This window comes from Heterocephalus glaber, unplaced genomic scaffold, assembly GCF_053883595.1.
Source record: "Heterocephalus glaber isolate CG9 unplaced genomic scaffold, H.glaber_assembly_v1.0 deba00001428, whole genome shotgun sequence".
NCBI lineage: Eukaryota > Metazoa > Chordata > Mammalia > Rodentia > Bathyergidae > Heterocephalus > Heterocephalus glaber.
Genome location: NW_028258293.1, coordinates 256 through 280,574, shown reverse-complemented (window position 1 = coordinate 280,574; position 280,319 = coordinate 256). Strand labels below are relative to the sequence as shown.

General features: G+C 46.4%; 14 protein-coding genes, 1 long non-coding RNA gene and 2 pseudogenes across 67 annotated transcripts in view; 6 read left to right on the top strand and 11 right to left on the bottom strand.

The window, feature by feature from the left end:
• B4galnt4 (beta-1,4-N-acetyl-galactosaminyltransferase 4) overlaps positions 1–5,884 on the bottom strand; it is a 10,426-nt gene extending 4,542 nt beyond the window's left edge. Inside the window, exons 1-10 of one of the 7 annotated variants that reach the window (XM_013074700.3) lie at positions 5,667–5,884; positions 3,203–3,306; positions 2,892–2,987; positions 2,725–2,820; positions 2,557–2,647; positions 2,391–2,491; positions 2,245–2,312; positions 1,093–1,171; positions 115–181; positions 1–28 (exon numbers count right to left, since the gene is read on the bottom strand). The exon at positions 1–28 is cut by the window's left edge and continues 107 nt beyond it. In XM_013074700.3, the coding sequence (XP_012930154.2) occupies positions 1–28; positions 115–181; positions 1,093–1,171; positions 2,245–2,312; positions 2,391–2,491; positions 2,557–2,647; positions 2,725–2,820; positions 2,892–2,987; positions 3,203–3,306; positions 5,667–5,817 (881 nt within the window). In that variant the 5' untranslated portion in view covers positions 5,818–5,884. Of the gene's footprint in view, positions 182–1,092; positions 1,172–2,244; positions 2,313–2,390; positions 2,492–2,556; positions 2,648–2,724; positions 2,821–2,891; positions 2,988–3,202; positions 3,307–5,666 lie in introns of those variants that run through there. The other 6 variants (XM_004851743.4, XM_013074703.3, XM_013074702.3 and 3 more) reach the window with 6 other exon arrangements.
• A 20,050-nt stretch (positions 5,885–25,934) lies between these two features.
• Positions 25,935–27,616, bottom strand: LOC147827949 (uncharacterized). 3 transcript variants are annotated; one of them, XR_015451383.1, is made up of 3 exons: positions 27,546–27,616; positions 26,713–26,812; positions 25,935–26,254 (listed from the first exon to the last, which is right to left on the bottom strand). It is a non-coding gene; the product is annotated as an uncharacterized LOC147827949 (long non-coding RNA). The 3 variants fall into 3 exon arrangements; XR_015451385.1 differs by lacking the exon at positions 27,546–27,616 and adding an exon at positions 27,387–27,539; XR_015451384.1 differs by lacking the exon at positions 27,546–27,616 and adding an exon at positions 26,973–27,380.
• Positions 27,617–41,630: 14,014 nt separating this feature from the next.
• LOC101722087 (interferon-induced transmembrane protein 3) lies at positions 41,631–62,944 on the bottom strand. 2 transcript variants are annotated; one of them, XM_087211443.1, is made up of 3 exons: positions 62,585–62,944; positions 42,407–42,748; positions 41,631–41,926 (listed from the first exon to the last, which is right to left on the bottom strand). In XM_087211443.1, the coding sequence occupies exons 1-3, from the start codon at positions 62,651–62,653 to the stop codon at positions 41,762–41,764; spliced, it is 576 nt and encodes a 191-aa protein (XP_087067569.1). In that variant the 5' UTR covers positions 62,654–62,944; the 3' UTR covers positions 41,631–41,761. The 2 variants fall into 2 exon arrangements, with proteins under 2 accessions (XP_087067569.1, XP_004851801.2); XM_004851744.3 differs by having other exon boundaries at positions 62,549–62,939.
• Positions 62,945–73,162: 10,218 nt separating this feature from the next.
• Positions 73,163–74,325, top strand: LOC101722444 (interferon-induced transmembrane protein 3). The gene is made up of 2 exons (XM_021264084.2): positions 73,163–73,541; positions 74,023–74,325. Exons 1-2 carry the CDS (start codon positions 73,353–73,355, stop codon positions 74,188–74,190), a joined length of 357 nt encoding a protein of 118 aa, XP_021119743.1. The 5' UTR covers positions 73,163–73,352; the 3' UTR covers positions 74,191–74,325.
• A 15,104-nt stretch (positions 74,326–89,429) lies between these two features.
• On the top strand, positions 89,430–100,926 carry Ifitm5 (interferon induced transmembrane protein 5). Of its 2 annotated transcripts, XM_021264086.2 has the most exons (6): positions 89,430–89,605; positions 91,233–91,396; positions 94,452–95,057; positions 96,764–96,921; positions 97,757–99,777; positions 100,377–100,926. In XM_021264086.2, the coding sequence occupies exons 5-6, from the start codon at positions 99,586–99,588 to the stop codon at positions 100,587–100,589; spliced, it is 405 nt and encodes a 134-aa protein (XP_021119745.1). In that variant the 5' UTR covers positions 89,430–89,605; positions 91,233–91,396; positions 94,452–95,057; positions 96,764–96,921; positions 97,757–99,585; the 3' UTR covers positions 100,590–100,926. The 2 variants fall into 2 exon arrangements, with proteins under 2 accessions (XP_021119745.1, XP_004851804.1); XM_004851747.4 differs by lacking the exon at positions 96,764–96,921.
• On the bottom strand, positions 95,095–96,563 carry LOC101722790 (interferon-induced transmembrane protein 2-like). The gene is made up of 3 exons (XM_004851746.4): positions 96,452–96,563; positions 95,879–96,217; positions 95,095–95,397 (listed from the first exon to the last, which is right to left on the bottom strand). Exons 2-3 carry the CDS (start codon positions 96,122–96,124, stop codon positions 95,230–95,232), a joined length of 414 nt encoding a protein of 137 aa, XP_004851803.1. The 5' UTR covers positions 96,125–96,217; positions 96,452–96,563; the 3' UTR covers positions 95,095–95,229.
• A 2,596-nt stretch (positions 100,927–103,522) lies between the features above and the next one.
• Positions 103,523–109,351, bottom strand: Pgghg (protein-glucosylgalactosylhydroxylysine glucosidase). Of its 16 annotated transcripts, none has more exons than XM_087211437.1 (14): positions 108,915–109,144; positions 108,414–108,815; positions 107,861–108,071; positions 107,352–107,787; positions 106,755–106,874; positions 105,944–106,075; positions 105,684–105,795; positions 105,509–105,581; positions 105,282–105,418; positions 105,069–105,202; positions 104,883–104,978; positions 104,639–104,736; positions 104,367–104,578; positions 103,523–104,290 (listed from the first exon to the last, which is right to left on the bottom strand). In XM_087211437.1, the coding sequence occupies exons 2-14, from the start codon at positions 108,670–108,672 to the stop codon at positions 104,235–104,237; spliced, it is 2,076 nt and encodes a 691-aa protein (XP_087067563.1). In that variant the 5' UTR covers positions 108,673–108,815; positions 108,915–109,144; the 3' UTR covers positions 103,523–104,234. The 16 variants fall into 16 exon arrangements, 12 of the variants coding, with proteins under 12 accessions (XP_087067563.1, XP_087067567.1, XP_087067562.1 ...); XM_087211441.1 differs by having other exon boundaries at positions 107,352–107,463; XM_087211436.1 differs by having other exon boundaries at positions 104,367–104,590; positions 108,414–109,351.
• Positions 109,352–109,618: 267 nt separating this feature from the next.
• Nlrp6 (NLR family pyrin domain containing 6) lies at positions 109,619–117,613 on the bottom strand. The gene is given in 13 exon segments (XM_021264104.2): positions 109,619–111,099; positions 111,633–111,800; positions 111,874–112,044; positions 112,735–112,774; positions 112,777–112,826; positions 113,502–114,445; positions 114,447–114,553; positions 114,556–114,701; positions 114,703–115,177; positions 115,303–115,341; positions 115,559–115,711; positions 115,714–115,897; positions 117,596–117,613. Coding segments are annotated over 13 exon segments (2,616 nt in total). The 3' UTR covers positions 109,619–110,978.
• An 8,299-nt stretch (positions 117,614–125,912) lies between these two features.
• LOC101696393 (large ribosomal subunit protein uL29m pseudogene) lies at positions 125,913–126,537 on the top strand (annotated as a pseudogene).
• A 25,163-nt stretch (positions 126,538–151,700) lies between these two features.
• Positions 151,701–152,892, top strand: LOC101696752 (cytochrome c oxidase subunit 8B, mitochondrial). Its single transcript, XM_004851760.4, has 2 exons — positions 151,701–151,880; positions 152,730–152,892. Exons 1-2 carry the CDS (start codon positions 151,770–151,772, stop codon positions 152,829–152,831), a joined length of 213 nt encoding a protein of 70 aa, XP_004851817.1. The 5' UTR covers positions 151,701–151,769; the 3' UTR covers positions 152,832–152,892.
• Positions 152,893–153,196: 304 nt separating this feature from the next.
• On the bottom strand, positions 153,197–164,773 carry Psmd13 (proteasome 26S subunit, non-ATPase 13). Of its 2 annotated transcripts, none has more exons than XM_021264094.2 (13): positions 164,586–164,773; positions 163,044–163,122; positions 160,316–160,350; positions 160,175–160,230; positions 159,905–159,948; positions 159,638–159,724; positions 157,187–157,358; positions 156,831–156,910; positions 156,628–156,753; positions 155,057–155,119; positions 154,419–154,499; positions 154,163–154,279; positions 153,197–153,741 (listed from the first exon to the last, which is right to left on the bottom strand). In XM_021264094.2, the coding sequence occupies exons 1-13, from the start codon at positions 164,678–164,680 to the stop codon at positions 153,562–153,564; spliced, it is 1,215 nt and encodes a 404-aa protein (XP_021119753.1). In that variant the 5' UTR covers positions 164,681–164,773; the 3' UTR covers positions 153,197–153,561. The 2 variants fall into 2 exon arrangements, with proteins under 2 accessions (XP_021119753.1, XP_004851821.1); XM_004851764.4 differs by having other exon boundaries at positions 153,197–153,657.
• Positions 164,774–164,775: 2 nt separating this feature from the next.
• Sirt3 (sirtuin 3) lies at positions 164,776–199,080 on the top strand. Of its 9 annotated transcripts, none has more exons than XM_021264095.2 (7): positions 164,776–165,111; positions 168,921–169,109; positions 169,357–169,421; positions 170,768–170,868; positions 193,441–193,602; positions 196,884–197,093; positions 198,551–199,080. In XM_021264095.2, the coding sequence occupies exons 1-7, from the start codon at positions 164,783–164,785 to the stop codon at positions 198,569–198,571; spliced, it is 1,077 nt and encodes a 358-aa protein (XP_021119754.2). In that variant the 5' UTR covers positions 164,776–164,782; the 3' UTR covers positions 198,572–199,080. The 9 variants fall into 9 exon arrangements, with proteins under 9 accessions (XP_021119754.2, XP_012930030.3, XP_004851818.3 ...); XM_004851761.4 differs by having other exon boundaries at positions 164,782–165,111; positions 169,189–169,421; XM_021264098.2 differs by having other exon boundaries at positions 164,886–164,907; positions 168,959–169,109; positions 169,189–169,421.
• On the bottom strand, positions 191,593–193,444 carry LOC101697125 (uncharacterized; annotated as a pseudogene).
• Positions 199,081–199,672: 592 nt separating the features above from the next.
• Ric8a (RIC8 guanine nucleotide exchange factor A) lies at positions 199,673–205,262 on the bottom strand. The gene is made up of 10 exons (XM_004851766.4): positions 205,078–205,262; positions 204,764–204,811; positions 204,087–204,677; positions 203,534–203,625; positions 202,860–203,010; positions 201,737–201,832; positions 201,494–201,638; positions 201,276–201,420; positions 200,786–200,905; positions 199,673–200,398 (listed from the first exon to the last, which is right to left on the bottom strand). Exons 1-10 carry the CDS (start codon positions 205,159–205,161, stop codon positions 200,278–200,280), a joined length of 1,593 nt encoding a protein of 530 aa, XP_004851823.1. The 5' UTR covers positions 205,162–205,262; the 3' UTR covers positions 199,673–200,277.
• A 135-nt stretch (positions 205,263–205,397) lies between these two features.
• On the top strand, positions 205,398–279,029 carry Bet1l (Bet1 golgi vesicular membrane trafficking protein like). 18 transcript variants are annotated; one of them, XR_015451374.1, is made up of 10 exons: positions 206,121–206,212; positions 207,193–207,329; positions 207,499–207,555; positions 259,782–259,859; positions 265,034–265,154; positions 275,962–276,062; positions 277,169–277,244; positions 277,461–277,555; positions 278,279–278,343; positions 278,775–279,029. XR_015451374.1 is itself a non-coding variant. In XM_087211431.1 (5 exons), the coding sequence occupies exons 1-5, from the start codon at positions 206,194–206,196 to the stop codon at positions 265,061–265,063; spliced, it is 321 nt and encodes a 106-aa protein (XP_087067557.1). In that variant the 5' UTR covers positions 206,121–206,193; the 3' UTR covers positions 265,064–265,784. The 18 variants fall into 18 exon arrangements, 6 of the variants coding, with proteins under 6 accessions (XP_087067560.1, XP_087067558.1, XP_021119760.1 ...); XR_015451377.1 differs by having other exon boundaries at positions 275,962–276,058; positions 278,279–279,029; XR_015451376.1 differs by lacking the exon at positions 278,279–278,343.
• On the bottom strand, positions 211,115–214,787 carry Cimap1a (ciliary microtubule associated protein 1A). The gene is made up of 7 exons (XM_004851767.3): positions 214,057–214,787; positions 213,601–213,717; positions 213,197–213,397; positions 212,645–212,746; positions 212,399–212,520; positions 211,641–211,781; positions 211,115–211,397 (listed from the first exon to the last, which is right to left on the bottom strand). Exons 2-7 carry the CDS (start codon positions 213,707–213,709, stop codon positions 211,308–211,310), a joined length of 765 nt encoding a protein of 254 aa, XP_004851824.1. The 5' UTR covers positions 213,710–213,717; positions 214,057–214,787; the 3' UTR covers positions 211,115–211,307.
• Positions 214,954–216,416, bottom strand: Scgb1c1 (secretoglobin family 1C member 1). 2 transcript variants are annotated; one of them, XM_087211430.1, is made up of 3 exons: positions 216,362–216,416; positions 215,749–215,945; positions 214,954–215,335 (listed from the first exon to the last, which is right to left on the bottom strand). In XM_087211430.1, exons 1-3 carry the CDS (start codon positions 216,414–216,416, stop codon positions 215,303–215,305), a joined length of 285 nt encoding a protein of 94 aa, XP_087067556.1. In that variant the 3' UTR covers positions 214,954–215,302. The 2 variants fall into 2 exon arrangements, with proteins under 2 accessions (XP_087067556.1, XP_087067555.1); XM_087211429.1 differs by having other exon boundaries at positions 214,954–215,945.
• Positions 279,030–280,319: the final 1,290 nt, after the last annotated feature.

The following is a 280,319-nucleotide window of genomic DNA, read 5'->3' as shown; positions in this document are numbered from 1 at the left end:
ACATGGTCCATCTTCAGGGAGGACTCATCTGTGGGCCCAAGGTTGATCCAGGTCCTCCTTCCCGCCCAGCTGGGCCACCCCCAGAGCCGCTGCCTCCCCAGGTGCCCAGAGTACCTGTGTAAAGGGAGATGTGAGCAGCGCTGATGACTTCAAACTTCAGGCCCGGCAGGTATGTGCGCCACTGGGGTGGGACAGAGTGGGAGTGAGCCCTCAAGGGAGGCAGGCGTCTCAGGGTGGGTGGGCCAGGGTTGTCAGCGCCTGGGAAGGGAGGCTGGCAGGAGGCCTTGAAGGCTGAGACCCTAGGCGCAGATCTTGACCCCTAACCCTCCCCGTCCTGCCCTCTGCACTTCCAGAGATCTTCCTGCAACTTCACCTACTCTCTGGCTTTGTACCGTCGGCTTCCTGAGGTCACTGGTGGCCTCATAAGGGTCAGACCCCGTGCCCCCACCAAGCCCCTGCCTGGCCCGTCCCCAGCTGCTCTTCTGGTCTCCTTGGCAGATGCCATCCCTCTCCTTGGCCCCAAGTTGAGCTTCCTAGGGGCTGACTCTGGCCCTCTTATACCCAGCTCTTCCTGGGCCCCTCACCAACTCCCTTGGCTTCCCCAGGGTCACTTCAGAGCCTGCCTGTACAGCATGCTGAGCTGGGTGACACCAACATGCCAGACACATGGCACTGCCTATGGGCCCGGGGCTGAGCACCCCTCCGTGACCCTGGTCATGGTTCCCTGCCAACTGCACCCCCGCCACGTTCTGGCCCTCGGTCTCGCTGTGGAAAATGCTTCCCATCTCCAACTTGCTCTTCTTCCCTCCCAGGCTCCTCCCCAGCTCATGGGTTTTCCTGGAATGGACATCCCACTGGCTTGTTCTCAGGACAGTCTGCACAGTCCAGCACCACCCCGCACTCCCCCACCTGGCCGCCGGACCCCTCGGGGGCTGGAATTAATATGCTGCATATCCCACTCCCAATTCTACTTTTCCACCTCCAGGCGGACTGTCACTCATCAGCAAGGCTCTTCTGTGCCCCTTGCAGTGGGGACCACACTGTTGTGCCCTTGGGCGAGGTAGAAGCTGGATGGGGAGGGGAGGCACTCACACCCACTTCCACATGGTCTGAGCCCCGGTCATCCTGCTTGTGAAGCAGTTCAAAGTAGTACCTCCGGGAGGCCATGAGCCTATGGAGAGAAGGCAAGGCTTGCCTTTCATACAGAACAGATGGACAGCCGGGACGGGCAGCAGCTCCCAGGCCTCCTGGCTAGTCGCTTGGGGACAGTGGTCTGGCCAGGATGGTGCTGGTACAGTGTGTGACAGGGTACAGAGGCTGAGGAGATGCCACTGGCCTTCTTCTCACATGCTAACACACGTGTGCATATGCACACAATTGCTGGTACACACGTGTCAGTCACACACACCAACACACAGGTGAATACACACATATGCTTGTGTACACACCCTAGTCACACATACCAACATGTGCATATGAGTACTTGTGCAAACGCCAGTCATTCACATACACCAAGTGTGTAAACACAAGTGCTTATACACACAAGTCATACACCAACACACACACAAACATGTGCTTGTAAACGCACCACTGACATACCAACACATGCATATACACGAGTGCTGGTACACACACCAGCATGTGTGCATACACAGATCAATGTTTGCATATACATCACAGTCACAGACACCAACATGTGTGCACAAAGTGCTTTACACATATCCTAGTCACACACACCACCACACACATGCATACACACATGAATGGTTATACACACACCAGTCACTACCAACACGTGCATACACATGAATGCTTACACACTGGTTACACCAACATGCATGCAAATGAGCGCTTGTACACACATCACCCACACACTAACATATGTTCATACACAAGAGTACTTGCGCACACTGGTTACACACCAACACATGTGGGTGCGCACATGAATGTTTGTACACACCCACACAAGCAACACAACATAGCCACACGAGCAACATGCGTGCAGATAATGAATGTTTGTACACACCCATCCCTCACACACACCAGTATGTGTGCACACACATGTGAATGCTTGTACACACCCCAGTCACACATACCAACATGTGTACATGAATGCCTGTACACACCCAGCCATACACATACCAACATGCGTACATGGATAAACCCTTAAACACACCCCACTCACATATGCCGACACTCATGTACAAACACACATGAATGCTTGTACGTCCTACAGTCACTCACCGTTTGGGCTTGGACACCTGGGAGCTGAACTTGGTGAATTCACCAGGCGCTGTCCACTCAGAGCCAGTCTGGGGGTGATACAGCAGGGTTATGGGGTGTACCTTCTCCTGGGGGCACCCAGGGAGGGCTTGGCCCAGGCACAGTACCTTGCCCACGAAGGCCACAAGCTGGGCGGCTGCTGGGCTCTCATCCAGGCTCAGCCAAAACTCAGAGTTGTCGTCTGAAGCCACCGAGAACTGGACGTCGCCTAGTCCACAGGCCAGGGTCAGGGCCAGGCCCCGCCGGCCCCCTCCCCCCAACCCAGCCTCGTACCATCTCTCGCCGGGTGGATGTAGCCAAAGATCCTGAGTCCGTAGTTCCTCCATCTGGGGGAAACAGCCAGCTTCCTCACGGTGGTGCGGGTCTGGGGGCAGGGACTGCATCAGGAGTGCTGCACAGCCCGGCCCGCCCGCCACGCCCCTGCTGCTCTGGGGCACTCACGTGGGGGAACAGCGGGAAGTGCAGGTTCCTCCTCAGGTGGCCCACGGCGCCCCCACACCAGTCCTCAAACACGTGCAGGTTCACTTGCCCCTTGAACTGAGGGCAGAGGGGCTTCATCCACTGCACGGCCCCCACCTCCCCGCCCTTCCGGGCCCGGCAGAGCTCACCTTCTCCTGCCACTTGGGCACCTGATGGGTGAGGTTCAGTGGGGGTGGCTTCCCAGCCCCCCCAGGAAACAGCTCATCTGCGTCCTGGCCTTCAGGCTGAGGGACAGAGAGGGCAGGGAGGGGTCCCACAGCTACACGCAGCCTGCCCAGGCACCACAGAGACCGTTTGCCAGCCCTCCACACCCGGATGTCTGGCCAGGCAGCCATGTGGCCACCCAGCAACACATCAGCGACTTGGAACTGCAGGCTGGGCTGTGTCCATCCGTCCAAGCGACCTGCACACACCAGCTTCTCTAATGGCCCCTACTCACCGCCTGCTCCTCCTCACGACTCTCGCTGGAGTCCTCTGCCCTCTGCGTGGACGGCGCCCCCTGGATACCCCGGCCATCTGTCACATCGGCCAGCTTTTCACCATCTGCAAGGGCACGTGAGGTGTGTGTGGCACAGAGCCTGTCTGGACCAGGACCCTGCTGACGTGTCTCGCATGTCTGTTCCCTCATGGCACCTGACACCCTACCCTCACCTGGCCACTCCTTGCACTGATCTTCCCACATCCCCCGAGTGGACAGGGTGGGCAGCGTGCCCCACTTCCCAAACTGGCTGGTGCAAGGGTACAGAGCTGTGCACATGCAGGTTAGCCCGGATCTGCATGCACAGGCAACAGGTCAGCACATATCTGTATACACCTACAACAGGCTAGCACATATTGGTGCACTCGTCACAGGCCAGCGTGTATCTGCACGACAGGCCTGTTCATACCCGCATGCACATGCAACAAGCCCGTGCGCAAGTGTGCACATATGTAATAGGCTAGTGTGTACACACAACAAACCAGTGTGCATCTGCACACACATGTAAGAGGCTATCACGCATCTGTGTGCATATGCAATAGGTTACTGTGTTAGCGTGTGTCTGTGTGCACATAAACAGCTGCCTGACTGTCTTCACATAGTAGCTCTGCTTTGGGAAGAAATCAGGACTGTCCAGTGCCTGTAGCATCTTTGCTTCCTCACGAGATTTGAGAACTCAGGGTTACTGCAGTAAGTGTCCTGGTGGTCAGGGAGGCCAGCACTGACACCCTGAGGCCAAGCTAGGTCTGGTTTGTGGCATCTGTGCCACCTGGACCAGCTTGGGCCGAGGAGAGATGGGCACATCGTCTTGCCTGCCAGAGGACCTGTGGCAAGGTGGCCCTGGAGGGAGACTGTCCTCTGTGGTTTGCTCCACAGCCTGGCTCCTCTCCAAGGACCCCCATTTGCTCCTCTTCCTGGACCTCTTCCCTAATCCGTGAGCCTCAACATGCTAGTGTGTACCTGGAGGTGTCCACGCCTTAGGATCTGAGCCTCGGAAGGGGGAGGCTTCACTTTATCCCACCTCTGGCCCTCCTGATGCTCCCAAGTAGGGACAGCAACCTAAACCTGCTTCAAGGCCAAGCCTGGCATGTCTGCCTGTCCTTCCACAGACCTCAGGAGCTAGAATCTGGCACAGCCAAAGCCGAGACCAAATTGGTTGGGGGCCCTTCTCTGGGGAGAGGGGCTGCCCAGAGCTTTCTGGCCTTTGACACCTTGGCAGTGCCTGCTGCTTCCCCTCGCTCCAGATCCTCCCATCACTCCTCCTGGCCACGTGGGGAGCAAACACCTAACATGCTCCTGGACCAACCCTCACAGCCTGGCCAGAGCCCACAGCCCACGCTAAGTCCAGACACAGGGTGAGGGGTGATACGCCTTCTGCAGCAGGGTCCCGGCCAAGGCCTGCTCCACTGTCCCCTGGGGATCCCCTGCCCAGATTGCTGGACACTACCCGGTGCTGCCTCCCCCGATGGATGGTCAGGAGAACCCCAGGCCTGTCCGGCTGCTCAGTGGCTCAGCACCCTGGCCTGGTGAGGCAGGGGACAGGGTTTCAGCTCAGGGCCAGGTGTGTGGGGCTGGTGCCACCTGTGCAGCCCAGGCTGCTCTGGGCCTGGCCCTTGGCAGCGTCGACCTTCCAGGACCCAGAACAGCTCCTGCCTGCCCAGGAGCGAGGGCCACTGACCGCCTGCCCTGGTTGACCAAGGGAGGGCAGAGGAGTCCAAGCTGCAGAAGTGGGGCTTCTGTGTCTCCACCCTCTCCTGGACAGACCCTTGTCTGTTCACGGGGAGATCCAGGGCTGCCACTGGGGAAACCACAGCGGTGGCTGATGCTCCCAGTTTATTATGATGCTGTCAGCTCTGGGTCCTGCCCTAGCTACGGACAGCTGGGGTGGGTGGGGGCTCCTTTTAGGGGCGGCCCAGTGCTGGGGTCTCTGGAAGTGTGGCAGCCATGAGGTGCAAGCGCTGGTGAAGGGTCTGGTGGTCTGGGAGCCCAGGGTGCGGGCACACCAGGAGAGGCGGAAGACGGCACGGGGGCTCCGGCCTCCACGAGGGTGCTCTCCGGAGGACTGACGCTGTTTGCCTGTCCCCACACCCTCAGGACACCAGCTTCCTTGGCGGCCCCTTCCCACCAGCCGGGCAGGGCCTCCTGCAAGCTCCGCCCAGGCGATGTGTCAAAGGTCAGCGTTTCAGAGGCTCCCGGGCTCTAGCTCACAGGGTTGCTTTGTTCGTGAGGGCCCCGCTGGGGTGAGCGCCGACGGGCAGCACTGGGCGCCCTCCCGGGGTACCCAGGCCCCGCAGAAAGCGTCCGACTGCGCTCAGGCCTCGGCTGTCCCACCTCGGGGACGGAGGCCCCACAAGGCCGGGAGGGGCGGGGATCGCCCAGGCCCACCCCTCCTGCCCGCGGGGCCCAGCCTCGCCCCTCCCCCTACCTCGCGCGTGGCCCGGCCGCTGTCGCATCGCGCGGCCCTGGCGCGCCAGGCTCAGGTGCACGTAGGTGAGCCACGCGGCGCAGGTGAGCAGCAGCAGCAGCAGCAGCAGCTTCATCCGCTTGCGGACCTTCTTCACCGGGAACCACGGCATCGCGCCGCGCTCAGCGCCCGCGGCCCCGCATGGCCCTTTGTCCGCCGCGACCCCGCGTCCCCGCCGCGGCCCGGGTGGGCGGCGGGAGCGGCTCCTCGGCGCCCCGCCCGGACGCCCCTCCCGGCCGCCCGCTGCTCGCGCCTGGGCCGCGGCGGGACCGAGCGGCACGCGCCGCGCTACTGCCCACGGCGCCGGGACGCGGCCGCGCGGCCAATCGGGCAGGGCCGGCGCGCGCGGGGCCAATGGGGGGCGAGGGCGGGGCGCGCGGAGACCCCGCCCCCCGACGCGCATCCACCTGGGCCCCCCGCGTGGGGACCCGGGACCAGGAGTCTGGGGGACAGGGATGGGGAGCCCCGCAGAGGGCAGAGGGAGGCTAGCCTGAGGTCTGGGGAGATCTGGGCACTGCGAGGTCAGAAAGAATGCGGGAAAGAAGGGCGCGTGCGCTGGGGGCACGGTTGGGTTGGAGGGGTGAAGGGTGGGGGCTGGGGAGCTCAGTGCAAGCGGAGCCGAGGACCCCCGGGAGGGCGCTAGCAGTGCCTGGAATGTCCGTGGAGGTCCAGGGTCGGGCGGCTGGGGCAGCAGAGCGCTCTGGCGCAAGGCTTGGGCCAAGGGGCGAGCCCTGAGGTGGACGGGTGGGCAAGAGGCCTCATCTCCCCTCGCACTGCTGTGACTCTGCTACGACCTGCCGCTCTTGGGCACGTGTCCGGAGAGGTGGTGGTGGACGTGACTTGCCCTCAGCTGGCCACAGCGATGCCCACTTCACCCTTTGCCCAGCTGCCAGCCTGCTGTCCTCCCGCCTGCCCCCATGTCTATCCACATGCCTGTGACTGCCCCACCTTGAGGCTAGCCCTTCCCCAGGTCCTGACCGTGGGCCCAGCACATGGGCAGGCTTCTCTCCACGTGTCAGCCTCTGGCGACAGGACAGGGATGTGAGGTGCTGTGTCTAGCACTGGTCGGCAGTCACCCAGGCTCTGCACCCTGGAGTCAGTGCATCCCAGTGGGGACTGAAGGGTGGCCCTGGCTCTGATGAATGGTGATGCTCTCTGTCCTGGGCTGTCACAGTTCTGTCCTTGTTCTGCCTGCTGCTACAGTAGGCGGGGTCAGCCTTTCAGAGAGTGCTGATCACCAGGTCTGTCTGGCTCCAACCACAGATGGAAGGGTTCCTGCCTGGCCACATGGACAATAGAACAACTTCACAGGGTCCTTTTCTGGCAACTCTCACGCGTACTTGTTTTTAAACCACATTGAACAGCTGAATAACAAAAGCTCCCAACCAACACCAGGGTCTCTCCAGAAATGGGTCTCAAGTCACTTTTACCCACCTTTGGGCGATACTCTTGTAGCTGAGTCTCTTTCCTTGAGAGTGTGGGAGTCAGATAACACAAGCACGGAAATACATACTAGCCATCATGGACATTTTACATCAGGTGGTAGGGGAATAGGAGAGGGAAAAAGGAAGAAAAAGAATTGGTTAGCATAGGAGGGTGAGGGAGAGGCACTCACTGTTAGGTAGTCACAAGTCACAAGTGCTGCAACTGCATTTACCGCTGCCCTCTTCCACGAAGCACGCTGCTCCTTGGCCCTCAGCCAGCACTGCCATAACCACGGTTCTTTGCCTGTGGGGTTACCCCAGCCTTCATTCTAGGGTCTGTGCTGCAGCAGGTTTGTCTGTGGAGTGGTCTGGTTTTCTGTAGTCATTTCCTGTAGAATTTAGGGGTGTGAGGAGACCCCCTCAGGAACCCTCCTTTTGAATGCTGCTTCCTCATTTCATTCTGTGATAAAGCCTGTCAGATAGGAACAAGTGCCTTAGCACCAAGGCATCTCTGTTGCACTGCTGGTGTGAGAGCCAGTGGCTGGGTCTCACCGTCCATGTGCTGTGCACTCGGGTGGAATACTCTAGGGTTTGCAAAGGACTGCCTGGATTACAGCACATGCAACTTTTAGCTTTAAGGCTGGAAAATTTCCTGGCAAACCAGGATGAGTTGATGAGGAGTACAGGATTACAGGAATAGGAAGCAAAAAATTCACTAGCAGATTGTTACGGATAATGACATTCAAGAAAACATTGCCGTTTCTGGTGCCTGATCCCTGGATGTGGGAATCCTGACCTTGGGAAAGACATAGATTCAACAGTGTTTAAGACCACCTGCCATGCCTGAGGTGTGAACCCAGCCCCATAGTCTTGCCACACAGATGGAGCTACAGTAGTGTTCAAAGGCCAGTTCACCAAAATCTAGGAGATGGGTGAGACAGTGAACTCCTTGGACAGCTGTATAGTGGGGTATAATACTGTGAGGGTGGAACAAACTGCTGTATGAAAAACCCTGAGGGCAGAAGACTACTGTGTGGAAGATCATGAGGATGAAACACCTTGCTGTGGAAGAAAGTGAGGGTGAAAGACCTTGCTGGGTGGAAGACCATGTGGTGGAACAGCGTGCTTTATGGAAGTCCAAGAGGGTGGGCTGGGCATGGTGGCACATGCCTATAGTCCCAGCACTCAGGAGGCTAAAACAGGAGGATTGCTGTGAGTTCAAGGCCAGCTTGAACTGCATAACGAGAACCTGTCTAAAAAAAACACCACGAAGATGGAACAGTGTGCTGTGTGGACGACCATGAGGGAGGAATATGGTACTTGTGGGAGACAATAAGAGCTAAATACCTTGCTGAGTGGAAGGCTGTGAAGGTAGAATCCCATGCTGTGTGAATTTTGGGGAGTGTGAAATCTCTTGCTGTGTGGAAGACCATGAGGGTGGAGCACTTTGCTGTATTTAAGACCATGATGGTGGAAACACCTTATGGTGTGGAAGACTGTGAGGTAGAATACCTTGCTCTGTGGAAGAGTGTGCTGTGTGTAGTCAAGAGGATTGAACACCTTGCTGTGTGGAAGATACTGAGGGTGGAATGTCATGCTGTGTGAAATATCAGGAGTGTGGTGCAAGTTGCTGTGTGGAAGATAGTAAGGGAAGAACACCTTGCTATGTGGCAGACTACAAGGATGAAACACCTAGCTGTGTAGAAGTCAGTGAGACTTGAGGCATGATGTTGCTGATTTTAACTACTCCATTTCAGATTTTTCTACCTTCATTAGCCGTGAATTATTGAGGGAGGTGTTTTGAAATTTTCAGTAATATTTGTAGATCTATGATTTTTCTCTTCAGTTTCATATTTTTGTCTTACATAGTTGTGTTTTGTTCAGTGAAATATGTATTAAGATCTGTTAGTTCTTGGTAGAGAACTGCCTTTTATATCATTATGTGATCACTGCAATTCTTGTTTGAAGTACAAGTCAAATTGTGTCAAATTAATAAAGTTTCAGCATGTTTGGTTGAGTTAATGCTAGACTAGTGTATCTGCATAATTTTCTATTTAATCTACATTTACCTTATATTTTTTATATTTAAAAATATTTGTATACTTTTCAATTGATAAATAAAAAGTGAAAAAATAGAAGTAAGAGTGGAACACTATGTTGTTTGGAGTGACTTGTGTGCAACATTGTGAAGTTGAAACACCATGCCATGCGCAAGGACTTGGTATGTGGTAGACTGTGAGGGTAGAACAAGGTGCAGTGTGAAAGACCTTGAGAGTGGAACACCTTGGTTTGTGGAAGACTGTGGGGTTGGAAGTCTGTGGGGTTGGAAGTCTGTGCTGTGCGGGAGACTGCGAGGGTGGAAAAGCTTGCTGTATGGAACACTGTGAGGGTGGAATGGACTGGTGTGTGGAAAACCATGAGGGTGAAAGACAATGCTGTGTGGAAAATCAAGAGGATTGTATTATGTGCTACATGGAAAACCTTGTGTGTGGAAGACCGTGCTGTGTGGAATATTGTGAGGGTGAAAAACTTTGGTATGTGGAAGGTTATGAAGGTGGAATACTTGCTATGTGGAAAACCGTTCACTGTGGAAGATTGTGATGGTGGAACATCTTACAGGGTGGAAGATCATGCTGTGTGGAAGACCATGAGGGTGGAAGATTGCATTATGTGGAAAATGGTGAGTGTAGGCCCATTGCTGTTTGGAAGACCATGATCCTAGGGGACTTGGCTATATGGAAGACCATGAGTGCAGAATTTCTTGCTGTATGAAAGACATAGAGGGTGGAAGGCATTGCTGTGAAAGACCATGAAGGTGGAACACCTTGCTGTGGGGAAGACCATGAAGGTGGATGACTAGGGTGTGTAAAAGACCTTGAGGATGGGGCACTCTGCTGTGTGAAGTCAGTGAAGGTAGAATTCTTCCTGTTGGTAGTGACTTGAATAAAAGACCGTGAGGGTGGAACGTGGTGCTGTGCAGAACATGGAAGACCATAAGGGTGAAAGACTGGGCTGGGTGGAAGATGGTGGAATCTTCCTCTGTGAGGAAGATTGTGAGGGCTGAACACCTGGCTTTGTAGAAGACTGTGAAGGTGGAAGAACATGCTGTATAGATGCTGTTGTGGGAGGAACGCCTTACTGTGTTATGTGGAACACCTTGCTATGTGGAAATCTGTATTGTATGGAAGATTATGAAGGTAGCAACTGTAGGGGTGGAAAACTGCTGTGTGGAAGACTGTGGGGGGGACACCTTGATATATGGTAGAATGTACTGTGTAGAATATCATAGGGTGGAAGAGTATGCTGTGTGGAAGACTATGACGGTGGAACTCCTTGCTGTTTGGAAGAACATGAGTGAGGAACACCTTGCTGTGGGGAAGACTATGAGGCTGGGACATTGTGCTATGTGGAAGACTATGAGGTTGAGACACCATGAGACGTGGAAGACTGTCAGTGTGGAACAGTGTCTTGTTTGGGAGACTGTGAGATCGAAATTCTCTGTAGGGAACAGAATGATGTATGGTATTCCATGAGGGTGGGTGTTCCTTTGGCAGAATGTGGCTTGGAAGCTTCATCTGTGTACTAGATAGCTGTCACTCCTGTTAAGAGCAAAGCACTACTCTGGATGGGACAGGGGCCTTGTGGTCCCTGCTGTTTGACAGCCCATGTGTGGAAGTCCTGTAGCTGGATCCAGCCTGGCAAGTGGAGTCCATGTGAGGACATAAAATCAAGTTGGCCATGTTCGTGTCAATGCCTGTCCTTCCTTTACCCCCAGTAGCTCTCAGCTGATGAGCAAACAATTGCCTACCAAGAGCAGGGGTCCTGGAGAGAGAGCCTGGCAATATCCATGCAGGGCCATCGTGTCCATATTGCCCTTCATCTGAGAGGGCTGTTGGTCAGGATTTGATGATGCAGATTCATCACACTCTATATATTGTGAGAAAAATTGGCATGCAGAAATGGAGAGGAGTAGAGAAGATTGTGTATATGCAGGAGTGGGTAGAGCAGAGAGTGAGGACTTTGTACACACAAGACCAGGAGGAGCAGAGAGGACTCTGAACAAATATGACCTGGACAGCAGAGAAGACTTGTGTATAAATGTGCAGGAGGAGAGAGGACTCTGTACACACGTGAGTGAGGAGAACATAAGGGACTCTTCACACTCATGGCCAGAGAGCATAGCAGATTCTACACACACATCAGCAGGGGAAGCAGAGGGACACTGTACACAGGGACAGGAGGAGGAGAGGGATGCTGCACAAGAGGAACAGGAGGGAGAGAGGGATGCTGTACACAGGAGCAGGAAAGGGATGAGGTACGTGGAAGGAGGAGGAGAGGAATGCTGCACACGGAGGAGCAAGAGGAAAGGGACACTGCACACACAGCAGCAGGGTGAGCAGAGAGGACTCTGTGCACTCAGGAGTTGGTGTGGCCCAATTACTGTTCACTCAGGACGGGCATCAGGCAGAGTTGTACTTCTAGATCCTGGATTCCCTTGTCGGCCCCTCCCAGGCTCTATGTTTTTAATTTAATTTAATATTTTTATACTCTGAATTGAACTCAGGGCCTTTGTATAGTGCTACATATGCAGCCCATGAATTTTTTATTTTGAGAGCGTGTTTCACTAAATCACTAAATTGTACATCCTGAACTTGTATTTGTGATCCTCCCGCCTCCTCTCTCAGAGTGCTAGTGAAGCAGAACTTAAAGTAAAACAAGTTTTTTCCAGCTCTGGGTAGCTCCCCCCTCAGTCACACACCCCCATAGCTATAACTCCTTGTTCTGATACAGATAAAATTGGCAACCATGTCCTGTAAACAAAGTTTATGTCATCTTGTTCTCACAAGATTCACAAAGCTCTGTCTTCTTTCAAGGCTAAATTACAAAACTGTCTGCCCTTGTCCTGTTTCCGTAAACTCACTTGCTATGTCACTAGAAAGACCACCATGCTTTGACCAAATGTATAAAACCAGAGCCTATCCTTAGTTCTGGGCTCAACCTTTGGACATTAGTCTGTTGAGCCAGTGTTCACCTAAAACCTGGAATGAAATCCTCCTGTTTCCCAGTGGTCTCTCCTGTCTCTTAAATCCTGCAACATTTCAGTGACCAGAGAGGACAGATTTGCTGTCTTCCTTGCCTGCAGGCCTGGGAGGGCCCCAAGCTCCAGAAATCCTGAGACCCCTAGTGCCACTGGTTGAAATTTCAGCTTAGAGAGGGAATCAGCCTTCTCACAGCCCAGTGACTTCTCTCCCTGTCAGTGCAAATGGAACCTGTGGGGATTCAGGATGATTCTGGAACAGTGCACTACAGGACCACAGTCAGGTTTTGGGGTCCAGGGGAAACCCATCTTGTTAGGATGGAAGGGGAGGCTGATCACCTCCTGGGGTACTGAGTAATCTGACATGGATTGAGTCAGATGAAACCTACAAGTCCAAGTGGAGCATGGCCGTTGCCTGCAGTGAGAATGGCTCACAAAAGGTGTATCAAGTAGTCAGGCTCAGGGGGAGTTGGATGAAAAAACTGGTTGGAAAAAATGGAATTAAGAGATGCCTGAGTGCATGTGAATAAATGGAGTGAGAAAACCGGAGAAAGTGCCAGAAAGCAAGGGGTGAGATAGTGCAAGGGGCACTCCTGGCTTTGGGACTCACAGGGCCAGTGCTCGCGCACCGTCACCAGCCTGATGCTGCCTGCAGGTGTCTGCAAGCTGGAGCGGCCCCAGGTTGGGGCCAAAGTTGAAGAGCTGTGACCATGTCCTGCCAGACATGAGGAAGTTTTACAGGAGGAATCAAATTACAAATTTTAGCTACTTGATAAATGTACTTTTGGTTTCCAATTTGAGTTACTGTTTTTAATTGATATGCTTAAAGCATTTCTTATACATGGGAAATTCTTGAATTGTAATTACAGGGTTAACTTGCTCTTTGCTCTTTTGGCTTAAGATAACATCACTGATTCAAGGTTACTTAGAAGTCTATTGGCAGTCAGTCAAATTTAAAATGTAACAATCTGAGAAGAGGAAAAAAAAAAAAGAAAGAGAAGGACACTTTAAAATCCTAACTGCTCAGGGCTGGGGATTTAGCTCAGTGGTTCTGGTGCCTGCCTCATAAGCATAAGGTCCTGAATTCGATCCCTGGTACCAAAACACAAAACAACAACAACAACAAATCCAAGCAGCTGTAGCCAAGTTTGTTATAGAAGGTTTATAGTAAATGAGATGGAGTAAAATATTAAGAATGTTATATGTATAAGAGATATACTTTTTTTTCGGTACCGGGGATTGAACTTGGGACCTTGCACTTGTGAGGCAGGTGGCAGCACCACTGAGCTAAATCCTAACAGATACTTTTGATATGAGAGGATTTTGTATGATAAAAGTTTTGTCCTGCTACAGAGATTAAAAAAAAAGAGATAATGACAAAACTGGAAAGCTTATGTATGTCAAGGAAAAGCTTGGGGAAGTAGTTTTTCAAAAGAAGTGTATATGATTGCTTGTTAGTTTGGTGGAGCTCAGGTTGTTTCTTCTAAAAACTCCTGCAAGGGGAGATGATCAAATTGGCCTAAATTGAAAGTGTTTGAGAGAGTGATTTTCTTTTTGTATATCCTTTTATTGGTACATTTTAGGTGTACACTATAATGACATTCATCGTTGGAAATATGCACCTTTACATACTCTCTTGTTTCTTATTTTTTCCCCCTTCCCCTGCCCACCCTTCAATCCCGAGAGAGTGATTTTCATTACAGCAGAGTAGATATGGGAGGACAAGCACCAAAACCAACCCCATTAGAAGATATGTTAAAGAACTTTATTTTTTTAATTTTAATTTTAATTTTTTTTGTACCAGGGATCGAACTCAGGACCTTGTGCTTTTGAGGCCAGCACCAGAACCACTGAGCTAAATCCCTGGCCCTGTTAATGAACTTTAAAAGAGGCTATACAGGGCCAGGGATTTAGCTCAGTGGTTTCACTGCCTGCTCCGCAAGCGCAAGGACTGGAGTTCAATCCCCGGTACCAAAAAAAAAGAAAAAAAACCATATAGGGGACTGTGGAGTAAAGGTGACCCCTCAAAGGTTGAGAACTCTTTGGGAAATAAATTGGCCCTCTTTTGATGTTGGGTGGTTGGCCGAGGGACAACTGACAGGGGAATGATTGGTGATGTACACAGAGTGTTAACCAGAGATAGAGAATGGCCAGGGCACCTGGATCAGTTTCCCTACATTGACTCCTGGTTAAATATAGTCCAGACTTGACCCGCTTGGCTACAGCCCCGTTTGGAGGCTTTATTATAAGACATTTGTGGCCTGAGCGGGGGGGGGGCGGGCAATAAAGAGAACCAAGAAAGCCAACCCTATGAAAGCTGCCAGAGGAGACAGACATTCTCCCACTTTATGCCCCAATCTACCTGCCTTTACCAGGACCAGTTTGTGGGGAAATAGGATCAGATGGTAGCAAGTCTCAGCCACCACTGTAGGGAAACAGGGTAAAGGGATGTTACTAGAACCTCTGCATTAAGTCCTAGTCTCCTGTGAGGCATGACAGCACAAGGCAAATTAATTAATATATAGACAGAAAAAATAGAAGAAATAAGACAGAGAAGAAGCTGAGCTTTGGGCCTGATCAGTGCTGCTCTGGGTGCAAAGACAAAAGACCCTCAGCTTGCCACACCTTTATTCAGTACGTCGGGAGAAACAAATGCAAAAGGTGATTCAGAGGCCAACAGCAGCAACGGTGGTGAAAATCCTAGAACAATGAGGAACTATGCAGATGAAGATTTTGTTCCTCCCAGGATGTCTTCAGCTGGTGTAATCTTGTCCTGGAGCATCACAGCATCACTGGACCATTGAGGTTTTAGCCGTGAGTGGAGGCAAAGATGGAGTTATGTCTGGACATGCCATAGCTGGCCTGTAGGTAGGAAAATTAGGTCCTAATCACAATTTTATTGTGAAATGATTTTTCCCCCAAATCATGTAGAATTTCCCAACACACCACCACCCCCAGAAAAAATTGGAGCCATTGCCCCAGGGGAAAAGTGAGGAAGGCCCAAATGAGCAGATGAGTCATCTCTGATCAGGCTGCCCAAGGATCTTGCAAATGCCCCTCTGGGAAAGTAAGGCAACCATTTATTATGATATGGATGGCCAAATCCAAGGGGGAAATTGGACCTTTGTCTACCAGCCCTTCTCAACCACTGACCTCCTCAATTGGAAACAATATACTCCCTCCTATATGGAGAAGCCCCAGGACCTTATAGACCATTCAAGTGCCACACTTAGTTATAACCTTAATGGACCAGAGAGGGCACCATTGGTTATCACATCCAAAGATGACTTGATATTAAGGGCTCCTATGTGAAAATCCCTGCATAACCCTAGAGACAGTGAATGCTTTTTTTTTTTTTTTGGTACCGGGGATCAAATTTGGGACCTTGACCTTGCAAGGCAGGTGGTGGAACCACTGAGCTAAATCCCTGGCCCGAGACAGTGAACACTCTTAATCCAGCTACCTTGCTTCCAGTCGAACTGGAAGACCCTCTTCATGACTGTGGACAAAGTATTCTTGAGCCATGGAGATCTCACAGATTGCCATCTCAGAGACCCAGATGTTAAATACTTCACAAATGGAAATAATTTTGTGCTAAATGGGGTCCAATGGACAGAGCATGGAATGGTGATATTGGACTCTGTGGTAGAGGCCCAGCTTCTGCCTACCAGAACCTCAGTCCAAAAGGTAGAGCTAATAGCCTTGATAAGGGCTCATTTGCTAGCAAGGGACAAAAAGGCTAACATCTACTGATTCCAAATATGCCTTTGCAATATTGCTTGTATATGGTGCTATATATAAGAAAAGAGGGCTCTTAACTGCTAGGGAAAAAAATAAAATATAAAGAAAAAATACAACTCCTAGATGCTGTATAGACCCCAAAGAAAATGGCTGTTATACACTACAGGGGGTACCAATGGACTGGGACATTGGAACCTAGAGAAAACCAAAAGGTGGAAAGAGAAACAAAACTGGCTGCTTTGACAAACCCACAACTCAAAAGAGGGGCCCTGGTCATGCCCCTCACCCTGGAGCCTCTTCTCCCAGAGACGCCCAATTACTCCTCAAATAAAAAAGCCTAGTTTGCCCAAGAAACTAGAAATATATCAAAGGAGGTGATAAAAACTTTCTAATGGGAGACTGGCCATCCCTGAAATGATAGCCCCCAGGTTTATAAAACAATTCCATCAAGAGTCTCACATAGAGCACTAGAGACATTGCTAGGCCATCATTTCTATATGCCACAGTGCACTGCCATCACCTGAACTATTTGTCAACAATGCTTAACCTGTGGTCAAAACAACCCAAGACAAGGGCACACCTGGCCCCCAGGTATTCAAGAGATGGAGGCTACCCTCTGTGAAAACTTGCTTATGGACTTCACTAAAATGCCTCGAGTGGAAGGTTATTGATATATGTTGGTGCTTGTCTGCATCTTCTCAGGATGGGTTAAAGCCTTCCCCACCCAAATAGAAAAGGCATTGGAGGTGACAAAGATGTTGTTAAGAGACATCATCCCAAGATTGGGACTACCACTGACCTTGGAGTCCAACAATGGACCAGAATTCATAGCCAAAATAGTTCAGGAGCTCACATAGATCTTAAAAATAAAATAAAATAAAATAAATAAAAACTACAAACAGCCAACCAGCCATAGAACTTAGAAAAATAAAGGACATAATTGGACACTCAAACAATTGTTTAAAAAATATTGCCAAGAAACCCACCTGAGATAGGATCAAGTCCTGCCCATGATCCTCCTCTGAGTCAGGTGCATTCTCACAAAACAAACTGGGTATTCCCCATATGAGGTCTTGTTTGGCTGGCTACCCCCAATCATAAGTCAAATTAAGCATGATCTCTGTGAGTTAGGGGAATTGACTTTAAAGAGACAAATACAGGCTTTGAGAGTAGTCCTACAAGATATCCATAGCTGGATACAAGAAAAAAAAAATAGCCATAAGCTTTACAGACCTAATATACCCATTCAAACTTGGGGACTTTATTTGGGTCAAAAAATAGAATCTCACCATCCTATATCCCATATGGGACGGGCCCCATACTGTTATCCTGCCCACCCCCACAGCTGTTAAAATTGCAGAAACTGTGCCTTGGACCTACTACAGTCAGCTGAAGCCAGCTGCCCAAAACAAGTGGACTAGCCAGCAAGATCCAGACCACCTGAACCAGCTGATCCTGCAATGAGATCAGGCCGCCACCAGAAACAACAGCCCTGTTCTAGTCACCCTGGAAACTGACCATGGCTGATGCCTGAAGAAACAGTGGCCCTGCTCTGGTCACTCTGGAAGCTGACCAGTCTACACACAGTTAAAACTTGAGGATCAATATAGTCACAATGACAATATAAGTTTCTTATCCTCTTTGTTATAATTCTCCTTTGCCTCCTACCCCTACTTGTCAAAAACATTCAGTAGGCCATAGAGAACACACCATCAACACCCAACTAATGACTCCAACCAAGTACCAACCTCTGCTTCCCCTTGTGACAAAATATTAATAATGATAATGATGATGCTCTCTATTGAAACTTAATATAGAAAGCATCAAGGAGGGGGATGAAGCAGAACTTAATGGAAAACAAGTTTTTCCCAGCCTGGGGCTGCTCCCCCTCAGGTCACCCTCCCCTCCCTGTAGCTATAACTCCTTGTTCTGGTACAGATAAAATTGGCACCTAAGTCTTGTAAACAAAGTTTATGTCATCTTGTTTTCACAAGATTCACAAGGCTCTGTCTTCTTTCAAGGCTAAATTACAAAACTGTCTGTCCTTGTCCTGTTTCTATAAACTCGCTTGCTATGTCACTAGAAAGACCTCCCCACTTTGACCAAATGCACAAAACTGGAGCCTATCCTTAGCTCTGGGATCATCCTTTGGATATTAGTCCATTAAGCTGGTGTTCACCTAAAACCTAGAATAAAATCCTCTTGTTTCCCAGTGGTCTCTCCTGTCTCTTAAATCCTGCAACACTAGGAAGACAAGTGTGCACCACCAGGCTTGGTTTTCTGTGGAATGTGTCTTCCACTAGTGGCACATGTGTGTCCTTCTGAAGTGTTAAGAGAGTGTGCTCTTCTGCCCATTAAGTCCACACGACACAATGTCTGCAGTATGGTGGATGAATCTGTGTCCTGTGGAAGGGTCCATAACCTAGTTCCTGGTAAACTAGATGCAGCTTCTGGGCTGGAGCACTGACATCCTGGAGTGAGGGGCTGACCATCTTGCTAAGGGTGCAGAAAAGCCAGCACCAGGCTGTGCTGACTGCTGAGCACTGGAACCACATCAGGGTGGCAGCCACAGTCATCTCTGTCCAAGTGTACAGGGATCTGTGGGTAGCTTTCAATGAGCTGCTTTCATTCTCCAAGACCAATTTGTTTCTGCATAGGTCAAACAGGTGAGGTGATTGGGCCTGAGGGAGCTGCCCTGCCCTGGAATTGTGGATGGTGGCACTTTTTCCTGACTCTTCCTTACTTATGTATTAGTTTTTGCACTCCTGCTTCCCTTGGTAAAGGCAGCTCTGATGGCTCCAGTGGCATTTCCTATCCCAACAGCTTGCACAAGGAGCCAATATGGGTTCCGAGTGCATCTGGAAATGGTGATTAAGCACAGAATTGGTTCAGGGACCCCTGGTCCCGAGAGATGAACCTGGGCTAGGACTCCATAGAGTACCTGACCTTCACAATCCACTCTGTTAGGCCACAGTGAACTCTCAGGTCACCAGGAACTGGTCAGTTTGGAGCCAGCATCCCTGGAATCTGTGCATTTCCCCTTCCTCAACCACATCTAGCTAAGGAGCAGTCCCTACAGGCCTTCTGGGACGGCTGGGAGGAAGACTTATGGGAAAATCTTTACAGTGTGACCAGGTTGTTCTCAAGAGCACTGCCCCTGCTTCAACTCGAGGGCTGTGGCTCAATTGGAATTGGCCAAGGGGCTATGTTCTCTGCTGTGGTGGTTCACTCCAGGCTTCGACAAGGACTGGGGGTTGGCCTCTGTCCCCCACCCCGGTTCACACACTGGACTCCTGACCCCCGTGTGATGGCATTTGCAGGAGGGGATTTGGGAGGTCACTGGAGTTAGGTGGGGCTTGGGATGATGGGATTAGTGTCCTTAGAATGAAGCTCAGTGCTCCCCATCCCACATGCACTGAGCCCAGGCCTGTGAGGCCAGATTGAGATGGAACCAAGAAGAGACCAGAACCAGATCCTGCTGCACCCTCATGTTAGACTTCCAGTCTATGGGGCAGTGAGAGGATGGATTTTTCTCTATGTTTACAGGTCCAGGTTGACCCAACCACAGCCATCTTGAGCTGTTACCACTAGGACTTCCCTGGGTGACCTTTGTCTGCTTTCCATGTGGTTTCCAGGCAAACCATAAATGGACGTAACCATGAGAGTGGTAAGTGACTGGAACTTGTCAGTGCCAGTGTCTCACTTGGGGTTCAGCAGAGGAACAGAGTTAATGCAACATATAAAGGATTTACAAAGTAGGCTTACAGTGACTGCCTGCAGAGTCAAGGGTGGATGAATGCAAAAGGGCCATCTGTGTGCTGGAGGGCTGAGCTCACTGCAGAGTCCAGTGTGAGTCTGTATTGGAAAGCTGAAGGGTCTGCACTGGCAGGCTGAAGGAAACACCCAAAAGTGATGGTAAAGACTGGCACTCCTCCAAAGAAGCAAAAAGGGAGACTTCCTTCTTTCCCTTTTCATTCCACCTGGGCTACAAGCATGTTTGCTGGTGCCACCTGAAGGAGTCTGACCACTGCCATCCTAGGCTAACCAGAGACCACTTTAAGCCTCTTTCATCCTATTATGCTTTTATACCTACTAAAGATGTATAATCATGGGTTAATAAGCCCAATAACCATGGCTACACTCTGTAACTCCCATCATTCTTCAGCCCTGCTCTTGCCAGGCAGTCTCCACTCCCTGTTTGTTCTCAAACCATGTCCTGGCAGGTAGCTTTTCACTGAGCTCTGCCCCCCCCGCAAAGTCCCATTTTGATCTTCTCCTTTCATAGTCCCCTTTATACTCATGACCCTATAAAGACCTCTGAGCCTGTATGAAAGCTACGGGTCTGGTCTAAGTGCCAGGCAGTCCCGCTCAGGAAATAAACTTGTTAGGAAATAAACTCAGTTGGAAATGCACTTGTCCTGTGAGTTCCTACCTTTGTTTTTCCTAACACAACCCACACCCAGGGAAGTCTTCTCTCTTCAGTAAGGCAGTTACCCAGACACACCCACCGCTGTGCTCCCCTAATCTACCAGGTGTTTTTTGTTCAAGCTGACAAAACAATTAACTATCACAGCAAGGAATGTGTCCAACATAGTGGATGTTTGCTTGAGGTGAAGTCACTTTCTCCTGATCATTATGTATGCTCTTTCTTGAGACCCTAATTGTGGGGTCCACTGGCCTCGCTGCGTCTAGAGCCATGCTTCTGTTAGGAAGTTCCCAACAAACTGCTCTCTGTGCAGTCCTGGCTCCGTCTACAAGCTCAGCCCCACAACCCCATCCCTAACACTGTGTGCATCAGTGCTCCAGCCCACAGCTCAGCCAATCCACAGGATAAAGTGTCACTGGCCATATTGGTATCACACATTGGGACCTGGTGTTTCAGAACACCAGGGTATTTTGTTATGGCAGCACAAGCTGACTAATAAACATACATTCACCATACCTAGAGTTTCTCTGACTACACAGATCAAGCGAGAGTTTAGCAAGCTGCCTGTCAATTTTAATCCTAGGACATGGAACAATTAGCCGATAGCATAGATGTCTAAGGCCAAGACACCCTGGTGTACTTATCTTTCTTTTATGCACTGCCCATTACGGGGCCACACTCCCTCCCCTGCATCCTGAGTAAGATAGGAGCCTCTAGACCCCATTTCCATGCAGCCATTTTTGAGCTCCCACCAGTCATTCTTACAGCCCTGGTGGAGATGGGCTGGGGCGGGGGAGAGGACCCAGACAGGCAGGTGAGCGAATACAACATACAGCACTTTAGCATTTTTTTTTTCTGGTACCAGTGATCGAACTCAGGACTTTTCACTTTCGAGGCAGGCACAGCACTACCGAGCTAAATCCTGGCCCTAGCACTTTGGCAGTTTAAAAGAGGGAGATACTTAGCTTTTAAGAATAGTTTTAGGTTTAAAGAGATACTAAGAAGATAATACAGAGATTCCCATGAGCCCTGATCCTACAGCTTCCCCTATTACTAACATCCTTCCTTTAGGTGGCGTATTTATCAGAGTTAAGGAACAATGTTGATCCACTGCTTTTAACCAAATGCAGTCCATGCTTCATATCTCCTCAGCTTTCCCCAATGTCCTTTTCGGCCCCAGCGTCCCGTCCAGGACCCCGAGACATTCAGTCCTCAGCCTCTGCAGCGCTTGTCGGCAGGGACAGAGCTTCAGACTCTGCTGTCTCTGAGGAGCTGGGTGGCTGTGCTGCAGGATCTCCACTGTCCACTTTGTCTGCTGCTTTCTTCATGATTACACAGGGCGGTGGGGCTTAGGGAGGAAACCCCAGGGGCAGCGCATCCTCTCGTCATGTCACCCCGGGTCCCCACTGTCCCCAGGGCTGTGACTGTTGATGCTGACCGTGAGCACCTGGCTGAGTGTCTCCCTGGTCTCCACAGCAGCCCCCGCCTTGCTCGCTGGAAGGGGTTGGTGTAGTGTGCACAGTCACGTGTGTGGGGACCTAGACTCCTGCTCCCCAGGGTGCAGTGTCTATGGAGGTCACCTGGAATTTCACATGGGAGATCTGTCCCTCTTCCCCTATTTATTGATTTATTTGTAACACCATGGACTCCTGGATATTTACAGTACATTTTGGGTTATAATGTATTGGTACTTTATTTTGTTGCTCAAATGTTACAACTTTGGCCACTGGGAGCTCTCTAGTTGCTCATACACAATTGTGTGTTTTGTTATTGTTTTGTTTCATTTTCCCAAGCACCTTTTTACTTCCTGGCACTACAAGATGCTAAATGCTCATTTTGTACATTTCCTGCCCCAGTCCTGCAATTGGCAGCTCCCCAGGGAGTGGAGAATGGGTTAGAAGCCACAATCTGGGTTTGGGAAGGCTTACTGCCACTGGGCTGGTGTCTTCTTCACGCCTGTTCAGCAGAAAACACACAGATATGTGTGCGTGCAGCTTCTGTTCATGCAGCTCCTGGGATCCCATGTACGTTAAATGCCAGTTCTTGATGTCTCTAGTGCTCATCCTTAGCCCATGCATGTGCCTGTCCTTCTGCCTCAGTTCACAAACTTTCTCTCCCACAGCAAGGGTCTAACTCACCACCTGCTCTCCATTTACTACCTACTCCTCCAGCCTGTCTGGGGGAGGCACCTCCACCAACCACAGCACAGAGCTCTTGCGACTCCCTTATCCTTTGGCTTCAGGTGCCACTCATTTCCGAAGTCAGCCAGCTCAGGTCAGCCTATGTCTTCTCCCCTCCAGTAGGCTGGCTTCATACACTTGTGTTACAGTTACGTTCTCTTGTCACATGTGCATTCTCCCCTGGGATCCCATACCCCCTAAACTCTTGGTTAACGTTTTCATGCATTAATGTTTACTCATTGTGGTGTCTGTCTCTCTCTGTGGGTGTTTTCCCAAAGTGCACTGACTTGTACTTCCTCCATCAAGGAAGGTGAGCTTCTGTTGCTCTTCATCCTCACAAGTAGTGGGTGCTGTCAGTTTTTGGATTGTAGCCATTTTTGTAGATGCGATTGGTGTCTTGTTGTTTCAATTTGCAATTCCCTAATGGTACATGATGGGGCAGGTTTTCATACACTCATGTATGCCCTCTGTATGACTTTTCTGTTGAGGTGTCTGTTTAACCTAACCCTTTGGCTCATATTAAAATTAGGTTATTTTTAAATACATAGGACACACGTGTGTAAACACTGAATAGTTTCTCTGGTGTAAAAAACTAAAAGTGTAAATAAGGATCAAGATGTATAATTGATATTGTGAAATAGGAAGAAAAGGTCTAAAGGAGCAGGGGAAGTGCAAGGGGTAGGGGAAAGGAAAGAAGGGAAAAGAAAAAATATGAGAAAAGGAAAAACATGGAAACAGTCATTGCAAATAAGGAGGGATGGAGGGGGTGAAGGGAGGGCTGGGAATGGGGAAAAATAAGAACCAAGATACATCATGTACAGGTACAAGAGCCCAATGATGAATGTAACTGTACTGTATACCTAAAATGAACCAATAAACTTAATGGGGAAAAAATTAGGTTATTTTTCTTATTTTGCTGTACTAGGGATTGAGCCTAGAACCTTTGCACTGGGTTGCATCCCCAGACCTTCCTCAATTTTTTTCCCATTAAGTTTATTGGTACATTTTAGGTATGCAATAGTTACATTCATCACTGGGAACTTGTACCTTTACCTTCGTTAATTTTTTGAGACAAGGTCTCACTGAGTCACTAAGTTGCCCAGGCCAGACTTAAGCTGGAATCCTCTTGCTTCAGCCTCCTAAATTCCTGGGATTACAGGCAGATAGTTCGCTTATTGTTGAGTTTTATGAGCTTGTATATTCTGGATATAATCCTTTCAGCCAGGCATGGTGGCACACAACTGTAATCCCAACACTTGGGAGGCTGAGACAGGAGGATGCCACAAGTTTGAGGCCAGCCTGGTGTACACAGTAAGTTCAAGGTCATCCTGAACTACATAGTGACACCTTGTCTCAAAAAACAAAACAACAAATAAAAAAACTCTCTTATATGTGTTTTGTAAATATTTTCCCCCAGTTTGTGGCTTATTTTTTCATTGCCTTAATAGTGTGCTTTGCAAAACTGAATTTTAAAATTTTAATAAAGTCCAATTTATTGACTTTTTCTTTCAGGGGCTGTATTTATCATATTGTATGCAAAAAATTATTGCCAGAGCTGGGGGTGTACTTCAGTGGTAGAGTGTGTGTTTAGCATGCACTAGGCCCTGGGCCCGATGCCCAGCACCACAAAAATCAATAGACACCAAATCTAAGCTCACCTAGATCTCTCCAATGTTATCTTATAGAAATTTATAGTTTTTCATTTTACATTTAGGTCTGTGGTCAATTTTTGAATTACTTTTCGTGAAAGGCATAAAGTTTATGTGTAGATTAATATTTTCACATATGGACATCCAATTGTTACACCACAATTTAAATTAAAAAAAAAAATACAGTCTTCCTCCGTGACATTACCTGTGCTCCTTTGTCAAAGGCAGTTGGTGGTGCTTGCATGGGTTGGTTTTGGGTTCTTGGTCCTGTTCTCTTGGCCTGTTGGTCTGTCCTCTGCCAGCGCCAGAGTTGCTACGGCTGCAGCAACTGGGTATTCTGGGCGTTTGATTTTTCTCATGTACTTTGGAATCAGTTTGTCAATATCCACAAGTAATTTGCTAGATTTTGACTGGGACTGTATTGAATCTACAGATCAAGTTGGGGAGAACTGATATTGTGACAATATTGTGTTCCTACTGATAAAAATGGACTATCTCTCCACTTATTTATATCTTTGATTTATTTCATCAGAGGTTTGTAGTTGTTCTCATGTAGATCCTGTACATATTTGTAGATTTATACCTAAGTATTTCATTTCTTGTGGTGCTAATGTAAGTGGTATTGTGTATTAAATGTTAATTTACCCTTGTCTATTCCTAGTAAATAGGAAGCAAGTGACTATCATAAATTAACCGTGTATCCTGGACTGTTGCCATAATTCTCGATTAGTTCCAGGACTTTTATTGTTAATTCTTTGGGGTTTCCTACATAGTCACGCCATCTACAAATAAGACAATTCTATTTTTTTCTTCCCAATTGCACATATTTTATTCTTCTTGTCTTATTTTGTTAGCCTGGATTTCTAGTACAATACTGAGGAGGAGTAGGGAGAGAAGAGTGTCTTGCTCCTGATTGCGGAGGAAGATATCTAGTCTCTCCCCATTGTCTGATGTTAGCTGAGCATTTTTGATGATCTTTATCAAGTTAAGGAAATTCTCCTTCATTCCCAGGTTTTGAGTTTTAATCACGAATGGGTATTGGATTTTGTCAAATGTTTCTCCTGCAACAAATGATAAGTTTATGTGGTTTTTTCATTCTTAACCTGTTGATGATGAGATGGACGACATTACATTAATAGCTTTCCAATGCTGAACCAGCCTTATATCCCTGGAATAAACCTCACTTGGCTGTGATGTAGAATTCTTATACACTGCTATAATTGATTTGCTAATATTTTGTTGAGGAGTTTTGCATCTACATTCATGAGAGATATTGGTCTGTAGTTTCCCCTTTTTTTTCTTGTGTCTTTATCTGGTTTTGGTTTTATCAGGGGAATACTGCCTCTGAATGAATTAAAAAGTGTTCTCTTTGCTATTTTCTGGAAGAAATTATAGAGAATTGGTATATTCCTTAAGTGTTTGGTAGAATTTACCAGTGGAGCGCTGGTGGTGTAGCTCAGTGGTACAGTGCTTGCCTAGCATGTGCAAGGCCCCAGGTTCAACATGGAAAATTAATTAATTATTTAAATCTAATTAGATATAGGCTTGGTCAGTTTGTTTCTCCTTGTATGAGTTGGATAGTTTGTGTCTTTCAATAAATCAGTCCGTTTCATGTAAGTTATCAAATGTGTGGACCTGTAATTGTTCGTAATATTCTTTTATCATCCCTTTCATGCCCTTGGGGTAAGCAGCGAGGGCTCCTCTTACTGAGTAATGTCTGCTTTCCGTTTGTGATAAGCCTGGCCAGTGGTTTATCAATTCATTGAAAAAGTTTTTTCAAAGAACAAGGTTTTAGTTTTATTGATTTTCCCCTAGTTTTTGTTATTTCTTCTGCTTGCTTTAGTACTTTCATTGCTTTACTTTTCTGTAGTTTCCAAAAGTAGACATCCAGATTACTAATTCAGGTCTTTTCACTTACACCGTGTGCATCTAATGCTACAGATTTCCCTCTTGGCACTGTTTCCTTGGCATTCCATGAATTTTGTAAGTTGTGTTTTCATTTTCATTTACTTCAGATTGCTGTAAACTTCTCTTGGGGCTTTTTGACGTATTCCTGAGAGGCCTTGGGTTGAGCCATGTACACCATCCTGCCTGCAAAAACACGAGGCGTGGGACCAGGTAAAGCAGTGTGCTGTGTCCAAGTGAAGTTCACCCCAAGACCTCACGATGGCAGCTGTGCCCATGGGTCATAAATTTGGATGTGGCTTCCATGCCTCTGATCGGGGGTGGGCCTGTCTTCTGCTACTTGTAACTAAATACTGCCATCAATCCCTTAGGTCCTACTGTTGGATCCCCAGGGAAACAGAGTTGTCCTAGGCCAGAGTTGTCTCCTGGCTCCAGGCTCCTTGGCAGAGGACACTGGTCAGCCCCACCCAGCAGGTTGTGGGCCAGCATAAAATGCTAGGTCAGCCTGGAGAGACAGCAGACATGCTGAGGCCCCAGTTAACCAGGAGCACATATATGGTGTGTGGGTAAATGCATCTCAGGCCCTTAGAAAAGGTCGCTCATGTCTCGTGTGAAATGCCATCGATGGCTGGGACTTGACTCACCATGCACACTGCCGTTTGGCCCATAGTGTTCCCTCTGGGACTTGGTGCTGCATCTGCATCTCCCTGGCTCCAGTCGTGCGAATGTTCTTCTGAGCATCCTCTGCGGGGATAAAGGAAGGTTTATAGATAGCGGGCTCCTTGCCTAGGAGAGCAGACACGTGCCCAGCACCAGGCCGGGTGTGCACGAGTCACAAACCACGGTCGGGCACGGCCTGTGCACCCTTCTGCTGGGGCCTCTGTGAGGAAAATTTCCTCACTACCTTGCCCATATTCTTCTGTGCTCCATAATTATGTAGTCCATTAAAGCTGTTTACTGTGCAAAACATTCAGGGGCGTTCAGCCTCTTGGACAGGAAAGCCTGCGGAAACGGGAGCCAGACCAGTGACCACAGACTCAAAGACCATCGCAAGAACAGCAGGCCTTAGCTTCTTCATTCCTCTAGCGCCTTACAAACCTTACTCTCCTCTTAGGTCTTTGTCTTAGATAAAGCCTGTCCTTAATGCAAGTTTTTCTTTCTCTCTCCTTTCATTTCTTACAGCCTCTACTAGAGGAGCTCAGGTAGTTCCCGCCCCAGGGCCTTTAAGGGGCTGTCCCCGGGCCAGAAGGCTCGGCCGGGCTCTGGCCCCATCCAACGCTCTTTCGAGGCACCAGCGCGCGTCCGGGCCCTCAGTAACCTGGAGACAACCCGGGTCAAAAATCTGTGTGTTCGTATCAAGCGCCGTGAGGGTAAGCCCTGGACCAAGGGCTGGGACGCGCCCAGCGACAGTGAGGTCAAAACGAAAACCAGCGGCCCCTGCCCCCAGCTGCAGGGAGCCGGAGCTCCGAGCGCCCACCAGCGCGAGACCCGCGGCCCCCACTGGGCGAAGTCGAGAGCCCGCGCGCCTGCGGGGTCGAACGAAGGGGCGGCTCGCGCCAGGGGCCCGCCCTTACGGGTGCCGTTTGCGCCGGCGGCCACCAGGTGGCGGCGCAGGTCCGCGCGTGGCCGGTCCTGGGCTCTCGGGCGCCATCCGAGGCTCGCGAGATGTGCAGAGAAGTGGAGTAGGGGTCCCAATGGCCGCCAAGAGCTGGGCGAGCGTCATCCGGAGGGTTCAGGGCGTGGGCTGGGACAGTCGGGGGCGGGGGACACTGGGACAGGGCAACTGGCGGCAACCCAGCCCACTCTGCCCTTGGCGCCCGCTTTTCCCCAAGTGACCGAGTGACTGCTGAGTGACGGGCTGGCGTGGGGCGGGGTGGAGGGCGGAGCCTGGCCGGGAAGGGGCTGGGATGACCGGGAAAGGACGGGCCCTGGGCGGAAGGGGCGGGCGCAGCGGGGAATCCGAGCCCTGAGCGCGCGACCTTGGGACACGAAGTGGTCTCGGCCCCGACCCCTGCGAAACATGGGCCACACCTGGCTTTAAGGGGCGCGGAGACCTGTTGACCTTGCCAGGCTCCGTCCTGCAGAGACCTCAGCTCAGCAGTTCTCACTATTTTAGAGAGAAATTTGCAGGTTCCTTGAGGTCCAAGGTCACGACGCCAGGGGCCCCAGCCCGGGCTCTTGCCTTTCCCAGCCCGTGCGAGCACCCAGAGTCGGGTCTGTTGAATAACCGGCCGCCAATTTCCGCAGTCTTATCTGGTGGAGGCTTCAAGATCCACTCGTGGCCAGTGAGCGGGGAGGTTGGAGTTTTTATTCCATGCTTAGCTACTATTACCTCTAATTCTGAAGTCACACATAAATAACACTGTGCACAGTGAAACAGGCGCAGAGGTTACAGAGCAGCTAGCAAAGGAGCTGTGAGAAGTCACCCCAGGTGGTCAGATAAGAGGTCCCGGCAACCCAGTTTGAGTCCAGCCTGGACAATTTAGGTGATTTAGCAAGACCCTGCCTCAAAATAGAAAATAAAGGATCTGGGGTGTTGTTCAGTACGAAGGCGCTGGGTTCAGTTCCCAGAACCAGAAAAAAAAGATTACAGAGGCAGAGCATCTTCAAGGCACAGGGCTTGTTGAGGGCTGGTGTGCGTTTGAAGTGGGGGTGTGTGTGCATGGCAGATGGTCTGGGGGGAGAGGATGGAGCTAAGTTGAAGTGGGGGACGGTGAGCCCAAGTTTGTTACCTGTTGGCCTTGTGACTGTTCCCCAAGTAGTGTGATGAGATGACAGGTTGTTGAGTGTCACCACACCCAGTGCTGTCTGTCATGTGTACACATGGCCCTGGTTTAATTTGGCTGGTGGTTTCTGTTGGCACAATTAATTTATTCATTAATTTGTTCCTTGTGACTGTGCTGTGCATCCGGGAGCTGTTTCTTTGGTAAGTTTGTTGTGTCCCACATCTGGTGCACATCTTTTGGCACAGATGCATTGCCAAGTCAATTTGCACTCAAAATGGAGCAAACTGATGTTGTATAAAATGGACTCACTCAGGGTAAAGTGCAGCCTGAAAGCTACTATTCTGTACATCAGGGTGTTGCTCACATTGGAATATCCTGCTCTACACACTGGCCTTTCATGACAGGTGTCCTGGCCTGGCCAGACCCTGCAGGAGCCATGCCCTTGGCTCCTGCTTTCTGCATCTGACCAGTGGCCTTCGGAGGCTTCGAGAGGCTGGCTTGCTGTTCGAGTGGGGTCTCAGAGCTTGGAGCAAGGGGTCTCGTCACTCTTGAAGGAGGCAAGGATAGGCTGTCTCAGAATATGCAGAGCTGGCATGGTGATTATACAAGCCTGATGTCTCAGGGGCTGTAACTTCAAAGGGCCATTTGGCCGGAAGGCTTCTCTGGGGATGGTTGTCCTCATGTGCCACAGCCAGAGAAGAGCAGCAGACCGGAATGAGCAAACTGAGTTTGACCTTATCTCCCGCCAGCTGCCACACCCCAGGTCCTAGTGGTGGCATCACTAGGATTTGCCCCCTCTCTCCTGCACACACTCCCTGTTGTTTGTCTAACTGATGTGCAAGCATCATGCTTCCGTCATTTCCTCAAATGTCCCATTCTTGTAGAAGTGCCACATATAGTCATATTTACCAAAACTTATCCCTTAAGACAAAAATTACAGTAATTAGGTTTCTTCGTCCAGTAGGGTCCCCTGAGCAGCTAAGGGACAGAGTGGACTGTCCCTTCCCACACTTCCCCACTAGAAAAGCCCTAGCACCTCAGTCCCTGCCTTTAACCCAGGCCCTGCTCCTTCTGGTAACCGGTTGACTCTTGTGCTTGGCCTTGCTGAGTTCCTTCCCACACTGGATGCAGCCTAGGCAGCTTGCTCCTTTGCACCAGTCTTTATACACACTCTGCATTGCGTTCAACAATAGCTGCAATTCTAAATGTCCGAATTGGAATTTAAACTCTTCCCCAATATCCAGTATCTGAGGGAGACATTTCAGTGCAAGAAGGGACCCTTCCCCTCTGAGAAACTGAGCTACGTATGGTTGGTTCTTAAGTTCAAGTCCAAAAGAGCTGGGAAGGGGAAATATTCCAAACATGGGAAAAGTAAGAATTTAGTCATGAAAAACAGCTGTGCACTGCAGTTTCTGATTACCGGCTCAAAGCGTGTGGTGCTTGTGATTTCCTGGCTTCCCGAGTGCTGGCCCTGGGCCCGGGTCAGGCAGAGTCCCAGGCTGTTCCCGCTCAGGAGGGCCAGGACCTGTTCCAGCAGTGCACATGGAGCTGGTTCCTGGCTGTGAGACTGAAACAAAACCTGGACCCCTGTCTGCAGCCAAGCCTTTGCCCACGGGAAAAGTGGGTTTCTGTGTGTTGTCAAAAAACCTTCCTCCCTCAAAAAAACACACAAAAAACCTTCCTCAGTGCCTCTGCATCTGCCCCAGCTCAAGGTTGCGACCTCCCACAGCACTTCCGGTGTGACCCCTTTGGCCCTCTAGAGCTGAGCTAACACGCCTAAGCTCCCTTTCCTTTGCAGCGGCTGCAGAGCTGGGCATGGTGACACGTGCCTGCAACCCCAGTGCTGTAGGAGGCTGGGGCAGGAGGACTGAAGTTGGAGCCCAGCCTGGACAACTTAGCAATTTCTCGAGACCCTGTCTCATTAAAGGGGGCACAGAGTTCCTGGGATGAATGTGAATATGACCTTCCTGTTGCCAGGTCTACAACCACGTGATTTAGTAAATAGGCCTCCATACTTTTTAGGAGCCTCCCAGGGAACAATAGGGGTGAAGAAAAGAAAGGCTGTGGTCTGTGCGGATGGTGAACGAGCAGACCGTCCCTCGCTCCCCGTGTCCTGCCCAAGGACTGGCTGCTGCGAGCTGCCCCTCGCTCCATCCCTGTCTAGCTCTGGGGTAGCAGGGCTAGGGCAGAGCCTCTTGCTGTGGAGCCAGGTCAGCATTACTGCAGTTAAGGTCTTCTCTGCCTGCCATGTGCCAAGAACACGAGAAACACCTTGGTGGAAAGGAAGGGTTTATGCAAAGCCAGCTTTGAAGGGTTCAGAGGGGTTGCTGGTTACATCGGCTCTCTGTCTTCCTGTGCACAGGTCTGCAAGGAGTAGGCGAGGAGTGTCTGTGTGTTGCTTCTGGTCACATAGGTGCATGCTTTAAAAAGCTGCATGACACAGCTGGGGATTTAGCTCAATGGTTTCGCCGCCTGCTGCGCAAGTGCAAGGACCCGAGTTTGATCCCTGGTACCAAAGAAAAAAAGTTACATGACAAAAACACCATAAGCAAAATAAGACAACTGACAAATTCAGATAGAATATTCAATGCTAATACACAAAACGTGAGCATCCCTAATGTGCTACTGTAGTTAGGGTTGGTATGTTGTCCACCAGTAGAGAAGTCGGGGTATCTTCTGTTAAAATATTTGGCCCTTTTTCTGCTTTGGTTCTTGACATAGCTTGGGCACACTGAAGTAAGCCAAACCCTTCCATGAACAGCTGAGCTCCTGCCAGGGAAGTGATTATCAGAGTCCTGAGATACCGTCAGGATGGGGGCTGGTACTGTTGCTCAGAAGGTTGGAACACATGGCTCCACCCTACCCCGGGGGGAGGTGAGGGCTGCAGGCGGGGCTGATCAACACAGCCAATGCACTGATCAGTTATACTGTGCAACGAAGCCCCCATAAAACCAAAGGAGGACTGAGCTGGGGGCTCAAGTTCCAACTCCAACTCTGATAGGACCCTTCTTGCCCTTGCCTCTGCCTGCCCTAACAGTCTTCCATCCTTCCAAGTACCTTCGTCAATATACTTGAGCCAGAGAACTAGGTGAGATAAAGGACAGGTGCACTCCTGGGCCCTAGCTCAGGGCCCGTGACCCCTTGAAAGTATAGCATGTGGGCCTCCCTAACCCTCCAGTTGGAATAGTCTTATTGACCTAAAACCAGGGGCACCATTGAAGGGCAGATGCCTTTGCCTTAACATCTCAAAGGATAAACTGGAAAAAATAACTGTTGAGATCACTGCACAGGGACAGGGAACAAACAAAGCACTTCTCAATCTTTTTTTTTTTTGGTACAGGGATTGAACTCAGGACCTTGCACACTTGCAAGGCAGGTGAGGTGCCACTGAGCTAAATCCCCAGCCCACAAACAGCTTCTCATTGAAAGCTTGATTTGTGTTTTCTTTGAGACAGTTAGGGACTTAAAAGCAGCTTTTGCTAAAAGCAGCGACTCTTCCCTTGGGCTTGCAGATCCCCAGTGGGTGACTAAGCAGGATAAAAGCTAGCGTTGCTGGCTTTTATATCTGCCTCCTTTATTACCTTAAAACACTGGGTCAGGTCCCTGCTCAGCTTTGATGGAGGCACTCTAATTATTTAGGGAGTGTCTGTCTAAAACCTGGTAATGCAAGGCTTATTAGCCCTGAATTTGCCATACCTAACTCATCTCCCTTCAAGACTGAGAACACCAAGATAAGAGATTTGCAGGGTGTATTGCTCAGCTTTTTGCCACTGGGACCAAATAATATATTAAAGGAGGAAGGGCTTATTTTTGCTCACTGTTTCAGGGGTCCATGGACAGCTGGATCCAAGGCAGATCTATTATGGTGGAGGGGCCTGGTGGAGCATGGTGGACAGGAAATGGAGCAGCACAGAGAGGAAGGGCCAGGATCAGATATGGTACCTAAGGTCGGACTCTATGCCCCACCCAGACACACTCTGAGGCAGCTCTCAGGCCAAAGTGACAATCCTGCTGAGCTGTCACACAGGGACACCTGATTGCCAGCTTTGACCTCCTGCAGTGAGTGTCTAGATGTCCTGGTCAATGCCCCAAACCTGCAGTCACCTTGGATCCCGGCAGAGCCTCTGTAGAACGGAGGCTGCCCCCAAATGGAGACCGTCATCCCATGGGGACTGGACTTGCCCCTCCAGCCTAAACTAGCCGAGGCACTGATCAGCCAGAGCCTCTCTCACCGTAGGGGCCCATGAAAACTGGCTCTTCCCGTCATCCATGCATGGTCAGCCTGCCCTTCTGCAGCTCAAGCTGGAGTCCTTTTCCTATTCTCCCTTACCTTCCAGTAAAAGCTTCTGCCTATAAGTGCATGCTGTTCCTCAGTTGTGATGTCCATTATTACTGAAACAAGGGACTGTGCTGGCTGGTGACCAGCTGCTGAGTGTAAATGTCCACTGAGATCTATGAGTCAGTTCAGCAAATGACTCCAGGGAGAGGTTGAGGGACTCTAACTTATATCCCATCAGTCAGAAGCTAGAGTGCCAACCTGGGGCTGTAGTTGGCAGCTAAAGTGGGGGTCAGTCTTAGGGATTGAGCCTTCGCTGCGGGGGATCTGATGCCACTTCCAGAAGATCTGAGAATGCCCAGCTGGGCCCACTGCTGGACTGTTCACCTGCCTGTGGGGAACCTACACATTGTAGCATCACAGAAAAATTCTGTCCAGTTGTGATAGCATAATAGCAGAAGTGGAGCTTGTTTTTCTACTTAGTATATGAACAAATCTTTTATTTACAGTGCTACCAGGTTTTATTTATTTGTTTTGCCACACCAGGGGTTAAACCCAGGGCCTCATGCATGTGAGGCAAGCACTCTACCACTCAACTGAACTACACCCCTGGCCCTTTTCATTTTGAGACAGGGTCACATTAAATTGCCCAGGCTGGCTTCGAATTTGTAATCCTCTTGCTTCAGCCTCTACAGTAACTAGAATTACAGGCATGTGCCACCACACCTGGCCTTCTTGTTTCATTGAAAGTCAATGAAAAAACCAACCAGGGAGCTGGTGTGGCCCAGTGGTAATGCATTTGCCTAGCTTGTTCAAGGCCCTGAGTTTGAGCCTCAACACTGAACACACCCAAGGAGAAATAAGATAACCATGTATGCATCTGCTTTAAAAAACATTCATGTGATTCTTTACCACTAACAGTGATTGGCTGGCTAGCAGGAGCCAGATACTACTTAGGGAGGTAGTGATAGAAACATAGACAAGATCACTTCCCTACCTTCCAGCCACCTATAACCACAGAGTGTAGGGATGGACATATGGTGAACCACTTCCCCTTCCTGGAGGAGTTTTGCCTTTGTGCACAGTTTGTGGATTTTATATATAGCCTGTTACAGCCAACCTAATTTTTTAGTCATAAAGAGCAAAATCAGGTGATTTCCAAAATACATTCTCAGAACTTTGATGTTTTTTCTTTTGGTGCTGGGGACTGAACTGAGAGCCTTGTCGTGCTGGGGAGAACGCTCCCTACCACTGAGCCTATCCTGCCTCGCCACTCTGATCTCCTTGTTATGAACTGCCAAGGAAATCTTAAACATCAAGGCACAAAAGGCCAAATGCTGAAGAAAGAACACAGAAGAAAATATGAATAATTTACATTTTGTAGCCTTTTAAAATTGAGATAATGTATTTGGATTTTTATGGAGTGCACTATGACAATGTGTAAGGGTAAAATGAAAAGTAATCAGGGTTTCTGTCTCTTCAAATATTAATTTTTTGTGGTACTAGAGATCAAACTCAGGGACGCTCTGAGCCTGAGCTACACCTCCAGCTCTTTTTATTTTGAGATGGTCTCACTAAGTTACCCTTTCTTCCTTTCTTTTCTTTTCTTTCTTTCTTTTTTTTGAGACAGGGCTTTGCTGTGTATTTCAAGCTGGCCTCGAACTCATGGTGATCCTCTTGCCTTGGCCTCCTGAGTGCTGGGATCACAGGTGTGTGCCACCATGCTTGGCAGTTGCCCAGTTTCAATCCTCCTGCCTCAGCCTTCCAAGTAGCAGGGATTATACCATGGTGCCTGACCAAATGTTAATTGGTTTTATCTGTTGGGAAGTTTGCGTTCTTCTTTTCTAGTCAACAACTTACATTTTAAAAAGTGAAAGTTGCCTTCAGATATGTGGAGGATGTTTAAGTCACTCATCATTACAGAAATGAAAATTAAAAGTGACTTCCAGGAAAATGACAGCGTTGAGCAACAACAGTTCAGCCTCTCAAGATTCAGAGTCCAGACAATGGAAAATAACAACTTGGGGAAGAAAAAAGAGAGAAGTACATCCCCAGGAACCAGGAAGGATCCTATAGAAAAGTGAAAACCTACAGAGAAATTGAAGCAACAGAACACAGCACTGAGAAGGGAAGAGACAGTCTGCACTTTCTGCCCAGTTCCAGGCACATGGGAAAGGGAGAGCAAACCTACAGAGACAGAGTGAAAGCTGGGGACTCAGAGGGGTTTGGTGGAACATGGTGGTGGAACAGACAGCAGGTACTGTGAGCTGCAGAAAGCATGTGGATTCTGCTCCCACATGCATCCTTTGATAGGCAGCAGCTGGTGAGTGACTCCAGCCCAAGCACCCACCATAGCCCTGGAGAGAGGGCTTGGTCAGATGCCATTCAGGGGCAGAGTTTCTTGTTTGAACCTGGGATTCAGAGCATCCACAGATGGCTTCACTTCTGGGCTCCCAGTGTTACATTCCCACAGTGACTGGGTGAGAGACAGCTACGGGAGACAGCTGTGGACAGGGAGCCTTGGTGAGGCTGGAAAGAACCCTGGAGGATTTGAGCTAAAGAACTCAGGCCCACCCCCACAGCCAGAGGCAGGCACAGGAATTGCTCTGGACTGGAAAGTTGTAACATCGCCACCCTCACCCTAATCCTATTGCCTGCTAGTGCCTGACCTAGGGGTCTAATTGCCTTCTTTATCTATCAGCATGAGCAGGAACACATCTTATAACTGTAGATCCCTGAAGAAAACCAGACACTCAAAATCATAGAGAAATTTCTTTGCTTTTTTGACTGTTGCTGTTTTTGTTTTGCTTTTTGTTTATTTTCTTTCCTTTCCACTTTCTTCTTTATCAGTTTATTGGCATTTGTGGAGTTTTCTGTTCTCTTTTTCCATGCTTCTTATCTTTTTCTCTTTTTTCATTATTTTTTCCTCTTTCTCCTTTTAATTTTTTTAAATTTTAACTCCTCATATAATTTTTTCTCTTATCTTCTGCAAGTTTTTTCTGTTAACTTTACCTAACCCTATAAACATCCTCTACTCCCCAATAGGATCCTGTCTCAGTACACTCTCCTCATAACATATAGTTTATTTATTATTTATTTATTTTTTGGTACCAGGGATTGAACTCAGGACCTTGTGGTTGTGAGGAGGCGGCAGAACCACTGAGCTAAATCCCTGGTCCATAACATATAGTTTAGAGTTTCAAATTTTTCCCCTTGCATTTCCCCAATTTGTCTTGGATGATACTACTGTAGCTGATTTGCTTGATTTTACCAGGGTTGCATAATTGTTGCTATTAATGTCTTCTTTGTAAGCCAATACTTAGATTACCTTTGCAATATTAACAATATTACAGTACATTCCCAGAGAACTTGATGTTAGGCACTGGATCCGCCCCTCCCAAATTAATTGAGGTGGTTGGATCTTGGGGCTGAGGACTTCAGTTAGCTATGCCCAAAGTACATTACTGAAAGGTGACTATCCAAGGAGATCTCTATGCTAGAAACAAAGTCTTTACACTATAAGCATTCACAAACAACATAAAACAATGGAAACATGAGAAGACAAGGCAGCAAAATTCTTCTCAAAACTTCCAACTCCCCCAAAGTCAACTCAAGGGTGTTCAAGGGGGAGAATAGCATAAGCCACATGAATTACTCAAAAGAATAACAGAGGAGGATAGAGAACAGATCAAAGAGCTACTCAATGGGATCACAGGAAATATAACTAAACAGATAATAGAGGCAATAACCAAAATGACCCAGGTGCATTCAGAAGACTAATAAAGTGCTAGCTGGGTTAAGATGATCCAGAGCTCATCTCCCTACCCTGCTGTGAGCAGGGCCAGTATCTGGGAGCTGCAGCCACAAGACTCGAAGGTTCAACTCTGTACACCTAGCGAATTCCCTCCAGTAAAGCTGCAAACACATTGAACTGTCCATCCCAGACAATCCAAAAGTGCTTCTGAGAGGAATTCACGGACGTGTTTGTGAGTGCACACCATTGGCACCATCTGCAGGAGTAATTGGGAAGGGAAGCAGAAGTTCTCAGACACAGAAGAGTGTAACAGAGCTGGGCCTGGGGCACAGACCTGTAATTCTAGCACTGAGGGAGGCTGAGGCAGGAGGATTGGAAGTTTGAGTTTTATGTGGGACTTGAACTGTGAGAATAAAAAAATAAAAGAGCTGGGGGCCTAGCTTCTGGTGGAGTGCCGCGTGGTTTGACCCTCAGTAATGCAAAAACCAACCAGCCAAAACACAAGCACCATTTCAAAGCAGCTGGAAGAAATCCTGTTGCAGTGATGCATACTCATGGTCCTGGATACTGAGGAGGCTGAGCCAGGAAGATCGAGACCAGCCTGGGCAACAGTGAGAATCTGTCTTTAAAAAAAAAACAACCCTAAAAAAGTATTTTGAGTATCTCACCACAAAATATGGGAACTATGGTATTTGAGGTGATGAAGCTGCTGGTTGCCCTGATGGGGTCACTATGCCAGGTTCCCAACACATAAACACCATTTGGTACAATGGCATCTGTTCAGGTATGAGGGCCAGTTAGGAACAAAGTGGGGGGTGCTCCACGGCAGAGTCCTTGTCCAGTGTGCACAGAGGATCCATCCCAGCCCCGCCACATAAATAAATGAAATGAACAGTAAAGCAAAACTGAAATAAAAACATTTGAAAAATGAGGAGCCTGCAGGAGCTCCTGATAGAATCTGGGGTGACCTGGTCAGGGCATCGCGAGGTGTGGGAGTCCAGGCCACAGACTGGAGGGTGCCCCCATCCACACTGCCCCAAAGTGAGGCCTTTGTGACCCAGATTCCAGTTGCTGGAAGAGGAGGAGGCAGAAAGTCCCCAGCTGCAAACAGCACAGCAAAGGCGTGGCAGAGAAGACTCACTGACAGCTTTGAGGTTGTTCTGAGACTCAGATGTGTTATTTCCCTGTTGCAGCAGTTGTGCCACCATCATGTTGACGGCTGGCATCTGCATGGGGAGATGCAGCAACTTTCTGTCCCATTCTTGAAATTCTCTGTGTCTTCAATTGTTTTAAAATAAAAATTAGGACAAAAATCAATATTAATGATATTGAAAGAAATAATACAAAATGAGGACTAGGCAAAGTAGTACGGTGGCCAAGAATACAGACCCTACAGCCAGCCTGTGTCTGCTCTCTTGCTCTCTGCTAAGTGACGAGGACAAACTACCTGCACTCTCTAGGCCTCCACTTCTCCCTCTGTCAAACGGGGAACTAGCAGCTCTGAGTGCCAGGGCTGCTCTGAGGGTTATGGTGTTATGGACACTCGCAATGATTAGGACAGTGATTGGGGAATAAAAACCCGGACATACCTGTGACCCTTTGTGTCTGAGGAGAGAGAAAACAAGGCTGTGGCCCAGGGAAGACAGGCTGCCGTGCCAGCAGGTGAATGGTGAGCACCTGGTAAGGGGATGTGTGGGACAAGGGCTCTGTGGCATGGGGGACGGGCAGGCACGAGGGCTCTTTTTGTCTTATGTTTGTATGGATATGTCATTAATATGCATTGTATTGGTCAGCTTCTAATTACTGTAGCAAAATATCAGAGGCAGCTAGCTTTAAAAAGAGAAAAGGTTTATTGGATTCCCAGTCTCGAAGTACCATCTTTGTGGTGGACTGTAGGCTGTTACCTCACGGCATAAGGGGCCATGGCAGCTGGCGGTGAAACAGAGAGGGCAATGACATCTCTAGCCAAGGGCAGAGAGAGGGAGGGCAAGGCTGGCTCAAGCTTGTCTAGCAATCACTGTAAGCACTGACTGCCACCCAGTTCCTGGGTTCTCCCTGTCCCCACCTTGTGGACCAAGCCTCGCTACCGTGGCCCTAGGGGACACTGAGGAGAACCATCTCCCCTGGCCAGACCACAGTCAGCTCTGGAGACCTTGTGGGATTCCTGGAACCCAGCTCTGTCCTACATGATGTTCTCTGACTGTAGTTATGATGGGAAGACATTGTGTACTGTAGGAACAATCAAATTCCCTGGCATTGGGGTGCCACTCTCAACAGGACTTTAGCTGTGGCCACCTTTATGTCGCATCACCTGTGGAGTTGTTTCTTCTGATGCTTTCCTGAAAGCTTTTGGGAGCAACTACAGCCCTGAAGGCTGTGTCTTCAAGAAGGCTTGAGGGAAGGAGTCCAGTGAGCACCAGTTTCTGAGAACCTAAAGGTCTCTTTGGGACAGCACAGGGATCCTGAGACTCTCAAGAAGAAGCTGAAGGATTCACATAGCTTCTGACCAAGGTCAGGCCAAAAGAGAAGTCACTGCCCTGGATGAGAGAAGCATGGGATTTTTTAATTGAAATTGTTGCTGGGTCTATAAAGTTTTGTTTTCCAGAGAAAAGAAGATATTTCCAGAAAGCCTCAGAATTTGCCCCTCCTAAAAACATTCTTGGAGAAGGAACTGAAAAAGCAACAAGAACAACAACAACAAATCCAGGAAACATTTTCAGCCCTATAGCAAGGGGAGCAAATGTCTTTGAAGGCCTCTCCCTTTCTTGGGAACGAACCACCACCTACCAAGGCAGGTTAAGGCAAGAGTGCAGGAATAGGGCCATGCGGGAGAGACTTGCTCCTGGACCTGCCAGGTCCTTTGGTTCAAAGTCCCAGGCTGCCTGGGAGCTGCACGTTGAGTCCCAGACTCTGGGTCCAGGCAGCCCGGTGCTGGCACTGTCCAGTAGCCGAAGTCTGGCCTGAGCTGGCTCTGCTCCCGGGAGCTATGTCCCAGCTGAATGTGCACACTCACTGCTTGGATCCCTAGCAGCTGAGATGTGGCTACTCAGTCACCAAACTGCATCTGCTGTAACTGTGTCCAGACAGACAATGCCTGCAGTGACCATCCTTCCTGACCTCTGCTGTCGGTGTGAACTGCCCATGTGGGTGGCTGGGGTTTCTGATTTGTCTTTGGGCTAAACTGCTGCCCATTCTAGAACTGAGCACTGAAGCCTCTGGAGGGATCCCATGGCCCTGTCCTCCCTCACCTGGCAGCATAACACCCCTGCCTGGTCCCCTGCACCTCCCTGGTTAGGGGAAGCTCCATGGTTTCCTCAGCTGGGAGGATGGGAATCCTAGCTGCTCAGTTAGGAGAATGGGCCCTGGGAAGCCCACACCCATGTAACCAAGAGGCCAGGCTAAGGTCAGCTGCATACCAACCAGTCCTCCTGTGTGCCTGGTGGGGCCCCCTGGCCCAAATCTAGCCCAGGAACCTCATAGGTCCTGCCCATCTGTTCTCTTGGGACTCATTGCTGGGCAAAGCAGACCCTATAGGGTCCTGTGCACCACTTGGGAAAGAACCTGTGTCTTCCCCCTGCCTGTCCTGCCCACCTGCCCAGCAGCACACACTGCGCTAGCCAGGCATAATTCATGTTCATCTCCTGTTCATGCCCATTTCATGGTCCCAGGAAATCCTGGCCAAGCACAAATATGCCCAGAGGTCAGCAGTCAGGACATACAATCTGCCCAGTGCCTCCTCCCACCCCATGCTGCAGACCTCCCCTGGACACTTGCAGAAGCAGATCACAGCTTGTGTGCTGGCCCCACAGGACAGTTTTCTACCCAGTAGGACCTGAGTCCCACCCAGCCACTGCTGACCACACAGGGACCTTGTCTATACCTTGCCTATACCAGCAGAGGGGCACTGATGTGCTCCCTGAGGCCTGGAATGATCCCACTGGCTCTGTTCTAGGTGGGTCCTTGCCAGCCTCCTTCTCACGTTCACATGGGACACTGAGGACAGAACACCCTCTCTCACATCCACTGTCCACGTAGGGACCCCACATTGCCCACCAACCCTAAGAGCTAGGGCTCCTCAAGGCTTAAGGGAGCACGGACTTGGATAGATTTTCTGGAGGTAGATCTGGGACAGAGTAAGTGATGCCAAGAGAACCCTGGCCTGAGGTGCCAGGCAGGTGAACTCCTCAGCAGCCCTGCATAACCATGGTTTCCAGTTGAGTGGAGGTCCCAACTCCACAGTGCCCAAACCTTTGTGGACAGGGACAGCTTCTCCTGCAGGAAGGCCAGGCCTACTGGGGTCCAAGAAATCAGACTTCAGACCTCAGAGTCTGTGCATAGTCAAGGGGACATAAGTCTGACCTCTGCCTTTTGATTTCCCTCAGGCAATGGCTAGCACACTGGCCACACCCACAGAGAGTGGACAATGTCATGAGAACAGAGGAGGCAGTAGCCAAGATGGAGGCAGAGCTTGATGGGCCAGGAAGGCACAGACTTGTCCTGGACTTGCCCCAAGGACACAAAGGCACAGTAGATCTCCAAGGCCAGGAGTGCACACATTCCCACTGGAGTGGAAAGGGTTGGCCTGGAGTCAGGCAATGCTTCTCATAGTGTGCCCTGTGGTCAGGAAAACATCAAAGAGGACTTAATAGGACCCTGGTGGACTGCACCCCATAGCAGGCACTTAAGGACCTCCATCCCTGAGGACCTGCCGTGCCCCTCACAGAGACTGCACCAAGGGTAGGCTTCATCTCAGGACCAAAACGAGGACAGTGAGCAATGTCCCCTCCTCAGGAAACATCAGAGCACTGTGGAAACACACACTTTATTGGGCTCAATTGTGGACAGCTGCTGAAGGTGTGAGGTGCAGGGCAGAGCCCAGCCCAGGGTCAGAGCTGGCTGTGGAGGGAAGGAAGCCTCGGGACTAGTGGCTCTGAGAATCATGTCATCATCTTGAACAAATGCACGGAGGTGAAGGCAAACACAATGATGACGGTGATGGTCAGAGTGATGCTTAAGACCAGGGCGCTGATGTTCAGGCACTTGGCAGTGGAGGCGTAGCTCTGGGCCCCGATCACGTCGCCCACCATCTTCCTGTCCCTGGACTGGGGGAGACCAGAGAGTGAGGGCCCTGTGCTGGGTCAGGGGAGAGCCAGGCTGCTGACCGGGGGGCCCCAGGGTTGCCCTGCCCTCACTCAGGTCGGGGACCCGCCCCACACTCAGACTGTGCAGGAGGCCCGGGTGCTGGCCACTCACCACCGGGGGCAAAGTGCCCTGTGGGTCCTTCTGCAGCTCCCAGACAGCCTGGGGCTGGTGTGGGCAGCGGGGAGAATTCCTCTGGGTGGCCGGGGACCAAGTGTGACCCCAGGATGCCCTGGCATCGCACCCGTGCCTGGCCTGGGAGATGCCTCAGCACACACGCACATGCGCACAGGGGGACATGCACCCCATACACGGCCCAGGGCATTCACAGGTCTCGCACACACAAGCACACGCATGCACACACCCAGACACCCGGGTGCTGTCCAGGAAGCTGGGACGGAGGCTCACAGCTCCTTCCAGAGCACCATGCCCAGGACACCCACCTTTATGGAGTAGGCGAAGGCTATGAAGCCCAGGCAGCATGTGTTCATGAAGATCGTGTTGAAGAGGGACCAGACCACGTGGTCGGGTACAGCGATGTCACTGCGGATGTTGATCACGGTGGAGGCTGCGGGAACAGGGCCATGGGTGCCCCCGAGCACGGCCACCTCGTGCTCCTCCTGGATCTTTTCATAGTTTGGGGGGAGGCCGACGTTGGCGTGGGAGAAGAAGGCCGGGCCCGTGTGGCTCATGGTGCTGATGTGGGATAGGCCTGGGTCTGGATACTGGGCTCTTCTGTGTCCAGGTCTCCGCTGCAGTTTTGATTTCTCCTGAGTTTCCTTTTCCTGCCCATGGGGAAGTTAGGGATTGGCAGGGTACTGAGCGGGTGGAACTAACTCCTAGGATCAGATTTCTCCAGGGGAGGGAGGAGGGGAGGTTGGAGGGTCAGGGCGCTTCCTGTGCAAGACCAAGCCAGGACTTGGGTCAGCTGACCACTGGCTGTTGGGGGTGGGGCTCTCGGGGGACTTTCCCAGGCCCGGGTGTCTCCCCAGCCCAGGCCAGCAGTGGCGGGAACTCACTGTCCGTGTCCGGCACCACCTCCCATTCCCCTATGAAGATCTCCTTTTTGACTTTCCAGGCATCTCTGAAGCCCACCCTTCCCGTCAGAGCCCCCTCTGCCGGCTCCCATTGCCTCCCCTGGGCTGAGGCTGTAACGTGGTTTGAGGAGCTGACTCCTGAGGCAGCCCCACCCCAGGGCCCATGATGCCTGCCCTGGGTGCTTCTGCTGGGTCCATGTTTCTCCTGTTGAAACCTAAGAGGGTTCCTCTGGCTGTCTAGCCCACCCCTTCCTACCCCCTCCACAGGCACTGCCCTCCCAAACTGCCTGCTGCCCTGGGGACATCACTCATGGTCTTGCCAGTACATATTTTCCCCACTGACTCAGAGTTGGACTTTCCTCTCCCTGCTGGAAGTCTTAGTTTTGCTTAACTCCTGTGTGGTCAAGATGACAGAGGGCAGCTGGTAAACACAGACTGAAATTCAGTTCTGACTTCCCCATTATTTGCCTTGGAAAAAGCGAATGCCTTAATCAGCTAGAATTGCAGCACAATTCTTATCTCCTTCCTCAGCTCAGAGTAGGCTCGTTAAACCACAGTGAACTTAACCTGCCAGAGTTGTGCACATGAGTGTACCTGTAGCCAATGATACAGGTGACAAATGCCTTCGTCTGTTGCAGTGTTGGGTCAGTGCCCTGTCATACCTTGTGTTTGAAGTTGGGGTACTTACACCTGCTGCAGAAGCTAGCTTTAGTTGCCGGCTAAGGGTGCCCTGTGGACAGCTGATCCAGTCATAAAGGGCCTGATGATTATTTGGTACAGCTTATACTTCAGAGCTTGTTGTTCAGTACAAAAACTGATGGAACAAATGTGAACTTAGAAAGATCTGTCTTTTATCAATTACACTGCATTTTTCTTTTTTTTTGGTACCAGGGATCGAACTCTGGTCCTTGCGCTTGCGTAGCAGGCAGCAAAACCACTGAGCTAAATCCCCGGCCCTACACTGCATTTAAAAAAAATTGTTTACTGTCTTTAATTTGAAATTGAAACATAATTTTTGAAAAAGGCTTTGGAATTATCATTCAGCTAATTTTATGGTTAAATTTTCACACTGACAGGAAGATTCTGATGACTCTTCCTTGGTAAATCCCAGAACACTCCTCCCTACTTTGTTTTCTAAGTGATTGTTGATTTTTAGGAATTTACTTTGTGCTGGTTCCTAAAATCATACACTGTGTGTATTAGTATGACTTCCATCTGAACTAGGAAAGTAATAAAATTGGTCAATACTCACATCTTTTTTGATCTAAGGATGAGGAAGTGTTTTCCTCCAGTTGGATGAGGAATATCCTGCCCAATAAGGAAGACCAATTTTAGTGTTCTTCCAATTTGCTTTTGTTGGCTTCAAACTTGCTGTAAGTTGTTTAAATTTTAAAATGAACATAATAGGAAGATCACTGAAATAGTCACTGGCAACTGTGAAGATCCACATAACTGATACTGTGGATTACGAAACACATTTTCTCCTTCTGCTCAAGTCACCACTGTTATGAAACTGCATATTCTGCCCACCCATCTGTACTGTAAGTTTAAAATAACATATTTGCAAGGAAAGCATTCAGTGCTAGTGGTTTCTTAGCAACTCCTGTCCTAAAATTCTTATTTAAAATACAGATCTTTTGTTTCATGTACTTAATTTCCCAAATTTTAAACTTCATATCTGTTGTTTCCTAATGTTATCAGAAAATTAGAATTTTACGTAATTTCTTGTGGTGGATGTTACAGAAGTTCTGATTAAATTATAATTTAAAAGTTTTTGAATGTTTTTTGAGCATATGCATGTTTATTTTTAGCAACAAATCATTTAAAACCCATTCACAAAATTTTTCTTTTTGGTACAACTCAGGACCTTTCGCTTGAGAGGCAGGCGGCGGCACCACTGCACTAAATCCCCAGCCCCAATAAATTTTAGTTTAATATTTTGGTTGTTTTACTGACTGTAAGTCACAATAAAAGGTTTTTGTTGTTGTTGTTAGAGAGAAAGGGAGAGAGAGAAGGATGGAGCATAACTGAATATAGCATGAAATGGTAGATCCTAAATCATAAAGCACCAGTAATTATATTAACTGGGAATTGGTGTATACCCATTTAAAGTCTGAGTCTACGGCTTCAGTGCATAAATATCAAAAAGGAGCAGAAACAGGCAAAATCAGTCATAGTATTCAGGACTTAACACAAATCTCTCAGAAGCTGATAGAAATCCTTAGGCGGAAAAAAACACTAAAAATCAGTAAGAACATAGGTGTCCTGAAAAATTAAACACTACTGGTTCTATCAAATGCTGTATCTTGTAATAGAGGTATGAATACATTTGTATGACATTGAAATATGATGTTTTGTATGACAGCTATATAAAATACATATAACGAATAGGTATGTTTGAAGTCTTCAGGGATGGTTTCAATTGTGCATTTGCTCAACATAAATCAAATCTGACACTTTCAATTTATTTAAATATACCATGGTGATTTCTATGATGGGAGTAGGATTGAACTGAGTCAATGATGGAAGACAGCAATAGATAGGTAGATAAGTGGAGGCATGTCAGTCTATGACAAAGTGCCCCCGCGTACCTGCGAAAGAAGCAATTGGAACATAAATTAGGGATATTTGAGCTGCACATGAGACACATGTGAACAGCAGGTACATAAGCAGAATCAACAGGCTGAAGGGAGGGGGGAGTATGCATCTCCTCACCGACACACAATGGGGTTTAATGTCCTGAACTAAATGGTGTGATCTGTATTTAGGCATCACAAGCACAACGGAAGGGAGATGGGGGATCAGCTCAAACTGGGTCTTGTTGGCACTGGATGACAGCACCAGCTCACGGATCCTCTCAGTGACCCCTTCAATGTGTGACCAGCAGGGCAGGCTCTCAGCAGAGAGCACTCCATTCACTCTTGGGAGACCCTAATCATTTATGGATATATGATACATGCTTTGAATTTTAAAAATCCTACACTTGGGGCGGGGATTTAGCTTAGTGGTTTCGCCGCCTGCCGCACAAGCACAAGGACCAGAGTTCGATCCCTGGTACCAATTAAAAAAAAAAGGAACTGAATAGTGGTTTCGCTGCCTGCCTGGAAAGCGCAGGGTCCCGAGTTTGATCCCCTGTACCAAAAAAAAAAGTAAAACATCCTACACATGAGAAAACAATTTCTAGAGACCTTTCACCCTAAACAATCACCTTACTGATACTTATAGGATGATTATGTGAAAGAAGGCATAATATTAGTTTTTACACCTATGATCAAGGGAACCCCGTGATTCTTTGATAATGACCCTGCTGGGAAACAGGTCCATAGTGAAAGCTAACATTTGAACTGTCCATCTATCTACTTGCAGACCATGAAAATGTGGACTTGCCCTCCTGACCAATAAGTCCGGTGGATGTTCATGGGTCAGAGTCTACAGATGGATTTTATTTTATTTTTTGGTACCAGGGATTAAACTCAGGTCCTTGGGCTTGCGCAGCAGGTGGAGAAACCACTGAGCTAAATCCCCGGCCCTACAGATGTGTTTTAACATTAAGTATGTTTTATAACACGTCTGCTCAAAAGTTTCATTAGTCCATGTTACCTACGTCTTCAGGGTTTTACCAAGTTAAAGCAAATGATGAACCTTCATGAACTGTCCAGGTTGTGTCCAAGTAAGATAAAACATGAAGACATTCATTGCTCAACATAGGTTCATATGTTGCTTTTGGCTCCTTAAGTTTCATGGGAAGACAAACTGTAACTGTGTTGACAACTATGTCCTGCCACTCTATGACAAAAAGTGTATTGCTAGAAAATGGAACAGTGCTAATCTGAAGATGGCTGGTTAATTCAAGGGGTTTGTATCCTGGTCAAAGTTTGCAATGAAAACAGCTGGAGGTTGGAGAGGTGTTTCTGCCTGCCAGGTGGGCAGGGGGCCTGGGTCACTGGAAAAAGGGAGACGTGACCACATGGTTCATGTTCAAGGAAAAGCAATATTGTCGAGAGGTTATTTAAAATTGTTTTACAGTAAAGAAATAAAGCAAGGTGTGGTTAGCGCACCCCTATAATCTCAGTACTGGAGAGGCTGAGGCAGGAGGATCACCATGAGTTCAAGGCCAGCCTGGACTACTTATCGAGACCCTGTATCAAAAATCAAAACAAAACAAATACCATAAAGGAATGGAAGAATGGCATAGATAAAAAATAATGCGGGCCAGGGATGTAGCTCAGTGGCACCGCGCCTACCTGGCAAGCTCAAGTTCTGGAGTTCCATCCCCAGTACCAAAAAAACCAAAAACAATATAGACAGAATGAGAAAAGAATCTTATGTGGTTAGGCTAAATTTTAACCGAGTTTGTTAGAAGGGTTTTTGATTTGAGCCTTAATATGAAAAGAACAGATTTAGAAGCAAAATTTGTATTTCTCCTTTAGATGGGACTTGTGAATACTACTGGTGAACGTTATAAATGATTTTGCCTCATGGGTAAACTTCAAAAACAGAGAGGTCTATTCTATGTTGACATAACAATTCATGCTTTATATGGTTTTTTGATTGCTTGGGAAAATTGAGTATTTTTTGTTTGTTTTGTTTTTATTTATTTTACAGCTATGTAGATACCCACATTTGCTTTAAAGTTTATTATCACTGATTAAATATTGTTATTTTGCAGTGGCCTATCATCCTATTTTGATAAATTTTTTAAAGCTTTTGATAATTGACAAGCTACTCAAAAAAAAATCACAATTGGGGGCCGGGGATTTAAGGCCAAGGTCCTGAGTTCGATCCCTGGTATCAAAAAAAAAAAAAGAAGCAAGGAAAATAAATCATATATTTAAAAAAAAAATCACAATTAAGTCTGATCCCAAATGGTGCTGGGGCTCCCTTGGAAGTCCAAGAAATATTACAGCAATGAGGCTTATTCAGTGTAGTAAATCCTGTAGGACATGTTTCACATCAGAACTGAATAACCTTCTCTCAGTTACACTTGTGTAAAGATGTTACCAGAGTATGTTCCAGCATCATTTGAGGGTTCTAGAAAACTGGCATATCTTGTGTTAACTCACAATTCCTGTTATCCTGAGTAGTCTTTTGTTGTGTGTGGGGCTCTCCCAGGGATCGAACCCAGGACCTAGAGCTTGCCAGGCAGGCACTATGCTGCAGAGCTACATCCCTGGCCCTATCCTGAGTAGTTTTATGCTACAAAAATAACTGCATTTCTTTGAGAATTGCTGGCTAGAATGTATTCTTCTCACGTCTTTAACCACAATTGTGTCCAGTCTGCCCTCCACATTCAAAATACCTTTTTCTGAATTTCTTCTGAAAGGTTTTTGAAGCAATTCTTATCCTAAAGTGTCTTTCGAGAAGTTTGTTATGAAGACAGAGGATGCTAGGTGGCACTGAGCACAGGTTCCTGGTACCTTTGACCCTGAACCACTGGTTGGAGAATTCCAGAAGGTAAAGATAGGACTCAGGAAGTTGTTGGCCCAATAGCAAGCAGACCAGGGATCTATTACAGACCCTGTGGACACATATGGATCTGTAACAGGTTTGTATCTACCCACATTAGCACGCAGCGGTGGCTGGGGCTGTGTGCCCCTCCCAGGAGTAAGACACAGGTGACCACACACTTTTGTCCCTGGGGAGACCTCAGTGCACCCCAAGGTGGCCCTTTCTTGCTGAGCTCCCTCCCTGCATTTCCCACCCAGCCCAGCTCAGCTCCTTGCAGTGCCATTCAGACACCATGCTCCTCTGGAACCTACCAGGTTCCTGTGCTTAGGCACAAAATAAAGTATGGGTACTGTTCTTCCTTCTCCCTGGCTACTATCAGTTTAGCCTTTGGAATAAGTGTTGTGCTTTTATTGTTCAGAGAGAAAAGAATAACTTTGAAGCCTCCTACAGATCCTGGCTCCCATCCTGTCCTTACTTATAGACTTTCCAGAAAATCACCTCATTAGTGGAAACCCAGGTATGGTCAAAAGTTGTTTATTATGAATAGCAGAGGACTTTTTTCAGTTTTAGTGGAAATTCCAGGAGCTTCAGCAGCTGTAAGCTAGGGTGCAAGTAGTCCAAATGTAAAGGAACTATTATAACTCCCAACCTGCTAGATATCCCAAACATGAGTTCATGTTCTCTAAAATTGAAGAATGAATTCTAGGAACAATGGAGGTTAAGTGTTACAGGGGCTGGGGATTTAGCTTAGTGGCACTGTGTCTACCTGGCAAGTGCAAGGTCCTGAATTCAATTCCTGATACCCTCCTATCAAAGTGTTATAAACAGCGCACATGACGTCACTCACTGGAGACAGGCTTTTGTGAGGGAAAGAAGTTCATTCCAGTGAACAGAGACTGATATCAGGGGCTAAAATTTGGGATAGATTTTAGGGAAGGGGTTGCAATCATGAGGAATGTTTATGACTCGGGTGCCCAAGGCCAGTCTGTGCAGGTGTGTAGACTATCACTGGACTTCTCAGCACCAGGAAGGTTGTATATTCCATCTTGTGCCCACTGGTCCTATTTACTGAGAAGTTGCTATTGTTTGCTGAAAGAGGCCTGTTTGCTTTGTCCTGTTTGTTCAATTAGGCCACATATGACAAAGAGTAGGAAGAATATGAGAAAAAGATAGTTTCTGTCTAAGAGAGAAAGGGAACCAGAAGGTGGGTTGCTAGCCAACTCCACTTTTCAAAGGTACCTTATGGGGCAGAGCCACAAGAAGAGGCAGGTATACAGTGGTACAAAACCCTAAGATCCAATGGAAAAATCACAAGGTGGGCACGAGGTGGGACAAAGCCACGATCAATAAGGTTATAAGTAGGGCCGGGGATATAGCTCAGTGGCACCGAGCCTGCCTGGCACCTGCAAGGTCCTGAGTTTGATCCCTGGTACTGAAAAAAGAGTTTACAAGTACAGTTACCCAGGCAGTATTGACGAAATGGAGATCAAGTGGAGAAGCTGAGTCATGTGGCAAGCGTACATGGATTTCCCACAAGGAAATTTGGAATAGCAATCACTCTCCTGCATCCCTGGAGGAAGTATATGGGCATAGTGGTTTCTCTCTTTATATTAACTTTCAGTGAATGTGCCTCAATTGTTGTCTTTTTTGGTACCGGGGGATCAAACTCGGGACCTTGCACTTGCCAGGCAGACGCTGCCGCACTGAGCTACATCCCTGACCCCTCAGTTGTTTCTCATGCTGATGGCCCAGCCCTGTCCAACTGCCTTATACTATTTTCTAACTAACAGCTGTCTGCAATATTCCCTGCTCTGAAGAAGTATCCCTAACTGTGGTTAGGGGAGAAAGGGCATAGTTTCCATCTAACTGCTTCAAGATGAGAAGGGTCAATTTAGGGCAGACCACAGTCAGGGGCCCTCTCCAGAGAGCTAATCTAATGGGCCTCAGATAGAAGTCATGTTGTAGTTTAGTAGCTATGAACTTTCTTTACAAGGTCAATCTGGTGGATTATGGTAAAAGGAGTCTAGCACATTTGTTGTTTGTTCCATCTGTATGATTGCTTAGAGTTTGGCAGCCTCTAGGAAAGAATAAACAAAATTTTAAAGAAACTAGAGCAAGTATAATCAAAGCATGAGCACTAGAATGAACAGGCAGGTTGAGGAAAGAGCCACGTTTACAAACTATTTTTATGAGACTGGAACAGTGATTGTAACCTGCTGGCTCTTTAGACCCCTTTTACTGATGAAGGTTATCTATAAGTCTGATATTTTGTCATAAGTATCTCTAGTTTTAGCTGTAAGATAGAGATAATTTGAAGGACATTTTCAGCTAAGAAATTTAAAAACTCTTGTTGGGCTCTTATATGTTTTATTGTAGTTTTTAAAAAATAACCCAGAATAGTGGTCAGCTACTGGTGTGGCTTGAAACTGCCAGAAGGGGTCAGTGATTGGAGCCCTTTTTATATCTAGCTTTATTATTATGGTCTTGACTTAATATCTTTAGTTATATTTTTCTACTGGGTGTTTAAGACCAAGTTACAGTGCGACCTGTGTCAGTCAGATTAACCTCTTACTGTCAAGGTTGGGTAAGTCTCCTCAAGCGTTGCTTGTATAATATAACCACGCACAGAGCCTCTCAGCTCCTGTCAGTGTCAGCCGGCAGGATGGGTCACGGCCTGGCTTGACCATGTAGCTTTTGGTGAAAGCACGGGAGACTTTTCCCTCTTGGTGCTGCTTCCTTGGCACATGGTACATTTGTTGATTTTTGTTCTCTGGTGCCCAACAATCTTCCTGCTCAGGAGGACTCATCTCAGGTGACTCCACAAAGATGTAGGATCCTATAGAAAAGGTTCTCTCAGGGCTGGGGATTTAGCTCAGTCACATCGCATCTGCCTTGCAAGTGCAAGATCCAGAGTTTGATCCCCAGTACTGGGGAAAACAAAAAAGAAAATGTTCTCTCATTGTCCTAGGTCCCCATTGACCTTGGAGGGCCAGGGCCAAAATATTGGCTGTCCTCTTAGCCCAGTTACCTTTCTAGTTCTGTTCTCTAAACTTTAGTTGTTGACCACTCAGAAGAGAAGATCAGTGACATTAGCATTGTAGTGGGAGCAGTGAGCTTAACTATTATAATTTTACATGGCTATCAAGCACTCTGAAATATAAAGTACAGTTAGAGGACTGTTATTTTTTATCAACCACAGTTGTTCTAGTAGTTGAATCCATGCAGAATGTTAACAGACAGTAGTTATGTAGTTTTATGCAACACACTTAAATGTCCATCTTAGTACAGAATAGCCTTTTAGTCAAACATTTCCATCTGATCACAAGATATTAAAGGACATAAAGAAAACTCTCACCTATCCTTTAACAGGACGTCAACTAAGGAGGACATGCCAGCCTATAAATGTACCTTAGAAATTTATAATGTTTAGCCTCTAATTTTAGTGTGTGGCATTGTCTGGACTGGTTAATACTTGAGTATCTCTAAGTGTAGTGACACATATAACATACATACTACAGAGGTTGTTTTTTAAAAAAAAAACTATCATTTGAATGGTAAACTCATGCTGGCTTGACATATATCTTTATTTTTTTTGGTACTGGGGATTGAAATTAGGACCTTGCACTTGCCAGGTGGCGAGGTGCCACTGAGCTACATCCCGGGCCCAACTGCAACTCAAGAGAGAGGCAGATGTCTGAGTCACAAAAAAAAGGTTATTACCATAAACAGTATCTTAAAAGACCTGTACGCTCGGAAGGCATGAATATATTTAGTACACCATAAAATTAGCAATAATGAGTATCACAGTTATATGAAACCCTTTGTCTTTTAATTTAGTTTTGTACCAAGAGCATCTTTTAATAAAACCTTATTGTTTTTTCCACTGAAAACAACCTTTTGATGATGACCAATATAAACATATCACAATAATATATTTAGCAATGTTTATTGGGGTGTATTTTCTATAAGGCTATGGAAATTGGGGTCCCCTTTGTGAACAAAGCTGGAGAAATATTTCCAGGCAGCTGTTCTTTTTTTCATGGGAGAATCCTGTTTAGAAGTTTTCCTAAGCCTAAGCCTAAGAAGTTTTCTTCCCCACGGGCTGGGGATTTAGCTCAGTGGCACCACACCTGCCTTGCAAGTGCAAGGTCCTGAGTTCGATCCCCAGTACCAAAATATATAAATCAATAACCCTTTAATAATTTTTAGATTTGTAACTATAAATAAGACTAGTCAGAACTTTTTTTTTGGTACTGGGGAATCAAACTCGGGTCCTTGCGCTTGTGAGGCAGGTGGTGGCACTACTGAGCTAAATCCCCAGCTCCACTAGTCAGAAGTTTTTGAAGGTCAATTAACAGAGATCTCTTGTAATACGAATCAAAAAGAATAAATGTTTTTTATACCTGTGAAAGCAAAGACCATTTTAAGGTGGGCTCTCAGCTGAGAGTTTATCTGATTGGAATACCCAGCTACACAGGATTCTCATTGTTGCTTTGATAGCCAAAACTGCTCTTTTGATAACCATGTGTAACTGTTCCCTCTAAAGGGACAGACTGTTAAAAAGGTAATTTGAACTTCTTCCAGGGGAGCTGTCCACTCAGGTTGGGTTTGGGTATAGAAAGAGACTAGATGACACTCTTTGGAGCTAAGTATGAATTCTAAACACTGAGGGAAGACCTGTCAAGGCTCCAACCTGCCATGCTACAGATGTCTACCTATCAGAGTTTTTCCCATTTTGAAAAGACACACAGGGAAAGAAGGCATCCCTGTCTATCCCTCTTGCTCTTTGCCCAATCCAAGGCATCCCTTAGACTTTACCCTGTCCAGTGCCGATGGCAGCAGGCTGGGATGCAAGGAAGTGGCTAGAGCTGGGTTAGCCACTCTTCCCGTGCACCTGGGCCCCCTTCCTTGTGATTCTGTGACCCTTGGACCATACTTAGGTATAGGCTTTCCTTTCTCAGAGCCTCAGTTAGCATATCTCTCAAAATAGCGGCTGGCCTGGCAATATGTTCCGGAGAGAAATCATTAGGAGAGGGGCAGGCCTCTGGGGACTGGGGCCGTGCCTATTCTTTACTACCTGTTTCTGCTTAAAATTGTTATTAAACTCATATGCTTCCCTACTATCAATGAACTTATTTGTGCTATAAAAATCAGTCAGTCTACCCTGTGTTATAAAAACCAGTCAGCATCATTCTTGTGGGAAGCAAGAGGGGTTCATCTCCAATTCTAGCTGAGGACTGAAAGACAGATAAATTTGGCTAAAACTTTTACTTTTATTCTTTGAAAGTTTTAGGACTAAACCTAGACCAGTTTTTGAATATGGCCCAGAGATAAATGAAGGTCAGCTTTACCCTGGAAGGGTCTCGATGAGGGTAAACTCAGAATTCTGGAAACTTGGTCCTGAAATCCAGCAGCCACAGAGGAGAGAACTGCCTTGGACCAAACACTATGGTAAACTGCATTATTTTTCAGGGGCAGGGCAGTGGAGAAGGAACAGAAGATTGGCACAAGAACTAAATCTTAACCACCTCTGGTGCAGAAAGACCGTTAAGACCAAGAGTTTTCCCACGGTGGATCTGCGATCCTTAGCAGAACATGCCTCTAGAGACAAAAGCTATAATTGACTCCCACTGCACTGCCAAACAGAAAAATAAACCAATAACCAAAGAACCTGAATGGCTGTTTTTTGCCTCTTGAAAGAGAGAATGAAAGTGTTCTAACCATATTGTTTAGGGCTTATTTTTTAATAAATTACTCTGAATTTATAATATTTATGGCTCAAATACCCCCACAGGCTGTTGGGCAGGTTCCTGATCTTGTATAAACACTTCCAAAGCCATGTCCCACCTTTTATTAACATATAAACTGAAAGGGTGTCCTGTAGGCAGGCTCTGTGCTGGGGCATTTAGAAATGTTTATTTGAGCTTCTGGAATGTGGTCTGGGAATCAAGTTCCCAAGTTAAAATAAGGGTATGTCTTTTGGATTTTTTATAAGCTGACAGAGGGATCACACAACCTCACTATATCCTGCTAGCTAAAGGCAAAACCCCCCCCCGTAATTCTTAAGAATTTCCTTAGCCATTTTAGAATCTTGGGCTGTGGGAGGGAAAGGATTGTTTTAATTCTTTCTTCTCCCAGTCTTTGGGTTCTCTGAGATATGATAAGGCCCAGACAGTTTACCTCAAGGCTGTAAAGTTGTTTCTTAGATCTAGAAACCTTATAACCCCTGTCAGAAAATTTAGCAGAGCAGTGTCTTGGCCAGAGAGCTCTTCTGAGGGGACACATGACAGTACACAATCTACATATAGCAAGACTGTGACTTGGAAAAAACTACAGTATTTTCTTCTATCAAATCAGGAGCTAGGGATGTCTTCATCTTTTTTCTGATAAATAATTGACAATTTAAAATAGCTGAAGGGCTTAGTTCTCATCTTTCTTAGAGTTTTAAGAATATATGCATGAAAAACTGTGTATTCCTGAAAGTGTCTTCTATTTTAATCACCTGTCTGCTTGGCAGGACAGTGGGGGTCTTCATATAGGAATTACTTGGTCTCCAGTAGGAACCAGCTGTTACTCTGTCTGCCTTCTGACCTTCTAAAATTAAGATAAAATTCACCTCTAAATGTAGTAGCAGCTTATAATACTGTTTGTCTCTCACTGGAATTCAGTGATTGATTTAAGAGTAACATTACATCTTTTTAATCTAGTTCATAGGTCTGAGTAAGTCCTCTAAAGACCTCAGTGTACTCATTAGGATTCTCTGAAAAACTTTCTAGGTCTCATTTGTTCAATTTGTCTTAAGTCATTAAGAGGAAAGGACATATAAATGTGAGTAGTCTCATATTTGCCATTTACTTCCTGTAAGGGATGTTGTCTTTGAGAGGCCTGAACAAACTAGCTAAGGATGGATATAGTCTCATAGAGGCTTCAATTATGGTTGGGCTAGAAGCCCCACCCACCCTCAGCACCCAAAGGGGAAGGGTAAGTAGGGGAAGCCTCAGACTCAGTAACAGTGGTCAAGGAGACTAAAGTTGCCTAGGAAACCTGGTCCTCAGGATCCAAAGGCTGAAGAGCAGCGTCAGGCTCAGTGGTGGTGAAGGCCTTAAGGGCCAAGTGTCTGATTTTCCTGTGGCTTACATTTACATTTTGAACACAAGCAAGGATTACTTCTTAATGTAAAGAAAGTCTGAACATAAGGCAATTTGGACCACTTTCTCTCTTTCTGGCAGTATGATTCTAGTTGTGAAACAGCATAATAATCAATATTTCCCTCTGTATTCTATTTTTTTTTCTGGTACTGGGGATTGAACTCAGCACCTTGCACTTGCCAGGAAGGCATGACATTGCTGAGCTACATCCCTGGCTCCCTCTGTATTCTATTTTGGCTCAAAGCACAAATTACAATTGATTTCAGCCTGAATTGATCATGTTTTAAAGAAGGAAGCATTGTTAGCAAAATCAGTAATCAAGAAATCAAATCCACTGCTTTCTGATTCTTTGAGAGAGACTGAGGCAAATAGATTAAAGGACAGCACTTTCTATCCTGTAAAGGAGATCACCTCTGGAAGCAAAAAGTGGCTTGGAGGGATTTCCATCCACAAAGAAGCCTCGAGGGTACCTGTGTTATTTATCTAATCACTCGGGCGAACTTCCTTAGCAGCAAGACAAGGCTATGCTTTATTCAAGGTTTAATCTAAAATTTTTGTATTTCTGAGGTTTCACAGGTCAAATTTATACTTATCACCTAGCAGCCACAACTTACATGTTAGTACAGGCACATCCATCCGTTCTCTACACACACATGAAAGGAGGAGGACCAACTAAAATCCCCTTTTTATTCTAGTTGGCACATAAAAGTTGCTAGCTGATTGGTGTTTTCCTCATGTAAGACAAAACAGTTGTTGGAAGTTGCCTTAGCCTGACTTCCTGGAAGGAGGGGGAGTCTGAGTACAAGGGAGTTCTAAAGTCAACTCAACTAGTTTGGGAAAAGTTTAAGGGAGTTCCTAACTCACTAGCAGAGAGAAAAGGTCCAAATAAAAGTTTAAGCCGTCTAAACACCCCCAAAATCATTACATAGCATTTTTTAAAGTCTACAGTAAAAGTTTCAAAGCCCACAACTTATTAGCAAAAGCATTTTCCTCCCCTACACACATAATGATGAAGACCAGCCCTAGGAGGGGAGAGAAGGTTGGGATTCTCCCCTAAACTTATTAGAGCTCTTTCCTTTTTCTAATTTTACATGCCTCTACAAAGAAAGTGTGAAGGAGTAGAGAAAGATCAGAAATGAGACCAGAAAAGGAGGTCTTTTCTTCTCATGGTCATGGTAAGCTACTAAGACAACTTGTTCCTGAGTCATCACTCTCAGCCTGGAAAGCTGAAATTGGGGAATCTCAAGAGCTAAGATTGTCTGCTCACTAGCAGTAGATCAGATCAGAAAGGAAACAGACAGAATAAGCTCAATATTTTCTCTAGCTTGTAGACAGGAATTGGACCATAAAGTCTCAGTAAAACCTGTCTCCCAAGTCTTAAGAATGGCTGCTGGCCTATTTCCTTTATTAACTGGCAGAGGATGGTCCCATGTTTTGTTAATAAGCCTGTACATTTCTTAAATATAAACTAGATTTCATAAAAAGACCCATTCTACAGCATTTAAAAAATTTTACTTGTAGTTACTACGAAAGTCTACTAGGTGGTGCTCCAATACTACCTTTTTCCCTAGCGCTGTTGTCTAACAGAACAAGGAATGTAACTTCAGCAACTAAGTCCAAATGCAACACATACAAAACACGAATAAAATGTAAAATTTTTTTGGTACCGGGGATCGAACTCAGTACCTTGTGCTTTCAAGGCAGGTGCCGGAATCACTGAGCTAAATCCCCAGCCTAAAATGCAATTTTAACAAAGGACAATACATCATAAAAGAAACAAGCAGCTTGCAAAAATTTAAGACATGTAACCTAAAATTTAAGATAGTTTTGAAAAAAAAGCCACAATCTATGAAAGGCAAGAATTTATGAAACGAAACAGAATTATGAAACAAAAGGCCAGAATCTATGAAACAAAAACTAGAAAGTTAGAATCTATGAAACAAAAGCAAACTCTCACCTCCATCCAATTATCTCAGTGGAAGACTTCCAAATGATATAGGTAACCAAGTAATCCAAATAATGTAAGAGAAATACTAACTCCCAGCTGTGTTTTCTAAAATCGAAGAATGAATTCTAGGAACAACTGAGGTTAAGAGTAGAAAAAATTTATTGCGAAAAAGATAGGTTCTGTCTAAGAGAGACAGAAGGGAGACCAGAAAGTATGTTGGCAACTGACATTCCTTCTCAAAGGTGTTTTTATGGGACAAAGTCAAGAGGTGAGGCGGGTTCAAGGTGGGACAAAACTATGATCAACCAATGACGCTGGCTGGTCAGTCTGGGACTTCTCCACAAAGAGACTGGATACAGCCAACAAGTGTTTTCGCCAGGAAGAATTAGTAATAGCCTTCCACAAAGAGAGTAAGGAGAAGGTCTGGTCCAAGGGATTTTAGAATCCAACATAGAAGGTGTATTGTAGTTTAGCAGTTAGGAACTTTTTACAAGGTCAATCTGGTGGATATTGGTAAAAGAAGTCTAGCACATTTGTCTTTGGTTTCATTTGTGTGACCATTTGGAGTTTGGCAGCCTCTAGGCAAGAATAAACAAGAAATTAGACCATGTATAATCCAAGCATGAGCACTAGAATGGAAAGGCAGGTTGGAGAAAGAGTCACAGAAACTGAAATAGTGATTGTAACCTGTTTGTACTGAAACTTTTATTGATGGAGGTTATCTGATATTTTGTCATAAGTCTCTCCAGTCTTAGCTATAAGATAGAGATAATTTGAAACTCTAGAGCTTTTATAGATTTTACCATAGTTTTTTCTAATTATCCACAACCATGGTCAGCTACTTGTGTAGCTGGAAACTGCCAGAAGGGGTCAGCGATTGGCATCCCTTTTTATACCTAGCTTTATTACTATGGCATTATTTTATACCTCTTTTGGTTACTCTTTTCTGCTGGGTGTTTAAGACCAAGCAAAAATGAGACCTGTGTCAATCAGTATGAGCCTTTTGTCATTTATCAAGGTCAGTTAAGTCTCCTCAGGCATTATTTTGGAACCATGTATAGTGCCTTTCAGCTCCTCTGATAATGTCAGCCATCAGGATGGGTCATGGTCTGGTCTGACCATAGTGCTTTCAGTGGCAGCATGGGAAACTTGTCTCTCTGTGACCCTCCTTTAGCATGTGGTACATTTGTCCTCTGGTGCCCAGCAATCTCCCTGTTCAGGAGGTTGAGTGACTTACCAAAGATGTAGGATTGTATAGGAAAGGTTCCTTTGTGTCCTGGATCTTTGTTGACCTTGAGATGCCAGGGCCAAAATACTGGCTGTTCCTTTAGCCCAGTAACTTTATTAGTTTTGGTCTCCAAACTTTACTTGTTGAACACCCAGAAGAGAAGATCAGTGACACAAGTATTTCAGTAGGAGCAGTGAGCTTAACTATTATAATAGTTAAAACATCAAGCACTTTTGAAGAATAAAGCACAGTTAGCGGGCTGTTATTTCTTATCAACCATGGTTGTTTTAGTAGTTGAATCCCCTGTAGAATGTTAACAGACAGCAGTTATACATTATATAGAAAAACTGAAGATCAAGAGCTGCACATGGTACTTTAGCATGACAATCATGATGACATTATCTTCATAACACACTTAAATGTGTGTCTTAGTGGTGTAAAATAGCCAGTTAACCACATTTGCTCCCTTCTAAAAACACACAAAAAACAGGAAACTTATTTAAGTTATTACTTTTTAATAGGATGCCATCTAAGGAAAATGTATGGGCCTATAAATGTACCCGTTATCGTGAGTAGCTGGAGTGTAAGAGAACAGCAAATACCTGGATCAAAAGGAGGTTATTGCCATAAACAGTATGTTGGAAGATCTGCACAGTCAGAAGACAGGAATGCATTATGTACACCAGAAAAGTAGCAATAATAATTATTACAATTATATGAAACCTATGTCTTATAAAGTAGTGTGGTACCAAAAGTATCTTTTTAATAACAGCTTGTCTTTTCCCATCAAAAATTTGTTTGAAGATGACCAATGTAAACATATTACAACATATTTAGAACTTATCCCTTTGATGCTAACCAATGCAAACATTTTTTTTTAACCAATGTTTATTGGTGTGTATTCCCATAAGGCTATGAAAATTACTGGGGCTCCCATTAGTGAAAAAGACCAGAAATAACTGTTTTTTGAGCAGCTGCTTTTTTTTTTGGTACTGGGGATCGAACTCAGGACCTTGTGCTTGCAAGGCAGGTGGTGGAACCACTGAGCTAAATCCTTGGCCCTGGCCAAATATATTTGAGTGCACTCTAGTTTCATAAATTGTCTTCTATATTTGTTTGTTTGTATTTGTCCAATTGTTTGAGCCCAACAATATTCCTTTCCCCCCCTTGCTAGCTGATCAAAATGACGTTAAAGATTAATTTCGATTGTAATGCATATTGCTGTCCACATTCAATAACTCAAAAAGTATATATATATAGGCCGGGGATTTAGCTCAGTGGTTTCACTGCCTGCTGCACAAGCACAAGGATCCGAGTTCGATCCCCGGTACCAAAAAAAAAAAAGAAAGAAAAAAGTATATATATATATTGGTTACAAATAATTTGTTAGTTGTTACAATCTGGATTTTACAGGCTAAATAAAAAGAAATTTTCAAGGCAATTAAATGGAGACTTTTAGGTTTGGAGAGATGGCTAAATGGGACTCCTATATATATATATTTGGGCAATTTGAATAACATCCCTTTTAATTAAGATTAGTCAAAACTTTTGTAGTCAATTAATAGACATCTCCTGTAATTAGAATCAGAGGGAATAAAAGCGCTTTATACCTGTAAGTGTAATCTTTCTTTTTTTGTCTTGGTTTTTTTTTCCTTCATTTTTTGGTTCTTTATATCACAGCTAATTTTTATTTTTAAGAGTAGGAATAGTTTATTGAGAGAAAGATAGCTTCTGTCTAAGAGACAGAGGGGGACTGGAAAATGGGTTGCCAAGGGTCATCTTTTACAAGCTAGTAATAGAACTGTTATGTGAAGCGAGCCAGGAAATCACCAAACACTGGGACAAAGGCAGAGTTAAAAACTGAAAGGAGTTTATTCATGGGCGTGGACTCCACCCTCTAGGAGAAGTGAAGCCCAGAAGCAGGGGACAGCACAGCTTTTCTAGGTAACTCAAACAAAGAAGCTCAGGGAGAGGCCAACATGTCCTTCAACCAGCTGGAGATTATCTTTCACAACCCAGCTATCTTGTCAAGACAGGACATTCTATGGCTACAGGGTTGGCAGTTACGGGGAGGCACCAGGCACCATCTGTTCTCAGGGAGTGAAAAAGCATATCTACAGAAGCAGAGTGAACGATTAGAAGGGTGGTTACAAAAAATACATCTTTAAGAGAATTCCAGCACTCTGTAAGGGAAGGGTTATGAGGGGAATTTACTCACAGGCCAAGATGGCATTGCTTAGGTTCACTTTGGTCTCACAAGAACACTAGGACAATCTTGTAATTGTTGGATTAACTTTCTCTTCTCTCTACTTTCTGCTTACAGACTTCTGAAAATAACTATAACACAAGATTCTATTACTAATTGTTATAAAAGATTAAGCAGAAAGTAAAGAGAAAGTTAATCCTACAATTACAATTTAAGAATTTGTAATCTACAAGAAATGTTTCAAATACACCAATAAAACATCTGAAAACCAATCACCAATTAAACATTACTTTAAGTTGGAGATAAAAGGTACAAGGTACATTTGTCAATTAGCTAGAATTTATAATTTGATTACGTTTTGTCTTTTAAATTTCCCCTGCCTGGCTGCCAGCACACCTGGCCAATGGAATTTGTTAGTGTAGCCTGCCGAGCAAGTTGTTGATATGTAAATAGGCAGGGGAGAGCCCACTCCTGTGGGGGAGTGGTGAGTCAGCAAAAGCAGGAAGCACCTTCAAAATTTCTGCTACCGGTCTGCAATGAGGAAGCCCGCGCCCAAGTGGAGAGTTGGAATTTTTTTTTTTTTGGTACCTGGGATCGAACTCGGGTCCTTCTGCTAGGAAGGCAGGCAGCGGAACCACTGAGCTAAATCCCCGGCCCCAAGAGTTGGAATGTTTTTGTTCATGCAAGGCAGAAGTTCGAGCTTGTGGCAGCGCAGAAAAAGTTGTGTGTTTTACTTTCGGTCATGTGGACAAAGAAATTGCTATAATACTTTTCTCAAGAGCACTGCCATCATCCTCACCACCAGAGCCACCACAGCAAGAGGCAGCAAGCTCCTTAATACATTCCAAAGGAGTATGAGGTTCAGATTGGTGTTCCCAATCCTTTAGTAGTGCTGTGGTCTTACCTTCCTCAGGGAACTCACATCCTTACTCCAGTAGGAACTCTCAAAGCACAAGTTACAACTGACTTTAGCCATAACAATCATGTTTAGAGAAGAAAGCATTGCTAGCAGACCAAGAGATTTAAACCGTTGTTTTCTAGTTCCTTGAAAGAGAAGAAAATAGATCAACAGTCAAATTAGGGCACTCTTCTGCAAAAGAGATCACCTCCAGAGATGGTAGGCCAAGGATTCTGCTCGGCCTAGGGGTGGAAATCTCAGCCATTCACCTGGGCAAGCGTTCCTGGCAGCGAGACCGGGCTACTGCTTTAAGATCCATTTCACAACATTCTTAAGCAATTAAGTCCAAATGTAACATAAAACAAGAAGAAAACATAATTCTACCAAGAGGGGCCACGCGGGTGGAATGACCTATTTTTTACGTCACGTCGTCTGCTACAGTCACACTCGAATTCATACACAGACATTCAGAGATTAAAACATTCTAACGCCCTTCCCTCAGGAGTCCCCCAAACTGGCAAACTGAGACCAAGACCAAATCAAAACAGGTGAGAAGCTTTCACTCACAATGAGAAGCATTCGTTCTCCTAGAGGGGCGGCCAGGCCCTCGTTCTGCCTCAAACTGGGGCAGGTCTAACTAAGCAAACTAGTGAGAGTGCCCTGGGGTCTTACCTCCTCCGACAAGCAAACCGTACAAAGCGTCCTTACTTCTGTTGAGTTTGGAGAGCTGCTGGTCCTCTGGAGAGACTCGGAGAAAGGACTCTGTGGGCGCAACATCTCTTCAAGGGACTGGGCAGGACCCCTGCCCTCTCCACAAGGGCTTCTACCAATGATCAAGTGATCAGCGCTGTCGATTCATCCCGGACAAGCCCCCAAAATGTAGCAGCAAAGTGCCAGCCAGTGTATAAAGTTCTAGTATCTACAGCTCAACACAGGTAGTCCAGGAGAATGGAAGATGCACCCAGGAGTCTCAGAGGCAAAGTGTACAGTTTTATTCCTAATGCCAGCAGGTTAGTCTGGGACTTTTCCACAAAGGGACTGACCCTGCCATTCAGCCAGAGCTGGATTGTTACACACTTAGGAAAGGGGAGGGTTTACAAGTTTCAATCCTTCATTTACATATGGGCCCAGCAACATTATTGGTTACAGAATTTCACATATAGTGGGATCATTGATTAACACTGTGCACTGAGTTTTATCTTATTTGCATATGGTGGGAAGGCAGAACAAAGAAAATTTCTGAGATCTTTGAGGGAGCTGGGCCCAGGCAGGCCCGGGCATGTTAAAAAAAATTGGAGGGAAGTCATTTTTCCGTCTTAGCAAGTCCAGCTTTAGCTACAGAGAAATTTATTTCCCTTTCAAAATAAGGAACTTAATCCACTTTTTTTTAAGTTTGCAAGTTCATTGATTCCCATAGCAGAAAAAGAATTTTCAGGATCTGTTAGTAAGAAAGACGTGAGAAGGATTTATTAGAGGGAGACACAGGACACACCGAGCTGAGTGAGGGTGAGATAGGATATTAGGGGATCACAAAGCTGGCTGGGGAAGTAGATGTGATCCATTAGTTACAAGATCCAGGACACATGGACAGAACAATTTTCAAAGCCCTGAGCAAGTGGCCTGGATCTGACATCAGCCTGAGGCATGGGAGCCCCGCACTGCTTTTCAGAACCTGGATGTGGAAGTTCTGTTGGGTTTCCTTGAGATTTGGACAACATATAAGGACATCAACTCCCAAAAGAGCTGGCTATCATGACGTTCTTCACAGTAGCCTTCCCTGCTTTCTCCAGGGTGTCCTTTTATTGCTTTTTCTCCTTTTACTTGGCCCAAGTTCAGTCTGCAAAGCCATTTTCTCCCTCATGTGGGACTGCATAACTCTGTAATCATAAAACCTCCTAGCCCCAACTGTGATTAAATGTGAGTTAATGGATAAAGATGCTTGTTAGTTTTTGGACACTAGATAAAATCTGTAACAGACCTAAAGTCCCAAAGTAAACTACTCAACTCCTTGTTTGCCTGGAACTGATGCCCCGGACACCACAATCTATAGAACAATCTGCAAATGTCTGCTGACCATCAGTACGTGACAGTCGACCACTAACCTTTGTCCCCTTTTCTTTAATTCTATATGTTAACTTCCTCCTCAACCCCCTATAAAAACAGCCTCGGACTCTGAGCCAGCTGCCTCTCTAAGCTATTTTGCTTTGGGAGTGCCATCTGGCCAGACTAATAAAGGTCTGTTTTACTTTCCAACTTGTCAATGTTGTGCCCAGATTACAAAGTCCCAAAGACCACCAGGAGGCCCTTTCCGATGTAAGCACACGAGGGTCATTTATTCAAGCTTAAGCAGGGACTCTCAATTGTCACCGACACAGAGGATCAAGATTGAGAGCCCCGAGTTCCAAATTAGCAGGGTTTTTATTGAGATTACAGCAAGCTTCAGTCATTAGCAGCCATATGATTGGTTAACATTTAACAAGTATGAAGTGTAGAATTTTGATTGGCTAGGCTCATTGGGGGTTGAAGGGGATTACGTATAGGTTTTTACAAGAAAAATGGGGACAAAGGTTAGTGGTCTACTGTCATGTACTGATGGTCAGCAGACATCCTGACTCATGGTCATGACCACCTTGTGTGGACAGTCAGCACATGGACAGATTGTCCTATAGATAGTGGGCCCGGGACACTTGTTTCTAGGGCACACAGATGACTGAGTCATGAGCTTAGGAATCCCGAGTTACAGATCATGTCTTTTGTCCCAGATTAAGCACATTTAATCATTAATTTGAAAGAACAAAGGAGACTGCTCCATTTTGGACAAAATGGAGTCATTCTGGTCTCACATTAGCAAAATGGAGTCACTTTTGGTCTCACATCAAGTGTGTTCCTTCCCGGGTGTTCTTTGCTGCAGCCAGCTCCAGTCAGCTCCTCGGAGCATTTGGCAAGGCCCTCGGTCTCACACTCACTCTTCACTTTTACTTTCTTGAATAAACTTGTCCACTGCTTTTTGCTCATTTTGTTCAATTCTTCATTTGAGATGAAAAGAACCTGGACATTAACTCCAAAGAGCAACCCAAAACCTGGTATGTTTAGTTGGCACACCACTTTTAGAAGGTGGAAATGATATCAGGAGAAGAGCTGCAATTCCTAAACCTGTTAGATATCTGAAGTTTGAGTTTGTATTCTCTAAAATTGAAGAATGAATTCTAGGAACAGTAGAAGTTAAGAGTAGGAAAAATTTATTGAAAGATAGCTTCTGTCTAAGAGAGAAGTGGGACCAGAAAATGGGTTGTCCACTCACACAACTTCTCAACTTCTCAAAGGTGTTTTTTGTTTTTTTGGTTTTTTTGGTACCGAGGATCGAACTTGGGTCCTTGAGCCTGTGCAGCAGGTGGCAAAACCACTGAGCTAAATCCCCGGCCCTCTCAGAGTTGTTTTATGGGACAAAGCCACAAGGTGAGGCAGGTTCAAGGTGGGACAAAACTTTAGTCAACTAGTAAGATTACAAGTACAGTGGCTTAGGTGATATTGATCCAATGAGAAATCACAAGGTGAACAAAACTATGAACAACCAACAAGATTATGAAAAGTATGGTTACTTAGGTAATGATTAAATGGGGATCCAATGGGGAAACAAGTCATGTAGCAAGTGTACAAGGAATGAGCAAGGATTTTCAGTGGTAAGGGGTGAGTCAGGGATCTTTCTTGGAAGATTTTGGTCCCCCAGCCAGGTGATGGACACCTATTTAGAATATCAATCACTGCAATTCATGCAATGCAGGTGTGGTAGTGTGGTAGTTTTTCTTCTTTTATAATGCTGACTTTCAGTGAATGTGTCTGGATTGTCCTCCACTGTCCTCCATCATGGTTCCTTTAGGGCTGGCCCTAACTGCCTACAAAATATCTAATTAACTTACCTATCTACAATACTACCTGATAATCTGAGTGCTCAGAGAAATAAGGCACAATACAGTTGGGAAAGGGGGATCTTTCCTGTGATTGGCCAGAGTCTGTGGAATTTGATGATTCTGTCTTATCTAGCGGGCAGGAGAAGATGACCCACCCATAGTGAGGCAATGGTCTAGTCCTATGGGAAATCCCAAAAGAGAGGTCTATTCATAGGTGAAAGAGGATATTTGCAAATAAAAGGAAATGGGCAGACCTATTTGCAGCTGCAAGGGGGTCGGCCAGGCCTGCTGTTTTGGGAGAAAGAAAAATAAATAAACTAGACTGTGTCCTGAAGTTGCAGTTTTTTCTTCAAAGTACAAATTTTAAAATCTTGATTGCCTTGTCTTCTTTTACCTGTTATTGGTGGTGTGTTTCTAAAAAGTGGCTCGCCAGCTAAACATTACCAAGTTTTGGATTGCTTTCCTGTCCTTCTGGAGTTGGCTTCCAGGTTCTTCTGGCCTCAAAGAATTGAACAAAATTAGCAAAAAGCAGTGGCAAAGTTATTCAAGAGAGCAAAAATGAAGAATGGGAGAGAAACTGGCTCTGCAGAGCAAGCTTGGACCAAGTAAATAGAAAAAGAGGGTAAGCAAAGATAAAAGTACATGCTGCATTTGGGAAAACATAGCATGGGATACCATAGAAAGTTACAGTAGCAAAGCCTTCATGGTGTTAATGTGTCCTTTTATGCTGTCTAAATCTGGAGGAAACCTTTGAGAACTTCTACATCCAGGTCCTGAGAGGTGGTGCTGGGATCCTGTGCATCAGGCTGATGTCAGGTTTAGCCCATCCTATTGAAAACTTGCTGGAATTCTCTTGAGTTTCTCACAGCAGGATGTCTCCTCTCCTTGAGAGTCCTGGTTCCCTAATGTGCTGGGGCCCTATGTTGGGTGCCAATTATTGTTGGAAATGAGCCCCAGACTCAAATTGTCAGTGCTGGAAAGAATGCACTCAGATAGCAAGCAAAAGGACTCCACAAAGCAAAGTTTGAATTTATTTCTGTAGAAGGGCCTGAGTGCACTCGGACCCGAGGTAACAGCCACACCAAGCGGGCAGCAAGTGGGGGTGGTGGTGGTGGTGGTGGTTTTTAAGCTCTAATGCATGGGAAGCAGCTATCCTTTAGGTTTATTGGCTGAATTCAAAGGCTTACAATCTATTGAGGTTGGCTAGTTTTTTCATTTTTCCAGTACCAGGGATCCAACTCAGGACCTTGTACTTGCCAGGCAGGTGCGGAGCCACTGAGCTATATCCTGGCCCTAAGGTTGGCTAGTTTAAGTGTCAGGAGGGGAGGATCTGAAGGATTACTGAGAGGGAGGAGGCACTGGATGGGAGAGGGAGTGGGGAACAGAAAGTCCCTGGATATTGATAAGCTATCTTTGGCCTGTAGCTATGTTCCCAAAGTTAATTTCAGTGTGAGGGGTGGGGCCACCTATGATGGACTAGAGTCTAAAATGGAGGCACTCCTGTTTATCTCTTTTGTTGGAAAAGACAGGGCCACAGTTTCTCATAATTGCAGTACTGTTAGTGACAGGCAAAAGGTAGAAACCACTTCAACTAACTGACAAATAGAAAAACAAACTGGTCAATCCAGAAAATAGAATATGATCAGGCTACAAAAGGGAAAGAAGGGCCAGAGATTTAGCTCAGTGGTTCTCCCGCCTGCCCCGCCTGCCTCACAAGTGCAAGGATCCCCGGTACCAAAACAAAACAAAACAAAAAAGGGAAAGAAGTACTGATACAGGTGGAAAGTAGGTGAACCTTGAAAATGTTTTTCAAATATATAGAATGTCAGGTAAAAGGGCCGAAAACCAAGACCAGAGCAGGCCACAACAAGCCTTTATTAGGGGAATAGATCTGCCGGGCTGTCTCTGAACAAAGGAGAGACAAAAGCAATATGGCTGGGGCAGGGAGAGTCTTTTATAGAGACTGGGGTGGGGTTTGTAGGGGCTGAGGCGGGGTTGACTGAGGTAGTGACTAGGGAATGGAGGAGCCGGTGATGTCACTAGGCGGTAGGAGGTGAGCGAGTATTAGGTTACTCTCTTAGGTGGGAACAGGGGCATGCTGGGAAGAAGGGTTTGTTCTTTGGTGGGAGCAACCATCTTGGCATGACGTCACACAGGGGAGGGGCAAGGCACCATAGGAAGAGGGCAGCTACGCTACATAATAGCTGCTGAGGTGGTGGGAGACCTATCATAGAAGACATCACGGAAGACCTCACGCTGTGTCATAAGATTCCCATGAACACCAGAATGAGGAAATGAGGGACAGAAACAGATGAGTGGTTTCCAGAGGCTACAGAGAAAAGGTGCGGTGTTGTGTCAGGTTTTATGCACCACTGTTCCGCTGGGACATGCAGCTCCCAGGGTCGTAAATGGCACCAGTAAGGGATTAAGGAGGCAGAGTTTAAAATAAAGGAAGATGGTTTATTTGGAGAAGGGTGGAAAGGGGTGGGGATGTAGCTCAGTGGCACCATGCCTGCCTCACAAGCACAAAGTCCTAACTAAGTTTGATCCCCAGTACCAGGAAAAAAAAAAGAAAGAAATGGAAAAAGGTGGAAAAAAAGATAGAGAGCTACTCTGGAAAGGTGAGTAGCCCCAAGCCCTAGTCCCTGGCTATTTTTTTTTTAAACAGGGACTTGCTATGTAGTTCAGACTCTCTTCTTGCTTGCTGGGCTACGTGCTTGTCACTCAGGCTGGCTTCAAACTCTAAGTAATCGTTCTACCTCACCCTCTCAAGTGCTGAGATTACAGGTAAGCAACACCACACTGGCCCTGGGTCCTTTTATTTAGGGCTAGTGATTCTTCCCATCCCCCTTGTGAACACCTGGAAGTTTTCACAATCTGATTGGCTTTCTGGTTGTCTTTGACCCTAACCTGGGCACCTCTGTCTGCATTTTTTCTGGACGTTTGATTCCTTCCTGCCCCTTTGTGATGGATAAGTGGGGGCAGTTTTATAGAAAGGCAGTTTAGAGTTAATGATTAAGTAAAGGGAATGTGTGTATCTGGTGTAGTAACGCAGTGTCACCAAAGGGAGGATATATGTATACATGTATAGTTGTGTGTCTTTTATATTTTAAATAAGAGGCCTTACAGGACTGCTCCTTATCTCCTTTGCATTTTATCAGAGGGGAGTGAGGGGGCTGGTTACCCAGGTCTTTTATGTTTCTGGCTTTCTCTGTGCTTTGTTAACTTTTTCTGATGAATTCTTATGGTAATTGTGTTACCTGGTGCCTTTCTGGTTCTGGTTTCTCCTTTTCTACCTTTGTCTTTCTAATTGCTCTAACTGTAGTCCTAGAGTAGAGGCAAAAGCTGCCTTTAGTAAGATTCCTTATTAAGGAATGTTGTTGGCTCCTCCTGGGCTGGCCCTAACTGCCTAGAAGATATCTAATTAGCTTACCAATCTGCAATGCTATCACATCCATCCAAGTGTGCTTCTCCTAAGGATGAATAGCAGTGATTGATACTCTAAATAGGTATTAATCACTTGGGTCTGGGACCAAGATCTTACCCAACCCTTCCAGAAAAGATCCCTGACCGAAAATCCTTGAAAACTGGCTACATGACTTGCTTCCCTACTGGATCGCCCTCTAATCAGTATCACCTAAGCAACTATACTTGTTGTAATCTTATTGGTTGATCATACTTTTGTCTATCTGGTGATTTCTCATTGGATCAATATTACCTAAGGGGGCCAGGGATTTAGCGCAGTGGTTTTGCCACCTGCTGCACAAGCACAAGGACTCGAGTTCGATCCCTGGTACAAAAAAAAATTATCTAAGGGACTGTACTTGCAACCTTACTAGTTGACTATAGTTTTGCCCACCTTGAACCCACCTCATCTTGTGGCTTTGTCCCATAAAACACCTTTGAGAGGGCCAGGGATTTAGCTCAGTGGTTCCACCACCTGCCTCGGAAGCACAAGGACCTGAGTTTGATATCTGGTACAAAAAAAAAGAATGTACAAGCACAAGGTCCTGAGTTTGATCCCCAGTGCCGAAAAAAAAAAATACCTTTGAGAAGCAGGATTGGCGTGTAAACCACTTTCTGGTCCCCTTCTGTATCTCTTAGAAACTATCTTTCTCTCAATAAAATTTTCTTATTTTTAAATTTTTTAAAAATTTTGCAGTACCGGGGATTGAACTCAGGACCTTGCACTTGTGAGCCAGGCATGGCACCACTGAGCTAAATCCCTGGCCCTTCAATAAAATTTTCCTACTCTCTTGTTCCTAGAATTCATTTTTCAATTTTAGAGAACATGAACTTGAGTTTCAGATATCTAGCAGGTTTGGGAGTTACATCTCTTCCCCCTATATCAAGTGCCACGATTGTGTAACGGCAGACAGGGAGATACCAAAAGGCACCCAAGACTTAGTGTGAGACTAAAGCGACTCCATTTTGCTAAAATGCACCATTCCCCTAGTCTCTCACAAATTAATGGTTAAAATGTGCATGCTCTGGGACGAAAGACACAATCTGTACCAAAGCAAAGTTCCTAAGTTAATTACTCAGCCATCTGTTTGCCTAGGAAAAGAACGTTCCGGGCCCCCTATCCATAGAACAATCTGTAGATGTGCTGTCAGTATGTAATGGTCATGACTATTAGTCAGTGTGTCTGCTGACCATCAGTACGTGACAGTCGACCACTAACCTTTGTCCCTCATTTCCCTCGTAAAACCTACATGTAACCGCCCCTCAACCCCCCCCATGAACCTAGCCAATCAGAAATGTACACTTCATGCTTGCTAAATGTTAACCAATCATGTAACTGCTAAGTGAAAAATCTCCAAACCTTGCTGTAACCTCTATAAAAACCCCGCTAATTTGAAATTCGGGGCTCCCAATTCTGATCCGCTGCATCGGTGACGGTTTAGAGTCCCTGCTTGAGCTTGAATAAACGACCCTTGTGCGTTTGCATTGGAATCGGCTCCTTGGTGGTCTTTGGGGACTTCGCGATCTGGGCACAACATTAGAAAGCCTCCATTACTTCATTGGGATAGTTCCTCAAAGAATCAGGCAGCTGTTTTTTGTCCTTCTACAGTTTAAATAGTGTTTGCAAGCAGTAACTAAGTACAGAAGCAGAGCAAGCAGTTGATTGGTTACATATGATATCATTATTACTGATTGGTCTATAGCAAGCTCAAACTGAGGTTAGAAAACATTAGTTCAGGGTAAGGTTGGCTAGATAAGGGAGACACATATTTGGAATATGCATCAGTTCAGGGCAGGGTCTGCCAAGAAGAAATAGATAAGGGAGACATGTACTTGGAGTGGGCATCAGTTCAGGGCAGGGTCTACCAAGGAGGAATTTGCTTGGGCTGAAAAAATGAAACAGCTTATGGCCACCATTATCCTGGACTGGTGTCCCACCTGTCTGTCAGCTGTTTTATTTTTCTGTCTCAATTGGAACAGAGTTATGGAGTGTCATTGAATCCTACTGTCGTGGGCAGAGGGTCTCTGCTATCCCTGGCCTGACTCTCCCAAGATGAAGAAAGTTGTGGAAGAATCAGATAAGAGATCAAAAGAGTAAAAGCAAAGTTTATACTTTAATATAGCAAGCATGTAAGAGTAGAGCTGCCTTCTCTCAGAGAGACAGGCAGGAGTGTCCGAAATGGAGCCACCGTTGATGGTGGGCTCAAATTGTTAACTTTATAGTAGTCAGGAACCTATCCTGTCTCTGGGCTGAGGGCGCCCTTGCTTGATTGGTTGATTGGCTTGTTACTAAGGAGGATGGGGAAAGGCCTTTGGGGAGCTTTCACATTCTAGGGTTCGGTTCCTTTTTTTTCTTTAATTTCTGCAAAATAAGCTTTGCAGGGTACAGTGTTCAGAGGAAGTTCAACCACAAGCTGTCAGTTTTTGCAGGTAGTTAGGCCTGTTCAACTGTTTGTCAAAACTCCTTAGAGTGGGGGGTGTCCCTCATTTTTCCTACCTATGGGTTTCTATCCCTGCACTACTGAGGACATGGCAGGTGTCAGGCTTGACCTAGTTATGGAATGGTTAATAAATATGCTCTTTAATTCCAAGCTACAGTTTGACAAGATACAAAAAACGCAACAGGGCCAGAGATTTAGCTCAGTGACACTGTGCCTGCTTCACAAGTGCAACGTCCTGAGTTTGATCCCTGGTACTGGGAAAAAACCCCACAACCAAACAAGCGGCCAATGAAGGTGCTATCTCCACTCCGCAGAACACAGGATGGGATGTTGCCAAAGTAGAGATAACTGACAGCCCCCCCATTGGACCCCCGGCCAAACAGACCTGCTACCCACATCCACAGGAGCAGAGATAAGAAGCCAGCAGCCTCTCTTCACCCCCCTGTTTATCACCCAGGCCCATCACCCACGGGACTCTAAATTTTCCACCATCCCCCGCCTAAAATGCCTCATATCAACCACGAGCACCCTCCTCTCAGTGCCAATGGCCTTCTCGCCCTTGACCCATCTGCACCCAGATGGCAATAAACTCATTGCATGTTGCTTAGGCTTTGCCTGCCTCAGTGGTCTCAATCATAACTCTGTCCAACCTTACAGTAACAGCTACAAAGTATGGCACCTTTTCAATGCCAAGGCACCTGAAAATATGCACACATCTGCTTTTATCCCTGCATGGACCCTGACCACAAATATTTGCTCTGATCCCTATTTGTGATAGACGTGCCAGACCTCTCTTCCAATGCCCTATGAAGCTTCTTGCCTTTTCTTTGTTCAGTGGTGACAGTTGCCCAGGTAAATAAAGTCTACCTTTTTACTTTCACTAGCTTACCTGACTGGTCTCATCCTCCTCCACCATTTATTACAGCTTGCAATTTTGTGAAGAGCTCACAGGATGTGCCATGGGCTAAATTCCCTGGAGCAGGTGGAGCATTTGCAATCAGGAATAAACACTGCTGCAAGCCCTTCCTCAGCTGCACCCTCCCTTCATCTCCCACCCAAGAACCAGGTTACCAGGGACAGTTTCCTACCCTGGGGCAGCACCTTCTAGACTTGTATGGGCCTGCTTCATGTCTTTTATATAAATGTGACTTCCCAGAAGTTGGTATGAAACACTAATCCAGCCCTGACCTTCATCTGAACTGTAATTTCAAATAAAAGTCGGTGCTAAATTGAATCATATAAACCATGAACACAGTGTCATATTACAGTGAAAGCCATCAGGCTCCCAAACATGCCCTGTTGCAAATGTGTCCCTCTTATTTTGTTGCTGGTGCAGCTGGGGTCACTCAAGGGAGGACACAGGCTGAGCTGCCCCTAGGTCTCCAGGTTCCACCCTCAGGGGGGCAAGGGTGTGCTCGGTGGGAGTGGTCCTGCCTGGTTTAAAGTCCTAATTGCAATTTGAGACTCAGTGATTGCTGCTTTCTCCTCACTCCCCAACAACATACCAACTTATAAATCACCAGGAAACAGGAAGCCAGAAACACATTGCTGTGGAGGTGGCCACCAAGCAGCAGCCCTGCCAGATCCAAGCTGCTCTTCTCTTATCACAAACCACACTGCTCAGGCCTTCTCCATTTCCAAGAGGGGCACCTGCCAACGTAGATGATGCCCAAGGAGGAGCAAGAGGTGACCGTGCTGGGGGGACCCCACCACCCGGCTCCCATGACCTCCACCGTGATCAGCATTCCGAGGGACACCCCTGTGCGTGACCATGTGGTCTGGTCCCTGATCAACACAGTCATCCTGAATGTATGCTGCCTGGGCTTCATAGCCTTCGCCTACTCCATAAAGGTGGGTGTCCTGGGCATGGTGCTCTGGAAGGAGCTGTGAGCCTCCGTCCCAGCTTCCTGGACAGCACCCGGGTGTCTGGGTGTGTGCATGCGTGTGCTTGTGTGTGCGAGACCTGTGAATGCCCTGGGCCGTGTATGGGGTGCATGTCCCCCTGTGCGCATGTGCGTGTGTGCTGAGGCATCTCCCAGGCCAGGCACGGGTGCGATGCCAGGGCATCCTGGGGTCACACTTGGTCCCCGGCCACCCAGAGGAATTCTCCCCGCTGCCCACACCAGCCCCAGGCTGTCTGGGAGCTGCAGAAGGACCCACAGGGCACTTTGCCCCCGGTGGTGAGTGGCCAGCACCCGGGCCTCCTGCACAGTCTGAGTGTGGGGGGGGGTCCCCGACCTGAGTGAGGGCAGGGCAACCCTGGGGCCCCCCGGTCAGCAGCCTGGCTCTCCCCTGACCCAGCACAGGGCCCTCACTCTCTGGTCTCCCCCAGTCCAGGGACAGGAAGATGGTGGGCGACGTGATCGGGGCCCAGAGCTACGCCTCCACCTCCAGGTGGCTGAACATCATTGCCACAGTTGTTACCATCATCCTCACTGTTGTCTTCATCATTGTATACTCTGCGGCCATCGTGACACTCTTCCAACGCTTGTCCCAGTGACAAAGGATTCTCAGGGCTACTAGTCCTGTGATTTCCTCCCTCACAGCTTCTCTGGCCCTGGGCTGGGTCTTGCTCTGTACCCCACACCCTCAGCAGCTGTCCACAATTGGGCTCAATAAAGTGTGTGTTTCCACAGTGCTGTGACGTGTCCTGGGGAGGGAGCATTACTCACCGTCCCCATTTCGGTCCTGAGATGAGCCACCCTTGGTGCAGCGTCTCTTCGAGGAGCAGAGCAGGTCCTCAGGACAGAGGTCTCTGGGTACCTGCTGTGGGGAGGGGCAGCCCACTGGGGTCCTGCTGTGTCCCCTTTCACATTTTCCTGACCCGAGGCAGTGTTGCCAGGACAATTCTGTCCACTCTAGCAGGAATGTGTGCAGCCCTGGACTTGGGGATCCACTGTGGCTTTCATATTCCTGGGGCAAGTCCTGGATCAAGTCCTGGAGCTGGGCTCTGCCTTCCTGGCCCATCCAGCTCTGGCTCTATCCTGGCTCCTGCTTCCTGTGGATTCAACATACAACTCTCCTTGGGTGTGGCTGGTGTGGCTGCCATTGGCTGAGGGAGGTTAGAAACCAAGGTTCACACTTGGTGACTTCTTGTCTTTGGGGCAGACCCTGATGTCTGAATCCTTAGATTCTAGCAGTGCTGGTTTGCCTAGAGAAGGAGCTGTTCTGAGAAGGTTGGGGAGCATTGCTGCTTCTGGCTGGGCTGGGCTGGGTCAGGTGGGGGCCCCACAGACCTGGCAATCTCCAGCTTCTCACACATCCCACTTGCCAAGCACCTCAAGCCAAGGGCTTCACCAGGTGTCCCCTGCTCTGCCTTGGACCTACAAAGTCCCCTGCCCCTTTGGGCCCATGGGTCCTAATTCTGGGGATCTATGGAGAGTGTAGGGTCCCTGAGCTGAAAATGAATGTGCAGGAGGGCAAACTGTCCCTGTATTCCTGGGATATGAGGAGGGAGGTGGCTTGGAGTGTTATGGGTGAGCGAGTTGGAACAATAGACATGCACCACACTCTGAGCCAGAACGGAGTCTGTTTTATTTACAGCCAGAGACTGAGAGGGGGCTAGTGCCCAGAAAGTTCTCTCAGCCCTGAGAAACACTTTGATTTCTCCTTTTAAATCATGCCTTCAGTTGGGGAGGGCTCAAGGGGAGAGCAAGTGGAACTTTACAAAAGCAGAACCATGCCAGGTTAGTGGGGGCAAAGGGAAGTTTCACATACTAGGTGAACTACAAAACATCCTGCAACTGCAGCAAGTTTAGTGCCAAACAGGATGTGGGTTTTGGGTGCTTTGTCCAAGCATAAGCACACAATAGTGGTAAGACTCAAGATGGAGTCAGGTTGGTTAGCACATTTCCAACTCCTCTAAGCATGATGTGAAAGCATTGACTCAATGAGAGCCTCTTGCATGGGCAAGGGATTATAGTAGGATCTCATTTACATCAGTTTAACAGAGGCTATGTGGGGCCAGGGATTTAGCTCAGTGGTTCTGGTGCCTGCCTTGCAAGTATAAGGTCCCGAATTCGATCCCTGGTACCAAAAAAAACAAAACAAAAAACAGAGTCTATGTGCTGTTTTACAAAGTTGATTATCCAATTAAGAATACAGGGGCCCCTGTTCCACCACTCCCAGCCCAGAGGAAGGGGCTTCCAGGCCACTGTTCTACCACTCCCAACTCAGAGGAGGTGAGCTGCATGGGTGTCAATAGTTACCACCCCCCCACCCCCCACCCCCGCAGAAATGAGAAGAAACATAAACAAGTCTCAAAACCAGACTTCCAGATCACCTACAGGAACCCTAAAGGGAAATGAGATGGAACACTCTAATACTAAACCACCTGGACTCCCTGAACTGGCAACAAAAGAGGATCTGGAAAAAATAAAATCAAAAATAATTTCTCAGATAACAGCAGAGATTGTGCCCATAGTGCAAGACATGATTAATAAATATAGAGAGGACACAGATAAAAAAAATAGAGGAGCTGAGGAACATGATGGAATCCCAACATAGGAAACAAATGGAATCCATAAAACAGACACAAACAGATTTCCAGGAGATGAAAACATCTATTGAAGGGCCAGGGATTTAGCTCAGTGATTTCACCACCTGCTGTGCAAGCACAAGGACAAGAGTTCAATTCCCCAGTACAAAAAACCCCTGCCAAAACCCCACAACTCCACTGAAAGTCTACACAGCAGAATGAGCCAATGTGAGGATAGAATTTCAGATATAGAAGATAAGATTGCAATTAATGACCAGGAAAAGAAAAATTGCTTCAAAATTGTAAGGGACCATGAGAAATCAATCCAGCAGCTGCTAGACAATGTAAAGAAGAATAACATAAGACTGATTGGAGTCTAACTAGTGACAGGATCATATGGCTTTCTCTGTTCCTCTGTTAAAATGATTACTTTTGGGGGTGGATCTTCCAATGCTGAACCAACACTGCCATCCCTATAATAAAACCACTTCCTACATACTGCCAGATCTGACTTCTAAGAGTTTGTTTTGTTAAACACATTTCTATCTATGTTCATACTTTTTTCTTCTATTATCTTTATCCAGTTTTAGGATTAGCACAGTGTTGATTTCCTAAAATGAAGGGAGAAGTGTTCCTTCTTTTTTCTGCTTTAATTGTTTGATATAATTTATCAGATAAAATGTTTATGAGCCTGCTGTTGTGATATAGGTAGGTTTTCAAGCTAGGAATATACTTTCTTTAATAGGTGCTATTCAAATTTTATATTTCCTCCAGAGTTAGTTTCATTAGTTGGTCTTCTAAGTTACTTCTTAGAAGCTGTCAAATTTATTTCAAAAAAGATTTTTGTAATATGCTTTCTATATCCTTTTAAATTCTGTAAAATCTGTGGTAATGTCTCATAGATCTTAATATTGTAATTTAAAAAATGTATAACTGATATTGTGTAACAGGAAGAAAAGGTCTAAAAGAGCAGGGGAATTGGGAGGGGTAGGGGAAGGGAAAAAAGGGAAAGGAAAAAAACATGAGAAGAGGAAAAAAATGGAAACAAGGTCTTTGCAAATAGGGAAGGGTGGAAGGGGCGAAGGGAGGGCCAAGGAAGGGGAAAAAAATAAGAACCAAGAGACTCATGTAATGGTACAAGATCCCAATGATGAATGTAACTGTATTTCATACCTAAAATGTACCGATAAAGTTAATGGGGAAAAAAAATCAAATGGCTTTCTGGTAAACAATTAAAATAAAAAAAGACTGATTGGAGTCAAAGAAGAAACAGGAGAGAGTGCAGATGACATAAAAAACTGTTCACAGAAGTAATGGCAGAAAACTTCCCAAGAGGGGAAAAGAACTTGACATACAGATAAATGAGGCATATAGGACTCCAAATAGCCTTAATAAAAAAAAAACCCTACACATAGGCGTATAATTATTAAGATTCCAGAAACCCAACAGAAGAAAAAAGTTCTACAAGTAGTTAGAGAAAAGAAACAAATCACATACAAAGGAAAGCCCATCAGAATCACAGCAGACTTCTCAATGCAAACCCTCAAGGCAAGAAGAGGTTGGACTGACATATTCCAAGCCCTAAAGGAAAATAGCCTCCAACCCAGATTGATGTACCCTAGAAAACTATCTTTCAAAATTGATGGAGAAATAAGATACTTTCATGATAAAGAGCACCTTAGGAACTTCATGAATACCAAACCAGCACTCCAAAAAATTTTAGAAAATATCCTAGGAAAAGACAATGAGGATCACAACACCAGAAAGCACAGCAGAATGAATCTGTTGGGCACAACAAGAAATTAAATGCAAAGAGGGAGAATCCAACAAAAAGAAAAAGTCATGACAATGACAAGTCAATATGTATCAGTTATAACCATCAATGTTAATGGTCTCAATTCACCAATCAAAAGAAATAGACTGGCAGAATGGGTCAAGAAGCAAAATCCAACAATATGCTGCATACAAGAAACACACTTAATTCAAAACGAAACTCATAAATTGAAAGTTAAAGGGTGGAAAACAATACTCCATGAGACAGGAACCCCCCCAAAAAGCAGGAGTAGCTATCCTCTCTGCAGATCAAGTGGATTTCAAACCAACACTGATTAAGAGAGACAAAGAAGGACACTACATCCTTGTAAATGGAACAATCCAACAGGAAGAGATGACAATCATAAATATCTATGCACCAAACACCAGTGCACCCAACTATATAAAACAAATACTACTGAACAGGAAAAGACATATATGTCCTAATACAATAGTAGTGGGGGACCTCAATACCCCACTGTCACAAATAGATAAATCAATTAGACAAAAAATAAGTAATGAAATACTAGAACTCAATCGAACTCTTGAACAAATGAACTTAACAGATGTTTACAGAGTCTTCCACCCCACAAAATCAGAATACACATTCTTTTCAGCTGCACACGGGTCATTCTCCAAAATAGATCCCATACTTGCTCATAGAACATGTGCAAAAGAATTGAAGTTATCCTCTGTATATTTTCAGACCATAGTGCGATGAAATTAGAGATCCATAGCAAAAGAAATGGCAAAAATTTCATAAACATGTGGAAATTGAACAGCACACTTCTGAATAACCAATGGATCACAGAGGAAATTAAAGAAGAAATCAGGCAGTTCCTTCAATTAAATGACAATGACAATACAGCATATTGGAATCTGTGGGACACAATGAAAGCAGTATTATGAGGGAAATTCATAGCAGTGAATACGTATATTAGGAAAACAGAGCAAGCCCAATTAAACAACCTGATGCTGAACCTCAAGCTTCTAGAAAAAGAAGAGCAGGACAAACCCAAAACTCATACAAGGGAGGAAATTATAAAGATCAGAGCAGAAATCAATTCAATGGAAAAAAAATGCAAAAAAAAAAAGAGAAATCAATTCAATGGAGACTAAGAGAATGATACAAAAAAATCAATGAAGCCAAGACTTGGTTCTTCGAAAGAATAAACAAAATTGATAAATCCTTAGCCAACCTTATAAGAAAAAGGAAAGAAAAGGCCCAAATCCATGCAGTTAGGAATGAAAAGGGTGAAATTACAACAGACCCAGCAGAAATCCAGAGGATCATTAATACCTACTTCAGGAACCTATACACCAATAAAATGAAAAACAGAAGAATTGGACAGATTCCTAGAAATGTATGAATTACCAAAGTTGAATGAAGAAGACCTAAAAATTCCAAACAACACAATATCAATCAATGAAATTGAAAACAGAAGTAAAAACTTACCAATTAAGAAAAGCCTGGGTCCTGCTGGCTTCACTGCTGAATTCTACAAGACTTTTAGAGAGGACATACTGCCACTGCTGTTTAAAGTCTTCTATGAAATTGAAAGGGAAGCAGTACCTCCAAATTCATTCCTGAAAGCAAGCATCACCTTGATCCCAAAGCAGAGAAAGACCCAACTGAAAAATAGAACTACAGGCCAATCTCACTAATGAACATAGATGCAAAAATCCTTAATAAGATACTGGCAAATAGAATGCAGAAGATCATCAAGAAGATCATACACCTTGATCAAGTGGGATTCATCCCAGGGATGCAGGGGTGGTTCAACATATGCAAATCAATCAGTGTAATACACTATATCAATAGAGCCAAGGACAAAAAACATATGATTTTTTTCCATAGATGCAGAAAAAGCATTTGACAAAACCCAACACATTTATGATAAAAACCCTACAAAAAATTGGAATAGATGGTCTCTACCTCAATGTGATAAAAGCCATCTATGAAAAATCAACAGCCAATATCATACTAAATGGTCAAAACCTGAAATCCCTCACACTAAAATTAAGAACAAGACAAGGATGTCCACTATCACCACTCCTGTTCAATATAGTTTTGGAAACATTAGCCACAGCAATTAGACAAGAGAAAGAAATAAAAGGAATAAAAATAGGAAATGAAGAAGTCAAATTGTCATTATTTGCAGATGACATGATACTCTATATAGAAGACCCCAAGAACTCCACTAAAAGTCTTCTAGACTCAATAACCAAATTCAGTAGAGTAGCTGGATACAAGGTCAACACACAAAAATCAATAGCTTTCCTCTACACCAATGATAGACTCACTGAGGGAGAAATAGGGCAAACAATTCCTTTCACAATAGCATCCAAAAAACTGAAATACCTAGGAATCATCCTAATGAAAGAAATCAAAGACCTCTTCTCTGAAAACTATGGCACTCTGAAAAGAGAGATTGAAGATGATATCAGAAAATGGACAGACATCCCCTGCTCCTGGGTAGGAAGGATTAATATAGTGAAAATGGCCATACTTCCAAAACTGGTATATAAATTCAATGCAATCCCAATTGAAATCCCAGCAGCATACTTCATGGACCTTGAGAAAATAATCCAAAAATTCATTTGGAACAAGAAGAGACCCAGAATAGCAAAAGCAATTGTAGGCAACACAGACATGGGAGGGGGTATCACAATCCCCAACCTGCAACTCTACTACAAAGCTACTGTGATAAAAACAGCATGGTACCGGCAAAGAAACAGACCTGAGGACCAATGGAACAGATTAGAAGATGCAGAAACAACTCCAGACACACTCAGCCATCTCATCTTTGATAAAGGAGCCAAACACTCTCACTGAAGGAAAGATAACTTCTTTAATAAATGGTGCTGGAAAAATTGGGTTTCAGCTTGTCAAAGATTAAAACTAGACCTATATCTCTCATCATGCACTAAACTAAAATTGAAATGGATTAAAGATCTAAATATTAAAACAGAAATGCTGAATTGGCTGGAACAGAGGTTAGGTAGAACTCTTGAAGACATTGGTGTAGGAAAAGATCCCAGATTGAACTCAGGTCCTTGCATTTGTGAGCCAGGCAGCAGAACCACTGAGCTAAATCCGCAGCCCAAGGAAATGATTTTATGAACAAAACTTCAGTTGCCTGTAAACTAGCACAAACAACAAGTGGGATCTCTTCTTATTAAAAAGGTTCTGCACAGCAAGAGAAACCACCAACAGTGTGAAGAGAGAACCCACAATGTGGGAAAAAATCTTCACCTGCTCTTCCTCAGACAAAGGTCTACTATCTAGAATCTATAAAGAACTTAAAAAGATCAGACCTCCCAAATTTAAAGACCCAATCCAAAAATGGGCATCTGAAATGAATAGACATTTCTCAGACAAAGAAGTAGAAATAACAAGTAAACATATGAAAAAATGTTCAACATCACTGGTCATTCGAGAGATGCAAATGAACACAATGCTGAGATTCCACCTCACTCCAGAAAGAATGGCTGCTATCATGAAATCAACCAATAACAAATGCTGGTGGGGCTGTGGGGAAAGAGGAACCCTGCTCCACTGCTGATGGGCGTGTAGACTGGTGCAACCACTGTGGAAATCAGTATGGAGATACCTCAAAGAACTAGGACTGGAAGTCCCATTTGACCCAGCTATTCCCCTCCTGGGTATCTTCCCCAAAGAATTAAAGGAATCATACCACAGTGATATATGTGCGCCCATGTTCATAGCAGCACAATTTGTAATAGCTAAAACTTGGAAGCAGCCCAAATGCCCATTAACTGGAGACTGGATGAAAAAAATGTGGTTTTATTTTTAAAATGGAATATTATTCAGGCATAAAAAATGAGAAATTAGAGATATTTATAGATAAATAGATGCACATTGAGGCGATACTCTTAAGTGAAATAAATAGGACACACATGTAAATACTGAATAGTTTCACTAGTGTGAGAAACTGAAAGTGTAAATAAGGACTAAAAGGTATAATAGATAATGTGAAATAGGAAGAAAAGGGGCAAAGGGGAAGGGGAAGTGGGAGGGGTAGGGGAAAGGAAAGAAGGGAATGGAATTAATATGAGAAAATGAAAAAATGGAAACAAAGTCTTTAGGGAGCGATGGAGGGGCTGAAGGGAGGACAGGAGAAGTTGGAAAAATAAGAACCCGGAGATATTATGTAAAGGTGCAAATTTCCAATGATGAATGTCATTATATTGTATACCTGAAATGTACCAATAAAGTAATATTTAAAAAAAAGAACACAGGGCCCAAAGCAAGGAAGAAAAACATAAAAACAGATAGAAATTTTGCCAACACTTTTTTGCTTACTGTGTCCAAATTTTGAAACCAAAAACTGACTGAAATCATCTAAAGAGTTACAATTTCAGGGCTGGGGACTTAGCTCAGTGGTTTTGCCGCCTGCTTCAAAAGTGCAAGGTCCTGAGTTTGATCCCCGGTACCAAAAAAAAAAAAAAAGAGTTACAATTTCAGTGATTTGCAATTAATTGCATTGTGGAAGGTTGTTGTTTAACTTGTAAAAATACTTTTCTCTTTTCTTTCTTTTTTTTTTTTGGTACTGGGGATCGAACTAAGGACCTCATACTTGCCAGGCAGGCACTATGCCTCTGAGCTAAATCCCTGGCCCATAAAGATACTTTTTTAATACATATTTTTTAAACATTTCACTAGTTATTGAATTCTACTTTTGCCATCTGAACTGACTTGAATGTCTCAAAACAGGTAAATATTATAAAGTGCATATCTTGATTTCTCATGTAGACAGAAATGTACAGAGAAATTAAATTATTTTAACACACACACAAAGAATACAGGAGCCAATCAAGAGCCAGAAAAAAAGCAGGATGAGGGGACCAGCCAGCCTGGTGATGAGGGTAGTTACCCAAGGGCTCCAACTGAACAGGTTATGATACCATGAGTTTTTACTTTCCCTCTCCTTCTACCATCTATCTAGATTTTCCTTCATCTTTCAAAGAGTATCTTGGATTACACAGACTTGTTGGCATAGAAACAACATGCCTTCCCTAGAGCAGCACATAATACGCCTTGTGACAAGAGCACTAGATCAAGACCCCTTCAGTTTTGGGGGACCACGTCAGCTAGTGACTACTTGGGAGTGCAGAGTCTCAATGGCACATTGCAGGCTTCCTAGGTCACAGTCTACCTGTTCTGCTAAAGTCGAGAGTCCAAGTTCTCCTGTAGCTAATGCAGCAGTTCCAAGTGCCACCGAACCAGCTACCCCCAACCCCAACAAAATTGGAATGACTATGCGGGCTGCTCACTTCTGTCTGTATGGTAGTTCTCGGGGTGCTATGAAATCCTATCCCCACAATCCTCCATACACATATACTTGAGGGAGAACTCCAACCAGGATGCACAGGACCTCAGGTTTAGTATCTCCAGTATATAGTATCTCTAGTATCTCAGGAGTTTTGGCACATCCAGTGAGCCCCAAGGTACAAGCTAGCCAAGTGTCATTAGGGGCAAAATAAGCCTTTGGGGTTTCCAGAGTCAAGGTTTGGCTACACACAGCATGGAAGGGGGACTTACTCATATCCTAAGAAGTTGCCAGACAAGTTGCATTCCCATAAATGTCACCAATTGTCATGGGGGGCTTTCTAGAGGTGCACACTAAGGCAGTACTTAAGGTTTTGATTGGGTCCAAGGCTCTCACATCCATGTAATAAGGAGGCTTTGCTTTTAGACAGAGCCAACAGTCCTGAGCCAGGCCTGGTTGAGTCAGGTTTAACATAGCGTGGACGGCTCCTAGGATGGAGAATAGGGAGGGAGGCAGCACACATGAGGGGACTGCTTTATTGGTAGCTAAGGACAGACATTGTGAGGGAGGGTTAATAGGGTGAGGCTCAAGCAAGGGGCCCTTTACTTTCATTAGGAGTCCCATTGGCTGCCTTGGTGCCTGGCTTAGCAACTGGGTCTGAAAGGTAATGATTTCCCCTGGGTCAGGAATTAGTCCTTCCAGAAGCAGAAGCCCCAATTCCATGCTGTGGCCCATTTAGAGTCCCAGGGTCTTTGTATCAGAATTGTGACTCGGCACCCATGTTTCCAAACTATGATATCATTAGTGACATTTGGTTCCCCACTATAGGAAGCGATCTTTACACAGCCCCAGTTAGAGCAGTAGAAATCAGTTGGGGACCCACAACCCTACTGTCCAAATGGATTGAATCCTGGGCATGCATAAGTATCATGGCTTCCTGGGTTTATAAACTGATAGTAGTAGCTTCCCCAATCTCTCCTAACTATTTTACAGAGGTTGACCTTGGGCAACCTAAGAGGTTGCTAAGGGGAGGTGGTGCCAAAAGTAACATTGCCTAGAATTTCTCCCAAACTAAAGGAGGTGAGGAGAAAGGAGTACAACTCTCCTTGTCGCATTTCCCCAGAGCCTGGTTTTGTCAGCCCAAGGACAATAAGGACAAGTGTCACAATCATGATTGGTCTAGCCTTAGCTTTAGAGGGTCAGCTCCCAGCTCAGGAGTACACTGTTTGGCTGGCTTGACACGTGAATGGTGAACCCACATTGAGATTCCATCAACCTTGAGAGCCAGGGACATTGTGAGGATGACCATGTATGGTCCCTTCCAGACTGGAGTCAGTCCTTCACTCTGAAAGGCCTTGATGAAGACAATACCCCCGGGCTGGAATGAGTGGCACAGCATAGAGCTGGGCATGGACTGAGTAGCTCATACCTGAGAGTGAACAATTTTCTGTATCTGTTGGAGAGACTGGAGATACTTTAAGAGGGACTGGTTAGAAAACTCTTCTAGTACCCCACTTTTAAGCTTGGGGAGCAGGGCAAGGGGTCTTGCAAACATAATTTCATAAGGAGTAAAACTTGGTTTATAAGGGGTGCACCTTACTCTAAGGATAGCCAAGGGCATCAGGCTTCACCAGTTTCCAGTTTCCAAAGTCAATTTTGTTTCCTTCACCAGTTTCCAAAGTCAATTTAGTCAGAGTAGATTTTAGGGTCCGATTCATCCATTCCACTTGGCCCAAGCTTTGAGGTCAGTAGGCAAAGTAGAGTTTCCAATTTATACATGTGACCTACTAACTGAGTTATAGAGGCTACAAAGGTGGGGCCATTGTCAGAACCATGCACACCAGTAGTCCAAATCTGGGGATTAATTCCTGAAGAAGCTTCAGTAGCATAGACCTCTGCCCAACCTGAGAAGATATTTATGAAAACCAAGAGTTAGCGATAGCCATCTGCTGGTGGGTTGATCTCTGTGAAATCCACTTCCCTGTGTTCTCCAGGATTCCAACCCCAGAATCTGACCCCAAGGGGTGCAGATGGGCCCTGATGGAAATTTACTTGTACATAGGTCGGGCACTTAAGAGAGGCCTGGTGGGACAGCTCCTGCAGCTTTGAAAAGCAGTATCTTGGAGCTAGAAGCTCAGCCATCTTGGAGGCCCCCAGGTGCATGACCAAATGCAGCTGCTAGAGGAGCTGTCATGCTAATGCCTGGGGGAGGTAGATGTGACCATCTGGACATTTCCATCAGCCTTGGGGATCTTTCTTTGCTTGCAGCTGGCTTGCTTCTTTATCTTCCTCTTCATTGTAAGTAGGGCTAGTCAGGAGCAAAGGGGTGTTGGGGGCAATGCTACATAATTCTAGGGAAAAATCATTTGAGTGGGCCTAGTTCTCCTGCCTGCAGGCCAACTATGACATTCCAGACACAATTGCATTTTGGCCTCAGGTCACAACTGAGACCTCAGTGATCCCGGGATGCTGTAATCTCCAGGACAGGACCACAAGGAGGAACCAAATCTTCATCTGCATAGTTCCTCAGTGTTCTTAGATTTCCACTGCCCCCCAGCCTTTTGTTACACCTTGTTTATCCCAATGTGAACTACTGAACTCTGCATTTTCACTTGTTACATCTGTTTCCCCACGTACTGAATAAAAGGTGCGGCAAGCTAGGGGGCTTTTGTCTTTGCTGCCCAGAGCAGCACTGATCAGACCCAAAGCTCAGCTTCTTCTCATTTGTCTACCTTTCCTGTAGCAGAGGTTCTGGTAACGTCCCCTTCCCCTGTTCCCTACAAAGAGGGAGGAGGAATCATGGTAGGGAGGATGACTAAAGGTTCAGCTGGCCTCAGGGCTGCCTCTCTGGCTGCAAGGTCTGCAAGTTGATTTTCCTTAGCCTCGAGTGTATTGTCCTTTTGGTGACCCTGAACATGAATGATAGCTACCTTCTTGGGAAGCCATGCCACCTCTAGGAGAGACAATGTCTCCTCTTTGTTCTTGACAGTCTTTCCTGCAGCTGTCAGGAGCCCTCTCTCCTTGTAAATACTCATGTGGACATGTAGAGTAGCAAAGGCATAACTACTGTCAGTGTATACATTTATCTTGTTTTCCTTTCCCCATCTCAAAGCCTTGAGCAAGGTGATCAGTTCTGCCTTTTAGGGTGAGATCCCCTCAGGCAGAGGCTGGGCCCAAATGACTTGATCAACTGTAGTTACTGCAGGTCCTACCCTCTGCACCCCGCTTACCACCATGCTGCTTCCATCTGTGAAGAGGGTGGCATCTGCCTCTGCCAAGGGGGTGTCTGTTAAGTCTGATCAGCTCCCTGGGTCTGATCCAGCACTTCCTCACAGTCCTGAATTGGGATGTTGGGGTTATCATCCAGTATCAGTGTAGCCAGATAGAGGACCAGCCCTGCTGAGAAGATGATTCAAGGCTGGTCAAGGAAGAGGCTTTGATACTGAGTGAGGCAGGCATTTGACATCCATTTGTTAGTAGCCACCCCCCCACCCCCCCAGCAGAGTCTCTACTGAATGAGGGGCAGTTAGGACTAGGTCCTGTCTGAGGGTCAACTTATCAGCCTCCTTGACCAATAAAGGTGTGACAGCTACTGCCCGAAGACATGAAGGCCATCCTGAGGCCACGGGGTCTAATCTTTCAGAGAGATAGGCCAGGCCAGGGGATGCTTCCAGGGTCCCAAGGACTCCATCAAGACTCCCTTGGCAATCCCTCTTACCTTGTGGATGAACAGATGAAAAGGCTTAGGAACATCAGGGAGTGCTAGAGCCAGGGCTGATACCAGAGTTCTTTGCAGATCCTGGAAGACCTTTTCTTCATCTGTTCCGCATTCTAGGTATTGATTTCCTCCTGTGGCAGAATGGAGGGGCCTCACTATTTCAGAAAACCCAGGCATCCCTAGGTGACAGTATCCAGCTGCACCTATGAATTCTTGTACCTGTTTCTTGGTATATGGTGTGGGTTTCTGGAGGGTGGCCCTTTTTCCTGGCCTGGGACAAAGCTCTTCTTCCTTCTGAGATTTCATACCCCAGGTACGATACTTCAGGGGTGCAGAGTTGTGCCTTCTTGGCCAAGATGAGGTAACTCAACTCCTTTAGTAGCTGAAGAAGCTCTCACGTCCCCTGCAGGTGTTCTGAATAGCTAGTAACAGCTAATAACAAATAATCCACATATTGAAGCAGGGTGAGGTTAGGGTGGTTGGATTGAAAGCCCACCAAGTCCTTTTGGAGGGTCTCACTGAACAGGGTGGGTGCATTTTTGAATCTTTGAGGCAGCTGAGTCCAAGTGAGCTGGCATGAGATGCTGGAAATTGGGTCAGTCCACTTGAAGGCTAAGATAGGCTGGCTAGCTGGGGCAAGGGGCACACTGAAAAAAGCATCCTTTAAATCTAGCACAGTATACACTTGGTGCTCAGAAGACAGCAAACTCAGGAGGGTATATGGGCAGGGGACAGTAGAGTGCAGAGTTACCATTACCACTCACCAGTTAACTTCTCTCAAGTCCTGGACAGGCCTGTAATCTGACATCCCTGGTTTCTGTACTGGCAGGAATGGGGGTGTTCCATGGAGACTGACAGGGAGTTAATATCCCAAAGTCCAGCAACGTTTTAATGTGAGGGGCTATCCCCTGTCTGGCCTTCTGAGAGACAGGATATTATTGAACTTGCACAGGTGTGGCTGTCGACAAGAGCTCAACTGTCACTGGAGGGTGGATTACTTTCTGCCCATACTTTCAGGAACTCCACCTGGGGTCTGTCCAATAGGCCCTTGGGGCTTGTTTCCACTGGGGTTTCTTCCCCCAAGAGGAGATGCTCCTCCGTCATGGCTGTGGTCAAGAACAGTTGGTATGAAGGGAGTGACATCTGAGCCTTGGTTGGACTGAAAGAAATGGTGGCCTTTAGCTTATGAAGGAGGTCTTGGTCCAGCAAAGGGAATGGGCAGGCAGTCTGGTATCACTGGAAAAGAGTAACTTGCTTTGGTCCCAGGCTCACCATTTGTTCACTTGTGAGCGGGCAGTTTTGGACTCCTTCCGTGGCCCCTGGATGGGAATGATTTGTGATGAAAGCTTTCCCACATGAATTTTTGACACTGACCTCTCGGCACCAGTGTCCACCAGGAAATGGACTCGTTGGCCCCTACTTCAACATTTGCCATGGGCTCCTGGGAACCAAGAGGAAGGAGCCCTCGCCCCTCAGTCTGAATCTTCCTCTCCCCCAGATGTGGGGAGGGATAGCACCTTGGCAGGGGGCCTGTGGGGGCATTCATTTTTCCAGTGCTCTTCCCCCTTCCAATAGGCACACTGATTTCTGCCCAATGGCAGTATCCTCCTGGTTTTCTAGGCACCTGCCCTTTGGGCTTCCTGGAGTTGGGTCCCTTGGGGTCCCCTCTGATGGCTGCTGCCAAGATCTTTGCTTGCCTCTTTGCCAACTGCTCAGCCGTGGCTGAGGCCAATTTTTACTTTTCTTTTTTTTTGTCCCGGGGATTGAACTTGGGACCTTGAGCTTGCAAGGCAGGCAGCGGAACCACTGAGCTAAATCCTGGGCCCAATTTTTGCGTTTTTGAATCCCTATTGTCAAACATCTTTTGAGCTCCTTCTAACAGCTGAGACATGTTCATTCCTGGAAATCTCTCCAATTTTTGTAATTTCTTCCTAATATCAGGTACAGACTGAGTAACAAAAGCCAAATTTCTAGCTCTATTGTTCTCTGGAGCTGAGGGGTCGAGTGGGGTGTAAGCCCAGAAGGCCTCTCGGAGTCTCTCCAGGAATGCAGTGGGGGACTCCTCTGCTCCCTGTGTTACTTCCATGGTTTTTGACAGATTTATGGGTTTCCAAGCCACTGCCCAGATCCCATTCAACAAGTTCTGGTGAAAGGTGGTCAAAGCCTGTCTTCCCTCTGAAGAATTTGGGTCCCATTCAGGATGCTCTGAAGGGAAGCCTTGTTTTAGCAATTTATGGGCCTCCTCCTCTGAATGCCCTCCCAATAAAATCTTTCTAGCCTCAAACCTAATCCTGTCCTGCTCCTCAGCAGTGAACAGGGTCAAAAACAACTGTTGACAGTCATCCCAGGTGAGTAAATGAGTCCTAAAGATTAACTCAATCAGGGAAATCAGAACCTGGGGCTTCTTAGAGAATGGTGGATTCTGGGTTTTCCAGTTGTACAGGTCAGAAGTGGAAAAGGGAACATATGCCAGGAATGGGCAGGTGCCTGGTTCTGCCCCATTGGGAGGTGGGGCCTCCCTCAAAGGCAAGAGAGCCTCTGGACTGCGTCTTTCCAAGGTGGTGACCACCTGTCAGGATTGGAGATGCTCTCCTATAGGGGGAGAGGTAGCAGGGTAAGTAGAGGAAGAAACGGGAGAGTCTGGGGCAGCCAGGTCAGGACGGACAGGAGGTGGGGGGAACTAGGGTTACACAGAGGTGGACAAGGCAGGACTTCCTCAGCATCTGACCTCTGCAGAACCGGTTTCTGTCTCTCTGGAGTTCACCCACAATGGGGACAACCACTTTTGGAAACAAGCAGCTTTGAATAGGCCTTCTTGGCACAGGCGTTTAGCTATGGAGAAGGCTGCTGCACTAGAGTAAACCAGGAGTCGATGGAAGGGAACCAATCAGGGTGTCCTGGTGACCCAGTAACAACCTTCCAATCTGCCTGAACCAGGGCAGGGTTGAGGGAGCCCTCAGAGGGCCAGCTCACAACTAAAAGAGGTCCACTGGAGCTCGCAAAAAGTGCGAAGTTTGTTCTTTGACATTTTCACTCCATAATCATCAGAAAATCCTGAAGAAAAATTTCTAAGCATGCAGACCAAGGGCATAACAGGTTGTGAGGATGACGACCCCATGGCAGAGAGACTTAGGGCAGGCGGGAGATACCCAAGAATAAGAGCTGCAAGAAAAATAAAAAGAAAAGAAGACAAAGCAGCATGAGGGAGAGGATATCAAAGGGGCCTGATAGTACATTGATTGGGGGGTTAAAGGTGAGTCTTTGTTAAGAGTTTCTGTGCCGCAGACCAGCTGCAGTCAATGTCGATGCAGGGTAGGAAGGGGAGATGTCCTGGGCCGGCGATGAGAAAAGAACCTCCTCAAGCAATGTTCAGGTTCCCTCTGAGAAGTCTCAGGGTCTGATTTATTTTTATATCTTTAAGCAATAGCTGGGAGGCATTGGGCGGAACATGTTTACATTTTAGGTTGCCTTAGCAATATCTATTGAAGTAAAGGTTATTTTTTGCTAAACAAAGTACAATTCCTCTAAGCTGTTTCATTTCACTGAACATCATGAATACATATTTAAAAATTACAATTGTCCCCTTATTTACCCACACCTAAACAGAACAGAAGGTAACTTAATCAAAATCTTTATATCAGCGGGGGTACAAGCAAGATTTAATCAACTAAGCATCAAACTTGTGGTCACCAGCTGGCCCTTGAGAAACTGCACAATGGTTAATATAGTTTGCTATTAGCTCTCTATTTTTCTTTACCTCTATTCATCTTAACTAAATGTCATTTGGGTTCATAGTCCATGAGCAGGAGATATTTACAGCACTTTGAGAAATATTGAGTAACTTGCCTCCTTAATGCATTTACCTGTCTTAACTTTCTTTCTTTTTCCCATTTTCCACTATTTCTTACATCTAAAGTCTGTCCTTCCAATCTCTTCATAAGACCCCTTTAGTAAAAAGAATGTCAGCAATAAGAGGGGGAGTTATAGTAGTGGGGAAACAGCGGGGGTTTTAGGAGAAGTTTCTTTAGGAGTGGATGGGGCAATAGAACTAAGAGAAACTGGAATTTGGGACTTGTGAGCCAGATCAGATTTTAATATATCATTACCAATTTGCCTCATGGAGAGTTTGTTGTTAGTCACAAACACAATGACTCCTGTGATCAGAGTAACAATTATAAACATTATGGCAAGAAAAAATAAAACATGAGGGTACGATGTGTTCCACCCTTTCTTTCCCGCAGCTGGAACTTTGTCAAGCAGCAATGGAGGTCGGTTGGGCTTCGCCATTTCTGCAAGCCTCGGGAGGGACCAGGAGGGACCAGGACCCCTGTATTGACGTTGGGGCTGAGATGCTGCTGATGTTTCCACTGGAGAAAGGCGAAAAGGCTCCGAAATGCTTCCTCCGGTAAGGGTTGTAGGATGGCCTCAACTGCAATGTCAACAAGGGTCCAGGGTACAAAGGGAGGGGAAAAGATGCCCTTAGGACAACAAAGCCACCAATGGTCAGAGAATGTCCTCAAAACTCAGTTCAAGGAGTAGGAAACCCAACAGGAAAAACACTGAAGGACATAGTCAGGCAAGGGCTACCCACGGCAGAGGTAAACAAAAACAGGATGAGTGAGAACTGATCAAATGAAATAGTCTCCTGAGCTTGGCCATGGGCAGGACACAGGGTAGGCAGAAAGGTGGCAGAAAAGATGGACCAGAAGATGGGACTTGTAGTCGGGCTGATCTCAAAACTGAAAGGCACCTCTATTATGCCAATCAGTCAGCTTCAGATCAAAGGAAGAATGCCAAGGACACAGGCCTGGAAGAGAGAGGATTTGGCCCTGTTGGAGCTGGTGAAATCTTTCCCAAAGTATGACGTGTGAGACACAGAAGGAACAGTGTTGGGGAGAATAAGGCAGGTGGGAAAGCAGTTGCAGGAGTCCTGGTAGCAAGAGGTCAGCCGCAATTTGAAGAAGACAGGTCCCAGTGTGTGGGGACAATGGGGATGCCTGGACAGAGAAAATCCCTTAGTGTTTATGTGGTGAAACCCTGGAATGATGTTGTGACAGACGAAGCGGGTGTTCCTCTGTGGGGATGAACCACTCAGTCAGTCAACTGGCTGTGAGCCTCTCAGCCACTTTAAGGACCGTCCAGGCTTTAGGGTGTAATTATCTCATTGCAAGAGCACCCAGCTGGCCTTTCTTAGACGTGTCCATGGAATCACATATGACCTCAGTCAGACCCCATAACTCCGAGGGGGAGAAATCCCCCTCTTCATCATGGGGCACAGACAGGACAGTCCATAGCTTACACTGCCCATTTCCAGTCCCACATTCATTCATACAACAGCCATTTGGAGGTTAAAAACTTTCCAAACCCTTCCCTGGTGATTTCCCAGATTGGCTGACTTGCAGCCAGACCAGACTAGACCATAGGCTACCTCAGGCAGTGTCCTGACCTTAGGAGGGGCCTGCGGAATGCTTTCGTCAAGGACTACTATTCCCCACCAGAACCAGAAGGCTCCTTATCTGCAGACCAGAGCAGGTGGACTCTGGAAAATTTGGAGGGTGACCCAGGCATCTCTGCAATCCACTCAGTGTCAGCAGTGAGACTACGGGGCCCTGGACTGTCTCGGGGGCACCTTCCATACAGTTTGCTGCTGCAGATGGGAGGGACCACAGCAAGGCCAGTCCACCCACCGTGGTGATCTTGCTGGGGCCTCCAGCTGTTATGGGCGAGCGAGTTGGAATAATAGAGATGTGCCACACTCTGAGCCAGAATTGAGTCTGTTTTATATACAGCAGGTGACCAAGAGGGGTTAGTGCCCAGAAAGTTCTCTTGGCCCTGAGAGACAGTTTGATTTCTCCTTTTAAATCATGCTTTCAGTTGGGGAGGGCTCAAGGGGAGAACAAGTGAAATTTTACAAAAGCAGAACCGTGCCAGGTTGGGGGGGGGTGGTCAAAAGGGAGTTTTACACATTAGGTGAGCGACAAAACATCCTGCAACTGCAGCAAGTTTACTGCCAAACAGGATATGGGTTTTGGGTGCTTTGTCCAAGCAAAGGAACACACAGGTGGTAAGACTCAAGGTGGAATCAGGTTGGTTAGCACGGGAGAAGCCCAGAGGAGGAAACTAAGGAGACGGCACACACTATAGGCAGGAGCCCAGTGCAGCCAGACCGGCAGAATGGGTCACCATCAGTCTGGAACCCCGAATGCGCTGCATGATTGTGGCACCATAGTCCCAGACTGGGGCGGGGGGGGGCCACCTGTGCCTGCACACAGCTGAAATTCTGAGGCCTAGGGAATGGGAAGGAGGAGATGCTGGCAGGGTTCCTAGTCCTGGGTGTTGACCACTGGACTCCTTCTCTGGGTACACGGGTGAAGTGAGTGGGAAATGAGTGGCCATGGACACCCTGGGGCAGGGATTCCAAGTCACGTGGGTGTGGGCCGCCCAGGGCCCATTCTCCTAACTGAGCAGCTAGGATTCCCATCCTCCCAGCTGAGGAAACCATGGAGCTTCCCCTAACCAGGGAGGTGCAGGAGACCAGGCAGGGGTGCTCTGCTGCCAGGTGAGGGAGGACAGGGCCATGGGATCCCTCCAGAGGCTTCAGTGCTCAAGCTGGACTGTCTCTTGTGACAGCTGTCAGCAACTGGCAGTTTGGTCGGCTGAGTCGCCTTGGAATTAGTACAGCACACTTCTGGGCGTACCAGGTAGCCGTGGGGCATGACCTTGGGGACCCTGTATGGCCCTGGCCCTGGCTCTCCAGAGCTTTCACCCTGCTGTCTGCTCCCTGGGTGCCCGGAGCTAAGCATCTTTCTTTTGCTCAGAGCCCAGCAGCCCCGGACTTAAACCTCAGAAACTGCCAGCAAAACAAACTCTTCCTCCTTTAAGTTGTGCACATCAGGTATTTTGTCCCAGCAACACAAAGCTGACCCAGACATCTGCTTTTCCAAGTCAGAGGTGGAGGGAAAGCCTGGGTCCTGGCACGAGGAGGGGAGCCTGCCAGCCTGAACCAGAGGCCCCAAGCCTGCACCCGCACAAGAGCCCCCAGCCCTCCTAGAAGCTGGCCCTCACCCCACTCAAAGGCCCTAGGGACCCACCCGAGCACCCATGGCACCAAGGACCCACCCTGCCTGGGGAACCTCGGAAACATTTAACTTTGTAGCTGGTCTAGGGGCCAAAGAGCTTCGGGACGTGGCCAGGGGTCCCAGAGATGCAGGGAGAAGCCCAGGCCAATCCAGGGAGGAGGCTGAGGACTCGGGAGGAGCACCCTGGGGAGAGGGGATGGGCCCAGGCCTGGGCTCCTGGAGGCCCGCACACTGCAGGGTGCCCCTAGGGCAGGTGGTGGACACACGGGAGCTGTGACTGCAAGCAGAGAGCAGGGAAGAGAGTCTCAGGGATGTGATGTGTCAGTGGGTTTGCCGGGTCCTCTCCTGGCCAGCACCCTGCCTATCCCTCTCTGCACCCAGCTGCCGTGGGAGAGGGCAAGGAAGACGTCCTTCCTTTCTGGACACCTCTCAGGGATGCCATTCAGTTGGAACCTGAGTCCCGTCCACAGGTAACACGGGGCCGCAGTGGGTGTCCAGAGTGTGTGAAGGGTTCCCAGAATCAGAGCTCTGCTGGGGAGAGAAGTGGGGACCACTGCTGGGGTCCAGGATGGCAGCGGAAGCAGAAGCACAGACACCCCAGCCCCACCCAGATCCTGGCAGTCAGGAGCCCCTTAGTCCAGGTCCCCAAGAGGCCCCATGGAGCCAGGACACAGGCGGGGCCACAGTGCTGCTGGGTTGGTGGTGTCTGCTGCCCTGAGGGGCAGGGCCTGGCAGTGGCTCTGGCCCGTCGACTCCCCGAGTCAAGGGTCGGGCTTTGCCGTGACCATGGGGACCTGAGGCCAAGAGCAAGGGGGCCTCAGCTCCTCCCGGCTAAAGGACGAAGCACCTGAGGAGGACCCAACAGATTCCGGGTAGGCTGCCCCTCCCCACAGCAGGTACCCAGAGACCTCTGTCCTGAGGACCTGCTCTGCTCCTCGAAGAGACGCTGCACCAAGGGTGGCTCATCTCAGGACCGAAATGGGGACGGTGAGTAATGCTCCCTCCCCAGGACACGTCACAGCACTGTGGAAACACACACTTTATTGAGCCCAATTGTGGACAGCTGCTGAGGGTGTGGGGTACAGAGCAAGACCCAGCCCAGGGCCAGAGAAGCTGTGAGGGAGGAAATCACAGGACTAGTAGCCCTGAGAATCCTTTGTCACTGGGACAAGCGTTGGAAGAGTGTCACGATGGCCGCAGAGTATACAATGATGAAGACAACAGTGAGGATGATGGTAACAACTGTGGCAATGATGTTCAGCCACCTGGAGGTGGAGGCGTAGCTCTGGGCCCCGATCACGTCGCCCACCATCTTCCTGTCCCTGGACTGGGGGAGACCAGAGAGTGAGGGCCCTGTGCTGGGTCAGGGGAGAGCCAGGCTGCTGACCGGGGGGCCCCAGGGTTGCCCTGCCCTCACTCAGGTCGGGGACCCCCCCCCACACTCAGACTGTGCAGGAGGCCCGGGTGCTGGCCACTCACCACCGGGGGCAAAGTGCCCTGTGGGTCCTTCTGCAGCTCCCAGACAGCCTGGGGCTGGTGTGGGCAGCGGGGAGAATTCCTCTGGGTGGCCGGGGACCAAGTGTGACCCCAGGATGCCCTGGCATCGCACCCGTGCCTGGCCTGGGAGATGCCTCAGCACACACGCACATGCGCACAGGGGGACATGCACCCCATACACGGCCCAGGGCATTCACAGGTCTCGCACACACAAGCACACGCATGCACACACCCAGACACCCGGGTGCTGTCCAGGAAGCTGGGACGGAGGCTCACAGCTCCTTCCAGAGCACCATGCCCAGGACACCCACCTTTATGGAGTAGGCGAAGGCTATGAAGCCCAGGCAGCATGTGTTCATGAAGATCGTGTTGAAGAGGGACCAGACCACGTGGTCGGGTACAGCGATGTCACTGCGGATGTTGATCACGGTGGAGGCTGCGGGAACAGGGCCATGGGTGCCCCCGAGCACGGCCACCTCGTGCTCCTCCTGGATCTTTTCATAGTTTGGGGGGAGGCCGACGTTGGCGTGGGAGAAGGCCGGGCCCGTGTGGCTCATGGTGCTGATGTGGGACAGGCCTGGGTCTGGATACTGGGCTCTTCTGTGTCCAGGTCTCCGCTGCAGTTTTGATTTCTCCTGAGTTTCCTTTTCCTGCCCATGGGGAAGTTAGGGATTGGCAGGGTACTGAGCGGGTGGAACTAACTCCTAGGATCAGATTTCTCCAGGGGAGGGAGGAGGGGAGGTTGGAGGGTCAGGGCACTTCCTGTGCAAGACCAAGCCAGGACTTGGGTCAGCTGACCACTGGCTGTTGGGGGTGGGGCTCTCGGGGGACTTTCCCAGGCCCGGGTGTCTCCCCAGCCCAGGCCAGCAGTGGCGGGAACTCACTGTCCGTGTCCAGGACCCCTAGCAAGGCCTCTTCTGTCAGTTCCCAGCTCCCAAGGCTGTGTCAGATGGCCCCCACAGGTCCCTGGGATGGGCTCTGAAGCCATGTCCAGCAGCTCCACCTGCATGGGCTTTACCCAGGAAGCTGTGCAGGGCAGTGACCTGGTGAGCACCCAGGACAGAAGTGTAGATGGGACTGAAGGTATTTTCAGAGATGAGGACTTTGTTGGCATCCCTGATTTGACTGTGTTTCCAAGATCTGAAGGTAGCAGCGGCTGTGTTAAGTGCAGGCTCACAACTCTCCTGATGTTACAGGTTTGCACCAGGACGTTTCCTGGCCCCTGGCCAGGTTCTTACCCTGAAGGTGAAATGGCCACATTGATGTCATGCTTCACGGCACCTTGCATGACAAGCACACCCCAGGACCCTGTTCCTTCTGTGTGATGTGGCCCTGGTGAGCCCCAGGACTTTGTGTAAGCAGGCCTCCAAGTTCTTTCTGTCCCTAGCCTGTCCCCTACAGCCAGAGGTGATTGGGCCTCTGTGTGCAGCTCTGCTGGAGGTGCTGCCTGTCCCGCAGCTGTCCTAGAGTGGCTGAAGAGAGGGCCTTTCCCTCTCTCAGGGCCACCCAATGTGAGCACCAGTCTGTCCCTGATCTTATCCTCTGTCTCCTAGGGGATAGCAGAAGGATGGTTACTGGGAAGCAGTCCTGGATGCCAGGGTTAGGGTTAGGGCAGGTTTAGAGATTGGGTGTTCCCAGGGCTCAGGCGCTGCTAGACACAGGATCAGGTAGGATCACAACACATAGAGCATTACTCTGGCCCCTTTGTCTCAGAGTCCACAGGGAGTGATAGCAGCGTCCAGGTGAAACATCCACTCCTGGATGGCTCTTGCCTCCGGCAGGCATTTCTCACCCCAAATATCAGGGGAAACAGAGGTAAAGGCATTGGCACTGCCCTATGTGGCCAGTGTCTGCTGGGCAGGAGCCCTGTGGGGTGCCAAGAAGGTGGGAAGGCTCTGGGTGGGCACCCGGGCAGAGAGCAAATAGGGGCTGAGTCACCTCCCAGAGCCCACTGCCTTCAGGAAGCTGGTCACATCTACACTCTGCATCCTTCACAGTCTGACGACACAACCATGGTGTTGGCAGCCTGCTCAGACCATGGCCCACCTCCAGCAGTCCCAGCTGAGCCTGAGTGGGCAGTCGAGGGATGGCTCTGCTGTGTGGCACTGAGCTGCAGAGGGCAGCTTTTCCCATGGGTTCCGGCAGGAGCCTGTTCGCTTCACCCATTAGAGTAAGGCTTCCTCCCACAGGTGCTGGGAATCGCTGGGCCACCCCTGGCCACATCCTGCTTCCTACTTCTCATCTGCATGTTACTCTCTGGACCCTCGATCCTGCTCTGGATATCTCTGGGCCATGTGGGTCCAGAGGTTCTCTGGGGTCTGCAGGGGACAGGGAAAGGGGGGATTACTAGAACTGCTGCAGTAAGCCTAGTCTCCTGGGAGCCATGACAGCACAAGGGGGATTAATTAATATATAGACAGAAATGAGACTTAGAGAAGAAGCTGAGCTTTGGGCCTGATCAATGGGGCTCTGGGCAGCAAAGAGGAAAGACTCAGAGCTTGCCACACCTTTGTTTGGTACATCAGGAGTAACAAATGTAACAGGTGACTCAGCGGGCAGCACAGTGACAATCCTAGAACAGTGAGGAACTATGCAGATGAAGATTTTGTTTCTCCCAGGATGTCTTCAGCTGGCGTAGTCCTACCCTGGAGCATCACAACATCATCAGACCCTTGAGGTTTTAGCTCTGACCGGAGGCAAAAATGGAATTATGTCTCAACGTGCCATAACTGGCTTGTAGGCTTGAAAACTAGACCTAACCATAATTTTAATTGTGAAATGATTTTTCTCCAAAATTATGTAGAATTGCGCCCTACAGGGTTCAACTCAGTCTTCACTTGGGCTGCAACAAAGGGTTCCCTTTCTTCGTGCCTCCTTCCTCATCCACCCTCAGGGATTCACCCAAAGGTTCTTCCTAATACATGCTTAAACATAAGCCCTGGGGTGCAGTTTTGGTGGAAGGCTGATGGAGCAAGCTAGCAGCACCTTGCTGAGGCTGGCTTTTCCTGGGAGAAAGCGGCTTTGGGGTCACTGCAGGGAGAGCCGTCACTCGAACAGGAGCAGGCTGCTCAGAGCATGGACTCTGTTGGCCCCAGCTGACAGGAGCCTTAGGAGGAGGGAGGGTGCTCGGTCTCAGGAGTTCCATGTGGGGTGGACAACAGGATAACGGGACCCTAGGGTTTGGCTGGGCATCCGAGGGGCAGGCAAAGCCAAAGCATGGCTCTACAGAAGGCTAGGTTGGACAGGACAGCAGCTGGGGCCTGAGGCTTCTCAGAAGAGCTAGGCTGGGGTTACCTCCCCTGAGCAGGCTGGGGAGCCTGGTTCAGATGTCCACGCTGGGACATGTGTGTCATTGGCACACAGAGGCATCTTGGGAGGACAGCAGGATGAGACCCAGCCCTAGGCAGGGCCACCACACACAAAGTTCAGGGTTGGGGAGGGCAGAGCAGATCCCAGGAGATCCACTGGGACCCACCCACCCAGCAGGTGGAGGTTGGGCAGAGGATCCTGTGGGTGGGGAGCTTATTGTGGCAGCAGCCCTGCTGGCTGCGGTAGTCCCTAGGGCTGCCTGGCTTCTGCTTAGCAGTCACCTTTAATGGGATCTCCGTTTTCCCATCTTGCTGGGCCACCAGCTGCAGGTGGCACTGCCAGAGCCTGAGTTCTGACTTCTGGGCATATAGGGCTGTGGTTTCAGTGCTCTGGTCCTGAGGAAGGGGCTGAGCCCAGGCCTTAGGGGCTCTGGCTGCACCCAGGATCAAGGAGGTCCGCTGAGGACACAGCCCCACCCTGCTTCTGTGGGTCTCTCTGGGGGCAGCACTGTCTCCCAGCAGTCTTGGGTGGGGTCTCCCCGGTGGGGTGGGGATACAGGCACAAGGGCGGCCACTGAGCTCCACAGACCCAGACTGTAATTTGGGCTCTGTTAACGGGTGGAGCTGGGCAGCAGGGCGGGCACAGGGCTATAAGCAGGCCAGGCACCACCCTGGAAGCAGTCTGAGCAAGTGAGACGGCACTGGAACCCATGGACACGTCGTTCCCCCGTGAGGACCCTCGGGCCCCAACACTTGGCAAGGCTGGTGGTGCTGCTCCCGTGGCCCTCATGCTGGGAGCACCGAGCCCTCCACCCCGTGACCACTTGATCTGGTCCATCTTCAGCACAATCTACCTGAACCTGTGCTGCCTCGGCTTCCTGGCACTGGTGCATTCAGTCAAGGTGGGCTGTGGGCACATATGGGCCTCCAAGGAGGATGGGGAAGGGGGCTCCATCTGGGCTGAACAAGGGGGCTTCAGAAGTGGGGAGGGGGTTTCAAGGAGGGTGGAGGAGGGACTCCATGGGCAGTAGCTTGTGCATGGGGCTCTGGAAGTTGGTCAGTAACATGAGGTCACTGTGGGAGCCCTCCCCATCAGAGAGGGGTGCTGTTCACAAAAAGGAGGGTCTGCTCTTAAGGGGGTTTCTTTCTCCCAAGAGTGGAGTCCACAGTGGGGTTCCGCATGCTTTGGCCACTGTGGACCAAGCTCCCTTGCTTCCAGCCCCAGAGCCCTCTTTGCACACAGGTGATGTGGGGTAGAGCTGGTCCAATGGCCATGGGCCTGCAGCTGGGGCCTCCCAAGCCACATGCCTTTATGGTCCCTAAGGGACTGGGGCCTGTGACCTCACTGAGGCCCAGTCCTGTGTCAGGCTGGGGGCAGGGAGGGAAGAGGGCCCAGTCAGGTAGTGGCCCCGGGCCATACTTCACCCCAGCTCTTGTTGGAACAGGCCCTGGCCCCAAGACCCCTGGACTCGTAGTGACTAGCTCTGTGACTGTCTCACAGGCCCGAGACCAGAAGGTGGCTGGGGACCTAGAAGCAGCACAGCGCTATGGCTCCAAAGCCAAGTGCTACAACATCCTGGCCATCATGTGGACCCTGGTCCCCCCACTACTGCTCCTGGGACTGGTGGTGACTGGAGCCCTGCACCTGTCCCGGCTGGCTAAGGACTCTGCGGCATTCTTCAGCACCAAGTTCGATGATGCAGACTATGACTAACAAGCTGGGTCCTTGTCCTGACAGAGCACCCCAGTCCCTGTGATAGGGCCTCAAACCCTGCCTGGCCCTGACCCTAGAGGCACCCCAGGCTCATCATGGGCACCCAAGGTTGACCCACTCCGACCCCAGGGACCTCAGCCCAGCTGAAAAAGGGCCCCCAGCCCCTCACTCACTGGGCTCAGTCTCTGTTCACAATTAAAATTGCCAGATGGGGTCAGGGATTTAGCTCAGTGTTGCCGAAACTGCCTCAAAAATGCAAGGTCCTGAGTTCGATCCCCGGTAGCAACCCTCCCCCCAAACAAAACAAAACAAAAAAATAAAAGTGCCAGATGCCAGAGAGCTGGGCCTCCGTGCTAACCGTGTGGGTAAGAGCTGCTATGGGACCACACAGCCTGACCTCCGGGCCCAACTTCTACTTGCCCAGTTTTGTCTGTGCCCCAGCAGTCCCCTGCACTTAGCTACAGGGCAGCCTGTGGCTTCTGGGGTGGAGGTGCCTGAGTATTTTTGGACAAAGTTTGGGAATTCAGGCCTTTGATCCCTGCCGCCCTGTGATTTGGTGGCCTGTTTCAGAACATGTCTGGGCGTGTCCTGAGTCCATGTGAGCTGTCCCATGTGTGTGCTGCTACCTCACTGCTCCTCTGTCCCCGCAACCCAGGCACCCTTCAATGTATCTATGCTGCAGGGAACTTCCTCCCCTAGGATGAGGAAGGGAAGTGGGGAAGGTGGGTGGTCGATTTTCCCGGGGCGGCACACACTGGACTCCCACATGTGGTCACACAGACGTCACTTCACACGCAAGGACCCTCCCCAAACTCTTTGTGTGGCATAAGGGAAGATAGAGTGGGAGACCTCTGCTGAGCCCCAGTTCTGGGGTGCAGTCTCCGTCCTGATTCACCACATGACCCCACCCCCATAGAATCCGCCATGTAGAGGCTGCCAAACACAGCCTCAGGGGCGTGGGGTGAGGCCCTAGCCCCTGTGGCTCAGGGGCAGAGTGAGCTCATCACAGGGGTCTTACTGGAAGGCGCTTTGGGACTCTCAGTCCCACCCAAGTCCCTTCCCTCTTAGGGGCCCTTTGGCCTGCAGCTCTTCCTGGGCTGGAGGAAGGGTTAATCCCACACAGCTCCCACCTGGTGACAAGCCTGGAGCTGTGGCTTAGTTGAGTCCTCCACCCGCCAAGGGCAGAGTGTGCTGGGGGCCAGGGTGGACAGAGAGATGCCACCACCAACGAAGGACACGGGCAGCGTGTGACCTGTGCTTGGGCCAGAAAGGGGACAGTGTGCACCCTGGGTCTGTTTTAAGAAGGAGCCACTCTGTGCTGGACACAGAGGATGGATGCAGGGGTCAGAGTGTGTGCTACTGGGTACATGTCCCCAGGGAAGGGATCTTCTGCTGGGCCCTATGTGCAGTGGGGCAAGGACAAGGGCTGAGGACAGAGCCTGTGGTTAAGCTGCTGGTACAACCCTCCTTGGCCAGGCTTAGTCTCCTGGGCAGGCTGATGGACCCTGGGAAATTCCCCCATTAGTGCACAAAGGTGAGCCACACAAACAGCAAGTACCAAGCTCACTGTCCTATGGGTTCAGGGCCATCTACCACTCTATCCCAATGCCTCCAGGTAACCCCAGCACTGGGCCTCCACTCCTGCCTGCGTTAGGTGGCACCATGTCCTCTGTAGACTGCTGGTCCCTGGCCACTCGGTGACAGTGATCAACAAGGCCCTGCCACTGAGGGACAGTCAGCATAAGTCCCTGGGGGCTCAAGCCATAGTCCTGTTCCCGGGGCTAGGGACCACAGGAAGCATGGCCCCCATCCTCACTGTGGCCATGAGATGAGCAGTGTCCATGGGTCCCTACCTTTTCTGTACCCCATATGTCACCACTGGTCATGAAAACTCAGAATGAAAAAGCAGCTGGCTGAGGCCACCGTGTCCCAGACCGAGTGCCTGAGCAGTCAGGGAGATGCAGGTGCTGGGCTCCCAGCTCCAGAGCTGCCCCCAGCCCAGGGTGCCCTTCCCTGTGTTTGTGGCACTTTCTGCCTTCTGTCCGCTGAGTGAAAACGATAGGGAGGTAACAATGCAGAACAAGGGGTGGGACAGAGAGGGACTCACCTTGGTCCCTGAGCCCAGGTGTCTTACTTTTCTGTCATTGCTGAGACAAAATACCCAACAGCTAAAGGGGGAAAGGTTTATTTGGCTCACAGTGTGTAGAGCTTTCAGTCCATAATCGTCTGGCTCCAAGCCAGGGTGACACATGGCAAAGGGGCCACAGCTCATGGTGGCTGAAGACACGAAAAGCCACAAGAGACCTTAACAGCCTCTTTCTGCCCCTTTCATCTTCTCCAGACCACTGGGGTTAGGGCGGTGCCAAAGCAATCACTCACTTGCAGTGGTTTAGTAACCACACACCCTTAATCCCAGCATCACACACTCTAGATTCTAGATTCCACCTCTGAAAAAGCCACCTATGACTGCATGAGGCTTTGGGGACATCTAGACACAAACCATAACACCAAGTGAAAAGAGAAACCCCACACAACACACAATACTACTAATTCCTCCAGCTGGCTCGATACAGCGGGCCAGGCCTCACCAGGCATCAACCCCAGATGCCATTTGGCCTTGCTCTAGGAAAACATCTGGGATGAGCCATCCCAGGAGCTCAGGGCCTAGGACCAGAGGCCAGGGAGAGCCCCAGCTGCGGCCTTGAACCCACACACTTTTGGCCCTGGCCCCTCTTGCACCCAGTGGGGAGCTTTGGGCTCTTGTTCTGCCGTCTGCCTGCCCTGCCTCTGGTGCCAGTACTCCTTCCCTGCTCACCAGCCAGTGACTGGGGATGGGCTGCCCACCCCACCTCCCTGTGCCGGAGACTGGCCACCCCGAGTCAAGAGTGCAACCATGGTGTTATCGAGGATGAGTGATCACTTGGAGAAGAGGCTTAGTTCAATCACCAAGAGGCCCAGAGGGGCTCTCTCAGGAGAGAGCACCCAGCAATACGGAGACTCCCAGGAGAATCCCCAAAGCTGAGAACTCTGTGGCTTTTATTTAGAATACCACTGTAAGTGACACAAAAGCAGAAAACAGTTTGGGCAAGGAGCTGTCTCAAGGATAGACAGTTTTTGTTGGGGAAAAGGAAAGGACAATGGCTATACACAACATACCTCACTAATCTAAACCTCTTGTTGTTTAACCATTTGCCCCTACAGAGCCTGTGTGCTTCTGACCCGCAGTTTAGCTAAGTCCCACACACCCAGACCCCTGACACCCCGTCTTTGGTGGTTCTTCAGGTGGCTGTGCCTTTTCACCCAGCCTCACATCCTGCTGTCCATGTGACCAGAAGAATCTAGGGACCAGGGACCATGAGTGGGTGTACAGGCTCAGGCTCTGGTTATAGGAACAAGACAGGATGCTGAAGGATGGGGGTTGAAATCAGCCCAAAGGCAAACAGATCAGGTGTGTGGGTCCAGGCCCGGAGCAGCTCAGGGTGGGTGAGGCATAGAGGAGTGGTTTCAGGGGAGGACCAGGATGTCTCTGAGGTTGGCATCCTGGTGGTTTAGGGGCTGAGCTCCAAGATGAGACTCTGGGCCTGCAGCAAGATCCAATGTCTTCGAAACACTTCCAGGGAACTCTGGACTCAAGCTCCAGGGCAGCTATGGGAGTGATCTTTGTATCCGGCCAGCTGAACAAGGAAATGAAACCTTGTGCCCTGCAGAGAGAGGGGCACCGTGGGGCAAGGGCACATGTAGGGCACCCTGAGGCCACATCACCCCAGACCTACATACCCAGCAGCAGGGGGAGCTGAGCTCCTGATGGCCACAGCTCAGCCTCCAACTGAGGAGCCCCAGGCCATGCCTGGGCTGTGACCTCAACCATCACTGAGTCCTTGCAGAAGGTAAAGTTGAGCCTGTTCCCCCGGTAGAAGATGCCAGACACACACACTCTGGAGATGTCCGTCAGGCACAGAGGATCAAAGGTCACACCTCTGCAGGTGACCCTGTGGGGAGAGCTGTGTGAGAGATGATGAGGTCAGTCCCCCCCATATTCCTGTGCTCACCTGAAGCCTGTACATCCAAATAGCACTGCCTGCAGGAAGCCTCCCATGCCTGTCAGGAAGTTCACGGCCCCGGACCCGTCTGCATTCTCTGTCCACACCTGCAGAGGGTGGTTGTGGCAGGCCCAGCACACTAGCCTCCTGCGGCTGCCTTGCCAAGGGCAAGAGGAACTCGGGCTGTGACCACATGGGCGGGAGTGGAGGCCGGTGGGGTCAGCCTGTGGGTCAAGGGTGCTAACAGGCTGACCTTGAAGGGCTCGGTGACATTGGTGATGTTCCTGTCCAGAAGACTCTGTGCCCGTGACGGGTCCTTCAGCTCCATCCAGCCCACAGCAAACATGCTCTGGGGTCAGAGTTCAGAGGGCAGGGGGTAAGGCCCATGGGTTGGGGAGGAAAGAAGGGTTGTGGCGCAGGACCAGCCCAGGCTCCTCACCCAGGTCATGGCTGGGCCCCGAGGGGACGTCACAGCCTCGTAAATCTCCAGGTTTCTCCTGCGGACATCAGGACTCAGGGGGAAGGGGACGGGGTATCCCAGGAGCACGACATCAGCCTGCTTCACCTCCTCTCCTAGAGGGTGGGCTGCTGATGGGGCCGTGCTAGCTTGGACCCAGGGTCATAGGCAGGGAGAGGGTGGGGTGCCACTCACCAGGCTTGTACCCATCAAACTCAGGGTGGAAGTTCTGCTCGGGATCAAAGGGCACCTCGATCCCATCAGCCACCACCAGCCACTTGTCAGGGAAAGGCTGACCCAGGTCCCGTGCCAGGGCAGCCGCAAAGTGCAGGCTGGGGGAGTACAAAGGCTGCAGCCCCGCACTGCTGGCTGGGCCGGGCCTTCTAGGTGGGCAGGGGCAGACCCAGGGGTTGGGGTCTTACCTGTTCTGGACCAGGACATTGGTGTACACAGAGTTGTCGACTCCTGCATGGTACTCATCAGGGGGCATAACTCCTGGGCACATAAGTCCACCGCAGCACATTGTGCAGCAGTCAGCATGGGCAGCCCAGGAACATCCACACTCCTGCCGGCCTGCCCGCCTGCCCAGACCCGCACCTCTCAGGTCGAATTTCTTCTCCTTGGGGTTCCACTCCACCCGGCTGCACCAAAACTCAGCCACAGCGCTGACCACGTCCCAGCCACCAGCTTCTCGGAAGAATTGCAGGTCCTGGGGAACAGGGGGTTGGACTGAAGCCAAGGCATGGAGGGTCACTGTGCAGGTCCAGTGCCCACCTCTGACCTCGAATGTCCCTTCAGATGGCATCCCAAGGCTGTCCCCAAACGGGGGGGGGAGGGTATTCCTGGCAAACTCTCACCTGGGTGGCATGGTAATACAGCTGGAAGGCGAGCACCACTGCCCCATTGATGTGGATCTCCTGGGCCCCATAGATATCCTCAGGGCAGACCTCCAGGCCCGAGGCTGCGCTCTCCCAGGCAAACTTGGCTCCCTGCATGGGGCGGTGGGGAGTGGTGGGGCGGGGACATAAGAGGAGGCTGGGCTGCCTGACGTAGGGGCCTGATCCCTTCTGCAGGGTGGAGCAAGGAGGAGTGGGGGCTGGGGTCCCCCTTGCATGATCCTGTGGATCAGATGGCCTCTGCTGTCGGGGGCAACGCTACATCATTTTAGGCCTAGTTCTCCTGCCTACAGCCCAGCTATAGAATTCCGAGACATAACTCCATTTTGGCCTCCAGTCACAACTGAGACCTCAATGATCCGGTGATGCTGTCTGTGATTCTCCAGGACAAGATTACACCAGCTGAAGACGTCCAGGGAGGAACAAAATCTTCATCTACTCGGTTCCTCATTGATCTAGGAATTCTGCCTCTCCCTGTTCATCTGCTACATTTGTTTCTCGCGATGTATTGAATAAAGGTGTGACAAGCTCTGTCTTTGCGCCCAGAGCAGCACTGATCAGGCCCAAAGCTCAGCTTCTTCTCCAAGTCTCATCTTTTCTACCTTTCCTGTATGATAAGTTAATTCTCCTTGTGCTGCCGTGGCTCTCAGGAGACTAGGACTCACTGCAGAGGTTCTGGTAACATCCTTTCTCCCTGCTCCCTACACTCTGCCTTGTTCACAGGGTTTGCTGACCCTGGGTGGCCACCCTAGGTGGTGCCCAGGTCCCTTACCTGGTAGTTCAGGGCCCGGGCATTCTCCAGGGCCCCACCCAGCGTCCGGACACGGTACTCCAGGAGTGCCCGGGCAGCCTCTGGGTGAAACATCAGGATATTCGGGAACATCCAGAGGTCCTGAGAGAATGTCCCCATTCTAGAGCTGGATGGGCTTCCCGTCCAGCCTTCCCCAGCAGTCACCCTCAATATCCAGTGGCCACTAAGTCCCACTCTGTGCCCTCAGCTTCTCTGGCCCCCAAGTCTTGCCCTCCATCCAGCTCCACTTGGCAGCCAAGATCTGCGTTGCTCTCAGATTAAAGTCCCCATGGCTTCCTTGGCCCTAAGGAGGCTCCAGTACCACACTCAACGCCACCTGCATGGGGGCCTCTCCTTCGCCCATCGGGTGACTCCTTTCACTCTAGGCCTAGGCACCTGTTGGCCACTCTCATCTACCAGACCCCTGCACAACCTTCTGCCAGATTCTGCCTCCTCCAGGTAGCCTCCTTGCCTGTACAGCCCGTGCTCCCCAACCACTGCCCGAGTCCTAGGGTTCAGCCTCTGAACCCCCGCTGCCCACTGGCTCTCTGTGGCTGGTGCTGGGCGGGCAGTGCACACCTGGTCCCAGAAGACATGGCCCCAGTAGCACTCTCTTTGGCTTCCGTTGGAGAGGCCTCCAGGGCTGAGGCCATGGGAGACGTGTCCTGAGGTCCCAGGCTGGGGCAAGGCGCTGAACAGGTAGTAAAAAGAGCTACGGACAGCCTGGCACAGAGCCAGGGGCCCTGCCACATCCAGACTGCAGCCCGTCCAGAACTGGGCCCAAGCCTGCATGTGGATGGCGTACAGAGAGCCCGTGGCCTGCAGCTGTAAGGCCTCGTTGAGGCAGGCCTGGGCCTCCACCCGGCTGCCACCCACCACGGTCAGGAAGTCCCAGGTCCTAGTCTCTTCGCCTTCGCCAAGGGTCAGGGCAGGGGGCACTGGCGTCCACAGCATGTGCACCTCCTGCCGGGGGCCCCCTGGCTGCTCCGGGGTGAGCGTGAGGCCCCACAGGTACCTGTGAAGGTGTGGCTGTGCCTCAGTGATGGCTTCCTCTGGGGTCACCCCACCAGGACCCGGCCCCCGCTCACCTGAAGCCCTGGAACTCAGGGCCCAGGTGCAGGTCCAGGTCTGGGCTTTCCGGCGAGAAGGCTGATCGCAACAGCACCTTGATGGGCCTGCTCCCCACAGCCACCCGCGCAATGGACACCCTGAAGGCCAGGACATGGGGCAGCACGCGGTGGGCATAGATGCGCTGGGAGGCCCGGAAGCTGGGGCCCTCCAGGGTGTGCAGGAAGGAGCCTGGGGAGGGTTGGTAGTCTCGTCAACCTGGGCAGAGGCGGGGCAGGGGGGAACCCCAAAAAGGGTGCACAGCTGTTGCGCCTCCCTGGTGCGGGAGCAGGTCCCTCGGACCCCTGAGCGCCTCTCCCCACAGTGAGGTGTCCACCCTCCCAGCATCACTGCAACAGCTGCACAGCACCTGGGAGGCCCGAGAGAGGGACAGGCAACACAGAGGCCGCATCGGAAAGGCTGCCTCCCTTGGCCTCCTATTCTTTGTGAGGGCCCTGTGCAGTGAGTGAGTGCAGGCCAGGATGTTGTGTGGTCCCCTCTGCCTGGGGGAGAGGACAGGCCAGACGCAGCTACCTGTGTTGGTGTCCAGAGCAAAGGTCTGGGTCAGCTGGGCTCCTTTCCCCGCGGGGGCCTCCAGCCGCACGTTAAGGGGGCTGGGCAGGACCGCCCGGTGTGTGCTGCCCCGGGCCCCGTTGTACACGCCGCTCACGTGCAGTGTGTCATGGTACACACGTGTGCCCAGGTACACGTTGGTCACAGTGGCCAACAGGCGGGGGTCCCTGGGCAGAGAGTGGGAGGCAAACACGGTGGGGTCCGGCTGGGCGTCCTCCATAGGCGGTTTCTGGCGGGCAGGCTGGGCCGTGGCTGCTGGGTTCCCTTCTTCAGACTGTAGCCTCCCAGTCTCCGCAGAGCCTGGTCAACCCCGCAGACCGGGGTGCGGGACCCGTTTTTTCCAGCGCTCCACCTATAGGCCGCCTGGGAAAACGCTCTGAGCTCTGGTCTCCAGCCAGATGCGGTTTCCGGCCTCACAGGAGAGTCTGCACGCTTGTCCCGAGACCCAGCGAAAGAACTCACCCAAGCCCGCCTTCTACCCGACTCCCACGCTACAGCCGTGAGCGTGCGCGGACTCGCGTTCTGCAGTCGGGAGAGCCGAGGACAAACCAGGAAGCGCGGGGGCGATCGCGATTGTCCACGGCGCCTTTGGGACTCACTGCAGCCCTGCTCCGTCGCCGGACGGCCCCTGGTGTCCTTCAGTGCAGCCCAGTGGGCGCCGAGCCGAGCAGAGCACCTCGTGGCTGTGACCCGGGCTTGGCTCCCGGACGCGCGGGGGGCGTGGCGCGGGGCGCGTGGCGCGGGGCGTGGCTCAGAGGCCTGCGCGCGGCGCGGCGGCACCCTCACGCCCGCATCCTAAAGCTTTGTCGCCGCTGTACACCTGGTGAGACACGCCAGACTCCAGGGCCTTGAAGTCCAGCTTTCACCAGACATGTCTGCCTGCAAAGCTGGATTTGGGGTGCCTGGTGTGTGACGATTTTTTTGCCTTCCTCCTTTCCCGCTGTGTCCCTTTCGCCAGAGGGGGGCGCTGTCCAGTTACGCGGGGCGACCTTCCGTTTGCTGGGTAACCCCTCCGGCTCGCTCCGCCTCCCGTCCCAGCGGGTCTCCTCCCCTGGCCACGTGGAGCTCCCGGCACGGCCCCGGGGTGCGCGCTGCCCCGCTTGTCCTAAGGTTAGAGCTGTGCCTGGATTAGCGAATCAGGCTCTCCGCTTCAGCGTTCAGCGTGGACGCCGAGTCCGGTCACCGCTCTGGTCTCCCAGAGGCCTGCAGCGGGGCTGGCTCAGCCCTTCACCCAGTCCTGCCTCAGTTCCGCCCTCTTCGCAGCCCCTTGCCCCTGCCGCGCTCCCCCACTCCCTCTACTCTCAGTGTGTGGAGCGCTTTCCCGACCTTTACCCAGGCCTCAGCTGCTATGAGAACCCCGCCCGCTCCGCGCACTCTGTAGCCGCTCACTGCACTGTGCTCCCCTCCACGGCCCGTGTTGGCAGCAGCGCCTTTATTTACTGCAGAATTCATCATCTATGTATTTACTATATTACTGTTTCTGTATCTGGAAGGCTGGGGTCATAAGCATTTGTTTGTTTTTGTTTGTTTTTTGAGGTAGGGTCTCTGAACTCACTAGGTAGCCCAGACTGGCCTCGAACTCACAAAACTCGAGGCACTCTAACTGCCTCAGCCTCCCAAGTGCTGGGATCACAGGTGCGCGCCACCACGCCTGGCTAAGGAGGGTCATAAGTTTGAGGCCAGCGTTTTTGCAACATGGACAAATCTTGTCTGGATTAAAAAAAAAAAGTGCCACCATAGTGGTGCCCGCCTGTAATCCCAGTACTCTAGGAAGTGTGCAAGTTTGAGCCACTTTAGGGACTTAGTGAGAGCCTGTTTGAAAATTAAAAAAGTAAAATAAAAGTGAGCTAGGGACTTAGTTCAGTGTGAAGGCCCTGAGTTCGATCCCAAGTACTGTTAAAAAAAAAAGTATCCTATATTTACTGTGTTGTGTATTTATGTATCACATGTACAGTATCTACTGTATTTTCTATCATGTGTACTTACTGTGCTGTTTGCATGTTGCCTGCATGTTTATTATCTGTCTTCTATCTAGAATGCTGCCTTAAGAGGGCAGGGTTTTTTCTGTTTTGGGAATAAAAGACTGGATTTACAAAGTGGTAATGGAGGGAATTTCCCCTGGGGAGTGAGAGGTCCACTCCAGGGTACTCTCCACCCAGTCTGGAGCCCGAAAATGGAAAGAGCCCAAAGAGCCCGGCAGAGGAGACTGGGGCTTCTGGGGTGCTTCTTGCTTTCTGCAGTCAGGCCAGCTGCTGAGCCTGCTTCCCCAGTGGTGCCCATGGACTGAGCTGTGTCCTGCACAGGTGGGTTGGTGAAAGACAGTCAGTACCTGCTGGGATGCTTCGCCAATGCAACAGAAGCCAATGAAAAAGAATCTACTGGACAATTCATTGTCAGTGTGTCAGGGCCATCAAGGTTCCCACCCCGGGGGGTCTCTACTCTGCATCCACCTCCTGCCCTTCCAGCAGGAAGGACTTCTTCCGGGCTCTGACCTGCGAGTCCTCCGTCTGCTTCATGCTCTGGGCCTCAGAGGGCACTGACGACTCCCTCGGGAGGACCAAGGCGGATGCTGGCCAGCCTGGGCTTTGGTATCTTCATGGCCCGCAGCTCCTGCACCGATGGCTCACTCAGCTCCACAGGGGCCAGACTACAGCCACGTGCACCGGACAGAGGGGTGGGTCACAGAGAGGAAGAGGCCTGGGCTGCGGGTGCAGGGCTGGGGTCCCTGGGATGGGGTAGGGGAAGTGTGAGGCCGATGGCCTTGCCCGTGCCAAAGGGACAAGGACAGGTGACCAGTCAGGGATCTGCCAGAGATGAGCGGCCCTTGGGGAAGTAAAGTGGTGGGGGTATCGCTGACCCAGACTGTGCCGTGGAGTGTGGCTATTATTATTATTATTATTTTGGTACCGGAGTTCGAACTCAGGACCTTGCGCTTGTGAGGCAGGTGACAGAACCACTGAGCTAAATCCCCAGCCCTGGAATATGGCTATTATTTGATTAGCAAAATGGTCCAGGGCTTCAGAGGGGGGTCCTCTCTGGGCTGGACTCCCAGGTCTTGTTGGAGCCTGGTCACTTGGAAGGTCTCTGGAGGGAGCTTATCATGAGGGCCTGTGGGAGCCCCAGGGACGCCCCTGGGGTTGACAGGCTGGGTCCCAGTACCCTGCTTGCCCCTGCTTTCACCTGAGGGTTTGCAGGCTGCATCCTGGGTGCTGCCGGGCTGCACACAAGTAGGTCACCATGGGGTCAGGCAGGTAACAGCCGCTGAGGTCCGGGGTGGTGAGGGTAGGGCTCTGCCAGGGCAGGGCTACCAGACACTGGAAGGCTTCCAGAGGCTTCAGCAGCAGCACCCTGGGGAAGAGCTGAGCTCAGGAGCTGCTGGGGGTGGGGTCATGTCCCCTCAGCCTCCTGGGCAGAGCCTCACCTGAGTGTCTGTACCCGGCACTGGGGCCAGGCCAGGCCCTCATTCAGCACACGCAGACCAGCTTCTCTGAGCCTGCAGTGGAGGAGGCCCAGCTCGGTCAGGGCAGGGGCTGCCCTCAGGGCCATAGAGAGGTCTCGGTAGATCCTGTCAGGGAGTTTGCAGCGGGACATCCTGTGGTCAAGAAGGCACAGATACGATGCCTGAGATCAGGCTCACCAAACAAACAAACAGAAACCAAAACAAAACCTAAAAAGAAGCAGCTGGATCTGTCTGTGGGCTCCCTGGCCACTTCCTGTCCCCCAGTGCACAAACTGCCACTCCCTGGTGGCCTGATGTTCATGCTGGAGAAGGTGTGGGGCCCAATTAATTGGGCCATGATTTCTTTGGTCAGCTAATGCCCATGGTAGGGCAGTTGTGTTGTTTCTGTTTGTTTTTTCTTTTCTTTTTGCTACTGTAAGCAATGGCATGCTGAGTATCTTTGTGGATTTAGTTTACTGGTAGAATTGCTGGGCCAAATGTAATCATCCTTTTGGCTCCTTAGGTTCATTTCTACCTCCTCTCCACTTTCACTGTGCCTGTCAGTATTAATTCCTATAACTTCTCTCACTTTCTGCTCACTGGTGATGGCTAACAGTGACTGGAAAGCTATTGCATTCCAGGTACTGCACACTGTAGCTCTTGACATCTTAACCCTGTGAGGGAGACCCTGGATGATTTCACACCAACCCTTTCCTCACTAGCAGCTAACTTGGGGATGGAGTCCTGGAGGATCCTCAGGCTTGCCCATAGGTCATCCTTCTGTCTGCACAGCACATCCTGCTCTGAGCCCCTCCGGGGAAGGACGAGGCTGTGCCCACTCACGTCAGGCTGCTCAGGCCACACCGAAGGTCAGTCATGGCCCAAAGAGTGGATGCAATGGGGAGACCCGGAGCTGCTTCATGGCAGCTTGAGAACTGCTAGAATAGAGAGGTGGTAAGGCCCACTGTGGTCCTTCCAAGTTCCTGATCTGTGGTCCAGGCTCTTGAAGCTGCCTCTGCCAGTCACCCCCACACTAAACCAGGATTCTTGCATCCCTTCCTAACCAAGTAGGTCTGCAGAGCCCTAGGCCCAGCCCTGGGACAGGTGCTGAGTGAAGCTAAGTTCAAAAACACTAGCACAGTTCTTGCCCTGGAGGGACTGAGGGTCTGGTGAAAGAGGCAGGCAATGGGATCTTCCCAATGGGGAAAAGTAACCATGGGATCCTGGGTAATCTGCAGCAGCCAGGACAGGCTTTGAGGGGAGGCAGCAAAGGGACTGCTGCACATGGAGGGAACAGCAGATGCAAGGCAGAGGGCATGGTGTATTCCAGAACTTACTGGAGGAAGCACACAGGGAAGGGGCTGGGCCAGAACTGCAGGAGGCAGCTGCCATGCCAGGGGGTCTGTCTTGGTTGTGGATGGCTGAAGATGGGCATGGTGAGGACGCTCTGGGGAAGATGGGCGCTGGGCAGCTGCCTTGCAAGGGGTAGACAGAAGTAGCCCTAAGGCTCTCCTGTCATTTAGACAGGACGCCAGGTCTGGACGTGGTTCCCTAAATCTGAAGGGCACCAGTGCATAGGCAAGCAGTCATTCATGCCCCATGAGACTCACCCCTTGAGCCGTTTCACCAGGCTCCTCTTCCTTTTCTTTTCCTGTCCAGCCATCAGGCTGCAGCTGACCAGCCACAGCACCTGTCCAGCGGGACAGCACCGCATGCAGTAGCTCAGGACATCCAGGTCCATGCGATGAAAGCACACACGCTCCAGCATTAGCTCAGGGAGACTGCTCAGGGCCTGGTACATAAAAGCCTCATCCTGGGTCTCGTACAAACAGTACAGCAGCTCCAGAGGGAAGTTGGGCTCTTCCTCTTCTTCCTTCTCCTCTGGCTCCTCCGTGTCTTTGAGCCCTTTGGTCCCGTCTGTTCCCTCTGACGCCACCCTGAGGTGGCTCTGCCCCTGCACCCATCGTAGGGCATCCTGCTTCACATGGGCTGGGACCACGCAGCCGAAGTGGCGCTCGACGTCCTGCACACGCTCCATGTTCAGAAGCCCAAAGAAGAAGCGTGTGGTGAGCATGAGGTGGCTGCGCCCCTCGGAGCCCAGGCACAGCAGCGTCTCCAGGCCGCCTGTGGAGACCCCGGGTGCCCCCACGTCCTCCAGCAGGTAGGACAGCGCGGCAAAGAACTCCTGGAAGCTCTGGTTGATGAACTGGTAGATCACCTCAGTCTCCAGCACGCTCGGCAGCTCCTTCTTGATAAGAAAGTGCTGGACGACGGAGCCCCGAAGCTCCAGGCGCTCCAGATCCCCTTCGGAAAACTGCGCCTTGTGCCCCAGGACGCCTTCCCGGGCCAGGCGGCGTAGCTTGGGCAGCTTCGCCCGCACACCGGGCCCCTCGGCGCCCACGGAGCTCAGCGCGCTGGCGAGGAAGACCAGGTACACAGACGTGGTGGTCTTGGAGGTGCGTGACAGGTCTTGGCCCAGCTCCAGCTGCCGGCGCAGTACGGTGCACACGATCCAGCAAACGGCTGGCACGAAGCACAGGGCGAACAGCGTCTCCGTTCTCCTTTACGAAGCGGTAGGCACGCTCGGCCCTGCGCTCCTCCCGGAAGAACTTGTGGAAGTATTTCTTCTTGTCTCTGGCGGAAAAGCCGCGCACTTCGGCGCGCACAGGCCGAAATGCAGCTTTCCGGAGGCGGTGGCGCGCGTGGTCACCAGCAGGCGGGCTGAGGGCAGCAGCGCCTTGCGCAGCAGCCCGCCCAGCACCCGCGCACCGCTAGCAGCCTCGAAGGAATCCGTGCAGGGCGCGGCCTCGAGCGGCGCCGTCCAGGATGAAGAGCAACCGCTGCGGCTGAGCCAGCATCCGCGACAACGGCGCCCCGCGGTCCGGGCACTGGTCCAGGATGAGGTCGGCCAGGCTGCGCGCGCCGGGCCACTCCAGCAGCTCGCGGCACTGCAGGAAGAAGGCGAAGTCTACCTGGCCGCGGTACAGCTTCTCCGCTGCCCAGTCGTACAGGATCTTTTTGGCCGCCATGGTCTTGCCGATGCCCGCCGGGCCCTGCAGCAGCACTGTCGGCGGCCGAGGGCCCTCGGCGTCGCTGCTGAGCAGCCGGCTGAAGGTGCGTGTGTCCGAGCGCCACGCACGCCCCGGCTTGGGCTTCTCCGCAGGCCCCAGCGCCACCTCCTTCTCCCCGGGGGCCGCGCTCTCGGGCGCGATGAGCAGCTTGGTGAAGCGCTCCTTCACCTCGGCGTGCTGCTGCAGCACGCGCTCGCGGTATTTCTTCTGAAACTCTTTGGGCAGAGACGCGGACGTAGGGGCACGGCAAGAGGGGGCTCGCCCCCACCCAGCATCGGTTTCCTCCCCCTGGGTGTCCCCAAGGGGCTTAGGACGCGGGAGCCGCACCAGAGCCACCTACCCGACACGGTGAGCAGCGCCGCGGAGCTGGGGCCGAGCCCTGCGAGGGAAACCGCTTTGAGGCCCGGAGGCGCGCGTGGGGCGGGGCGGGGTGGTGCCGAGGGCCGGAGGCTTCCTCGGGAGCATCCGGGATCGCAAATTTGCGGATAAAGCGCAGGCAGTGTACTGGTAAGTGGGAAGGAGGGATGCCTCGCGGATGGGGGCTTCTCCCAGGAGGGCAGTAGAGTGGGGGTCCCGGAAAATCCGTGCCCGCTCACGTTGCAGCCGTTGCGCCTTGAGCCGAGCCGCCACGTCGTGCACGTCAGCCCTCTTCAGGGTCCTGCGGGTCACGTCCAGCGCGGGCTCTGGCCCGTAGAAGTGGGTCAGCTGGTCCGCAAGGTCCACGGCGACCGCGTGCTCCAGCCGTCCACGGGCGCGTCCCGCAGCTTGAGGAGGAAGCGCTTCACCTGGTCTTGGCTTAGGTACTGCAGTGCAGCCAAGAGCAGCTCCCGGGCGGCGGCCGCACGGGGCTCCAAGCTGCGGGCGCGCGCAGTGGGTTCTTCAGAGAGCTGCCTTCGTGGTCCTGAGCCCCACTCCAGGGTGCTGAGTCCCCATGCCTAGTGGAGGCCTGAACACCCGCTACTTCCTCTCGGGGCCCCACACCAACGCAGGCTAGAGACCCAGACAATGGAAGGAACACTGGATTTCGTCCTCCCCTCCTGAGACTCCTGGGCCCCTCCTGGGTCCATCTCCCACGGGTGCTGCTTGTGGCGCAGTGGGTTTGTCCATGGCCACCGCTGACCTGTGGGTGAGCCTTCCGGCTGCACCTCCCTTCCTCCCTCCTGCCTTGCACACACTTGGTCAAGTGTCCAGGAAGCTACATCTACAGAGCCTGGGCTCTCCCCTTTCCCTTCCCTTCTGAGAGCAGGAGCCAGGCGACAGGCCAGACCCCTGCTGTGTCCCCAAATCCCCCACCCCAGTGTCCCTGCAGGCTTTGCTGGGGCCCTGCCAGGGGCTCTTGCCCCGGGAGCTGAGCCCTTGGTGTGAAACAGACCTCTTAAGTACCCTGGGAACCACGTGAAGCTCCAGGAAATCAGCACAAGGCGAGGACCCCCCTCACACACCGCTGCCGAGACCAGCCCACACCTGATCCAGCCCTTACCTGGAGCAGGAGACACTGGCCTTGTCCATGGAGGCTCCGCTTGTGGGTCTGGCGCTCATTCAGAGACAGGCAGGGTGGAAGAGGCAGCCAGCCCTTCCCTAGGATGCCTCAGCCAAGGCCTAGGGTGGGAGAGGTGCTGCCTCATCCATTCTCCAGGTCTGAGCCTTCTGGTGAGACGGCCCCAGGCTCCCAAGCCCAGGTAGTGTGGCATGAGTGCAGTGTCACCCTTTAGGTGCTCTGCTTGGTGACCTTTGGTTTTTACTCTCCTGTTAACATCCCTGAGGTGGAGCCATTGAGGTGTGGCTGAGGCCAGGAGGCTGCAGAGGGGCCAGGCAGTGTGGAAGGAGGATTGGCTCAGAACTGGCCTCCAGCTAAGCCCCCCATGGCATTGAATTCTGCAAGCAGGCGAGGAGAAGCTTCCCGGAAGAGGAACACTGGGAGCAAAGAAGGAAGGTGCAGGACTGTCGCCTGGGCGCAGGAGGACAGGAGCTGGAATGTGGGGACAGGGACACAGGCTCTGCCGCATCCCACACCGGCCCGAGGAGGCGAATGTGCAGAGGTTTGGATGCGAGGAGGGTTGCAGCCCCACAGGTGCCCGCCTGAATGTGGAGTTCCCGTGCCTGTGGGGGGTGCGAAGTGTGCACACACTCACATCTGAGCGGCCACACTAACACTGTGCTAGTGTGAATGAATTTGTGGTGGGATAAATAATGGTCTCCAAAGACAACAAATCCTAACCCTGGGACCTGTGCGTGTTCCCTCCTATACCAAAAGGACTTTATAGATATGATGTAATTGAGGATCCAGAAATGGGGTGGTACCCTGGATTACTCAAGTGGAGCCAACACGTGCCATCAGATGGAGGCAGAGTGGGATTTGACATGGAACAGGATGCTGTGCTGCTGGCTTTGAAGCTGGAGGAAGAGGCCAGGAGCCAAGGCACCTAAGGAAGAAGATTCCAAGATGCCAGAGCCTGTGACAGCGTGGCCAAGCCCTCACCTGGAGCTCAGCCAGTGAAACTGATTTTGGACTCAACTTCCAGAACTGTGAGAGAAGAAACCTGCTGTTTGGCCTCTGTGTTTGCTGTGGTATGTTGCAGCGGATGCAGACTCGAAGTCGACCTGGGAGCAAAGCTAGTTGCCCTGGTACCCACCTGGTGCAGCTCATCCATGCCCCATCTCTTTCACTCAGAAGCCTGGGAACTGCCCTGGGGAGGAGCCTCAGAGTCCTGAGAGTCTAACGTGCAGCCTTGACGCACCTGAGCCCATTTCTCCCTATTTAATACTAGTAGGCCCCTGTCCCTGAGGAGGGCTCAGGTAATCAACGGCATGGCTCCTGTTCAGCATCTCCAGACCTGCCTAATCAACTTCAGTCTCTCCAACTCCAGGTGCCATCAGTGCCTGTGGTGTCTTGGTGAACAGGGGCTCACAGGATGCTCACAGACTCAAGAGGACTGGCCTGGAAGGAAGGTGGGCACCAACATCACAATTCGGGAGGTGGTAGTGCACCTTTTAAGGGGCCTTCATGACCAGGAATTAATTTCTCATCACAGAGTCCTTGAGGTAGGCTTGAGGTCCCTGGCTCACTGGGACCCTGCCCTCTCAACATTCTGGCTGGAACTCACCTTCTCTGACAGGGTGGGATTCTGTAGGGGAAACCTTGCAAGACAAAGCAACAACCTTGAGATCAAATGGCTTGGTGAGGGGAGTCTGGGGCCTGTGCAGCGTGGTGGGTGACACTGGGCTCCGAGGCCACTGCTCCGTGGCCCTTGCTGACTCCTGGCTGATCCGAGCTTAACCGGAGATTTCCACACATTCCTGTGGGTGCAGACGTGGCATATGTAAGCATTGACGTGTTGCTGTTCAATAAACATTTACTTTTCTCTATAAATTCTTGAAAAGAAGTTCTCCACCTCAGCCATGCCTTCCTTTCACTGTCATTTAGAATGGAAAGCACAAAGCCAGGCTGCCTGTATCCGATGCTGGATGTGCTGCCCAGCAGCTGTGTGACTCTGGGCAGAAGGCTTCACCTCTCTCTGTGCTTGTTTCTCCGACTGCACGGTGGGAGAGGTGTGAGGGGCATCCTTGAGCAGTTGACGTCCTCAGCCCTGTGTCCCTTCGTGGCTGCTGCCATCACTGTCCTGCTTTCCAGAAGCTGTGCTTTCCAGCCCATCAAGAATGTTCCAGCGTTTAGCTCAGTGGTGCCACCGCCCGCCTTGTAAGCGCAAGGTCCCAAGTTTGATCTTCGGTACCAGAAAAAGAATGTTCCAGTGTCAGCCCACTTTGATTCTCATTCTAAGTCACCCCTCAGCAGCCCTCAACACGGCCAACATTGCCTCTTCCTCAAAAGGCTCTCTTCATGTTCTGGAGGGAATGGTGGACTGTGGTGCCAGGCCTGGGCTGTCTACCATGAGGGCTGTGCTTCGGGAACTCAGAGCATGGTCAGCCTCACTACTGCGCCAGAGGGGCCACCCTGTGGTGGGCTCTGCCCAAGAGCTCTTGACATCCCTGGCAGTGGGCCAGGAAAGGCTGGAAACCGGAGCCAGCTTCAGAGCCACAGGTGAGACGGTGGCAGGGATGGGCAGAGGGGAAGAAGGGAGGAGCAGACAAGTTAAAGGCCGCTGGGTGGGAGGGTTGGGGAGCCAGCTCCATGAGCCGTGGCAGCTGCTTCTGCATTACTGTCACCACGAGGCCAGTTTCTGAACCTCTGAGAAAACCTCTCTGCAGGCAAAGCTGAAATCTGGAACGCAGAGCTTTTATTCCACCATGATGTTTACACAGGCGTCGTCTGTAGGGGTTTCACTGTCCAACAAAACTTCATGGCTCTGTCATTTTTTCCTTGGCCCCAAGCCTTGCCTTCATGGCTCCTGAGAAGGTGTTCCTGGGTTCTCTTGGCCCTTGAGTGTCATCCTCCCTGCCTCTATGGTCTTTCTTCCTCAAAAGGCCTGGCTCTGGGCCATTTCAGGTGCCCACCGCGACTGAGCATTTCGTTTTCTCATCTCAGTGCAAGAAAAAAGGACTTCCCAGAGCTCCGCCTGCTGCTCTTGGAGAGGTGAATGAGGAGAGGAGGGGTGTCCTGTAGCTGCCCAGCCCATGTGCCCAGCACTGATGACAGAACACGTGCTGAGGAGGACACAGGCTCCTGGACCTGGCTCAAGAAGGAACAAAAATCTTTAGACCTACTTATAACAGAGAAAGAGATTAAATACAAAAACCTTCCTGCAAAGACAAGCCTTGGACCCTAGGGCTTCCTTGGAGACCACCAGACACCAACAAGGATGGGTATCAGTCCTTCATACTCCTAGAAGAAACATGATGAAGGGGACATTGGTGGACCCATGCTAGAAACCACACCACCTAGTAGCAGACCCACAAACCCATACAGGAAACCTTAGAACATCTTTATGAACATAGCCATGGAGAATCTCACAAACCGTTTAGCCGACAGAGCATGGTAGCACACAGGAAAACACTACACCAGGATGAGTGGGGCTTCTCACAGGAGTGCAAGGGTGGTTCAACACCCAAAATCAATTAATATATTATTAATATTGGAAAGGACAAAGCTCATTTGATCAACTCCATAGATGCAGAAAATATTTTATAGTATTCAACATCTTTTTTTGGGGGGGGTACCAGGGATCGAACTCGGGTCCTTGCGCTTACAGGGCAGGTGGCGGAACCACTGAGCTAAATCCCTGGCCCTCAACACCTTTTCATAATTAAAAACAGTAACTAAACTAGGAGAAACAGAAGGGACTTTCTCTAAATAGAAAAAAATCCAAAATATTTGGAAATTAAGCAACATACTTCCACAATAGCACATGGGTCAAAAAAGAAGTTTCAAGGGGGCTTTTCTGGGGGGTGAGGGGTTGGGCACTGAATCTAAGGTCTTCACATTGGCTACATCACCAGCTTTTTAAATTTTTAATATTTTGACAGGATTTTGCTAAGTTAAAAAGTTGTCCAGGTTGGGCTCAAACTTGTAATCCTTCTGTCTCAGCCTCCTGAGAAGCTGTAATTATAAGCATATATCACTGTACCTAGCTTTAAATATATATATTTTGATTAAATGAAAATAAAAGTCTTGAGCTGGGGATTTAGCTCAGTGGTTCTGGCGCCTGCCGCGCAAGCGCAAGGACCCGAGTTCGATCCCTGGTACCAAAAAAAAAAAAAAAAAAGAAGATTCCAAGGTGGGCATGGTGGTGCTGGGTGTAATCCCAGCACTCAGGAGGCAGAGGCAGGAAGATGGCAGAGCTCGAGGCCAGCCTGGGCTACACAGTGAGGTCAGGGCCAGCCTAAACTACAAAGCAAGACCCTGTCTCAAAAAACAAAAGAAAAATCCCAAATCAATGAAACTTAAAGAAAATTAATAGAGAAAATCAAAGAACTCAAAGTTATATTTTTAAATGCACACCTTTATTATGATTTTTATTCTGTTGTAATTTGCTCATTTGTACATTAATCAATACGTTTATGTTAGGAGTAGATAAATGTGACTGGTCCTGGAGAAACAGACTTTGCCCTTGAGGAATTCACAGTTTATTGGAAGATCACTGCATTTCAGATCATAGGAGTCAAGCTCTCGTTGTTTCTCTGTCCCTGGTAAGAAACAGAAGCTGAACTGCCATAGTTTAGTGAAATACACAATAATTTCAAAGACATACTGAATCACTGTTTGGTAATAGCTTTGATAAAAACATCCAGTACAAAAGGCCCAGTTAATGATTCTTCTCTGAATACCAGAACACTAGCTTTAATCTCATGCCTACACTGGAAATCATGCTCTGGAGGTTTGGAAGTTGATATTAAGATTTCCAGCCACAATCAACACAGACGTGAACAAAGTGAACTCATAAAGTGTACCTCTATGGTGACCCTCTCTATTCAAGTACTTCCATGGGTTTCTACTGCCTCCTCACTTGCTGACCCATGCATCTTTTCCTATGCAGTCTTCCTTCAGTTTAGGAAGTCATCCCATTCTGGCCTGGAGCTGTCCAGACATGCCATTCTCTCCAGCTGATATGTTTTTCACTTTACTTTTCCCTTGGCTAATTCTCATTCTGTCTTCAGCTCACCTTCAAATGCCATTTCTAAAGCTAGCCCTCCTTGAGCTCTCGACCCAAAACTTTCTTGCCCAAATCACATTTTCTTTGATATCTAGCCCTTTCTTCAAAGCACTTTATCTTTTTTTTTTGGTACTGGAGATCAAACTCGGGTCCTTGTGCTTGCGCAGCAGGTGGAGAAACCACTGAGCTAAATCCCTGGCCCATATCTTATTTTTTTTTATGCAGCAGACTGGAGTTTCTTTCTTGATGGTACCTTGCTCCAGTGGCTAAGATATTAAACAGAAGTGTTTGCTTGTGATGTAAGGTGAGGAAGGGCCAGGAACCCTTTATCTTACCAGGATAAAGTGGAGGAGAAATGCCTGAAAGAAGTTAATCTTAATAGCATAAAATCAATTAAAATAACAACAACAAGAATAACAGCTTTATCACAAGGTAGGCCATCTTCCCAGTATTTGAAGGTTTTTACCTGATCCCACTCTTCTTGGGAAGTGAAAGAGAAGAATGGAAGAATAAAGAACAGCCATAAATTTGTTTTTTGTTTTTTTTTGGTACCAGGGATCAAACTCGGGTCCTTGCACTTGTGCAACAGCCAGCAAAACCACTGAGCTAAATCCCCGGCCCCAGCCATAAATTTGGGTATAGGACTTTCTGACAGAGGGACTATAGGGTCTCTCTGCCAGCCACACAGTTGGTTATGGGTATACCTGAGATTTTGAGCCCAAGACCCATACCAATGGCTCAGACATCTGAGAGTTCTTGCTGAGCATCCTCATGGTACACTTTGTATCAGTCTCAAGCACATAACTTGAACCTGCAGATTCATCGAATATTGGGCTCTCCTGGAACAGTCTGTAGTCTTTACGCCCCAATCCACTCTACACTGATCCTGGAGTCTCTGATTCTCATGTATGCCCTTTTGCTAATGTTCTACAGGTCTGCAGTCAAGATAGGATTTTATGTCTTCAGTTTGCTGTGTCTCTCTGTCTTCCTGACTTGGTGGTCGGACCTGGCGAATTTCTTCTGGTTTTCAGAATACCACAGAAAGGACAGTAGGCTCCATTCTAATCGTATGGTGTCATTGAGATTTTCTGATTTGAGCTCCAAAGTTGTTTTTTAAAAGAATGATGTTGATAAGCCTCTAGACAGACAGAGAGAGAGAGAGAGAGAGAGACAGAGACAGAGAGAATACATTTCTAATATTAGAACTGTAAAAGAGGCCATCACTACTGATCCCATGGATATTACAAGAATAATAAAGGAATACTATGAATAACTCTCTGCCTATACATTTGATAAAATGGACCAATTCCTTGAAAGACAATCTTTCAAAACTCACTCAAGCAGACAAATTGAATAGGCCCATATTTATTACAGAAATAAAAACAACTAACCTGAAAGCATTAGGCTCAGGTGGTTTCACTGGTGAATTCTACTAAACATTTGAAAAATGACAATTCTCTGTAATATCTTTCAGAAAATAGAAGCAGAGGAAGTACTTCCTAGTTAATTTACTGAAGCCCAAATGCCTTAATAATACCAAAACCAAAAACAACACAGACAAGAAAAACACAGACTAATAATAAACAAAGATGCAAAAATTTTCAGCAAAATATTGGTAAGTCAAATCCAAGAAGTGTAGAATGGATTGTACCTTACAACTACCTGAGATTTATTTCAGGCCTCTGTGGCTAGTTTAATATTCAAATATCAATTAATGTAGAAAATCATGATCAAATAGATGCAGAAAAAAGATTTGACAAAATTCAACACCCACTTATGATTTTAAAAAAACTCTCTCAAGAAATAGAGTAGAGGGCCAGGGATTTAGCTCAGTGGTTCTGCCGCCTGCCTCACAAGCACAAGAACCTGAGTTTGATCCCTGGTACCGAAAAAAAAAAAAAAAAGAGATTGAAAAGAACCCACATGTCATAGAAAATATTTGCAAAACATGTATCTGAAGAAAAAAGACTGTTATCCCTCCCAAAAATATCTTTTAGGATGCAACAAGATAACAAATGATCCAATTAAAATATGGGCCAAAGACCTGAACAGATACCACACCAGAGAAGATAAACAGATGGCAAATAAGCATATGAAAAGATGCTCATTAGAGAACTGAACATTGAAATCTTGAGACATCACCATACACCTATCAGAATGGCTAAAATCCCCAACAATAAAGATGCTAAGGGCTGACCAGGGTGTGCAGTGCAGGATGTCTCAGTCATTGCTGGTGGGGATGCAGGGTGGTGTGACTGCGTGGAAGACTGCTCCCTATGAAGCAGAACACAGGCTTACAAACGACAACCGCCAGGGTTGGGGATTTAGCTCAGTGGTTCCGCCGCCTGCCTCGCAAGTGCAAGGCCCTGAGTTTGATTCCTTGTACCAAAAAAAAAAAAAACCCAAACAAAAGACAACTGCCAGCTATAAGTCTTACTCAAGTGAGTTGAAAGCTTATGTCCACACAAAGCCTGCACAAGGTTGTTTGCAGCAGGTCCCCCCCCCGCCGCCCCATTCCAGGGATGGAACTCATGTTTGTAGCAGCGTTATTCACAGTTGCCAAAATTTGGAAGCAACTAAGATGCCCTCCAGTACGTGAATGGATAAATAAATAGACTATAATATACCTAGTCAATGGAACATTAGTCAGTGCTAAAAGGGAAAGTGCTCTCCAGCCACAAAAGACATGGCAGAAACTTCCATACAAACAACTAAGTGAAAAAAAAGCCAGTCTGAAAAGGGTACAAACTGTGTGATTCCAACTCCAGGACATTCTGGAAAATAGAAAATCACAGGGACAGCAGAGGTCAGTCTTTCCAAGGGACAGGTGGCGTACAAAGGAGTTTCAGGACAGTAGGAGTACTCTGTAAGGTGCAGGAATGGTAAACATGTGATGTCATTCATTTGTCCAAAATCATAGAACACACAACACTGAATCTTTTTTTGTTACATAAAAATCCAACTTTATTGAACATAGGAATAGATGGATTTTCAAATTAATTATTTTTGCTTTATGGTTATTAGTATCTGATCCATGGTAGAACTTACTAACTGCTACTATATGAAGATGCTTGTCTATTCTTAATTCTATATTCATAAACAAATATATTTAAATCTAGAGAGAAACATTTGTGATTGGCTTAGTGCATGGTAATCCTTGGTATATGCAGTGCTCAAGCTGGTAATAGGGGATCATCCATTCTACAGCAAATTTGAAGCATAGGCACAAATTTGAATTTTATACAAAAATTCAGTTTTACTCTTATTTTTATATTAGTGGGAGCTGACATCTGTAACTTACAGGCAAGCAAATACTTTTGTTTTCTACCTCTTCGCTGAACAAAAATACACATAACGTATTGTTTTCTTTAGACAAGACTTGGTTTTTATATTTCAATGAGAATACCATGTAACCCTTCCTTAAACAAAATGACCAGGATATAATGAAACCATCTTTGGAAGAAATGTTTAATATGCATATCTTTTAAATTTATTTATTTATTTATTTTAATACGCATATCTTATTTAAATAAATCCTCCAATAAGAAATGGAGAATACGTTGCCTTTACTTTGAAGGCTTTGTAGTTATCTGTCAAATTTATATGTGCAGCTCGCCAACATTCCCTTATTGGAAGTAGCAGTATTTCCACATGATAGTTCTCAAAAGGACTTAGAAGTCTCAAGATTCTGCGTCTCCTTTGGCTGCTTCTCTCTTGAGTCCTCCCAGGCTTTATTAATGGTTTGTTTCGTATCATCATCTCCATCTTCATAAATTGTCTTTAGAACATTCATTGGTCCCTCACTAGGATCTGTTTCAGCATCATAGGTTGGCTTTTCCTTTTCTTTGCATTCTTTTTCAACCTGAATCAAGTATTCCCATTGCCTATTTTCTGCCTTCTTTCTACATAAAATAAGAACTGTATCAGTCTTGATTTTTTTTTGAGCTGTCTTCCACTGAGATGGGTTTTAAGGGATTGTTCACAATCGTAGAGTTACTCTTCCCATTTAGATTCTTTAACAAAATATCAAATGACCTCTCTGTGAAATGCACCTGCACATTCTCAGCAGGAACTTGATGAACTCCAGTTAAGTAACGTAGATTTTCACAAACTTCTCTGACTGATCCCATCTGTAATTACTGATTTTCACAGTATATCCCGTTGTTTTGGAAGCAAACAAAGCAGCTGGTTTTTCATTGTCAAGAAATTCTGGGAAAAAGAATGGGTATGGCCAGTGTGGCTACTTTTTGTAGAAGGGTCTCGGCAGTCCTGAAGGCTTCTGGGTCATTAATAACTCCTAAGGCCCCTGCTAGCTCAGGGTTTTCTCTGAGTTTGTTAACTAAGAATGCACCAAATGTCACATCCTTTCATCAGTGTAGATTACTTCATACCACGTTGTAAAGAAGAGGACTGGAAGAATTTTTTGATGACCCAAAGAATTGAGGACAAGAAAAAGTGATGTCTGGAGCTGCATGGACCTGTCAGCAATTAAGGAACAAAAGTAATGAAGATTTACATAAACTTTGTCATGTCTTACTGAAGGAAAGAAACATGCTTCTAACTCTAGAACAGGAGACTAAGTGGCAGTGTTTGCCAATGCCAAGTCCAAAACGGTTAGAAAAGGTAGTTGATGGCATGGGTGCATTAGATAAAGTTGTCCAGGAAAGAGAAGATGCTTTGAGGCTTCTCCAGACTAGGCAAGAAAAAGCTAGACCTGGTGCTTGGAGAGGAGACATCTTTGGAAGAATCATTTGGCACAAGTTCAAGCAGTGGCCTATACCTTGGTACCTAAATAAAAGATACAACAGGAAACTATTCTTTGCATTGACTTATGTGGATCATTTTATCAGACTGAGAACTGAGAAACAAGCCTGCATTTCAGCAAGAAAGAAAACTTTGGAGAAAAAGAAACAGAAAGTTCTGCAAGAAAAGTTTCCACATCTTGCTGAAGCCCAGAAGTCAAGTCTTGTCTAAAAAAGATTTCTAATTTTTTCCTTGCATAGCAGACTATGTACAAAAATATATATTAAGTGGTTTATTAAAAATTGTGTTTTAAATCACACACACACAAAAAGAAGTTCTGGTTTCTTTTGCACCTTCTTCTTTTTTTTTGGTACCAGGGATCGAACTCGGGACCTTATGCTTTCGAGACAGGAGGCAGAACCACTGAGCCAAATCCCTGACCCTTTTGCACCTTATTCCTCATTTCTGTTTTGATCTTGGATTTTTCAGCTGTCAGGGCATCTCGTACTTTCTTCCTAGTGGCCTTTTCCAACAACACCTTTACCTCTTCTAGATCATTCTGCAACTCCTCCAAAGCTGAAGCTGTGGCTGGGCTGGGTCAGACCGAAGGGCAGAGCAGCAGGTGTGCATGCAAGGACAGGACCCAGTGCGCTTCCACGAGTGTGGACCTCAGCAGCGCGGGCCACGGAACCAGCAGTCGTGCACACACCCGACCTGTGCGAGATTGAGGCCTGCCCTCTGCAGGCAGTGGCTCTGGAACCTTCGTGAGGCCGCCCCACAACACTGAGTCTTGTTCTTTTCCCCTGCTTGGGAAGTTTTCTGCCATCACTTCTGTGAACAGTTTTTTTTATGTCATCTGCACTCTCTCCTCTTTATTCATTGACTCCAATCAGTCTTATGTTATTCTTCTTTGCATCGTCTAGCAGCTGCTGGATTGATTTCGCATGGTCCCTTACAATTTTAAAGCAATTTTTCTTTTCCTGGTCACTAATTGCAATCTTATCTTCTATATCTGAAATTGTGTCCTCACATTGGGTCATTCTGCTGCGCAGACTTTCGATAGAGTTGTTTATTTTTATTTTTATTTTTTTATTTTTTATTTTTTGATAGAGTTTTTAATCTCCTGGAAGTCTGTTTGCATCTGTTTTATGGATTCCATTTGTTTCCTATGTTGGGATTCCATCATGTTCCTCAGATCCTCTATTTTTTATCTGTGTCCTCTCTAGATTTATTAATCATGTCTTGCACTATGAGCACAATCTTTATTGTTATCTGAGTAATTATTTCTGATTTAATTTTTCCCAGATCCTCTTGTTGCCAGTTCAGGGAGTCCAGGTGGTTGAGTATCAGATTGTTCCATCTTGTTTCCCTTTGGGGTTTCTGTAGGTGATCTGGAAGTCTGTTTTTGAGGCTTGTTTATATGTCTTCTCATTTTCCACGGGGGTGGGGGTGGGTGCTTCTGGTGCCCACGTGGCTCACCTTCTTTGCCCTAGGAGCATGGAATGGCGGCGGGGGAGCTTCCTTCTGGGTGCTGGGACTGGCTCACCTTCTCTCACAACACTGAGTCTTAACATAAACTATAAACTTTAGTTAATGACAGGGCATCAATATTGGCCCATCGTGCTCTCTTCAGCAGCACATGTAATATTGGCCCATCAGTTTTAGCAGATGTGCAACAGATGGAAAGATGATGGAGAAAGATATAGGAGACTGGGAGGGATTTGACAACTCTGTACTTTATGAGGAATTCTTCTGTAAAGCCAAAACTCCTTAAAAAAAAGTATGTTTAGTGTTGTTTGCTCTATCTCCTGCTGTTTGATTAACTGATCAATCTTGTTATTCTTCTTTGCATCATCTAGCAGCTGTTGAATTGATTTTTTATGGTCCCTTGTTATTTTTAAGATATCCTTCTTTCCATGATCACTAACTGCAATCCTGTTTTCTAGATCTGATATTCTGTCCTCACATTGGTTCATTCTGCTGCATATACCTTCAATGGAAATTTTAATCTGCTAGATATTTGTTTGAATCTGTTTCTCATGGATTCCATTTCTTTCCCATGTTGGGCATTCATGGTTACCATCATTTTCCTAAGCTCCTCTATTTTTTTTTTAAATCTGTATCTGCTCTAGAGTCACTCACCATGTCTTTCATCATGGTCATCATCTCTGTAGTTATCTGACAAACTACTTCTGCTTTGATTTTTTTCAGATCTTCATTCATCTGCTTTGTTGCTTCTGCTGTTACTACTTTATAGAGAATCCAGGTGGGTGGACTTTCAATTGTTTCACCTCATTGGGCCCTGAGATTGCCTTTGGTGAGCTGGAAGTTTGGGGTTGCATCTTGCTTAAGTGTCTTCTTGTTTTCTATTTTTCTTTTTTTAGTTTAATTCCTGGGTTGATGCTTGTATGGGCTTTGTATGTCATAGTTTTATTGCTAATATTTAGAACACGTCGGAAATGACTACTTCTCAGTGATGTTTTCCTGGTGTAGATGGCTTTTGGGGTTTTGAGTCTGTTGGAATATCCTACCTCTTCAGTTTATTGGGGATTAGAACTTGCTACCTATTTGGCCTAGACCCTGGTTCTTTGGCTCTGGCCTATAGCATTGTTTATGACCCTTAGGCACTCTCAGCCTTGGCACACCAGGGAGAACAACCAGTTAGAACAACTATATCACATTGGCTAAAGTAGTACAACAGCAACAATGATAGCATCAAATACAGCCTAGAAAATGACAAATAGCCACTTCAATCTGCTGTGTTCACCTCTCCATTCCACTGGTGTGTTTCTCCATGGAGGCGTCTGGGGTTGCCAATAGTCACCATGTGTCTGCAGCTTCAAATTGCCCTTCCCACACAGTCAAAAAGTATATTTAAGATAATGTGATGCCACTTCACGTCCTTTGGGCTGTCTATAATTTAAAAATATGGACAATGAAGTGTTGGTGAGGATGTGGTGAAATTAGAGCTCTCATTCATTACTGGTTATAATGAAAATGGTGCAGCTATCTTAGAAAACAGTTTAAAATGCTTCTCAAAATGTTAAAATGTTCATCATGATAGCTTCTGCCCAGAGAAATGAAAACACATGCCATACAAACTCTGCTACACAGATGGGCACAGCAGCTGAAATGCAGAAGCACACAGATGCCCCTCAGTGGGTGAGTGGGCAGCAAAGTGTGGATATTCAGATGGTGGGAAAGGATCTGGCCAACAACAGGAGTGAGGCACTGCATTTGCACAGTCTTGATGGTCCTTGGAGATGGCATGCATGTGAGGTGAGAGGTCAGGTGCTGAGATGCCACAGGCCAGGCTGGAGGCAGAAATGGCTCTGATACCTCAGGTTCCCTTCTGGAGAAGGTGCGTGGAGCTGTGGTCATGGCAACAGTCAGTAAGTGCTGGATTTACAGTAACTACATTTCATCTCTATGAGGATGTTCTCCTTTTTTTTTTTTTTTTTTTTTGGTACTGAGGATCGAACGTGGGAACTTGCACTTGCAAGGCAGGCACTGGAACCACTGAGCTAAATCCCTGGCCCCAATATTTTATTTACTTTTTTTTTTTTGAGAATGTTCTAAAAATACTAATTCCTGGGCCTGGGATTTAGCTCAGTGGCACTGTGCCTGCCTTGCAAGCACAAGGTCCTGAATTTGATCCCTGATACCAAAAATAAAATAAAATAAAAATACTAATTCCAGCCAGAAACTTCAGGAGGGAGCCTGTTAAGCAGTTTGTTTTTTTTTTGGTACCGGGGATCGAACTCGGGTCTTTCTGCTTGTGAGGCAGGCAGCAAAACCACTGAGCCAGATCCCTGGCCCCTGTTAAGCAGTTTTAATCTAGTGACTTCCCCTGTAGTGGGAAATCTTGGCTCTGTGTCCATGCACTCCATTCCACAGCCCGGGGCAGGTGAACGTAGTCTCCATTGTGGAGACCAGAGAGGATGGGGCCTTGCACAGGGAGAAGCCTGGCCTGAGATGCATCAGGGTGGGCAGGCAGCTCTTTGGTGCCAGGGACCAGTTCCCTCCTTTGCAGGCTGCTCCTCTCCCACAGTGTAGCCTCCCAGTTGACCCAACTCCTCAGAGGTGGGAATAATCTAGGTGAAGGAGGCAAGGTGCCCCTCCCTCCCTCTAGGCAGGACCAAGATCTGCAGGTCACCACAGGTCTCCCTGGCCACAGCCAGCCATGTGGGGAGGCCAGCCCACATGCCCAGCCCATGTTCCATGGCCCTGGATGCCCCATTATGCACCTGCCCTCCACAAGGTCTCTTGCCCTTGAGGGTACTGGGGCTCCCAGGCTCCTCTGTGGTGTCCCTGTGTCATTACCTGCCCTGGGTGGTGCTAGGGACATACATGTCTCAGGCGCAGGGTGATGATTTCATTTCAAGGTATGGCATATTTAGGTCCAAATCCCTGAGGATCCTAATGGATCCCATGTAATCCTGAATATTCTCCTTGCCCAGGATCCACAGTGGCATCCAGAAGCCTTGGCCCATCTCTGGACATCGCAGAACACAGTACAGGGCCATGCACTGTCCCCTACCAGAGCAAGTGGGTCTTAAAGCTCACCGGGTGCCCACTGCTCAGGCCCTCAGCCCCACTTAAGGAAGGCTTAGCCTCCCTTGGTCCTTACCTCCTAACAGTGCTGTGCCCCCATGCCTACCCTCTCCTCCCAGCCAGCCCTTCTCCACACTAGCTCTCTACTTCCCTTCACTCAGCAACCCCCTCAGCTCCCTGCCTGACGCTGTATGTCTCCAGCTGTGGCTGCACTGGGGACCTGCAGACCCTAGATTCCCTCTCTCCTTGTTCTTCAACCACAGCACACAATCTGTGTCCTGCCTGGGAGGAACCTGGGCCTGTAATCTCAGAACAAAGCTCAAGAGGAGGCTGCAGCAGGAGCAAAAGAGCTATGTGGCCTGGGTGCCTGAGGTCTACCTGTGGGCTTGTCTTGGAGCCCACAGTCCTGATGCCCTCAAGAGAGAGAAGTGCCCCTCTGGTCCTCTGTGACGCCTGCTGGTCAAGCATGGCCACTGAGCTCCTGTTCTGCCACAAGCCTGAGAAGGCAGCCAGGGAGAGAAAGATGTGCAACCTGGGGCTGCAGCAGCCTGATGACCCAGAGGAAGAGCTCTGCCAGGAGTGTGCATGCCTAGTTTCATCTCCAGCATAGTAGAGGAGTAGGGGAGGAGAGGAAACGCTGAAAAGAAAAACACCTGTTTCAATCAGGTGGGCCTTGAGGACATCACACTGAGTGCAAACCAGACCCAGAAGGACAACTATGCTCACAGGAAGTCCCCAGAAGCATCAGGTCCACAGAGACAGAGGATGGAGGTTGGGGCCTGTGGGGCAGAGGCCGGTGTCTAAAGGGATAGAGCTCAGGCCAAGGGAATGAGAAGTCCTGGAGGTGCACAGCAGAGCTGGCTGCATGAAGTGGGGATAGGCTTAGTGCCCTTGACTGTGTGCTTAAACACAGCTAAGATGGGAAATTTTATGTCATTGTATTTTACTACATTTAAAAAAATAAGGGGGCTAGGGTGTAGCTCAGTGGTAGTATAAATGCCTAGTATGTATGAGGCCCTAGATTAAAACCCCAGCACCCCAATAAATAAATAAAAAGATGAAGTCAGTGCCTGTAATCTGGTTAATTATTAGTCTAAATGTTCTCCCTAGGCCTCCATTTGCTTTTGTACCAAGGGCCCCTGGCAGGACCTTGAGAGCTGCCATTAATCTGTTCTGCCTGGAACAGCAAGGCCCATAAAGTCTTATCAGAATTTTGACTAACACCGACCCTTGCCACCCTCAGAGAGGAAGGGCTGGGCCCATTTCCACCTCCCTTTCAGAACCTGGGCTGGCCAGCACCCCAAAACCTCCATAAGGCTGAATTAATTATTACCCCAAGTAGGGCACCCTTCACCCAGCCATGGGTCCTACAGCCCTTGCCCTGGTCCTGTTGTCTCTCCAAAGGGGCCTGAATCCTCTGGGGCAGATGGTTTTTCTCCGTTCATCAGGTGGGGCAGGAGTGCCACTGTGAAGGAGCCCAGGGCCCATTCCCTCCATGTCCTAGGGCAAAGGGAGCCCAGGGCCCGTTCCCTCCATGTCCTAGGGCAAAGGAGATGGGAGCCAAGTGGCACTGAGGCAGAGCAACTTCAGGGCACACAGAACCCTCCCTTGGAGCAAAGGGACCCAGAAATTTTGCTATCCTGCAGGGCCTGGGGCTCAGGGCTGCTGGGGTCCATGGGGAGCTTCTTGCCACCCCGGGGCCCCTTGTAGGGTGTCGCTCCAGCTGCCTCAGCCTTAGAGCACTATGAGGCCCAGGGCCCCCACCTCTTCCTGCTGGCCCAGAAGTCCCACTCCACACCCCAGGATGGCAGTGACCTGCAGTGAGGGCAGCTGTCCTTGTGGGCAGACACCCCATACCCAGATTCCCATCTTGTGTCCCCATGCAGCGCTGCACATGCACCAGTGCCAAATCCTCCAGCTTCTCTGCTCACACCACACCTGCTCAGGGGCCTCTGACCACCTGCCCACCGTCCTGTACCACTGGCTCTGCCACTCGCTGGCCACTCTCTGTCCCGGAACACATTCCTGAACTCACTGGCCTGAGACTTTCATCTGCAAATGGGCAGTTCCCATTTCCTCAGGTGCTGTGGTCTGAGGAGGTACAGCTGGGGGATGTATGGCAGGAAGCAGCAGCCCTACCTCACACCATGTGAGCCCACAGTGGATTGAAGGCTTACATTCAGTAGATAAAGTTGCAATCACTTAGTAAAGACAAAGGGGAATGTCTTCATGATGCTGGATACAGTGATTAGTTCTTAGATATGATTTCAAAAACATGGGGAACAAAAGAAAAAAAGATAGACAGTAGTTCACCAGAATTTAGACCTTTTGTGCCTCAGGGGATACTGTCAAGAGACTGGATAGGTATCCACCAAATGGGAGAAAATATCTGCAAGACACAGATCTGGTAAGGGATTAGTAACTGGCTATAAAACCAATTTGTACAAATCAACAACAAACTCGCCCAAACAACCCAAACCCATTTAAAAATTGGCAAAGAACTTGAACAGATGCTTCTTCAAAGCAGATGCACAAATGACAATGGGCACATGGAAGAAATGCTAACACCATTAGTCACCAGGAAGAAGCAGTAAAAACCACAGTGAGATACTGTTTCACATCTAGTAGGATGGCAAACCTAAAAACAAAGCAAAACTAGAAAAAAACAAGCATTGATGAGCACTTGTGCTTGCTGATGGGAACATAAAATAGTGCACTGTGGAAAACAATTGTGTGGGAGGCTCCCTGGCTGCCATTCCACCACTTCCAGGGCAGAGGAAGTGAGCTGCACATGCGCCAGCAGCACCCCGCCCCCCACCCCATGGAAATGAGAAGACTTGTAAACAAGCCTCAAAAACAGACTTCCAGATCACCTACAGCAGCCCCAAAGGGAAACGAGATGGAACACTCTGATACTAAACCACCTGGACTCCCTGAACTGGCAACAAAAGAGGATCTGGAAAAAAATGAAATCAGAAATAATATCTCAGATAACAGCAGAGATTGTGCCCATAGTGCAAGACATGATTAATAAATTTAGAGAGGATGTAGGGAACAGGGGAAGGGGACGTTACCAGGACCTCTGCAGTAAGTCCTAGTCTCCTGTGAGCCACGGCAGCACACGGCGAATTACAGGAAAGGTAGACAAATGAGACTGAGAAGAAGCTGAGCTTTGGGTCTGATCAGTGCTGCTCTGGGCAGCAAAGACAAAGACCCCTAGCTTGCAGCACCTTTTATTTAGTACATCCAAAGAAACAAATGTAACAAATGAATAATGTAGATTTCAGTATCATATTGGGATGAACAAGGTGTAACAAAAGACTGGGTGGGGGCTGCGGAAATCTAAGAACAATGAGGAACTATGCAGATGAAGATTTAGTTCCTCCCAGGAACTACACAGATGAAGATTTGGTTCCTCCCAGGGTGTCTCCCACAGGTGTGGTCTTGTCCTGGAGGATTACAGCATCATGGGATCATTGAGATCTCCCTTGTGACCTGAGGCCAAAATGGAAGTATGTCTTGGAGTGTTATTGCTGGCCTGTAGGCAGGAGAACTAGGCCTACTCAAATGATTTTTCCCTAGAATTATGTAGCATTGCTCCCAACAAGAGGACACAGATAAAAAAATAGAGGAGCTGAGGAACATGATGGAATCCCAACATAGGAAACAAATGGAATCTATAAAACAGATACAAACAGATTTCCAGGATATTAAAAGCCCCATTGAAAGTCTACACAGCAGAGTGACCCAATGTGAGGACAGAATTTCAGATATAGAAGATAAGATTGCAATTAGTGACCAGGAAAAGAAAAATTGCTTTAAAATTGTAAGAGACCATGTGAAATCAATCCAGCAGCTGCTAGACGATGCAAAGAAGAATAACATAAGACTGACTGGAGTCAATGAAGAAGGAGGAGAGAGTGCAGATGACATAAAAAAACTGTTCACAGAAGTGATGGCAGAAAACTGCCCAAGCAGGGGATAAGAACTTGACATACAGATAAGTGAGGCTCCAACTAGCCTTGATAAAAACAAAATCTACACATAGGCATATAATAGTTAGGATTCCAGAAACCCAACAGAAGAACAAAATTCTACAAGCAGTGAGAGAAAAGAAACAAATCACATACAAAGGAAAGCCCATCAGAATCACAGCAGACTTCTCAATGCAAACCCTCAAGGCAAGAAGAGCTTGGAGTGATGTATTTCAACCCCTAAAGGAAAACAGCCTCCAACCCAGATTGATGTACCCTGCAAAACTATCTTTCAAAATTGATGGAGCAATAAGATACTTTCATGATAAACAGCACCTCAGGAACTTCATGAATATGAAACCAGCACTCCAAAAAATTTTAGACAATATCCTAGGAAAAGAAAATGAGGATCACAACCCCAGGAAGCCCAGAGAAATGAATCCGTTGGGTGTGACAAATTAAATGCAAAGGGGGAGAATCCAACAAAAAGAAAGAGTCATGACAAGGCTTTTAAAACTTTTAACTTCATCTCCCTTAATGAGTGTATAATTCAATCTTGTTATCGTACTGATTAGTATTTTTCTGATTCTAGTGTTGCACATCTTTCCTTGAGCTGTACTGGTATTTATCATTTTTAACTTTATTTTTTATTTTTAAAATTTAATTTTTTTTGTTCTTTTATTGGTACATTTTAGGCATACAATTCATTTACATTTATCATTGGGTGTTTGTACCTGTACATGATGGATCTTGATTCTTATTTTTTCCCCATTACCTGTGCACCCTTCACCCCCTCCACCCTTCCCTATTTACATAGATATCATTTCCATTTATTTTCTTTTCTCATAGTTTTTCCTTTCCCTCTTTTCCTCTCCCCTTCCCCTCCCTTCACCCCTTCGTCTTTGGACCTTTTTTCCTATTTCAAATTATCAATTTTTCATTTTAATCACTTTAACCCTAGTTTACACTATCAGTTTCTCACACTAGAGAAACTATTTGTTATTTACACATGTGTGTCCGATTTATTTCACTTAAGAGTATGGCCTCAATATGCATCCATTTAGCTATAAATGACTCCAGTTTTTCATTCTTTATGGCTAAGTAGTACTTCATTTTATAAAAAACCCACATTTTCCTGGCTGGGGATTTAGCTCAGTGGTTCTGCCACCTGCCTGACAAGCACAAGGTCCGAAGTTCAATCCCTGGTACCAAAAAAAAAAAAAAAAAGCCTGAATCCAAAAAAACCACATTTTCTTTATCCAGTTTCCAGTTGATGGGCACTTGGGCTGCTTCCAAGCTTTAGCTATTATAAACTGTGCTGCTATGAACATGGGTGCACATATATCACTGTGGTATGATTCTTTTAATTCTTTTGGGAAGATACTCAGCAGGGAAATAGCTGGGCCAAATGGAATCTCTAGTCCTAGTTCTTTGAGATATCTCCATACTGATTTCCACAGTGGTTGCAGCAGTCTGCACTCCCATCAGCAATGGAGAAGGGTTCCTTTCTCCCTACACCCCCGCCAGCATTTATTCTTGTTTGATTTCTTGATAGCAGCCATTCTTTCTGGGGTGAGGTGGAATCTCAGTGTTGTTTTCATCTGCATCTCTCAAATGACGAGTGATGTTGAACATTTTTTCATATATTTGTTTGCTGCTTTTACTTCTTTGTCTGAGAAGTGTCTGTTCATTTCAGATGCTCATTTTTGAATTGGGTCTTTGAATTTGGGTGGGTCTGATTTTTTTCAATTCTTTATATATTCTAGATAGTAGTCCTTTCAGGTACAGCTGCTAAAATTTTTTTCCCATATTGTAGGTTGTCTGCTAGCTCTGTTGGTGGTTTCTTTTGCAGTGTAGAAGCTTTTTAATAAGATGAGATCCCAGTTGTTGATTCTTTGTGCTAGTTCCCCTGCTGCTGAGGTTTTGTTCATGAAGTCTTTTCCTATGCCAATGTCTTCAAGGGTTCTACCTAATTTATCTTCCAGCAAGTTTAGTGTTTCTGTCTTAATATTTATATCTTTAATCCACTTCAATCTTAGTTTAGTGCATGGTGATAGGTATGGGTCTAGTTTTAGTCTCTGGCAGGTTGAAATCCAGTTTTTCCAACACCATTTATTAAATAGGCTATCTTTCCTCCATTCTTTGTCAGAGATGAGGTGGCTGAGCATGTCTGGAGTTGTTTCTGGATATTCTAATCTATTCCACTGATCCTCAGGTCTGTTCCTTTGCCAGTACCATGCTGATTTTATCACAGTGCCTTTGTAGTATAGTTTCAAGTTGGGGATTGTGATACCCACAGCCCATGTCTCTGTTGCTTAGAATTGCTTTAGCTATTCTAGGTCTCTTATGGTTCCAAATGAATTTTTGGATTGTTTTCTCTAGTTCTGTGAAGTATATTGCTGCAATTTCAATTGGCATTGCACTGAATCTATATAGTAGTTTTGGAAGTATGGCCATTTTCACTATATTGGTTCTTCCTACCCAGGAGCGAGGGATGTCTTTCCATTTTCTTGTATCCTCTTCCATCTCTTTTTTCAGAGTGCTGTAGTTTTCAGTGTAGAGGTCTTTTGCTTCCTTTGTTAGATTGATTCCTAGATATTTCATTTTTTTGGATGCTATTGTAAAAGGAATTGTTTCCCTAATTTCTCTCGCAGTGAGTCTGTTACTTGTATACAAGAAGGCTATTGGTTTTTGAATGTTGACCTTGTATCCAGCTACTCTACTGAATCTATCAATTAAGTCTAGAAGTCTTTTGGCAGAGTTTTTTGGGTCTTCTATGTAAAGTATCATATTGTCAGCAAATAATGACAGTTTAACTTTTTCCTTTCCTATCTTTATTCCTTTTATTTCTTTCTCTTTTTGCTGTGGCTAATGTTTCCAGAACTATATTGAACAGGAGTGGTGATAGTGGGCATCGTTGTCTTGTTCCTGATTTTAGCATGACAGTTTTCAGTTATTGACCATTTAGTATGATGTTGGCTGTTGGTTTTTCATGGATAGCCTCAATCAGGTTAAGGTAAAGACCTTCTATTCAAATTTTCTGTAGGGTTTTTATCATGAATGGGTGTTGGATTTTGTCGTATGCTTTTTCTGCATCTGTTGAGATGATCATATGGTTTTGTCCTTGACTCTGTTAATATGGTGTATTACATTTATTGATTTACAGATGTTGAACCATCCTTGCATCCCTGGGATAAATCTGACTTGGTCAGGGTGTATGATCTTCTTGATGACCCTCTGTATTCTGTTTGCCAGTATCTTGTTGAGGATTTTTGCATCTATGTTCATTAGGGAGATTGGCCTGTAGTTCTCTTTTTGGGTTGAGTCTTTCCCTGGTTTTGGAATCAGAGTAATACTTGCTACCAGGAATGAATTTGGAAGTATTACTTCCCTTTCAATTTCCTTGATGAGTTTAAAGAGTAACGGCATTAGTTCTTCTTTAAATGTCTTGTACAATTCAGCAGTGAAACCATCAGGACCTGGGCTTTTCTTTGTTGGTCAATATTTTATTACATTTTCAATTTCACTCATTGTAATTGGGGTGTTTAGAATATCTATATCTTCTTCATTTAACTTTGGCAGTTCGTATGTATCTAAGAATCTGCCCATTTCTTCTGTGTTTTCCATTTTATTGGAGTAGAGTTTCTCAAAGTAGGTATTGATGATCCTCTGGATTTCTGTTGGATCTGTTGTGACTTCACCTTTTTCATTCTTAATTGCATGCATTTGTGCCTTTTTTTGATAAGGTTGGCTAAAGGTTTATCGATTTTATTTATTCTTTCAAAAAACCAACTCTTTGATTCATTGATTTTTTGTGTTGTTCTCTTAGTCTCCATTGCATTGATTTCTGCCCTGATCTTTATAATTTCCTCTCTTGTACGAGCTTTGGATTCATTATGCTCTTCTTTTTCTAGGAGCTTGAGGTTCTGCATTAGGTTATTTATCTGAGTTTTCTCTGTTTTCCTAACATGGGCATTCACTGCTATGAATTTCCCTCGTAGAACTGCTTTCATTGTGTTCCATAGATTCCTGTATGTTGTACTGGCATTTTCATTTATTTGTAGAAACTGTTTAATTTCTTCTTTAATTACTTCTGTGACCCATTGGTTGTTCAAGAGGGTGTTATTCAGTTTCCATGTGTTTGTTGGGGTTTTGCGGTTTCTTATGTTATTGATCTCCAATTTTATTGCACGATGGTCTGATAACATACAGGGGGTAACTTCTATTCTTTTACACTTACTTAGACATGTCCTATGAGCTAGCATGTGGTCTATTCTGGAGAATGACCCGTGTGCAGCCAAAAAGAATGTGTATTCTGATTTTGTGGGGTGGACCACTCTGTAAACATCTATTAAGTCCATTTCTTCAATAGCTTGGTTCAGTTCTAGAATTTCCTTGTTAACTTTTTGTCTAGATGATCTGTCTATTTGTGATAGTGGGGTATTGAGGTCCCCCACTACAATTGTGTTAGTGTTTTTTTGGTTTTTCATGTTTATTAATATTTGTTTTGTATAGTTGGGGGCATTCGTATTTGGTGCATATGTATTTAGGATTGTCATCTCTTCCTCTTGGATTGTTCCGTTCACAAGGATGTAGCGACCATCTTTGTCTCTCTTAATTAGTTTTTGTTTGAAATCTACTTTGTCTGCAAATAAGATTGCTACCCCTGCTTTCTTCTGGGTTCCTGTGGTGTGGAGAACTGTTTTCCATCCTTTTACTTTCAGTCTATGAGTTTCTTTTTGAGTTAGGTGTGTTTCTTGTATACAGCATATTGTTGGATTTTGCTTTTTAATCCATTCTGTCAGTCTATTTCTTTTGATTGGTGAATTGAGGCCATTAACATTGATGGTTATAATTGATCAATATTGATTTATCCTTGTCATGATGTTTTACTTTTGTTGGCTCTTTTATTTCTTGTTTTTTCCCCCTTTCCCTTTAGTGTCTTACCTTGCCTGGTGGCTTCCCTCTGTTGAGCCTCATGGACTTGTGGCCTTCATTGCTTTTTTCTAGGATATTGTTTAGAATTGCTTGTAGTGTTGGTTTGGTGTTCATGAAATTTCTCAGGTGTTCTTTGTCGTGGAAGTATCTAATTTCCCCATCGATTTTGAAAGATAATTTTGCAGGATACAACAGTCTAGGTTGGAAGTTATTTTCTTTTAGGGCTTGAAATACTTCACTGCAGGCTCTCCTTGCCTTGAGGGTTTGTGTTGAGAAGTCTGCTGTGATTCTGATGGGCTTTCCTTTGTAGGTGATTTGTTGTTCTCTAACTGCTTGTAGGATTTTGTTTTTCTGTTGGGTTTCTGAGATCTTGACTATTATATGTCTAGATGTAGATTTTTTTTGATCATGCCTAGTTGGAGTTCTATATGCCTCACTTATCTGTATGTCCAGTTCTCTACCTCTGTCTGGGAAGTTTTCCACTATTACTTCTGTGAACAGTTTTTTTTATGTCAATTGTGCTTTCTCTTGTTTTTTCATGGACCCCTATCTGTCTTATGTTTTTTTTCTTTGCATTGTCTAGCAGTTATTGGATTGATTTCTCGTGGTCCCTTACTATTTTTAAGAAATCTCTGTTTTTTTTGTTTTTTTGTATTAAATTCTTTTATTGGTACATTGTAGGTATACAACACAATTACATTTCTCATTGGGAATTGTACCTTTATATAATGCATCTTGGTTCTTATTTTTTCCCCATTCCTAGCCCTCCCTTCACTCCCTCCACCCTTCCCTATTTACAAAGACTTTATTTCCATTTTTTCCATTTCTCATCATTTTTCCTTTCCCTTCTTTCCTTTCCCCTGCCCCTCCCACTATCCCTACCCCTTTGGGCCTTTTCTTCCTATTTTACATTATCGATTATTCATTCTAATAATTGGTACATTTTAGGTATACAATATAATGACATTCATCATTGGAAATTTGCACCTTTACATAATCTCTCTTGGTTCTTATTTTTCACCCTTGCCCAGCCCTCCCTTCAACCCCTCCAGTCCTCCCTATTTACAAAGATTTTGTTTCTATTTTTCCATTTTCTCATACTAATCCCATTCCCTTCTATCCTTTCCCCTAGCCCTCCCACTTCCTTCCCCTTTGCCCCTTTTCTTCCTATTTCACATTACCTATTATACATTTAGTCCTTATTTACACTTTCAGTTTCTCACACCAGAGAAACTATTCGGTATTTACACATGTGTGTCCTATTTATTTCACTTAAGAGTGTTGCCTCAATGTGGATCCACTTAGCTATAAATGTCTCTAATTTCTCATTTTTTATGGCTGAGTAGTACTCCATTTTATAAAACAATCACATTTTCTTTATCCAGTCTCCAGTTGATGGGCATTTGGGCTGTTTCCAAGTTTTAGCTATTACAAACTGTGCTGCTATGAACATGGGTGCACATATATCACTGTGGTATGATTCTTTTAATTCTTTGGGAAAGATCCCCAGCAGTGGAATAGTGAGGTCAAATGGGACTTCCAGTCCTAGTTCTTTGAGGTATCTCCATACTGAAAGAAATCTCTGTTTTCATGGTCTCTAACCACGATCCTGTCTTCTATATCTGATATTCTATCTTCAGATTCCCTTAATCTGCTGTGGATACTTTCAATGGAGTTTTTGATCTCCTGACTATCTGTTTGAATTTGTTTCATGGATTCCATTTCTTTCTTATGTTGGACGATCATAGTTTCCATTTCTTTCTTATGCTGGGTATTCATGGCTTCCAGGATGTTTCTGAGCTCACGTATTTTTTTTTACCAATTTCTGTTCTAGATCCTCTAATCATGTCTTTCACTCTGCTTACCATCTCTGTAGATATCTGGGAGATTATTTCTGCTTTGAATTTTTCTAGAGCCTTATTCATTTGTTTTGTTACTTCCTGCGCTATCAGTTCAGGGTATCCAGGTGTTTGGTTATGGGACTTTTCCATCTCAATTCCCCTGGGATTTACCCTTGGTAGGGTGGAAGTCTGAGTTTGTGCCTTGCTTAAATGTCTTCTCATATTTTTTTTTATACTGTCCTTGGTTTAACTCCTGGGTTCATAGTTTGAAATTGCTTATTGTAAGTATCTTTGTTGCTTGTAGTTAGAACCCTTATGGAATGATCAGAGTTGTCTTCCAGATATAGCTGGTCTTTAAGTTTTGAGTCTCTAATGACTCTAAGGCTATCTCATTTTCCTTATACTAGGAAGGTTCACTGACCAGATCGATAACAACACCTTAGCCCAAGTGATACAATCAGCAACACCACTGCATCAAGTACATCTTCAAAAATGACATTTTCTGGTAGTTATTAATCTGTCACCTTTAGCTGTGCAAATTAAATCAAGATGGAGGGCCAACCCAACATATAGTGAATAAACTCTTCAATATAACATCTTTACCCTTTGGGATGGGGAGTTAGAAGGGGTTGGGGAGGGAGGGACAGATGGGAAGAAGGATGGGAAGGTTAGCAGTGTGGCCAGAGGACACAGGTGAGAAGGAAAAAGAGAATAATAGGAAAATAAAGAAGAACTGCAAATGAGGGCCAGAACAGGGACAAAAAGGGAAGATGAACAATGTGGGAGAGCAAGAGTGAGTGTAAGAGAGAGAGAGAAAGGAAAGAGAAAAGAAAGAAGAAATGAAAAGAGAAAAGAAAGAAAAAGAAAATAAAAGAGAAAAAAATATTTGCAAAGAGTAGGAAAAAAAAATAAAGGTAAGAGGAGAAAAAGAAAAGAAAAGAGAAAAAACAAACCAATAATACTAATTTTGGGAATGAAAAATAAAAATGAAGATGAAGGGCCTCTTTCAGGGTATGTCTCTGTTGTCACAATAGACAACGGGGGTTGCAGTGTGCAGATATAAGTCAATGAGTCTCAGCAAGCCAGTCACAGACCCATGAGATTCAGGCTGATTTCTGGCTGCAAGTCCCAAGTTGAGCTCCCTGTCTTCCTGTAGGGTTGAACTCTGCAGAGTTGTATTGCAGGTTCCAGCTGCCGTTCCCCTGAAGATAGACCCGGTCCTGATGGGAGGTGAAGATGACTCCAACTTACCCAGTACAGTGGTCTGGTGGTCTGGTGTCCTCTGTGTCTTTGTAGTGTGGAATCAGGTGGCTGTACAGAGAAGAGGCCAGAGGAGCGATTGCTGCCGGGGTGTGGGCTGGATCTGCGTGTTCCGCTCGACTCTCGACCTTGTTACGGAGTCCGCAGACCTGCCTGTCTGAACCGGGCTGGATGTGTCTATTTTTTAATTGGGTTGTCTATTAATGAGCTTAAGAGTTCTTTATATATTCTGGTCATAAGTTATATGCATTGTGTATGGTCTGTTTAAGGACTACTTTTCATTTTAACGATGTCATTTAAAGTTCTAAATATTAATGGAATCTCATATATCAATTTTTTTCTTTTATACGTCAAGTTTTTTGTATCCTAGGAAGTTCTTGCCTACCCTAAATTCATAAACATTTTCCCTTATAATTTCTTCTTAAAGTTTTATAGTTTTAGTCTTTCATATTTAGGTTCATAGATCCTTTCAAGTTATTTTTATGTATGGAAATAAAGGGTTGAGGTTAATTTTTTATATATGGATATCAGGTGTTCTGGTTCCATTTGCTGAAAACACAATCTTTTCCTCTGCTCTTAAATTGAGTTTATATTCTATAAAATGTTAATGTTAAAGAATCTTTCAAAACTCAGTGGGCCAGGGATTTAGCTCAGTGGTTTCGGTGCCTGCTGCGCAAGTGCAAGGACCGGAGTTCTATCCCCAGTGCCAAAAACAACCCAACAAACCAAAACTCAGTGGACCATATATGTGTGGTTCTATTTCTAGATTCTCTGTTTTATTCCCTCGATCTATATGTCTTTCCTTACACTAACACTGCCTTGATTACTGTAGCTTTAGAGGAAGTCTTAAAATTAGGTACTAAATGTCTTCCAGCAATGTTTTTTTTTCTTTTTCTTTTTCCTTTTCTAGGTCCTTTGTACTCCTACATAACTTTTAAATTTCAATTCCAATTCTTCATTTATAGCAAGTATACACAGACCTGAATTTTTATATATACCTTGTGTTTTCTAATTGTGCTAAATTCAAATACAAGCTCTAGGGGCTCCTAGAGATTTCTTAGTATTTTCTCTGTAGATGATCATTTCATCTACATATAAAGATTTTGCTTCTACCTTGCCAATCCCATCCTAATTGTGTCATTTTATTGCCAGACTATTTTGGTTTAGGCCTATGTTTCAAAGTTTAATGGACAGATGAAGAGTAAGCATATCTGCCCTTGTTTCCCACCTTAGGGAGAAAGCATTGTATCTTCTCCATTTATATAAGGCGTTCTCACTGGAAGTATGGAGTACGTGTCTTTAATCTGTTGAGAAGGTTCTGTTCTACTTCTAGTCTCCTGATAGCTTTTACCATGAACAGCTGTAGAATTTAGTCCAATACTTTTTCTCCAACTAGTGACAGGATCATATGGCTTTCTCCTTTCCTCTGTTAAAATGATGACTTTTGGGGGTGGATCTTCCTTCCAATGCTGAACCAACACTGCCATCCCTATAACAAAACCACTTTCTGCATCCTGCCAGATCTGACTTCTAAAAGTTTGTTTTGTTAAACAAATTTCTATCTATGTTCATACTTTTTTCTTCTATTATTTTTATCCAGTTTTAGGATTAGCACAATGTTGATTTCCTACAATGTGGGGAGAAGTGTTCCTTCTTTTTTCTGCTTTAAATGTTTGATATAATTTATCAGTTAAAATGTATATGAGCCTGCTGTGATATAGGTAGGTTTTCAAGCTAGGAATATACTTTCTTTAATAAGTGCTATTCAAATTTTATATTTCCTCCAGAGTTAGTTTCATTTATTTGCCTTCCAATGTACTTCTTAGAAGTTGTCAAATTTATTTCAAAAAAGATTTTTGTAATATGCTTTCTATATCCTTTTAAATTCTGTAAAATCTGTGGTAATGTCTCCTAGATCTTGATATTGTAATTTAAAAAATGTATAATTGATATTGTGTAATAGGAAGAAAAGGTCTAATGGAGCAGGGGAATTGGGAGGGCTAGGGGAAAGGAAAGAAGGGAAAAGAAAAAATATGAGAAAAGGAAAAAAATGGAAACAAAGTCTTTGCAAATAGGGAAGGGTGGAGGGGGTGAAGGGAGGGCAGGGGAAGGGGAAAAAAAATAAAAACCAAGCTACTCGTAATGGCACAAGTTCCCAATGATGAATGTAACTGTATTTTATACCTAAAATGTACCAATAAACTTAATGGGGAAAATAAATAAAATAAAATGCATTTTAGCATTTTCTCTTTAAAATCTAAAAAACAAACAAACAAACAAAAAAATTGTGTGGTTCCCCAAAAGACCCAAAAGAATTGAAAACAGGAGCTCAAGCAGGTTATTGTGCATTCGCATTGACACCAGCAACACTCACAGCAGCCAGAATGTGCTGACAGCCCATATGGCCATCAACAGGTGGACAGATCAAGTCTAAACCTGCAGTGGAGTATTGTTCAGCCACAAAGAGGAAGGAATTCTGACACACACTACAACCCAGTTGAACTGGAGGACATTGTGCTAAATGGAATAATCCAGATACAAAAGAACAAATATTGTATGAATCTGTTTGTACCAAATATACAGAACAGGCAAAATCCCAGCATTGGAAAGCAGACCACAGGTTATCAGGGACGAGGTGAGGAATGTTTGTGCTTAATGGACAGGGGGTCTTTGGGGTGGCCAAAGAGTTTTGTAAATAGTTGTGATGGTTGTGGGATATTTTGAATGTAATTAGTGCCACTAAATTGTGCACTTAAAACTGTCAAAATATTTAAAGTGAAAAATTTTGTATTTATTTCACTCTATTCAAAAGTCCCCGCCTCATAGTGAGTACTTGCTGTGTTGCCTGGAGTGATGCCCCTCCATTGGCATCATCCTATTTCTGGCCGGCGGAGCATGGAAGAGCCCCTGCACATCCTAGTTGGTGGCAGAAATAAGCAGAATGCATCTGTGCACCACACAGGAACGAACAGTCCTGGGACAGAGCCAGCGCAGGGAGGGGAGCAGTGGGAACAGTGTTACATGGAAGACAGGCTGGGGGGCATCCCTGATGGGGCAGCCAGTGCCTGTTGAGGACACTGAACAGCGTGGCAGGGTGAGCAGGGCCAGGAAAGGCTATGGCTGTGGGAGAGGAGGGTCGAGAGGAGCAGATCCAGGCTGGCCTCTCAGCATCTGAGCACTGCTCACCAGAGTGTGGGGATGGGGCTGTCACCCCTCTGAGGACCAGCTCCAGCCAGGAGGTTGGCAAGAGGCCTGAGAGGGTCCTTCAGTGGGACAGAGCTGATCTGACATTTTGCTGTGCTTCCCAGGAGGAGAGAAGTGCAAACCCAGCCAGTGAAGCTCCACATCACAGCAGCCCCACGGCCAACCCTGGCCTTCAGAGAAGCTCCCTGTGCTTCTCTGTCCTGGGGCCTCCCCACCATGATTTCTGCCCCTTCGCTGTCCCCAGCTGTGGTCACTGAGGCCATTGGGCCCCTCTCTGCTCCCTGACTAGCCCCATGGCTCAGGCCCTCGTGCAGCCCAGGATGGCACTTCCTGTGGGTCCCGCACTCTGCCTGGAGAAGCTTCTGTGTTTTGGCCCTGCCTCTTGCTCCCTGGTCTCTCCTCTGCCATTGGCCCCTCCACATCCTCCCATCATTGTCACTTATGACCCGGAGTGCCAGTGCCAATGGTTAGTGCCCTTGTGGCTGCCAGGACCCAATGCACCGGCCCTGGCCTTGGCTGGCTTCTCCAGGCCTCTGTCCTCTCTGCACGCCACACCTCCCCGGGCATCTCACTCAGACACTTGGCTCCTCTGGATGCCGTCTCCACGTGGAAGGCATCCAGGCTGAGTTTCCACCTGTGCATTCCTCTCCTCACTTGTGTCTTGTGCTCCAGAATCTGCCCTGCAGCTCTGCCCTCCCCACCTGTATGGCCCACAGAATGTCCTGGCTGGCGCCCACCCACCCCACCTTAGATACTGCCTCTCAGGCCTTCAGAGCTCAATGCCACCGTGGCTTCTTCTCTCACCCAGATCTGCTCTGGGTGAGCACTCTATTGGCTCTGCCCACCATGAGATCCAGAATCTACCCCCTCTACTACACACACACTGGCCAGGTCTTGCCTGCCTTTCTGATCTTCCCAGTTGCCTTCCATGATGCCCCCGATTAAGTCAGAAAAACAGCAGCTATGTCCATGGTACACTGGGTATCATCTAACACAGTGAACATCAAGGAAGGAAGGCATAATGAAAGCTTACTTTAATCACAGAGGAGGAAGGCCAGGAAAGCTTCTCTTCTCTTAGGCTGTTTGCCAATGGTGTCAGTGGAGTCTGCAGAGAAATAGGACTAGCAGCTGTGTGTGTGTGTGTGTGTGTGTGTGTGTGTGTGTGTGTGTGTGTGTAGAAAGAGAGAGAGAGACAGAGACAGAGAGAAAAAGAGAAGAAGAGAAGAGAGGAGAGGAGAGCGAGAGGAAGAGGGGGACCTTTTTTTTTACGGAATTGGTTCACATGATTGTGGAACTGGAGAACCTAGAATTGGTGCAGAGCTGGCAGTGAGAGACCTGGGCACAGCTACCATTGTGCTGAGCCTGTGGACGTTGGAAAGCAGAGTTCTTCTCTGCTCAGGGGAGGTCAGTCTTTGTTCAGTTAAAGCCTTCAGGTGACTAGACCATTCTCTTGGCAAAAGTCTACCAGTGTACATGGTAGGCTTGTCCAGCCGCACCTCATAGAAACATTCAGGATAAGTGTGGCCAAGTCTCTGGACCCCATGGCCCAGCCAAGCTGACAAATATTCACCACTGTACCAACAGAGCAGTCAGTGGGGAACACTGAATCTCCACTGGCCCAGGCCTCCGATAGAGGCCAAGCTCCCAAGGTCAAGGACAGTCCAAAAACCACACCTCCACAGGATTTCCACCTGTGACCCAGGTTTCAGTAAATGCTGGCAAATATAAGAGATTTTGTGGATAAAGGGGAGAGGCTGACTCTTACACCCGGAGGCTGGGTGAGCTTTTCATCTTTCTGGAAGTGGCTGTCCAGTTTGAATGGCATGGCATGACACACCAAGGTTTTATGACTTGAAATGACTCCCAGACTTGTATGTATTAGAATCACCTGGCGCCTGCAGTAAAGGACCCCGGCCCACCCGAGCTTCTGATTCAGTTCTGGCCAGTTCTTGTCCAGGGGCCACACCCTAAAAACCTGTTTCCTGTGGTGACAGGGGAGTGAGAAGATCCAGCCAATGTTTGCACGGCCCATACTTCCTGGGTCCCCGATTCTGTGCTGATACCTGCCTGCTTTCTCCAGAGACCCTGTGGTTCCACATCTGGACACAAGGTGGTGCCCTGTGCCCGCAGTGTCCACCCAGATCGGGGTGGGGTGGGCTATGGGGCCTCCAACTGTGTGAGGGGCATGCATGCGGGGTGGCCTTGGGAGAATGCCCAGGACAGGTACACAGGTGTGGGCTGGATGTGCTGGAGGAGGGAGGGAAGCTGGGCCTTGGCAGCAGAGCCACTCTGTCCACCAGACACCTGGGGAGGCCCTCACATCCCGGAGCAGCGGGATGGGCCTTCTCCAGGCCGCACTGTCCCTGGCTGCCACGTGACGCCTTCATCCCACTCTGTCCCCTACATCGTCATCCTCACCTCCTCCTGGGGAATACTGTTTTTCTTTTCTTTTCTTTTCTTTTCTTTTGGTACCAGGGATCGAACTCGGGACCTTGGGCTTGCAAGGCAGGCGGTGGAACCCCTGAGCTAAATCCCCAGCCCAGAATACTGTTTTTCTTCCAGTGAAAAGCAAACCTTAGGGTAGAAGGCCCAGGTCTTGGGGTAAGGGGCCAGCAGGGGTCTCCAGAGGAGTGGTCTCACCCAGAGGCTCAATATTGGGACCAATGGGCAAATTAGGGGGAGGCCCAGGGCTCACTGCTGCCGTCAGCAGCCCAGGGAGGGCTGTCTGGTGCCTGGAAAATTCTGGATGGTCAGGGAGGTTGGCAGGCCTGGGGGAGGGGAAGGGGCTTGGAGGTCCCAGCTGGGGTGGTCACTTGGGCATAAGGGAACCTGGGAGGTCTCTTCCCAGCAGTGTCTCCTTCTTGTTTGGAAGCCAGATGCCCTCGAGTGCTGTGGACTTCTATGCCACCTGCGCCCCACCTATCCAAGCCTAGGTGGCAGAGATGGAGGTCACCTCCAGAGGCAGGCCTGTGGGGGCAGGAGGACTCATCTGTGGAAAGAGCAATGCCAGGTGGAATGGTTTGATGAACAAACCTCAGGTCCACAGCCTTATCCTGCCGAGCTGGACCCCAAGGGTGTAATTAAAGGTTCAGGCGGAAGGGATTATAATGGAGGCGGGCAGAGCTCCCCAGGGCCTGAGGCTGGCATCAGAAGCCCAATGGTACTGGAGATAACATTCAGGAACCTTCCTCCTCTGGCCTCCCAGGACTTGGCTCCCAGGAAGGCTGCCTGGCCTGCTCTGGCAGGTGGTGGAGAGCCCAGGAAGGAGTCATACTGGGGAGAAAATTTGGCTTCCAAGGAAGAACAAAAGTCAAGTCATTTTCCCAGTGAAATGGATTCATATTTTCAATTTGTCATTTCTAAACAAACCAATAAGGGTAAAATTGTCCCTCATGAGGATGGTGACTAGGGCCAAGTCTGGAGTGCAAACGTGGACAAGGCTGAGGGCTACATGCCTGGTGTGGCTAGATGCTATCCTGTGCTTGGGCCTATACCAGTTTGTCTGAAAATGAAGAGCACCCTCTGGGGTGTGGCTTTCATCACTGTCAGGACAAGGTCCTGGGTCATTCTGATGGTGGAGTGCCTTCCTGCAGCTTGGTCTCATGTCTGACTGCTCTATATTCCCCAAGTTTAGCACAGTGTCCAGTGTATGATGGAAATTTTATCCACCCTTATATCCACCTTTCCAATTTTCCACCTGTTCACTCATCCATCCATACACTTATTCACTTACTCACTCCATCCATCCATACAACCATCCATTCATTCATCTATCCACTTAGCCATCCATCCATCCACCCACCTAACCATTTATCCACCCATCTACCTATACCCACTCATTGCCTATTCACTCATCCATTTATACACTCATCCACTCCATCACCCATTTACTCATCAATTTATCTATCCATCCAATCCATCCATCTATCCATTCAGCCATCCATTGCTGGCTGTGCAACACTGAAAACTCTGCTAAGCTATACTGTTCTAGGTCACTAAGATTCAGTGGTGGGTGGACACCAGGATCCTTACCCTCATGGGGTTCTATTCCAGCTAGGGAAGCAGACAATAGAACAAGATATATCTGAGATTTCATTTAAACAAAGCCTAATGATCTTAAGAAATGCCTGAGAAAATGAGAAGATTGTCTGGACAAAGGCACCAGCCTGGGTGGTGTGCTGTGCAAAAAGGGAGCCAGGTCATCCTGGCTTCAGGCCCATGGAGGAGGTGAGTGGTGAGTGGAGTCTGTTGCAGGACGTGGAGCAGAGGGAGCTGATGGCTCTACAAGGATAGCCCTTGTTGTGTGTGGAGAAGACATCTGAGGCAGGATTTGGGGAGGCTGGTGAGCTGATCCCCTGGAGTATGACTCTGTTGGTGGTGGGATGTGGAGTGTGAAGTCCAGAGGGAGCAGAGGCTCCTGCTCTGTGGAGGGGAACTAGGGAAAGAAAGCACTGCAGGGACTCAGCAACTTGACCATAGGTGGGGAGACAGGTCAGTGGTTAATAGACCCAGAGATCATGACTTGACACCTGGGAGTGTCAATGCTGCCTGGACCAGGGCCAGATGAGGTCTGGAGGAGCCTGGGGCCATTGGAGGCCAGGCAGGGGCTGCACAAAGTGGGAGGAAAATCAGCAACTAAGGAGAGCAAGACTGGAGATAGTGCCTGAGAAAAGACCTTTGGATTTGGTGGTAGTGGACAGAGGGCACAGGCTGCTGCCCTGGGGCAGTGCAGGCAGGCCCACAGTAGCGTGGGGAATGGGCTTTGCACCACGAGAAGGTGTGAGACAGCCTCCCAGAGAGCAGGAAGGCAGACCTACTAGTACCTTTTGCTGGTGGCAGGGTAAAACCCACTGTCTGCAGAAGCGAGAGCAAGTGGGAGCTCTGAAGCCTGTGGCCTGAGGACTTGAGTCGCATGGCCCGGCATGTCCAGCCCTCGGTGTCTTGGTCAGGGCAGGGTCTGAGGTCATACAGCACTCCCTCCCCCAAGGTGGCACTCAGAAAACATCTGCTGAACTTTGTCGTTTTTGTTCCTCTGCAGCCCAAGCTACGGTCACTTACCATTCACAGGACCGTGGCCGCCTGCTCAGGTTGCCAGCAGGCTCCAGGGACTCAGGGCTGCAGGGGTAGGGCACTGTTTAAGAATGGGAAAGCTAGGGACTGTGGAGAATCTGTTAGTTAGAGATTGGGGGGGCACTGGGGATTGAGCCCAGGACCTTTGCACTGCAGTACGCCCTGGCTCTTTCTTATCTGTACTTTGAAAGTCTTGCTAAGTCACGAAGTTGCCCAGGCTGGGGTCCAGCTTATCCTTCGCTTCAACACCCCAGAGTGCTGGGATTACAAGTGTGTGTCATCATGCCTCGAGAACTAGACTCCCACAGCAGCTGTGCTTGACACTGCCAGCTGATACCCAAGATTTGAGGTCCACTTCTGACGTCTGTCACTTCCTCCATCTTGTGTCTGAAGCCTGACTGACTGCCCTGCATCAGCTCCACTGAGGTCCTTTTTTGCAGAGTAGAATCCTACCCAGAAAACACCCCACAAGGGACTTGGAGCCCCTCGAGGTCACAGCAGAGCCAGTATGCCAAGCCGGACCTCTCCCAGTTCCAAGCATGTGTACTTTCTGCCAGGCCCCATGACAGGGGGACAGCTGCAGCTCCTCCTCCAGCTATAAAAAAACTCTAGTGCCCCATCGAGCAGAGGACATCCAGGGCACCCAGTGGGGACTCAGGAAGCTCAGCTTGAGCTATGCTGAGGTTGGCCTCCACCACGCAGCTGCTCCAAGCCCCCCTGAGGTGCTGGGTGCTTCCCAAGGCCCACGTCTCTGCCAAGCCAGCCAGAACCCCCACCTCCCCTATGGTAAGTGACCTTGGAGACCACAGTGGCCATCCTGGGTTTGGGACCACACAGAAGTCCAGGCTGAGAGGGAGGCAGCTGTGGGCGTGGGTCAGCTACGGTGCAGTCTGCCTGGAAAGGGGTCCTAACACTATCACCCACAGGACAGGCTCCTAAGAGCCACAGTGGGGCAGGGGTCTTCTCTCCAGGCCTGTCACCTCCAGTAACAGCCAGTGGTGACCCTGAGGAGAGAGGGTCTATCAGTTGGCTTCACTAACACGGCACAGTGGGGCTGCTGAGGGGTGGAAGCCTAAGCCGAGGTCAGCAGTGGACTCGCAAGAAGTGTGCCTGTTTTTTAAAGTATAAATGTCTAGGTCATTTGCTCAAGGTCAGGTAACTAAGATGAAAATCCAGACTAAGCTCAGTTTTAAGGCCACATCTGTTCTTAAATTTCTGAGGCCAAGAAGGCCTGGGCTCCAGCCAGGAAGGTTTTCTAGAGCTGTGAGGAACTGACTGGTGCCTTGGACACTGGCCTGCTGAGGACGTGGGTCAAGTCTCAGCACCCTTATACACAGCTGCAGGGAGCCAGGATGTATGTGTGCTTCTGTCCTGTTGGAGGCTTAGCCCGATAGAAGGATTTCAGGCCAAGCTCAAGGCCATATTCTGCCCCTCAGTCCCCCAGTCTGTCTCTCTTACTCTTACTAGGGCTCCCTGACAATAGAGGATACTGCTCACTCCAGCAGAGGCCTGAAGACGGACTGAGCTTGCTGGAGATAACTGGTCAAATGTGGGCCGGGGCAGTTTGTCTCCAGCTCTAGACATGTGTTTGGTTAGGCCTCAACCAGTGGACTCATGTGTGCTTTCCTCCATCAGGAGCAGGCAGTGGGGATCTCAGCCATATTCATCAGCTTCCTGGTTCCTGCGAGCTGGGTCTTGACCCACCTGGAGGGCTACAAGAAGAGCTCCGTAGCATGAAGGCCTTACAGACCCACAGGGCACAGCCCTGAAAGATCACATTAAACCCCCTTCCACCTGCTGCTCTTGTTGATTCTTCAGGTCCTCACTCCCAGCCAAGGTACTGAGGGACCTCATGTGGCTCCAGCACCCGGCTGTTCCCCAGCTGGCACATGCAGGCATTGGGGCACACAAATGCCTGCCTATCCGAATGCTGTGAGGGGCAAGGGCGTAGATGCTTGTTTGAGAAGGTACCAGTGGGCACAAGGGGTGGTGAAGTGCTGGCCTCTGTCCTACTCCTGAGTATGGTGGGAAGGGAGGGGGCAGCCCTAAGTTCCACAGGCACAGGCTTGGCCTGAAGCTAAGCCCAAGGACAGGCCCACAGACAGAATGAAAAGGCATTTATTACAGGAACGTTCTTGTACCACATCTAAAAGGATGTCCACACAGGCAGATGTGGATGAGGACCCACCTTGGGGTGCATGTCCTCTGCAGAGCAGAGGGCGTCCCTTCCTGGTCATGCTCCCACCCTCCTTCATCACCCAAGGCCACCACAGGCTATGAGACAACCCATAAAGGGCCCTTTTGCCAGGGTCCAGTCCCCAACAACAACAGTTCTGCTTTCAAAGCAAAAAGAGTCTCTACTCCCACAAGGGTCCAACTCCCTCAACCCAGTGCAGATCTCTACTACTGAGTTTCAGAGGCCACGGAAAGGCCTCTTGGGTGGGGCTGGGCTGCAGGGCACCGGGCACTAGGTGAGGATGTCATGGGCCTGGTGCTCCACCAGCATCTCCATGCTCTTCACATCTGTGCACCAAAACTCCAGGCGGTCCTTCATCCCCTTGATCTGCAGGCAAATCAGGACCAGAGAGGCATTAGGACACGTAGGGTCACAAGCCAATGGAGCAGCACTGTGAACCGCAGAGCTGGGCTGGGAGAAATGGGGTCGTCAGTCAGTCCTTACCACAAGATAGTCTAAAAACTTGAACTGAAGAACAGGCATGAAGAGAGGAAATCCACAGGGTTAAATTTCCAGCAAACATAAGATGGATTTCAGCTCAAATCATAAAACCAGGAACATATTTTATCAGACTACCAATTTTAAGATTAAAAGGCATCACTGGCACAATCAGCACTGTTGTCCTAGTAAGCTTCTCAGCATAGGGCTCAGACCACAAGCCTGCATCAAGCTACATTCCCAGAAAACCCCTCAGTTCTACAGCAGTAATCCATTCCCCACACCTAGGTCAGGTGATCCCTTCCTCCTGGATGGCCTCGGTCCATGCGAAACCAAGACCCAGACACAACCCCAACCCCACACAGGTAAGCCAGGGGCCCAGCCACCACCTCACCTGCTGCAAATCTAGCACGCGGGGCTGCACCCAGGTCATGTGGACTCGCTTGTCGACCTCATCTATGCTGCCTCTCACCAGTCCCACCGAGAGTGCCTTCATCACCAGCAGCTCTACCTGCACAGAGAGAGGCTCAGGTGAAAGAGCTGACCCCAGTGGCTTCTGCAGACCGAACGCTGCTTCTCCCATTGCCTGGACAATGTGGGGTTGAGTATTCAGAGGCCTCAGCTCCACACCTCAAGTCCCAGTACTGTACCTCGTTCACTGTGATTTTGGCACTTTTGGCAATTTCTTCAAAAGTGAGCTGTCTGTGGTTGGCAGGTCGTGTGAAAGTCATCTGAAAAAAACATGTTCATTAACTATTTTTCCACATAAAAATGGTCAGAGAACTGACTGGTAAGGATATTTTTGTAAATACTTGCTCTGAAAATCAAGATCATCTTCTTAGTACCCTATATACTGAAGTTTCCTTGGTGTTAGCCTTATCTTACTAAGAGCAAGCTTTCAAAGCTTAGAGAAGAAGGTTACAGGTGAAAATAGCTTTACATGAATCCTCCACAATAGTCATTACTCATTCCACGAACAGGCAGCTGAGGCTACCAAGTCCCTCAAGTGCAGAGGGCACTGTCGGGAGCCAGAAAGTCAGGCTCCACCTCCTCAGAAGCTCATACTCTGCAGGGGAGGACAGAGGCCAGGAGGGAGAAGCACCAGGTCAACTGTGTCAGGGCAGGAAGGGGCAGCCTTTCCAGCTCAAGGGGCCAAAGGGGCCCTGCCTGAGGGCGGCTTTCCAAAATACAAACTTGAAAAAGGCAGTGGCAGCAGAGAGGAGGTAGGGGGTTGGTTAGGGAAAAAGTTGTTCCCTCAGAAAAGATGGAGCTCCTGGGTGCTTCTTACCTCCATTAGACACAACAACTGAATCTTCCGCAGAAGCTGGGTTTCGTTGGCAGCTAAGTCAGGCTGTGAAGTGCAGAAAGACAGACAATGTCACCTATATTTGTGCTTGTCAGCTGCCTAACCTGGGCTTTGAATCCAGATAAAAGATATGCACTGATGTCACGAACACCATGAGGGATTTAGAGACCCTCTTGACCCAAGGCGCCATCAAGAAAGGATAGGCCCCGGGAGGTCCTGGGTGGCCCTATCTGTTAAGTGCAGCCACTCTGAGGATCCCTACACATCAGGGGCTTTACTGAATCCAAAGAGCAAGTGATTAATTTCGAACAAACAAAAATCACTCAGTTATGAGAACTAGAACACATACTCTGTGAGACCTGCATGATTTCTCCGTGCAGGTGAACTGGAGGGCTCTTCTACGAAGACAGAATTAAACCAGAAGAGAATGTGAGAAACTCCTAACTGATGGGTATCCCTGACAGGGTGACAGGGACAGTCCTACTGTGGATACTGGATAAGCACTGCTAATATTCACCTCTGAATTTCCTGTCTTCCTTCAAATTGCTATGACTACACAGCTTTCTTTGTTTGTTAGGTTTGTTTTTTTGTTTTTTTTGGTACCAGGGATCGAACTCGGGTCCTTGCGCTTGCGCAGCAGGTGGCGAAACCACTGAGCTAAATCCCCGGCCTCCATTTTGTTAGTTTTTTTGAGACAAGGTCTCTTTATGTTGCCTAGGCTGGTCTCAGGGGATCTGCTTCAGCCTTCAGAGCAGCTGAGACAAGTGTGCTCCACCGTGCATGGCTCTCATATTTTGCTGAGATATCAATACATAACCAGAATAACATGAGGTCTGGCTGGATCTGGTATTTTCTGTCTCTTCATAGTCCCTCCACCTATACCTTAACCACTCTATCATATATGAATTTTATAAATGTGTCTTAAACTTTAGAACTGAAAATTTTAGAAAAGCATGAAAACAGAACATGACCATAATTGCTACCACAGTTAAAGTTTTAGCAGCATTTGCTTTTAATAATTTCATTTAAAAAAGAACAGTCTTGCCAGGGATTTAGCTCATTGGTTTCACCGCCTGCTGCACAGGCACAAGGACCTGAGTTCGATCCCCGGTACCAAAGAAAACCCAAACAAAGCAGTCTTGCCATTCAGCACTTCTAGCTCGCTCCCAGCCCACGGCTCCTTCCCTGAGCGGGTCCCAGTGCACTGCATTGCCCTCACCACCTCCCAGGGCTGACTGCCCTCCCTCCCTCCCGCTGTGTTGACCCCTCTTGCCTCCCCCTTCTCTCGCTCCCTCCAACTGTCTGCTCAGGGTGACACACAGGCCTCTGGTCGAGCAAACAAGCTAAGAGTCTCCTTTTTCTCCGCTCTTCCCAGTTTCTTCACTCATTCCTTGCAGGAGTCCTATGCCACCCTCAAGCCAACACAGACGAAGGGCCCTACATGCCAGGGCCTTCTAGGTGCCTGCTGTGTGCAAGAAAGGACTCAGGGAACACTTACTGGATAAACGGACCAATGTAGGCATCAACAAGGGGCTGGGGCAGGTAGGACCCACCTGGTGGCCCCAGGCAGTCTTCAGAGTCTGGAACCTGTCCACATCGCCACTATTGAAGGCATAGAGGGTGTCAATCAGCCATTGCCGGTCGGTGGCCCGCAGTGACTCAAGCACAGGGTGCATGAGCTATAGGATGGAGACAGTCAGTTGGCAAACAGCCAGGCACCCCACGCCCCAAGGAATCTGCCTCATGGCCAACTTACCAGCTCTCCAAAGTTAAAAACTCCCTCGCCGAGAAGTCCTGCAAGCCCCAGTGTAAAGGCTCTCTCCTGCTGCTCTGAAACTAAGGCAATGACATACCCAGTCACATCTGTCACCACAACCAGTCCTGTCTGGCTTCAAGAAAGCTTACATGACAAAAGCAAAGAAGTGGCAGGGAGGAGGAATCACCTTGTTATCCTCTGAATTAAAAAACTGGAGACAAAATGACGTAGAAACTGAAGCATAAACAAATCTTTTCACCTCAGTGAGCTCTGAGACCTATACCCTCAAGCACCACACAGCTGCCACATCTGGGGAATCCACTTCTGTGCAACAAGAATCCAATGCCCACAGTTACCTGGTAGATCTTTGATGTCAACACAGCCCAGAAACCGCAGAGCATCTTTGTAGTAGGAAGCATGGTTCCCAATTGTTTGATAGTATTTACTGGAGAGATCATAGAAACGACTGTGAACCGATGTCACGCCGGGGAGGTTGTGGAGCATCTCTTCAACGTCTTCAATCGTTTCCTAAGTACAGGAGCAAAACCATCTTAGAGAGTTTAAAGTAATGAAAAAGTAAAGAGCATGAGCTGCAAATGCAAAGAATGATAAATGTGCCTACATTAAAATGGAAAACTTCAGTTCATCCAAAACACAGAAAAAAGTACAAAGACAAGATACACATTGGAAAAGATATCCATAGCACATGTAACCCCACAAAGGACAGTGACCTAGGGAACATAAAAACATAAATCAGTCAGAATACACTAGAAAAAGGGGTGAAAGACAGCAACAGTCAATTACAGAAGTGATGGTATGAATGGATTGAGAAATGAAAAGCACCAACAAGATGCCATTCCACCCCCACTAGATCAGCAAGACACAAGAGTGTGAAAGTACCAAGTACCGAGGATACAGTATTCAGGAGTGCATGTTTGCACATGTGAGACTCTGCTCACATATGCAGGGAACAAGCACAGAAATGCTAATTTGAGCATTGTTTGTAATAGAAAAAATAACCTAGATCCAATGCTAACACAGGGACTGTTTGTAACAGAAAAAAAAAACCAAACAAACCTAAATCTCTCCACAGGAGACCAGACACTTACAAGGTGTGATTAAAAAATATAGTGAATATTTAAATTTTAAAAAATGTATTAAAGAAAAGACACATTGCCATTCATCCCCCTTAAAATACTCCTTGTTGCTTCAAATACACTTATCCCATTGCTTTGCCACATTCTGAAGCACTTCTGGAAGTCCTTGTAAGTTTTTTAGTTGCACTTCTCTGGCTGTTTCAGTATCTTGAATTGATTCAAAATGCTTACATTTCACGGTCATTTTGACTTTAGGGAAGAGCCAGAAGTTCCATGGTGCCAGGTCTAGTGAATAAAGTGGATGAGCACACCATTGTTTTTATGAGCCGGCCTTTCTGTTGGATGGCACCTGGCAGCAGCGTTCAACACTCTTTTTTTTTTTGGTACTGGGGATCGAACTTGGGTCCTTGTGCAGCAGGTGGCGAAACCACTGAGCTAAATCCCTGGCCCTCTTTTTTTTTGAATACAGGGTCTCTCTATGTAGTTCAAGCTGGCCTTGAATTCACTCTGTAGCCCATGCAGGCCTCAAACTCAGTGATCTTTCTGTGATCTCAAGTGTTGGGATTATAGCCATGCACAGCCACACCTGGTAGCATTCACCAGTTTTGATCACACCTTGTAGACACTTATGAAAGAGGACTTCCCAAGAGTCCTTCCTGCTTCCAAGAGTGTCAAGAATGATGGGATAAGTGTGTTGAAAGAGGGGAATCAATGGCAATCTTTTACTTTAAATTGAAAAAAGAAAACTAAACATTCACCATATATTTTGACCACACCCATGTATTGTGAAGCATATAATGAAACACCACGTTGGAGTGAAAACAAACTGCTCAGACATGTCAGCACTGCCTGGAGTTACACATGCCTATCCATCGAAAGTGCATAAGGAAGCATGGCTGCCAGGGCCATGCTGGGGAGGGGTCTGGGGGGAAGGCAGTGTCTGCCCGTGTGTGTGATGCTCTGCTCCTGAGCAGCTAGCTGCAGCACAAGGGTCCTTGTTAAAGCATTCCCCATAGTGTGTTACAGTTTTTAGTGTGTCTCAAATATTTCAGAAAAAAAAATAGTTAAGCATGCATATGAGCTAGGACCGGGAAACATCAATAAAAAGTATTTTTTAGGACAAGAACGTGAATATCTTTAACCCTTACACTCTGCTAAACAAAGTAGACTGACCACATGTGGTGGCCTCACTGCCACTCCTATAGACATCTGACTCCCAAATAAGACAGGCAGCTCCAATAATTTAGGAGGCAAAGAGTAGCTGGAGGAGCAGCATATGACCTGCCAGTGCTGAGGGGCTCCCTTAGTCAGTGAAGCCACGTGCTTTGGACCAGCTGAGGCTACGTGGAGTTCTGACTGGACAACCAAACTGTAGCCACACGCTGGCATTATAAAAGCAAAATCATTTGCTATTAAATGGTTTTGAAAAACATACAGAATGCGACCAAAGTGGTAAAATGTAAACACCGAGGAATGTGGGTTAGAGATATGAAAGTTCTTTGTGCTGCTTTTGCAATTTTTCTGCAACTTAAAAATATTTTAAAATACACAATTAAAAAAGAACACATTGGGCCGGGGATGTAGCTCAGTGGTTCCGCTGCCTGCCTCACAAGCGCAAGGACCTGAGTTTGATCCCCAGTACCAAAAAAAAAAAAAAAAAACACGTTACTTTTTTAAGCTAAAGATAAATCTGTGTTATGGTGATCTCACCTTTGTAACCTGTAGATCCCCGATGTTTAATTTTAGAGCTCCGATTGCTGTTTTACACAGGATCACTGCCTCATCACTACTTTTCACCTGAAGACATCAAAAAACATGGAACCTCAGAAATGTGGGCAGCGCACTTGCAAAGTAAGCACTACCTGTGTGCTGACTTAACTATAATGATGGCAGACACACAGTTTCTAAAAAAAAAAAGTATGAATAAAAACTGTAAACTACACATTCCAGAAGGTGTTATTCAAATTTTACACTCACCTTCTCGCGAGTCTTTTCCAGAAAAGTAAGAGCCACATTGGGATCTAGAAGAGAAAGAACAAAGTCAGAAGAACTCCAATAGCTGGTTTCTACCAGCCAAGACATCTTTAAGGAAGACAATCTTTAGGGTTAGACAATAAGTATAATAAAAACATTATTCAGAATCTGATCTTTTCTATCAAATTATATTTTAATTCAATTAAGTTATATTTCAAGACCATTCTAACTACCATTTAGAACTGCTCCATTGTAAAGCAAAGTGACGCTTACCAGTCATCTGTCTAACCACATGAAGAATTATTTCTACCAGGGACAAAGGGTTCACTCTGAAATAAAAACCACCAGTTTTTGAATATCAAAGAATACCAACACATGCATTTTCAAAGTGAAAAACTGGCAAAAGGGTTTTACCTGTGTTCAAATTCACTGATGAAGTTTTCATAAAGCTGTAGAACCAAAACATGGAGAGTAAGCATAGGATTCTACAAAATCAGACTCCAAACACTATTTTCAGTTAGAGAAGCAATGTGAATATTATCAAGCTATGAGTTTGCCCATCACATAGTAAGCACTGCATAAATGTTGGCTCAATGAGAGGAGGCCCACAGCAGGGCTTATTTAAGTTCATATAAATGATCACTGACAGATTAGTAAAGAAAGCTGGGCTTCTTTCTAGCTCTGGGGAATTAGAACACTGACCTGTAAGAATGTTCTGAAAAGGAAATCCTACATTATTTGTCCAAGGTACCCAAGTACAACAGACCATCAGCCTGAAATGTTCACTTCTTCAACTTAAGAAGGCTATAGGCTAATTATATCCTTTCACCAAATTTTTCAGTCACTCAATACACATTTGAGCACTTCCTCATACCCCATGGCCAGGTACCACAGGCACAGAATGTGTGAGGCAAACACTGAACCTTCAAGGAGTTCTGGGACAGGGAAAAGTCTGTGAACAAATGAATGAATAATACTGTGACTTTAAGAACAAGAGAAAGAAGGCATATCAGTAGGTGAGCCAAAGGGAGGGGTTTCAAAAGTTATTTCCAAAGCAGTGACAATTGTGTTTCAAGAAATGAAGTCTTCGTGGGAGAGGGGGCCGGTGAGAGAAGGACACTCCAGACAGAAACAACTTGCACTGAGTTTCAGGAGTCCTTCTAAAGGACACAGACAGTGGGAGACAGAGAACTGGTCTCTGCCCTAAAAGCAGGGCTGAACAAGGGCAGACATCCCTGAGGCAGAGGACCACAAAGGAGACTGAGGGAGACCAGTCTTGTCTTGGTTTTGAGGTAGAGGGACAGAAATGTCCCTGTGGCAATTTATACCTGGCACACAGGCCTTTTCATGACAAGGGACTATTTAAAAGATATCTTCTTAGGGCCGGGGATTTAGCTCAGTGGTTTTGCCGTCTGCTGCGCAAGTGCAAGGACCCAAGTTTGATCCCCAGTACCAAAAAAAAAAAAAAAAAAGAACTTGACGTGATAAAAGATATCTTCTTCCTCATTAAGAGGAACTGTTTCAATTTTTCAGATACCTCATAATTTATGGGGTTATCTAAAGAAAGAAGCCTACTAAATTCAGAATCTGTAACTTCTGGAGACTGTAAATTCATGAATACTATCCAACTTGCATCTATGTGTGCTGGGTTTCAACTATTTTAAAGGCTTTTTTTCCCCCATTACAAAGTAAACTTAAATCTGTTGACCTGAGTGTCCCATTACCATGAAGTTGAACACTTTGGCATATATGGAAAAGTTACTTAAAAAAAAAAAAAGCAGAGATAAACAATTATGAATATATACTACTATGATGTAGAACCCTGGGGAATAAGTATTAAGACCTGTCTCATTTGTCATTTTCCACATAATCCAGAAAACAAAACATTCAGCAAAATCTTTAGGCTTATAGATGATTACAAGTTCTTTTGGATAGTAAAATGTCAAATCAATGGGTACAAACCACAAGAAAATCTTACAAGCCCAAGAGGTTGGGTAGTAAAGTAGTGAGCTTCACTGTACTATATTCAGAGAAAGATCTTAAGCTATAATCACAAGCTAGTTATTAGTCAACGCATATATTAATCTTTGATCCATTCAAAATCTGAGAAAGGCATCAAAGAGTAAGATTTAAGGAAAGACTTCAAAGAGAAGGCTTTCTAGGAACATGTCAGGGAATCTGGGTAAGGCTGGGAGAGAGTGAATTTTTCTGTTAGCAAAATGCTAAAAGTGATCTATTATAAAGGCACATGATATTACCAAATCCCCTCCATCCCACCACCTTCAAGCAAAGTACAAAAGGTGCTCTGTCTTCTACACTACTCAGGACAGATCTGTCTGGGCAAGCAAAATCACCATGGCTAAGGGAGGGGAGCGAGAACTGAGGGGAGCTACCTAAAGGTCCCCATGGCAATCCTCTGTACCAGTGGTGGTGAACCGATGGCATGTGTGCCTCAGAAGGCTATTTGTATCATTGAAAGCTCTAAAAGACTCGCCATCACTGCTCTATACCCTGCTTCACCCCATGACAGACTGTGAACTTTCAATTTACAAAAAAGTTTACCAAAAGAATAGAAAATAAAAACAAAGCAAGTTAATGAACAAAAAGATATCCAAGCACTTTTTTTATTTTTAAGGCTAGAATTTTTTAGTTTGGGGAGACAAGATCTCATTATGTTGTTCAGGTTGTCCTAAAACTCATGATCATCCTGCTTCAGCCTTCTGAGTAGCTGAAATTAGAGGTGAACATCACTTTACCTGGCATCTTTTTTTGTTTTGGTGATGTTGGGAATGTAACCCAGGGTTGATACAAGCTAAGCACATGTTCTACCAGTAGCCTGGAATTTTAGAAATCAGAATTTTTGTGTTTGAATGGTCTTCTGTGACTTATTAGCTGTGACCTATGGTAAGTTATTTAACCTCTTATGTTTGCTTCAACATAAAAGAAAAAGGTAAATGTGGTACTTACCTCCCAATACTGCTATGAAGAATAAGAGTAAATATGTAAAGTGCTTACAACAGCTTCTCATACAAAGTTGATTGATGAATAGGTGTGGTTTATTATTATCATAAAGTCCATCCATTATTTCAAAAAATTCTTGACCATATTCATATAATCTGACCTAGCATGATAAATTATTTACCTTAATGAGACCATCTCCTTGGGCAAAGCATGGGTCCTGTACAAAATCAAGGACCTGAAGTGTCAGTTGATGCCATAACCTGAAAAACAAAGGCACTTCAGACCCATAAACTAATATAGATATCTTCAGTCTTGATGGTCCCATCAAACAAATACCTACCAATATCTACTGTTAAGTGCAGAGTGCTAAAGCAGATAATAATAAATCTGAGTTTCTCCCCCTCCCATTGGTACCAGGGATCGAACTCGGGACTTCACACTTGCGAGGCAGGCGGTGGAACCACTGAGCTAAATCCCTGGCCTCTAAGTTCTTTTCCAAGTCTGCTACTCAATGGTTATGTCACCTGAGCTCATTTATCTTCTCTATGCTTCAGTTTCTAGACTGCTTCAAACGTTGTGAGGCGCCAGTGGAAATAAGAATTTTGGAATGGGGGGCCGAGGATTTAGCTCAGTGGTTCCGCCGCCTGCCTCACAAGCACAAGGACCGAAGTTCGATCCCCGGTACCCGCCCCCCCCAAAAGAATTTTGGAATTATATAGCTCTAATGAAATCTAGGCTCTCTTTAGCTGAGTATCTCAGGGAAGCCAAGGAAACAGCTTCAGTTTCCTCATCTGCGAATGGGATGAAAGATGAAATAAACTAATACATAAAACTTCTAGAACTCTCCACTCAAAAAACCAAATATTGAATAATGCAGATAAAATGCTTTGAAAAATACAAAGTGCTACCCAACACAAGCAATCATTTGCCAAATACTAAGAATTTTCTTTCAAAAACTGCTAAAAGAAAGGAAGACTGCGGGTCGGGGATTTAGCTCAGTGGTTTCTCCGCCTGCTGTGCAAGCGCAAGGACCCAAGTTAGATCCCCGGTACCAAAAAAAAAAAAAAAAAAAAAAAAAAAGGAAGACTGCTAAACATCATTAAAAACTGTGAATGCCCGTATAAAAGGTTCTACGCTAAAAGCCCCATTGTTAACAGGGAGTTACCGCAGGAGGTCTATTGTACCGCGGGACAGTTCTAAATGCTAGCAATCTATAATTGTTCTTAAGTTCACCCTGTGTATAATAAACCCAAACTCTGAGATCTCTCCAGGGGCAGAAAGCTCAATATGAAATGCAATAGAAAGCGAGAGCAGTGGGTTCCAGAATCAACTGAGAACCTGCACTGGCCTCTGGTTTCTGGGGCCTAGCCCGTGTGAAAGACAACTGGAGATGGAGTCACACTGCGACTTGGGTACAGGTCACTAGGACCTGTTTCCCAAAAAGGTGGCAACCTGGAGCAAAAGTGTGCTTGCTTGACTGAATCACGGGCTAAAATCCTTTCATACACAGCCCCTGGGCAAGAGAACAGTGACCTCCAAACCCTGGCTACAACAGTGCTCTTAGACCTCGCGGTCTGTCGCCCTTCTTCCGCAGCTTCGACCCTGAGGGTAGCTCAGACCCTCTCTGCCCAGCCGATCCCCTCTCCCCACAAGTCTCTGCCCTTTCCGATTCCAGTCCATGCGTCCCCCTGTCTGGGTCCCCTCGGTTCGGTTCGGTACTCACTTCTTTGTGTAGAGCTCTTCCAGACGGTGCCACACGGCGGCCTGCCCGGGCCCGGAGCTCTGGCTCTGCTGTAAGAAGCCCGGTACATCCTTCATGATAGCAAGAAAGTGCAAGCCAGAAACAACACAGAAACGTCACCTGGGCAGGGATGGCGGCCGGAAGTGCTCACTCACTTCCCTCGCTGCACAGCGCTAGGCATGCCGGGAGTGCCGCGGCCGCCAGTCTCCGCGCGCGCCAGTCTCCGCGCGCGCCAGTCTTCATGGGAACTGCGCTCCTCAGCCACCGGGGCGAAATTCTCTCTCGGGCTCAGGCCGGGCTTCCGGTGCACCAGGCCGGGGGCGGGATGGGGCCTAGGAGGTCTAAGAACAGTGGGCCACGCTGACAGGCCGGGCGCAGGGGCCGGGGCGCGGCGCCACGTGGTGCTCCTGGACGCGCTTGCGCGGCTGAGTGTCATGGCGCAGTGGGGCCCCGTGGCGCGGTGGGGCCGGCGGGCTCTGTCAGCTCTCGGGCCGTGGGGCCCCGGGAGGTGAGTAGGCTGGGCCTGGCCAGGGGAAGCCGGGGAAGGACGAGGCCCCTCGGCCCCAGCTGTTGGCCTTGTGTGAAAGGGCGAGCAGTGACCAGGCGTGGTCCCTGGTTCCTTCCTATCTTGTGGCTGCTCCCATTATAGCGCAGTCCTTGTGCTGGGCTCTGGCAGGCCGTTGTTGGGACGTTTCATAGTTTATCATTCTCTTGTTGAAATGGCTTTTGATCTCTAGTTTTTACAGATAACGGTGTCACCACAACCTTGTTTTTTAAAAAATATAAATCTCGCTGTTTGGATAAGTTTCTGGGTCTGAGGTAAACGTTGAACGTCTTAGTTGCCCTTCATAAGGTTGTGCAGCTAATGCTGCCACCCGCAGGTCGTCACACCCGTCTGCACAGTAGTTACACCTAACCCCAGTGCTGAAGCTCAAACCCAGGCCTGCCCCCTCCATGCTTTGCAAACGCTCTACTTTTGAGCGACACCCTCAGCCTAGGGTCCTTACTTAGGAACTCAGCGTCCATACGGAAAACATTGTAGGACCCGCAGTTATTAGGAAAAAAACGTCCTACGTGGGTGAACATTTACGTAATGGTACAGTTTCCTGATGCATACTGAAGAGTAATAAAAAGATGTTCATGCAGGATACCTTCAGTCAGCCTTGTGCCATCTGTTTGGGTGGTGGGGATGGAGCAGGGACCAGGACAGACACTTCTATCCAAGCAGACAGTTCTGATATCAGCCATTATCTGCAGGACTGGCTGGCTGTCATTAAACCCTTGCTGCCACCCTGACATGAGATAGGAGGTTGCCTGTGAGGAGTGGGCAGTCTGGCTTTCTGCAGTTTGGAATTTCTTCTGCCCCTTGATTGTAGAGTTTGGGCCTATTGTGCGGATTCATCCTTTGTGTCTCTTTGCACAGTGTCTCTTGGGCAGCACCCATGCCTGTCTCAGGGCCTTCTACTCCTAGGAACTTTAATACCATATAGTATATACGTTTAGTCATACACCTTAAGTATATTCTTCCTTTTATAAAGCATTGTCCATGTTTTTCAGTGACTCATAACCATTTTACTTAAATAGATAAATGAAAAATACACTTCTAGTGTCCTGTGTAATACCTAGCAATTGGTTGGTACTCAACAATGCTAATAACTTTTCTTTTGTTCCTTATGTATTTCTCATAATGGTTTGCATTTAGAACTCAAAATAATGTTTGGGTGAGGGTTGTATGCAAATAGATATTCTTAATGCTGTGTGAAGTAGGGTATTTAATAGGTGTAAGGGTGGTTTTAGAGCTGAGGCTTTCCTTTTTTCATTCTTGACTGACTAGTTTTCATTGGCCCCTTTGGAGGTTTCATCAGCTTGTCCTCAGAAGAGGGTCCTTGGCCTTTTGTGGTACCTTTGATGTGGCAGAGCCTTCTCAGAGCCTGTGGCCATTTCTACGTGTTCATGGAGAGGAAGTGTTCTTCCCTGCTGTAAGAAGACTCTTAAGAGTTGGGGCTGGGAATGTAGTTCAGTGGAAGAAATTTGCCTCCATCCCCAGCACCACAAAACCACATCAAGGTGTTTCAAAGACTCAAGTCCCTTTTTGTGCCCTCAGCCCTGCATGGTATACCTGCTGTTATCATGGGACACATCTTTCAAAGATGAATTCTTTGTATGTTGAGAGAAGTGACTACACAGAGGGATGCACAAGGACTGCACACTGGTCTGTGGGCAGCAAACAGGTCCCTGAGTGTCACTATCACTGACTCATCATGGATGAGGGAGCTATGCATTGCAGCTGCAGTGAGGGAATGGGGTGACAGGAAGGAGCGGCGAGCCAGTTCTGTTGCCAGTTATTTCTAGTGGAATTTAGCAAGGACATGGCATTTGATCCTGGCCTTGACCCTGTGAGATTGGGGCATTCTAAAGCAGGGAAAGGTCTTTTCAGGCAGAGTATGCTGAGTGGGGAAAGGGCTGTTTGGGAACACTAGAGTTTAGAGCATATATAAGAGGGCAACCTTTTGTTTGGCTGAAACAAGGGGTTCACAAGGGGGAATAATGGGATTAAAACTATCACTGGAATAGGATGTGCTGGACTGACACTGGACTGCTGTAGGGAACAGAGAGGTTTAGAGGAATCTGAGGCAGCAGGGTGTAAAGTAGATATTTCAAGAGATTTTGCGGTGTTGGTTTTATAAGGAGTAAAAGAAAGAGACAAAAGAGCAACCACTGCATTAGGATCATCCTCCTAGAAGACAGGCTCTGAATTGTTCTGATGTAGCTATAGATGTGCTTTTAGTATCTTCATTTCTGACGAATAAAAGAAATGTTCTTAGTTGCCTGGCCTTCACCCTTCAGCCTCCCCCCTGAGACAAGGTATCACATGTAGTCCAGGCTGGCCTCAAACACACAGCAATCCTCCTGCCTCAGCCTCCTGAATGCTGGGAATACAGCTTTTTGCTGCCATGCCTGGCTTAGTTGCCTCTATTATGTCTATGTTAGTTTTAGAGTAATCCTCTATTTGGGGAGCTGTGAGATTGATTATTGAATCACTTCCTGTCAGAGTGGAAGGGTCCATGTGGCAGACAGAAACTATGTTGAAGAGGGTCATCAAGGGCTATCTAATGGAAGAATGGGCTTAGGGGTTGTATCTTCTGGGTATTCATGGGGATTAGAAAGGCACCAGTGCCTGAACTCAGGGCAAGTCATCAGGGTGATGGAGACATGTGTAGCTTGGTTAGATGCTGTGAGGGTCCTAAAAGGTGAGACTGTAGGCCCAGGAGACCTTCAAGGGCCACAGGAAGCTGCAGTACTTGTGCTTCTCTGGCTGCAGGATTCAGAGGGGTATTTTTTTTTTCCTTCGGTACTGGGGATCAAATTCAGGACCTTGTGCTTGTGAGGCAGGTGTGGCACCAGTGAGATAAATCCCCAGCCCCTATGGCTTTTTGGTTTTTTTGAGGCAGGGTCTCCCTTTGTAGTTCAGGCTGGCCCTGAACTCACTATGAAGCCCAGGCTGGCCTCGATCTCCCGGCGATCCTCTTGTCTCAGCCTTCTGATCAGAGGGGTATTTTCAAATGCTCCTGCCGATTGTGTTGTTTTGTATGGCTTTTGTTTTCTTCCTCTTCCTCTCCCAGCCTGTGACTTGGGTTTGTGTGTGTGTGTGTGTTTTGCATTCCTTTCCTGTAAATGACTATTTCATACTCTTAATTGTGGCTGCCAGCTTCTGAAGGTGACCTGAATGCTAACTGTACCCTTGGCCTTACCTGATTGTGTCATGTTGGCAGTTGAGTAATATGTGCTCCCAGCTGCCAACATTGAAGATGAACTGCTGCAGCAGTTTGAGCCCCTAGCTGTCAGGGGGTGGGTGTTTCTGAAATGGTCTCTAGAGCTCACCTTTTATCCCAGTAATATTTAGTGTAAAGTCTGAGAATTTTAATTTTCTTCAAATGTCACTGAATATTGTACACATTAGGGTGTGCAGCTCTGCTGGGAATGTGCCAAGATTCCCCTCAGATGCTCTAGACCCTGACTTAAGCCTTTGGTCTGGGACCCTGTTCTCCACAGTATTGGCCTTTGATGACAGAACTGTGAAGTCCAGCTTTCCTGACTTACATAGTGCCCATAAATCAGAATTTTTTGCCTCCATGTAAGTCTTGATTTCCGATTCAAGGCTACCTTCTGTTTTATCCAGTAGTTATCACGATAAGAAAAGTGGTTATTGTGGGACACTGAAGTGCATAACTGGTGGGAAGGGTGAAAGTGGGCTTGTTCTTGCCAGCAGGAGACTGACTGTTGTCTGTTGCCTTTCTCTTCTGCTCTTGCTGTCAGTATTACAGGTAGAAGAAGGTCCATATCTCTTTCTGTAGGTGCTTCAGGGATTTTTGGAAGCAGAGGCAACAGTGAGAAGAAGTTTTCCCTGCAGGATGTAGCTGAGCTGATTCGGACCAGAGCCTGCCAGAGAGTGGTGGTCATGGTGGGTGCTGGAATCAGCACACCCAGTGGCATTCCGGACTTCAGGTAGCTAGCTCTGTGTTTCCCAGCTGATGCCACTTCCCTGCTCTCTCAGGAAGGGCTCAGGTCTCTTTTCTCTCTACAGATCTCCAGGGAGTGGCCTCTACAGCAACCTCCAGCAGTACAACATCCCATACCCAGAGGCCATTTTTGAGCTCGAATTTTTCTCTCATAACCCCAAACCCTTTTTCACTTTGGCCAAAGAGCTGTACCCTGGGAACTATCGGCCCAATATTATTCATTACTTCTTCAGGCTGCTCCATGACAAGGGCCTGCTTCTGCGGCTCTATACCCAGAACATTGATGGACTTGAGAGAGGTGAGCCCTTTGTTCCCATTGTATGTTGTCTGCCTGTTTCTGGTAGGGTTGGGCCTACTGCACACTTCATGCTTGGGGCCATTTTGACTCAACATTTGCCTCTTCTCAGTGTTCAAGGCTACTTCTGGACCTCCCTATGGGCTTTTCTCCTTCAAACTTAATGGGCAGTGCTTTTGGGGCAGAACTAAATTTGACATTATTTTGCTGATCTGTTTTTTTTTTTTCTTTTAAGAAATATATTGAGTGGGCTGGGGATTTAGCTCAGTGGTTTCGCCACCTGCTGCGCAAGCACGAGGACCTGAGTTAGATCCCTGGTACCAAAAAAAAAAAAAAAAAAGAAAGAAGTATATTGAGTGGCCAGGCATCGTGGCTCATGCCTGTAATCCCAGCACTTGGGGGGCTTAGGCAGGAGGATTGCTGTGTGTTGGAAACTAACCTGTGCTACATAGTGAGTTCAAGGCCAGTCTGAACTACATAGTGAGAAGGCCCAGGGATTTAGCTCAGTGGTTTTGCCGCCTGCTGCGCAAGCTCAAGGACCCGAGTTCAATCCCCGGTACCAAAAAAAAAAAAAAAAAAACTACATAGTGAGACCCTGTCTCCAAAAACAAAACAACAACAAAAGAGAGAACGAGAGAGAGAAATATTGAGCAAATAAAAATAGTTCAAAGAACCCTCAAGTCCTTTTGCTCTGTTCATTACTGATACATAGCCAGTGCTTGTTCATCTGTGTTCTCCCAACCTTCTCCCTTATCCCAGATTGTTTTTCTGTTTGTTTGTTTGCTTTTTTTTTTGTTTTTTTCGTACCGGGGATCGAACTCAGGTACTTGTGCTTTCGAGGCAGGCGACGGAACCACTGAGCTAAATCCCCGGCCCTCCCCAGATTGTTTTAAAGCAGATCCATCAGTGGGTATCTCAAAGAAAAAGTCTTAAACAGCTCTGCTACTCTTACCACACTAAAAAGTCATTGTTCCTCAGTGTTGTAGGGGTCAGGCTGAGATGGCCTCTTGGCTATATCTGTGTCACATGGGAACCATATGTGGCATTCATGATGGTGCTGGCCAGGCTGGGCATCTAGTGAAGAGCTTGCTGGGGCCTTGCCTAATGTACAGTGGCATGGACAAGGTTGACAAGACTTTGTTTTAGAGTGGTTAATCTCCACTGGGAGCCTCTGCCCCGTGCATCATCCTGATGGGTGTAGAGTTGTGTATTGGTGACACAGGCAGTGATAGCAGGCACCGCTGAGGGGCTGAGGTCCCTTCCAAAAGGCCTGCCACACTCAGAAGTTGTATGTTTGGACTTGCATGGCCTACGGAGGTTGCAACACCAAGTTTTGGTTTGAATTTCAGTGTCTGGCATCCCAGTTTCAAAGCTGGTTGAAGCTCACGGAACCTTTGCCTCAGCCACCTGCACTGTCTGTCGAAGGTCCTTCCCAGAGGAGGATTTCTGGGTGAGTTACCCCACGGAGAGTTCCTCCCTTCTGTAGTTCTTGGCAGAGGTGAGATGTGAATGTGGTATTGTATAAGCATCACGTTGGAAAGGCAACAGAACAGTATGGGTGTGAAGATATTTCTCTTTATTTTTAGTTTTGAAAAGTAACACATGTAGTGAGAGCAAATCTCCCTTCAGCCAATTTCTACTGCCTGCCTTCAACAATTTGGTGTGTACTATTTCAGGGTTTTATCTGTAAACACGAACTGTGTATCTGTGTGCAGACATGTAACTGCTTTCAGGTATGGAACATATTGAACTTATTCTGTGATTGCTTTTTCCTGCACAGAACTTCATGGATATCTTCTGCAGTTTTGCTAACTCTTCTTACTACTTGTAGAAGATCATAGCCATTCAGCTATTATGGGGCATTTTTTGATGTTTGTAATTTTATAATTAACCAATTTCTGCCAAGAATGCAATATTTTTGAATTTTTGCATGAAATTCATATATGTTGCCTACAAAAATTCAGGGAATAAGAGTTTGAAGAGAAAAAATTTTATTATACTCCATTGTTATGGGTGTTTCAAGAATGGAACAGTAGGCATTGAAGGGTCAATAATAGAACAGGACAACAAGGTTAGGAACTGCAGCAGTGGAGATGAAGGTATTGCGTGGAACAGCACCACTCCTCCTGCCCTGCTCCCAGTGTCATGAGAGAGGAGAGACAAAGGACCCCAGAAGCCTTGCCCCACAGTGGGGTAATGAGTGGGAAGTCAGCACTCCACCCACCCTGCTCCCAATGGCAGGAGAAAAGAGAGAGAAGTGGGACTAGAGCAGCCTTTGGCTGTCTCACAGTGGCAACAGGGTGATTGAGTCAGCCAACAGCACTCCCCTATACTGCTTCCAGGGGTGTCAGAGAGGAGAGAGACATGCTAGTGGAGTGGAACAGAGGAGGTTGTGCAAGGGCCAGGAGGGACCAATTGTACACGGGACTGGGAGCAGCCTTGGGCTGTCTCTGAGGGTTCCACAGCAACTGGGAGAGGGACAGAGGATAAGGAGATGTGGGTGGGCCGCTGAGGGACATTCAGAAAGTTGCTGGCTGAAGACTCTGGCCTCAGCCCCTACATCCAGAGGCCAAGATCAGGCCTGCACCCAGCAATAATCATACTGCAGACTTGGCAGGGTTACTTAGCACACATTTGGGCTCTGACTTGGATACTACCATAGAACTGTGGACACCAGAGGAATTTTATTTGTTGGTTTGTTTGTTTTGTTTTCCTTTTTCTGTTTTGTTTTTGGTTGTTTAGGTTTTTACTTTTTGTTTTGTTTTGTTTTGGTTTTAGTTCTTTTATTGGTACATTTTAGGTATGCAATTCGTTTACATTTATCATTGGGTGTTTGTACCTGTACATAATGGATCTTGGTTCTTATTTTTTTCCCCCATTACCTGTGTGCCCTTCACCCCCTCCACCCTTCCCTATTTACATAGACATCATTTCCATTTATTTTTTCTTTTCTCATAGTTTTTCCTTTCCCTCTTTATCTTTCCCGTTTCCCTCCCTTCACTCCTTTGTCTTTGGACCTTTTTTCCTATTTCAAATTATCAGTTATTCATTTTAATCATTTTAACTCTTGTTTACACTATCAGTTTCTCACACTAGAGAAACTATTTGGTATTTACACATGTGTGTCCTATTTATTTCACTTAAAAGTATGGCCTCAATATGCATCCATTTAGCTATAAATGACTCTAGTTTTTCATTCTTTATGGCTGAGTAGTACTCCATTTTATAAAAAACCACATTTTCTTTATCCAGTTTCCAGTTGATGGGCACTTGGGCTGCTTCCAAGTTTTAGCTATTACAAACTGTGCTGCTGTGAACATGGGTGCACATATATCGCTGTGGTATGATTCTTTTAATTCTTTTGGGAAGATACCCAGTAGGGGAATAGCTGGGTCAAATGGGACCTCTAGTCCTAGTTCTTTGAGGTATCCCCGTACTGACTTCCACAGTGGTTGCACCAGTCTGCACTCCCACCAACAATGGAGAAGGGTTCCTTTCTCCCCACAACCCTGCCAGCATTTGTTATTGGTTGATTTCTTGATAGCAGCCATTCTTTCTGGGGTGAGGTGGAATCTCAGTGTTGTTTTCATCTGCATCTCTCAAATGACGAGTGATGTTGAACATTTTTTCATATATTTGTTTGCTGCTTTTACTCCTTTGTCTGAGAAATGTCTGTTCATTTCAGATGCTCATTTTTGAATTGGGTCTTTGAATTTGGGGGGGGTCTGATTTTTTTCAATTCTTTATATATTCTAGATAGTAGTCCTTTGTCTGAGGTACAGCTGCTAAAATTTTTTTCCCATATTGTAGGTTGTCTGTTAGCTCTGTTGGTGGTTTCTTTTGCAGTGTAGAAACTTTTTAATAAGATGAGATCCCAGTTGTTGATTCTTTGTGCTAGTTCCTGTGCTGCTGAGGTTTTGTTCATGAAGTCTTTTCCTATGCCAATGTCTTCAAGGGTTCTACCTAACTTATCTTCCAGCAAGTTTAGTGTTTCTGTCTTAATATTTATATCTTTAATCCACTTCAATCTTAGTTTAGTGCATGGTGATAGGTATGGGTCTAGTTTTAGTCTCTGGCAGGTTGAAATCCAGTTTTTCCAACACCATTTATTAAATAGGCTATCTTTCCTCCATCCTTTGTCAGAGATGAGGTGGCTGAGCATGTCTGGAGTTGTTTCTGGATTTTCTAATCTATTCCACTGATCCTCAGGTCTGTTCCTTTGCCAGTACCATGCTGATTTTATCACAGTGCCTTTGTAGTATAGTTTCAAGTTGGGGATTGTGATACCCACAGCCCATGTCTCTGTTGCTTAGAATTGCTTTAGCTATTCTAGGTCTCTTATGGTTCCAAATGAATTTTTGGATTGTTTTCTCTAGTTCTGTGAAGTATATTGCTGCAATTTCAATTGGCATTGCATTGAATCTATGTAGTAGTTTTGGAAGTATGGCCATTTTCACTATATTGGTTCTTCCTACCCAGGAGCGAGGGATGTCTTTCCATTTTCTTGTATCCTCTTCCATCTCTTTTTTCAGAGTGCTGTAGTTTTCAGTGTAGAGGTCTTTTGCTTCCTTTGTTAGATTGATTCCTAGATATTTCATTTTTTTGGATGCTTTTGTAAAAGGAATTGTTTCCCTAATTTCTCTCTCAGTGAGTCTGTTATTTGTATACAAGAAGGCTATTGGTTTTTGAATGTTGACCTTGTATCCAGCTACTCTACTGAATCTATCAATTAAGTCTAGAAGTCTTTTGGCAGAGTTTTTTGGGTCTTCTATGTAAAGTATCATATTGTCAGCAAATAATGACAGTTTAACTTTTTCCTTTCCTATCTTTATTCCTTTTATTTCTTTCTCTTTTTGCTGTGGCTACTGTTTCCAGAACTATATTGAACAGGAGTGGTGATAGTGGGCATCATTGTCTTGTTCCTGATTTTAGCATGACAGTTTTCAGTTATTGACCATTTAGTATGATGTTGGCTGTTGGTTTTTCATGGATAGCCTCAATCAGGTTAAGTAAAGACCTTCTATTCAAATTTTCTGTAGGGTTTTTATCATGAATGGGTGTTGGATTTTGTCGTATGCTTTTTCTGCATCTGTTGAGATGATCATATGGTTTTGTCCTTGACTCTGTTAATATGGTGTATTACATTTATTGATTTACAGATGTTGAACCATCCTTGCATCCCTGGGATAAATCTGACTTGGTCAGGGTGTATGATCTTCTTGATGACCCTCTGTATTCTGTTTGCCAGTATCTTGTTGAGGATTTTTGCATCTATGTTCATTAGGGAGATTGGCCTGTAGTTCTCTTTTTGGGTTGAGTCTTTCCCTGGTTTTGGAATCAGAGTAATACTTGCTACCAGGAATGAATTTGGAAGTATTACTTCCCTTTCAATTTCCTTGATGAGTTTAAAGAGTAACGGCATTAGTTCTTCTTTAAATGTCTTGTACAATTCAGCAGTGAAACCATCAGGACCTGGGCTTTTCTTTGTTGGTCAATATTTTATTACATTTTCAATTTCACTCATTGTAATTGGGGTGTTTAGAATATCTATATCTTCTTCATTTAACTTTGGCAGTTCGTATGTATCTAAGAATCTGCCCATTTCTTCTGTGTTTTCCATTTTATTGGAGTAGAGTTTCTCAAAGTAGGTATTGATGATCCTCTGGATTTCTGTTGGATCTGTTGTGACTTCACCTTTTTCATTCTTAATTGCATGCATTTGTGCCTTTTTTTGATAAGGTTGGCTAAAGGTTTATCGATTTTATTTATTCTTTCAAAAAACCAACTCTTTGATTCATTGATTTTTTGTGTTGTTCTCTTAGTCTCCATTGCATTGATTTCTGCCCTGATCTTTATAATTTCCTCTCTTGTACGAGCTTTGGATTCATTATGCTCTTCTTTTTCTAGGAGCTTGAGGTTCTGCATTAGGTTATTTATCTGAGTTTTCTCTGTTTTCCTAACATGGGCATTCACTGCTATGAATTTCCCTCGTAGAACTGCTTTCATTGTGTTCCATAGATTCCTGTATGTTGTACTGGCATTTTCATTTATTTGTAGAAACTGTTTAATTTCTTCTTTAATTACTTCTGTGACCCATTGGTTGTTCAAGAGGGTGTTATTCAGTTTCCATGTGTTTGTTGGGGTTTTGCGGTTTCTTATGTTATTGATCTCCAATTTTATTGCACGATGGTCTGATAATATACAGGGGGTAACTTCTATTCTTTTACACTTACTTAGACATGTCCTATGAGCTAGCATGTGGTCTACTACTTTGTCTGCAAATAAGATTGCTACCCCTGCTTTCTTCTGGGTTCCTGTGGTGTGGAGAACTGTTTTCCATCCTTTTACTTTCAGTCTATGAGTTTCTTTTTGAGTTAGGTGTGTTTCTTGTATACAGCATATTGTTGGATTTTGCTTTTTAATCCATTCTGTCAGTCTATTTCTTTTGATTGGTGAATTGAGGCCATTAACATTGATGGTTATAATTGATCAATATTGATTTATCCTTGTCATGATGTTTTACTTTTGTTGGCTCTTTTATTTCTTGTTTTTTCCCCCTTTCCCTTTAGTGTCTTACCTTGCCTGGTGGCTTCCCTCTGTTGAGCCTCATGGACTTGTGGCCTTCATTGCTTTTTTCTAGGATATTGTTTAGAATTGCTTGTAGTGTTGGTTTGGTGTTCATGAAATTTCTCAGGTGTTCTTTGTCGTGGAAGTATCTAATTTCCCCATCGATTTTGAAAGATAATTTTGCAGGATACAACAGTCTAGGTTGGAAGTTATTTTCTTTTAGGGCTTGAAATACTTCACTGCAGGCTCTCCTTGCCTTGAGGGTTTGTGTTGAGAAGTCTGCTGTGATTCTGATGGGCTTTCCTTTGTAGGTGATTTGTTGTTCTCTAACTGCTTGTAGGATTTTGTTTTTCTGTTGGGTTTCTGAGATCTTGACTATTATATGTCTAGATGTAGATTTTTTTTGATCATGCCTAGTTGGAGTTCTATATGCCTCACTTATCTGTATGTCCAGTTCTCTACCTCTGTCTGGGAAGTTTTCCACTATTACTTCTGTGAACAGTTTTTTTTATGTCAATTGTGCTTTCTCTTGTTTTTTCATGGACCCCTATCTGTCTTATGTTTTTTTTCTTTGCATTGTCTAGCAGTTGTTGGATTGATTTCTCGTGGTCCCTTACTATTTTTAAGAAATCTCTATTTTCATGGTCTCTAACTGTGATTCTCTCTTCTATATCGATATTCTATCTTCAGATTCTCTTAATCTGCTGTGGATACTTTCAATGGAGTTTTTGATCTCCTGAATATCTGTTTGAATCTGTTTCATGGATTCCGTTTCTTATGTTGGACGATCATAGTTTCCATTTCTTTCTTATGCTGGATATTCATGGCTTCCAGCACGTTTCTGAGCTCATCTATTTTTTTTATCTGTTTCTGTTCTAGATCCTCTAATCATGTCTTTCACTCTGCTTACCATCTCTGTAGATATCTGGGAGATTATTTCTGCTTTGAATTTTTCTAGAGCCTCATTCATCTGTTTTGTTACTTCCTGTGCTATCAGTTCAGGGTATCCAGGTGTTTGGTTATGGGACTTTTCCATCTCATTTCCCTTGGGATTTACCCTTGGTAGGGTGGAAGTCTGAGTTTGTGCCTTGCTTAAATGTCTTCTCATATTTTTTTTTATACTGTCCTTGGTTTAACTCCTGGGTTGATAGTTTGAAATTGCTTATGGTAGATATCTTTGTTGCTTGTAGTTAGAACCCTTATGGAATGATTGCTTCTCAGAGTTGTCTTCCAGATATAGCTGGTCTTTAAGTTTTGAGTCTCTAATGACTCTAAGGCTATCTCATTTTCCTTATGCTAGGAAGGTTCATTGACTAGATCAATACCCACACCTTAGCCCAAGTGACACAATCAGCAACACCACTGCATCAGGTACATCTTGGAAAATGACATTTTGTGGTAGTTATTAATCTATCACCTTTAGCTGCGTGATTTAAATCAAGATCGAGGACCAGCCCAACATATAGTGAATAAACTCTTCAATATAACATCTTTACCCTTTGGGATGGGGAGTTAGAAGGGGTTGGGGAGGGAGGGATAGATGGGAAGAAGGATAGGGGAAGGTTAGCAGTGTGGCCAGAGGACACAGGTGAGAAGGAAAAAGAGAATAATAGGAAAATAAGAACTCCAAATGAGGACCAAAACAGGGACAAAAAGGGAAGATAAACAATGTGGGAGAGCGAGAGTGAGTGTAAGAGAGAGAGAAAGGAAAGAGAAAAGAAAGAAGAAATGAAAAGAATAAAAGGAGAGAAAAACAAGTATTTGCGAAGAGTAGGGAAAAAAATTAAAGATAAGAGGAGCAAAAGAAAAGAAAAGAGAAAAAAACCCAAACTAATAATACTAATTTTGGGAATAAAAAATAACAATGATAATGAAAGGCCTCTTTCAGGGTATGTCTCTGCTGTCACAATAGACAATGTTGGTAGCAGTGTGCAGATATAAGTCAATGAGTCTCAGCAAGCCAGTCACAGACCCATGAGATTCAGGCTGATTTCTGGCTGCAAGTCCCAAGTTGAGCTCCCTGTCCTCCTGTAGGGTTGAACTCTGCAGAGTTGTATTGCAGGTTCCAGCTGCCGTTCCCCTGAAGATAGACCCGGTCCTGATGGGAGGTGAAGATGACTCCAACTTACCCAGTACAGTGGTCTGGTGGTCTGGTGTCCTCTGTGTCTTTGTAGTGTGGAATCAGGTGGCTGTACAGAGAAGAGGCCAGAGGAGCGATTGCTGCCGGGGTGTGGGCTGATTCGGCGGTTTCTGTGCGACTCAGGTTTTTACTTTTATTATTACTTTTTTTGTTGTTCGTCTTTTTTCTCTCTTTCCTTAACTATCTTTGAATTTTTCATATTTTCGTGTGAGTGAACATTGTCTCCAGTCTTTCTGGTTCATTTAGATATTCTTTTGCTTTCTCTTTCAACCTTTCTCTCTGGTCTTTTTCTCCAGTTTTCAAAGCTTGGATGATCATCCGTTGTCTTTCAGCCTTGCTTCTACTATATTTCTCTTCATTTATCTCTATATTTGTTCCCCTGTCCTTCTTAAATCCACACCCACCAGGGTAAAAATCACTCTTCTAAGGGGAAACTCACTGCATGCAAGTTCATGGTTTATGTTGGGTTTTGTTATATAACTGTAGATTTTGCTTCTATGGTTAAAGTTACCAATTTAATAGTTACCACACTTTGTCCGTTTCTAGGCTGTACTTGATGATACTATTATTGCTAATTGTACTACTATAGCCGGGGTGTTATACCTGTTGTAATCAGTTGTTCTCTCTCGTATGACAACACTGGGATTGTCTGGGGTCAAAGTCATCACCATAGTCCAGTACCAAAGGACTGGGTCAAATAGCAACTTCGCATCCCTAATAAATTGTGAAGGTAGGATCTTGGGACAGACACAAAGGCCACGAGCCAGCTATACCTGGAAGACATTCCTGAGTAATAGACATTTCCTAGGAAAACCTAGATACTAATGGTAAAGTTATCCACCATAAGCAATTTATAAGCATCAATACAGAAGACAAATTAAAACTTAAAAAAATAGAAAATGACAAGACACAGAAGCAAAAGGAAAATCCAGACCTCCAGCCCACCTAGGACAAGTCAGGGTCAATGAGATAGAAGAAATCAGAAGCCACCATCTGAATTTTCTGAAATGTTAGCAGCAGTAGAAAACCAACAAACAAAAAACCCAGATGAATGAGGTTATAAAGAAAATCATATCAGAAATAATTTCTCAGGTGAAAAAGGAGATGACGATCAAAATGAAAGACTTGCTCGGTGAATCTAGTGTAGACACAGATAAAAAAAAATAGAGGAGCTTAGGAAAATGATGAATGCCCAACATAAAGAAATGGAATCCATGAAACAGATTTAAACAGATATCCAGGAGATTAGAAATTCCATTGAAGGGTTGGGGATTTAGCTCAGTGGCTCTGCACTTGCCTCACAAGTGTAAGGTCCTGAGTTCAATCTCCAGTACTGAAAAAAAAATTCCACTGAAAGTATATGCAGCAGAATGAGCCAATGTGAGGGCAAAATATCAGATCTAGAAGACAGGATTGTGGTTAGTGATCACGAAAAGAAAGATTTCTTAAAAATAGCAAGGGACCACGAAAAATCAATTGAACAGATACAAGATGATGCAAAGAAGAACAGCATAAGATTAATCAGAGTCAATGAAAAAGCAGGAGGCAGCTCAAATGACATAAAAAAGGGGCTGGGTATGTAGCTCAGTGGCTCAGCACCTGCCTGGCAAGCGCAAAGCCCTGAGTTAGATTTCCAGTACCAAAAAAAAAAAAAAAGACATTAAAAAAACCAATGTGTTCACAGAAATAATGGCAGAGAACTTCCCAAGCATTGAAAAAGAATTTTACATACAGATAAGTGAGTCATATAGAACTCCAATTAGCCGTGACCATAATAAATCTTTATCAAGGCATATAATAATCAAGATTCCAGAAATTCAGCAGAGGAACAGAATATTAAAAGCTGTTAGAGGAAAAAAAAATCACCTATAAAGGAAAGCCCATCAGAATCACAGTAGACTTCTCTACACAAACCCAAGGAGGTCAAGGAGAGCTTGGAGTGAAGTATTTGAAGTCCTCAAAGAAAACAACCTCCAACCCAGATTGATGTACCCTACAAAACTATCTTTCAAAATCTATGGAGAAATAAGATACTTCCGTGAGAAAGAACAACTGAGGAAATTTATAACCGCCAAACCAGCTCTCCAATATGTTCTGAAGGATATTTTGTTTTTTCTGGTACCAGGGATCAAACTCAGAACCTTGTGCTTACCAGGTAGGTGCAGCACCACTGAGCCACATGCCTGGCCTCTAAGGATATTTTAGAAAGAAATAATGGAGATTACAGTTCCAAGAACACCAATAGAAAGAATCCATCAGGCAAGGCAAACAATTAAGGGGAAAGACAGAGGAGAAGGACAGGGAACCAACAACAGGAAAATAATATGACAATCCAGTAGATATCACTTATAACCATCAATGTAAATGGTCTCAATTCACTAATCAAAAGAAACAGACTGTCAGGATGGATCAAGAAACAAGATCCAGTTGTTGCTTCTTTTTGCTAGTTCATGTGTGACTGAGGTTTTGTTCATGAAATCTTTTCTTACACCAATGTCTTCAAAAGTTCTACCTAACCTCTCCTCCAGCTGGTTTAGTGTTTCTGTTTTAATATTTAGATCTTTGATCCATTTCGATTTTAGTTTAGTGCATGGTGAGAGATATAGGTCTAATTTTAATCTATGCCAAGTTGAAACCCAATTTTTCCATCACCATCTCTTCTTATTAAAAAGCTTCTGCACAGCAACAGTGTGAAGAGACAACCCGCAATGTGGGAAAAAATTTTTACCAGCTATTCCTCAGACAAAAGTGTACTATCTAGAATATATAAATAGAACTCAAAAAAATCAGACCTCCCAAATTTAAAGATCCAATCCAAAAATGGGCATCTGAAATGAACAGACATTTCTCAGACAAAGAAGTAGAAATAGCAAATAAACATATGAAAAAAATGTTCAGCATCACTGGTCATTTGAGAGATGCAAATGAAAACAACACTGAGATTCCACCCTACCCCAGAAAGAATGGCTACTATCAAGAAATCAACCAATAACAAATGCTGGCAGGGTTGTGGGGAGAAAGGAACCCTTCTCCACTATTGGTTGGAGTGTAGACTGGTGCAAACACTGTGAAAATCAGTATGGAGATACCTTAAAGAACTAGGATTAGAGGTCCCATTTGACCCAGTTATTCCCCTACTGGGTATCTTCCCAAAAGAATTAAAGGAATCATACCACAGCAATATATGTGCACCCATGTTCATAGCAGCGCAGTTTGTAATAGCTAAAACTTGGAAACAGCCCAAGTGCCCATCAACTGGAGACTGGATAAAGAAAAAACATTTTTCTTATAAAATGGAGTACTACTCAGCCATAAAGAATGAGAAATTAGAGACTAATTTAGCTAAATGGATGCACATTGAGGCCATACTCTTAATTGAAAATAAATAGGACATACATGTGTAAATACCAAATAGTTTCTCTGGTGTGAGAAACTGAAAGTGTAAATAAGGACCAAAAGGTATGATAATGTGAATGGAAAGAATAGGTCTGAAGGGGAAGTGGAAGGGGTTGGGAAAAGGAAAGAAGGGAAAGGAATAAATATGAGAAAAGGAAGAAATGGAAACAAAGTCTTTGTAAATAGGGAGAGGTGGAGGGGTTGAAGGGAGGGCAGGGGAATGGGGAAAAAAATAAGAGTCAAGATATATTATGTAAAGGTACAAATTCCCAATGATGAATGTCATCATATTGTATACCTAAAATGTACCAATAAAATTAATTTTTAAAAAAGGAAACAAGATCCAACAATATTCTGCATACAAGAAACACATTTAGCTCAGAAAGAAATTCATAGACTGAAAGTCAAAGGATTGAAAACAATACTCCATGCAACAGAAACCCAGGAAAAAGTAGGGATACTATTCTGTTTGTAGACAAAGTGAACTTCAAGTCAAGGCTGATTGAGAGAGACAAAGAAGGTCACTACATACTTGTTAAGGGAAAACTCCAAGAGGAAGAGATAACAGTCATAAATATATATGCACCAAATACTGGCACACCCAGCTATATAAAATAAATATTAATGAACATGAAAAATCAAATAAACACTAACACAATTGTAATGGAGAATCTCAGTATCCAACTGTCACAAATAGACAGATGAACTAGAGAAAAAAATCAACAATGAAATATTAGAACTGAACCAAACCTGTGAACAAATGGGTTTAGTAGATGTCTACAGAGTGTTCTACCGTACATCATCAGAATACACGTTCTTCTCACATGGGATAGCTGCACATGGGATGTTCTCCGAAATAAACTACACACTAGTTCATAGAACATGTGTAAGTAAATGCAAAGGAATTGTAATTATCCATGCATATTATACCATAGTGCAATGAAATTACAAATCCACAAAAGCTACATAAACACATGGAAAGTAAATAACACTCTCCCAAAAAACCAGTGGGTCACAGATGAAATTAAAGAAGAAATTAGACAGTTTGTGCAATTAAATGACAATGCCAGTACATCATACCACAATTTATAGGATGCAATGAAAGCAGTCCTATGAAGGTAATTTATACTGGTGAGTTTATAGTGGTGAAGAAAACAGGGTGAGCTCAAATAACCAAATGGTGAACTTCAAACTTTTGGAAAAGGAAGAACAAGTCAAGCCCAAAGCGCATACAAGGGAGGAAATTATAAACATCAGAGCAGAAATTGAAACTAAGAAAACAGTACAAAGAATCAATGAATTGAAGAATTGGTTCTTTGAAAGATTAAATAAAATTGACAAAGACCTAGCCAGCCTTAACAAAAAAAGGAAAGAAAAGATTCAAATAATGCAATTAAGAATGAAAAGGGTGAAAACACAACAGATCCTGCAGAAATCCAGAAGGTCATCAATACCTACTTCAAGAACCTGTAGTCAAATAAGATGGAAAACACAGAAGAAATGGACGATTCCTAGATACATATGAATTAACAAAACTGAATCAAGAAGATATAAAAATTCTAAATAATCCAATATCAGTCAAGAAAATTAAAGATTTAATGAAAAACCTATCAACAGAGAAAAGCCTAAGTCCTGATGGATTAACTGCTGAATTCTACAAGAAATTTAGAGACGATCTAATGCCACTACTTCTCAAAATCTTTAATGAAATTGAAATTTGGGCCAGATATTTAGCTCAGTGGTTCCGGTGCCTGCCTTGCAAGTGCAAAGTCCCAAGTTTGATCCCCGGTACCAAAAAAAAAAAAGAAAAAGAAATTGAAATTCTCCCAAAGTCATCCCTAAAGTTCCACCAAAAGATTTCTAGATTTAATAACCAAATTCAGTAGTGTAGCTGGATACAAAGTGAACACTCAAAAATCAATAGCATTCCTGTGCACAAATCCAAACTCATTGAAAGAGAAATTAGGAAAACTACATCTTTCACAATAACATAAAAAAGATGAAATAGGAACCAATCTAACAAAAGAAGGATCTTTACATTGAAAACTACAGTACTCTAGGGCTGGGGATTTAGCTCAGTGGTTCTGCCACCTGCCTCGCAAGCGCAAGGTCCTGAGTGTGATCCCCAGTACCAAAAAAAAAAAAAAAAGAAAAGAAAGAAAGGAAACTACATTACTCTGAAAAAGGAGATTGAAGAGGATATCAAAAAATGGAAAGATATCCCTTGCTTTTGGGTAGGAAGAACCAAAACAGTGAAAATGGCCATACTGTCAAAATTGCTATACAAATTTAATGGAATTGTGGTCAAAATACCAATAGCATACCTCACAATATTAGAGAAAACAATCTTGAAATTCATTTGGAACTGGAAAAGACCTAGAATAGTAAAAACAATTCTGAGCAACAAAGGCAAGATGGGGGGGGGCATCAGATCCCTGACTTGAAATTATATTATAAAGCTACTGTAATTAAAAACAGCATAGTACTGGCAAAAAACAGACCTGGAGATCAATGGAACAGATTAGAAGACACAACTCCAAACACATTCAGCCACCTTATCTTCAACAAAGGGGCTAAACACCTTCACTGAAGAAAGAAAACCTCCTTTATAAATGATGCTGGAAAAACTGGCTTTTCACATGCCAAAGATTAAGTAAAACTAGATCCATGTCTCTCACCATACAGTAAACTAAAATCAAAATGGATCAAAGATCTAAATGTTAAAACAGAAACAAAACAAAACAAAAAGCCAGAAACACTAAACCAGCTGGAAGGGCATTTAGGTAGAACTCTTGAAGACAGGTGTAAGCAAAGACTTCATGAACAAAAACTTGATTGCATGGGAAATATTACAAAGAATCAACAAGTAGGATCTTATTAAAAAGAAATCACCAGTATAGCAAAAGAAATCACCAGTAGAGTGAGAAACGGCTTACAGAATGGAAAAAAAATTTTTAGCAGCTGTTCCTCGGACAAAAGACTAATATTTAGAATGTATAAACAACTCAACAAAATCATACCTCCCAAACTTAACCCAATCCAAAAATGGGCATCTGAAATGAATATATGCTTCTCAGATGAAGAAGTACAAATGGCAAATAAATACATGAAAAAATGTTCAACATCACTGGTCATTCAAGAGATGCAAACTAAAATAACGCTGAGATTCTGTCTCACTCCAGAAAGAATGGGTGTTATTAAGAAATGTTGGTGGGCAAGTGGGGAAAACAAGAACGCTTCTCCACTGTTGCTGGGAGTGTAGACTGGGGCAACCACTGTGGAAATCAGTGTGGAGATTTCTCACTGATACTAGAGGTTTCATTTGACCCAGCTATTCTCTTTCTTGATATTTTCCTGACAGAAAAGCATCATACCATGGGGATATATGTACACCCATGTTTATAGCAGCAGTTTGTAATAGCTACATCTTGGAAACAGCCCAAATGGCCAACTGATGAATAGATAAAGAAGATGTGGTTTTTAAAATACACTACTCAGCCATAAAGAAGTATAAACTTGAGACATTTCTAGGTAAATGGATGCATCTTGAGACCATACTCTTAAGTGAAATAAGTTGGACACACATGTAAATATTGCATTGTTTCTCTGGTGTGAGAAACTAAAAGTGTAAATAAGGACCAAAATGTGTAATAGATATTGTGAAATAGGAAGAAAATGTTCAAATGGGAAAGGGCACTAGGAGAGTGGAGAGGGAAAGGAAGGAAGCAAAAGGAAAAAAATGAGAAAAGAAGGAAAAAATGCAAACAAAGCTTTTGTAAATGAGAGGAAGAGGGGTTGAAGGGAGGGGAGGGGATTGAGAAAAAAAAGAAGAATCAAGATATATCCTGATTGCCAGGGATTTAGCTCAGTGGTTCCAGCACCTGCCTCGTAAGCGCAAGGTCCCAAGTTCGATTCCCAGTACCAAAAGAAACAAAAAACAAAAAACAAAACAAGATATATCATGCACAGGTAACATTCCCTATGATGAATGTGATATATATATATAAAATGTACCAGTAAACTTAATTTAAAAAACAAATAATAGAGCAGAGTGAAAAATTAACAAGTGAAGATAAACCTCTGGAATATTGACACAATATAGGACCTTGTCTTTTGAAAATTTGTATTGAGATGAAGTTTACACAAGATAAAATTAGCCATTTTAAAGTGTGGAGTTCATGGCACTTTGTGCGTTGCAGTGTTGTACAACTGTCACTCTGCAAGTTCCAGCAAACCCTGTAATCATTAAACAGTCACTTGGCTTCCCCTCCTCCTCCTCACTGCAGCCACCAGTCTGCCTTGTGTCTTCATAAAACTGCTTATTGTATGGCCTTCTGTGTCTAGTTGCTTTCCCTTAGCATAATGTTTGAATGGTTCATTATCATTGTAGTTTGTATCAGTACTTAATTCTTTTTTTTTTTTTTGCTTAAATTCTTTTATTGGTACATTTTAGGTATACAATATGTTTATATTTATCATTGGGTGCTTGTACCTGTACATGATGTATCTTGGTTCTTATTTTTTCCCCATTCCCTGCCCTCCCTTCATCCCCTCCACCCTTCCCTATTTACATAGACTTTGTTTCCATTTTTTTCTTTTCTCATCATTTTTCCTTTCCCTTCTTTCCTTTCCCCTTCTGCTCCTACTTCCCCTACCCCTTTGTACCTTTTCTTCCTATTTCAAATTATCAATTATTCGTTTTAATCATTTTAATCCTTATTTACACTTTCAGTTTCTCACACTAGAGAAACTATTCAGTATTTACACGTGTGTCCTATTTATTTCACTTAAGAGGATGGCCTCAATGTGCATCCATTTAGCTATAAATGTCTCTAGTTTGTTGTTCTTTATGGCTGAGTAGTACTCCATTTTATTAAAAAACCACATCTTCTTTATCCAGTTTCCCATTGATGGGCACTTGGGCTGTTTCCAAGCTTTAGGTATTACGAACTGTGGCACTATAAACATGGGTGCACATATATCACTGTGGTATGATTCTTTTAATTCTTTTGGGAAGATGCCCAGTAGGGGAATAGCTGGGTCAAATGGGACCTCTAGCCCTCATTCTTTGAGGTATCTCCATACTGATTTCCACAGTGGTTGCACCAGTCTGCACTCCCACCAGCAATGGAGAAGGGTTCCTTTCTCCCCACACCCCCGCCAGCATTTGTTATTGGTTGATATCTTGATAGCACCTTCTCAAAAATCAGTGACCATGTATGTGAGGACTTAATTCTGAGCTCCAGTTCTGCCCCATTGGTCTGTCTGTCTTTATGGCAGTGCCACACTGCTTTGGTTACAGTAGCAATATTATTTTTGAAATCAGAAAGTGTGAATTATAATGTGGATCTTAAGATGTGTTAGCCTTCATTATTGAGACTAACTCCTGAGGTAATCAACTTATGGTAATCAGCCTCAGGGTTTCAGACGCTCTAGTTCATGTCTGTTGGTCCCATTGCTTTGGGTCTGTGGCAAAGGCAGCAGTCAGGGTAGAGGTGCAAGGTGGAGCAAAACCACTCACCTCATGGCCAGGAAGCAGAATAAAATGGAGGAAAGGGCTGGGATCCACTCTCCCCTTCAGAGGCTGCCTGCTGTGACACATGGCCTTCCACCAGGCCCCGCCGCCTCTTGACAGCAGCACGGGGAAACAACCTTCAACACATGAGCCTTTGGGAGATACTTGTCCATACTACAGCAGTGGATAAAATGCCTTCTTTCTTTTTTTATTTTCTAATACTGGGGATCAAACTAAGGAACTTGTGCTTGCCAGGCAGGGCACCACTGAACTACATCCCCGGCCCAGTTTTTTCTTTCAGTTCCTTTTTGTTGCACTTTATTTTTTCCATAGTTTTTATTAGTTCATATTGACTATACAGATCGATGGGCTTCAATTTTGGAGATTTGTACATGCACACAACATAATGTAATCATCCCCCCATTATCCCTCTTGTCCCACCCTACCCCCAGTTTCACATTTTGGGGGGGCATTCCAGTGTATATAATGTATTTTGATAATATTCATGCCTTCTATTACCTCGCCCTCATACTTCCCACTTTGCCTTCTTCCCTTTCTCTTGTCTAATAATAGTTTCCCTTTTACTTTCTTCGCATCTCTTTTAGATTCCACATATTAGGGAGAGCCATGTGACAGATATTTGTCTGAATCTGGCTTATTTTACTCAACATGATGATCTAGGTCTATCCATTTTTCTGCAGACAAGATTTTGTTCCTTTTTATGGCTGAATAATAGTTCATTGTGTTTATTTACCATGTGTTCTTTATCCCTTCACCTGTTGATGGGCACATAGGCTTGTTCCATATCTTGGCTACTCTGAATGGTGCCACAATAAACATGGGTGTGCATGTATGGCTATAGTATGCTGACTTTATTTCCTTTGGGTGTCAAGTAGTGGTATGGCTGGATCAAATGGTAGTTCTGTTTTCAGTTTTTTGAGGCACTGTATGTTGATTTCCATTGTAGATATACAAATTTACATTTCCACTAGCAGTGTAGAAGGGTTCCTTTTGCCTTGCATCCTCACCAGCATTTATTCTTTTATGTATTCTTGATGGTAATCATTCTGACTGGGATAAAGTAGAATCTCAGTGTAGTTTTGATTTGTATTTTTCTAATGGTTAAAGATGTTGAACATTTTAATATGCTTATTGACCATTCCATTTATACTTTGAAAAGTGTCTGTTCAGTTCTTTTGTTCATCCATTGATTGAGCTATTTGATTTCGGGGTTTTTTTTTTTTTTTTAGTTCTTTATATATTTGAGGTATTAATCCTCTGTTGGAAGAGTAGCTGGCAAAAGTTATCCCCTATTCAGTAAGTTGTCTCTTTTCTGTGTTGTCTTCAGTTTCTCCATGATTTTTAGCTTTCCTGTCAGCTTTTTCTTGATTCTCAGAGCTCCTCTTCTCTTTCTCTTTGGAAAGTTATTTTCCAGGTGTCTCAATTCCAGGTCTGGGAGAAACTGTAATATGCTGCTGTCTTCTACTCCTCCATCGTAATCCCTCAGGGCTTTATTTTTTTTAGAGGAATGTTAGATTCACCACAAACTTGAGTAGAAAGTATAGACAGTTCCTAGGTACTCTCTGTCCACATATTATACGGCAGCCCCTACTTGAGTGGGACATGTGTTACAGTGGATGAACCCATGGTGAGACATGACTATCGCTAGAGTCCATCATTTACATTTGTGTTCCCTCTTGGTTTGCTGTACATTGTGTGGGTTTGGACAGATGTGTAATACAGTATCATCCAGAGTAGACTTACTGTCCTGAAGGTCCTGTGTGCTTCACCTGTTCATCCCGTGTGTCCCCGACTCCTGGCAACCCCTGACTTCTCTGCTGTCTCCATTGCTTTGTCTTTTACACAATGTCATAGTGTTGGAGGGCTGGAGATTTACCTCAGTGGTTCTGCCACCTGCCTCACAAGTGCAAGGATCCGAGTTCAATCCCCAGTACCAAAAAAAAAAAAAAAGAATACAATGTCATAGTGTTGGAATCACATAGTGTGCAGACTTTCCAGGTTGGCTTTTTTAACTTAGCAATGTGTATTTAAATTTTTTCTGTGTCTTTTCATGGCTTAATAGTTCATTTCTTTTTAGTACTGAGTAATATTCCATTATCTAGGTATACCATAGTTTACACACACACACACACACACACACACACATGTCTTTGTTTCGTTTTGTTTGAGACAGGGTCTTATTATATAGTTCAGGCTGGCCATGAACTTGTGGCAGTCTTCCTGCTTCAACTTCCATTCACCTATTGAAAGGCATCTTGAATGAATGCTTCCAAGTTTTGGCAACTATGAATAAAGCTTCTGTAAACATTGATGTGCGAGTTTTTGTATGGATGTAAGTTTTCAAATTCTTTTGATAAATATTAAGGAGCATAATTGTTGGATTGTATGATAGCATTATGTTTAGTAAGAAACCACCATGTTGTCTTCCAGAGTGGCTGTAGCACTCTACATTTCCACCACCAGCAAGAGAGACTTCCTATTGCCCCATGTCCTCGTCCGCACTTGGTGTTGTCAGTGTTCTGGACTTTGGTCATTCTAACAGGTGTGTACTGGTGGCTCCTTGTTTTAACGTGCATTTCCCAGAGGCCTGTGATGTTGAGTATCTTTTCATGTGCTTGTCATCTTTATAGGGACATTTCTGCTCATGTATTTTGCCTATTTTTTGGTTGGGTTGTTTACTTATTGTTGTTTTAAGTTGTTTATTTAATAGTTCTTTATCAGATATATCTTTTGCAAATATTTTTCCAAGCCTGTGGCTTGTCTTCTCATTCTCTTGACAGTGTTTCACAGAGCAGAAGCTTTTAATTTTAATAAATTTCAACATCAGTTCCTTTCCCTCCCTCCCTCTCTCTCTCTCTCTCCTTCCTTCCTTCCTTCCTGCCTGCCTGCCTTCTTTCTATTCTTTTCTTTTCTCTTTCTTTTGAGACAGTTCTCACTAATGGATCAGGTTGACCTCAAACTCATGGCAGTCCTCTTGCCTCAGTCCTGATTACTGTGATTACAGTCATGTACTAACAGGCCTGGCAGTTATTTCTTTTATCAGCTGTGCTTTTGATGTTGTATCTAACAGATCATTGCCATACTGAAGGTTAACTAAGTTTTCTCCTATGTCATCTTACAGAAGTTTGTTTTACCCTTAACATTTTGGTCTTTGATCTTAGTTAATTTTTGTGGCATGTATAAGTCTGTGTCTAGGTTCATTTCTTTGTATGTTGACATCCAGTAACAATTGGTTCCAGTACTGTTTCTTGAAACATCTGGCTGGATGCTGTGGTACATGCCTGTATCCTAGCTACTGTAAGGCTGAGGCAGGAGGATAGCAAGCTAGAAGCCAGCCTGGGCAACTTAATGAGACTCTAAAGAGAATCAGGGATGTAGCTCAGTATAAGAGCACTTGTCTAGCATGTGTGAGGCCTTTTATTTAATCCCCAGCATTACTTTAAAAAAGTTCTTTTTCCATTGAGATGCTTTGGTCCTTTGTTAAGATTAGTTAATAGCTAGGAATAGTGACACATGTCTGTGTTGCAACACTCAGGAGGCTGAGGCAGGAGGATTGGTGTGAGTTCAAGGCTAGCCTGGGCAGTGTAGTAAATTCAAGGCCAGCCTGAGCTACATAATGAGACCCTGTCTCAAAAAAGAAAATAAACAACCAAAAAGATTAGTTGATGTGTTTGTTTCTGTCACTTTGGCCTCTTTGCTGTCTTGTTGATTTCGGCATCTGTTCTTTCACCAGTACCACAATCTTGATTCCTGTAACTCCACAGTGAGTCTTGGCATTGGAAAGTGTCCATCCTCTGCCTTTGTTTTCCTCCTTTTTAATTTTAGCATTTGTTGATACCAGCTTTCTGCATATTTTAGAAACTTTGTCTTTGGAGAGTTGCAGTTTCACTGTGTTGTATCTCTATATGGAGTCCTTTTTATTTTTCTTGAAATGTGTAGGACTTCCTGAGTTTAGATTCTTCATAGTTGCTGGATAACCCTCAGGCATTATGTCTTCCAGTGCTGGTCACCTCTGCCCCCTCCTTCACTTTGTGGCTCTCTGAGAAGACATGCATCACACCTGCTCTCTGATGGTGGTGGTCACCCCTGTTCTCACTTTGTTGCATTCTGGTGATTTCTTCTGACTGTGTCCAGCTCATCAACACTCGATTCTGTTATAGAGAATAAAGTATTCCCGTTCAGTTTGTTTTTTTTCTTTTTTCTTTTGTTTTTTGGTACCAGGGATCCAACTCATGACCTTGTGCTTGCAAGGCAGGTATAGTGCCACTGAGCTAAATCCCTGGCCCTCTTCCATTGAGTTTTAATTTTGTTTAGTTTTTATTTCTAGACGTTCTCTTTGGTTCTTTTTCAGGTCAATCACATTTTTAATAGTTTCCTATTCTTTTTTTTTTTTTTTGTCAAGTCAGTCTTTTTATTGTTAGAAAAACATCCATGCAAGAGATCATATCCTATGGTCAGTGCACAAGTGAGAAGGTGGAAAACAGAAAATTCTCCCAAGCTTTCTCACTGCAGCCTCTTGGGTCCCTTCCTTTGTCACCCGTAATCTCTGATAGAGGGATAGAAATGCAGTATTTAACTGTTTCAACTTTACAGTGCTATTAGGAAACCAATAGTATTCTAACTGCCCCAAGTAAAAAACAACTTGTTTAGGGCAAAATAATAACTTTGGAAAAGACAATCAGCTTTTGCTGGGGTCCAGGTCAGTGGTGTGAGCAGTGAGCTCGGTTTACTGGGCATCAGGGAGCCCTGCCTAGCTTCAGCTCATTAGAAAGCAGGTGGTTTCGCTCAAGCTGGCTGTAGAGATGCTCTTCCAAGTCATCAATTGTCTTTTCCAGTTTGGCTACTGATCTCTCAGCAAACTCAGCATGCGTCTCCGCCTCCTTAAGTTTATCAGTAAGAATCTTTATCTCTTCCTCATATTTGTCTTCTTTTTGGGAGTACTTTTCTTCAGCAGCACTCAGGCACTTCAGGTTCTGGTCTGATCTGCTCATCTGTCTCCCAGCAACGGGACTCTGCCAGCTCAGCTCGCTTCTCAGTGCGTTCCAAGTCTCCTTCAGTAATCATCAACTTTCGAGCCACCTCTTCATACTTCCCATCCGCCTCTTCTGCAATACGTTTAGCTTCTTTAAGTTGGATTTCCTGGAGTTCCATCTTTTTTTCATCTTTCAGAGCCCGGTTTTCAGTAACCTTCATGCCTGTCTCACTCTCATCGGCAGCCTTCTCAGCTTCCTCCAGCTTCTGCAGGGCAGTGGCCAGGTGCTCCTGTGCACAGTCCAGCTCCTCCTCAATGAGCTGGATCCTGAGGTTCAAGGAGGCCACCTCTGCCTCAGCCCGTTCCCGAGCCTGCCTTTCTCCCTCCACCACCCGCTGGAGGCGTTGGCCCTCTCCTCTGCATCATCGGCTTGCTGCTGAAGAACCTGGATCTTGCGCTTCACTGCCTCGATGGTGGTGATCCCGGCCACAGTGCCCATCCTGCTGCCTCTGTCTCAGACCCTGCCTCCTCAGTCCGTGCTGCAGCCGGTTCTCGCTAGTTTCCTATTCTTAATAGATACGTCAAGCTTGTGGGTTTTTTTGTTTGTTTGATTTTTTCTTTTAATTTAAACATGTCCCTTTTTTTTTGGTATCGGGGATCAAACTCAGGATCTTGGGCTTGCGAGGCAGGTGTGGCACCACTAAGCTAAATCCTCAACCCTAAACATATACCCTTTTATTATCTATAGCTCATAATATCTGAAGTCCTTGGTGGGTCTCTTGTGATTATTTCTGCTCATTCTAGTGAGATTCAGCCTGCTAAAACAAATCCCGTCGATCATAAAGGTTGATTTGAGAAACCATGTGTCTTCCTTCTATTTCTTCCCTTCCCATCTTTCCCAGGGTGTTGGTCCAGTTAAGTTGTCACCTGCTTCACCTTGCCCTGACAGGAAGCGATGTTTGGCAGGTATTGTTACTCCTGTCAGTGCCAGACAATGAATTGAAGCTGACTGAATGTGTTCCAATGCTGAAGTGATGGCCTGGTCACTACAGCTCAAACCAGGCACAAGGTTTCTGCTGCCTCTGACTCTGGGGCCAGACGTGCACAGAGTACTGTTTGAGGATTGGGGTCCCCCAGGTATTCCTCTGATATTACCCAAGTGGAGAGTGGGATTAGACATGGAGCCTGAGGGAGAATTTGTAGGTGGAACCATGTTATGTCCAGGACATGCTTTAAATACAACAGAATCCTTTGACAAATTTTGGAGGATTATATGAAACAGTTGGCAAAGTGTTGGTAATTACTGAAGCTAGGCATGTGCTTCTGTGCATGTTTGAAACTTCCTTGAGAAGTTGTTGCCTTTTCCTCCTAAAGGAGCCTTCCTTGGACCCACCTTCTCTTTCATCTCCAGGCTGATGTGATGATGGACAGGGTGCCATGCTGCCCAGTTTGCGTTGGCATCATGAAGCCTGATATCGTGTTCTTTGGGGAACCACTGCCTGAGAGGTTCTTGCTACATGTGCTTGATTTCCCCATGGCGGATCTGCTGCTTATCCTTGGGACCTCCCTGAAGGTTTGTCAGAAAGCCTGTGGGGGGTGGGCTGAAGGATGGGGAGGAGGCAGCTATGCAGGCATCACCCACTGAAGTGCTGGTGGGGGGAGCTGGCACTGCAGGCTGTGTAGGAGGATTAGGAGGAAAGCAGGAAGGGAAGGCAGGGTGCACCTGGCTGCCCAGGCCAGATCAGGAAGACTAGTGCCATGCGGAGCCAGGGACAGAGCTGACCCTTGGGCCTGGGAATTAGATACTAGTCCTACAGAAGGCAAGAGAGAAGGTGGTGTGTGGCTTAGTCTACTAGGTCATGGGTTTGCTGGTTGAGAGCAGTTGGCAGGGAGGATGCTGAGCTAGGCTCTGAATATGGTTAGGGTACCTGGGAGATGCCTGCAGAATGTGTCCAAGCAGCAGTTCTATATATGGGTCTGAATGTCAGGAGATTTCTAAAAGGCATGATGATAGCAAGAAATAAGACCATGGAATGAGCTGGTACTTGACTAGATGTAGGCAGCAAGGGGCAGCAGGACCAGGGAGCCTTGTGCTCAGAGGCCAGCTGGCCATTGAGTCCCACGGTTGTGTATGTGCTCAGATTGTCACTGTTGCTGCCTGCTGTTAGCATGGTCCTGTCCTGGTACTTGGGACAGACATAACAGGCAGGACAGGGAAACTGGGAGACAAGGAGGTTGCAGTGCAGATTTGATGACTTTGTGTTCTTCATCAGCAATGGCACTGGAGGTGAGGGTTTCAGTGGAGGGGGTATCACATAGCAGGCAGTGATGGTAGGACCAAGGGAATGACAGGGCACCAAGAAGGGGTGCTGCTCCGACTCCTGTTGGACCAGCTTCTGTAAGTGCTGTGTGTTGTGACTGGAACACAGGGCCAGGCTAGCAGAGGCCTTGCAGGTGGTGATTGCATGGTGCTGGCTGGTGGCCAGGCCAAGCCAGCAGGATGGAGGGCTGTGTCACAGGCCTGCAGGATGCCCATGGGACCCAGGGTTGTGGCCTGCACTTGGACAGGTTTGGGGATGTACAGGAGCATCCTGAAGAGTGTGTGAGACCATATTTTTATATCCTCACCAACACCAAAATTATGTCTTTAGTCAGTCTTGGTTAAAAATAGTGTGTATGAGACAATTATGCTTAAAAACATTTGCTTGGTCTATAGAAAATCATTAACGTTTTGTGACCATTTAAGTTGTAACAGTAGATTGTTTTATGTGTAAGTATTACTGTGAAATACAGGGACTGTTTCCAGGCACAGAATATGAATCATAAGTTAGTATGGACATTAAGTGTGATTATGATAATATATCAAAGCTCTGCGGTCCGAGATCCCCAAATGCATGGTGAGAAATTAGAACAAATGAGAAGCCTGTTAGAAAAATACTTTGACTCCAGGCCCTAAAATACCCCATGGAGTCAGTGCTCACCTCATTCACACAATCAGAGCACTCCCTGACACCGAGCCTGTACAGGAGAAAGATCTCCTTATAGCAGGTTATGCTCAGGAGCATAACATAGGTGAGCACAGGACTGGGCCAGGCCCTGGCAGCACTGCTACTTGGGAGGAAGCATTTCATCTTAGTATCAGTTATTAAATATATAATTCAGATCCTTGGTCAGGTTCCCCCAAATTCTTCTGAGGTGTCCATGGCAACCCCTTGTCCAAAGTTGCTTATAGTCTCTTCTTCAGTTTGTTTTCAGTGCTGGGTATTATGGTTTGTATCTAGGTGTCCCCCCAAAGGCTCACGCAGTCATAGATGGGGCTTTTTGAACTTGGCTGGATCTAGGGCATGTGCTGCTGGGATCAGGATACAATAAATACTAGGATTAAGGGTGTGAGTGCTACACACCCTAAGGGCAGGTAGCCTGGATAAGATGTGAAGTAGAAAAAGAGGCTTGTTGCCTGTTTGCGTTTGCTGTCTTCTGCTTACCACGAGCTGTTTCTCCTTGGAGCCAGCTGACTATGGACTGAAACCTTTACAGACTTTGAGCCAAATAAACCTCTCCTCCTTTAACTCTGGGTGTTGTGTATTTTGTCTCAGCAATGGGAAAAAGTAACTAAGACACTGGGGAACAAAAAGTATTCTGTTTTGAGGTAGAAGTAAGTATACATTTATTTTTTACTGTGATTTCTTCAGGACCACATTTTACAAAATACCTTGTTTCATTCTTGTTTCTGGAAAAGAAAGTGCTGTTAAAATTGTTTTTGTTTGACTATAGAATAGTTTTTTGATTATGGCTTATTTTGAAAGTGGAGTTTAATTCAAATGTATGCCAACACTTCTCAAAGCAAGGTAATATTCAGAGATAGATGTTCTGATCAGGTGGCTCTGAGAAATTTCTAAAATATTCACATTTGAAGATACCTTATTAATGAGTATCTCTATCTTAAATCTAACCAAAAGCTGCAACATTATTCTTTTTACATTTTCACTATACAGTGTTAACAAGTGTGGTTATAAATAAAATACTTAAGCTATTTTTGAGAAAAAATAGTATGAGAGATTTGACATTTCTGCAAGAGTGAAATTCCTCTTTTCATATTTATTTACTACTTCTATTCTCTTTGGATTGCATATTGGTACCTCATCCATTTTTCATTGGGTTATAAGTTAGCAACATAAATTAGTTCCTAAATTACATGTTTATGAATTAGTTTACCAATTAGAAACATAAACTCACATATACTGTAAATGTTTATGGTGATGAATTTTTTAAATTTTAAAATTTTCTGATAGTTTTATGTTGACACCAAAGTGACAGTATTTAGTCAAATCTGTTGATTTCGTCTGAACTTGTTATGCTTAAAAACTCCTTTCATACCCTTTCCTGTAAAGCCCACTTTCTTCAAGAACATTTAAATCCTTAATCCATTTGAAACGTTTTCAGTGAAAAGTGGGACTTGATAATTTTCCTCCCAGTTTTGACATTACCTATTAATTTATCTTTAACATTGTTACTTGTGAAAGAAAATTTGAGAGCCTGAGGGTTTGGTGTTAGGCCTGCCTCTCTGCTGGTAATGATAGGTGAGACAGTACCTCATGTCAGGATCCTGCAGAGGCTCTGGCTCCTCTGCAGGTGGGAGACAAGTGTAGTGGAGGCCACCAGCAGGGGCCATGTGGTGTGGTAGGTAGAACAGAATGCAGTTCGGCAGGAGGGATGGAGGTGGTGAGATGCCAAAGCAAATGGAGCAGGAGAGGAGGAAAAGGAGGCCTGGGAGAAGGCCATCCAGACTAACTGGGAAAGTCCCTGCATCCCAGGATGTGACCCTTGTCTCCTGACCCTCATGCTGTTTTTCAGGTGGAACCTTTTGCCAGCTTGTCTGAGGCTGTAGGTGGCTCAGTGCCTCGACTGTTCATCAACCGGGACCTAGTGGGGTCCTTTGCTTGGCGTCCTCGCAGCAGAGATGTGGTCCAGCTGGGGGATGTGGTTCACAGCGTGCAAAGGCTGGTGGAGCTTCTGGGCTGGACAGAAGAGTTGCAGGATCTTATCCAGCGGGAAACTGGAAAGGTACAGGCCATAGAGCTCTAGGGTCTGGTTGACTCAGAATGTAGCCATGTTGGCCAGAACAGTAATTGCTGATGTTGCTGTCCATTTTGTACTGAGCTCTGAGCTGAACTGTCAGCACTCAGGAACAAACTGATGCCCTGTTCTGCTCCCAAGGCCCCACAGTAAACAGTGGCCGAGGAGGGATGGGCTCTAGGCAGTTCCTGTTACCCCACAGGCCACTGCCTTTTGCTTCCTAAAATGAAGCAGCTGCACAGCTCCTCTCTGAGGCTCTGAATAGCTGAAATTCTCTGCATCATTTGGGATGAAGCCTGAACCAGAGATGCTTTTGGGAAGTGGCTGGTGTGAGTCATTGTCTGTTACCACCCACCAAGGAGAAAACCAGAGGGCCTTGATGTTTTCTAGACTTCACACCTCCCATAAGCAAGTGAAATCAGAAAATGCAGGTTCCTGTGAAAATTAACATGTTTAGCCTCCTCAATCCGGGATGTTTTCTATAGGAGGTAGCATTACCATCTGAAGCCCAATTTTATGGTTACAGAAAGGTTTAACAGTGCCCAAGGATTTCATCAGGATGTAACAGTTGATGTTCTTGTCCTCGTCAGGTATCTCAGGAAACCCTAACCCTTTCTCCTTTGTCTTCATCTGTGCCTGCCTCATGACCATGACCATCATTTTCCTTTATCTCGACTAGCAAAAGTTCCCACCCTCCGATTACAGCCTCATTTTATACTCAGACTGAGCCAATGGAGAATACAAGACTTATTAAGGATATGAAACTTAGCATTTGCTGTTTCTGCTTATTAGACATCACTATTAATGGTTTGGCTTTCCTTTCAGAATCTGGTTCTTAGGGCTAAGATGTAGGCTGGTGTTTTCTCATCTCACTGTATAGGAATACAGACCACTGAATATTAAAGTCATATTGCTGGCTTGCTTTGTGATGGAAGCAGAGAACCTAGAATGTGACCCATTGAGGCAGGTGCCCTCTAGCCAGTTCCTACGACAGCTGAGATCTTCATAGATCAGCCTGGCAGGCTTGTGAGGTTTCGTGGTACTGATTTCTATTTATGTAGAAACAATGTAGAGCCCTTATGGATTTATGGAAGTGGCTCTACAGGAATTGACCTGTGCTATTTCCTAGTTTCATAGAAATTTATGTAAAATAGATTATGATTTAAAAAAAAATTTTGTTAACGAATTGCCATCCACAGGGTTACTTTTCTAAACAGGCAATGTTTTTGAGCATGTAAGCATCAGTACATACTGACTGGGTATTTAAAATCCCATAGAATGAGGATTTCCAGTTAGCCCTTCTGGCAGGCCTCCTGGGATCTCTTAACTTGCTCATCTGCAAGGAGTAAGGCTGTTTTATGAAATGTTTTGCTTGTTTTCAGCTATATATTTGATCCAGGCCTGAGATGTGCCAGCCAACTTATTTCCTCTCTCCTCTCTTCCAGCTGGATGGACGAGACAAATAGGAGGGTGATTGTCCCATGTACAAGAAACAATTAGAGATCTACATCCCATTTCTGAAGACAGCCTGGGCAGACTCACGCATCTTGGCCAAACCATGACATGCAGCCCGAGGTACTGTGGGTGCTGGAGGGCTGTACCAGGACCTCTGCTGGGCAGGACGTTTGTGCTCAGGACCACCTAGCCATGGATGCCAAAGAGCTGCCTGGCCTGTTTGGTGCATCTGGGTCTTTACTCTGCTGATAATCTCAATGCAAGACATTTTGTGCTGAGGGTGAACCCCTGGAATATAAGCAGACAACTGGAATCCTAGGCTGTCAGGAGGCAGCTTGGCACATCTGTTAGACCTGGGCTTGGGATCAGGTGATGTGCTAGGGTCTTCTAGCATGTTTCTCTCTGCAGTAGGATTATTGTTAGAGAAAGTGTTATCCTTCATTCTTGCATGAAATAATTTTAGTATCAAAAGTATGTATCCTTTTTGTTTTTGTCTCATTAAAAGGACAACAGATATTAATAGGCCTATGCAAAGTAGAACCCTTCAGGATATGTGGGTTTCCCCTTTTGGAGCAGTCTGGACTGAGCCTGTCTGACTTTGGATTCACCCTCAAGATGGCCCTGCCATCGGAGCACTCACCTTTCTTCTGCTGGCTGTCACATTTGTTGGCCTTCGCCTGTGATGTTCACACCTGCCTCCTCCGGATAGTCTGTCCAGCATTTTCCAATCCACCTTGTCCCCATACCCTCCCCATCTGGGGCCTTTTCCTATAATGGCACGAGAGCCAGTTCTATCCACATGGAAGGTATCACTCCCAGAGAACCTTTCTGGCCTTGCCCCTGTGCCCTGGCAGAACTCACACTGGCTCCCACCTATGGGCATGTCCTTGGCATTGTGTGGAAACATCTGTCCCTGAGCAGTGCCTGCGCTGGGCTAGAGCTGTCAGAGACAGACTTAAGTGACAGATGCCACAGAAGGGAGTCCCATGACCTTATTTCTCGGTGATAACAAAAGATACACATAGTAACCTAAAAGGGTCAAATCCTGAAAAGAACAGTATTAGTTTCTATTTCTATTCAATGTCACTTTACTTAACTGTTTTACACGTACATTCAGTCTTGCACAAAACTCTTCTTTATTCTAGGATGTTTCCCTGACTCTTGGAAATCTCAAGATTTCATCTTACGGTCTCATGAGGGCGATTTTCCTTCACATAAGTAGTTAGTCTGAACCACAGACTGTGGGTAGGATTAACATTCAGGTATCACAGCCAATGAGAACATGGGTATGTGGATACTGTGGTGGGTGGCTGAGGCAGGACCAAGGGGAATGCAGAAGGATGACTGACCTCATTTGGTGGACACTTAATAAGGCGCCTACCTTGGCAGCCAGTGTGTGGACTGGCAAAGTTCTAGCACATCCTTTCCCCTGTGAAATGGAGCATGCCAGCACCAGATGGGCTCACACCACACATTGCCTGCTCAGGTTGGCCTCACCTGTAGAAACCAGGGCCAAGTTTCCAGAGCTACAGCAGGACAAGACCATTGCAGTCCTCAAGATAAGAAATAGGACTAGAGGCAAATCATGAACACAACTTGGGGTGTGAAGAGGAAGGGACTCCAGCTGAAGAGGGGCTGGACTTCCCAAGGCTGCAGCCCTAAGGATATTTCTTGAAGCAGCACCAGTTCTGAAGGTGGAGCAGAGGAACCACCATCCTCAGTCAGGGTCCGAATCTGGGTCTGAGGAAAGCTGCTCCTCCACGGTCTCACACATGGCATCTTGCAGGGATGTGAAGTGTCCCTGGGGACTCATCCCCATGGGCTGGAGGACTCGGTGCCTGCAGGAAAAAGGTGCAGTGGGGCCAGGTAAGGGAACTATTATGCCAGGCAGGGGTCTTTTTCATCCTTGGCTGTTGCTGGGGAAGCCTGGGTTCAACTTTGTGCTAAGCAGGACCAAGTCCTAACTGATAATTTTTTTTTAGGCTTTGAGACTTTAGACTTTACTTTCTTGGCCTCAAGACTTCCTCATCTGTAAAATGGGTACAATACTGACCTCACCCTTACATTCTTCTGAGGTATTTCTTCCAGGACAGGTGATTTCAGACACCAGTAATGCAGCCTGCCCAGAATCCTAGGCCTTCTGTGACCCCCCTCCATGGGCTCCTAAGACAGGTTGTGGGTCTGACCTCTTTTCCCAGATGCAGGCCTTTCTTCACCACACATACCTGGAGAGCTTGTCAAACATGTTCACCAGCTTCATGGCCTCATGTTCCTTCTGCTCCTCTGTCATGCCCTCCATAGGGTTGGGCGGCTTCTCCTCCACCCTGCCAGTCACTGGGTTGATGCTGCCTCCCAAAGTGGGGGATGGGGAATGTTAGTGACTCCTGGACAAGAGGGGCTGGGGGCAGTGGAGTCCCCATCTTCCTGTCTAGGCCAGGACTGGCAAGAAGCCCATTCTCCTGGTGACAGGAGGGCAGGGGTGATAGCTGCAGGGAGAAACTTTCAGGAGTAGCCATTAGCCAGCTTCTCCCTGGTCCTTCCAGCAATCCAGACCTCCCGGACCCGAGCTCCTTAGGCTCAGAGATCAGGACGTGCCACTTTGGACCAGGTGCCTGATTCTGGAAGGGCTCTTCCACTCATCACAGGAGAGTAGCTGGGTAGCAAGCAGGGACTCGGGGCAGTGAGGGAAACCCAAGGGTATAGGGGGGCACACACCTGGCCTTAGCTTCCTTGTACTCATCTGTGTCTGTGTCTTCATCCTCTGAGTACTGCCCCTCGGTCCGGCCTCCTGCCATGAGGCCTCTGGCAGCCAGAAGGCCAGCAGCATTCCCGTAACCTGTGTACTTGATGAACCGGGGCACTGGGGGCCAGGGCATAAGTCAGTGTATGAGCTGGTGGGCAGGGAAGGCCAGGCCTGGGCTCCCCCAACTCACCACTTTCAGAGCACAGGACGAAGAGGAACTCAGCTGCTACCCTCTTCACATCTGTGTCCAGGTGTGTCATGAGGCGGACCAGCTTGTTCCGAAGTAGCTCCCCCACCTCGGGCCGAGTTCTTACATCCCGTAGGGGCGGCAGCACCTAGGGAGGCAGTGTCCCTCAGCTTGGGCTTGGAGCAGCTCAGCATCTGTGACCAGGCCCAGCCCACATTCCCCAGGTGCTCTGGCTCCTCTGCTAACCTGGGCCTTCAGGAACTTCCTGGCTGGACGGTGCATGCGGGCACATTCAGTCAGCACGGTTAGCACGGGAGCCACACTCTCCTTCAGCCTGTGGGTCTGCAGAGGAGACTCTGTCACTGCCCCAGCTTGAAGCAGTGGTGGAGGCTACATGCACTCCTCAGTCCTAACACAAAGGTTTATGAAGATGCCTACTGCAGCCAGTCAGTCAAGGACCAGGAGCTGATCCTGGGTGTCTGTCAGCTTCCAAAGCGATAAGGACCTAGCTCAGGAAGCTACTGGACTTGGGGCAAACAATTCAACTGCTTTCAGTATAACCATCTCAACTATAAACCAAGATTAAGAGTAAGACATAAGCTATCTGAAGATGTCAGCACACTACTAGTGCACATATTGCCCTCAGGAAATGAGAGCAAAAATAGAGAATTTCTACTCCATATCTTATAGACAGCAAGCAGAGTTCCCAACCCTGTCCAGCCCCCCCAGTTATCTCCCTGGTGCCCAACACCAGCAGCCACAGCAATGGGGAAGGTGACCACAGCCAAGGTCCCCACTGCCCGCTCCTTCCCGGCCTGGCTCATACTATGAGCATCCTTTGCTTGGCAACATGGATTCCTCAGCAATCTACTGAACCTCAACCTGTAGCTCTTTTGCCTGCTTAACATATGCAAACTCAGGAAGGACTGGTTAGAGCTTCAGCCTTCCAGATGTCCTGTGGTGTACCTGCAGAAGTCAAAGGGAAGCTCGGTTAGAAGCTCCTGTGTCTCTTTAGGATCCCAAGGAACAGCTGACGATTGCCACCAAGGGCTTTCATTGATTACACAGGGACACTAGGTGTCTAAGGATCATAAGCAGGAACTGGGGGCTTCTCACGACCACATAAGAGAACTGCTAAAAGATGACAAGTACCTTCTCAGACTCTGAGAAACTTGTTGCCTTTAGTAACCGGTATAAGTGAGGCCTTAAGTGTGCAGGGTGTTCACATGCTTCTGAAGGAGGAAGGCTCCAGTGGTCTGGCTACTTGGCTGGACCACAGAGCAGCTGAAGAGTCAACCAAATCACACCACCAAGATGACCTGTACTTGCCAGTGTGGACAGTGCAGAAGCAGAGACTACAGCTGCCTACCTGATGTAGGCGCTTCTCTAGGAAGGCAAGGAGGACACTGATCACATCCATGTTCACTCCCATGAACTCCAAAGAGCCTTCATGTAGATCCAGGGTGAGGAGGACATCCAAACACTTCAGGGGCAAGTTCCCTAGGAGATTCACCGTGTGCCTGAGGACAGATGGAGAGGGGCCTTGATGGGGCTGATCCCCTAGCACATATGCAACCCCTGGTACATTACTTGGTCACATGATGTGAGCCAGGGTCCAGGGGCCCTCAGAACAGCACAAAGGACCATAGACAAGGGCAGGGACTGTTGAGAGATACCTCACTCAGGTGTGGGGTAGAGGGACAGCACCTTTCACCAAAACCCCACTTGCCCCAACCTATCTAGGCTGAAGCACAAAATCATCTCTGGGAACCCATTTCAGCCCAAGCACAAGTCAGGAGCAAGGGACTACATTGCCCTGTGATACCATGCCCACACTACTCTGCCCCTAAATCCATAGTTCTTGTCCTGGCCATGTCCTGACTTGAGGCTCTCTGAAAACATACTGATGTCTGGTTTCCCTGAAAAAGCTGGACTCTACAGTTGGGTCTGGGTTCTCCAGTGGTTCTGGTCTACAGCCAGGGTTGGGGACCACCATTTAGGGCTCAAGCATGTCTCTCCCAGCATGACAGGCTGTGGTCTCACCCATGGAACTCCTCTGTGCGGTCTCCAGCAGCAGCAATCATCACACACTGCCTCAAAAGGGTCCCCAAGTATTGATAAAGGGCAGCATCTTCCTGACCAAAAGTAGAAAGGGTTCCTGTGAGAGGGAGCTCCATTCATCTCCACTACTGCATTCCAGGACTGTGTGGTATTAACTACTGCAGTTCCCTGACTACATCTGGTGACCTTGACCAGTGTGACCAGTGCCAAGCTAAAGGCAAAAGTCCATGAGTGTGCTTTCAAGTGCACTTTCTAGATTAAGACATAAATGGATCCCCTTAGGAAGTAGTCACACTGGGCCTTGGCCCCACAAGTAGAGAATATTCTATAGCCTCCTTAAGCACCCCATACTTCCTACTAGGCCCCCAGTTCCCTTGGAAATCTTCCTTAAGGTCTCTGCCTGGAGTCATCTCCTGGTATGTCCTACTGTCCTCTCAACATCTGACACTCAGGAACCTGAAGGTACTGTAGAAGACACATCCACGAAGTGTCTCAGCAAAGGTGAGCCCCACAATGGTTTCAGGCCACAACTTACCTCCTCTACCTCCCTCTTGATGGAGTCGAAGGTGATGTTGAAGAGCACTTTGAGGATCTCCATGGCCCGCTCAGTCTCTTGGGGAGGAAGGACTTCAGGGGGGCTCTCTTCAGGGGTCACTCCCAGCGTTAGCTCTAGTGTATGAGTCAACAAGTGCACGCCATGCAGCTCCTGAAACAACTGCTGGCGCACATCAGTGCGCAGCGCTGTTAGCAGGAAAAGGAGCCGTAGGTCAAAGAACTGCACCTCGTGGGGGAAGCTCCTCTTGCGGTACAGCCCCACACGCTCTGTAAGCTTCACCACAAGGTGGGCCTCGGCAGCAAGTGCCTGTGCCACAGGGCTGCTGAGCACAAGGTTGCACAAGCACTTGAGGGACTCGAGCACAACGTCCATGTCAGGGGCCTCTGAGAGAGACCCCTCACAGGCAGATATGTCAGCATAGGAAGCTAGTGCGTGCAGGCTCTGGCGACTGGTGAATGGAGCCAGGCAGCTACGGTCCCGGGACAGGATTCGGACAGTCTGCAGCCAGGTGACACGGTGTGAAAGTGGCAAGCCCTGCTCCAGGACAGACACCAGCAGCTTTGCGAGTCTCTGTGGGCAGGGAGGATAGTGGCTCCACCAGGCTCTCTTCGTGGGGCACCCCTCCCCGTCCCATTACCCCTGGGGCTAGCACCCACCTTCCTATCTTCCTGCTGGGCATCCTCAAAGGTGAAGCTCTCCGAGTGCTACAGAGACACAGTGGGCTCAGGCCTTCATGCAGGTAGGACCTGTGCTCTTTGAGGGATGGGGGTGGGGCGGCCTGTTGCCTCTGAACAGGCGTCAGAGTGCGCTGGCCACCCACACAGTTGTCCCCCAAGGGAACCACCCAGGCCCTTCGCGCCCGCCACGCACGCTTAGAGCTTGCGCCACAGTCATTCCAGTCTGACCGCACACCCACACGACGCCCCTTCCTTCCATCCCCGTCCCTGTCCTGACTCCGGGTTCCGCTCACCTCCTGGTTGTACGTTCTCAAAGCCGCCGTAATCACGTCTTCCTCCCCAGTCTCCACTGCATCGGCCACCGCCCGGGGCTCCATAGCCCCGAGACCTGGGGCGGCGAAGTCTAGCCGGCCAAAACCTAGCTGGTTAGTGCGCCAGCCCCGCCCTGATCTTGAAGCCCCGAATCGGCGCGCGGTGGGTGCTGGGACCCGGCGACGATGGGCGGGGACTCGAGGTCCGCTGCTTAAGGTGGAACGGCTGAAAGGCACGGGCTAGGTTGGGCTAACCGATACAGGCCAAGTCTGGAACAGGCGAGGCTCACGGTCCGCGATCCCTTCTGTGTCCCAGCAGATGAAGCTCTCGCCCGCACCCAGCCGATGCCCAAGTACAGCCAGTGGGCAACTGCAGAAAGCTCGCTGCGTGGGAGACGCTAGGGAGGCGGGCCGACCGGACCTGCCGGCCCCTGCCTTGGCGGAGTTCACGGGAGAAACCAGAGGAGCTGGGGTGTGCAAGGTGCTTCCAGAGCTGGGTGGGGGGCTGCGGGAGACCCTGCGGCCTGGCCCCGGGGCCTGCTGGAGACAGCTGGCCGGCCCGTCTGCTTCAGACGGTGTGGTTAAGATCGTAGGCACACAGGCAGGGGCCCGTGCGGGCGGTGACTACGCGCAGCCCGCCCAATGGCTCCGCGAGCGGGGCTCTTCAAGGCTCTTTCGGTCCCGTGTGTCCTCGTTTCATTTTCCGCAATTCTTCACACCTCCATTTTATGCACTGTCCCGAGCGCCCACCTCTGCCTTCCAGAGGCGGTTTTCTGGCCCGAGTCACTCCAGTTCAGGTCCGCTCGGTCCCACCTACGCCTTGGTCCGCTGGCCGGCAGGGCCTGACTGACAGAACACCGGCCCAACAACCGGCGGGCGAACCGAGAGCCCAAGCCCGCTCCTCCCCTAATTTAGGCCTGCGAAAACGTCGTTAACTTCACCACAGTGCCACAGCCCTTCGGCCGGAAGTCGGGCGGGACTGGTCGAAAGGGGAGGGGCTTGTGGGAGCCGGAGCCGGAAGTGTATCCCGGCGCCCCTGACACGTCTACCGCGCTCGCTCGCGGTGCGTCAGTGAGCTGCCGGCGCCGGCCGACTGCGATGGCGGGCTGGACTCGGGGTGTGCGCGCGAAAGCGGGTTCGGGGTCGTGCGGCGGGTCCGGGGACGGGGCCGAGCCACCGCTCGCCTCCCTCACGTCTCTGTGCGGAGACGGACCGGGCTTCTGGGCCGAGTTGGTGGGGAGGTGGCTGGGACTGAGGCCGGGAGGGCCGCAGATGGTTTGCCTGGGTTGAAAGCTGGGTGGAGCCTCAGGGTCCTGGCCGGACGCTTCTCGGATGCAGGGGTCCGAGCAGGCGTCCGAGCAGGCGTCCACTGACTTGAGGCCCAGGCGTCTCGGTCTCTGTTCTGTGAAAGAGAAGAAGGTGGTTGTCAGGAAGCCAGCACCCTTCCTTCTGGCTCTGAGCACGCTGGTGGTTCCTAGGGCTGCAGTTCTCGCCATAGGTCACATCGCCTGTTCTTACTGTGCGTCGGGCCAGCGAGAATTTGCACTGTGTTTAGAAGCGGCGGTTCTCACCCATGTTACATGCTTGGGAATGTCACCTCACTTGGCCCATCCCTGCCAGGTTTCCGCGGGCACCATGGGTGTCACAGGAAGCCAAGCCCAGCGATAATTATGGGTGGTTGAGGAGCTTTATTCACTTATTTTGTCGTAAAGGGGCTTCCTGCCATCTTTCTGGATGCTCTTTCAGTCTTTCTTGTGACCCTACCGGAGTTTACTCTTTTTCTTTGAGAACAGTCCCATAGCCATAGATGATGATATCTCTGGAGGCAAGTGCATCTTTCCAGTGTTCCTAGGGTTAATCCATATTCTGCCACGGCATCAGGAGGGGCTGCTTAGACAGCCTGTGGGAGCCCCATCCAACCCCCACCTGGGTCTGCACGAAGGATCTCTACTCACATGATAGTTCTACACGCCTGTCCCTCAAGTGCATGGTCCACTTGTTGGGAAGTCTGACTCAGTCAGACTTGATTGGGGTGAGGAGGGTTGGAGTTTCATTCATGGGTATATGCAACTTCTTAGTCTGTCTTTCTTTTCATAGCTCAGAGCTCTGGTGCTGTGGAGGAGATTTTAGACCGGGAGAACAAGCGGATGACTGATAGCCTGGCCTCCAAGGTTACCAGGCTCAAATCGGTCAGTGGTGGTCCCTTTCCCACCTTTCATCTCCACCTCAAGGGGGTAAGAGGATGCAGAGAGGACTCTGAGGGATTTTAGGCAGCTTAGGCAGCTTTCTAACCTTTGCTGGTGGCATCCTGTACAGCAGGGTTAAAAGGACAAGGTCTGACTGGTTGGAGGGGAGAATGAGTGCTGTCTTCCTTGACCTGACTTTGCTCTGTGTCCTTACCAGCTGGCCCTGGACATCGATAGGGATGCAGAAGACCAAAACCGATACCTGGACAGCATGGTAAGGGTCTGCAGGGTGCAGGAGCCACTCCATGCTGCTAGCTTTGCAGTCTGTGGTCCAGTGATGGTGGGGGGCAGTGGTATTCAAGATGGTGCCCTTTGTGATCCTGCTGCCCCTGCCCCAGGACTCAGATTTCACAAGCGTGACTGGCCTGCTCACGGGGAGTGTGAAGCGGTTTTCCACGATGGCACGGTCTGGGCGAGACAACCGGAAGCTTTTGTGTGGCATGGCTGTGGGCCTGCTCGTGGCCTTCTTCATCCTTTCCTACTTCTTGTCAAGGGCAAGGACATGAACCAGTGGGAGCCAAAAGTACCAGGGTCTTCTCCACCTGCTATCCTGACCTCCTGAGGACTTATCTGCAAAATACTACTTTGAAATCACCATCATGGTCAGGAATCTTCTTCCTGTGTGGTGGGGCCTCTGACCTGATGAGCTCATCATGTTGTTTGGTCCCATGTGGAAGGACCTTTTCCCTTGGGCAAAGCAAGGCCCAGCCCCCACCTCTACTCCTGGTGCTAGAGACATTGGCCAGGCTGGGGCCACAGTGCACCAAAACCAGCCAGCTCTGAGCAGAGCAGTTGTGAGGCCTGAATGTGCCCACATGGCCACCTGCCCTTTTCCCAGCCCTCGGCTCTGAGATCTTAAGGCCTTTCTGTGCTGTCTGTTCCTGAGTGAGGACCTGTCTGTGAGCTGAGGAGTCTGGGGGCTGCCACAGGAAGGGACTGACTGACCCCAATAAGAGCTGGCTCCTTCACCTGAGGTCCTCAGTCTGAATGTGACAGTTACTCCTGGCAAAGACTGCTGAGCAGGGGTGGTCTGATGTGGGCCAAGTATTCTTGGGGAAGGATTGTGCCCTCCGGTCCCTAGAGGAAGCCAAACCCTAGGAAGGGTAGGGACTGTTGATGAAGGCATGGACCACAGCCTTGGCTGGATACACTGGGCTGGGAGCCTTCTGGGTGACAGGGCCCTGTGTCTAGGAACAGAAATGGATGTGCTCAGGATTCAGAACCTCTCCAGTGCCAGACAGGCCTTTCACTGTCAGGTAGAGTTTTGGGGGAGGTTTCCCCTAGAAGGCTCTCTTGGAGCTGCAGGCTGCTGAGAGGCCACTGTGCCATTTGTAGCAGAGCTTTTGCTCTTCTGCCACACCCTTGCCTGCCTCCCTTAGCTACTCTCCCCTTGCAGTGGGGGCACTCTGAGCCACCCTCCCATCCCCTGCACACTGCCCTCCCTCCCTACCGTTCCCTGTCTCTTCACACATGCTTGGCCAGTCCCACGTTCACGCAAACTGAACTATGAGACTGGCAGGGCCAGCAACTTTTGGGAGACTATCACTTTTGTCTTCGCATAAAGAATCTTTAAGGAATGAGTTGTGCAGCTTTGTGCCCTTCTCTTTCCTTATTCCAGTCTGCCTTCCAGCCACTCCCACCCTCCCCAGGACCAGTAGCTCACTGTCTGCCCACCTGTACGTCCACACCGTGAGTCTTGTCCAGCTAGAACTCTTCTGAGTTCTGAGTTGAGTGATCAGCTACAAACTGCCTTCTGATCACCACGGCCCCACCCTGCTCCCTCTGCAGGCACGACCACCCACCCTTTTCTTCCTCTACCCAGCAGGCCTGCCTTTCCCCACACATGCTCACACAATTCCCTCTTCTCATCTCCTGGCTCCTGCACTGGGTCTGGCTGAGCCCCTACGTCTTCTGAGGGAGGAAGACCCTCCTTTTTGTTTTGACTTCTGCTCATTCTAGTGCCTGCTACCTTCTCACTGCCTCTCCTTTTCTGTGGCTTTGCTGTTTCCCTGACAACCCCTACCCCCAGTGGCCCGGTCTTGCTTGTGGTCCCTCCTTGGTCTTCCTTTTATAGGTCCTGCCACCCTGACCTGGCAACATGGCTTCCGCTTAGTCTTTCGCTGTCACCAAGTATGGTTCCTGCCTGTATCCTGTCCCCATCTGGTTCTGCAGGCATTGTAGAGAGCACAGTCACACTCCAGCTCCATGTCCCCCTTGGGGGACATCCTGAGCCACACACTGCTGACTTCACTTACTCTGAACATAACATGACCAAACTGTGGAACGAAATCAGACCCCAGAACACTCACCGTGGCCACTGCCTGCTTATCTTGCTGGGGCAGACTAGACTTAGACTTGCATTTTAGGGTGCTTTTCCCCTGGAGGATTTTTGCCACATCTCTGTAACCTTGGTTCTTCGTTCTCTCCTCAGGCCTCTTGTCTCCAGTTGTTTGCAGCCCTGCTGGCTGTCTTTGGTCTGTGTGTTGTCACTCCTTCCCAGTTTACTTTTTTGTTCCTTCTTTGTCTTTTTTGGTACCGGGGATCGAACTCGGGACCTTGCGCATCTGAGGCAGGTGGCAGAACCACCTTCTGTGTCTTTGAATCCTGTGAAGGGGGGGTGTCAGATCAGCTTCCCTGAGAGCCCCTAACCCTAGTGCTGCAGCTTGGCCTTGTACACCTGACACCTGGCCCATAGGGTAAGTAGGGTTTGCCAACTTGATTTCTAACAGTAGTAAACCGGAAAAAGACCCAGGGTGAGGGTTGTGAGGGTGAGCTGCCAGGCTGTAGTTCATGGTTAGGGACATCTCAAGAATAAGATGTGGAATAAACAGCTTTGTGAAGAAGGAGTTATGTATTTCTTTGTCCTCTTTTCTAGGGATTTGAGAGAGGTAGTTTTTATTTTGTTTTAGTTAGGTGATGCAGAGCCTCTCCCTTCCCCATCTTCTCCCAGGATCCCTTGTCCCCCCTTGCTGCCCCCTTGGCTCAGCCTCTGGCAGGGCAGCCATAGGACCACACCACCTTCTGCTGTGTGACCCTTCTCTGCCAAGTCACTACGTGCATGGCATGACAGCATCACCTCGTAGAGGTAAGGGAATGTGACAGTCCTGGAGTGCCCTGCCCAACTGGTCACACACAGCAGAGGAGTCAGCACCTCTGCTGTGCTAATGTGGGTTTTAGCCTCTTGGTATGCAAAATAGGCCGCCTGCCCAGCATGAACCTCTCCTGGGCCAAGGGGAGTCCAGATTCTCAAGGCCTGGCTGTGGGTCTGGGGAACCCGTGCAGATCCTCCAGGCCCAGCTGAGATGCCAGCGTCCCTCCCCACATCCTGTGTTAGCTCTTGGTAGGTAACAGATTTTCCTGAGACTGTCACTCAACATAGCAACAGTGGTCTATCATGTCTCATTGTTACTGTGCCAGAATTTGAGACAGCCCAGTGGGCATGGCTGGCTCTGCTTACCATAGTGAGGCCTCAGCTGCAGAGGGGCTGGCTCTGCCATTGAAGGCCCCTCACATTTATCAAGCTTCCTCACAACTTGGACACATAGAAGGTGTCAGGCAGTAGCACTTCTCCAGTGCCCCATTATCCGTGGTGGTCCAGGTTCTCCAAGGGGCTGTAGGTATGAGGCAAGGCTCTGAGGTCTCTCTTTGAAGACTGGGAAGCCAGGGATGAGACCTCATGTGGGCCTGCACTGAAAGCTGTGGACAAGCTTGGTTTTTTCCCAAGACAAAGCCTCATAATTGAAATTTGTGATTTATTAAGTAATTTGGGCAACAACAGGAAGCAAGACTAGCAAATGGGAAGGTAGCATAGAAAAAAAAATTTGTCACAAGTGTCCAAACAAACATGCTCCATCCTGCAGGGTCCCCCTCCTGTGGCTCTGCTTGGAAGGAGATATCCAGCCTGCATCTGCCCTGGGAGTCTCGTGGGGATGAGCTGGATCCAGGCTGTGGGGTGCAGGGCTGAGGCTATTCCACATCAACAACTAGTGGTGTCATGTAGTCAGAATGCTTGATGCCGAAGGTGATGGTGGGGGCACAGGGCTTGTGCTTCGTCACCTAGGAGAAGAGGGGCTATGAGGAGGGCTCTTGGCAGTGTCTCGGGCCTGGGTGCTGTCCCTCCCGGACCGGCACTCAGCAGCAGTGGCCATCATGGAGTTGGGACCTAGGGCCTGCTGGCAAGGCAGAGGACAGCTCTGGTTCTCTGTGCCCAAAAGGTTGCTCTTGGGGCAAGTGTAACAGCTTGAGGCCCCTACAGGGTGCAACCCTTCCCCTCCTGTCCCCTTGTGGTGTGTCCCGGACCTTCTCAGGGCTGTGGGCTCCTGGTCCTGGCTTGAGGGTCTTGTCCCCTGGGGGCTCCACCCGTGCGGCCATGGTATACTGTGGAGCCTTGAACTTGGTCACCTGGACATCTGTCTGGCGGTATGCTGCAGGACCTGGGGTCTGGGAGGTGAAGATGGTACAGGTAGGTTTACCTTGCCCATGGCTTGTGATCCCAGAGGGCCAAGGAAAGGGACAGTTCAGATCCTGAGTCTCCAGGGGGAGCTCTGAGATGTCTCTGTCTCCCATGGGGTACCTCTGGGGGTCAGCCCCTCAGTTTCAGCCTTATTGTGTCAGTGACACTGCCAGTGTATGCCAGTCAATGTATGTGAAAGTGTGTGAGGCCCCTTCATAGTTGGGACACTACTCTTGGCTTGAGGGCTGTGCCCTGTGGCTGGTGATAGACTAGCACTGAATGTTGATGCTGCCTCACATGCTCGCCCCAGGACCTTTGCACTGACTGTCGACAGAGCAGGAACCATCCTTCCCCAACGGCCCAGAGCTTAGTTTTTCTTCTCTCTTTGTTCTCTGAAGCATTTAAAAAGTGTTTTGTACCTTATATGTAGGCTCTGTATAACCCTCTCTGGTTGTCTTCAGCCCTGGCACTGTCTCCCTTGCTGGTGCCCTCCTCCCCAAGCACTCAGAGGGCAAAGGTTGCAAGGTGCCTCAGCAGTGCTGCGGTGGGCAGGGGGTCCAGGGTTTTAGGAACCGTGTCCTATCCAGGGCTGGGTGACCCTTGCCTTGTGCAGGTCGTCGCTGAAGCTGCCTTGCTTGCTGCGGCCCTTGATGGAGAAGGAGGGTTGGGAGGCCTTGCCCACAGTGTGCGGTCCCATCACCACGGGCAGCATGTAAGCGGCGGGACCTGCAGGGCAGACAGCAGCCTCAGGCCAGCGCTCACAGAGCTTCCATCTGCCACGGAGCTGCTTCTCATCTACCCTGGGGGACCCAGACACCAGCCATCCAGGTGTCTTTGGGCTGCTGCAGACCTGGAGTGCTGTCTACCCGAAAGGTCTTGGTCCGGGCAGAGATGGAGTGGCTGGGAGCTGAGTCGAACACGCGCTTGGTAGATTTCTCTGGAAAGTAGTCACCTGCGGTGGAAAGAAGGTATAGGAGTGAGGCTGCGGGCCGGGGGTTTAGATTTTGGTGCTGAGCCTGCCTCAGGTGTAAGGTCTGAGTTTGATCCCTGGTGTGTGGGGGTGAGGGTGCAGGTGCCCATCCCCTCAGGCATTCAAGAAGAATATCCCAACCTTCCAGGTGTGAAGCTCTGGGCCCCGAAATGGGCAGTGAGAGGGTTTGGCCAGGAGTGTCCAAGATGGAAACTCTGGCTTTGGGGCTGGGGGATAGGAGCTGTTTGGAGCAGGGGTTGTGGGTTAGGGCCTGATGGTGCCCTGAGAATAGAAGAAGAGGACAGGGTAGACAAGGTACACCTCCCCTTGACGTATTAGGACACACAGTGCCCCCCCTAGAAGGGACAGTGGGGAATGATGTGGGGACAGTCCCTTTTCCCTGGGTTGGGAGCATGTGGTGGGGTCCCTCACCTGGGCCTGGGGTCAGCATGGTCTTGGTGTGGTAGCGCCCCAGGATGGAGTAGGCAGGGCCAAGGTCCTTGCCGGTCCTTAGTATCTTGGGGTTCACGCTGTAGCGGGGTCCTGGGGAGCAGTTCTCTGCCAGGAGCATGGGGGCCCCACAGAAGCTGTAGGCTGGCGCACGCAGCTTGGTGGGCGTGTGTTTCACAAAACCTGTGGACATGGTGGCTCTGAGCAGCCTGGAACCAGATGCCCTTTTGACCCAACTGGCAGCCTGGGATGAAGCCTCAGGCCAACCCAGGTGTACCCCAGGCCACTCAGGCCACCCAGATCCACTCCAGATCACCCAGACTCACTTAGCCCACCAAACCCACCCCAGGCTGCCATCCCCACTCCCCTGCCAGTCCCCTGCTGACCTGTGGTAGGTGGAATCAGGTACTTGGGGCCAGGGCTGCTGTAGAGGGCCATGATGGGCCCCCGGGGCCGATGGGGCCTCCAGGTACCCACCCACACCTCCTCTGCCATAGCTGGCTCTGTGGCCAAGAGAGGGACAGGTGCCAGAAGTCCTGCTTTGTCTCATCCCCACCCCTACAGCCTCCTCCCTGGTCCTCCTGATGCTGAGGCAGCAGAGCCGTAGGCTGTAGCTTCCACAGGATCTCAAGCAGTCATGGGCAGTGGGAGCTTTCTGCTTGGTGAGGTGGACTCAGGCCTCTCCAGCTCTAGGTCTGTGGTCACTCTGGCTAGTGACTGACCATCCTCTAGGCTCGGGGGACCTGGGCAGGCTCCTTCTGTTTGAAAAATGCTGCTCCTCACTTGGTAAGAAGCTCCCATGGTGCAGCTGTGTTTTGGGTGGGTAGGGGCTGGAGCCTTACCTCTTCTGGGTGGGGCAGCTCAGAGTGGCCTGCCACCCAGCCTCCTTGCAGGCAGTCCGGGTCTCAGTGCCAGGCAGTTCCAGGGAAAAGAACACAGAGAAAGGATTCCCTTCTCCCTTGGGGCTTGAGAATTGGGGAGGGTTCCCTGAGCTCTAGAATGTGGTTTTGTGGGATGGGGAATTCTAGATCACAGTATGATGGAGACAATGGTCCGAGCCCAGGCCCTCACTGGTCCCACCCTTTCCAGGGACCTCACCTTCTCCAGGGATCCCACCTTGTCAGGGACCCCTTCTCCAGGTACCCTCGTTCTCACTTGGGTCCCCCACCTTCTCCAGGGACTCTCCTCTCACCAGATCTTGATGTTCTTTGGGGTGTCTGGGACAAGGGAGCCTAGGACGGCCCAGGAGTGAAAGTGGTGAGAAGTCAGCCCTGCCCCATCAGAGTCCCTACACTGGGGAGACTGAGGTGCAGGGAAGCTCTGGCTGCCAGGGGCCCTGGGTCCAGAGTCAGATTGGGATCTGTGTTGTGTTGAGCAGAAGCCAGGATGGGGAAACCACTCCTGTTGACCTTCCTTAGACCCAGTTTGCCCACCCCACTGTGGGACCCTGGGGTGCTCTCTTGACATCATCAGGGACCTCTTAAGCTCAGGGTCCACTTGGGGCCTCCCTCCTTGGGTGACTTTGGGAAGAGACTCTTCTCAAAGCCCCTGATGTCCATGTATGTGCTGCCCATGCTGTCACATTTCCCATGCACAGCTGCTCTCCTGAGTCACCCACTGGTTTTCAGACATAGCACCCAGCACAGATAGTTTGGGAAGTGTCCCTCCCCACCCAGCCCTGGACATTTCCTCTTTCTGAGCTCTGCTCTCCCTGGCTCCATTGCCCAGACCTCTCTCTACCTGATGCCTTCCCGGTTCTGTGCTCCATCACTTGCCACATGGTGTCTCCTGGGGTCCTGTTGGGATCATGTGAGCCTGCTGCTGTGCATCCCTCTGGGTGGGCCTCTTGTGTCTGATCCACACACCTGAGTCTGTTTGTTTGGGTGTGCCCCTGATTGTGCTCTAGGTGGCCTTTTGTGTGTCTCTGTGTTAGGGGAGAAACAGGAGCCAGTGCCTAGGCTGCAGGAGGCTTTATTGGTCGAACAGTTTGAGGGTCAGTTTACTCATAGGGAATCAGCCATGGGCAGCACGTCCAGGGGTGCTGGTGTGGCTGGTCCTGTGGTGTCGGGGTCCATGTCTGAGGTCCACTCAGGCGTCATCCTCACTGCCCAGCACTTGCTCCTGGAAGGCAGATGTGTGTGGGCCCAGAAAGCTGGTGACCAATAACCAGAGAGCCACTGCTTCCTGAGTCAGACAGCCAGGGCCCCCTCTGGGAGAGATGGGTGTGGGCTCATTCTGACATACTCCCCAGCGGCTAGGAAGCATGTACATGCATGTTTTCATGGGTGCACCTGCATGTACATGTGTGTACACATGCTTGTGTAGGTCATGACCCACTGGCTGGGCAGGGAGCACATCAAAGGGCCCGGGGGGCTTCTCTATGGGTACAAAGGTCTGGGGTATCCACCTGACCTTGGTATCTGTGGGAGATAGGCTGTGGGGTGCTGCCTTGGACTGGTGACTAGGAACCATGTGTTGGGCAGGTCTTGGAAGGATTTTAGGCCTTGAGGGAAAGGGTTCCCTGGCCCCAGTACCAGCAACTCGACCAGATCCGCCTTGTGCGTGGGCTGCAGACCATCAATGCAGGACTTGAGCTCTGTCAGCGCCTCCTTGGCACCCTGGTTGACATTGTACTTGCCAAGCGGCCCATCATAGAGCTCCTCTGGGCTTCCAACCAGCAGTGTTTGGAGGAATTCCATGAAGAATTCATTGTTGTCCTCTGCGGCCAGCCCTGTGTTGCAAAGGAAAGTGACACCGGGACAGGGCCCACCCCTGACCTCTAAGCTCTGTGGTCTTCACCATATCCTCCTCCCTAACAGTACAGCCCTACATGCCACAGGTCCCTCCCCACCGCCCCTGATCTCAGCATCCAATTTCCACTCTGTTCCTGGCCTCAGCAGGGAAGGAAAGCCGAGCTCTGTTAAGGGGCCACCTCCTTCCCTGATGTGAAGCTGGACTCAGCTAGGGCTCAGAGAGTGGGGTCGTGCTGGGTTGAACTGGAAGGGGTGATAATGGGCTGGGAGCCTGGGTGGGGACTGGCTTAGCACTGTCTGCTCTTCCGTGGGTGATCTGTGAGGAAGGCGAGTGGTATCCACTGTACCCCAGGCCCCTGGCTCTAAATGTGCTGGAAACCTGGCCCAGACTTACCACAGGCACAGAGCACAGCGAGGGTCACTAGCAGGAGGCTGCCGCTCCCCTTCATAGTGGCAGTCTCAGAAACTACCTAGGCAGACACCAGGCTTTTATGTCTGAGCAGGTGGCACCTTGCCCGGGGGCGGGCCTGTCCTATCCATCAGGACCTGGCAGGTGAGCTGGGGCCAGGCACATCCACTGGGTGCCAAGCAGTATTAGGCTTGGGACAGCAGCACAGACACAATGCACAGGCTGTTAGCAAATGAGTCGGGGTGAGTAGGAGTGTCAGGAACGCAGGCGAGGGTCCCTGTGTATTGCATGAAGTGGGGCGGTGGGGCCAGACCCAAAGACCTCTAGTCATGCTAGGCCTTGAGGCCATAGTGCTGTGTCTCCCCTCTAGGGGTTGGCATCTTCCCTCCACACTGCTCAGATGGAGTGGCAAGAGGGAAGGGGACAGAGGCGTGGGGGGCCAGCGCCACAGGAGGCCCGAAGCAGGCAACAGTGTTTAGGGCAGGGAATGTGGCCTGAGAGTTTGTGAAGAGCTATATTGCCTGGGGCCTGGTCACAGCAGGAAATGAGGAAGGGCCGTGGGTGACAAATCCTTCCTCAGTGGCTAGCTAGACAGGTGCCAGTCTCAGGGCATATTACAGTAAAACAGGTGGGGACACCTGGCCCCTAAGCCAAAGCGTCCTAGAACAGTTGTTTCTGAGGGGCTTGATTCCAGCACTCCCACTGTGACCTGGCCCCTTACCTGTCCTCTGCTGCCATCTGGCGGCTGGTAGCCCCTATAGGAACCTGGCCAGCTCCCATAGTGTGTCTGTTCAGAGCTGCCCAACCCAAATTTACCCTTGTACCACCAGAGCAAACCTCATTGTGTCCAAGTCCTTGTCTGGCCTGCTGACCCTCTTCACTCTGGCTGGACACAGACCCCAAAGCCTGCTCTGTGCCCTGGAGCACAGTCCCTGACGTCACTTGTTCTCACCTTCAAGATCCCTGTTTGTAGCAAATGTTCCCTAACCCCTTTGCTAGCATAAAATTCAGTCCATAGATACAATCTCCTTATACATATCATTCCAAAAATGCAGGAGAAATGGTGCGTAATGAAGCCATCTGTAACAGACCCTGTGAGCGAGACCTGCCCAGCGGCACTGGTCCACCCCTCTGCTATGGAGGCACTTGGGGAGGCCTGAGCGCTGGCTCTGGAGTCTGCCCTTGTTAGGCCCAATGCTGCAGGATCCCCAGGGCTTGCGCCTGGACACCTGTGGTTCTCAGACCCTCTGGAAGATTCCAACATGTGGACCTGGTTCTGTCAGAGACTGCTTTTTTCTGATACCAGGGATCGAACTCAGGACCTTGCGCTTGCGAGGCAGGCGGCAGAACTGCTGAGCTAAATCCCCAGCCCTGTCAGAGACTTTCTGACCTAGCATTTTTCCCTTTTCTCTCTGTCATCCCCCTTGAGGACTGCAGATGGCTTCTCTTTTTGGCATCCACTTTGCTGTTTTTCTGCTTCCTCAGTCCCAGCCTTGGAGCAACACATGCTGTTCAGTATTGCACCTGTGGCCCTTCCTGTCACTGGCAGCCATGGATCTCTGAACACATGGATCACAGAACACCACTGTATCTCCACTGTATCTCTGCTCACTCCTCTGGTATCATTTCTAGTAATTCCATTATCCACATAACTCATCTAACACTCCATACCCTCAGCCTTGGCCCAGTCTGCCTGCTTTGGTCACTGCAGCAAGGTTGGAGAATTCTTTTACTGCCCCCCCCCCCCCATTTTCATGTCAAGCACCCTCTCTGACCTCATCTCTGGGCTTGCTCTCTTGAGTGCCTGAGGCCAGCAGTTGTTTGGGATCACAGTTCCAAACCCATATCTCATTTGTTAGACAGTCAAGGCAGTCACACCCTGCTTCATCTCTCCCCTTCTGCCTCCCCTCCCTTGTTTCTCCAGAAAAAGTCAGTCTGTCCTGGTACCCAAATCACCTGGCCACCCTCTCTAAAAGACTACAACCTTGGATGGGTTTTTAAGTGCTGCACTTCTGTAGATTTCCTCAGTGGTGTCTTCTCACACCCTGGAGATGGTTCCTTGATATATTGCCTGGACTGACTCTCTCTCTCTCTCTCTCCTCTCTCTGTCTCTCTGTCTCTGTCTCTCTGTCTCTGTCTGTCTCTCTCTCTGTCTCTGTCTCTCTTTGTCTCTTTCTCTGTCTCCTCTCTCTGTCTCTGTCTGTCTCTGTCTCTCTCTGTCTGTGTCTGTCTCTCTCTGTCTGTCTCTATGTCTCTGTCTCTCTCTCTCCCTCTCTTCCCTCTCCTCCCTCTCCTCCCTCTCCTCCCTCTCCCTGCTTTGGATCTCATTTCACTGAGACATGGAAGTAATAAAAATACCATGCAAACTCATCGCCAAGCTTGCTATCTGCCTTTATTTTTCCCTGCATTTCTTTGGAAGCATCTTTTTTATATTTCCTCATGTTATAAGAGATGATCCATCAACCAGGCATGGTGGTTTCATGCCTGTAATTCCAGCATCCTGGGAGGCCGAGGCAAGATTGTGAGCTCAAGCCCACCCTGGGCAAATTAGCAAATTAGCAAGACCTTGTATCAAAACAAAAAAGGGATTGATCCCTGGTACCGAAAAAAAAAAAAAAACCCACAAAAAAACCCAAAACAGGGAGCAGATGTAGCTCAGTGTGAAGGCCCTGTGTTCAATCTCCAGTACAGAGCTGTGAAGGGGCATGTCTTCACATTGATTGATCGCCAATCCTCTTGTCACAACATTTTGTTACTTCCCTCTAATTGGAGACTTTGTCTCATCTTTCTGTAGCACCAACTTCTGTCCTGGGCCCTTCTCATCAGCATGTACTTATGCTACCCCATACCCACTTAAAGTAGCACAAAAGCCTCAACACAGTATGGGGACTCCATGTGGCTCCTTCCCTCCCTTCACTCTTGTTTTATCATGAGTGTTTGAATCTTGTGTTTCAGGTTGGGTTTGGCTAATGAGGGGCACCAGCAGATCAGAGGAAGGGGTGGATGGATTTAGGATCCACTGACTTTCTATACATGGATCTTTTTTGGATGGAAACTAAAGGCAAGCTGTTCTATCAATTTATGTTATCTGGTTATATTTTTACTGATGTGCAACTATAATATACTTGTTCAACTATGGAATGAATTATAATCTGCACAAGTTCTGACTAGTTTTCTAACATTTGTTTGTGTCCTGTGAACTTGTCTACTTCAATGAAAAACACTTTGCAAAAAAAAAGAAAAAGAAAAACTTTGCATTCCATTTGTACATGGAAGTGTTAAGATTATTAAAATACTGAAGATATGAGCCAAATAAGTCAGGCTGTCTAATTAATATTGTTAATGAGTTGGGACAAAACTGACTTTTTTTCTTACAGAATCATTACAAGTTCAATCTGTAGTTGAATTTTCTTTTCTTTTCTTTTTTTTTTGGGTACTGAGGATCAAACTTGGGACCTTGTGTTTGCAAGGTAGGCAGTGGAACCACTGAGCTAAATCCCTGGCCCTGGTAGTTGAATTTTCTTTTTTTTTTTTTTATAGGTTCTTTTTCTTTTTTAAAAATTTTATTTTATTGGTACAATTTAGGAAAATCTTTTTTTTGGTACCGGGGATGGAACTTGGGTCCTTGTGCTTGCGAGGCAGGCTGTGGAACCACTGAGCTAAATCTGGCCCTGAATTTTCTTAATAGAACTTCTTGTCTTGATAACCATCATATTTAAAAATGTACTAGCAGTTGTTTTCAGGTAGCTTCCATATTATCACTAAAGAGTTCATGTCAAGATTAAGGGGCCAGGGATTTAGCTCAGTGGTTCTGATGCCTGCTTCGCACGCACAAGGTCTCAAGTTTGATCCCTAGTACCAAAAGAGAAAAAGATTAAGGCATTAGTTTCTATGGAAGTCATGATCCTACTTTATCTTTGAGTATGCAGTTTGCATCAGCTGACACTTCTGTAACAGCAAGGCTGTAACATTTCCTTCAAGAAGAAAGAAGTGACTGACTTACAGTCTTATTATTGAGGAAACTGCTCAAGAATTTTCCTTTCATTGTAGCTGTGCCATTAGAACACAAAACCTAACCTTCAACCACATCTATTTGGCAATGTAATGCTGCATAGTTTTATATGGTTCAGAGCTGGGAGTTTCATTGGCAGTGAAGCTAAAAGTAAATCTCTCCTTTCAAATCACCATAATCTTCAAATCACACATGCTGAAAGAATTGGGATGTTATCAATAACTATCAATCAAATTGCAGTGGGAAATATTCTGCTAGATTTACGTGTTCTGTGAGTTGTCTTCTATTTCACTTGCCAGTTCCTTGATACATGGATCTGTGGTGTCTGAGCTGCTTCCTGTGCCACAGATTTACCCATTTTCAAGCAGTGTCTTCGATGCTTCAAGGCTCTGAGGCACTCTTTCACCAGTGTTTCAGTGATTGGGACCCTTGTTGAGTCTTTCCCCTGAAAAGGGGAGATTCCTCTGCCCTACCTGGGCCATTGTCATTGATCCTGGGCATGCCCTGCTGGTTTAACCCTGGACCCCCAATATCTATTCTTTCTTCTTTAACCCTGACTTTGGCTGCTTTTGAATAAAGAATGTATTACCCATAGTTCATTGCAATTGGGGTAGCCATGTAATAAGTTCTGACCAAATAGGTGTACAGATGTAAGGTGAAGTGGTATATGTGACTTCCAGGAAGGTTTGTTGTTTGTGGTACTGGGGATTGAACCGGGGTCTTCACACTGAGCTGTATACCCAGCATTTTTTATTTTTTATTTTGCAACAGGATCTTGCTAAGTTGCCCAAGTGAGGTTCAAACTTGTGATTCATTTGTCTCATACTCCTAGAGTGCTGGGATTACAAGTGTGCAACACCGTGCTTGGCCCAGGAATTACTTTTAAAGAGCAATGATGCATTCATTTTTGTTCTAGCTGTCTTCTTAGTGGATAAAATGCAGACAGATGGCTGGAACAAAGACAGCTACCTTGGACCACCAAGAGGAAGTGGTAAAGACAGTAGAGCCAGAAGACAGAAGGAACTCAGATCACTTCTGAGGGTAGAGCTGTGTCCCTGCCTTGGTTAGCTTCCTTCATATGTGTGTGGGGGTGGGACGTGACATTTTTCTTCACAGGTAAACCCAATCTTAGTGGACATACTTAATCTTTCAACAACACTAGGAGTAGAGCTCTCTAAATATAAGTTTCAAGGTGGGAGTGAGGAAGGACAGGGGGGTCCATCAGTGTGTACAACCTCCCATTTACTGCCTTGATTCTCTGTATTTATCATCTCTGTGACTAGGACCTGGGAATCTGGCTTCATCATTTTCCTCATTGCAGGGGCAAAATACCTGACACCCACAACTTAAAGGAGAAGAGATCTATTTTGGCTCCTGTTTTAGAAGTTTCAGCCCTTATATGGTTGAGGGTATGGTGGTTTGGCCTGGGAAGAGGAAAGCTGCTCAGGTCATGGAGGACAGGAAGCAGAGAGAGAAGAGAAGGGCAGGGGAGGAAGATACATCCTTCTAGGTCACACCCCAGTGACCTGCCTGTTCTGGCCAGGCACCATCCCAACAGCAAGTCAGCTGTATCACCCAATCTTTTTCTAAAAGTCTTGCTTATGAACATGTGATGCTCTTGGGGGACATCTAGATAGAAAGTACAATCAAATCTGCATCTGAAGAAGCTCTCTGATGGCGCTTACATTCCCTGACGTTTGAGGACCACTCATTTGCCATTGGCTAGTGGCTGTTTTGGGGAACTCCCCACATGATAGTAAGACCGTTGAGCTCTGGGCCCCTGGAGGGCCTCCCCCCACCCCTGCCTCCCATGGCACCCAGGTCTGTCTCTCTCTTTTATTTTTTTGCACCAGGGATTCAACTCAGGACCTTTCACTTGTGAGGGAGGTGTGGTGCCACTGAGTTGAATCCCTGGCCCTCCTTTGTTGTTTTTTTAGACAGGATCTCTCTATGTAGTCCAAGCTGGCTTTGTGCTCTCTATGTAGTCCAGGCTGGCCTCAAACTTTTGGTGATCCTCTTGCATCAGCCTCCTGAGTGCTGGGATTATAGGCATGCAGAGTCCTCACCAGACTGTCTCTCCAGAGATACCCCTGGCCTGGGGGAGCCAGGAAGGCTGCTCCTTCTTCCCCTTCCCTGCCCACCTCCCCATGTCAGTGCAGCTACTGAGAAGGCCATTCAAATCCTTCAGAAACTCTGCACTGGGAGCTGCAAGGCAAGGGGAAGAGAGAGAGGAGGGGGCCTATGGGCTGCAGAATTGTCTGCTTTGCCTTTGAGCAGTAAGTTTCTAGAGTAGACCATAAACACACACAGAAGTAAAGAAGACCCGTGGATCTCTGCTAGCGACAGACACTCCTTGAATACAGAAACAGATTTCCCATGCCTCTCTGCTGCACAGCCATCTCTTGCCCCTGTGGCCAAACTCCTGCCTTTGAGAATCAGAAGCCCACCAATAAGCAGGTCTTCTTGGGTGACTTGGCCATTTCCTGGTAGCCTTGGAAACATCCTGGAAGGAGCCAGTGGGGACAGGAGTGGAGCGGTGACTCATAAAATACTGAATTAAACATTTAATCTGGATATATTGTCATTGTCATTGAAAATTGTAGAAGGTGCACTTTTACCTAAAACATTTTGCAAGGAACTTTGTGCCTCCTTAGATGGTTTTGCCAGCAGATATTCTGGGGAATGTGAAAAAGGTTACAGTCTAGAAAATTTACAAAATACAAAGCAAAGCTTTTAACATTCTCTTTTGTTCCCAAGAAGGAAAGTTCCAAGTTTCTGCAATTGTATGTGAACATGGGTTCACTTTGACAAAGAATACCTCATAGGACTTAGAGTCCCATGAAATATAACTTGAGAAATGATACTTCCATTCTTGGATTGTCCTGGAGAGCTGATGCAAAGAAAACTTGAATACAACTTTGACACATACAAGTAAACAACATGGTCAGATACTCTTTTGGAAGTTGATCAGCATGTTATAGATTGGGGGTGCAGTACAAATTGGAGTTATCATTATATCAGGTTTGAAAGAACTCTTTTGGCATGTACTGCTCTTTGTCACAGTATATAGAGGAATGCTGTATTTAGGGCCTCTGAAACAGAGGGAAAGAAATATCTTGGATCGTCCAAACTATCCCCCACTCATCACAACTCTTATCCCTTTTCCAACTTTCACTAAAGCCCTGTCCTGAAGTAAAAAACTTTTCTTTCTGGCATTTCCAACCCACTCTAAGACATTCACACAAGAACCACAAGGTTCTGTAAACAGCCTGTTATGGTTTGGATCTGGCATATCTTACCGAGGCTGCTGTGCTGAGGGCTTATGGCCAGTGCAGCAGTGTTCAGAGGTGGGGCTTTTGGGAAGTGATTGGATCATGAGGGCTCCAACTTCACCGATGGATTAATCCATTGGTGGATTCATAATTTATGCCCTATTTGGTGAAAGAAACTTAGAAGGGGCACTAGTTGAATGGAGTGGGTCCTGGGAGACGTACCTTTGAGTGCTGTATCTATCTCTGACTCCTTCCTCTTCATTTTTCTCTCTCTGATTCTTGGCTGTCATGAGCTCTGGCTCTGCCACACTCTCCCCGTCATGGTGTTCTGTCTTACTACAGGCCTAAGAGCAATGGGGACAGCTGACTATAGACTGGAACCTTTGGAACTGTGAGTGAAAATAAGCTTTCTTTCTTTAAGTTGTTTTACTCAGGTATTTTTGTCACAGTGATGATAGTTAACATACAGCCCAAAGTATTTTCCTGAAAAAAATCTATCTTGTTTGGGATTATTTTCAGAGGAACAGAGCCAAATGATTGATCTAGGACCATACTGGAAACCTTGCTAAGCCAATTGGCTGAAGCAGAAACAATGTTAAATAGCTGCCCCTAAGATCTATATGAAGGATAATGAATATTCATAAAACAATGGCTTTTCTGCTAGTCTGACAAGAGCAGAGAGAAAAGAAAAATAATTGTGGACATCCTCTTTCTAAACAGTCAGTCACTGAGGGAAACTAGGAGTTTTTATGACAAAGAATTAGAGGTGTGGTGAGGAAGAACAAACAGAGAATGTCACTGTACCCAACATTTCTGCTGGACAAGGAGGAGGAAGCTCTGGTATTCTAGTGCAAAGCAAGGTGACTAGAGTTAATATTGTACCATATATTTAAAAATAGCTAAGAGACGATTTTAAAATAGTCTTACCACAAAGAAATGATAAATATTTGTGGTGATGAAAATGCTGATTACCCTGATTTGGTCATCCCACAATGTATACTTGTATTGTGTATGAGCAGTGAATGGCTCATCTATGCAAAGCAGGATCTTTTTTTTGTACCAGGAATTGAACTCAGGACCTGACCTTGGTGAGGCAGGTGCGGTGCAGCTGAGCTAAATCCATGGCAGGATCATTTTAATACTACTTCTTAGACTGAAAAAAATTATATTTCTAGTTATTGAGTAAAATTACAAGGTGGGCATGAGGTGGGGCAAAACCATGACCAACCAATAAGATTACAAGTACAGTCACCCAGGTAATATTGATTAAATGGGGGTCCAATGGGGGCGCAAGTCATGTAGCAAGCATACAAGGCTTTTCAGTAAGGGTGGGCCAGGGATATTTCCTGGAAAGGCTGGGTGAAGTCCTTGGCCCACCACCCAGATGATTGACACCTGTTTAGAATATCAATCACTGCTGTTCATCTCTAGGGGAAGCACGAGGTTGTAATAATTTCTCTTCTTTTATAATGTTGGCCTTCAGTGGATGTGTCTTTTTTTTTTCCCCATTAACTTTATTGGTACATTTTCGGTATAAAATACGGTTACATTCATCATTGGGAGTGGATGTGTCTTGATTGTTCTCCATGTTGGCTCTTTGACTGTCCTCGATGTTGGCTTCTCGAGGGCCAGCCCTGTCTAACTCCCTACAAGATATCTAATTAACATACCTATCTACAACAGTAGGACATACTTTTCATCTCACTGGTCTTGCTGTTTTGTCAGGAGGTTCTTATTGTATTATATAATGTGTAGTTAACAGGAACATAAACTATCAATAACAATAAAATAAAGTGTTATAAATGGCATCTGTGAAACTCAGAGAGGAAATTACCCCTCTGTGTTAGTTACTCTTCTCTTGTTACCAAGACAAAATATCAGACACCCAAAGTTAAAGGGAAAGGGGTTTATTTGGCTTACAGTTCCTAGAGGTTTCAGTCCATAATCAGCCAACTCCAAGGCAGGGACGACAAACAGGCATGGCAGAGCAGAAACAACATGCACACACAAGGAAGCAAAGGTAGCAAGAGAGTTAACAGTGTCTCTCGGCCCCTTTTATCTTATTCAGACTTCTTAGGGCAGGTAGCACTCACATCCTTAATTCTAGTGCCCTTGAGCCTAGAATTGCATTATGAATCAATTCCACCTTCACACACTCTAGATCAAGCCTATGACCACATGAGGCTTTGGGGGGACATCTAGGCCCAAACCATAACACCCTCCATTCCAGTTGAAATTGGGCAACTATAGGTTAGCTGTGTTATTGGACAACTGTGAGTTAACTGGGTAACAATGCTCTTTGTAAAATGCACCCGAGTAACCATGACAACTTCTGTAATCTGTCATTAAAGTCCTTCCAGAACTTTGCCCCGCTTTGCTTTGTGTAAATCCTGCTTGCTATATTCCCAGGAAAACTCCAACAAAAGTAAGCCTCATAGATATAAAAAGAGTTATATAAAGAAAAACAAACTTCTGTTCAGTGCTCTCAAGACTGACAGGAGTCACTCGCTGAGCCACCAAGATTAAAAGCTGCTTTTTGCTCCTATCTTCATGTTGGGTGCTCTGTCTGGGATCCTCACAGTTTCCTGCTTCAAAACCACTCACTCAGAGACAGTCTTCTGTGAGGAGAAAGAAAAGTTTATTCCAGTGAACAAGGACTAAAATCAGGGATAGACTTTAGTAGCTAGCTGGGAAAAGCCATTTATTATATCCATGTGTAGATGGACTAACATTGGGAGAGAGAAGTAGCAACAGCTAGCTGGGAGACAGTTCATGGGTGGATGGACTCACATTGAGAGACATTATCAGCTAACTGGGAGGAGATTAGTTTTATGTAGGTATTGAAAAGGGGGCTATGATCATAAGAAATATTTATGACAGTCTAAGGACAGGCAGCACAGGTGTGTAGACAATCTCTGGACTTTTTGATGCTGGGGAGGTTGCTATGTAGCCCAGGCTAGCCTTGAACTCATTGTGTAGGCCAGGCTGGCCTCAAACTTGTGGCACTCTTTCTGCCTCAGCCTCCAAGAGCTGGGATTACAGGTATGCAGCACCATACCCAGCTGACGTTTTCTTCTGTTTACTGAGACACAGCCTGTCATTTGCTGAAAGCAACATGTTTGCTTTGTCCTGTTAGTTTGTGAAGGTCTCACTTAGGCCAGGCATAGACACAAAGTATTGAATTTTAATATGTATTGTGTGTTTAGAATATATATCAACATTTTCACATCAACTGTGTACCTGCTTACAAAACCTAACATCAGATGGGCCGGGGATTTAGCCCAGTGGTTCCGCAGCCTGCTCTGCAAGCGCAAGGACCCAGGTTCAATTCCCGGTACCAAAAAAACCAAAAAAAACAAAAAAACCCCAAAACCTAACATCAGAAGTAAATTCCTATATGAATTACAATGAAAATACCAATAGCACTCTACAAAAAATAATCTTCAGTTATCACACCTAAATAAGAAAATAAGATCGATCAAATAAAACATCAAATGTGTAACGAGTGCTTAGAATAGACATCATCATTTTCATATCACCTGTGTACTTGCTTACAAAACCTAAAAGATAACATCAGAAATAAAAACCTATGTGAACTCCACTGTAAATACAAACAAAAGTCTACCACAGAAATAATCTTTGCTTCAACTGTCACACCCAAGGCAGTCTTTACACGTGACAACAGCATGCTCCATGTACATGTCTCACTTATACTGACAGCACATGTACTTAGCTTTCCTATCCTATGTGGCAGGACATTCTTGTCACCTCTCTCCTCTTCCCGTTTTGTCAGGAGCTTCCTACTATGTTTTACAACATACACTTAGCAGGGAAATCAGATATCAAAAAAGTAAAATATCAAATGTGTAATGAGTGCTTAAAATAGACATCAACATTTTCACATCAGCTATGTACTTGCTTACAAAACCTAGAAGATAACATCAGGAATAAAAATCTATGTGAACTACAATTAAAATACCAATAGAACTCTACAACAAAAATCTTTGCTTCAACTGTCACACCCAAGGGAGTCTTCACACATGAAAATTGCATGTTCCATACACAAGTATTGCTTATACTGATAGCAATATGTTTTGTTTTCCTGTCCTTTTCTTCTAGGGCACAGTTACAGTTGACATCATTTTGGTTTTCTTGTTGTTTTAGTAGGTCTTTGGGATGCTGTACCTGCCAGTTGACCTGTCAGCTCACCAGTGTGCTCCAAAAATTTTTTTTTACGTAGTTCTCCAGGCAGAAACATTTTATTTTTCCTGTGCTATAAATGATCTCTCATGAGTTCCAGTCCCAACCCTCTAAGAAAATTTCTCCATGGTATTTTGCACTTGCTATTTTCCTTGTAAATTATCAAACTATTTATGCCACACATGTTTAGGATCGAGTAAAGCACAACCATTGGCCATTGCTTTTTTTTTTGTATTAAATTCTTTTATTGGTACATTGTAGGTATACAACATAATTACATTTCTCATTGGGAATTGTACCTTTACATAATGCATCTTGGTTCTTATTTTTTCCCCATTCCTAGCCCTCCCTTCACCCCCTCCACCTTTCCCTATTTACAAAGACTTTATTTCCATTTTTTCCATTTCTCATCATTTTTCCTTTCCCCTGTGCCTCCCACTACCCCTACCCCTTTGGATCTTTTCTTCCTATTTTACATTATCGATTATTCATTCTAATCATTGGTACATTTTAGGTATACAATATAATGACATTCATCATTGGAAATTTGCACCTTTACATAGTCTCTCTTGGTTCTTATTTTTCACCCTTGCCCAGCTGTCCCTTCAACCCCTCCAGTCCTCCCTATTTACAAAGATTTTGTTCCTATTTTTCCATTTTCTCATATTAATCCCATTCCCTTCTATCCTTTCCCCTAGCCCTCCCACTTCCTTCCCCTTTGCCCCTTTTCTTCCTATTTCACATTACCTATTATACATTTAGTCCTTATTTACACTTTCAGTTTCTCACACCAGAGAAACTATTTGGTGTCTACACATGTGTGTCCTATTTATTTCACTTAAGAGTATTGCCTCAATGTGGATCCACTTAGCTATAAATGTTTCTAATTTCTCATTTTTTATGGCTGAGTAGTACTCCATTTTATAAAAAAACCACATTTTCTTTATCCAGTCTCCAGTTGATGGGCATTTGGGCTGTTTCCAAGTTTTAGCTATTACAAACTGTGCTGCTATGAACATGGGTGCACATATATCACTGTGGTATGATTCTTTTAATTCTTTGGGGAAGATCCCCAGCAGTGGAATAGGGGGGTCAAATGGGACTTCCAGTCCTAGTTCTTTGAGGTATCTCCATACTGATTTCCACAGTACTTGTACAAGTCTATACTCCCACCAACAATGGAGCAGCATTCCTCTTTCCCCACAGCCCCACCAGCATTTGTTATTGGTTGATTTTATGATAGCAGCCATTCTTTCTGGAGTGAAGTGGAATCTCAGCGTTGTTTTCATTTGCATCTCTCGAATGACCAGTGATGTTGAACATTTTTTCATGTATTTGTTTGCTATTTCTACTTCTTTGTCTGAGAAATGTCTGTTCATTTCAGATGCCCATTTTTGGATTGGGTCTTTAAATTTGGGAGGTCTGATCTTTTTAAGTTCTTTATAGATTCGAGATAGTAGACCTTTGTCTGAGGAAGAGCAGGTGAAGATTTTTTCCCACATTGTGGGTTGTCTCTTCACACTGCTGGTGGTTTCTCTTGCTGTGCAGAAGACTTTTAATAAGAAGAGATCCCATTTGTTGATTCTTTGTGCTAGTTCACGGGCAACTGAGGTTTTGTTCATAAAATCATCTCCTACACTGATGTCTTCAAGGGTTCTACCTAACCTCTGTTCCAACTGGTTCAGAGTTTCTATTTTAATATTTAGATCTTTAATCCATTTTGATTTTAGTTTAGTGCATGGCAAGAGATAATAGGTCTAGTTTTAATCTTTGGCAAGTTGATGCCCAATTTTTCCAGCACCATTTATTAAAGAAGCTATCTTTCCTCCAGTGAGGGTTTTTGGCTCCTTTATTGAAGATGAGATGGTTGAGTGTGTCTGGCATTGTTTCTGGATCTTCTAATCTGTTCCACTGGTCCTCAGGTCTTTTCCAGCACCATGCTGTTTTTATCACAGTAGCTTTGTAGTATACTTGCAGGTTGGGGATTGTGATACCCCCTGCCATATCTCTGTTACCTAGAATTGCTTTTGCTATTCTGGGTCTCTTCTTGTTCCAAATGAATTTTTGGATTGTTTTCTCTAGGTCTATGAAGTATGCTGCTGGGATCTCAATTGGAATTGCATTAAATCTATGTAGCAGTTTTGGAAGTATGGTCATTTTCACTATATTAATCCTTCCTACCCAGGAGCAGGGGATGTCTGTCCATTTTCTCATAGCATCTTCAATCTCTCTTTTCAGAGTGCCATAGTTTTCACAGAAGAGGGCTTTGATTTCTTTCGTTAGGCTGATTCCTAGGTATTTCAGTTTTTTGGATGCTATTGTGAAAGGAATTATTTGCCCTATTTCTCCCTCAGTGAGTTTGTCATTCATGTAGAGGAAATCTATTGATTTTTGTGCATTGACCTTGTAACCAGCTACTTGACTGAATTTGGTTATTAAGTCTAGAAGACTTTTGGTGGAGTTCTTGGGGTCTTCTATATAGAGTATCATGTCATCTGCAAATAATGACAATTTGACTTCTTCATTTCCTATTTTTATTCCGTTTATTTCTTTCTCTTGTCTAATTGCCATAGCTAATGTTTCCAGAACTATATTGAACAAGAGTGGTGATAGTGGACATCCTTGTCTTGTTCCTGATTTTAGTGTGAAGGATTTCAGTTTTTGACCATTTAGTATGATATTGGCTGTTGGTTTTTCATAGATGGCTTTTATCAGTTTGAGGTAGAGACCATCTATTCCAATTTTTTGTAGGGTTTTTATCATAAATGCATGTTGGATTTCGTGAAATGCTTTTTCTGCATCTATGGAGATAATCCTATGGCTTTTGTCCTTGGCTCTATTGATATAGTGAATTACATTGATTGATTTGCGTATATTGAACCATCCCTGCATCCCTGGGATGAATCCCACTTGATCAGGGTGTATGATCTTCTTGATGATCTTCTGCATTCTGTTTGCCATTATCTTATTAAGGATTTTTGCATCTATGTTCATTAGTGAGATTGGCCTATAGTTCTCCTTTTCAGTTGGGTCTTTCTCTGCTTTGGGGATCAAGGTGATGCTTGCTTCCAGGAATGAATTTGGGAGTATTGCTTCCCTTTCAATTTCATTGAAGAGTTTAAACAGTAGTGGCAGTAGTTCCTCTCTAAATGTCTTGTAGAATTCAGCAGTGAAACCATCAGGGCCTGGGCTTTTCTTAGTTGATAAGTTTTTAATTACGTTTTCAATTTCATTGATTGATATTGGGTTGTTCAGAATTTTTAGGTCTTCTTCATTCAACTTTGGTAATTCATATGTATCTAGGAATCTGTCCATTTCTTCTGTGTTGTCCATCTTTTTGGCATATAGGTTCTGGAAGTAGGTATTAATGATCCTCTGTATTTCTGCTGGGTCTGTTGTAATTTCACCCTTTTCATTCCTAATTGCATGGATTTGGGCCTTTTCTTTCCTTTTTCTGACAAGGTTGGCTAAGGGTTTGTCAATTTTGTTGATTCTTTCAAAGAACCGACTCTTGGCTTCATTGATTTTTTTGTATTGTTCTCTTAGTCTCCATTGCATTGATTTCTCCTCTGATCTTTAAAATTTCCTCCCTTTTATGAGCTCTGGGGTTGTCCTGTTCTTGTTTTTCTAGAAGCTTGAGGTGCAGCATCAGGTTGTTTAATTGGGCTTGTTCTGTTTTCCTAATATGCGTATTCACTGCTATGAATGTCCTTCATAAGACTGCTTTCATTGTGTCCCATAGATTCCAATATGTTGTATTGTCATTGTCATTTAATTGAAGGAACTGTCTGATTTCTTCTTGAATTTCCTCTGTGACCCATTGGTTATTCAGAAGTGTGTTATTCAATTTCCACGTGTTTATGAAATTTTTTGAGTTTCTTTTGCTCTGGATCTCCAATTTCATGGCACTATGGTCTGATAATATACAGAGGATAACTTCAACTCCTTTGCACTTACTTAAACATGTTCTGTGTGTGAGTATGTGGTCTATTTTTGAGAATGACCCATGTGCATCTGAGAAGAATGTGTATTCTGATTTTGTGGGGTGGAAGACTCTGTAAACATCTGTTAAGTTCATTTGTTTAAGAGTTCAATTGAGTTATAGTATTTCATTACTTATTTTTTTGTCTAGTTGATGTATCTATTTGTGACAGTGAGGTGTTGAGCTCCCTCCACTTTGGGAGTGGCATGGTGCCATCCCGGAATCCTCTCCTGTGACAGGAGATGTGGTAAGGTCAATGGAACACATTCTTTTTTTCTTGTGAGTGCTTGTGAGCCATTTCTGAAGCATTCTATTAGCTGGGAGTGGCCATACCCAGGACCAGAAACTGCCTCCACTATGGCAGTGGCCTGGTGCCAGCCAGGAATCCTGCCTGGTTGCAGGATATGTGGTAAGGTGGACCAAACACATTCTTTTTTTTCCTGTGAGTGGTTCTGTGCTATTTCTGAAGCATCTCACTAACTAGGAGCAGCCGTATGGCAGAACGGATGCCACATTGACTATGGGAGCAGTGTGCTGCCATCCCAGAATCCTCCCCTGTGCCAGGAGATGTGGTAGGTGGATCAAGGGCATTCTCTTTTTTCCTGTCAGTGCTTGTGAATCATTTCCAAACCATCCCATTAGATAGGAGCTGCCATCAGTGGCCCCAAATCCACCTCCATTATTGGAGCGATGTGGTGATAGGCCGGAATCCTCCTCCATGGCAGGAAATGTAAGGTAGATGAAATGCATTCTCTTTTTTCCTCTGACTGGTTCTGAGCCATTTTGGGAGAATCACATTTGCTGGGAGCAGCCATATGGTGGTCCAATGCCCCCTGCACTAACAGGAACAGCGTGGTGCCATCCAGAAATATACCCCTGTGGCAGGAGATGTGGCAAGGTGAATGGAACACATTCTCTTTTTTCTTGTGTGTGGTTCTGAGACATTTCAGAAGCATCCCATTAGCTGGGAGCATCTGTACGGTGGGCCAGAAGTGGCCTCCACTATGGGAGCAGAGTGGTGCCAGGCCAAAATCCTCCCCCGTGGTGGGAGATGTGTTAAGGTAGATTGAACACAATCTCTTTTTTCCTGTGAGTGGTTCTCAGCTATTTTGGAAGTATCCAATTAGCTAGTATCTGCTGTACCCTTGCCCAGAAACCACCTACAGTACAGGAGTGGGGTGGTGCCATCCCAAAATATTCCCCTGTGCCAGGATATGTGGTAAGTTAGATCCAATGCAATATCTTTTTTCCTGTGAGTGTTTCTGAGCCATTTCAGATGCATCCCACTAGCTGGGAGCAGCCCTACATTGTCTGGGCAGCCACCTCCACAAAGGGAACAGCATGGTGCCATCCCAAAATATTCCCCGTGGCAGGAGATGTGATAAGGTGGATGGAACAACTTCTGTTTTTTTCTGTGAGTGTTTCTGAGCCATTTTGGAAGCATCCCAGTAACTTTGATCATTGGTACATTGGCCCGAATGCTGCCTCCACTATAGGAGTGGCATGGTGCCATGCCAGAATCCTCCCTTGTTGCAGCAAATTTGGTAAGGTAGATCAATCGCATTTTCTTTTTTCCTGTGAGCCATTCTGAGTCATTTTGGAAGTATCCCATTAGCTGGGCACGGTCGTACAGTGACCCAGAATCACCCTCCACTTTGGGAGCAGCATGGTGCCATCCAGAAATATTCCCCCATGGCAGGAGATGTGATAAGGTGGATTGAACACATTCTCATGTTTCCTTTGAGTGGTTTGGAGACAGTTCAGAAGCATCCCATTACCTAGGAGTGCTGTATGGTGCCACGGAAGCTGCCTCAATTACAGGAGCAGAATGGGGCCAACCCAGAATTAACCACCATGGCATGAGATGTCATATGGTATACCAAAAGCATTCTCTTTTTTCCTGTGAGCAGTTCCAAGTCATTTCAGAAGCATCCCATTAGCTGGGAGAGGCCACACTGTGGCCTGGAAGCCACCTCCAATATGGGAGCAGCTTGGTGCCATGCCAGAATCACCCTCCTTGGCAGGAGATGTGGCAATGTAGATCAAATGCATTGTCTGTTTTCCTTTGAGTGGTTCTGAGCCATTTTGCAAGCATCCAATTAGATGGGAGAGGCCTTATGTCAACCTGGAATGTGCCTCAGTTACGGGCACACGGTGTTGCCAGGCCAGAATCTTCCCCCATGGCAGAAAATGTGGCAAGGTATATCGAATGCATCCCCTTTTTTCCTGTGAGCTGTTCTGAGCCATTTTGAAACATCCCTTCAGCTGGGAGCAGCCGTATGGTGGCTCAGAATCCTCCTCCACCATGGTAACAGTAAGGTGCCATGCCACAACCCTCCCCCATGGCAGGAGATGTAAGGTAGATTGAAAGCAATCTCTTTTTTCCTGTGACTGGTTCTGAGCCATTTTGGAAGCATTGTATTATATGGGGGCGGCCGTTTGTTGGCACATAAGCGGCCTCCTCATCTGGAGCAGGCTGGTACCCTCCTGAAATATTCCCCCAAGTCAGGAGATGTACTAAGGTGGATCTAATGCATTATCTTTTATGCTGTGTATGGTTCTGAGCCATTTCAGAACCATCCTATTAGTTGTGAGCATTGGTACAATGGCCTGGAAGCCACCTCCACTGTGGGACCGGCGTGGTGCCAGGGCAGAATCCACCCCTGTGGCAGAAGATGTGGTAAGGTGGATCGAACAGATTCTCTTTTTTAGTGTGAGTGGTTCTGACACATTTTGGATGTATCCCATTAACTGGGAGTGGCCATATGTTGGCCTGGAAGCCCCTTCCAGTATGGGAGCAGCATGGTGCCATCCCAAAATATTCCCGCATGGCAGAAGATGTGTTAAGGTGCATGGAACACATTCTCTTTTTTCCTCTGAGCAGTTCTGAGCCATTTTGGAAGCATCCCATTAGCTGTGAGTGTAGGTACAGTGACCCGGAAGCCACCTCCACTATGGGAGCAGCGTGGTGCCAGCCCAGAATCCTCCCCGTGGCAGGAGATATGGTGTGGATTGAGTACATTCCCTTTTTTCCTATATGTGGTTCTGAGCTATTTCAGAAGCATCCCATTATCTAGGAATGGCCAAATGACAGCCCAGAGGCCGCATACATTACAGAAGTGGAGTGGCACCACCCCAGACTCAACCTCCATGGCAGGAGATATAGTACAGTGGACAGAAAGCATTCTCATTTCCAATGAGGGTTCTGGGCCATTTCCTGGGCATTATATTAGCTGTGAGTATTGGAATGGCAGGCCTGATCCACCTCCATTATGGGAGCAACATAGTGCCAGCCCAGAATCCTCCCCCATGGCAGGAGATGTGGTAACATGTATCAAATGCATTCTCTTTTATCCTTTGTGGGGTTCTGAGCCATTTTGGAAGCGTCCCATTAGCTGTGAGCAGCCCCTCAGTGGCACGTAACCTGCCTCCAGTTCGGGAGCAGACTGGTGCCATCCCAAAATATCCTGTGGCAGGAGATGTGATAAGGTGGATCTAATGCATTATCATTTTTCCTGTGAGTGGTTCTGAGCCATTTCAGAAGCATCCTATTAGCTGTGAGCATCGGTAAGTTGGCCCGGAAGCCGCCTCCACTATGGGACTGGGGTGGTGCCAGGGCAGAATCTGCCCCTGTGGGAGGAGGTGGGGTAAGCTAGATCGAATGCATTCTCTTTTTCCCTGTGAGTGGTTCTGAGTCTTTTTGGAAGCATCTAATTAGCTGGGAGTGGGCTTATGTCAAACTGGAATGTGCCTCCATTATGGAAGCAGGGTGGTGCCAGCCCAGGATCCTCCACTGTGGCAGGAAATGTGGCAAGGTAGATCGAATCCATTCTCTTATTTTCTGTGAGTGGTTCTGAGCCATTTCAGATGCAGATGCATCCCATTAGCTGGGAGTGGCTGTATGGTGGTCTGGAAGAGGACTGCATTACAGGAGAGGCATGATGCCATCCTGAAATATTCCCCCATGGAAGGAGATGTGGGAAGGTGAATGGAACGCATTCTCTTTTTCCCTGTGAGTTATTTTGAGCCATTTCAGAAGCAACCAAGTAGCTGTGATCAAAGGTACAGTGGCCCAGAAGCCGCCTCCACTATGGGAGCAGCATAGCGCCATGCCAGAATCCTCCTGCATGGCAGGAAATTTGGTAAGGTAGATCAAATGCATTCTCTTTTTTCATGTGAGCGGTTCTGAGCCATTTTGGAAGTGTCCCATTAGCTGGGAGCGGCTACATGGTGGCCCAGAATCCATCTCCACTATGGGAGCAGTGTTTTGCCATTCTGAAATATTCCCCTGTGCCAGGAGATGTGGTAAGTTAGATGGAAAGCAATATTTTTTTTCCTGTTAGTGGTTCTGAGCCATTTCAGAAGCATCCAATTAGCTGGGAGTGGCCTTATGGCAACCTGGAATGTGCCTCCATTACTGGAGCATGGTTGTGGCAGCACAGAATCCTCCTCTGTTGCATTAAATGTGGTAAGGTACATGGAATGTATTGTCTTTTTCCCTGTAAGCATTTCTTAGACATTTTGGAAGCATCCAATTAGCTGTGAGCACCGATACGGTGGCCTGGAATCTGTCTCCACTATGGGACTGGCATGGTGCCATGCCAGAATCCTCCCCCATAGCAGGAAATGTGGTAAGGTAGATCTAACACATTCTGTTTTTTCCTGTGAGTGGTTCTGATCTATTTTAGTAGCATCTGACTAGCTGAGAGCAGTCATACAGTGGCCCAGAAGGCCACTCCAATATGGGAGTGGCATGGTGCCATCCCGAAATATACCCCCGTGGCAGGAGATGTGGTAAGTTGGATCAAATGCACTCTCATTTTTCCTGTATGCAGTTCTGAGCCATTTCTGAAGCATCCCATTAGCTGGGAGGGGCAATAGGGTGGCCAGGATTCAACCTCCACTGCAGGAGGGGCATGGTGCCATCCCGAAATATTCCCCCATGGCAGGAGATGTGGTAAGACAGATTGAATGCACTCTCTTTTCTCCTGTTAGTGGTTCTAAGCGATATCAGAAGCATCCCATTAGCTGTGAGAATACATACGGAGGCCCAGAAACCACCTTCACTAGGAGAGTGGCATGATGCCATGGTAGAATCCTCCCCCATGGCAGGAAATTTGGTAAGGTAGATCTAATGTATTCTCTTTTTTCCTGTGAGGGTTTTTAAGACATTTTGGGAGCATCCCATTTGCTGGGAGTGGCCATATGGTCACCCAGATGCCCACTGCACTAAGGGAGCAGCATGGTGCATCCAGAAATATACTCCCATCGCAGGAGATGTGGAAAGGTGGACCAAACGCATTCTCATTTTTCCTGTATGCAGTTCTGAGACATTTCAGAAGCATCCCATTAGCTGGGAGCTTCCGTACGGTGGGTCGGAAGCCGCCTCCACTATGGGAGTGGTGTGGTGACAGGCCAGAATCCTCCCCTGTGGCAGGAGATGTCATAAGGTAGATCGAATGCAATCTTTTTTTTTTTCCTTTGAGTGGTTCTGAGCCATTTTGGAAGCAACCCATTAGCTGGGAGTGGCAGTATGTTGGCCAGGAAGATGCCTCCACTGCAGTAGTGCCATTTTGCCATCCCAAAATATTCCCCTGTGGCAGGAGATTTGGTAAGGATGATGGAGTGCATTCTCTTTTTTCCTGTGAGCTGTTCTGAGCCATTTCAGAAGCATCCTGTTAGCTGTGATCATTGGTACTGTGGCCAGGTGTCTGCCTTCAATTTGGGAGTGGTATGGTGCCATGCCAGAATCCTTCCCCATTACAGGACATTTGGTAAGGTAGATTGAACACATTCTCTTTTTTTCTGTGAGTGGTTCTGAGCCATTTCAGAAGCAATCCATTAGCTGGGAGTGGTAGAATGGTGGCCAGGAAGATGCCTCCACTTGGAGAGCCTCATTGTGCCATCCCAAAATATTCCCCCATGGCAGGAGATGTGGAAAGGTGGATGGAACACATTCTCTTTTTTCCTGTGAGTGGTTCTGATCCATTTCAGAAGCATCCTATTAAATGGGAGTGTCTGTACTGTGGCCCAGAAACAGCCTCCACTAAGGTAGCAGCATGGTACCATCCCACAATATTCCCCCTTGCCAGGAGATGTGGTAAGTTAGATAGAATGCAATCTCTTTTTTACTTTGAGAGGTTCTGAGTCAATTCAGAAGCATCCTGTTGGCTCAGACCGGGCTTATGTCAAACCAAAAGGCACTTCCATTACAGAATCAGTGTAGTGCCAGGCCAGGAACCTCCCCTGTGGCAGGAGATGTGGTATCACAGATCAAATGCAATCTCTTTTTTCCTGTGAGAGGTCCTGAGCCATTTCAAAGCATCCCATTAGCTGGGAGTGACTGTATGGTGGCCTGGAAACTGACTCCTCTTTGGGAGCCATGTGCTCCCAGGTCAGAAGCCTCCCCCCCTGGCAGCAGATGTGGTGAGGTGGATGGAACGCATTTCTCTTTTCCTGTGAGCAGCTCTGAGCCATTTCAGAAGCATCCCATTAGCTGGCAGGAGCCATACAGTGGCCCGGTAACTGCCTCCACTATGGAAGCAGCATGGTGTCAGGCCAGAATCCTACCCAGTTTCATGAGATGTCCTAAGGTATATCAAATGCAATCTCTTTTTTCCTGTGAGTGGTTCTGAGCCATTTTGGGAGCAATCCATTAGCTGGGAATGTTGGTAAGGTGGCCAGGAACCCGCCTCCACTAGGAGAGTGGCATTGTGTCATCCCAAAATATTCCCCCATTGCAGGAGATGTGTTAAGGTGGATGGAATACATTCTCCTTTTTCCTGTTAGTGGATCTAAGCCATTTCAGAAGCATCCCATTAGCTATAAGAGGCCATATGGTGACCCAGAATCCACCTCCACTAATTGAGCATGGTTGTGCCTGCAGAGATCCTCTCCCATGGCAGGAGATGTGGTATGGCAGATTGAGCACAATCTCTTTTTCTGTGTGATTTTTTTCTGAGCCATCTTGGAAGCATCCCATTAAGTGGGAATGGCCATACAGTGGCCAGGAACCTGGCTGCACTGTGTTTGCAGCATTGTGCCATGCCAAAATATTCCTCCATGGCAGGAGATGTGGGAAGATGGATGGAATGCATTGTCTTTTTTCCTGTGAGCATTTCTGAGCCATTTCAGAAGCACCCCATTAGCTGGCAGCAGGCATAGAGTGGCTTGGAATCCGCCTGCACTACTGCAGCAGAGTAGTGCCAGGCCACAATCCTCCCCTGTGGCAGGAGATGTGGTATGGCAGGTCAAACATAATTGCTTTTTTCCTGTAATTGGTTCTGAGCCATTTTGAAGCATCCCATTAGCTGGGACCGGCCATACAGTGGCCAGCAATCAGCCTCCACTTCGAGAGCAGCATTGTGCCATACCAAAATATCCCCCCATCACAAGAGATGTGGTAAGGTGGATGGAACACATTCTTTTTTTTCTTGTGAGCAGTTCTGAGCCATTTCGGAAGCATCCCATTTCTGGGAGTGACCATATGGTGGCCAGGAAGCCACCTCCACTTTAGGAGTGGAGTGGTGCCATGCCAGAATCCTCCACTGTGGCAGGAGATGTGGTAAAGTAGATCAAATGCAATCTGCTTTTTACCATGAGCTGTTCTGAGCCATTATGGAAGCATCCCGTTAGCTTGCACCAGACATATGGTGGCCAGGAAGCTGCCTTGACTACTGGAGCAGGGTATTGCCAGGCCAGAATACTCTGCCATAGCAGGAGGTGTGGTATGGCAGGTCAAAAGCTTTCTCTTTTTTCCTGTGAGAGTTTCTGAGCCTTTTCAGAAGCATCCTGTAAGCTATGATCATCAGTAGGGTGGCCCGGAGTCTGCCTCCACTCTGGGAGCAGCATGGTGCCATGTCAGAATCCTCCCCCTTTGCAAGAAATTTGGTAAGATAGATCGAACACATTCTGTTTTTTCCTGTGAGTGGTTCTGAGCCATTTTGGAAGCAACCCATTAGCTGGGAGTGGCAGTATGTTGGCCAGGAAGATGCCTCCACTGCAGTAGTGCCATTTTGCCATCCCAAAATATTCCCCTGTGGCAGGAGATTTGGTAAGGGTGATGGAGTGCATTCTCTTTTTTCCTGTAAGCTGTTCTGAGTCATTTCAGAAGCATCCTGTTAGCTATGATCATTGATACTGTGGCCAGGTGTCTGCCTTCAATTTGGGAATGGCATGGTGCCATGCCAGAATCCTTCCCCATTACAGGAAATGTGGTAAGACAGACTGAATGCATTGTCTTTTTTCATGTGAGCGGTTCAGCGCCATGTCAGAAGCAACCCATTAGCTGGGAGTGGCAGAATGGTGGCCGGGAAGATGCCTCCACTTGGAGAGCATCATTGTGCCAGCCCAAAATATTCACCTGTGGCAGGAGATGTGGTAAGGTGGATGGAACGCATTCTCTTTTTTACTGTGTGTGGTTCTGAACCATTTTGGAATCATCCGATTAGCTGAGCTTGGCTGTAAAGTGGCCTGAAGTCAGCTCCACTATGGGAGTGGAGTGGTGCCATGCCAGAATCCTCCCCTGTGGCAGGAGACATGTTAAGGTAGATCAAATGAAATCTCTTTTTTACTGTGAGAGGTTCTGAGCCATTTCAGAAGCATCCCATTGAATGGGAGTGTCTGTAATGTGGCCCAGAAACAGCTTCCACTAAGGTAGTGGCATGGTGTCATCCCAAAATATTCCCCCTTGCAGGAGATGTGGTAAGTTAGATAGAACACAATCTCTTTTTTTACTTTGAGAGCTTCTGAGTCAATTCAGAAGGTGGTAAGTTAGATAGAACACAATCTCTTTTTTTACTTTGAGAGCTTCTGAGTCAATTCAGAAGCATCCTGTTGGCTCAGACCAGGCTTATGTCAAACTGAAAGGCACCTCCATTACAGGAGCAGTGTAGGGCCAGGACAGAAACCTCCTCTGTGGCAGGAGATGTAGTATCACAGATTGAAAACAAACTCTTTATTCCTGTGACAGGTCCTGAGCGATTTTGGAAACAACTGGTTAGCTTGGAGTGGCGGTTCATTGGCCAGGATGACGCTTCTACTTTGAGAGCAGAATTGTGCCATCCTAAAATATTCCCCCATGGGAGGAGATGTGGTAAGGTGGGTGGAATGCATTCGGGTTAGGGTAAGTTCATGGTGAGGGTTAAGGATAATGTAGAATTTCAAGTACCTGGGTATTGGGATTTGGTCCTGGTGCTTAGGTTAGGGTTAGGATTAGTTTTGGGTTTAGGGTTCCAATTCATGTGTGTGATGTTTGGAGTGTGGGTATGATTTTGAGGGTTAGGGTTCTTCTTTTCGTAAGTGTCATGGATAGGGCTGAAATTGAGATACCTGAAAATGACTTAGGGTTAGGGAAGTGTAAGTGTTAGGGTTAGGGTTAGGGTTAGGGTTAGGGTTAGGGTGATAGATAGCATTGAAATTGAAATGCCTGTGTCTTCAAGTGTGGGTTGGAAAGTTAGTATTAGCATAAGTTAATGGGGAGGGTTAGGGATAATGTCAAATTTTAAGTACCTGGGTATTGGAATTTGGTCCTGCTGCTTAGGGTTAGGGTCAGGGTTAGGATTAGGTTTAGGTTTAGGGTTCCAATTCATGTACCTGATGTTTGGCGTGTGGGTATGTGTTTTAGGGTTAGGGTTCTTCTCTTCATAAGTGTCATGGATAGTGCTGAAATAGAGGTACCTGAAAATGACTTAGTGTCAGGGTAGGGTTAGGGTTAGGGTTAGGGTGATAGTATTGAAATTGAAATTGAAATGCCTGTGTCTTCAAGTGTGGGTAGGAAAGTTAGTATTAGCGTAAATTCATGGCGAGGGTCAGGGTTCCTCTCTCTCTCCTTTTTCTTTCTCTCTTTCTTTCTTTTTCCTTCCTTCCTTAACTCCATGCTTAATTCCTTCCTGTCACTGCGGTTGTCATGTGCATGGCACTGAGAGGTCTTTCCACATCCTGAAGCCACAGTGGCTCCCGAAACCAGGGTAAGTCCTTCTGAAAAAGAGATGACTAGGGGCCAGGATTTCTTCCATTGCTTCCGCTTCCTGCCTGGCAAGGGCAAGGTCGCTAGTTCAATTCCCAGTACCCCCCCCCCCAAAAAAAAACCCTAAAAAGAGACAAGTAAGTTTCTATTTTCTTTTTTCATGGCTCATAAAAGCGATTGTTCTCTTGATTTCTTTTGTGCATTGCCTGTGTGACTTTGTGTGTTGGTTTGTGTCCAGCTACTTCACTGAATTTGTTAGAACAGCTTTTGATCCTGTCTAAAGCGGATAACTTCTCTTCTGCAGTTTTCTATCTGGAGGGCTTTTATTTCTTTTTCTTGCCTCATTGCTCTGCCTCCCATTTCTAGCACTGTGTTGTGAAGCAGTATTGAGGGGGACTATCCTTGTCTTGTTTACCACCTTAAAGGCTTTCAGCTTTTCACCACTGAGGGTGATGCCAGCTGTGGGCTTGTGATAATGACCTCTATTGTGTTGTCTTACATTTCCATACTCGATTTGCTTAGAGCACTTATCATAAAAAGATGCATAATGTTAGCACGCATTCCTTCTGTGTCAGGTGAGGTGACCATTTAGGTATTTGCCTCTTTTTTCTGTTATTGTGCGGCACCACATTTCCCGACTTGAATGTGTTCAGGCATCATGGCATCATGGGGATAAACTCCACACGATCATGTAAATGGTCCTGGCAATATACTGCCGAGTTTAGCTTGCTAGAATTGTGTTTAGAATTTCTGTATATATGTTTATGAGGGATGCTGGCTTATAATTTTCCTGTACAACCTTGTCTGGCTTAGGTACCAAGGTACAGTGTGCCTCTAAAGTAAATTTGGAAATATTTTCTTCTGTCCAATTTTGAAAGAGTGGGAGAAGGGTTTGACCTAGCATACACAGTGAACATTTTTGCCTTTTCTCTGGTGATACCCTGGGGCAGTGGAAGCTTGGGATGTGTTCTTTGAGGATTTAACTGATCTCCGGTGCTGAAACGTCATGAATATGGGAACAATGCAAAGAGAGGGTGACACTGTAGCACTGGAGGGCTGGAGACTGGATTCTTTTTTTTTTTTTTTGGTCCCCAGTACCGGGGATCGAACTCGGGTCCTTTCACTTGCCATGCAGGTGGTGTAACCACTGAGCTAAATCCCTGGCTTGGATTCTAAAACCCATGCAAGAAAGTGTAGAAGAGATAGACAGACACCACATGTGGTCCGGTAAACCTCCCAAAGGAAAAGGGCAGGATGCTCACATACCTGACTTCAACGGAGGGTTTACAATGGCCTCAAGCTGTGAAGATATTTCATGACCGTGGTATAGATGGAGGGACAGATAGATAGATAGACTATCAAATTTAATAGCCAAAAATGAAATACATTCATAAGGAATGATCTCCATTGATCTATAGTGACCTATAGACTAAATGGCCTAACATGAAAAAAAATCACAAAAAGAGGAAAACACAGTGTATAACTTATCTATATTAATTTGAATAAAAACACTGAGAAACAAGAGAAGCACAGAGTAATTAAAGACATGTAAAAAGGAAAAAGGCATTGGAAGGGCAAATCATATTGGTAACAATGGGGCCTTGAGAAACAGTGGTGAGATGCCCCACCCTGATCTCAGGCTGGTCAGAGTGGAGCTGGACATGACAGCCAGCTCTGTCGGGAGCTCACAGCTCAGACTTCACTGAGCGCTGAGCCTGTCTGGCCCTGATGGCGCGGGCCTTCAGGGGTTCCTGAGACTTAGGATGAAGTCTTCCTGCCCCTGAGAGTGCTGCTCTCCTGCTGGGCTCAGGGGTCCAGAAGGCAGGACAGGTTGTAGCTGTGGGACAGAGAGGAATCTGTGAGTCCACCGAGAGCCCCACCTGGAGTCTCCCTCCCAGGGCCCGCCCAGCAGCCCGAGTCCCGCTGCCTCTGCAGCCGCCTTGCAGCAGGGTCTGTGGCTGACACTGGAGCCGTGGCCACAGGCTCTCTACAGTGGGCAGCCAGGGAGAGCCCCCCAACCCTGGGCTTTCACACGAGTCCCGCCTGGCCTCACCTCTCATTCTCACTGAGCCACTCCCTTGAGTGGAACCAGACCTCAACATTTTCCTCACATTGAAAATTATATTTCCTCGCTGCCACCTGGAACAGCTGCATCTTCTGAAGAATTTTGGCTTCCTGGGGCAAGAGGAACAGACGGGTTCTGAGAGGGCTGGCACTGGACATGGGCTGAGGGCCGTGAGCAAGGAAGGAAGAGTTCAGGGCTGGCCTGCAGGGCTTTCCCTTAATTGTCCCCCCATCCTCTCAATCCCACCCGAGCCCTAAGCTGTTCTCAGACGTGGGCCGAAACTGCCCCGTGTCCAGGCAGTTGTCCATGTGTCGGGTCCAGTCTCCTATGCACACACTCCATCGGGATGGTTTTCATCTTTCTGTGTGTACAAAACCCTCCTAATAAAGCACAATGCAGAGGGTGAAGCCAAGGAGCATCTAGCCCAGGAGGTTTCTGAATTCTGCCTTCCCACCCTCCTGGAAGTGCAGGACACAGCTGCTTACCGTCTGTATTTTCTCCAAGTTGACAAGATTGCCCTGCAAGGCAGATAGCAAAAGCAAATGAGAAAGCCTGAGCCATGAATAGCCCACCCCAGCCTTGGTCCTGTTGGAATCATGGCAGCGTCCCCTGGGACCAGGAGTGGATGGAGAAGGATGAGGACCCCGGGCAGGTTTGGGCTCTGCAGAGGAAGCACAGGGGAGCTGAGGCTGAGGGACGTAAATCCAAATGGCAGTTGGTGTCAGACAGGGAAACTGAGGCCTCAGAGAGGAAGGGAGTACTGGCCACAGAGGTGCTTCCTGGCTATAGAGCCCCACCTTCTCTCTCCTCCCTTGGACTCCACCTGAAGGAGAGACTGAGTCCAGCTCGGTCAAGGGCCGCTGCAGCTTTGCAGCCAGGCAGCTCCACGGCTTCAGGATTTGGAAAAGAGGGACTTGGGGTCATTGTGGAGGGTGCTTCACCCCTAGGCAGGATGGACTTGGAGCCTCCAGCACCCAGGGCCAGGTGTGAGGATCTCCTTCATAACAGCAGGTTTGCCAAGTGCCAGGACCTGAGGGTTCAACACAGGGGCCTTCCCTTCCAAGCCCCAGGATCCTGTTCCCAAAGCTGCTGCCTGAGGGTAACTCATCCAGGTAATCCTTCGTCACCATGTCCAGCATCACCAGGTCAGTGAGGAACGTGCCCAGGAAGGGGATGGAACACTGTGCCGTCAGGGGGTGGAGATGATGAGCACCCAGCCCTGCTCCCACTTAGAGCATGGAAGTCCCCCTGAACCTACACACAGCTGTCTCCTGCCCCTCTGGGACTCCGAACTAAGTCCTTCCAATTCTCTCCCTCCCATCTTCCTGCCAGGCTTCCTGTGACACCGAACACCCCGAGTTACCTCCCTGGTGCTGATTTTCTTATTTCCTACTGAGGACTGGAACTAGTGCCTTTGCACCATGCTACATCCCCCGACTTTTTTATTGCTCACCGAGGGACAGGGACCTGCTGGGGCATTAAGTTGCCTAAACTGGGTGTGAACTTGTGAGATCCTTGTGCCTCCGCCTCCCAGAGTGCTGTGGTTGCAGGCACGTGCCACCCTGGCTGGCTTCCATGGGGATGACTGGTGTGGGTCACATGATGCTGTGCCTGTCTCCAGCTCTAGCCCATATGTGCTGTCTGCAGCCCTTCCAGGGTCTTGCCCTGGCCTCTCTGATGGAGGCATCTCCAGCACAGCAGGGAAAGGCTGGAGGAGGAAGGCACCCTGCTCTCTGGGTGTGGAATGTCCTGGAAGGAAGGGAGGCTCTCCTGTCCTCTGACTCCTGGGACCTTCCCTACCCCTGGACACTCACCTTCTTCTGCTGCTGCCTCATCTGGGCTCTCTGGGGGTGGCCTTGGAGAGCCCCTCCTGCCAGGTTAGGCAGGGATGTGGAGACTTTTCTGCCCTTATAAAATGGTCTCCCTGAGCTGAGACCCTGCACAGCTGGCTCCTGTCAGCTGGTGCAGCTCTGTTACTACTCGCCTATGCTTGGCCATTCACTCCCAGCTCCCATGCTGCCTTGGTTTGTCACCCTGGGTATGTGGCCTGGAAACCCTGAGCATGCTTCCCCATCTCAACATGCACCTGCCCCACAGCACCTCCTGAGGGCTCCATGTTACATAATTATTGCTGAAATCCTCACCACTCTGAGGAGCATCCAGGAGGAAGCACCTCAACTTTTGCTCCTTGCCACACTGTGCTGCCTGCACAAAGACTCTCCCAGAGCAGTATAAGGGAAGCTAGCTCCTCTCGCCCACTGGAAGTAAAAGCTCAGCTCCTTTCACCCCACATCCCAGCACCAGCCCTGCCCACTGTCCCCTCCTCTGAGCTCCTGATGAGTGTCTGGAGACCCTGCCATGCCCATGCACAATGGAATAGAGCAGCGTGTCTCAGATAGCATGTTTGAGAAGCTCTTGCCTGTCCTGGACCCCCACAGTCTCTGCCCCACAGCTAGATGGGAGGCCACACCTAACTTCACTTCCTCCTATGAATCCCCCAAGGGAGTTCTTTTGACAGAGCCTCTGCTCAGCCACGGAGAATGTGACCTCCCAAGTTGTCAACTCTGAGTGATGAGGACATATTTCCTTGGGAAATGGGCTCTGAGATCAGATCAGTTAGGATCTACTATTGAATACATGCATCCTCAAGATAGTTCTAACATCAGTCAGGAGACAGTGTTACTGCCAACTGGATACTGAAGTAGGAATCTGAAGACCCATCAGTGTGAGCAAAGGAGCTGAGGGGAGTGACAGCACACCCATGAATCAGTCCCAAGTGTACCCACTGGCACAGGAGCTGAGCTTCCCCTTGACCACCTGTCCCAGTGGAATTTCTGTGCTATAGTCAGGGTGTCCCCTTCTGTCAGAGGTTTAGTGAAGATGGAAGAGGAACAGGTCCTGATTTCCTAAAATATTGTGGGCCAAGTTGATGGAATAAGGAAGACTTACCACCTCCAACCAACTGTGTGGGGGAAGCCACTTTCCAGCAGGAGGGACCAGCATGGCAGCCAGAGACCTGCTGATTCTGCCAGCTCATCAACCCTCCCTGGAGAGCCCAGCGACATCCCTTAAGCCTCATGTGCCCCCAGGCCTTCAGTTTAAAAAAAGACAGATACAGCCAGTCCTCTGATTCCAGAAGATACAACTGGAATTTCTCAAGCTTCAAATGAGAAAAACAATCCCATCTGACACAGAACCTTTTCCAATTTCACCCCTTTCTGTTTCAAACACTTTCACCCCAGATCTGAGCCTCAAAATTACCTTCATGAGCAGATTCCTGCTCTCTGCGTGTCCTTGGCACACAACTTATTGAAATTTTTGAAGCTTTTCCTGTTTGAGAGGGGAAACAGTGAGGAGGAATTGCAGAATAATAGGAGGTATGTGAGTTCAAATTTGTTTTATTTGAGAACCCAGAGGACCCAACCTGCCTGAGGGAGCGATTCTAGCTGGGTTCATCTAAAATGTATGAGAGCCCCAGGACTGGGATGGGACCTTTCCTTTGACCCTCTGGGTCCCCTCCCCATTTCCACTGATCATCTGTTTTGTCAGGTTTGGCAGTTTTGGTTTCAGCTGGGCAAACAGTTCTGTTGCTGTCTAGTGCTCACTTGAAAGACCCTTGTGTACAACTGTGCCTGGCAGTTAAGTAACTCTTATGGCTTGTGTCTATTTGTCCCCTCAGAGCCCCATGTGGGGGCAAATCACCCTTCTGAGAGGTGGCTGGATCCAGAGGGTGTGATGCTGGGATCAATGGAGTGTGCTTACTAAATGAGTCCATTCATTGGTTTGGCATAATTCAGGGTGTACATAAGGGCAAGGCCCACCCTGGCTGTGGGAGTGACCCGCCTGAATGGTGTGCATCCTTGATGGAATGTAAGGGAACGGAAGAGGGCTGCTGTTGTTGCTTGCTGCTGGCTGCATCCTCACCACTTTGCTGTTTTGCTTCTTTAGGCCTGCCTTACTCTGCCATCAACTGCTTCTCCTCTCCAACGTTCCTCTGCCATTCTCCCTTCCTTGGAGCCAGACAACTTTAGACTGACTGCAAACTGTGAGGAAATTAAACCTGTCCTCCTTTAACTTTGGATGTGGGTTATTTTGTCTCAGCAAAGAGAAAAGAAACTAAGACAGTAACCTGAGTCAGAAACCCAGGGAAGTGAGTGCAGGGAACCTTAGGGACCCCGCCTACAAGGTGATGGCTCCCCTCTGTGTCCCTGGCTTCCCAACCCCTCCCAGGGTCATGTAGGAGGCAGAGTCAGATCTATTACAATAGATGGGCCCTTGTGTGCCTCAGTGTTGCTATGGAGAAAGCCAGGCCCACCTGGATACTTCTCCCCAGGTGCTACTCAGCCAATGGACCTGTGTGCTCTGCAGAGCAGAGATGATGGCATGCAGTGAGGAGAAGTTCCTGAGCCTTAGGCACTACTAGGGAGAGAAGGGAGGAAACCATTGCATGTAGGGTGGGGCAGCTGGAGATCAGCCTGTTCCAGTTTCAGCTACCTCAGCTGCCTTTCCCCTCCTGGGTGAGATGATGCCCAGGGAGCCATGGGGGGGACTCACTGGGCCCAAATGACAGCACTCTCAGGGAGGAAGAGTTTTTATTTTATTTTTTATTTTTTAGTTCTTTTATTGGTACATTTTAGGTATACAATTCATTTACATTTACCATTGGGTGCTTGTACCTGTACATGATGTATCTTGGTTCTTATTTATTCCCCCATTCCCTGTGCACCCTTCACCCCCTCCACCCTTCCCTATTTACATAGACTTTGTTTCCTTTTTTTTTTCTCATAGTTTTTCCTTTCTCTCTTTTCCTTTCCCCTTCCCCTCCCTTCACTCCTTCGTCTTTGGACCTTTTTTCCTATTTCAAATTGTCGATTATTCATTTTAATAATTTTAACTCTTGTTTACACTATCAGTTTCTCACACTAGAGAAACTATTTGGTATTTACATGTGTGTGTCCTATTTATTTCACTTAAGAGGATGGCCTCTATATGCATCCATTTAGCTATAAATGTCTCTAGTTTCTCATTCTTTATGGCTGAGTAGTACTCCATTTTATAAAAAAACCCCATATCTTCTTTATCCAGTTCCCAGTTGATGGGCATTTGGGCTGCTTCCAAGCTTTAGCTATTACAAACTGTGCTGCTGTGAACATGTGGACACATATATCACTGTGGTAAGATTCTTTTAATTCTTTTGGGAAGATACCCAGTAGGGGAATAGCTGGGTTAAATGGGACTTCCAGTCCTAGTTCTTTGAAGTATCTCCACACTGATTTCCACAGTGGTTGCACCAGTCTGCACTCCCACCAACAATGGAGAAGGGTTCCTTTCTCCCCACAACCCCACCAGCATTTGATATTGGACGATTTCTTGATAGCAGCCATTCTTTCTGGGGTGAGGTGGAATCTCAGTGTTGTTTTCGTCTGCATCTCTCAAATGACGAGTGATGTTGAACATTTTTTCATATATTTGTTTGCTGCTTTTACGTCTTTGAGAAATGTCTGTTCATTTCAGATGCTCATTTTTTAATTGGGTCTTTGAATTTGGGAGGTCTGATTGTTTTTAATTCTTTATATATTCTAGATAGCAGTCCTTTGTCTGAGGTACAGCTGCTAAAATTTTTTTCCCATATTGTAGGATGTCAGCTCTGTTGGTGGTTTCTTTTGCAGTGTAGAAGCTTTTTAATAAGATGAGATCCCAGTTTTTGATTCTTTCTGCTAGTTTCCATGCTCCTGAGGTTTTGTTCATGAAGTCTTTTCCTATGCCAATGTCTTCTAGAGTTCTACCTAACTTATTGTCCAGCAAGTTTAGTGTTTCTGATTTAATATTTAGATCTTCAATACAATTTGATCTTAGTTTAGTGCATGGTGATAGGTATGGGTCTAGTTTGAATCTTTGGCAGGTTGAAATCCAGTTGTCCCAACACCATTTATTAAATAGGCTATCTTTCAGGGAGGAGGATTTTAGTGAAGCTCAAAGAAGCTTAGATCACATGACAGCACCCACCACACCACATGACCTAGGAGTCGAGGTCAGGGTCCCCATGACAAGGAGGCACTAGGGATCATGGAACATCTTAGAAAAGAGCCTACAGTCCCAAGAGCTGACGGAGGAAAAGAGGCAGATTGTAGATGTCCAGAGGAAATTGCCAGCACGGTCTTACCACTTAGCTTGGCCACCTGGATCCAGTGCTCCACCACCCTGGCCCTGTCTCCAGCCCTCGTGCTGGGACCCCCAAAGCAGGAGGTGATCATGCAGTTGGCCACGTGATTAAAATGTGTGATAGTGGCCCTAACGGTGGGCACCAGTTCTTTGCCCTTTTTGTTTCTCTGGGTCCAGATGGAGCCCAGGCAGTCCCAGGGCACCACATTCTTGAACAGCTCCTGTGGAGGAAGACAGCATCCCACGGGCAGAACCCACCCCAGATAGTTGATGGCTTCAGCCATCCACAGGCAGGTGGCCGTGGCCTGAGATGGACATCAGGAAGCTGCAAATATGGACAGAGCCTTCTGCAAATAGCCGGTTTTCCTCCACTGCCCATTAGTGATGTCCAACTTATGACCTAGGACCTAGAACTGACGTGAAAATCAGTGGCATTTTCCCCGTGCCCATCCTGCTAAACCTCCAGCATGAGCAGACATCTCAGTCCTGCTCATTCTGAGGTATTGTCTTCTTTCCAACCTCACCTGCCCTCTGCTCCTTTGCCCAGGTCAGTGGCACATTTGCTGGGACAGCTATGACTTGGGGCTCTGTGTGGGTGTCTGCTGTAGAACCCATGAATCTCAAATGCCTACAAAGTGATAAGGCTGGCCAGGTCTCCTGGGATGATGCAAGGTGACACACGCTCCTGCCTGCACCTCAGTGCACACCCTCCTCGGCCAGTTGGTCTGACTCCCCACCCTGTTTCCCAATTGTTCAATCTCAGTTGACATCACAGTCACTGTGTGAAGTGGGCATGTGAGTGCCCTGTCTCTACTGTGGACCTCCATCCAAGGACAGGAGTGGCTCTGGGGCTGAGAGACAAGTATAGGTGATGCAGTTGGTAGAAGAAGGAACTTTGATCTGGTAAACTGGGAATGTCAGGACTGAGGAGATCAGTGCGAGAAGGATGGCTGGTCCTCACCCCACCCCACCCCATCCCACAGAGCTCAGCTGCTCACTGCACCCATCAAGGTCAGCTGCTCTGCCAGCAGCTTGGGAGAGAAGGCTAAGAGCACCTTCTGCAAGGACCTGTCCTTGTCAGTGGCAGCAGAGAGGCAGGAGTGCTGTGGAGCTGGCTTCTGCTTCTCTCCCATCTCCAGAGGAGGCTCTTTCTCTGGTGCTGGCTCTGGCTGCAGAGCAGGCCCATGGTGTTCTGGACATGGAGCCGGAGCTAGGAGGAGGAAAGCTCAGCAGTGTTAGTCCCTTGCCAGTTCCCTGCAGAGCATAGAAAAGACATCCTGGCCATTTGGGGGATTCCAATGCCCAACCAAAAGCCATGAAAGCCTTCCGGACTGCTGTGGCCCTCACCATCTGTTTCAACCTCGTGGGGCTCTAGATATTCCACCTGAGCAAGGGGAAGGCACAAGGGAGGCTCCATGTCTGCTCCAGGTGAGTTCACTTGTAAGTCAGCCTTTTTGATCTTGATTTGGGGAATGTCCAGTGGATGGTGCCATTTGGACCAGGTTTCCAAAATGGGAGAGGTGGCACTGGGGAGAGACGAGTGAGCAGCAGAGTCAGAGGCCCAGGCTTTTCTTCCACCCTGCCTCTCTGAGACAGTGTCGTGTCTTGTGTGGTCCTCCGTCCCTCGGTGTAGAGGAAAGCTGACCCCACCCCAAGCCCTCGGTGACTGTCCTAGACTTGCCTGACTTTGTCCCACTAGGCTAATGCTAACATGGGTTTCCACTTCACACTGATGATCCTTTCTGAGTGAGGCAGGCACAAAACTCCATGCACCTGAGTGCTCGGGGCTGGGCTCCAAGCAAAGTAGTCCAAAACAATCTGTACCCTAGCAGGTCGCAATGTTTGCTGTACTTCAAGCCATGAAGTGGGGGTTGTGGGGGTTGGGGTGGTGGGACAGAGCTCTGACACCTCACAGCCTGCCCCTGTCCAAGCAGGCCCCTTACATACCCTGAGCGTGAGGGGAAGCACAGCTCATGAGAGGTCACGGCTGGCGCTGACGGCTAGGACGGGCACTGGGCTGCCTCTCTCACATGTGGGTTCCTCCTGAACATTACCTGGAAACATCTGCGGCCAGAGCCGAGCCAAGGTTGGAAAAGGCTCGGATTGGGGTCCTTTCTGTGGCTAGACCTTCAGAAAGTGAGAAAACAGGAACAGCTCATCCTCCCCTCTTCTCTGTCTCCCTCCAAGGGGTCAGGATGGGAGACAGCTTCAGAAGGGCACCCAGTTTCGTTGGGTTCTAATACCAAGGAAGTGAGGTTGCATCCTCAAAGTTTCATTACAGTTAGGGTGAGGAAGTGGCTTGGGACCAAGGGACAAGGTGCAATTTGGGTTGCAGTTTTTGTTGGGATTTGGTTGAGGTTTAGGAATACATTTAGGGTTCTATTATGGCTGAGGGTGGGAGATTCAGTGTTAGAAAGTAGGCCTGCAGTTTACATTGTTGTTTATTTTTATTGTGCAGTGCACAATCCTTTGAGGAGTGGCTACACATACATAACAGAGCTTGAAGGGCCGGGGATTTAGCTCAGTGGCACCATGCCTGCCTCACAAGCATAAGGTCCTGAGTTCAATCCCTAGTACCAAAAGAAAGAAAAACCAAAAATACCAAAACAACAACTCATAGTACAGCTTATATATATTATGTTTTAGATTTATATACAATTAAGATGGCCACCCAGTTCTTCCATTTCCTGTTATTAATGTCATCCATTAGTCTAGTACATCCTGTACAAGGAGTGAGCAAATATTGATGTATAATTACTAAGATCCACCTTCACCACTTGCTCTCCACAACAATCTGCAGTCCCATCTGGGCTGCCACATTGCATTTCATTGTTGCATCCCTCAGACGCCTCTTGACTGATGTTTTCACAATTTTTCCTTTTTTTGTTTTGTATGAGCTGACAGTTTTGAGGATGACTGAGCTGATATCTTATAGAATGTCCCTAAATTTAAGTTTTCCTGATGTTTCCTTCCTGATTAGATGAGGGTTACATGTTTGGGTGCGTGGCTTTCTGCAGGTGTTCCATGTTCCTGACTGCACCCTCATCCTGGGTTCTCCAGTGCACCTTTGGCTTAATTCTCACAGCTGCATGAACTGCCCTCTCAGGGACACCCAGCCTGGCCTGCCAGGCCTTCTTTTGAAATTTGGGTGGAAGCCTTCCTGACTCAACTCGTGCATTCTGCATACCTGTGAAAACAGCACCCTGTAGATGACACAAAGTTCTACCACTGGCTCCAAGCAGTCCTTAGGCCTTTGTGCATCATGGCTGCAGAAGTATCCATGGGCCTGGATGGCTGAGCACTGTGAACTGAATGAATCCCAGGGAACCTTCCCAGGTGGCCCTTCTCAAGCAGGGTGCCCTGGGGCTCTCCTCTCAAAACAAAGTCTTTCCCTTTTGCAACTGTAAGCCTTGGAAAGGTTGGGCCTTGTGGGCTCCTTATATGTCTTCAGGGCATCTTTTCCATTGTCCTATTGTAAAGTACTTGGATTCTTTTTAATGCTAATCTTTGATCCACCAGGCTGTCCATTCCTCCATCTTTACATGCCTTTCTTTTGGGGGGAAACTGAAAAGTTTTTAAATGGGCTTTTGCTTCTCATTTTCAGCACAAACCTGGCTCAAAGTAGCAAGCAGCATCCATGCTACAGCCTGATATTTAGGCTACCTTGATATTTTCTCCATCAGATGAATGATTCTTCCACCCTTAGTATCAGTCTCACACAAATCTCAGGACATGAACACAATACAGTCATATTTTCTGATGGAGCACAACACATGGCCTGGATCCAACTGCCGCTGGTGTAAGACTGAGGGCCTTACCAAATGCTCTGAGGAGTTGACTATAGTGAAGCACACCCAGGGATCCCAGCGGTGCCTCCAGAATGTAAGGCCAAGGGCCTTACCAAATGCTCCAAGGAGCTGAAGTGGAGCACACCCGGGGATCCCAGCGGTGCCTCCAGAATGTAAGACCAAGGCCTTACCAAACACTCCAAGGAGCTGACTACAGTGAGGACCACCCGGGAAGGAACACACCGGCCATGTTGGGAAAACAGACCTTTATTAGTCTGGCCAGATGGCACTCCCGAAGCAAAATAGCTCAGAGAGGCACCTGGCAAAATAGCTCAGAGAGGCACCTGGCTCAGAGTCCGAGGTTGTTTTACAGGGGGTTAAGGGGGGGTTTAACATGTGGATTCACAGAAAAAAAAGAACAAAGGTTAGTGGCTCACTGTCACATGCTGATGGTCAGCAGACATCCTGACTAACAGTTATGACCACCCTGTTTACAGACTGTCCTATACATACTGGGCCCCGGGACATTTGGATTTAGGGCAAACAGATGGCTGAGTAATCTCACCCTATTACTGATTGTCCATTGTCCCAAGGCAAACACACTCCAACCATCAAATTTACAACAGAACCTAGGGGAGTAATTAACTTTTGAATCACACAGTCCCACACTGGCATCCTTCTTCTCAACTGAAACCTCCTAAGTCTGACCTTTCTCATCTGCAATCTATCTGCACTCTGGTCTTCTGAGCTCAGACCAGAATCTTCCATCAAGCTCAGATTAGAGCAGTCTAGGGCTGCTTCTCCAGCTGGCATCTCCAAACCTTTCCAAACTGCCATGGACCACATCCACAGGCCTCTGAACCACCTGGTGAGGTACAGTCGCTGCAGTGACCAGACTTCTTGTACCAACATCTGTATCACCCACTTTCTTGTCCCTGAACACAATACTCAACATTACACATTAGGGGAAGAGAGGTTTGTTTCAGCTCACATTTCAGTTCATAGTTAGCTAGTTCCAGGATGGCAGGATGGCATGTCAGAAGTGCACATTGATAGAAATGCTGCTTGCCTGGTGGTGGCCAGGAGGCACATGGTAAAGTGTGGGCCAGGGAGCAAGATACACCCTCCCAGGTCACGCCCGCGCTGACCCACCTCTTCCAACCAGGCCCACATCCTGACACCAAGCCTGGCATAGCACCCCCATCACCCAGTCACCCTCTGGAAGCCCTCACCTCTGGGTGCAAGGGGCTTGAGGGTGACATCCAGATAGAATCCATAACCTGTAGTTTCCATAAAAGAATGCAATTTCTGATAAGTGATCTAGAATTGTTATAAGAAATCTATGAAATATTTAGAGCATAAAACCTTACAATTTATTGAAGACAATTTTCTTTTCAGTAATGCACATTATGAGGCACAGAATGGGAGTTTAGGACTGATGATGAGTCTTTATTTTCATGTTTTGCCCCAATACCCTGTTCTGTTTGTAGTATTAGTTTGGTCCTTGAAGTATTTATAACTGTGGAATGAGTGCACAGATGGGTTTCTGAACTGTGTCTCTTTCCTCATTTCTCTTTTGGTCACTTGTACCTGCATCAACAGTAGATATGAATTTCACATAAGCATTTAATAGTGATAATCAAGAATAGTGTGGCTATCAGGGCTATTTCAGCTTAGGTGATCTCAGACTGAATCAGGTATGGATGTCAAGGATGTGTGTAAGTGACATGTGTTTCACACCTAAATGTTTGAATTAGAAATGCAACAAAGAATGGAAGCTGGGACTGTATTGGGTGAGGATTGAGGCAACATAATGTCTTAGGAAGAGGATGGGATGTGTACATTTATGGCCAGGGACAGTTGGAACCCTGTAACAGACACTTTGTGTCATGCATAGTTGTAGGAACATCGAGGTTTATTTTGGGAGAACACTTCCACCTTCAACCCAAGACCTCCAATGTGTACTTTTGGGAGTGGATTTTGTTTGGATTAAACCCAATAAGGATAGTCATTTCCATGGTTATACAGGTTGGTTATGAATAAATCCTTTACACAAACCCAATCAGAACAAACGTGAAGAATGTTATTTGAAATGATGTAAATGAGAGCCTTCTCATCTTGGGAAATAATCGGAGAGCTGCTACAGCCCGAGGGAAGCCTGGAATAGATAGGAGAAGGTATACCTAAGAACCCAGAAGTGGATCCAGGTCTGAGGAAGGAGAACAACATAGTGAATGCTGGAAGTTTTTTAAACCATCCTGAAGTCAGATGTCAGAAATGAACAAACAAACCAACTTTTCGTTACTTAAGGCTTTTAAATTTATTTATTACTTTTACCCTGAAATATTGTTAAATGTTATGGGTCCCAAATTTGGCCATAACAGAAGAATGAATAATGGGTGACATTATTAAAAAATCACTTTAAAATTTATTCCACTTGAATAGGATGCATATGCTGGTTTGTTTGTTCATTTCTGACATCTGACTTCAGGAAGGATTAAAACCTTCCAGCATTCACTGTGTTGTTTTCCTTCCTCAGACCTGGCTCCACTTCTGGGTTGTTAGGCATACCTTCTCTTATCTATTCCAGCCTTCCCTCAGGCCGTAGCAGCTCTCAGATGATTTCCCAAGATGAGAAGACTCGCATTTCCATCATTTCATATAACATTCTTCACATTTGTTCTGATTGGCCTTTTGTAAATGATTTATTCATAACCAACCTGTATAACCATGGAAATGACTGTCCTTATTTAGTTTAATCTGAAAAAATCCACTCCAGAAAGTACAGATTGGAGGTCTTGGGTTGAAGGTGGAGGTGTTCTCCCAAAATAAGCTGGGGTGTTCCTACAACTGTGCATGACAAAAAGTGTCTGTTACAGGGTTCCAACTGTCCCTGGGCATAAATGTACACATCCCATCCTGTTCCTAAGACAATATGTTGCCTAAATCATCACCCAATACAGTCCCATTAGCCTGTTAAATCATTAGAGTAGAAAAGGTGTCTGATTTGGGAGATGTTTCTGATAATCTCTAGGACCTCTTGGCTACATATGGACAAGGAAAAATTAAAGACCCCTGTGGTTTCTCGCTGGAGGCTCTGGGTGGGTAGTAAGACTGCCAACTGGGAGAGGGAATTTAATAAGAGCAAGGCAGGGGTAAAGTTAAAGAGATTGATATTTGACATGCTGTAATAAAAGACCCTATGGAGATTCCATGGGGAACAGGAACCAAAAAAGGAAAAAGGCCCTTAACTGCAATGGGAGAAAAGGTATCTTTATAGTAGAGAAAACTGGAAGACACCACCTCTACCAAAAGATTAGTCAACACCAAGTCCTATGACATGCCTTCTGAGACAACACAGCCACAGGGATGCAAACCTCATCACGTATGAACTTCTACCACCAATTCATAACCTGATTCTGAGATAACAGGAGATAACACAGAATAGATGGACACATTATACAAAACAACCACCCTGTCTTCTTAAAAGATGTCAATTCCAGACCTAGGGATTTAGCTCAGTGGTAGAGCACTGGCCTAGCATGAAGCTCTGGGTTGGATCCCAAATGCTACAGAACAACCTCAAAATGTGTATGTCATTAAAGACAAACTGAAAAACTGATTATGGCAGCACAACTCATAAGAGAGAAATCTTCTAAGCAGCCTTTATGTCCATCAAGGCATGAATGGATATAGGAAATATGGTCTTTACACAAGTGGTGTATTATTACTATGTCATATATAAGGATTATCTTGAAGGAAACTTGGTAGGAAATTTGTAGGAAAATAGATGCACCTTGAGACCATAATGTTAAGTGAAATAAATCAGACATACAAGCTTAAATATGACATGGTTTCTCTTATATAAGAAACCCAAAATATAAATAAGAGGAAAATAAAATAAAAATCAGAGAGCTAGATCTTTTGCAAAAGGGAAGGGGACCAAGAGATGAATGGAAGAGAAAAAGGATGAAGGGAAAGGAATGGAAAAAGAATGAAGATGTGTTATGTACATGTACCAACTCCCCACGAGGAATTCAATCATTATGTACTGCAATAATGTACTAATAAAACTTAATAAAGAAAAATGAAAAATGAAACGATAGCAAATTGCAGTGTGTGGTCCTGGGTGGGGTCTTGGGTCAGGCAGATAAACTGCCATAGAAAAAACCCCACTATTGAAGTTCTCTTACAGCCTAGTTGAACTTGTAGGACTCTAGGCATTGATATCAAGGCATTTATTTGCGCCTCCTTCAGTACTACTTCCTGCACATGCGCACTCTTTGGTACCTGCGCCACAATGGGCATGCGTTTTAAGAACCTCCGGGCACTTCCCAACTGGCGCGCACTTGGCGACCGTTAGCAGTACCTTCCCGTGCGGCTGCAGCGCTGGACTGCGGCGGTGGAGTCTCAGTCCTGGGAGAGGTTTCTAAAACTGACGTATGTAAAAAATGTGATTGAGGCCCAGTCCTCCAGACCCCTCTGTACTGAACAAGCTTTGCGGGCTTTGCCTCCTCACGTTTCCGTTCGTTCCTTTGGTTCGGCTGTAGGTTGGAAGGGAGGGAAGGGGCCTGGCCCGCAGCGCCATGGTCAAGCTCTCTCCTGGTGGTACAGCTTTCCACAGGTTCAGACTCAGAGCGGGGGAGGTTTTCCCCAAGACTATGTCCTAGCAGCCTTAGAAAAAGCAGGTAGAGCCACAGAGTAGACATCCAGTGTATGGGTTATTGGCATGTTTAAAAGATTCCAGAACAAACGGAAGTTTTTCTAAAGTTGAGGGAAAACATTCAATGGTCGGTTTGAAAAGACCTAGCCCTAGCCAAAGTAAAACTGACAAATCTATCCAGGACCAGGGTATAAGCAACCAATGTTTTAAATTTTGAAGGTAGGGGCCAGGGGTTAGCGCAACGGTGCCGCACCTGCCTGACAAGCGCAAGGTCCTGAGTTCAATGCTTGGTACCAAAAAAAAAAAATCAATGGTAAAAAATGTCAAAAATTCTCAGAAAGAATAAAAACATTAAAAAGGAAAAATTATATAAGGCTTTGGTTGAGTGTCACAGGGTAGAGAACTTACAAGACTCTCACTGTGCATGTGTGTGTAATAGTGTGTAATATTTTTAAGGGGAAACCAATAATTACCAAGTCATGTATGAAAGCCTCAATTAATGATACAAGAGATAAGAAACTCCCTCCCTCTGATAAAATTAACTCCTAGATGCACTACAAATATCTGAAAGATTAATAAAAATTTTTGAAGTAGCAGTGCATGGTAGAAGTCCTGATGGTGAGAATAACATTGAAATTAGGATGTAAGTCCAAAACGATTATTTTCAATGTTTTAAAAGCACTACAAACATTAAAAACCAGCAGTTTTCCATACTAATAAATGTCTGGAAGTGCACAGACACCACTTTGAGCACCTCTTGTAATGGTAGAGGCCAAAGGTAACTTACATTAATCTCATGATGTCTCAATAAATTGAGTATTAAAATATTTATTTTTTTTTCTGGAGTGTGTATACTTTTTTTTGTGGACTATATGTGAAAACATCATGTTGTACACTTCAAATATGTATAATACAAACATGAGTGTTTCTAAGAACTTTTACTTGTGATTGAAACATTTTAACTATATGAAAGACATTTAAAAATACACACATATATGCAATTCCAGTATCTCAGTGACATAATTTCTCATTTGTTTGAAATCTTTTAATATTTTTATCCATATGAACATATTGCTAAGTTGATAAAACTATATTTTATGCACTTATACATTTTACAGATTTTGTAACAATAATTTGGAACTATGCCTCCTTTTTCACTTTTTTGTAGAATTTTTAAGAGCTGTGTTACATCCACTGTATTTGTATATTACATGTTTTATTTAATCATTTTCTTATTACTAGATGCCAGTGCTATTTTTTGAAATTATAAATAACTCTGCTCTATGCCACACAGAGGGGTGCCTATAATCCTAGAATCAAGAGGCTGAGACCGGAGGATTTTGGAGAGTGCAGTGCCAGTCTGAGCGACATAGTAAGTATCAGGCCATTTTAGATTACATCACAAGATCCTATCTGAAAAAAACAAAGCAAAGAGGGCCTGGAATTTAGCTCAGTGGTTTTGCCACCTGCTGTGCAAGCACAAGGACCCGAGTTCGATCCCTGGTACCAAAACAAAACAAAACAAAACCAATCCAACTTCCCAGGTTAATTTGGGCCAGGGATTTAGCTCAGTGGTTTTGCCACCTGCTACGCAAGCACAAGGCCCAAATTTCGATCACCGGTACCAAAAAGAAAAAACAAACAAAGAAACAAAAGCTAAGTCTGCTTTGAGTATATTTTTGTATATGGATTTTTCTCCTTTAAAATTTTCATACTTCTTTTATTCCAAGGTATACATATTCTTTTATTGTGTATCAAGTAATATTTTAGTATATTTGGTTTTTCCTTTTTAAAAATTATTGAATTGATATTAAATTCTAAAGTTGAAACTTAGAATTGGAGAAATAGAGCAATCCTAAATATAAATTTGGACTAGGGGGTTTCCTAAGTCAAACAAGTTTATGATACTTGATAAGTATATTCAAAATTTCTCCTTAAACTGTTTTGCCAGTAACATCAGCATGGGTGTGTGCTGCAGTTTTTCTATAGCTTTTCCAACATATGTATTTTCCTGATTTTTAATAGTTTTAATAGATGTCAATTATTTCCTTATTATTATTTGACTTAATTTAACTAGTTTACTCTGTATGTGAAAAAGCTATGGATGTAAAGAGAACAAAAGACAAAATTTGAAGTCATTTAAAAAATCAGACACAAACACTTTGAGGTTTAGTCAGTAACTTTGTGGAGAAAAAGTCAGAGTTCTTGGCTCTTATCTTTCCATATGTTACATCTGTTCCTCTGCCACATGCAAAACTGGAAGAATTCTGGACAACTGCTTTATAAAATCAAAGAAACTTTAACTAGATGAACCACTAAGAATCATCTGGTTAGGGACCAGGGATTTAGCTCAGTGGTTCCACTGTCTGCCATGCAAGCACAAGGTCCCAAGTTTGATCTCCAGTACCAAAAAAAAAAAAAAAAAAAAGAAAAAAAAGAATCATCTGGTTAAACCCTTCATTTTAATAAATTAAATAAAAACCCATTGAGATTCAAATTATTCAAGATTTTTCAATTAGTAGGTGCCAGGGTGCAATTTAAGACCAAGGTTCCAGACCTTTCTATCAGGCATGCTGCCTTTCTGATGCAAATTCCATCTGGGGGCTAATCATGTACCTACAGTTGTCCTTGACATTTAGGCTGAGAAGTGTAAAATTTAGGCTTAGTATACTAATTCTTACTAAATCAAATAAGAGAGTGAATTTCCGTGGTCTTGGACTTATGAGTATAAAGCCAAACCTATATCTGAATAGGTGGCACAAAATGAGAAGCACATTTCATGAACTGTCTCTAATAGGCTTATGCAAAGAATTCTGCAGAAGGTGTCTTAAGCATAGTAATTCCAATGGCAGGTGATTAAATCCTCTGGAAGACTAGATCATCGCGATCTTGATTTTTTTCTTGCTGTTGATTGTCTTGTTACCTATTCAATATGAGTTTGTTCACCATTTCTAGACAGAATTAGGAACTGAATTTTACAACTGAAGAAAAGCACCCATTTATCGTATCACCTTTATCATTGCATTTTCAATCTTTCTGGTTTATAAAATGTTCCCACAACCAGTAACATGAGTCTCAGACTTTAATAATCTTTGACAGCAAAAGGCATACTTCAGATTCGAGCCCAGCTTCCATGATGTAAGCTCAAATCAGCAAAACTGCAGAAAACTGTCCTTCCTCAAATTATTTCCCTGTTTCTGATGTCCCCAGGTTAGTGCCTAATGAATATTCAGGCCCAGTCACTTTTGACCCCTGCCTTTTCGTCTTTCTTCTGGGCAGTAATGCTGCTGGATATCACTGTCTTCCCCTGATGACCACTGATGATTCATCCTATTATGGTCTCCAAGCAAGGTCATTCCTTCTCCAAATTCCTCATATCTAAAATGTGCTAAAATCATCCACTTTATCTTGAAAATCAAGGAAAAGAAACTTGAAACAGAATAATTTACAACAGTCAGGAGAATTAGATAGGTTTAGAACTGACACATCCAAACTGAAACTATGAAACCCTGCCTCATTCCCACATCCATCCTATGGTAGGGAGGCAGATCAGGGAGGCAAGAGACAGGCGACTCTGGGTACCTCCCTACTTTGGGACTGAGGTCCAATTTTTCCCATCTTAGAGAAGGAAGTTCTCCAAACTGTCTCAACATGGGCCTGGCATTGTTTTACTGCCCTGGAATGTGTTCTTCCCATGATGACTGACAAAAGAAACATCCATACTCTTGGGGGTAGTGGAAATCCTGTATTTGCTTCACAGCTTACACAAGATAATCACAATAGTAGGTTGTATATATTCTGAAGTTTGGGCTATACATTCTTAAATGTATGCCTTTACAGGAAAAGAAGTCATACTCCCTATTGGGTTATCTTGTTCTTTGAGAGCTGTTTTACAACTTTGTAAATGATTGATAATAGATAGAAATGCAAAGCACTTATTGTTTATAAACACCAAATTACTTCCTGTCTGACAGAGGAGAGAAGTTCAGTCTCTCCTATGATGGAAAAGCCAATCTTGTCTCAATTTGCACATTCATTTCACTGTTCTTCCCCTATACATTGGACCCTCAAGGTACGACTGGCCTGACATACGAACAACTCGGCTTAATTAGGTTAATGGACCTAAGTCTGCCTTTTGTTATCTATAGTGTGCACCCAGGTAAATATTCAGAGCTCAGCTATATTGACTTACAACCAACTTGAGTTACAACCAGTCCTTGGAAACCGATTGAGTTTGTAAATCAAGAGTCCACTGTATTTGTGTCTATTCTTTGTTTTTTGGTTTTTTTTTGGTACCAGGGATCAAACTTGAGTCCTTGCGCTTGTGCAGCAGGCAGCAAAACCACTGAGCTAAATCCCTGGCCCTTGTGTCTATTCTTTGGATTCTCTTTTAAACTGGTTAATCCCTTAACATTTTTCAAATTAATGAGCAGAGTAAAATCTTTAACAAATGTTTATTTTTGTATAGGAGAGTCATGATTTTATCATTTAAAAATTATCTTTTAACACCATGTATGAGATCCTAAAATATGGTTACTCTTTGCTACCTTAAATCTAGTTTAATTCTCCTTATATTTTCCTATCAATATGAAGAATACAAAGGATCCAATTTGTGGGTATTGTCTCCTCACATAATACACAGTACACATGCCCATAAACACAACCCCCCAAAATAAGCAATAATGGTTATCCATAAAACAGTTGAAAATCCATGTGTAAGAAGCAAACATTCTCTAGTGCATGGAAGACACAGTTCTGATGATCCATCAGGCAGAATGTGTACTATCTCAGCTTGAATGGTCTATTTGGGTTACTTCCCCATTTTCAGGAGTTCTTCAGGAATGTAGAATAGATGGTTTCTATTTATACCATGGATTTTTCTCGGCACTGTTAACATTTTGGACCAGACGCTTCTTCGATGTGGGAGCAGTCCTGTGCACTGTGGGAAGCTTAGCAGCTTTGCTGGCCTCTACCCATTAGATGGCAGTGTCACATCCCCCAAATGGCTCCAGACACTGCCCTGGCCAAAATTGCTCCACTTGAGAATCCCTGATGTATTTTATGAAAGGACACACAAAATAACTTATCCTATAGAAGAGGGAGGATCTCTCCAAAGACGTGTGTATACTCAATTAACATATATCAGCATGGATGGGTCTCAGTGGTAATGTTGTGTGATCACAGCAAGTTACGGAATAATTTGAACAGCATGACCATATTTATGTAAATTTTAAAATCACAAAACTTACAGTGTATATTGCTTATAGGGCCATGGATGTGGGGTGAAAATCATAAAACTGTGAACATGAATAGACACCAATTTAATGAGTTTCATTGTGTTTGGGAAAACAGGAAGGAAATTAGGATAGGTTATGTTTAAAAGAAAAGTCAGCTCTTTCTATAATGTTTTTCTCACTTTCAAATAGGTCAAAAACACTATTGCAAATGTTATCTTTTTTTATCCGGCCAACTTATATGGAGACATTGTTATTCTACAGACTTTATTTTACAGAAAAATCTATAAAAAGATATGAAACATGCAGCTTAAATTTTCTATAGTACTTTGATGCTGTTATTTTTCAATCATCTGTTTCATATTGTTCATATGACTGCTTGCCTTCCTAATTAAGAGTAGCTTTGAATTGGCAGTGTTTTATACAGCAATTTTCTGGTTCAGACTCTAATGACAACCATAATATAAATGTTCTCACCTTATATGTGTGGAGTGCTTTATCTTTTCTCAGTACTCTTACATCTGTCTTCTCATTTTGTGTTCACAATTTCTTTCACCATCCATATTAGTTTCAAATATATTCACCACGTTAATGCAGGTTTCATCTTTCTCTTGCAGTTACCTTAAGTTTGGGTTACTGACCCTGAGATACCAGATCCCAGGGCAGTTTATGTAGGAAGTGACCCACAAAACACTGGTAGGTAAAGTGAGACAGGGAGAGAAAGAAGTTCAGAGGCAGCAGGTTTAGAGTAGCTTACTGTTTAGGGCTATTGAGGCTCAATTTGACTCCTTTGTGTAAACTCCTGTGGATGGCTCTCACAATAGAAAGACACAGTGCGTCATTTGTGATAGAAGTTGGCAAAACCAGAAGTACTTATTATCAGGCCCTTTACAAGCAAAGTTGGCTAACCTGTGCTCTAGAGCATAAAACTGGGAGAAGCATCCATATTTTCAAGAGTTCTGAGAGTTTCCAGTGTGAAGAAATGTGCAAGAAGGAAAATATCCATAAACATTTCATTTTTAAAGAAGTAGGTTAGGGACAAAATAGTACTTCTATAAGAACAAATATTGATCATTTGCCCTAAAAAATGATCAAGATCCAAGCAGACACTTCAGACAGTTATAACTCTACTATGGAATGTGTCGGAAACAGTTCAGGCTTAGGAAAGAGTGATCATTCATTGTGCCAAACAACAACTAATTAAAGATTATGGTAGTAATTAGCCAAGACTATGTTCAGGCTGGGAACAGGAAGAGATAGTGGTTGCCAATAATGACTGCAGAAAATGAATGAAGCTTACCTGTCATTCCAGGAGAGGAGAAAACAAAAACAACAAAACTAAAATCCGTGAATGAAAGGGAACATGTAGTGTTCCCTTCCTGTGTCCTCAGGGTGATAAGGAAGACTGAAGAAGGAAAATCTACCTACTGCAGGTAGGTTTAGAAGGTATCTAAAAGTGATAGCTATTTTTGTTAAATTAATAGACTGGTTTTTAGAATTTAGTTTTACAGAAATTTGAGTCAATAGTACAGGGTTCCCATAGATTTTCTTCTCCACAGTTTCCCTTAATATTAACATCTTGCATTAGTGTGGTACATTTGATACAGTTAAGGAACCAACACTTTTATATGTTTTATTAAGTAAAGACTGTAGTTTACATTAAGGTTCACTCTGTGTTGTGTAATTCTATGAATTTTGACAAATGCATAATGTTATATATCCATCCTAATAGTATTGTATGGAATAATTTCTTTACACTGAAACTTCCCTGTTCTTCATATATTTACACCTCCCCTCCCATTCGCCTCCAAACGTAATAACTTAATAACCTGGTGACACCTGATGCTTTCTAGTGTATACCTATATCTATATCTACATCTACATCTATATATTTGTCCTTGCACTGCAAGGAATTGAACACGGGTCCTCCAGCATGGTAGGCAGTGCTCTACCACTGAGCTCTAAGCTCACTCCCTAGCCCAAGTGCCTGTAATTTTGCCTTTTCCAGATGTCATACAGTTGGAGTAATACAGTAGGGAAGATTTTTAGGCCAAATACTTTCAATTAGGAATATGTACGGAAGGCTTCTCCATGCATCTTCCCCCCCCCCGGAAGTTGAATACAGGAAGCACTGAACTTCATTCTTAACCCTTTTCAATTTTATTTTGAGATCTGATCTCACCAAGTTACCCAAGCTGGTCTCGAAGATGTGGTCTTCTTGCCGCATCCTTCTAAGTACCTGAAGTTAACAGCATGTGCCACCACACCTGGCTTCTTTGCATGTATATTTCCTTTTGTTTTGTTGCTGATATTCAGTCCTGGAGATTGAAACCAAGGCCTTGGACATATTAGGCAAGCAGGGTACCACTACACTACATACCAGCCCCTCTTTTGAGGTTGTTATTGCTTTTTTCATTGCTTCATGATATTCCATTGTATGTATGTACTGAAGGTTGTTCATCCGCTCACTTATTGATATCCTTTGGTTGTTTCTAGTTTCTGGCGTTTTGTTTCTCCTATATATTTTGTAGATTGTATCTTGCAGGGAATTGGTCCATTTCATTTAAATGATCAAATTTGTGACATAGTGTAGCTGACCCACCCCACTGGCCATTTCAAGCCTTCTACTGGGACCTAGACCTGGTACTTTGTTCTTCTTGACCTGGGGGCAAGCAAGGATGAATGACAAAGAGACGTGAATCAGTTTAACATTGGGCAGCCAGGGGGTTCTTGCCTCTTAGGAGCCCCAGCACCTGGCTCATCTTGGATTCATTCACCGAAACACTGGTACAAGCAATCAAAGTAGCACAAGGTTCATCTGCTTTCCAATATCCACTAGTACATACTCCGGTAAATGACTTAATCTTAGGTGTTCTGGCTTTTCCCTGGAACCTGCAACATGGAGTCACCCTGAGTGTAGCCTTTCTCCTTTGTGCTCAGAGAGGCCAGTTAGGCCTCGCTTCTCTGGTCTCTGACAGCATAGAGTTGTTCAGAATACTCTTACTTATCTTCTTCATTTCAATGAGCTCAGTATTGATGTCCTCTCTTGTTTGTGATATTAGTAATTGACCTCTTTCTCTCTTTGTCTTGATTAGCCTGGTTAGGATTTATCGATTTCATTGATCTTCAAAGAACCATATTCTGGGTTTAGCAATATTTAAAATTTTTTAAATTTTTCAATTGTATTGATGTATGCAATAATTGTTATTGTTTTTTTTTTTTTCGTTTGCATTCATTGCATTTCTTTCTTTATTTTGGTACTGGGGATCGAACTTGGGACCTTGCACTTTTGAGGCAGGTGGTGGAACCACTGAGCTAAATCCCCGGCCCTTGCATTCATTTTATATTGCTCTCATTTGTGTAGCTTCCTAGAGGGGAAGCTTAGATTACTGTATCTTTTTTTCTAATACTATGCTTTCAATGTTATCAATTTTCCTCTATGCACTGGTTTTGCTGCCTTCAACATATTTTGATAATTTGCGTTCTCATCATTTACTTTAAAATAGTTTAAAGTTTCTTGAGACTCTCCTGATGAATGTTATTTGGAAGTGTGTTACAGTCTAAATATTTTGGGAATTTTCTAGCTATGTTTCTATTCTTGATATCGAGCTTAATTTCACTGTAGTACAAGAACAAACTATGGTTTGTTAACATCCGTCCTGTGGCCTAGAATGGGGTCTGTCTTAGGAAATGTTCCCTGTGAGCTTCAAGAGAATCTGTTCTGCTTTGTTGGATGAAGTATTTATTAAACGTCAGTAATGTCCAATGAATTGATGGTGGCCTTTCATTTAACTATGCACTTCCAGTTTTTCTTTCAGCTGCATCTATCAATTACTGATTGAAGAGTGTTGAAGTTTCCAACTATAATAATGTATGTGTCTATTTCTTCTGGTAGCTCTAACGGTCTTTTGTCCCCACATATTTTGATAATCAGTTGTTCAGGTGCATGTATGTTAAGATTTACTATGCCTTCTTGGAGAGCTGACTCCATTTATCATTATCTAGTACAATTCTTTATCCCTGAATCTTTCTTGAAGTCTGCTTTGTCTGAAATTGATATTGCTAGTTCAGATTTCATTTGGTTGTGTTGCCATGGTATATCATCTTTTTCTATCCTTCCGCTTTTACTCATGTAAAATGGAATTATGTAGAATAGAAAAGCTATACTTGAATTTTTTTCAAAAGTATACTCTGACAGCCTTTACGTTTAAATCGATATATTTAGGTAATTCAGATTAACAATAATCATTGATCTAGCTCAGTTAATCTCTACCATGCTTGTGTTTTCTAGTCATGACAGTTTTTCATTTCTTTAAAAATCTTCCCGCGTTTTTCTTCTGTTTCTTTGTTAATTTTTAAATTTTAAGTTCTTTTCTTGGTACACTGTAGGTATACAATTCATTTCCATTTATCATTGGGTGTTTGTACCTGGTACATGATGTATCTTGGTTCTTATTTTGTTTTTCCCCATTACCTGTGTGCCCTTCAACCCCTCCACCCTTCCCTGGTTCCATAGACATCATTTCCATTCATTTTTTCTTGTCTCATAGTTTTTCCTTTCCCTCTTTATCTTTCCCATTCCCCTCCCTTCACCCCTTCGTCGTTGGACCTTTTTTCCCATTTCAAATGATCAATTATTCATTTTAACCCCTGTTTACACTCTCAGTTTCTCACACTAGTGAAACGATTTGGTATTTACACATGTGTGTCCTGTCCTATTTATTTCACTTAAGAGCATGGCCTTGATATACATCCATTTAGCTAGAAATGACTCTAGTTTTTCGTTCTTTATGGCTGAGTAGTACTCCATTTGGTTAAAAAACCCCACCTTTTCTTTATCCAGGTTCCAGTTGATGGGCACTCGGGCTGCTTCCAAGCCTTAGCTATTACAAACTGTGCCGCTAGGAACATGGGGACACATGTTTCACTGTGGCATGATTCTTTTAATTCTTTGGGGAAGATACCCAGCAGGGGAATATCTGGGTCAAATGGGACCTCTAGCCCTAGTGCTTTGAGGTATCCCTGTACTGACTTCCACAGTGGTTGCACCAGTCTACACTCCCACCAGCAATGGAGAAGGGCTCCTTTCTCCCCACAACCCTGCCAGCATTTGTGATTGGATGATTTCTTGATAGCTGCCATTCTTTGTGGGGTGAGGTGGAATCTCAGTGTTGTTTTCACCTGCACCTCTTGAATGATGAGTGATGTTGAACAGTTTTTCACATATTGCTTTGCTGCTTTTACTTCTTTGAGACATGTCTGTTCCCTTCAGGTGCCCATGTTTGAATTGGGTCTCTGAATCTGGGGGGTCAGATCTTTTTCAGTTCTTTATATATTCTAGGGAGCAGTCCTTCTGTCATTTTCCTTGCCTTGTTTCTTTAATGAACACATTTTCTCTCTTCTCTTAGCATATCAATTATACCTTTTAAAAATGTGAGTGTGGGACAAGGATTTAGCTCAGTGGTTTTGCCGCCTGCTGCGCAAGTGCAGGGACCAGAGTTCAATCCCCAGTACCCAAAAGAAAAATTAAATAAATAAAAATTAAAAAAAAAGTTAGTGCTTGTCATAGAGTGTGCAATATATATTTCCAGCTTATCTAAGACCACCAAGTCTAAGTTGTTAGTTTCGAATAACAGTATACTGCTTCTCTGCTAACATAGGTACCTTAGAGCGGAGCATTCTCAATTCCCCCATGCTACTACTCCCTATGCCAGTGGTGGCAAACCTATGGCACTTGTGCTGCAGCAGGCTGTTTGTATCACTGAAAGCTATAAAAGTTTCACCATCCCTGCCACTGTTGCTGTCACTGATTCCACTCCTTCATAAATTATATACACCCAATATATTGTTGCTACTAGTACTTTGAGCAGTTATCTAATAGATTAAGAATAAAATGTTCTATTTTACCTTTCTTTATTCCTCTCCAATGCCCTTTCTTTCTCCCTTCCCCTCCTCCTCTCCTCCTCTCCTCACCATTTTTCCTCCCTCTCTCCTGTCTCCCTTCCTACCTTCCTCAATTCCTTCTTCCCTTTCTGCTTCCTTGGTCTCTCTCTTGTCATATTTGATTTCTATCTCTAAAGAACTTATGGGAACGTTTCTTGTCTAGCATATCTGTTGGCATTACATTTCTTCAGTTGTTATTTGAAAAAGACATTTTTCTTTATGTCAGAAATAAAGTTTGGTGTACAAAGAATTTTAGGATTGTACGGATGGGTTATTTATTCCAACACCTTACATATTTTCCTGCATTCTCTTCTTGCTTACATGATTTCTGAGAACGCTGGTGTAATTCTTAACTTTGTCTTTCCGTAGGTAAGGTCTTATCTCCCTCCTTTTTACAAGATTTTCTTTGTTTTTGATTTTTACACCTTGAATTTGATATGTGTACTTACAATTTTTTCTGTATTTTCCTTCCTTATTGCTGTAAAGGTTCTTGAACCTGAGATTTGGTGTGTGAACTTCATTTTAGAAAATTCTGAGCTACTATTGCTTCAGTTATTTTGTATGTTCCTCTCTTCTTCTAGAGTTCCCATTATGGACATGTTATGCCTTTTGTAATTGTCCCACAATCCTTGAATGTTCTGTGATGTTTTTTTTTGTTCTTTTGTTTTCTCTTTGTCTTTCAGCCTAGGGAGTTTCTGTTGACTTATCATCCAGCTCATTGATCTTTTCCCCAGTCATTTCTAACCTGATCATCCTTCAAGGCATTCTTCATTTCTGCCACAATGTTTTTTTGTATCTCACATTTCCTTTTGATTCTTTGTTAGAGTTTCCATTTCTTATTGGTTATGTTATTGAACTCTTCTTTTTTATAGGTATTAATTTTGGGGTACCGTTGTTTTAAAAAACGCTGGTTTTCTTTGTGGGATTTTCATACAGGCCTATAACATATTTTGATCATATCTAGCCCCCTATTACCCTGCCTCACACCTACTTCTTCCTCTTCTTTATTCCCTTTCTCTGGTCAAGTAGTGTCCCTCCTGCTTTCATGTACTTTTTGTAAAAAATCCATGTACTTATCTTTCTCAGTCTGGCTTATTTCACTTATAGTGATGGTCTTTATTTCCATCCATTTACCATAAATGACTTAATTTTGTTTCTTCTATTGCTGAATAACACTCCATTGTTTGTACATATCATATTTTCTTCAGCCATTTATCTGTTTTCATCTAGCCTGATTCCATATCTTGGCTAGTTTGAATTTATGCCACAATAAACAATGATATACAAATTTCTCTGTAGCATACTCACTGTAATTCTTCTGTTCCACATGTGTTCTTAAATGTTTTCTACTTTTTCCATTGTTTCTTGCTCTTATTCAATTCTACTCATTGCAGTTTGATTCTGGCACCATCTGTAATTCACAATTTAATCGTTTAGCCCTCCATAAAACTGCCTCTTACTCTAGATGCCAGCAGCAAGTGTAGTCCCCATATTTCCTATGCTTCTGACTGACAAGCTATAAATTTTGAAGTCCCAACAACCATTCCAATTTTGATAATTCACTCTAATGGTTCACAGAACACATTAAAAATGCTGTACTGCTGGGGATTTAGCTCAGTGGTTCTACCGCCAGGCTCAAAAGTGCAGCTTCCGGAAAATGCTGTTCTTACAGATACAGTTTTATTATGAAGGAAACACACAGGAAAAGTTCTGGAAGGCCCGGGATTCAGTGCTCTTGTATCATTTCTATGGAATCTGGATGTAGCATTGGCTGTGCACTGCAGTGTGTTCATCATTTGGGATGCTCCACTCGGTGTCCAGAGTTTTCGTATGGGCTGTCATCACACAGGCATGACTGTGTAAACCACTGGGCATGTGACTGAGTTCAATCTTCAGTGCTTTCTCCTTCATGGAGGTCAGACTGGCCCAGGATTCCAGCTTTCTAATCATGAGTTTGGTCTCTCTAGTGACCAGCCCTGATCCTGAAGCTAATTAGGCATCTACTGTGAGTCATTTCATTAAGATCAACAGTAACACAAACATGCCCATAACTCAGGAAGTTCCAAGGGATTTTGAAATTCTTTGCCGGGAATGAGATCAAAGACCAAATAAATTCTTTAGCATACCATAAAACCTTTAATATATCAATCATAGTTGTTGTAAGCTTCTTATCTGACAATTTCAAAATCTGTGTTATATCTGAATCCAGTACTGATGCTCATTCTGTTTCTTCAGATCGCATGTTCTTCCTGCCTTTAGTATATCCAAAATTTTGTTGTTGGGCACTGAGTCAGTCAGGCTATCAGTATAAAGATGATATTAGTCTGGCCAGGACCTGGGTGTTTCCTATTTAAGGTTTATTATAACTGTGCACCAAAGATTCCATTTTTCTCTAATTTCCCATTGTTTTCCACTTCCATGCTGTCTCCAAGTCTCCTAAGAACCTCTTCTTAAATAGAATGTCTCTCTTAGGTGTCTCATTTGTAACCCACTGTTTTTATATAGGAGCTCTGTCAGTGTAGGGATAAGATTTTGAGGAAGGGAAACATTCCACCTTAAAATTATATATCAGTTTTTTAATGGACTTGAGTTCCCGAGTTGCAGCCATCAGTAACTTTTCTCAACTTTCTTTTCCTCTTATGCAAGACAGAAAATCTAGAATGACTAACACTGTCTAGTTGCTCTTCCTCTTCATCAGATAAGGCTGTAGCAAAGTAGCTTCCCTTGAGCACAATCTCATTAGAGAAAGTAGAACTGTCTGGGCTTATTTCAAAGTGGTTAATTCTGTTCTTCACTGCTCACAGAAGAGAAGATTGTCTCTCATATTTTACTCACCCCTGGTGGGTCTTCTGAAGGCCAAACCCACACCAGTATAGGAGGCTCCCTAAAACTGGGTACAGTGGATTTTAACTCTGGAGTTAGTCTGAAGTCAGCTTTCAGCAGTTCATCAGTTGCTGTTTATTTTTTCCTAACAGTTTCTATCTCCATATGTCTCTGGTCCTGGTAAACTGTGATTCTCTATATTTGCATGTCTGTCTGGTTTTTGCTGTGGCAGTTTGTGATGTGACCTCAGTGCTCTTACAGATCTAATTAAAGTTGCTGATTTTTAGTTTGTTCAGCTGTTTTTGTATAGTCAGAACAGGAAAGATAATTTCAGAGCTCTTTGTGTGTCAGAGCTAATCAGGAGGCATGACCAGTATGCAACTAGAAGCAGGGGTCTGAAATCCATATGTACTTAGGCCATGGCCCATGGGGACAGGCACATTGATTACTTCCAGTGGCCACTGACTCCTCCATAAAACCAGCTTTTCAGCTAAACTGCATTCTAAAAATTTACTACTTGCTAGGTTACTGGTCAGTTAAATGCAGTCTTCAAAAGAAAGACCTTTTAGTGAGATTTGGCTTTGTGATTTGAATTGGCCTTTTTGTTTCCACTCTGTCCAATCTCAGAGGCCTTTTCAGCTGGTGAATGGGTTTCTCATACGTTCTGTGCATTCCTATTACTCTTAATGTATTCTAGAACATGACTTTTTCTGGCTTGTAAGCATCTCCAACCCAACTTATGAGTTTTCAGCTCTTTGGATTTAAATCAGAAACATTTTAGTAAGTCTGAGCCCTAGAGACCCACTAGTAATAAGACTATCACTAGGATGAATGGATGAAGGTTGTGTGTGTGTGTGTGTGTGTGTGTGTTCAAACCTGTATCAGTGATTTTATAAATTTATACCTATGTTATAAATTTATGTATCTGATTTCTATGCTAGGTCTAGTAATATATATATATACACTTATGTAAATCTTTTTGAACAATTATATAATAAGAATTATTTAATACCTATCTTTGTAAGCACATTTATAAACTTTTGACAAGATTTGTAAGTTCCTAACCAGCATTAATATTATATTAAGAAATTTGTAATAAAAGTATCTAACATCTCTTTTCATAAAATATATAACAGTTTAGAAAAATAGTGTATTTTAATGCATATGTGGAGCAAACTGACATTCTTTCATCTACAAAAGTTGCAAGAAGTTCATGAGAAACAAAAAGATTGAGTTGTCAGCATTCATAGTGCTTCTCCCTGTTCATTTATTACTTTGCGCACCAGCATATTCTGGTAAATGCTTAATAACTGGTTCTCTCAAAAGAAATGCCCCAAGTGTGGAATCTATTAACTTCTTTAGTGCAAATACCCCCATAATGGTCAATTCCAGGGCTGCATAACACTGAGTAGCAGAGGCATGCACTAATCAGATCTCATTAGGGCCTAAGGACTGACTGTAGCATTTGCTGCCTGTAAACAGGAGACAAAGGATTGTTAGGGGCATCATAACTGTCTGAGAGTGTTGGGAGAAATGCTACATAATACTAGGGAAAAATCATTTGAGTAGGCCTAGTTCTCTGGCCTACAGCCCAGCTAGGACATTCCAGACATAATTGCATTTTGGCCTCTGGTCACAACTGAGACCTCAGTGATCCCCCCCACCCCCATGCTGCAATCTGCAGGACAAGACCACACCTGTGAGAGATGCCAGGGAGGAACCAAATCTTCATCTGCATAATTCCTCATTGTTCTTAGATTTCCACTGCCCCCCCAGCTTTTTGTTACACCTTGTTTATCCCAATGTGAAGTACTGAACTCTATTTTTCACTTGTTACATTTGTTTCCCCATGTACTGAATAAAAGGTGCTGGAAGCTAGACGGTTTTTGTCTTTGCCACCCAGAGCAGCACTGATCAGACCCAAAGCTCAGCTTCTTCTCAGTCTCATTTGTCTACCTTTCCTGTAATTCTCTGTGTGCTGCCATGGCTCACAGGTGACTAGGACTTACTGCAGAGGTTCTGGTAATGTCCCCTTCTCCTGTTCCCTACATGAGAGTGTTCATATTTTATAAAGATGAGGGGAAAGTCACAGGTTGGGGCTGGTGAGGCTTCTCAGTGATTTTTCATGGAGATTTTGCTGGTTTTTGAGTGACGATGTGGGCTTTAAAAATATATGGACCATTTGATTTTCAGATACCTAGGCAATCAAGGTGATATTTGTGTTATCATGCTTTTTGTGTGTCAGGTAGGAAAAAAATTGTCAGTTGGGAAATAATGCTGTTTTTTTATTCCTTAGCATTTAGAGTTTAAATATAATGACTTTAGTAATAATCCTACTAATAACTATATGTGTCTTGGTAAGATATCCTATTTTTCCCACAGTATTGGCCATTTAATCATTGAAGGTGTTATGTGAAGAGAATATGATGACTCTGAGAATGTTGCTGGTACTGAAGTTTTGATGGGATCCAAAGAGTGTTAACGGTTCCCTAATGATGAAAGTGGACCAAGGTTATTTGTTGGTATCTTGATAGAACAGACTGTGTCCTTAAATGTATTTATCACATGGATCTACTTAGGTTCCGGTCAAGACATCACTGTGTACATACATGTTTATTAATGGAGCTTTCCAGGTATGCAGGCAAGTGATAAGGAAGGATAGATAACACCCTTGACTAACACTGAGAAACCATGAAATTAGAACTGTGACACTGGAACTTGTGTTCTCAAGTCTTTTGCTCTCCCATCAAGCTCTTTCCAAGTGCACAGAGATGAGCTGCTGTTACATTTCTCATTAAAGATCTTGTTTCCAGACATCAAGGTAGTTAATGATACTGTTGAAATTCTTCTACTGGAATTGTTTTTGGTATGTGTGCAGATGAAATAATGGCCAGCTTAAGTGGGAATACTCAGCTTAACTGAAGGTGATTCCGCATGTGGGTGACCCACCTAAGGATTGTTGCCAGAACTGCATAAAAGGAGGATAGGAGGGGAGGAATGCTGGCTGCTGATTTCCCAGGAGAAGCTTTGTTGGAACTGGAACTCAATGGCTTTTCTTGCTGTTGCTCCCTCAGTGGGTGGGGGGTTGCTGGTTTTTGCCTTTGTCTTGAGTGTCACTCCCTGGTTCCAGTGCAGATCCCTCAGTGTTCTGGCACAGATTGTTCACCCTGCTGGCATAGACTTTTGAGCTTCTACCACTGGCCCTTGGGCCTTTTGGTGCAGATTCTTGATATGAACTTGCATGAGACATTGCTGAGGGCTGTAGGCCTCTGGCTGGACTCATGTGGAATATTATGTGGAAAGATCTATTGCACTTTTCTGGGTTTGACTTTTTGGGAGAATATTGTAAGACAGTCCTATAAATTTGTATATCCTGTGGTAAATCTGTTTCCTTGGAAACACTGACTAGAACAGTATATTTATAGGTAAAAAATAAATTTGTAACAGGAAACATGGATTTTTCTTTATTTGCAGGTATAGACATGCAATGAGATGTGCACCAAACATTGGGATTTTTAGATTTCTGTCAAGACCTTATAGTAACCCTTTCAACTGTTGGTCAGCACACCATGTAGGTAGGTGGTTTCATGTAGATTCTGATGTAGGCCCAGACCACAGCACAGCTTGGCAATCTTACTGGTTTTACCTTCTCAAGTATTCTTAAAGATGTATTTTCTAAAGCCTTTGCAGATTTGTATCATGAGATCACAGTTAATCTAACATCAGCCTTTAATGGCAGACATTGCTTTTATGCAAACAAATGCTGATGTAGACCAAAACTAAAGCACAGACCACCTGATCTTCAGATCACATGAGGCAAGTGGTTATGGTTTCACTACCACTTGCCATCATGATTTCTTTGCCAGTATTCAGGTGAGGAATAATAACATCCTTAGGAACACTTGAAACCATGCAGTTTCTTTTCTGTATTTCAGAGAGGATGTGTAGCCCTGTAAGGAGGTTGCACATATCCAAGTATTTATCACATATTCCCAACTATAGTAATCATAGGAACTAGGCAGATATTCCACGAAGAAATGTTGTCTTATCTGACATTATCCTTGACCTTGGAGAACCACAAGAATCCAGGTAGAGTCCTGTGATCATGGATGTAATAGAAGCTATTCAACAGTTCCTGGTAGGTTGTGTCTTGATTCCTGTCAAGGGTTAACAGTGAATTTAAAAAGTTCATTATCAGGAGATATTTCTGTATTAGAGTAAATATTTTCATGTACAGCACATGCCAGACCGACCATTAGATCATCAAATATCTGGGTCAGTGATGTTGGTTTCCCTACAATTTTTATCATATGATTTAAAAAATGTAAGTATGTAGATAAAGAATACAGTATTTCATATTCTAGAAACCATATTATTGCATTATCTTACATTTAGAGAGAATTTACCCTGGGAATTTCAAATGACTTTCATGTACTCAGGTTATTATTAAGCATTTATGCATCATGGTAGTTAACAAGTTAAATATTAGCAGTCATGAGATAATGAGGTTTGGAACAATGATGTTCATCCTAAAATTATCAAGAATACAAGTAGAGTTGATGAGTCCATGTAGAAATGAAATCTTGCAATAATGACAATAAAGAAAGTTATTTGAAGGGTCCCAGTAGAAAAGTCTTACCATACATATACTTGTCACCCATGTTTTTACATTTCCATGCAGATACGGTGGTAAGTCTCATGATGACCAACAGTGACAATTTGTTGAACCCATGGCCATGATGATCAAGAGGGATATTGTAAGTGTGGGGTTCTTACATTTATTTTAGCATGTTTCCTGTACATATTTAGTAAAGGAATGATTCTGTTTACCACTGCTAGTAACAAGTAGCTTATTATATAAAGTTTTGATAAACTCTGAATTTAATCCTAGGAAGTGTGGAGGCATATGCAGGGATCCATGTAAGTTATTCAACTGATCCACATCACAGTATTGACCATAATTTTTTCTACAGGTAGCCAGCCAAGAGAAAATGGTGTGAAGAACAACATCTCTGACCTTGAAGTTCTAAAGATCTAAGTACTTCAGTTGGTTTCCCTGATGATGGAGGTGAAAAAAATTTTAAAGTTTTCCTTTTTTTCTCCCCTCAGGAGAAAGATGATGCATCCTAAACACACATCTCAAAGTGTTGTCTAAGATTCCAACATTTATTAAATTATAGTGATTGAACTTAAGAGTGGTAATTTATGAAATGTTATGACTAACCTGGTAATTAAGAAATTGTCCCTACCAAGATGCCAACAGATAACCTTCAGATTTCTTGGTAAAGTGGATGGGATATCTAACACAATGTTACCCTGGCTTTTTGGCAGGTATTCCATTAAGTTTTATCCTAGTGTACAGGTTTGTGGACTTTAAATCATTAGAGGCATTTCTTATTTTTTGGTATTTATATCATGAATGATGCTTTTGAACTCCTGTGGTAACCTCTGCTTAGAACACAGTTCAAAATATGATTTGTCAGTAATGCTTTTTGTAAATATGACATTGTACTATGGACTTATGTAGAGATTGTGATAGGTTATTGTATAGGGATGCAGGTCATTGACCATATTTCCTATCCCCTAGTATTGACCATGGGAATTTTGCTAGTGTTTCTTCCAAACAAGATGGTATTTCTTAGTAGGCTTTTACCTCAGTGTTCAGCTTTAGCCATGTAATTGTGATAAGAATATGATTTGTCATGTTGAACGCCATGACCAAGGGAAAGTGTCAATGTCTTCCTTGAATGACATAGGTTCCAAAATCATTTTTCATGATTTGATTTTCAAGTTCCTCTGAAGACACTGTGATTATCCTACCCATGGGAGTGAGTAATGTCCATAGAGGGTTATGAGGTAAGTGCTGAGGTACCCTAAACTAGATCTTCATCTATAGAGGAAAGGGATGAGGGTGTCCTGACTATTACTAGAGTTAGTGGTCACTGCTCCTATAAGAAATAATTTTGTCCTTCACAGTTCTAGTAAATATGAGTTTATCCTTTATATGCCATAGGGAAAATTGGTGTTTTAGCAAGGACTGCTGAGGGGGTGATTATGAACTGGTTAATTGAAATTATCATGGAACTCTAGGACTGCAGTAAGCATAGGTTAATTTCCAGGGTGTGGAGATGACAAAATATGGGCTCTCTGACAATACTGTTTTTGTTTGGTGAATCCAAGTATCCTGAGGAGTTTAGCTGTCCTTTAGCAATGGACATTAAAAAGGGAGTGGGCTCATGTTCTGACACAGCACCTTCTATGCCAAACTGGCTTTGTATTTTTTTCAGATGCCCTTCAAGAGAACACAGTAATCCAGAAAAGATGGTTGTTGCAGTCACCCTAATAACAAGATAAATGATAAAATGGTCATAGTCCAGTGAAGGCTGTTTGATCTTCTATAATCCTGGCAAGTTCCTAACTAGGTGCTCAGATGTTAAGGTCTTGGCTAGTGTATTGGTCTGGGATGATAGTCACTCACTAGTGACATCTCATTTTCAGCAATTCATTTTATGACTGTGTTAGGTTTTATTATATTCCCCCACTTCTGGTTGATACATGTTTTCAACAAATATTATCACCTTAATATTACAAGGATACATCAAATGTCATTGCTCTTTTCTGGAATGTAATAGATGTAATATGCTTGTATTGCTACTGGTGGAGAAGAGATTCATGTAATTTTCACTGAGTCCATCTCTGAAATATTGTCCTTGGAAGGTTTGCATGTATCACTGAAGACAGACAACACTCTCTTACAAGGCTTTATCATGGAAGCCTGAAAGTATCTAGATAACATAAGTGGATGCTGAAATGATGAAGTGACATAGGGAATTTGGAGTTGTATAAGTGCAAATGAGACATTATACCAAATCAGAAGTCTATGACAAGAGTCCATAGATGGGTGAATACATCACAGCAAGCAAAATAAGTTTGTAAAGTAGAACACGGACTGATCTCTCTATAGTGCTAATGTGGGCATTCACCACATCACAGGAACTCAGATCTTCATATACAGGGATGAGTGATGAGGATGTCCTTGACACTTGTTACTGAGGTTTTGTTACAAGTACTAATGGATGAAATGAGAGACATGATGAAAATATCTAGTGAATGCAATACTGCATTTTGTATGAGACAGAAATGAATATTGAACCTGTACAATTTCAGGGATCCTTTGCATCATGGTTGGATGTAGACATGGTGGTGTTATAACACAAACAGTACTCATTGAAAAAATTTACAGATGGCTCTATTACACATTTGGACATGCCAGAGAATACAATTTATATAGAATTAAGGACTATATTGACACCATAGTTGAAGGATGCCTTTCTGTTTCTGGGTGAGGGGCAGAAAGAAGTCAGTGACATGGAAGAGCAAGATGAGAGCTAAATGACAGTTTTCTGTAGGTTCTTTCAAGTTAATGGAAGTGATCACTTGAATGAAAGTGTGTTGAAAAAACCTTGAACAAACCAAGGAAAAAAACAAAAGTATAAATTACAGCCCATTGGCACCCATCCAATCTTCAATATCCAGAGTGGCTAGCATAAGGGTAATAGCCTAATGAGATGTTGTCATGTACTGGATTCTTATGCCGGGAAGGTCACTGTGACTGTCGAGTTCTGAGCTGACCCCACATTCACACATCAGAGACCTTATTTTCAGATGTGATTTTCATTGTGATAGTGAAACTCTGAGGTAGTCTCCTTTATTTGGCAAGTGTGAGGTTAGGGGCTCATTCCTATCAGGGTGTAGAATCAGGTGCTACTGAATCCAGGTCGAAAGTGTGCCTTTAACTGGCCATTGTAAGGGGAACAAAAGAGGGAGGGGAG

Coding starts and splice junctions, on each gene's coding strand:
- Sirt3 (XM_004851761.4), top strand. CDS start 164,783: ATGCCGGGAGTGCCGCGGCCGCCAGTCTCCGCGCGCGCCAGTCTCCGC. Junction 170,869..193,440: donor TCCCAGAGGAGGATTTCTGG/GTGAGTTACCCC, acceptor TTTCATCTCCAG/GCTGATGTGATGATGGACAG. Junction 197,094..198,550: donor TCCAGCGGGAAACTGGAAAG/GTACAGGCCATA, acceptor CCTCTCTTCCAG/CTGGATGGACGAGACAAATA.
- LOC101696752 (XM_004851760.4), top strand. CDS start 151,770: ATGCTGAGGTTGGCCTCCACCACGCAGCTGCTCCAAGCCCCCCTGAGG. Junction 151,881..152,729: donor GAACCCCCACCTCCCCTATG/GTAAGTGACCTT, acceptor TTCCTCCATCAG/GAGCAGGCAGTGGGGATCTC.
- Scgb1c1 (XM_087211429.1), bottom strand. CDS start 216,416: ATGAAGGGGAGCGGCAGCCTCCTGCTAGTGACCCTCGCTGTGCTCTGT. Junction 215,946..216,361: donor CGCTGTGCTCTGTGCCTGTG/GTAAGTCTGGGC, acceptor TTTGCAACACAG/GGCTGGCCGCAGAGGACAAC.
- Psmd13 (XM_021264094.2), bottom strand. CDS start 164,680: ATGAAGGATGTACCGGGCTTCTTACAGCAGAGCCAGAGCTCCGGGCCC. Junction 156,754..156,830: donor TTTTTAACTTTGGAGAGCTG/GTAAGTTGGCCA, acceptor TCCATCCTATAG/CTCATGCACCCTGTGCTTGA. Junction 154,500..155,056: donor AGTTGTTGTGTCTAATGGAG/GTAAGAAGCACC, acceptor TGTTTTTTTCAG/ATGACTTTCACACGACCTGC.
- LOC101722444 (XM_021264084.2), top strand. CDS start 73,353: ATGATGCCCAAGGAGGAGCAAGAGGTGACCGTGCTGGGGGGACCCCAC. Junction 73,542..74,022: donor CCTTCGCCTACTCCATAAAG/GTGGGTGTCCTG, acceptor GGTCTCCCCCAG/TCCAGGGACAGGAAGATGGT.
- Cimap1a (XM_004851767.3), bottom strand. CDS start 213,709: ATGGCAGAGGAGGTGTGGGTGGGTACCTGGAGGCCCCATCGGCCCCGG. Junction 213,398..213,600: donor CCTGATTCCACCTACCACAG/GTCAGCAGGGGA, acceptor CCATGTCCACAG/GTTTTGTGAAACACACGCCC. Junction 212,521..212,644: donor TCGGGTAGACAGCACTCCAG/GTCTGCAGCAGC, acceptor TCTGCCCTGCAG/GTCCCGCCGCTTACATGCTG.
- Pgghg (XM_004851750.4), bottom strand. CDS start 108,672: ATGGAGGACGCCCAGCCGGACCCCACCGTGTTTGCCTCCCACTCTCTG. Junction 107,788..107,860: donor CCTGAGTTCCAGGGCTTCAG/GTGAGCGGGGGC, acceptor ACACCTTCACAG/GTACCTGTGGGGCCTCACGC. Junction 104,737..104,882: donor ATGTCACCGAGCCCTTCAAG/GTCAGCCTGTTA, acceptor CACCCTCTGCAG/GTGTGGACAGAGAATGCAGA.
- LOC101722087 (XM_004851744.3), bottom strand. CDS start 62,653: ATGTTGCGCCCACAGAGTCCTTTCTCCGAGTCTCTCCAGAGGACCAGC. Junction 42,749..62,548: donor CGGTTTGCTTGTCGGAGGAG/GTAAGACCCCAG, acceptor CCCCATGGGCAG/GAAAAGGAAACTCAGGAGAA. Junction 41,927..42,406: donor CCTTCGCCTACTCCATAAAG/GTGGGTGTCCTG, acceptor GGTCTCCCCCAG/TCCAGGGACAGGAAGATGGT.
- LOC101722790 (XM_004851746.4), bottom strand. CDS start 96,124: ATGAGCCACACGGGCCCGGCCTTCTCCCACGCCAACGTCGGCCTCCCC. Junction 95,398..95,878: donor CCTTCGCCTACTCCATAAAG/GTGGGTGTCCTG, acceptor GGTCTCCCCCAG/TCCAGGGACAGGAAGATGGT.
- Ifitm5 (XM_004851747.4), top strand. CDS start 99,586: ATGGACACGTCGTTCCCCCGTGAGGACCCTCGGGCCCCAACACTTGGC. Junction 99,778..100,376: donor CACTGGTGCATTCAGTCAAG/GTGGGCTGTGGG, acceptor ACTGTCTCACAG/GCCCGAGACCAGAAGGTGGC.
- Bet1l (XM_021264099.2), top strand. Junction 207,330..207,498: donor TTCATCTCCACCTCAAGGGG/GTAAGAGGATGC, acceptor TGTCCTTACCAG/CTGGCCCTGGACATCGATAG. Junction 207,556..207,679: donor ACCGATACCTGGACAGCATG/GTAAGGGTCTGC, acceptor CCCCTGCCCCAG/GACTCAGATTTCACAAGCGT.
- Ric8a (XM_004851766.4), bottom strand. CDS start 205,161: ATGGAGCCCCGGGCGGTGGCCGATGCAGTGGAGACTGGGGAGGAAGAC. Junction 204,678..204,763: donor CCCAGCAGGAAGATAGGAAG/GTGGGTGCTAGC, acceptor CCCTGCCCACAG/AGACTCGCAAAGCTGCTGGT. Junction 200,399..200,785: donor ATGTTTGACAAGCTCTCCAG/GTATGTGTGGTG, acceptor TTTTTCCTGCAG/GCACCGAGTCCTCCAGCCCA.